This window comes from Drosophila mojavensis, unplaced genomic scaffold (genome assembly GCF_018153725.1).
Source record: "Drosophila mojavensis isolate 15081-1352.22 unplaced genomic scaffold, ASM1815372v1 contig_72, whole genome shotgun sequence".
Taxonomy (NCBI): domain Eukaryota; kingdom Metazoa; phylum Arthropoda; class Insecta; order Diptera; family Drosophilidae; genus Drosophila; species Drosophila mojavensis.
In genome coordinates this window covers 1,389,136-1,677,493 of record NW_025318897.1, presented here as the reverse complement: position 1 = coordinate 1,677,493, position 288,358 = coordinate 1,389,136, and the positions used below count along the sequence as shown (strand labels likewise).

General features: G+C 38.9%; 5 protein-coding genes and 6 long non-coding RNA genes across 25 annotated transcripts in view; 5 read left to right on the top strand and 6 right to left on the bottom strand.

Moving 5' to 3' along the window:
* Window positions 1-132, bottom strand: part of LOC122757384 — a 365-nt gene extending 233 nt beyond the window's left edge. The window contains exon 1 of the long non-coding RNA XR_006357410.1: window positions 41-132. This is a non-coding gene — a long non-coding RNA (uncharacterized LOC122757384). The remainder of the gene's footprint in view (window positions 1-40) is intronic.
* A 97,980-nt stretch (window positions 133-98,112) lies between these two features.
* On the top strand, window positions 98,113-138,645 carry LOC6586704 (ran-binding protein 16). Of its 5 annotated transcripts, XM_015160275.3 has the most exons (18): window positions 98,115-98,309; window positions 106,373-106,571; window positions 106,680-106,768; window positions 106,830-107,059; window positions 123,093-123,192; window positions 123,248-123,463; window positions 123,521-123,667; window positions 123,723-124,402; window positions 124,455-124,747; window positions 124,810-124,963; window positions 125,023-125,428; window positions 125,490-125,628; window positions 125,694-125,771; window positions 125,837-125,898; window positions 133,403-133,542; window positions 133,617-133,736; window positions 134,154-134,224; window positions 138,392-138,645. In XM_015160275.3, the coding sequence occupies exons 1-18, from the start codon at window positions 98,307-98,309 to the stop codon at window positions 138,439-138,441; spliced, it is 3,177 nt and encodes a 1,058-aa protein (XP_015015761.1). In that variant the 5' UTR covers window positions 98,115-98,306; the 3' UTR covers window positions 138,442-138,645. The 5 variants fall into 5 exon arrangements, 4 of the variants coding, with proteins under 4 accessions (XP_015015761.1, XP_002012314.2, XP_032589243.1 ...); XM_002012278.4 differs by having other exon boundaries at window positions 106,373-106,768; XM_032733352.2 differs by lacking the exons at window positions 98,115-98,309; window positions 106,373-106,571; window positions 106,680-106,768; window positions 106,830-107,059; window positions 123,093-123,192 and having other exon boundaries at window positions 123,382-123,463; window positions 123,567-123,667; window positions 123,746-124,402.
* Window positions 100,205-103,831, bottom strand: LOC26528253. Its single transcript, XR_006357452.1, has 2 exons — window positions 100,693-103,831; window positions 100,205-100,635 (listed from the first exon to the last, which is right to left on the bottom strand). It is a non-coding gene; the product is annotated as an uncharacterized LOC26528253 (long non-coding RNA).
* Window positions 105,290-105,923, bottom strand: LOC26528482. Its single transcript, XR_006357453.1, has 2 exons — window positions 105,506-105,923; window positions 105,290-105,449 (listed from the first exon to the last, which is right to left on the bottom strand). It is a non-coding gene; the product is annotated as an uncharacterized LOC26528482 (long non-coding RNA).
* Window positions 138,646-149,520: 10,875 nt separating the features above from the next.
* On the bottom strand, window positions 149,521-154,235 carry LOC116804701. Its single transcript, XM_032733385.2, has 2 exons — window positions 153,691-154,235; window positions 149,521-153,517 (listed from the first exon to the last, which is right to left on the bottom strand). Exons 1-2 carry the CDS (start codon window positions 153,763-153,765, stop codon window positions 152,195-152,197), a joined length of 1,398 nt encoding a protein of 465 aa, XP_032589276.1. The 5' UTR covers window positions 153,766-154,235; the 3' UTR covers window positions 149,521-152,194.
* Window positions 154,236-161,153: 6,918 nt separating this feature from the next.
* Window positions 161,154-162,668, bottom strand: LOC26527961. 3 transcript variants are annotated; one of them, XR_001448865.3, is made up of 5 exons: window positions 162,370-162,668; window positions 162,060-162,309; window positions 161,821-161,932; window positions 161,575-161,734; window positions 161,154-161,513 (listed from the first exon to the last, which is right to left on the bottom strand). It is a non-coding gene; the product is annotated as an uncharacterized LOC26527961 (long non-coding RNA). The 3 variants fall into 3 exon arrangements; XR_006357426.1 differs by lacking the exon at window positions 161,821-161,932; XR_001448866.3 differs by having other exon boundaries at window positions 161,821-162,309; window positions 162,370-162,667.
* Window positions 162,669-162,865: 197 nt separating this feature from the next.
* On the top strand, window positions 162,866-268,896 carry LOC6586963 (probable arginine--tRNA ligase, cytoplasmic). Of its 8 annotated transcripts, none has more exons than XM_044009353.1 (11): window positions 162,866-163,014; window positions 163,196-163,344; window positions 163,579-163,925; window positions 169,477-169,585; window positions 184,352-184,516; window positions 188,420-188,584; window positions 256,709-256,794; window positions 256,867-257,007; window positions 257,067-257,404; window positions 257,462-257,791; window positions 267,647-268,896. In XM_044009353.1, the coding sequence occupies exons 3-11, from the start codon at window positions 163,599-163,601 to the stop codon at window positions 268,794-268,796; spliced, it is 2,811 nt and encodes a 936-aa protein (XP_043865288.1). In that variant the 5' UTR covers window positions 162,866-163,014; window positions 163,196-163,344; window positions 163,579-163,598; the 3' UTR covers window positions 268,797-268,896. The 8 variants fall into 8 exon arrangements, with proteins under 8 accessions (XP_043865288.1, XP_043865287.1, XP_043865290.1 ...); XM_044009352.1 differs by having other exon boundaries at window positions 162,866-163,018; XM_044009355.1 differs by lacking the exon at window positions 184,352-184,516 and adding an exon at window positions 188,245-188,349 and having other exon boundaries at window positions 162,866-163,131.
* Window positions 191,717-226,335, top strand: LOC122757399. The gene is made up of 2 exons (XR_006357427.1): window positions 191,717-192,418; window positions 226,095-226,335. It is a non-coding gene; the product is annotated as an uncharacterized LOC122757399 (long non-coding RNA).
* LOC116804702 lies at window positions 212,130-255,729 on the bottom strand. Of its 2 annotated transcripts, XM_044009359.1 has the most exons (3): window positions 255,536-255,729; window positions 232,206-232,518; window positions 212,130-215,455 (listed from the first exon to the last, which is right to left on the bottom strand). In XM_044009359.1, exons 2-3 carry the CDS (start codon window positions 232,308-232,310, stop codon window positions 215,183-215,185), a joined length of 378 nt encoding a protein of 125 aa, XP_043865294.1. In that variant the 5' UTR covers window positions 232,311-232,518; window positions 255,536-255,729; the 3' UTR covers window positions 212,130-215,182. The 2 variants fall into 2 exon arrangements, with proteins under 2 accessions (XP_043865294.1, XP_032589277.1); XM_032733386.2 differs by lacking the exon at window positions 255,536-255,729 and having other exon boundaries at window positions 232,206-233,152.
* On the top strand, window positions 248,464-249,318 carry LOC122757400. The gene is made up of 2 exons (XR_006357428.1): window positions 248,464-248,685; window positions 248,755-249,318. It is a non-coding gene; the product is annotated as an uncharacterized LOC122757400 (long non-coding RNA).
* A 7,226-nt stretch (window positions 268,897-276,122) lies between the features above and the next one.
* Window positions 276,123-277,430, top strand: LOC122757416 (protein phosphatase 1 regulatory subunit 37-like). Its single transcript, XM_044009380.1, has 3 exons — window positions 276,123-276,225; window positions 276,302-276,805; window positions 276,836-277,430. Exons 1-3 carry the CDS (start codon window positions 276,123-276,125, stop codon window positions 277,279-277,281), a joined length of 1,053 nt encoding a protein of 350 aa, XP_043865315.1. The 3' UTR covers window positions 277,282-277,430.
* The last annotated feature ends 10,928 nt before the right edge of the window (window positions 277,431-288,358 follow it).

Sequence of the window (288,358 nt, the reverse complement as noted above, 5' to 3'; positions counted from 1 at the left end):
GTACTCAAAGTCGTCAAGTATTCTGTTTTACTTTACTTACGCTTTGAGCAGGGTAAAACCACTAACCAGAGAACACATAGACCGGACAAGTAGTGTAAAGCGTTTTGCACACTTTTTTTTCGAGAGTTATCTCCCAGACACTTCGTATTTGCTCGGCTCCTCACTTTTTGGGTTCGGGCTACGAAAATATACGAAAGCACAATCATTTCGCTTCATGCGCTCGACCGAGATGGTCTATTAATATTGAACAAAAGGTCCCTCTGCGCTGAATCAGGCTAGAATTGGCTAATTAGCCATAATTAATGAAATTACGGTTTTAAATTTCAATTTGAAAAAAAAATAAATAAAAATAAAATAAATAAATAAATAAATAAATATATATATACATACAAATATATATTAAAATCTTTTAATGGCTATGTGTATAAAATTACGTTTATATGAATAACTGTTAACACTTTTTCGTTGTCTGCAAATAAGTTTCTTTCACTGACACAATCAAAAAAACTCAGACAGAAACTGTTTTTGTCTGGCTTAGCTCGCTCGCGCTCTGAGCGAGGCAGTTATTTCTGTTTTCGTTTCGCTCAAGTCAAACACTGATCGTTTGCTTGAGTTAAATGAAGCAAACTGTCAGTTGCGTTTGCATGGGTTTGTTGCGTTCTTTTATGTATGCATGTATTTACGAAGGCAAAGATCATTTCTGTTGAGTTTCTTAGTCAAACTGTGTTTTGCTGAGAGTCTTTGTGTGAGCGAAAATCGTATTAGTCTTTACGCGACACTCATTTGAGAGCGTCTCACGAATGAGTCATTGCAATGCGTCTGACCGAAACAGATTCTAAAGAAAACAAAGAGTGTCGCTCAGAGCGGAATCGAAAGCAGAGCATATGCGAAAAACGATCAACTCTCATTTGCGAGCTCTGATAAAATCTTTTCATTTTTCTTTCTAAATAAAAATGTGTATGTGTATTCAATAGTAATATGCTAAATCTAGATGGAGATAGCCTAAGCTGGCAACACTAGCTGATAGCTAAAATGAAAACAAATCTATTGGAGTTGCTGCTTTATCGTTTCTTTCTTTCGTTGCTTCTTTATTGTACAAGCATTTGCATACCGAACTTTTCAGTATGTAAGCATAGCTCGTTCGTCCGCGATGCTTGGGCTTACACTACTTGAAACAAGTAAGAACGTTGCAGTCGGGCGTTACCGACTGCGGAATACTCATTTACATCCCATAAGCAATTTAGAAGCTAGGTTTAGCTCTAATGCTGTAGAAAATTCAGCTTTTCCCCGATTTGTCACGCCCTTACTGGACGTAGACACCTCATTTTTGGTGAGTTCTTAGAACGAGATAACGGTACCCTAGCTAAAAAATTTAAGTGCTTACGCTAAAAAAAATGTGAAAATTACAGGGTATTTTTCTATATGCCATGCCCCTAAAGAGGCGTACAAATTATTTTTCGGTCACCGATAGAGGAGGTTACTAGTAACTCAACTATCCAAACTATCCTATCTGTTATACTTTAGGAGATATAAGCTTTTGCGTTTTGCCAAACCCCCTGTGGGCGGACATATATCCGACAAAGCTTTTTGGTCTTGGGTGGTCAGCACGAGTATATATACCAAACTTGAGGTCTCTAGCATTAATAGTGTAGTAGAATTTAAAAAATCACTATATCTTCAGATCCGATTTGCCACGCCCCTAATGAGCGTAGACATATAAATTAGATTCTATTAGACTCTATAGAATCGTAACATTAACTTACGTGCAAAATTTCAGCGTTCTAGCTGTGAAACTCTTGGAGATACGGTTATATCCGATTTGGGACGCCCCCAATGGGAATAGATATATTCGTCATAGCTCGTCATCTTGGGTGGTCGACGCGGATCTACATTCAAAATTTCAGGTTTCTAGCTCTTCAACTAATATGATCTCTAGCATATCGGAAAATGCATTTTCCGATTTGCCACGCCCCTAGTGGGCGTATCGGGAAAATTTTATATTTATATTATACACGAGTATGTGTTCCAAATTTCAAGTCTTTAGCTTCAATAGCGCTGAAATATACTGCGTTCATACGGACAGACGGACGGACAGCAAGATGGACATTGCACAAAACCTATATACTAATTCACTTTCGTGAATGAGTAAAAAAAACGAGACAGTGAGACAGCAAGCACTACTAAAACACGAGTGTCTCGTTTAGCATTTCAAATGAATTCGTACAGGCCTCTAATCCGTATGTTTAAACGCGTCGATCTAAGAAGATATACGAGCTAGAGACTTGAAATTTTTTTTTTCAAAAAATCGATAACCTCTTCTTTTATTTTATTATTGATTAAAAACCTTACCGAAAATTACATATAAATTATTATCTCCTACATTTTTAGAGATACAGTCTTTAAATTTTAAATTCAGATTTACATCACTTGGGGGATGAATTATAAAAAAAAATCGAAATGCTATAATGTACATATGAATATATATTTAAAATTTGGCGACTCTATCTTCAAAGATGTAGCAGCCATAATTATATTACTGATTTTCGATAAGGTTTTTAATCGATACAAAATGAATCGATTTTTTGAGATAAACTCGATATGCGAAACAAATTTCTAGTTTCTAGTTCTTATATCCTCTGAGATTGACGTTCAAGCATACGGACTGACAGACAGACGGACGGCTAAATCCACTCAGTTCGTCGCCCAAATCAAGAGTATATATACTTTGTGGGGTCTGTCACGCCTCCTTCTGCCTGTTACATACATTTCAACAAAACCATCATACCCTGATAACCCATTTTCAATGATTTCAGGGTATAAAAAGCACATTTAGTTCGGTTCAAAATTTTAATTTCTTTATATGTATTTAAAATATAAATGAAATAAAAACAAGTAAGAACTTTGAAGTCGGGCGTTACCAACTGCAGAATACTAATTCTTATCCCATCAGCAATATCGTACCTCAGTTTTGAGTGTCTAGCTCTAATACTGTAGAAAATGCAGTTTTTCTCGATTTGCAACGCACCTACTGGGCGTAGACACCGCATTTTTGGCCAGTTTTTGGAAAGAGCTCAACGTTAACGTTTGTCAAAATCTTAAAAAATGAGTAGTTCAATATTTCAATTATGAATAGCAAAAAACTTTTTCACTTAAAATTAACGAATTAATATCGATTTCTTAAAGGAAATACAAAAACAAGGAAAAACACCATGCCATTCATTTGGAATTTGCATCTTGCAAGATTACATTTTCTATTGGGTTGAGATCTGAAGAACATGATGGCCAGTTAAGGACATCAAAATGACATTCCTTCAAATACTCCTTTGTACGTCTGCTCACATGGATTCTGGCATTATCCTGTTGGAAAACCATTGGTTGCTAACGAAATCCCATTAAATATGAAATGAGACTACTATCCAGAGCCTGAATATACTCTTCAGTGTTCATTCGGCTCGTTACAAACTTAAACTCCAAAGGAACAAAATGTACCCCAAATCATGACGGACCCACCTCCAAAGTCTGTCCTTGAGAAAAACATACGAACCTTTCTCAAATCATGCTAATAAGAATCAAACCCGTCAGGACCATGCTGGCTAAACTGTTTCTTATCGGAAAATATGACCTGTTGGGGTAAAAATATATACTGTAAGCCAAAAGACGATGATTCAAACGCGCGTATGTCAGATCGTTCGCAGTGTCTTTCGGAAAAATTAAGTCGAGCAACCTAGTGGCAACATGACTTAGCAACATGGGTGCTTTGGTCAGTTTAGACCTCTTTATGACTTCTGAGCTCTTAAGTACTCGCCAAACGCTCATCGCTGACATAGATTCGGCCACATGTGAGGCCAAAGCAGTACTGGCGGTTAAGCTGTTACTGGCTTTGTTAATAATTTTGCGTTTATCGCGCGCAATTAGCAACGGGTTTCGCCCAGTTCGTTTTCTTGATCCTTATTCTTTGGGACTATCCATAAAAATTTTTAGTCACACGTTGCCTTCTTTTCAAATTCGTTGTTCATGCACATGCATGAACATAAAAATATGATAAGTAGGGGAACGTACGCGCTATGCACTCGACAGCTAGCATAAAATAAATAACACATGTTTCAAGTGTGAACTGTCAAACTGGGCATAAATTATGACCCTGACCCTTAGCGATTAGAATACGTAAGAGGCGAGCGCTGAGCATTACAAACTCAGCGATAGCATAATAATAGCTAATAAACCAATGCGGAGTCTTACAAACTACGCGATAAGTTAATAATATGTAATAGACCAATGCTGAGCCTTACACACTCAGCAATAGAAGCACTAGATTTAATGGTTGAAATTATACATGAGTCTGGGTATAAAAACCCGGGCCCAGCAGAATAAAGAATCAATACAAAACTAAACACCATCATAGTGAAGTGTATTCGTTCATGGTCCTTCAAGCCGGATGAAGTATTTTTAATACTTCAAATTCATCCACAAGGAAAAATGTTTGTGATTAGTACAAAGTGAAGTGCTAGTATTATAGATTTGTGCATTGGCTTTCCAACCCAAGCTGTGAGTCAAGGCACAGCAAGATCAACCTGGTGATCAAAACAAAAAAACCTCCAACGGGATAAGCCAATGGATCTACAATAAACAAACAACTGTGTCGTCAACCATCAATATTTAAAGAGAAATATGGTGGCATAATGGCAGAAATCAGAACCAATAAAGAGTTCATGAAAGTCGAAGTTGCCGACCACGCCATAGACACAAAACAACTTTATAGTTGGGAAACGAGACCAGAAACATCAAAGCAAGAGATATTTTCATTTGGTTGGTCGAGCCCAATAGAGAAGTTGGTAAGCCTTGTGGACGAAAGAGCTCAAAGAGTACGGCTGCACATTGAAGAGGTGCTGGCCAACATTGAGCTCAGCAACCAGGATGAAATCGTTAGCTACAAAGATACGCTAGATTTCCTCTGGAAGAAAGTCCAGTCAACACTGAAAGATTTGGAGGTAAAATATGAAAGGCCTGCCTTCGAAATCAGAGTACATAGACGAACTGGAACTCAAAGTGTACACAGTGTCGAAAAAACTGGAAAGGAAAATAAGTGCACTGCAAATCGTAAAAGAAGACACTCCAAAGCGACCGAAACCGACACTTCCTTACTTTAATGGAAGTCCTAAGGCGTGGCCAACGTTCTTCGAGCAGTTCACCAAAATAATTCACAACAGAAAGGATATCAGCGACAAGACGAAACTGATATACCTCAAAATGTATCTCAAAGGAGAAGGTCAACGAGTTATAAGCCATTTCTCAATTGGAGTGGGTAACTACAATTCAGCGTGGGACTATTTATGCAAACGCTACAAACGTTATTTGCCTGTGGACATGGAACTGCTGAAGGATAACGATGAAGGCAGTATCCGCAATTGCGTGAGCACCTCTGATAACAGTGACAACGTCACAGCTGATGAGATGACCGCATATCAGGCTGCTTTGGATGCAATAGTGTTCAAAAAGTGGGATTACAACCCGCCGGCAACCCTCCACGTGGGAGGAAATATAAATAAAGCTACTGAACAACGTAATAAGCTTCAAGTGGTAACAACAAAACCAAATATAGGTGAAGACAAGAGATCGATAAAAAAGATCTGGGCTCCACCAACTCCGACAAAGGATCCGGAGCACATAGAAGATGCGGACGAGAATGGAATTTCTACCACAACTTCGACATCAACGTTGGGTATCACTGAAGATACATCAACAGATATCCAATTGGAAGTTCGACCAATGGATGATATTTCCACAGTTGGCAGCACGACGGAAGAGCAAACTTCTGCGGAGACTGCAACAGCGACTGGAAGTGCAGCTGAAGAGAAAAGCGACAATACCGACTCAAACTCTTCAGTGATGACCACAGCAGCGCCCCCAACAATGGAAACTAAAGCTGCAAGTACAATTACATCAGAAAAGGAGTCAATTGGAAGTAGCAGCAACATATTAAAGGAAACAACAATAACCACTACAAACGAAACAATGGGCACAATAAGGCATCATAATCAACAGAAGGACGTCTATCACTTGGAGGCTTTAGCCTCAGCAATAATGAAGCGATCGACAACTTCCTCAACAGATGCAATCAGCTGTATTAATGCAACAAACGTTGACACCTATAAGCCGCAGAAGTTCTTCAAAAAGGCACGACTTCACTTGGCATGGGAACCGCCACCTGAGCAAAAGACCAAGGTGATGGTGGCATACTCGGTTTATCTGGATGTCACATTCTCTGGGCCCTGCAGAATGTTCAGGCACGAACATAAGGATTGCAAGCATGATCATTTCGTCAAGAATACTAACAATTATTAAATTTGTATTTGTCCTGAATATTGTTTAGAAATCCACAGATAGCAGTTCTGGACGTTACCCACTTTGGCCCCCCGCAGAATGTTCATGCACATGCATGAACATAAAAATATGATAAGTAGGGGAACGTACGCGCTATGCACTCGACAGCTAGCATAAAATAAATAACACATGTTTCAAGTGTGAACTGTCAAACTGGGCATAAATTATGACCCTGACCCTTAGCGATTAGAGTACGTAAGAGGCGAGCGCTGAGCATTACAAACTCAGCGATAGCATAATAATAGCTAATAAACCAATGCGGAGTCTTACAAACTACGCGATAAGTTAATAATATGTAATAGACCAATGCTGAGCCTTACACACTCAGCAATAGAAGCACTAGATTTAATGGTTGAAATTATACATGAGTCTGGGTATAAAAACCCGGGCCCAGCAGAATAAAGAATCAATACAAAACTAAACACCATCATAGTGAAGTGTATTCGTTCATTCGTGAAATACTCGAAATAGACTCTCCTGTTTCGAAACGTAAGAAAATACGGCCATTTTCATGATCAGATAATTGTTTTCCAATCGGCATCTCTTAAAAACTATCTAAATTTACTTAATTAAAATGCACTATGGGCGATTTTTTGTGATAGGCGGCATAAAGTCCAAAAATGTATGGTGAAATATTACGAAAATTTTTTTATTCCTTAGTTGTTAACACTCCAATTAGATGGAAATTTTTTTTTTGTAAATTGTGGTGTCAATTCTTTCTTTGTGGGCACGCCTTAAAATCAGCTGATCTGTTGAATCTTCTAGTTATAAAAATTGGCATGAGAAATGTTCTGCAGTTGCAGAAAGGAAAGCAAAGCTTAAAGCTTATTGCTGATTGTATTTTTAGCAAAATATCTAACAATTTTAATTGTGTTCCGTGGAGTATTACTTATAAAGTGCATATCAAAACATGCAACTAATAATGACAATGGTATTAAAAGTGTTTTTTGCTCGTTTTTGCTCCTTTTGAAAATTAAAATTTCCTTTGCGTTCACTAACTACACGGTTCTTGATATTTAGAACAACAACAACCACAGCCGAATAACCTTTACTGTATATTAATAAATATATAGTGTGAGCTCTTTATCAACCCAGAAAAGTGTCAAAGTTTTTGCAAAGACTTTTTTTCCTCATATATGAAGACATTTCCAACAACAAGAAAGCTTTAGTCGAGACTGCCCGACTACGGGATCCCCTGAACCCTTCGAGCAACTGATATTTCAATAATTATTCGCATATGCACACATACACGCACACACACAGACATACGTACGCACGCATATACACGCATTGGCTGCAGTGTTGGCTCACTATGGGAACTTAATTGCTTAATAACTTTTCCTCTGAATGGACTATCTTCATGAATCTTTCAGATGATGAATATATATATATATATATATATATATATATATATATATATATATATACGCATTGATATGCATGTATTTGTTAAAGCACAAGTCCCTAGTATTTGAAATACGCCTTTTACAAATGTGAGGGGGAGGTGGTGAATTAGAGGTGGAATTTTGACAAAAATCGAAATTGTATAAAATGCATTTAAGTATACATAAAAAATTTGGAGACTCTAGCTTTAAAGATGTAGGAGATATAAATTTCTTACTGTTTTTCGATAATGTTTTTAATCGATAACAAAATAACGGGCAAGTTATCGATATTTAAAACAAAACTCGATATGCGCGTGCTATACACGCACCTAGGAAAAACAAGTAAGAACGTTGCAGTCGGGCGATACCGATTGCAGATACTCCTTCACAGCCCAAACGCTGTCAACCAGAGTATATAGTGCAATTTTCAAGTCTAGTGCGCAACAAAAAACAGGGCATGATCCCATTAAAATTGGAAAATCATCGATAGCTATTGCTATTATCATTGCATTATTGCAGCTAGGATCGTCAAATTACATATGTATATCATTTATACAATTTTGATTTTTATTATATATTTAAGTTAAGACTTTCGACAATCTAAGGAGGCTGGAGAGTCAGTCAGACATTCAAGGGGAGAACCTAACCAGTAGAACAGATTTAGTTCAGTTTATATTCGGACTAGAGAGAGTTTAGACCTATTGTTCCTCCAAATTATATAAAATATATAATTTCATTGAACACAAAGTTGTTATATATTCACAAGAATCCAACACAGCGTCCCCCATCACTAGTACTCTAGTGTGGGAGCGCTTAACTTTTATATCCATATATTGGATACCGACTGCAAGTTAGCAGCAGATCAGCGCGATTTTCCTATACATGTGCACAGACTCATCGTGTATTCTGTGCGTACAGACAGAAGCGCGCCTTTTCTCCCATTCTTAGAACTTCGATTGATTTCTGGATTTTCTAGCCGTTACTGTAGTTTTTTCAGATGACGCTGTTATTAAGTTATTCTGCTTTAGCAACTGGCTGATCAAACAAAGAAGTAGCGCGGATGCTAAGGGCGACGCAAATTATGTTAGAGTAGGTAGGGGAGGTTCGAAACTTCTTCGATATTTTTTTTTTTCATACATATGTACATATTTTGTTTTTTATAAAATAGATATTTTATTGGGATGGTGCGAGCTTGAATCAATGGCACTTAATACTTTTCTTTTTCTTAGTCTAAAATTTTTATGAGTTTAAATTTGTTTCTTCTTAAATAGCCCTCAAATACATATACGCAAATACATACATATGTATTAATGTATATTTGTGTATGTGTGTATGTATATATGTATATATAAGTCTGCACGCATAGCATCAAGCATTCCAGCCTTGTACACGCGCTCATTTGTATGTGTGTATGTGCATATAAATGCGTACTCTAGCAAATTCTAAGAATCTCAGTTGCGATTGATTTCTCTTTGCATTGTTTTTGAATTTCCAGCCGCTACACTGGCTTTTCTTTGCTATGTGGCGTCATAACAATAATGTGGTTTCGTTTTAATTCTCGAAACGATGCGCTGGTGCTGTAGGCAGAAGCGCCGGCGGTCTTTATTTTAGTTATTTTGATATGAACATGGGCATTGGCATTGGCATGGGTGCGAGTTCAAATCCCTCGTAAAAACTCTTTTTTGTAAATTGAAAATTTTTGTTATTTTAGCTTCTTTTATATATTTTAAATTTTATAAAAATGTTTCTTTTCGTATTTTGAATATCCATAATAGATATATCAAAAAATACATAAATAGATAGCATATAAATGCCGCGATTCGGGCACTGTAAATGCCGATTGCCACGCCCCTAATGGCCGTAGACTCCTCATTTTTGGCCAGTTTTTAAAACGAGCAACCGGTAACCTAAATGCAAAATTTGATTTTTCTTACGCCCAAAAAATGTGAAAATTACAGGGTATTTTTCAATATGCCACGCCCCTAAAGAGGCGCTAAAATTATTTTTGAGGCATCGATAGAGGAGGCCACCAATAACTCAACTATAAAAACTCAAACTGTAGGAGATATAAACTTTTGCGGTTTGCCACGCCCCCTATGTGCGGACATATATCTACCATAGCTCGTTGGACTTGGGTGGTCAACCCGCGTATATATACCAAATTTCAGGTCTCTGCATAAATAGTGCCTAAAATATAGCAGAATTTGAAAAATCACTATATCTTCAGGTCCGATTTGCCACGTCCCTAGTAGGCGTAGATATAGAATTATTTCACCCATGTAGGAGATATAAATTTATTACTGGTTTTCGATAATGTTTTTAATCAATAATGTTTTTAATCAAACAAAATAACGGGTCAAATTATCGATATTTAAAGCAAAACTCGATATGTGCGTGCTATACACGGACCTAGGAAAAAAAAATGCAAGTCTCTAGCTCTTATATCTTCTGAGATCGACGCGTTCAAACATACGGACAGGCGGACAGAGCTAAATCGACTCAGCTCGTCGCCCTGATCCTGTTACATACATTATACCCGAATTTCCCATTGAAAATGGGTTCAGGGTATAATAATGCAGTGCGTTAATACATAATGAATAACCAATGAATAAGACCTCATTTAAATTTTTTTTGGATATCTTTACTGGTTTAGCGGGAATACGGTTTCAAAGTTTTAGTATGCTGCTGCACGAAATAAGGTGTGAGCCACTGTATGCTCTTTGTTGTGTCTATATGCGAACTTATCAACTCATGTACTCGCTCTCAAAATCTCGCTTGTTCAATATTCTGCTTTCAGTCATATACGAGCGCACTCTTTCTTCACTCAACCCGTTTTCGGATTAGCTTCTATGTCACTCAACATACATATCGGACACCGTTTTTCTGGAATTCCGAATTAATAATGCGCATATTGATGTATGGCACCGAGGCCAAAACGAAAATTGTATGAGTTTGTCAATGCGCTCGTATATGACTTAGAGGTACAATATAGTATTGAGCGAAAAAGAATAAATAAGTTTTCAGCCCGAGTATATGCGTTGCTTCGGCGAGTATATGAGTTGCTTCGCAGTGTGCAAGAAAAAAAAAATAAGAAAAACACGAAGAGCAATGGAATCGCGGTGACGACCGACCAACGGCCTATTTACCGTTACAGTTTGGTAGCGAAAAAATATTCTTTATGCGTGGCAAGGCTTTCATATCCTTCCCACAAATGACGAACAAACGATACAATATATGTATGTATATGTTTAATTAATATTGAAATTTAGAATCATTATTTTATTTAAGTTGTCAGGATTAGTAGACACATAAAATAATGTCATGAAAACGCTAGAGTTTAGCATGAGCATGGCAAACCCTTCAAGAGTTCAATATACAGTAGAATCCGGTTATAACGACTCGACGGTCCCTTGAGTGTCGCTATAACCGGATTCTACTGTACTTTATAAAGGGAAAGGGCATAGAAAGAGACAGAGTAAGAAAAAACAAGTGCGCAGTTAGGCTTCATATTTAAATGCGTGCTTTTCGCTTCAGCGCTAGAAGCGCACTGATCTTGGATAGTACGATTCTTTCACTGCTCGAGCCAAGTAAATACGAAGATACACTTCGCGTCATCAGGTTAGCGCCCCCCCTTACAGTCATTTTCTTTTACGTTTTTCTCTTTGCCTATTGCACGCAACTTCTTGGTTTTTTTTTATTTCATTATCATCATATGAGACGTCTCTCATATCAAAAACAAGTAAGAACGTTGCAGTCGGGCGTTACCGACTGCGGAATACTCATTCACATCCCATCAACAATTTAGTAGTTAAGTTTCGCTCTAATACTGTAGAATATACAGGTTTTTCCGATTTGCCACGCCCCAACTGGGCGTAGACACCTCATTTTCGGTCAGTTTTTAGAAAGAGATAACAGTACCCTAACTGCAAAGTTTGAATGCTTACTCTCAAAAAAAGTGAAAATTACAGGGTATTTTTCTATACGCCAAGCCCCTAAAGAGGCGTAAAAATTATGTTTTGGGTAATCGATAGAGGAGGCTACCAGTAACTCAACTATCCAAATTTGAAGCTTCTAGCTATTATACTTTAGGAGATATACATTTTTGCGGTTTGCCACGCCCCTTGTGGGCGGACATATATCCGACAAAGCTTTTTGGTCTTGGGTGATCAGCCCGAGTATATATACAAAATTTGAGATCTCTGGCATCAATAGTGTCCAAAAAATAGCAGAATTTGAAAAATCACTATATTTTCAGGTCCGATTTGCCACGCCCCTAGTGGGCGGATCGGGAAAATTTTAACGCTTTATAAATCGGAGATATACACGAGTATGTGCTCCAAATTTCTCTAGCTTCAATAGTGCCGAAATAGATTGCGTTCATACGGACAGACGGACGGACAGCAAGACGGACCTTGCACAAAACCAATATACTGATTCACTTTCGTGAATAAGTATAAAAAACGCGAGTGAAACCCCGTTATGTTTTATTTTCTATTCTTCTCTATTTTCGCAAAAAATGTGTGCACTTATTTTGCGTCATCAGATTGGCGCCCCCAAATGCAATTGTAATTATCTTGCTTATTTTGGCAATTACACTCACCAAATTTTTTGTGAAGCTCAAAGTATTCAATATATTTATAGTATGGGTAAAGAAACAGTTTTATCTTTGGTTGAAAATCAAAGAATGAGGCATACTTTAAATCTAGACTATGCTACCATAAAATTGCTGAAAAACAGGAAAAAACAGAAAACTAAGTGGCAATTTTCTTACAAATAGGGAAAACTATGGAAAAAACTATATAAGCGGCAATAATCAAGTGATTTCAGAAGGAAATAGTTCGAGAAGCTTCGAATTCCCACGAATCGACCACCAAGATTAGGGTTAAAATCAGTGTTAAGACGAGCTTATCAACGGTCCAAAGAGCAATTAAGAAAGTTAATTACTTAAAGAAACAGAGTGTAAAAAAAAAGACACCAGTCGATATGCTGAGAAAAGAAATACGTATTAATTTTGGCCGGGCGAACATGACGTGGTCTATCCAATGGCAGCCTGTTGTCTTTTCTGATGAGAAAAATTGAATTCGGAAGGAACTGATCGCTATAATTATTATATCCATGACCTACTCATAAAAGAACATTGTTTGGAACGGTTTCCAAGCCGCTGCGGCGGGGGGGTGGTGTGGCATTGGTGTAGGTATCAATATCTTACTTGCACTTGCAAGCTTCAATTTTTGACATCACGCATGAACGCATAGGACTATAACATCGTGTTTAAAACTGCTGTTCCGCATTTCTATAACCTGTCTGAAAACTGGCATTAGATTTTCCAGCATGATAATGCTCCAATTCAGACCGCCCAATCACTGAAGTCCTGGATTCAGGGCCAAAAAATTGATCTCATGGAGTGGCCACCATATTCACTCGACCCTAATATCATTGGAAACGTCTGGGGATGGTTGGTCAGGAAAGTATATGAGTCCGGAAAGCATTACAGTACAAAGACAGAGTTAATCGAAGGTACTGAACACGCTTGGTCAACCATATCCTTGAATAATATTGAACAACTTTATAATTCCATTCCCAATCGAATTTTTGAAGTAATTTCAAACAAAAAACGGCACTACGCACTACTAATATTACTTTAAAATAATTATAGCTTAAAATACAGGTGTTATTTTTGGTCATTAGCTTAAATAAATTGAATTTAGCGCAGGGGGCGCTAATCTGATGACCAAATCTTTGTTACATGTTTTTTGTACATTTTACAAAAAAAATTATTTAAAAATAATCCTTTTTTTTACAATAGCTATTCTTTTTGTATTTTAAAGAGAAATAAATGGAGTATAATGTAAAAAAATTTCAAAGCTCTGATTGTTTAGATTTTATTTAGCTTTGAGGTTGAGTGTAAAGGGGGGGCGCTAACCTGATGACACGCAGTGTATATGTGAAACAGACTATACCATCAGGCACACTCGATTATGGAAATGGGCGTGGTATCCAAAATCTGTAAATTACAAAATCTTTGTATCCATTAACTTTATATACAACGCAAAATTGAAGTCTCCAGATCTAAAAGTGTTCAAATTAAGCTGAAAAAACAATGTCGATTTTTCGGTTATTCTCGATAAAAAAAAGTTATCGGATGAGTTATCAAAAAAATATGATAAACTTGTACTGCCTATGGTATACACGAGTATACATGCCAAATTTCAGCTCTCTAGCTTTTATATCTTCTGAGATCCTTTTGCTCATACGGACGGACAGACGGACAGGGCTATATCGACTCAGCTCGTCGTCCTGATCAAGAATATATATACTTTATGGGATCTGCGATGGTTCCTTCTGCCTGTTACATACTTTTCACAAAACCATTATACCCTGATTTCCCATTTTCAATGGGTTCAGGGTATAGAAAAAGCTGCTGTGTATGAACAATTTAAAGGAGAAAGCCGTGCAGTGGATACATGCAGATCCATCGAGGATTGTACAACCGATTGGCAGCAGGCCTGAAAGCTGAATGCGTCGCAAGTTTGGGGCACGCATATGGAACGTCGACGAGAATTTTTCCCTGTACTACGAAGATAAAACACGTTTAGCAAATGAAATCTATTTAGACGCCCAATAATGTAATGAAGGAGACTCGTTGCTTCAACTGCAACTACAAGGGACATTGGGCAAGAGATTGTCGAAAGCCTAAGAGGGTAGGTGTTATCACTGCGGCGCTAAGGACCATATGGTGGCACAATGCACAAAGAGGAAGGCTGATATTGAAAACAACTTCGTGAGACTAATCAAGATATATTTTAAGATCAGAGATAAAACTTCAATTATTGCAGAATGTCTCATAGATTCAGGAAGTCCCATTTCTTTTATTAAAAAATCGTGTGTTCCATTTGGAATAGAACTTGAAGCACACGCAGAACATTACTTTGGGCTGAATGAAAGCCAGCTAAAGTCATTGGAAAAACATTTGTTCATATTTTTTTAATAGTGGTGGCTGATGAATCTATGAGGTGCGGAATAATATTAGGAAGGGAAGCTTGTATGTTGACCCAAGCGCTCTGAAGATGATTGCAGTGGAAAGAATAGCAGCACGATGGTCGAATTGAAGCCTATTATAGCAAAACTTAGAGAAAACAACTATGCGGAAAAAGGAATATTAAGTACGTTGGAGAGTAAATTGTTAGAAAATACATCGTTAGGAAACACATCGATAGATAAATGGTTAGATAAATTGTTAGATAATAATGAATTAGAAGAGAAATTGTTAGATAATAAAGACTTCGAATAGAAACTGTTAGATAAATGGTTAGATAATAAAGAGTTAGAAGAAAAATTATTATGCAAAAAAGAGAACGATAGTTCAAAGGAGTGTTTAGAGAAGCCAATGGAAAAAAAGAGCAAAAGCGTTTTCGACGATAATTTTGAGAACAGCATTGAATCATCAATATGATAGAAGGAGACAATGAAAAAGAGACATATAATCATATAATATATAATATCGGTGAAAACATTAGTTATGACATACGAGAAAAGCTAATTAGATTGCTTAAATTGGCATATGTAGATGCCGAAAAGCCAGTGAAACCTAAGAACAAATGTGAAATGAACCTACGAATTGAGAAGTCAAAACCGTTTAGCTGTTCCCCAAGAAGATTATCATACACTGAAAAGGAAAAATTACAGATAATGTTAGACGAATACAACCGAGCTGCTCAGAGTATGCTTCGCCAATAGTATTGGTAAAGAAAAAAACAAGAGACTTAAGAATGATCATGATCAAAGATAATTATCCTTTGCCGTTAATTGATGATTTGCTAGACAGACTGGTGGGAAAGTCTGTTTTCATTTAGCTTGACCTTAAGAATGGATATTTTCATGTTTTCGTAGAGAAAAAGTCCGTAAAATATACATAATTTGTTACGCTGTTAGGACAGTTTGAGTTCTTGACTATGGGATTAAGCGGTAAAATATAATAAAGTTCAGGCAGTGCAAAGTTTTCTCGGGTTATGTTCCTACTTCAGAAGATTTATAAAAGATTTTTCAACTTTGGCAAACCCTTTGTATGACTTATTGTGGAAAGATAAGAAATTCAAATTTGAAGAAAAGGAACTGAATTGTTTTTTATGCCTGAAGGATAAATTGTTAGAAGCACCGGTACTAGCGTTGTATAATCATAAAGATGACATCGAATTGCATTGTGATGCCAGTGCGTTGGGATTTGGAGCAGTGCTTCTACAAAAAAAAGAAGACAGAAAGCTGCGCCCTATATTTTATTTTTCAAAGCGAACGACAGAAACGGAAGCAAAATATCATAGTTTCGAGCTGGAGACCTTTGCCATTATTAATGCATTTAGGAGATTTAAAATATATCTGCAAGGCAGGAAATTTAAAATAGTAACGGATTGCAATTCTCTAACTCTAACGTTAAATAAAATAGATCTTAACCCTAGAATTGCAAGATGGGCATTGGAAATGCAAGAATTTGATTACGAATTAGCAAGTCAAATGCAGCACGTACATGCATTAAGTAGATACAATATACCATTATGGTAACAGAAGCAAATAGTTTTGAAATTAATTTAATTGTTTGCCAAACAAAAGATGCAAACTTGCAAGAAGTTAGAAAATTGTTGGAGAAACAGGAGCACAAATTGTTTGAAATGAGAAATGGCGTTATATTTAAAAAGACGAACGATGACAGACTATTATTATATGTACCGGCAAAGGTGGAAGAACATGTGTTATACAAATATAACGATGAATTAGGGCACATTTGAAGGGACAAGATACTTAACACAATAAGTAAATCATATTGGTTCCCCAATATGAAAAAGAAAGCTTATTGAAAATTGTTTGAAGTGCATGGCATTCTCACCTAGAACGGGCAAGGTAGAAGGGCTGCTGTATAGCATTCCAAAGGGAAATAAACCTTTTCAAATAGTTCATATCGACCATTATGGACCAGTGGATAACGGCAGATCGAAGAAATACATTTTTGCAATAGTAGATGGGTTTACAAAGTTTGTCAGATTATTCACTACTAAAACAACAAGCACCAAGGAAGTAGTAAAGGCATTGGGAGAATATTTTAGAACATTCCACAGTCCAGTCTGTTGAATGTAACAGTACAGTAAGGCAAACTGTCAAGCGCGGTGGCTGCTCTCCTTTGGTTTAAGGGAGAATAAATAAAAATTGTGCTGGAACTCTTGGTTTTAATCGATGGAAAAACGTTTCGGCATAGTACCTGATCACTTTACAAAAGAAATTGGGAGAATCAAGTGAACATATGGGTTTTACTACTGAAAAATGCAGAGCAATGACTCAAAGAACACGTCTAATTTGGTCAAAAAGTGGACAATATGGCAAGGATTCAAGTCCCTTAAGTGTCCTGAATATTCTTCAGACATGAATATCATTGAAAATATATGGAGTCATTTGAAATCGCAGCCTGCGAATTATGGGTGGCTCCAAGTGGAATGATAGAGCTATGGGAACACAAAAATGATGGCAAATGACATTAATGACCAAAAAAAGTCAAAAGAGCTATGCATTAATTATAATTAAATATATTTCTTGAAAAATGACTCGGGTGCAAAACTGTAACATTTGACTTTCTTTACATTTTTATTTTTTATAATTATTCCAGCCAACAGAATGATTTCAAATTTTCAGGTAACACGGCTAAATATCATACTAACAAAATAAAATTAAGATCTTAAACATCCATAGAGTAGAAGCAAAAATAAAGACTCTTGAAGTTGCAACATTGAATTCGTGTTACAGTTTTGCTCGTCACTGTATAGAGAAAAAAAGTCTTTCCAAAAACTTTGACCCTTTTCTGGGTTGATAGAGAACTTACACAATATTGCTATTAATATATAGTAAAGGCTATTCGGCTGTGGTTGTTCTTGTTTCAAATGTCACGAAGCGTGTACTTGGTGAAAACAGAGGAAAATTTAAGTGCATATTTTTTCAAAAGGAGCAAAAACGAGCAAAAAGGGTTTTTACTACCATAAACTAGACACATTGTTTAGTAACTTGCCATTTAAAGTTGCATGTTTTGATATGCACTTTTTAAGAAATACTCCACGTAACACAAACAAAATTGTTAGATTTTTTGATAAAAATACAATTAGCAATAAAGCTGAACAAAAAGAACAAAATAAATATTTATGCACATGTATTGTACAAAATAGATTACAAATACCTTCACCTTTGTTTTTCTATATACAATGGAGGACAAAAATATTTTGACAACACATTGCAAAAACTTAAACCGCATTTTTCTGCGTGCTGAGAGAAGTAACGGTACTCATTATATTTTTCAGAGAGAGCAAACATACTAAGCTTTAAGTGACCAAAATATTGCATTGATGACATGACTCATTATTTTTCTATAATTATTTGCATGGCGGATTATCATTATTTGGGTGGACAAAAGTATTTTGACATTAATATTTATTAAATAAAGTGAGACAAAAACTTAACAATGATGATAGTAAGAAAAATATGTATAAGAATTAAACCCTCCTTAAACATCTGCAAGCGTTTAGGGATCGATTTAACCAAATTTTGTAATGTTTCTATTGAAAAATCCTGCTAAAGTCCTCAAACCTCAGTAATCCCTCTCCTTGGGCGTTTTTGATAAGTCTAAGCTACGTTTTACTTTTGCATAAGCCCACACATTCTCTATAATATTGAGATCAGGACCCTGAGGTGGCCAATCTAATGTATTGACTTCAATATTCCCCGAAAATTGAATTATAATATAGACCTTGTGGCATGGATCATTGTCCTGCTGCAGTATACATGATTTTCCAATGAGCTGGTAACCGGAATTCGATGAGTGGTCATTCAGGACACGTAAATAATTATCCTTGTTCATTTTTCAATTAATTAATACCAAATTGGAGAGGCTATTGACACATGTGAGCCCGCAGAGCATTACCGATTCTTCACCATGTGACACCCGTTCGTATATAGCACTCTTTTTATGCGAATATTTTTTGGCAACCTGCTATAAATCGCTTTTTTTTTATCCATGATACACAAAGGCACTATCGTCCATCCATAATACTTTTCCCCAGAATAATTGCGGCTTGGCTAAGAAGTTTTTAGCAAATCGTTACCTTTTTAGTTTATTTTATAGTGATATTAAGGGTATTGGAAGATCTATAACGTAGAAAAATTGGCCTTCTTTCGCCGACTTGTGATAGTTTTTCTGCTTATTGATAATTTATGATTATTTTTGAGTGTGATCGACATAACTTTTAGGAAAATCCGCACATTTTCTTTAAGATTTGTCATTGTGATGCGGCCTTCTACAGGTTTTTTGGAATGATTTTCCCGATCTGGCCTTTTTGTTTGAGTGAATCAGTTTTCTATTTTTTGCTAATTTGGTAGTAAATTAATCATAGAGGTGCATTTTATAAGCTTGTAAGCATTTCCACGGAAATACCTGCATTATTCTTTTTGACCGATTGATTTTTTAAAGATTTCACTTAACCACGTTGTTTGCCCATAATTTACCGAAAACTATGATCAACTAATGGCTATTATTAAAGAAGACACCAAAAATAACTTAAAAAATAAAAATATATATTTTTGAATCCAAGCAAATTACCGAAAATGAATTTGAAAGGGAATGTCAAAATACTTTTGTCCACCCAAATAATGATAATCCGCCATGCAAATAATTATAGAACAAGTAAGAGGACTCTAGTCGAGACTGCTCGACTAGGAGATACCCTAAACCCTCTAATCTGATATTCTCTCTGCACTTCTTTTCGGCACACATACATACACACGCACGTATTAGAACGCGCTCTGCTAACTGCGCAGTAAGCAGCGACTGCGCTTGGGCTGCGCTGTAGTGTGGGCAACATTATAAGAATTTATTTGTTGAATAATTTAATTTCTAGACGTACAATCTTAATGAAAATTTCAGAACATAATCATAATGTTCAAATGTATGTACATTTCAAAGCACAAGTCTCTAGTACTTGAAATACGCCTTTTACAAAGGTGATGGTGAGGGGGTGGATATTGTGGTGGAGGGTAAATTACAACAAAAATCGAAATTATATTAAATACATATAAGTCTATATTTAAAATTTTGAAGCTCTAGCTCTAAAGGTGTAGGAGATATAATTAAAAACCTAGCATTCGATAAGGTTTTTGATCGATAATAAAATATCGGGAGTAGTTATCGATATTTAAAGAAAAACTTGATATGCGCGTGATATACACGGACCTAGGAAAAAAAATTTCAAGTCTCTAGCTCTTATATCTTCTGAAATCGACGCGTTCATACATACGGACGGACGGACGGACAGACAGACGGACAAGGCCAAATCGACTCAGCTCGTCGCCCTGATAAAGAATATATATACTTTGTGGGGTCTGCCACGCCTCCTTTTGCCTGTTACATACTTTTAACAAAACCATTATACCCTGATTTCCCCATTTTCAATGGGTTCAGGGTATAAAAATAATGAGTCTATCAGATTTTTTTTTTTTTTTATCAAACATGTAAACACAATATTATTTTTAAGATGTTAAGTTGTCGAATATGTAAACAGTTATAGAAAATTAACAGAGATAGAGGGCTATTTAATTGTCAGAATGGCCGAATTGTAGCCGGCTAGTATAAGATTTAAGGGATACACATCTATCGATAGTTAACTATATTGATGGCCGGGGAGGGCGTCGATACGTGACGTGCCTTTTTGAATAATAGAAGAAGAAGAGGAAAGTGATCGGCAGATTAAAGCTTGACTAGAATGAGAGAAGACGTGTGTGTGAAAATAAGAAAATTAGAAAATAAATAAAAGGCCTCCTACAAAATCAAGAAGCGTGTAGCTAGTGAACGCAAAGGAAATTTTAAGTGCATTTGTTTTTCAAAAGGAGCAAAAACGAGCAAAAATACTTTTAATACCAGAAACTAGACTAATAAAAACTAGACAATAAACTAGACAAATAAACAGAAAACGGTTATTTCGTACGTACATAGGATTGGTGACAGAACAAAGTGTACCTTTCAATGTTTTAAATTCGGAAAGCATGAAAAACATAATAGATCCTATTTGTGACGGTCTTAGAGAAAAGATCGGAAAAAGCTTTAAACTAAATGGCAGTAAATGCAAAAACATGCTAAAACATGTGGCTGAAAACATTCGCAGTGAAATGCAACGTGAAATGCACGGCCGATTACTGTCATTAAAAATAGACAGCGCAACTCGGCTGAAATTAAAGGCGCTAGTGGAAGTACATCTAAAAATCTGGCCAAAGAAATTATAGCCGCTTTCGACAAGTACAATAACCGATTGAATCAAATAGTTTCAATTACAACAGACAATGGAGCTAATATGATTAGAACAACAAGTAAGAACGTTGCAGTCGAGCGTTACCAACTTCGGCATACTGATTCACATCCCATCAACAATTTAGTAGTTAAGTTTCGCTCTAATACTGTAGAAAATGCAGTTTTTCCCGATTTACCCCGCCCAAAGTGGGCGTAGACACCTCATTTTTGTCAGTTTTTAGAACGAGATAACGGTACCCTAACTGCAAAGTTTGAATGCTTACCCTCAAAAAATGTTAAAATTACAGGGTATTTTTCGATATGCCACGTTCCCAAAGAGGCGTAAAAATAATTTTTTCAGGTCATCGATAGAGGAGGTTACTAGTAACTTAACTATCTAAGTTTAAAGTTTCTAGCTATTATACTTTCAGAGATATAAACTTTTGCGCCCCCTGGGGGCGGACATATATCCGACAAAGCTTTTTGGTCTTGGGTGATCAGCCCGAGTATATATACAAAATTTGAGGTCTCTGGCATCAATAGTGCCCAAAATATAGCAGAATTTAAAAAATCACTATATCTTCAGGTCCAATTTGCCACGCCCCTAATGGGCGTAGACTTATAATTTTCTTTTCGTCTTCAGACTTTATAGAATCATAACATTAGCTGACGTGTAAAATTTCAGCGCTCTAGCTGTAAAACTCTTGGAGATACAGTTTTATCCTATTTGCCACGCCCCCAATGGGCGAAGATATATCCGCCATAGCTCGTGATCTTGGGTGGTCGATGTGGATCTATATTCCAAATTTCAGCTTTCTAGCTTTTCAATTAATATGATTTCTGGCATATCGGAAAATGCATTTTCCGATTTGCCACGCCCCTAGTGGGCGGATCGGAAAATTTTAACTTTTTATAAATCGGAGATATACACGAGTATATGTTCCAAATTTCAAGTCTCTAGCTTCAATAGCGCCGAAATAGATTGCGTTCATACGGACAGACGGACGGACGGACAGACAGCAAGACGGATATTGCACAAAACCAATATGCTGATTCACTTTCGTGAATGAGTATAAAAATGTTATCACATAGTTATATACCTTTTGATGATTTTGAAGACACAGAGGAAGTGGAAAAAAACATAGACTACACTGAGAAAATTGATAATTTTGAGACCCCAGAAGAATTGCATGTGGGTAATATACAAATATGCCGGTGTGCAGCACATACTGCACAACTTTGTGCACTTGATGTTTTAAAAAAGGCAGAAAATAAAAGCTATTTACTTCAATGTCGCAACATGACGAAATACATTCGTAAGCCATCAAATCTTGAGGTATTTGACTTTCGTAAACTAAAACTGCCTCAATTGGATTGTCCCACAAGATGGGGATCAACATATGAAATGATCGATCGACTGAACAAAGCAAAGGACGTTTTGTGCGACAATGAAGCAATCGAAAATAAAACGGATGATGAAAATTTCGACGCTAGCTCTATGTTGTGGGAGTTTATAGATTGCTATACCTGTATAATAAATCCACTGCAAAAACTATTGTAAGATTCTAAGAAGAGCAAGTGCACTACGGCAATTTTTACTTTGTGGCTCACATGTAAGCTGACTACAAATCAAATTTTATTATCACGGTCAGACGGCGAAAATTCAATTAGTTTTAAAATTGGTAAAACCCTCATTGAAAGCATAGATACTCGAACGGAAAAACTTATATCAAATATGGGATTTGATGCATGCCTATACTTAGATCCGAGGTTTCAACAAATTCTCTCCGGGGCTTAGAAAAAAAAATGCTGTACACTTCTTGAAGAATTTATGGGATAAAATTAAAAGAAATAACCCAAAACTTAATTCCTCAATAACTTAAATTAGTTCTATGATCCTTGAAGAAGGGCTGGAAAATCATGAGTTTGACTTGTTAGACACCTATTTGGGAGCTACAATATCGCCTACAGATGACTGCATGGATGTTTATACAAAAATCGAAACACTGAAGCTTCCTTACATGAAAGCAAAATTTTAATGTATTGAACTTCTGGAGAGAAAGAAAGTCGACTGATCCTGAACTGTATTCACTGAGCAAAGTATGCTTCGCCATTCCGCCAACACAAATAAAAAGGATTGTTTTCGCTGCAAGGCATATATTCATATATTTTTATTTTATTTATGTAGGTCACAATAGAACGCGCATTTTCATCATTAAAACTTGTACTGGCCGACAATCGGAATAGGTTAAACCACGACACTTTGGAAAATATTTTACTTGTCAAACTAAACTCATCCCATTTAAACGGTGCTATCGACAGCTTCCCTTCATTTGAAGACGAAGAAAACAATGAGAATTAGAAATACAAATTACTGCTTGTTTGAAATTTAATTTTTTTTAATATGCTTTAATCGTATATATTTTATAGCACAATGTAAAAATAAATGAATTCTTATAATTTTAAATTAACGTCTTAAAGGGCAATATTTCGTACAGAGCTGCTATGGAAGCAAATATGAGAGCAGCTACGAGAGCAACTACGAAAGCAACAGAAAAGGAAAAGAGGAAAACAATGCCAATGCTCCGTAGCAGTAGCAAAAATTGTTTTTTTCATTTGCTTTGCTCTCATCTTGCTGTCAATGCTTGTGCTATTGCTACAACTACAAATAACGGATCGCAAATTTTTTGCTTTTGCTATTGCTCTTTGCTCCGATGTTCTATGCTATGGAGCAGAGCAGAAGAGCATTCGTTTTGTTGTTGTGCTCTCTGCTATGCTACGTAGCCGTTCGAAATCAGATAGCAACAGCAATAGCGAGAGCAAAAAAAAAAAATACTCCGTTGTAGCATTTTCAATCACTGAATTTTTATACCTAGAAGCTTCAACAAATCAGCTGACTTTGGGGCGTTCCCACAAAAAAAAAAAATTGACCCCACAAATTCACAAAAAAATTTTTCCATCTAATTTGAGTTCTAACAACTAAGGAATACAATTTTTTTTAATATTTCACCATACATTTTTGGACATTATGCCTATCACGTAAAATCACCTATAGTGCGTTGGACAAGAAATGACTGCAATGCCATGGCCTTAAATTTTACAAGTAAGACTGCTCGACTACGAGATCCCCTGAACCCTTCGAACAAAAGCTATTTCAATAATTTTTCGCGTCTTTCTGCACACACACACACACACAAACAAACACAGAACCTAGTGCTGCTACCCAAGGCCGGCAAACCGCCAGATGAGCCATCTTCATACAGACCGATCTGCCCCTTAGACACCATAGGAAAGGTGTTTGAGAAATTGATCTGCTCTAGACTGGAGACTGCGATTACTAGCGCCGGAGGCCTGTCACCAAATCAATTTGGATTCCGGAAGGCCCGGTCAACAACGGATGCGCTAAACAAAGTTGTTGGTCTGGCCACTTCCGCCATCCATTGCACAAGATGGAAGCATGGGACGAAGCAATACTGCATTATTGCGACCCTGGACGTAAAGAATGCCTTCAATACAGCTAGTTGGGATATGATACTGAATGCGCTGTCACAATATAATATCCCTAAATATCTTAAAGAAACAATAAATAGCTACTTCAGAGGAAGAACATTGGTATACAATACGAGTGAGGGTCCCCAAACTCATACAGTGTCAGCTGGAGTACCCCAAGGCTCAGTGCTGGGGCCTCTCCTATTGAATATCATATACGACGGCGTACTACGCTTGGAACTACCAGCAGGTGCGCACACCATCGGCTTTGCTGATGATGTAGCTGTCGTAGCCATAGGAAAGGAGCTCAAAGATACAGAGGATATGTGCAGCGAAAGTATCAATCGCATACGAAGCTGGTTGACTGGAGCTGGGCTCGAGCTAGCGGCACACAAAACTGAAGTTGTCCTAGTCAGCAGTCGCAAAAGAGTGGAAACTGCTAATATAAAGATCGGCAGCGTCACCATTGCGTCAAAGAGGGCGATAAAGTATCTTGGCGTCATGATAGACACAAGATTAACTTTCCGCGAGCACTTAGAGTATGTGCATAAAAAGGCAGCTGATTCTTGTAGAGCTCTCTCACGCGGGGACCTAAACAGCAACGACGTCTCCTTCTAATGAGCGTCATTAGGTCCGTCATCCTCTAACAAGCACCTTCGTGGCCACAGTGATGATGGAGCTCCGCAGAGTCGAGCGACGAGAAGACGAGCTGTCCCAGGCTAAGGTAGCGCACAGTGCTTGCGAAGCAATGCTTTACGGCCGTCCCGCAAGCATCGCGCACTATCCTAGCCAACACACAACTTGCAACTTGTATTAAGATTGTCAATAAACGAATAAAAAAAAAAAAAAAAAAAAAACAAACAAACAAACAAACAAACACACACACACGCACACAAGCACCCACGCATGGGCTGCAGTTTGCGCTTACTATGAGAACTTAATTGTTTAATAACTTTTTTTGTGGACATACGATCTTCAGTAAACTTTCAGATTATGATTAATAACATGGATATGCATGTATTTGCCAAAGAACAAGTCTCTCTCGGGCGTTACCGACTGCGGAAAACTCATTCACATCCCATCAGCAATTTAGTAGTTAAGTTTCGCTCTAATATTGTAGAAAATGCAGTTATTCTCGATTTGCCACGCCCCTACTGGTCGTAGACACCTCATTTTATCAGTTCTTAGAACTAGATAACGGTACCCTAACTGCAAAGTTTGAATGCTTACCCTAAAAAAATGTGAAAATTACAGGGTACTTTTCGATATGCCACGCCCCTAAAAAGGCGTAAAAATTATTTTACTGGTATCTTAACTATCTAAATTTGAAGCTTCTAGCAATTATATTTTAGGAGATATCAACTTTTGCTGTTTGCCACGCCCCCTGGGGGCGGACATATATCCGACAAAGCTTTTTGGTCTTGGGTGATCAGCCCGAGTATATATACCAAATTTGAGGTGTCTAGCATTAATAGTGTCCAAAATATAGCAGAAATAAAAAAATCTTTATATCTTCAGGTCCGATTTGCCACGTCCCTAATAGGAGTAGACATATAATTAAGCATTATTAATATTTATAGAATCATAACTGTTCATGCACATGCATGAACATAGAAATATGATAAGTAGGGGAACGTACGCGCTATGCACTCGACAGCTAGCATAAAATAAATAACATATGTTTCAAGTGTGAACTGTCAAACTGGGCATAAATTATGACCCTGACCCTTAGCGATTAGAATACGTAAGAGGCGAGCGCTGAACATTACAAACTCAGCGATAGCATAAGAATAGCTAATAAGCCAACGCGGAGTCTTATAAACTCAGCAATAAAATAATAATAGCTAATAAACCAATGCGGAGTCTTACAAACTACGCGATAAGTTAATAATATGTAATAGACCAATGCTGAGCCTTACACACTCAGCAATAGAAGCACTAGATTTAATGGTTGAAATTATACATGAGTCTGGGTATAAAAACCCGGGCCCAGCAGAATAAAGATTCAATACAAAACTAAACACCATCATAGTCAAGTGTATTCGTTCAATAACATTAGCCTACGTACGTTCAGCGCTCTAGCTGTAAATATTTTAACACTTTATTAATCGGAGATATACACGAGTATGTGTTCCAAATTTCAAGTCCCTAGCTTCAATAGCGCCGAAATAAACTGCGTTCATACGGACAGGCGGACGGACATTGCACAAAACAAATATACTAATTCACTTTCGTGAATGAGTATAATAATTCACTTTCGTGAATGAGTATAAAAACCTTAAAGTATTCACACATCGATATTTTTAAAGTTGCATATCAAATATCGTATTGAGATTTTTTTATACCCTGAACCCATTGAAAATGGGAAATCAGGGTATAATGGTTTTGTGAAAAGTATGTAACAGGCAGAAGGAATCATCGCAGACCCCATAAAGTATATATATTCTTGATCAGGACGACGAGCTGAGTCGATATAGCCCTGTCCGTCTGTCCGTCCGTCCCTCCGTCCGTCCATTCGTCCGTCCGTCCGTCCGTATGAGCAAAAGGATCTCAGAAGATATAAGAGCTAGAGAGCTGAAATTTGGCATGCATACTCGTGTATACCATAGGCAGTACGAGTTTGCTTTGTTTTTTCGATAACTCATCCGATAACTTTTTTATCGAGAATAATCGAAAAATCGACTTGGTTTTTTCAGCCTAGTTTGAACACTTTTAAACCTGGAGACTTCAAATTTGCGTTGTATATAGAGTTAATGGACACAAAGATTTTGTAATTTACAGATTTTGGATACCACGCCCCCTTCGCCCTCAATTTGAAAAAAACGCATTTCAAGTACTAGAGACTTGTGCTTTGGAATGTACACACATATTCACCATATGCTTACGCTCTGAAAGTTTCATTAAGATTGTATGCCTTCAAAAGAAATTATTCAACAAATAAATTGTCATAATATTGCCCACACTGCAGCGCAGCCCAAGCGCAGCCGCTGCTTACTGCACAGTTAGCAGAGCGCGTGCTTATAAGTGCATGTGTATGTATGTGTGCATAGAAGAAGTGCAGAATGATTAGAATATCAGCTAGGAGGGTTCAGGGTATCTCCTAGTCGAGCAGTCTCGACTAGAGCCTTCTTACTTGTTTAAACTAAGGCTGATGTCAGAGTGGCCCCGGTAAGCGATGCGATAATATTGAGCGACAATATGCGAGAAATCTCTACATGCAGATTTACATGTAATCGCTTAAAACATGTCAGACTGCAAGCGAAGCGGGGAGAGAGCCAAAACGAGAAGTAAAGCGAGTTGCGAGAAAGCATTCCTGAATCGTTTTCACGTTTTATGGTATGATACGTGTGTTTTCGTTGCGTTCTGAGCTTAAATAACCGTTGATTAGTCGGTGAATTATGTTCTTCTTCGCAATTCAAGTGTTAATAACAGTTTTATTCAAAACTATTTATGTTTTTGTATATGTATTTTCTCTCAATTATACTTGAACTGTTAATAATCAAAAGTATTGATAGTATTGGATGGATCCCATTGCTTTTTTCATGATTGCGCCAACATTGCGACTGAGACTAAAATCTGAACACTCGCAATGACTACAATTTGAATACTCACATTGTTTCTCTCTTTGCAGATATCTTTCACTCGGTCATGTCATTGCTTTGCTTTGTAGATCGCTGTGATAATTATCGCTTATAGCATCGCATCGCTTATCGCGGCCATTCTGACATCAGGCTTACAAAAATCATCGATACGTTATTTTAAAAACATTCAAAATTTCAATCGTTTTTGCTTGTTGCGCTTATTAACATAAGGCTTGTTGCAAGCTATTCTGCCATGATAATCGAAGCACTCGTTTGACTGTAGAGTCACTAACGTCCTTTTTTAAATACAATTTAAGCTCGTTCTTAATTTTTGGGACTGATTTCAAGGGATTCTGTTTAATTTGGCGAACTATCCACTTTTCATCGTTTTCTGTTAACTTGGTATTTGCCTGAACTCTTAATTTATTTCGGACTGTACTGTTTGTTTACATCATTTTATGATATACTAAAAGGAACTTCAAGGTGTACCAAGGATTTCAGCTATCTCAGTAGAACTTTCTCCATTAAAATGATAGAAAATAGCCAACTCGCGCTTCTCAGGAGATGTTTTATGGCTTTTAAGTGAAGTTATTATTATTAATAGATAAAAATACGTATCAGGAAATCACTAAAGACACCTCCAGCTACAATTTCACCTATTCCAAATTGGATAAGTTTTTAGAATCCACTAAATTTGATTGAATTTAACAGCTGTACGATTTTCAGTGACACCACATTTTCGTACATTTCGTAGTACTCCCACATTTTGAGAAAAACTGGGTGTGGCAACACTGTTTTTGTGAACATATTAGTAAATTATCTTGCATTACCTTTCTTTTAAAACATACAGTGGCTAAAAATGTATTGACATACTTGAAAAATAAGGCCTCTTTTAGCGAATCCTTTGAGATTATTTGATGAGATCGGATCTTTCTTTCCAGTAGGTGCTTTCCAGTTTGCGCTTCGTCAGTGACGAGCCTAAATTTAATCTATTTGGATCTGATGGAGCGCAAATATTTGGAGTTTCAGGAAAATAACTTGCTCAAAACGGTTAAACACGGTGGACGTAATGTGATGGTGTGGGAGTGTTTTGCTGTTTCTGGAGTTGGAAACCTTGTGTTTAATGATGATACTATAGACAAACACGTTTATAGAGACATTCTCAAAGGGAAAGCAAACAGTTCAAAGCACCGCCCCAATCACAGGATTTGAATCCTATCGAGCATGTGTGGCACCTACTGGAAAGAAAGATACGATGTCACCAAATAACCTAAAAGGAATCTCTAAAAGGCGCCCTACGCGCTGAATGGGCCAAAATCATTACTTATGAAACGTCCAGACTAATAAATATCATGAATAGACGTTTGCAGACGGTTATTCAGTCAAACGGAAGACCAACAAAGTATTAGCGTGATTCAGTGGCGATGGAAAAACTGATAACTTTTTTTTGCCAATACTTTTTTAACGAATATTTGTGCCTCTATTTATATTTTAGTTCTATGGAAATGAATGAAAACTGAAATTTATCTTTTTTTGTTAAATATTATTAGAATACATTGCTTTAAGAAATATAGTTGTTCATTTATTTAAACACGCATGGGGTGAAGAGTGCGCTTACTATGAGAACTTTATTGTTTAATAACTCTTTTTGTGGACATACGATCTTCATGACGATCTTTCAGATTATGATTACAACATAGATATGCATGTATTTGGCAAAGCACAAGTCTCTAGTATTTGAAATACGCTTTTTACAAACATGGCGGTTAGGGGGTGGATATAGGGGTGGGGGTAAATTTTAACAAAAACCGAAATTGCATAAATTGCATATAAGCATACATAAAAAATTTGGAGACTCTAGCAATAAAGGTGTAGGAGATAAAATTTGATAACTGGTTTTCGATAAGGTTTTTTATCGATAAAAAAAGATCGGGATGAGCTATCGATTTTTAATGATAAACTCGATATCCGCGCTGTAAATACGGACATTTAAAAAAAATTGAAGTATCTAGCTCTTATATCTTCTGAAATCGACGCGTTCATACATACGGACAGACGGACGCACAGACAGACGGACAGGGCCAAATCTCAGCTCGTTGCCCTGATCAAGAATATATTTACGTTATGGGGTCTGCCACGCCTCCTTCTGCCTGTTACATATATTTCAACAAAACCATTATACCCTGATTTCCCATTGAAAATGGGTTCAGAGTATAAAAATGTTAGCAAATGGACTGCTAGAAGAGAGATTCGTGGCTTCGGATATGTATCATTCGTTAAAAAACAAACCTGCATTGTCGGAAAAGGATGTGAAGGCGCGTTTGAAATTTGCAAGGGATCACAAAAACTGGAGCATTGATGATTGGAAACGAGTTGTCTGGTCAGATGAATTAAAATTTAACCGTTTCCAATCATATGGAAAACAATAATGCTGGTGCAAACCCGGGGAACGCATTCAACGACATCATGTAAAGGAAATTGTCAAACATAGCTGCGGCAGCATTATGGCTTGGGGATGCTTCATTTGGTAGAACGTTCATCCTCTACATAGAGTAGAAGGTATAATGCGGAAAAAGGATTTTATGAATATTCTTCAAACCCATCTTCCCAAATTCATCGATAAATGTGCGTGTCCCCAAAGAGAAAGGGGTTTCAACAAGATGGCGATCCAAAACATACTAAAAAGATTATTAGGGAATGGATTGGAAAGCTGAATTTTAAGCTAATGTTCGCTCCATACATATAGAGTCTATATATAAATCCTATCCCGACTTCACTTCTATTGAAAATCTGTGGTCAATAGTGAAAAGACGTCTGGGACAGTATGATGCAGCCCCAACGAACATAGACAGCTTATAGGAGCGCGTAGCAGCGGAGTGGAGTCGACTTCCGAAAGAAATGATTCAAAGTTTGGCTGAGAGCATGCCAAAAAGAGTCAACAAACTTATTGCTAATAAGGGGTTTGCACCAAATATTAAAAATGTTTAGTTATTTTTTAGTAGTTTTTTTAATTGAAAATTGAGTTTATGTGGATTTTTTTTTTCAGTTTTTTATTTCTAATTTTTTTAATTTAGCTAATTTAGCCTTGCAACTTTTTTGTACTTGTTACGAACACACTAATAAACAAACACACAACCAATTTTTTGATTTGCTTGTATGGTTTAATTTTTATGCGTGATGAAAATCAAAGTTCTGTAACATTCACTCATTTTTGCTCGGTACTGTATCTAAATATGTAAATGTACATATGTATGTATGTAAATATATGTAAATATATTTCTCGAATGTTTATAACAGAAGTTTGATTTCGATTTCCCTTAGCTGAGGAGTTTGAACTAGAGTGTAATAACTTATTTGTAATTAACCTTGTTTTGATTAACAGTTTTGTATTAACAATTATAATGTGTAACCACTAACCGAATGCTGAATGTATTAAAACACCTTGACCCACATCGAAAAGTCCAACACTTTCATGTTTTACTTATTTTTGACGAGTTTCAGCATATGTATATAGAACGGTCCTGTATGTACATATGTTGAACATGTTTACGAACAAAGTTTGTGCATTACTTCAAAAATATATGTACATATTTAGATCGAACTACATCTAGACATTTATTTAGTGGTACATTGATGTACCTACAGTAAATAAAAGTTATGACCTATTAAAAGTGAGTTTACCAGCACAGACTGGAACACTTCAATGCTGTGTGTGTATATAATTTGAACAATACAATAAACATAAAGTATTACTACTCACTCGTGTTATACATGTATACACTCTTAATTATCATTTTTATGCACTTGAACCGCACTTTACGTATCGTTATCTTTCACATTATCTAATGAAAACCTGTTGTAGAATAATATTTTCTTTTTTGCAGCGATTAATATTTCTGAAAAGATTATGTTTATATTAAGTCTGCCGTTTAATAGTCTACAAAAGCTGTTAATTATTTCTGGCTTCTTAAGATAAAGTTAGGGTTTCACGAAATCAAGAAAGAATAAGTGGTAAAATAAAATTATCGGTAATATACTCGATAAAAATGAATACATTATCGGTAAAACACGCTGTTCCCACTTCATTTTTGACTGCATTAGCTTGGACACTAACAAGAGAACACATAGACTATACATGTGGAACAAACTTTTCTACAGCTGGAAACTGAAATTTGAAATTTTTGTTCGCGACGATCCCAGCTCTTTACTTTTAAGTGCCACGCTCATATAAAACGTTAGCGTTTTAATGATTATTCCTAGGAAGGGTATGAAAGCGTTGAGGCTCATAAAGAATAGGTTTTGGCGACGAGCATGCACACATACAATTTTAGTCGCTCGCTGAGCATGAGTATTTGTGTGCCTATCTGCGCAACTCTTGCTGCCTGTGCAAATTGTAAAGCCCAAAATTTCCCGTCATATCAAAAAATACCATGTAATTCTCATATTTTTGGAGCGTAAGCATTCAAATTTTGCAGTTAGGGTACCGTTAGCTCGTTCTAAAAACTGACCAAAAATTAGGTGTCTACGCCCAGTAGGGGCGTAACAAAATGGGGAAAAACGCATTTTTTACAGCATTAGAGAAAAACTTAGCTACTAAATTGCTGATAGGGTGTGAATGAGTATTCCGCAGTCGGTAACGCCCGACTGCAACGTTCTTACTTGTTATACCCTGAACCCATTGAAAATGGGAAATCAGGGTATAATGGTTTTGTTGAAATGTATGTAACAGGCAGAAGAAGGCGTGGCAGACACCACAAAGTATATATATTCTTGATCAGGGCAACGAGCTGAGTTGATTTGGCCCTGTCCGTCTGTCTGTCTGTCCGACTGTCCGTATGTTTGAACGCGTCGATTTCAGAAGATATAAGAGGTAGAGACTTAAATTTATTTTTAATGACCGTATATATAGCGCGGATGTCGAGTTTGCTTTTAAAATTCGATAAAACATTCCGTCATTCGTATACGTCTGCACACATACATTCAAACTTCTTCAGGAACATTCTTTGAATCACATCAGCAGTTAGTTTGGTTTAGTTTTGCTAGATGTCGCTGCAGCAGTGAATCTATTTCAGTTTTGCCGAAACGGCCTCCGAATGTGAGGTGGCGTTCTGAGTAGCTGCGTAACACTCGATCGAGAAGGCGCGGGCTCGAATCCCGATCGGTGCAAGTTATTTTAATTTTTTTAATTGGTTCAAAATATTTTTATATTTTATTAAGTGAGTTTCGTATTTCAGTTATATTTGAAATGGAAATTTTTGCCATACTGAATGGGCATTTTTATACTCATTCACGACTGTGAATCATTATACTCATTCACTAAAGTGAATCATTATACTCATTCACGAAAGTGAATCAGTATATTGGTTTTGTGCAATGTCCGTCTTGCTGTCCGTCCGTCCGTCCGTCTGTCCGTCCGTCCGTCTGTCCGTCTGTCCGTATGAACGCAATCTATTTCGGCGCTATTGAAGCTAGAGACTTGAAATTTGGAATACATACTCGTGTATATCTCCGATCTATAAAGTGATAAAATTTTCCCGATCCGCCCACTAGGGGCGTGGTAAATCGGAAAATGCATTTTTCGATATACCAGAAATCATGTTAGTTAAAGAACTAGAAAGCTGAAATTTGGTATGTATGTCCGCGTCGACCATCCAGAATCACGAGCTATGGCGGATATATTTACGCCCATTGGGGGCGTGGCAAATCGGATAAAACTGTATCTCCTAAAGTTGTAAACCTAGAATGCTGAAATTTTGCACGTCAGCTAATGTTATGATTCTATAATGATATAAACTAAAGATAAAATTATAAGTTTACGCCCATTAGGGGCGTGGCAAATCGGACCTGAAGATATAAAGATTTTTTTTATTTCTGCTATATTTTGGACACTATTAATGCTAGACACCTCAAATTTGGTATATATACTCGATCTGATCACCAAAGACCAAAAAGCTTTGTCGGATATATGTCCACCTACAGGGGGCGTGGCAAACCGCAAAAGTTTATATCTCCTAAAGTATAATAGCTAGAAGCTTCAAATTTGGATAGTTGAGTTACTGGTAGCCTCCCCTATCGATTCCCCAAAAAATAATTTTTACGCCTCCTTAGGGGCGTGGCATATTGGAAAATACCCTGTAATTTTCACTTTTTTTTAGGGTAAGCAGCCAAACTTTACCGTTATCTCGTTCTAAAAACTGACCAAAAATGAGGTATCTACGCCTAGTTGGGGCGGGGCAAATCGGAAAAACCTGTATATTCTACAGTATTAAAGTAAAACTTAACTACTAAATTGTTGATGGGATGTGAATGAGTATGAGTCGGTAACGCCCGACTGCTACGTTTATACTTGTTAATGTATGCTTATATGCAATTTATGCAATTTCGGTTTTTGTTAAAATCTCGTAGTCGAGCAGTGTCTACTACAGCTTTCTTACTTGCTAACTATGTCGTATGGAGCTGCCGGTGGCCTTTTATAGCCCAGCCACAGGCCCTGCTTCGTACTGTAACGGGGCCTGTTCGGCTCTGGAGCGGAGCCTTTCTGCCGCTCGTGTCCCAGAAAACGGTAAAGTGGCGTGATCTGGGGTGACGCCACTTTCCCGCCCAATTGCGTGGCAGCCTCTCATTGCCCGAAGTACCATTGTTGCCCTGCGAGTGAAAGTGTCCACTACTATCACCCGGCTCAAACGGCACCTCGGCTAACGGTCATCTATGATAGTCGTGCGTGTGACGCGAACCCAGCGAGAGTCGCTTCTACAGTACACGCGTCGCTGTGTGGAGCGACTTGTATATGTACGTATATGCTTATAAACGTACAGCAAATACATACGTTCATATACATTAATACGTGCATACCTATATTGCTCCTAACACTCTCCTCTTCCTTCGGGAAAACACGAAACCAACGTGTTTAAATTTTGGCGCCCTCCTCGGCAGCGCCGCTGTTTTGCGCAGCTCTATCCCGTGTTGCTCCATTTTGCGCTGATCGCGGCTGTTAACTCTCTGTTAACGCCATCAGCTGCATTTCCGCTTACCGCTGGCAATGCTGTATGCTGCCGGTAAGTGAATGGAGTGTGAAAATTTAAAAATGCAGGCAAGTTTTCGGATTGCTGTTGGGAGCTGGTCACCTGGATGCCGTTCGCAGCTGTCACTGGTTCCGAACTTGGACGCCAGCTGGCATTTTGCGGCCCCCTTCTCATTCGCGCACATTCAGCGCAGCTAAGCCGCTGGCTTGTACGCGAGGATCGACCGGCAAAACGCACCTACGCCAAAGCACAGACAACTGGTTGAACTCGTCGAGTAGCAGGCGTCTATAATGAACCGACCTCCCAACAGTAGCCCAAGTTTACGGCTGCATGCGCCTCGCCTCCGCTTGGAGCACTTCACGCTGTGTGGACGGTGCACTCGAGCGCTGTGTGTTTTGTTTTTGGCTGTTTTGCATGTCTCCGTGTGTTTTGTTGTTGGCTGTTTAAAGTGTCGCTTTGTCACCTTCGTGCCGCCTTCCAGGTATGGCCTGAGTTTCCGTATATAGCCGTATTTCCGTATAATTCCAGATTATAGCCAGGCACTGTACAGTGCATGTACACTGTACAGTGCATTGTGACTGCAACTGCCGTCCGCCAAGCGTATGCGCCGCTGTGTGGCACGCACCACGCCCACTCTTCGAAGCCTGTCAGCAAGCCTATCGCTGATTAAGCTCCTCCCGTGGCGATCGTGGTCCTTAGCTGAGTGGCAACGATCTAATGCTCCCACATTGCCAGCAAAACACCATCGCCTTGTTTCGGCACGTAAAGCGCGATGTCCCTACTGGCCACATATCCGGCATACCCTGCCTGGATTTGGGATGTGTGTTCTGGGTCCTGATGCGGCTGTCCCTCGCGCAGGAGAAGGCCTCACCTCTTCATCCATACGGCGAAATTCCACGTCGCCACCAGCGTCGTCCATGGCCATCAATCGCGTGCGGCTGGGCCGTGGCTGCTACCGCAATCTCTCCCGGTCCTTCTCCAGCTCCTCGAACTCGTTGGCCAGGTGCTTCAATTACACCAGACTCTGGAATTGATATGGCCGGGCGTAGGCGCGCAGATCGGGCAGGCTGTTCTTATAGAGGAGTTTCATCTCGTGGTCTGCCCCATAGCGCGTTTGACGTCATCCTCCAGCTTCTCCAGATAGCCTCTGGGCAAGAAGAACTCCTGGAAGCTGCGCACAAACGTCGCCCATGCCGTCCAGCGCCGGTTGTAGACATGATGACTTGACACTTCACTTATGTTACCCTTATGACGATTCGCCTTTTCAAGGCACACCTGTATCTGCAGGCATGGCTTAAGCTGCTTGTGTTGTCCTCGTCCGCACGAATGTCCTCTTTGGTGCCCGCTGACCTGATTGCCTCTTATCCTGTGATAGTTGTTGCAAGGATACTCTCTGGATGTCCTTGCTGGTCCCACGATGTCCTGGAAGTCCTGGTTCAATAGCGGTACTTCGATGTCCATTTCACTCGCGTTGACTTTCCGTACTTTGCATTTTCACTTTATACTCATTATACTCATTATACTCACTATCATAGCTTCTCCTCTATTATCTCTTTGATTCTCACTTCGTATAGAGCTGCTAGTGACCTTTTAAAGCTCTGCTACAGGCCCTGTTTCGCGCCATGGCGGCGCGTGTTCGGCTCTGGAGCGGGGCCTTTCTGAAGTTCGGAACGGTAAAGTGGCGTGATCTGGAATGAAGCCACTTTCCCGCCACTTCACGTGACAGCCTCCCATTGGTCGAAGTACCGGTGTTGCCCTGCGAGTGAAAGTGTCCACTACCATCACCTGGCACAAATGGTACCTCGGCTAACGGTCATCTAAGATTGTCGTGCGTGCGACGCGAACCCATTGCTGAATCTGTAGGAGCGAAAGAGACCGACTATAGTCGGACCTTGACCCCTTTCCAGTGGCGAGGGTCGAGTGTTCGCGTCGCTGTGTGGAGTAACATGTATATGCGCGTATATACATACAAACGCACAGCAAATACGTACTTTCATATATATTAATACGTGCACACCTATATTGCTCCTCACAATGTCTACTCTATGTGTTCGATGGTTATTGATGTGACACAGCACTTATAAAATAATAAAATCATTGAATTAGTTGTGTCGCGTCCAATTAGCTGCTATTATCACTAGTGGCAATCGCAACATGTTCCACAACTATTCCGTGTCGATAATTGTTTCATGATCAGAATTCATCGCAAACTATAAAGCTACTATTTAATTATTCAATTTAGTCTAATTAAATTAATTAATAATAAATAAATCAAATCTTTTTGCCTCTTCTTCTTCTTTTTTCGCTTTATTTGCTTAAGACGACAATATTTATTTTCTAATTTGCTCTACGTTCAGTTGACAACTACCTTGTTGTCAATTGCATTACTCTGTTCTTTGAGTCTGTCGCTCGCTGATTTTATTTGCGATAGGCTTACCAAATTCGAGACCCGTATTGACGGTACTGGGGAATTAGGCTCCACTCAGGCAGCTCAGCTACGAGCCTTCGAGATAAGACGTGATCGAGTCAACACCTTATAGAAGGACGCAAAAAGTCAGTATAATGTGTGTGCCAAAGCACTTAGCCAAGGGGTTTGCAGTGGCGAAATTGAGTTCATTGATGCCAAGTTCGACGACTGCTATACTGTTTACGAGCGATGTACAACCCACTTGGGTGTGCTGATCGACACCCTTTCAGATCCTTTCGCCTCGTCTGGCCATTGACATCAATAATCCGCGTTTGCCTCATGTGGATAAGCTATTCTACCTTTATTCGAAAACAGCGGGCGATGCAAACGCACTAGTCACAGAGTATCCTCTCACAAACGACGGCTTTGCATCGGCTGGGGGCTCCTTTTGTGATCGGTCCGAGAATAAGCGGTTGTAAGTTAACAGCCAGCCTAAAATACTGTTCCACCTCTCATAATTCAATTCAATTCTCATAATCCAAGGAATCAGGCTCGGCTCTCAGAGAGTTGCATGGCGCCATTCATAGGTGCGTCACTGCAATTGCGCATGCTCAAATTTTTATAGAGAATTAGGACTGTATCCTTGTGTTTGTGTCCACATCCAAATGGCCGGATCGATCTCTCTGGGAGCACTCATTGACACGAAAAACAGGAATCTCAGCCTGGCAGGACTTTAGTCACTTCCTTAGGGAGCGTGCTCTTGCTCTCCAGTCTATGGAAGGTGATCGCTCTGCACAAACAGTTATAATCTTAGCTCCGAGATGCGGGAACTCTGCCCCTCCCAAACTAGTCAAATCCTTCACAACGCAAGTGGATTCGAAGATCACAATGTGCGATCTGTGTTCAAAAAAGAACCATCTAATTCGATGTTGGTCTCGGTTTCTCCAACTGTTTATCCTTGAACGAGAGGCATACATCAAATCAAAGAATCTTTGCTTGAACTGCTTCGCTAAGGGTCACCAGTTACAAAAGTGTACCAGTACGCATAGCTGTTTCAAGTACAATGGCCGCCATAGCACCCTACTCCGTAGGGACAATACTCCTCGGATCGCTACTGCATCCGCAACAGTTATAGCTCCGACTCCTACTCATGTTATGTCCAACGTCCATACGTATATGGCTGCCAACACGCGAGGTGTCCTCCTCGGCACGGAGGTGATCAACATATGCCATTTCGGAGCAATCTATCCCGCTCGTGCTTTAGTTAATTCAGGGTCCGAAGCAGCCTTAAATTCTGAGCGACTATTCAGAAAAATCAACTTGCCCCCCAAAACCGTGCGGACTCAAGTTTCCAGCTTGAATCAAGCAGTTACAGCTATGCACCATTGACACTGGTTCTCCTTTGAAACCGAGACTGCGAATCGAAGCTTCTGCTCTCGTCCTTCCAAGCCTTGCCGGTAAACTCCCTTCGTCTCCAATTCCGTAACTCTTATTAAACCAGGTTCCGAACATTCAGCTAGCTGATCCCGAGTTCTACAAGAGTTTGGAAATTTGTATCTCTATAGGCGCGGATATCCTTTCGACTATTATTCAGGAAAGCTACCATCCTAATATTTGTGGATCTCTTCTAGACCTAGAGACTGTTTTCGGTCAGGTATTGACAGACCCACATTCACGAACGTCACCGGAAACGGTCTCCTTCTTCACAACTCAAGTTTCTGTTCCAGGTGAGACGAAACTTGTGTTTCCATCTACCGTAACATGCCGTGCTCTCGAGAGTCCCACTACGAAAGTTAGGGTCGGTTGCAATGCGCTCTGTCCAGCAATGAATAATACGAGCTTGAACGATATTCTGTGCACCTGTGCTCTTTGTGCTGTGCTAATTGCACACTTTCGTGTTGTGCTCTTCGATTTTGCAAATATAGATGCCGCGTGTGCAGACGAGCCCACGATCTCCGAAAATGCCGGCGCTTTCTGGGCCTTTCAGAGGAGAAATGGATGCGCGAACTGCTTGGCTCACGAGCATTCCAGGCAATCTTGCCGCTGACGGCCTTGATCCACAATAAGGTTGTCGGTAATCCACCAATTGCGTGCACCCCAAAGAAAGAGCTCTCCAGCTTCGAGCACGGGATTATAATTTGCAATCCTTGCAAGAGAGAGGGGGGAATAGTGCTGGTCCCTCAAATCTTATACTGCCCAGCTACAATTCGGACATCCTGAAAATGAGATAGCCCTCTATCTCTGCTCTAAATTGTTGAAGGTTTTTCTTAAATGAAACACGGTATATGTAGGCGCAACACAAAAAGTTTATTTAACACAATATTCAGTAACAAGTACACTTCTTCACGTACCGCGACGATTTGAACTTAACTAACCCAGCCGACACACTGACATTGATCTTACACAATGAACTTACTGAATGAACTTTGGCTCGACTTACAGCGCGCTTATATACCTACTTCTACTGCATATCGAATGTTCTGGATGTCTCCTTATGCTTCTATGTTTGCGTCTATTTCATAATCCAGAACATTCGGTTTCTTATTCTAGAGACAAATGTGCGATCAGCCGACGACTGTGTTTACCGTTAGCTCAAATGCTCACTTGATGATGAGTTTTTCGAGATCAATCCTCAACACCCTCCCTAAAACTCAACATCTCTATAACAAATTTGTCCCTTATTCTTCATTCCCAATTTCTCTCTTAGATACAAAAATCTGGGCTTTGGCAAAGCTTTAGTAAAAATGTCAGCGATCTGCTCTTCACTCTTTACATACCTTACATCTATCTCATCTTTCTCAAATAAATCGCGTACAAAATGATATTTAACATCTATATGTTTGCTTCGTTGATGAAATTCAGGATTTTTGATTAGCTTAATCGCACTTATATTATCTATAAACAAGATGTAGTTACTTAAATTAATGTTACAATCAAAAAACAATTTCTTTAGCCATATCATTTCCTTACTTGCTAGAGCTGCACTTACATATTCGGCTTCTGTTGTTGATAAAGCTACACATTGTTGTTTTTTACTTTGCCACGTTATTGCAGCATTCGCATATTTACACAAAATTCCAGATGTAGATTTCCGAGTTTTCTTATCACCTGCATAATCAGCATCACTATATGTCTCAAAAATATTATTATTTTTACTGTATAAAATTCCCAAATCCATCGTTCCTTTCAAATAACGAAATATTCTCTTAACTAACGTCCAGTGATGCTGCTTCGGGTTTTCTAGCTCTCGGGAAACTACATTAACAGAAAAACTTATATCTGGCCTTGAAACAACTTGTAAAAACATTAAATTTCTTACTGCTTCGCGGTAAGGTGCATTACAATTATTTTGTTCAGATACATTTTCATCATAATTACATTCAACTGGCGTGGAGACAATGTTCGCATTTATCATATTAAATTTTTCTAAAATTTTCTTTATATAATTTTCTTGATATATGAAGATAGAACCATTTGGCTGCTTCAGTATTTCTATTCCTAAGAAGCATGTTACATTTTTTGTACTTGTTATTTTAAATTCCTTGCTCAAATTCTCAAATAGATTATCAATTAAAAATTCATTGGATGCAGCAATTAACCCGTCATCTACATAAATCGTTAACAAAATTCTGTCATTATTTTTAGAGTATATATAAAAACATGGATCTGCAATACTTTGTGTAAATCCCAAATTTTTAATAACATTTGCAAAATGCTCTGTCCAGCACCTCGGAGCTTGTTTTAACCCATACAAACTCTTCAACAATTTGCAAACAGAAGAGGTACCATCTTCGAAACCCTCTGGCTGATGCATATAAATATTTTCCTTAAGAGTACCATATAAAAAGGCTGTTTTTACATCAAACTGACCAAGAAATAGATTTTCTTGAGCAGCTACACTTAACAGGAATCTCACGGTATCAAATCTAACTACAGGGCTAAAAGTCTCTTTATAATCGATCCCTTCCTTTTGTGAATAACCCTTAATAACTAAACGCGCTTTATACCCTTCCGAGCCGTCTGGATTGAGCTTCTTTGTATAAACCCATCTACTATTGATAACCTTTTTATTTTCAGGTTTTGGAACAAGAACCCAAGTAAAGAATTAATTTCTTCTTGCATCGCAGTTTGCCAGTACTCTTTATCATCAGACTTTAACGCTTCATTATAATTTAAAGGCAAGCTTTGTGTAATAAATGTAACAGGGCAACCATAAAAATCTGGCATACGAATCTGTGATCTATCTCGCAATCGCCGACCCATTTCACTATTATTATGTTCAGTTGATTCATCTTCAATTTTATTATTTTCGTATTCACTTTCATTAGTCTCACTTTCAGAATTGTCAACTAAAATTTCAGGTTTTTTAAACTGAGCTGTAAAGTTTTCTGGTTTAAAACATACATCTCTACTTATAATTACATCTCTCATATTTGGAACATATACACGATATCCTTTGCAATTTTCAACGTATCCTACTATAAATCCTTTAATAGACTTTTTATCTAATTTTCTCCTTTTTTTCTTTTGGTACATGTACAAAACATTCAGTCCCGAAAATTTTAAGATTTCCGATATCTGGCTCTTTCTTGAACCACAACTCATATGGAGTTTTATTCCCATGTTTTGTTGGACCTGTGCGGTTAATTACATAAACTGCAGTGTTTACTGCTTCTGCCCATAGAAATAATGGTAACTCAGAATTAGAATGCAACATTGATCGTGCAGCTTCAATAATAGTTCTATTCTCACGTTCCGCAACTCCATTCTGTTCAGGTGTATAAGGAGCATTAACAATATGTTTTATTCCCTTCTTATTAAAGAACGATTTAACTTCTTTATTAATATATTCTCTACCCCCATCGCTGTGAATTTCTTTAATGTTTTCATGAAATTGATTCTGAACTGCCTGAATAAAAATTTGGAGTTTTTCAAATACTTCTGACTTATGACGTATAAAATAAACTTCCCGATAACTTGAATAATCATCTTTAAAGCTAACAAAATACAACTTTTTACCAATAGACTCTACCTCTATCGGACCGCAAACATCAGTATGAATTATCTCTCGTGGCTTTGATGCACGGTCAATATTTTTGTGAAATGTTAGCCGATGCTGCTTTCCATAAGCACATCCTTCACAAAAGAAATCATTTTCTAGAAAATCAATATTCTTATTTTTCAAATAATCGCGAACATGTCGAACGTTTTGATGACAAAACCTCTCGTGCCATACTTGTAAAGAATCACTTTCTTTCGATTCTATTTTTCTTGTTAAATTACACAATTTTGGCATCAAAACATTCGCATCTAATTTTAATAAGTTTCCGAACCTAGAACCCGTTGCAATTATTTTATTATCACGTCTCAACAAACACTGTGTTCCTTTATTTTTAATAAGACAATCAACACCCCTTTTTGCAGCTGACATAATAGAAAATAAATTGTAAATTATTTCCGGAACATACAAAACATTAAACATTGTCGTCGCCCTTTTATTATTGTTGACATAAGTTTCAATATCAATATTACCTTTTCCGTGCGCCGTGATATATTTACCGTTACCTACGCCTATCCTCAGGGGCTCCAAAAATTCTTCATAAGTAGAATACCAATCTCGACGCCTTGACATGTGATCAGAAGCTCCTGAGTCGATCACCCACACGTCATCTTCTCTGCCGTCCCTGCTCGCAATCAATCCTTTCCTCGATGATTCACCCGATTCTCCTTGATTATTTTCCGCTTGACTTCCTGCATTTCTCCTTTGGTGACATGTGTTGCTCTTGTGGCCTTTCTTCTTGCATATATAACACCTGTAGCAGTCCTTCTTCAGATGTCCCATCACGCCGCAGTTATAGCACTTCATAATTTTCTTCTTATTTTCATGTTCTCTTTTATTTTTTCCGTTGCCGGCGACTAACGCTGTTGACTCTTCAGGTACCACTTCTTGTTCTTTTGACCGCATTTCTTCTGTCATTAAACGAGTCGTCAAATTGTTCAATGTTCTTTTGCTGTCTTCGACCGAATCCCACGCACTATGAAAATAGTTAAACTTTTGAGGCAAAGATGACAGGATTCGCGACATTAACATTGTTTCAGGCACAGCACTTCCAAGATTTTTCATCTTGCTCCACAAAACTTCCAACTTTGAAATATTGTAGTCCACACTCTCACTTTCAATCCATTTGAAATCAAAAAACTGTTTCTGAATAGCCGATAAATTTTCTTCTGATTTCATATCATACACTGAGTTCAATTTTATCCACATTTCTCTTGCTGTTTTGCAGCTCACAATCAATTCCATCGGTCTTCTCTCGATAGAATGAATAATTATTTTCCTTGCAGTCTTATCAGCTTTCAAGAACCTTTTCGAGTCTCTCTCGTATGTTGCAGACTCCTGTGTCGGACACGTCAAACTACCTTCACAAACGGCAAGAACATCGTCGTCTTCTTCCAATAGCGTACGAATCATAAAACACCACAAATGCCAATTGTCTTTGTCGCGTAATCGTTCAATTCTCATATTTAATGGCTCCATTTTCATTGTCTTTATTTAATTACAAATTTGCCACTAATTCACTTTTGTACTTGCACTCGATTTCACACTACATTACACGTTTAGCACTGTCTGGGCCCATAACCTGTTGAAGGTTTTTCTTAAATGAAACACGGTATATGTAGGCGCAACACAAAAAGTTTATTTAACACAATATTCAGTAACAAGTACACTTCTTCACGTACCGCGACGATTTGAACTTAACTAACCCAGCCGACACACTGACATTGATCTTACACAATGAACTTACTGAATGAACTTTGGCTCGACTTACAGCGCGCTTATATACCTACTTCTACTGCATATCGAATGTTCTGGATGTCTCCTTATGCTTCTATGTTTGCGTCTATTTCATAATCCAGAACATTCGGTTTCTTATTCTAGAGACAAATGTGCGATCAGCCGACGACTGTGTTTACCGTTAGCTCAAATGCTCACTTGATGATGAGTTTTTCGAGATCAATCCTCAACATAAATAATCATCCAGAACGCTTTGCCTACCTGCTGGCTTTGTTAAATGTATGTAACAGGCAGAAGGAGGCGTGGTATATATATTCTTGATCAAGGCGACGAGCTGAGTTGATTTAGCTCTGTCCGTCTGTCCGTCCGTCCCACTGTCCGTATGCTTGACGCGTCTATCTTAGAAGATATACCACGTTCATATCGAGTTTTGCTTTAAAAATCGGTAACTTGCCCCGGATTTTTGTTATCAATTAAAAACATTATCGAAAAAAAAACTAATAAATTCCACTAACCAGAGAACACATAGACCGGACAAGTAGTGTAAAGCGTTTTGCCTTCTTTTTTCGGGAGTTATCTCCCAGACTACTTCGTATTTGCTCGGCTCCTCACTTTTTGGGTTCGGGCTACGAAAATATACGAAAGCACAATCATTTCGCTTCATGCGCTCGACCGAGAAGGTCGACTGTTGAACAAAACTCTGCGCTGAATGTTTCCCTTGCGTAAAAAGTGTACGACAATCAGTGTCTCATATTCTTTAACAGCATTTCGAAACTATTTGACCTCCCACACATGTCCGAACCATCAGCATCATCTTTGCGGATGCTGATAGACTCAGTCCGTGCCATTTATGAGTCTCTATTATCGCTAGGATCTGATAAGCAGATTTCGAATGCCATGCTCATCCATTTAGTAATGATGAAAGCGGACGCTGGCACGCGCTCTAGGTGGGAAGAGAATCTTGACTACAATAAACTTCCATTGTGGCAAGATTGTGAAGCTGCCTTAAACAGACGGTATCAGCATTTAAGTGCTGAAGAATCATCTGGTCCAAGTCGTAAGGTAGCTCAGGATAGTAAGAAAAGAATTGGAAAAACTTCACTAGCTGTCGCTCTGCCAAGTCAGCCACAGAGTCCTAAATGCGTGTTTTGTAAAAAGAATGATCACTTCATTCACTCGTGTTCCTCATTCGCAGCAATACCCTGCCAGAAACGTTTTGCGTTCGCAAAAAGCTATCCGCTCTGCATAAATTGTTTGCGAACAGGACACTCAGTGGCTGCTTGCAAATCAGCCCACTGTCGTGTGTGCTCTAATCCGCATCATACCATACTGCACAGATACAGCTCTGAGGCGGCTCAAAGTAGCTCAGCAGTTGTATCAGCAGTCCCTCGTATCACTTCGTCACAGATTTCATCTGTAAATCACGCACGGATAGCCTCTGATCAAGTTCTTTTGGCAACTTCAGTTGTGAAGATAAAGATCAATCTGGCTCTTATCACTTAGCTAGAGCGTTATTAGATTCCGGCTCGCAAGTAAATTTCATAACTGAGGAACTTGCGAAACAGTTGAAGTTAATGTTGGAGTGGTGGCGTCTTCAATAAATACAAAAGATCATATTGTATATTTCCTAATCTTTATTGGTGGCTGAGAGCTGTGTCGCTCGTATAAAGTGTATTGAATATGTATGTACATATGAACAGAAGTGTCAATACCAGGATAGGCAAGTGACGAGAGCCAACGGCTGTACTATTGACAGAACGCTGTTAATTGACATCAACAGAGTGCTGTTAATAACACAGCCGGGCTATGTGGGGGAGGAGCAATCCTGTTAATGGGAACTGGCATTAACATACTCCCCCCCTTGCAAGGATTGCAAACTAAGACGTTGTGTCGAAGCTGGAGACCTCTTGGTGTGCGGATCAAGGTCGTCAGCGGAGCTGTGACCGCCTTTCTAGGAGTCGAGGCGGAGTGACGTGCTGATCCCTGGAGATACAGGAGCGTGTGGTTATTCTGGCCACACGTTTTGCAACGTCCCTTGCTGCGGCAGAATTGCCCGGAGTGCTCGTGAGCCAAGCAGTTCGTACAGTACTTATGTGTAAGTACCGCACGCATCCGATTCTCCTCTGAAAGGCCCAGAAAACGGTGACAATTCCGGAGCCCGTGGGCTCCTGGGCACACGCGGCACTGGAAGGAATTGGTACCGCGTGTCTTGCTGCTTTCTGATGACGGCGTCTTTACCTGAAAGATCGAATGAGTTGGAGGTAGAATTACTTGCTCGTTAGAACACAACATGGAGGTTAGTTTGACAGCACAAGGAGGACGAGGACTGGGTTGAAATGACGGGCCTGAATGAAGAATAGTATTCAGGCTGTCATTCAGTGCTGGACGGAGAGCATTGAAACCGACCCTCACTTTCGGAGTGGTGCTGTTTGGAGCTCGGAATGGAAGAGCTTCGTCAGATGATACGGTTGGCAGAGACTCAAGTTTCGCCTCTTCCGAAACAGAAACCTGAGTTGTGAAGGAGGAGACCGTTCCTGGTATCATCTGTGAAAGTGGGCCTGTCAGTACCCAACCGAAAACAGTCTCCAGACCTATAAGAGGCCCGCAAATATTGGGGTGATAACCTCCCTGAATGACAGTCGGAAGGATATCCGCGTCTATCAGGACATCAATTTCCGCACTCTTGTAAAACTCGGGGTCAGCTAGCTGAACTTTCGGAAGTTCGTTTAACAAGAGTTGCGGAACTGGGGACGAAGGGATGTTACCAGCCAGATTTGGAACGACGAGAGCAGAAGCCTTGATTCGCATTCTCGGCTTCAACGGAGAACCAATATTAAAGTTGCATAGCTTGTGTGCCTCAGCTGTCACTACTTGATTCAGGCCGGAGACCTGAGTATGCACGGACTTGAAGGGCAACTTGATGTTTCGGAACAGTCGCTCAGAAATGAAAGTCGCTTCGGACCCTGAGTCGACTAAAGCACGGGCGGGATAAGTTGCGCCGAAATGGCAGCCAGATACGTTTGGACGTTGGACATAACTGGAGTATGAGTCGGAGCTATAGCTATTGCTGATGCAGCAGCGGTCCGAAGAGTATTATCCCTATGGAGTAGGGTGTTATGTCGACCATTGCACGTGAAACAGTTGTAAACACTGATACACTCTAGTACCTGGTGACCTTTAGCGAAACAGTTTAGGCAAAGTTTCTTTGATTTTATGTAAGTCTCTCGTTCATGAATGGATAGTTGATGAAATTGAGGGCAGAATCGGATTGGATGATTCTCTCTTGAACACAGATCGCACTTTGTGCCGATTGTGTCCACTTGCGTTCAGAACGAGTTCAGTCGTTTGGGAAAGGCAGGGTTCGCAGATCTCGGAGTTGAGTTTGGAACTCTTGGAACCGAACGGTCACCTTCCATAGCCTCAAGAGCACGAGCGCGCTCGCTAAGAAAGTGACTAACGTCCTGCCAGGCTGGGATTTCTGTTTTTCGTGTCAATGAATGCTCCCAGAGAGATCGAGTTTGTTCCGGCAAATTTGAAGTACACAGGTACACAAGAATGCAATCCCAATTCTCAGTGGATATCTGAGCATGCTCGATTGCAGTGACACATCTGTGCATAGTGCTATGCAACTCTCTGAGAGCCGAGCCTGACTCCTTGGTGATCTTGGAAAGGTTGAGAAGGATTTTAAGCTGGCTGTTGACTAGCAGCCGCTTTTTTTTGAGCCGATCACACAAAGAGACCCAAGCCGATGCAAAGCCGTCGTTTGTGAGAGGATAATCTGCGACTAGTGCGTTTGCATCGCCTGCTGTTTTCGAATTAAGGTGGAATAGCTTTTCCACCGGAGTCAAACACGAATTGTTGATGTAGATCGCAGTAAAAAGATCGCGGAATGTAGGCCAGCGCAAGTAGTCGCCGTGGAACACTTCCATGTCAACGGGTGGAAGGCGATAGCCTCCAGACGAGGCGAAAGGAGCGGACATAGGAGCGGGCGGTGTACTCGATGCGGAAAGTGCATTGATTTGCTCCCCCAGGTGCGTCGTACACCGCTCATACACAGTATAGCAGTTGTCGAATTTGGCCTCCATGGCTTCAACTTCGCCACTGCTTGCCCCTTGGCTTAACGCTCTGGCACAGACTTTATACTGCTACTCAGCATCATCCCATAATGTCTTGACACGATCTCGATGTTTAAAACATCTAAGCGACTTGCATGCTTCCACTCATCCAGCTGCTGCAAGATCGTTAGCCCAAGATTTCTATGTTGATGACTTGTTGACAGGAGCAGATAGCGTTGTAGAATTGTGCTTGTTATATCGACACTTGAGAGCAATTCTTCAAGCGTTTGGGTTTCCTCTCACAAAATGGTCGTCCAATTGTAAACAACTCGCAGCACAACGATATAGCCATTGGTGATCAAGAGGACACAAAAACATTGGGATTAATTTGGAATCCGATGAAGGACAGTTTTAGATATTCCATGAGCTGTCCAGTGGAAGTACAGCCGACCAAGAATGCATTCATCTAGCTTGAACACATTCGTTGCTAATCGCGTGGCAACCATCCAAGAGTTGACAACTAATTTATCTTGGCGTCATGTACCAACTAGAGATAACCCAGTAGATATTGTATCTCGGGGATGTTCAGTTGAGGAGCTTAAAACATCATTGTGGTTTTGCGGACCAGGATTTTTAAAGCTTTCTGACACGTTGTGGCCAGCCAACCCACAAATCACCTTATCAAAAGAGTTAGAGCTGCTATAGAAGCGTAGAACTGCAATTACTATGATCGCGGTCGATGAAGTGACAAACCCCATCGCACAACTTATTGAATCAACTTCGTAATTCTCTAAGCTACTCCGCATCGTTGCATATATGTTCCGCTTTATTAATGGAAAACAAGAGAGCCATTCCATTAAGTTTCGCATTCCTCCTAGTCATATCTGTAATTCAACACATTGAATTCAGCGAAGAAATTAAGAAAATAAAGAAATCAATCGTGTTGCAACCGTCATTGCAAAAACTGACACCTTTTTTGCACCCACATCAGCATGGCAGGCGTGTGTTGTGGTTGCTACGAGTCGGAGGTCGTCTATTGAAGGCACCACTAGCACATAATGCCAAATTCCCCTTGTTGCTTCCAAAAAAGTGTCACTTTGTGGGCCTGCTTCGTCAGGCCAGCAGGTGTGGCTGGTCAATGCTCGAGAGGCTTGCAGGGCACTAGTTAGAAAATGCGTACATTATTTTCGCTACAAACCGAAACTCTTATCCCAAATAATGGGTAATCTTCCCGCTGATCGCTTACATGGAAATAGGCCATTTGAGATCAGTGGAGTGGACTTTTGTAATCCAATACTAGTTTCGCTGGGAATTCGTGGCAAATCGCCAGTTAAAATGTATATTGCCATATTTGTTTGTTTTACCTCGAAGGCTGTGCATCTCGAATTAGTCACCGATTTAACCTCGAATTCTTTTTTGATGTGTTTATCCAGGTTCATTGGTCGACGTGGGCTTGTCCGGAAGCTATACTGCGACAATGCCACCAATTTCGTGGGTGCTGCATGCACGCTGGACCGCAAAGCTACTTTCCATGGCAACACAGCGGATACGGAAACGTTTGCTGCGGAGCAGGGAATGGAAATTGTTTTCATTCCTCCTCGAGCGCCGCATTTCGGCGGCCTTTGGGAAGCGGCAGTGAAATCTGCCAAGGGATTGCTGTTGAAGGCAATGGGCAGCGCAATCTTGCGTCAGGACGAGGTGGCCACCGTGCTGGTCGAGATCGAGGCCGTGCACAATTCGCGGCCAATGGTCGCTCCCAGCAGCAACCCGAACGACGGCGAAGTGCTCACGCCAGGGCACTTCCTGATCGGAGCAACGCTCGCGCCGCTGCCAATCGTGTCCACCGAGCCAGTCGACGACGTCAAGCTGACGCACTTAAAAAGATGGCAGCTGACATCAAACATCAAGCGGCGGTTCTGGAGCGACTGGTCAAGGGACTACCTGCTCAGCCTCCAGCAGAAGTCGAAGTGGACGAAGGAGAGGCGGAACATCGAGGTCGGAGCAGTCGTGCTCGTGGGAGAGGACAACGCTCCTCCACAACAGTGGATGCTGGGCGTGGTGACAGAAGCCAGAGCCGGCGGAGATGGTAGGGTGCGCGTTGTTGTCGTCAAGACAAAATTTGGCACTTATAAAAGGCCAATTCATCGCGTTGCCCCGCTGCCAATCAGCTAATATGTCCTGAGTTATTTTATTGAAGCCCTACGGCCTTTCAACGCGGCCGATGTTAAGGCATTTGCCTTGAAATCTAAATTGAAGTAGTAAACTATTAAGAGCCATTGTAAATATTTGTTGTTGAGTGCGCTCTGATGGTGTCGCTCGCTGCTTGCGCATAGATGCGCTTTCACTGTGCAAGCTGCGCTTGCATTCTTATATATATAATAAAGACAGTACGAATTGAGCCACTGGTGCCAACACTTGCCTTTTTATTCAAAGAGACCGCATGTTTATAGTTCTGGACCATTGTACGGAACAGACTCCTTTTGGAAGGACAATAGGTGAGCCACCTGCCAAGGCGTCAACCTTGTGGAGGGAATCGTATCGGCTGGATACTTTTGATCCCGCGGCTTTTTCAGAGGCCATTCAGTCTCTGGGCACAATTGGTAATGCTGAGGCCAGTGCATGCCAAATGGTGGCCCAAACACAGAGTGCCTGCAATAGCAGCATGTTACGCCGCAAGCAGTTCACGCGACAACAAGAGCCTACGTATTGGTGGAATGCACAAATAGGTGACATTCGACGCAAATGCATCCAGGCGAGAAGAAGCTATCAACGGGCTCGGGGTAGGTCTACGTTTTTCGAAAAACAATTAGCTTACCAGGCAGCTAGAAGACAGTTGAAGAAGGCCATTTTGGCAAGCAAAAGAGAATGCTTTCTAGAGTTGTGCGACTCAGCCGAATATGACCCTTGGGGCAGGGCATATAAGACAGTAGTTAAAAGACTATACGCAGGTAAACAGGTGCAGCCGACGGATCGTCTCTCAGAGGTCTTAGAACCAACACAGCTCCAGGGCCGGACGGGATCCCAAAACGTGCGCTAAAGCTAGCCCTCGCCTTGCATCCTAGTACGTTCGCCGAATTATTCAACGAATGCTTACTACAAGGGACGTTCCCTACAAAATGGAAGACCCAGAACCTGGTATTGCTACCCAAGGCTGGCAAACCACCAGACGAGCCATCTTCATACAGACCGATCTGCCCCTTAGACACCATAGGAAAGGTGTTTGAGAAATTGATCTGCTCTAGACTGGAGACTGCTATTGCTAGCGCCGGAGGCCTATCACCAAATCAATTTGGATTTCGGAAGGCCTGGTCAACAACGGATGCGTCAAACAAAGTTGTTGGTCTGGACACTTCCGCCATCCATGGCACAAGATGGAAGCATGGGACGAAGCAATACTGCATTATTGCGACTCTGGACGTAAAGAATGCCTTCAATACAGCTAGTTGGGATATGATACTGAATGCGCTGTCACAATATAATATCCCTAAATATCTTAAAGAAACAATAAATAGCTACTTCAGAGGAAGAACATTGGTATACAATACGAGTGAGGGTCCCCAAACTCATACAGTGTCAGCTGGAGTACCCCAAGGCTCAGTGCTGGGGCCTCTCCTATTGAATATCATATACGACGGCGTACTACGCTTGGAAGTACCAACAGGTGCGCACACCATTGGCTTTGCTGATGATGTGGTTGTCGTCGCCATAGGCAAGGAGCTTAAAGGTACAGAGGATATGTGCAGCGAAAGTATCAATCGCATACGAAGCTGGTTGACGGGAGCTGGGCTGGAGCTTGCGGCGCACAAGACGGAAGTCGTCCTAGTAAGCAGTCGCAAGAAAGTGGAGACTGCCAATATAAGGATAGGCAGCGTCACCATCGCGTCAAAGAGGGCGATTAAGTATCTTGGCGTCATGTTAGACACAAGATTAACTTTCCGCGATCACTTAGAATATGTGCATAAAAAGGCAGCTGATTCTTGTAGAGCTCTCCCAAGAATTATGCTTAACACGCGGGAACCTAAACAGCAACGACGTCTTCTTCTAATGAGCGTCATTAGGTCTTTCATCCTCTATGCTGCGCCAATATGGTCAAGAGCGATGGCAACGCCGAGCTACAGCCGGGACATTTGCGCGATCTACAGGCTGAGCGCAATCAGAGTCAGCTGCGCTTTCAGGACTATCTCCGATGACGCGGCGCTCGTCATAGCTGGTATGGTACCACTGGAGTACTTGGTCGCCGAATCCGTGTAGCGGAATTCGCACGCGCCTGCGCGTCTCAACGCTATCAGGGCGAACAGCATTGCACGATGGCAAAGGAAGTGGAATAGCTCAGCTAAAGGGCGGTGGACGCACAAGCTCATCCCGGAGCTCGAACCATGGGTTAACCGCAAACACGGCGAGGTTAACTTCTATCTTTCGCAGATCCTCTCGGGCCATGGATGCTTTCGGAGCTTTTTGAAGCGCATTGGTCGCGAGGAAACTGACGAGTGCCCCTGGTGCGGGCGAGGGCATGTGGAAGACGCCAACCACATCCTTTCCGTATGTGGACGGTTCCTGGAGGAGAGGCGTCGTCTAGAAGAGGCACTGGGCCGCTCCATCAGAGCGAGGAGGAAGCTTAGGAACTAACAATCACCTTCGCGGCCACAGTGATGATGGAGCTGCGCAGAGTCGAGCGAATGAAAAGACGAGCTGTACCAGCCTAAGGTAGCGCATAGTGCTTGCGAAGCAATGCTTTACGGCCTTCCCGCGATAAGGTTTTTTATCGATAAAAAAGATCGGGATGAGTTATCGATTTATATGATAAACTTGATAACCGTGCTGTAAATACGAACATCAAAAAAAAATTTTTCTTATATCTCCTGAAATCGACGCGTTCATACATACGGACAGACAGACGGACAGGGCCAAACCAACTCAGCTCGTCGCTCTGATCAAGAATATATATACTTTGTGGGGTCTGCCACGCCTCCTTCTACCTGTTACATACATTTCAACAAAACCATTATACCCTGATTTCCCATTGAAAATGGGTTCAAGGTATAACAAGTAAGAAATCTCTAGTCGAGAGTGCCCGACTACGAGATCCCCTGAACCCTTCGAGCAATAGCTGTTTCAATAATTTTTCGCGTCTTTCTGCTTACACAAGGCACACACACGCACACACACACACACACACACACACGCATACACATACAGGCATATACACACACATCATACATACACACACACACACACAGAGATACGCACGCACACATAAACACGCATTGGCTGCAGGGCACTATGGGTAAAAAGACCGAATTTTTGGCATTAATTGTCCCTGAAGTGATGGAAGCTTGAAATTTTGTATACATATTAATATGAATTTTTTATAATTTCGTTTTTTTTTTTAATAGAGCCACGCCCCCAACCCCTTTCGCTTATAGCATCCATCCGGTTATTGCAACGAAAATTCTAGTCCCAGACAAGCTTTTACCGTGAATATTATTTTAGTTATATGTTTCTTATTCCAACTCAATACAATTCATTCAATATTTCTTTTCGTAGGTGTCTTCACCTATGATGATATGATACATCTTCCTCTTTTTCGCTTTTGGTTGAACTAGGAATTCTTCCAAATGTTTCAGAAGGTTCGAAACTATATGTCTCTAGAAGTGCAATATCTTCTGTAGGCATTTCTTTTTTTCTCATTTGGCAAGCTCGTTCTTTCAAACTGAGACTAGAAATAAGTGGGTCTGATGAGTCTAGTGCTCTATTGAATACGCCACTTATATTTTGTAATCGCCTGCACTTCCTAGCATGGGATTTTCGATTGTTTTTGTAATTTTATTTAGTGCTTCAAATGTGCTCACTCAAGCTCTCAACTGGAAGTATACAGATGTCCATTATTTGATGCCCATGCACCAAAATTTGGTGGATAGTTGCGGGCATTGGATAGCAAAAATATTATATATAAAATATAATATAACAAACACAAATTGAATGTTTTCTCACACAGAGCTTTAAATTTCCCGGAGTTCACCTTATGCTCGCAAGAGATAGCAATTAAGATTATAGAAACGGTTGATAAGATTTATTGGTCAAAATTTAAAATGGTAAAAAAACAACTCAACATTTCCAAAAGCTCTTCTTGCTGCGTTGCCGTCATTAGATTTACCACTTCAAAACTAATGTTGTATCCTTTTCCGTTGATTTTTTAAACGAAACTAATGCAGAGAGGCGTCGTGTTATCATACTCTGAGGTAAGCTCAGAAGCCGATTTCACTTTTAATCGTGGACCAGCATCGTTATAATTTAATTGCTTCCAACCTGCTCTTTTAGGTGATCTGGCGTGCGCATTGACCTTGATACTTGACTCTAATCAGCAATCGATTGCATTTTGTTAAATGATACTTGATAAATCCAACAATTTTTTTTTACTTTATAGTTAATTGATTTATATTTATCGTCCGATATTTTCTCTTTAGTTATTTTTTAACGAAATAATCTTTTATAGCGCTTTGTTGTCGCTTGTTGCTGCTCTACACTTCTAGCAGCATGGAATTGCAGAGCTCATCTGTAATTGCAACATGTCGATTATTTTGTGAAGGAGCAAGAATTCTTTTTATTATTGGATTTAGAAAAGATTTATACACAGCTTCCAATTTAAACATTTCAAATACCTTTGAGGGATCAAAAGTTATATCTAACGAAGCACACATATTAATGTTAGTTTTTATCTACAAATGCACAATAGCAACACTTTGCACAATTGGACGATAAGTCACAGAACTACAACAAATTTTTCACTCATTTTATTTAATAAAGCTTCCTGAATCATTTCCATAAAAAATATTGTATAATATTTCAAACACCAAAAGATTTACACACGTTTAAAGTAGAGCATCATTTCCCGCGCTTTCTTCAATTTACCATGTAACCTTAAATCAGCTACCTTTGACGAAGCTTAAAACTTTATGGGTAGTCCGCAAAATTTTATAAAAATTGTTTTTAAATCGGCTGGAGTTTTCTAAATGAGAATATGAAAACAGTTGGCGGATACTGAAAAAAATTTTTTTTTTTATTTATGCCAAAAAATCGGACTTTTTACCCATAGTGCAGGGCAAGATTTTCAAATAAGTTGCAAACACAATATATCTAATCGAGATAACAACAACAACAGCAACAACAGCAGCAACAGCAGCGCAATAGCACAACAAGAACAACATCAACAACAAAAATAACAGTAAATGCAGCAATAACAACAACACAACAGTAAAAACAACAACAGCAGCAACAGCAGCTGAAACAGCGACAACAAAAACAATAAAACTGCAGCAAAAACAATAACAGCGACAGCAGCAGCAGCAACATCAGCAACAATCATCTATAAATATAGAAGCCTGTGCGAAGACCAGCACCAGCCACGCCCAGCGCGCCAAGCTGGGCCCCCGAACCAAATGACAACAACAACAATGAGCCGCAGCAACAGCGGACATAATCAACTATAAATAAAGGAAGCCTGTGCGAAGACCAGCACCGGCCACGCCCGACAGTGCTACAAAGAGCACGCACCTTAATATTAAATTAGAGCTAATAATATTTATAAATGAAAAATAGCATATATTAACAATAATACTTAAAATTTAATATTAAGAAACATTGTAACTAAAAACTGTACTACTAAGCGACGATTTCGTTGCTCGGTATAGCGCATGGCCCGTAAAGCCATGCAAATTTTAGACAGGAAGACCACTGCGTTGGTCGAGTAGGAACAAGGCAATCACTAGGAAAAATAATAATAAATAAAAAAAAAAAAATAAGAAATTTGGAATAGAAATTTAAAAAAAATATATATACATATATATATATATATATATATATATATATATATATATATATATATATATATATATATATATATATATATATATATATATATATGAGAATGAATTATCTTCTTAAATTAAAGATATGAAAAATGAAAAGGAAAACTAGGCGCAGTGGAGTCTTACATAGGATAAAAAAACGTAAGGCCGAACTGCATAGACTACTGTATGGATCCCAACAGCTAAGTTGGGATACGTCAGTAAAATTACAGGCGGAGATCGAATTTCGCGACTCCGAAGAGAAAAAAATAAAACAAAACAAATCTGCCAGTGTAGATAAGATTAACGTTAGCAAAAATATTGAAAAACTGGCAGATAGAGTAGAGGTTGTCGAGCCACAACCCAAGAAACAATTGCCCGTACTAAAAAAGAGGTGTCCAGCAGACTGCGAGGGCCCTCTTTTTAGTCGTTATTGCGTCTATACATGCACAGAGGTGTGTAAATGACAAAAAAAAAAAAAAAATTTTTTTTGACTTAAGAGAAATTCGAAAATAAATTTATTTTATAGTATAATTATAAGATTAAATGATTAGAATATATAAAAAACTTTTTTTATTAAAAAAAAAAAAAAAACAAGTAAGAAAGCTCTAGTCGAGACTGCTCGACTACGAGATCCCCTGAACCCTTGGAGCAATAGATATTTCAATACTTTTTCGCGACTTTCAGCTTACACAAGAAACACGCACACACACACACACACACACGCACGTACGCACACACAGGTAAACATACACACACACGCATATAGACACACATACACACACACACAGCATACAGACAAAAACGCATACACACACACACACACACATACACATACAAGCAACCACGCATAAACACGCATGGGCTGCAGTGTGCGCTTACTATGAGAACTTAATTGTTTAATAACTTTTTTTATGGACGTACGATCTTCATGAAACTTTTAGATTATGATTATAACATGAATATGCATGTACTTGCCAAAGCACAAGTCTCTAGTATTTGAAATACGCTTTTTACAAAAGTGAGGGTGAGGGGGTGAATTTAGAGGTGGGGGGTAAATTTTAACAAAAACCGAAATTGTATAAATTGCATATAAGCATACATTAAAAATTTGGAGACTCTAGCAATAAAGGTGTAGAAGATATAATTTTATAACTGGGTTTCGATAAGGTTTTTTATCGATAAAAAAAGATCGGGATGAGTTATCGATTTTTAATGATAAACTTGATATGCGCGCTGTAATTACGGACATTTAAAAAAAAATTGAAGTCTCTAGCTCTTATATCTTCTGAAATCGACGCGTTCATACATACGGACAGACGGACAGACGGACAGACGGACAGACGGACAGACAGACGGACAGGGCCAAATCAACTCAGCTCGTCACCCTGATCAAGAATATATATACTTTGTGGGGTCTGCCACGCCTCCTTCTCCCTGTTACATACATTTCAACAAAACCATTATACCCTGATTTCCCATTGAAAATGGGTTCAGGGTATAAAAACATAATAATAAACAAAATAAGACAATTTACGTTGAAGCATAAAAATGGGAGGCAAAACCTCAAAGGCTGCTGATAATACAGCAAATGTGGTCAATGTCGTAGAAGTCATGGATACCACACCACATCTAGAAACGCATACACTGCTACTAGCTCTGTTGGTGGCCTTAACGGCCTTAAATCTATTAATGAAAGCGTATCTATTGTACAAGCGTACACTAAAGAAACGGTATCTGAGTCGTGCAAACGATTTAGATAAAGTTTAAACATACGAATATTATCTGACATATTGTAGAATTCGCCAAATAAAATAGTTCGTAGTTCGAAATTCTCTAAAATGATCGGAAAAATATATGAAATTTATAACAAAGACCCGAATTTTAGAATAAACTCGTTGACAATATTACAACGGCATTTCGAATTCATTACAGTATCTAATTTCGAAAATGAATATATAGATACATTTGGAAGTATCGCAAGCCCGCTATTTGGCCTAACTCAAATAGAACAAGTAAGAAAGCTCTAGTCGAGACTACTCGACTACGAGATCCCCTGAACCCTTGGAGTAATAGCTATTTCAATAATTTTTCGCGTCTTTCAGCTTACACAAGAAACACGCACACACACACACGCACGCACACACAGGCATACATACACACACATACATACACATACACACACACATACACAAACAATTACATACATATACACACACACAAGCATAAACACGCATGGGCGGCAGTGAGCGCTTACTATGAGAACTTAACTGCTTAATAACTTTTTTGTGGACGTACGATCTTCATGAAACTTTTAGATTATGATTATGACATGGATATGCATGTAATTGCCAAAGCACAAGTCTCTAGTATTTGAAATACGCTTTTTACAAAAGTGAGGGTGAGGGGGTGAATTTAAGGGTGGGGGGTAAATTTTAACAAAAACCGAAATTGTATAAATTGCATTTAGGCATACATTAAAATTTTGGAGACTCTAGCAATAAAGGTGTAGAAGATATAATTTTATAACTGGTTTTCGATAAGGTTTTTTATCGATAAAAAAAGATCGGGATGAGTTATCGATTTTTAATGATAAACTTGATATGCGCGCTGTAATTACGAACATTTAAAAAAAAATTTGAAGTCTCTAGCTCTTATATCTTCTGAAATCGACGCGTTCATACATACGGACAGACGGACAGACGGACGGACGGACAGACGGACAGACGGACAGACGGACAGACAGACGGACAGGGCCAAATCAACTCAGCTCGTCGCCCTGATCAAGAATATATATACTTTGTGGGGTCTGCCACGCCTCCTTCTGCCTGTTACATACATTTCAACAAAACCATTATACCCTGATTTCCCATTGAAAATGGGTTCAGGGTATAAAAAGGCAAAGCACTTGGCACATTACCTTATGTAATGGTTAAAACCATAGTTGAGGAACATCCAATACTTGGTTCGGCTACGATACTACTTGTACGATTGCATCGATAAGATGCAGTCATAAACAAAAAACAAGTAAGAACGTTGCAGTCGGGCGTTACCGACTGCGGAATACTCATTCACATCCCATCAACAATTTAGTAGCTAAGTTTCGCTCTAATACTGTAGAATATACAGGTTTTTCCGATTTGCCACGCCCCAACTGGGCGTAGACACTTCATTTTTGGTCAGTTTTTAGAAAGAGATAACGGTACCCTAACTGCAAAGTTTGAATGCTTAACCTCAAAAAATGTGAAAATTACAGGGTATTTTTCGATATGCCACGCCCCTAAAGAGGCTTAAAAATTATTTTTGGGGAATCGATAGAGGAGGCTACCAGTAACTCAACTATCCAAATTTAAAGCTTCTAGCTAATATACTTTAGGAGATATAAACTTTTGCGGTTTGCCACGCCCCCTGTGGGCGGACGTATATCCGACAAAACTTTTTGGTCTTGGGTGATCAGTCCGAGTATATATACAAAATTTGAGGTCTCTGCCATCAATAGTGTCCTAAATATAGCAGAATTTAAAAAATCACTATATCTTCAGGTCCGATTTGCCACGCCCCTAATGGGCGTGGACATATATTTTTGTCATTAGACTCTATAGAACCATAACATTAGCTGACGTGGAAAATTTCAGCGCTCTACCTGTAAAACTCTTGGAGATACCGTTTTATCCGATTTGCCACGCCCCCAATAAGCGTAGATATATCCGCCAAAGCTGGTGATCTTGGGTGGTCAATGCGCATCTATATTCCAAATTTCAGCTGTCTAGCTCTTCAACTAACATGATTTCTGGTATATCGGAAAGTGCATTTTCCGATTTGCCACGCCCCTAGTGGGCGGATCGGGAAAATTTTAACACTTTATAAATCGGAGATATACACGAGTATGTGTTCCAAATTTCAAGACTCTAGCTTCAATAGCGCCGAAATAGATTGCGTTCATACGGACAGACGGACAGACGGACGGACGGACAGACGGACAGCAAGACGGACATTGCACAAAACCAATATACTGATTCACTTTCGTGAATGAGTATAAAAATAACATATAAATAGAATAATAATAGTAAAATTAACGGATAACAAGTAATATGGAAAATATTAATGGAACGTTGCAAGGGCTGAGCGCGGCAATAACTGTGTTAGCCGATCAATTTTCGAGTCTTAAGGAAGATTTGAAGCAATTGAATAGGAAAGTGGATCGTTTGGAAAAGGAGGATACTAATCAGTCTCTCATAGAGGAACAAACCTCACTGGCCCGTCCACGTTCGGAGCTTGAATTAAATGAAATTTCGTCATTGCCGGACTGTGTTAAAGTGTTGCCCACATTTGAGGGAAACCCATCACAATATGCCTCGTGGGTAAACAGGATCGAGTCCGTACTTGAAGATTATTCTATTATCAAGGAAAGACCTCTACATCGCTCAATAATTTTACATATACGAGGAAAAGTAATTGGAAATGACGATGTTTCACTGTCATCGTACGGTGTACAAAATGATGATTGGCCTGAAATGAAGCGAGTTTTGCGATTGCATTATGCTGATAAAAGGGATGTTCGAACCTTGGAATACGAATTGAATCAAATGATTCAAGGCAACAACGACTTGGAAACCTACTATAAGCAAGTTAATAGTCAGTTTTCTTAAATTTTACAGGCCTTAAAGGCAAGCGAACAACGAGTCGTAGTATTGTCCGCATTAATAGAATCATATAGAGATAGAGCTTTAGATGTTTTCATAAGGGGACTAAACGGTGACCTACCGAGGATGTTAACAGTTAGCAAACCTAACAAGTAAGAACGTTGCAGTCGGGCGTTACCGACTGCGGAATACTCATTCACATCCCATCAACAATTTAGTAGTTAAGTTTCGCTCTAATACTGTAGAATATACAGGTTTTTCCGATTTGCCACCCCCCAACTGGGCGTAGACACCTCATTTTTGGTCAGTTTTTAGAAAGAGATAACGGTACCCTAACTGCAAAATTTGAATGCTTACCCTCAAAAAATGTGAAAATTACAGGGTATTTTTCGATATCCCACGCCCCTAAAGAGGCGTAAAAATTATTTTTGGGGAATCGATAGAGGAGGCTACCAGTAACTCAACTATCCAAATTTGAAGCTTCTAGCTATTATACTTAGGAGATATAAACTTTTGCGGTTTGCCACGCCCCCTGTGGGCGGACATATATCCGACGAAACTTTTTGGTCTTGGGTGATCAGTCCGAGTATATATACAAAATTTGAGGTCTCTGCCATCAATAGTGTCCAAAATATAGGAGAATTTAAAAAATCACTATATCTTCAGGTCCGCTTTGCCACGCCCCCAATGGGCGTAGACTTATAATTTATCTTCAGACTTTATAGAATCATACCATTAGCTGACGTGCAAAATTTCAGCATTCTAGGCATACAACTTTAGGAGATACAGTTTTATCCGATTTGCCACGCCCCCAATGGGCGTAGATATATCCGCCATAGCTCGTGATCTCGGGTGGTCAACGCGGACCTACATACCAAATTTCAGCTTTCTAGCTCTTCAAGAAACATGATTTCTGGTATATCGGAAAATGCATTTTCCGATTTGCCACGCCCCTAGTGGGCGGATCGGGAAAATTTTAACACTTTATAAATCGGAGATATACACGAGTATGTGTTCCAAATTTCAAGTCTCTAGCTTCGATAGCGCCGAAATAGATTGCGTTCATACGGACAGACGGACAGACGGACAGACGGACGGACGGACAGACGGACAGACGGACGGACAGCAAGACGGACATTGCACAAAACCAATATACTGATTCACTTTCGTGAATGAGTATAACAATACGAACTATAATTGATGGAATGGTCAGAAATTGTGACCAACATCAAACAACAGCGTGTAGAGTTTGACAAATCGTTTAAGTGCCTCAATAATAGCGGCTCGATAACAATTCAAACAAAAACAAAACATGTGCAAAATTTGGTTGAAATCTACAACAACATTCGTCAGATAGTTTGTGATAACATACCAAGACTTACGCAACTGCACCACACTCAAGTAAATGATGTACTTAAAAGGCTACGGAAAAACCACAAAGGGAAAGGCACAAAATAGATATATTCGTACCGAATATTCTTAATACGCCCGCTACTTTCCATGTGTCTGAAATTGATATAAAAATATCACAAGACACAATGGCCCAAACTGTCGTAGATTTCTTAAAGTTAGCTTCATCGCGCATGCCAGAGTTCGATGGAAAAGCTGAAAATCTACGTAGTTTCGTGGATGCTTTGGAACTTATAGATTCCCTCAAGGGCAGCCACGAAGCAGTTGCCATAAACCTAATGAAAACAAAGCTAAAGGGTCACGCACGTAATTTGATAAGTAATGAGAAGACAATTTCCGCCATTATTGCTAGCTTATCAAAGTCAGTTAAAGGAGAATCTGTAGAGGTAATATCTGCAAAAATCCTTAACCTGCAGCAAAGGAGCAAGACAGCCAATCAGTACACTCAAGAGGTGGCAACTTTGGCAAAGGCTCTCGAGGGTGCGTATATAAGCGATGGCTTAACATGTGAACTGGCAAACAGATATAGTACGACCCTAGCTGTAAAAGCCATGACCCAAAACTGCTCTATAGATAAGGTAAAACTTATCATGCAGGCGGGAACGTTTAATAACATGGAAGAAGCCGTATGCAAATTTGTCAACAGTTGCACTAAGGCAACAGGGCAGTCAAATGCTGTCCTGTATTACCAGAGACAAAACAATAGGGGTAACCGTGGGAATTACCACAGTCGAGGTAATAACCACAATAATGGTTACCAACCTAACAACACATATAGTAGAGGACAGGGCCGATATAGAGGCAACTCAAGAGGCCGTGGCAACTCGACAAGAGGCCACAACAATAACGTAAGAATTGTCAATGAAGCATCGGGAAACTCCCAAACGCCTCCAGATACTCAAAATTAACTAAAAACATTTTTACCGTCAATTTAAGTCTCAATAACTTCGTGTCATTTAAAAATGTTGCAAAAAATAAAACAAGTAAGAACGTTGCAGTCGGGCGTTACCGACTGCGGAATACTCATTCACATCCCATCAACAATTTAGTAGTTAAGTTTAGCTCTATTACTGTAGAATATACAGGTTTTTCCGATTTGCCACGCCCCAACTGGGCGTAGACACCTCATTTTTAGTCAGTTTTTAGAAAGAGATAACGGTACCCTAACTGCAAAGTTTGAATGCTTACCCTCAAAAAATGTGAAAATTACAGGGTATTTTTCGATATGCCACACCCCTAAAGAGGCGTAAAAATTATTTTTGGGGAATCGATAGAGGAGGCTACCAGTAACTTAACTATCCAAATTTGAAGCTTCTAGATATTATACTTGCCACGCCCCCTGTGGGCGGACATATATCCGACAAAACTTTTTGGTCTTGGGTGATCAGTCCGAGTATATATACAAAATTTGAGGTCTCTGCCATCAATAGGGTCCAAAATATAGGAGAATTTAAAAAATCACTATATCTTCAGGTCCGATTTGCCACGCCCCCAATGGGCGTAGACTTATAATTTTATTTTTAGACTTTATAGAATCATACCATTAACTGACGTGCAAAATTTCAGCATTCTAGGTTTACAACTTTAGGAGATACAGTTTTATCCGATTTGCCACGCCCCTAATAGGCGGAGATATGTCCGCCATAGCTTGTGATCTTGGGTGGTCGGTGCGGACCTACATACCAAATTTCAGCTTTCTAGCTCTTTAACTAACATGATTTCTGGTATATCGGAAAAAGCATTTTCCGATTTGCCACGCCCCTAGGGGGCGGATCGGGAAAATTTTAACACTTTATAAATCGGAGATATACACGAGTATGTGCTCCAAATTTCAAGTCTCTAGCTTCAATAGCGCCGAAATAGATTGCGTTCATACGGACAGACGGACGGACAGCAAGACGGACATTGCACAAAACCAATATACTGATTCACTTTCGTGAATGAGTATAAAAACACAAAAAATAAGAATAGAACACAGAAAGTTCATAGGGATAGACTAAAAAAGATTTAAAAATCAATGTTTTTCGTTCATTTTTCAAAAATTCCAGCCAAATTTGTGGTTGTTTGATTGTTTTAAACCTATATATTGGTATAATAATCAAAAAAAAAAAAAAATAACAAAATAATCAATTGATCAAAACTAAACACTATATATATATATATATATAGAAATACTAACGTATAAAATACGAAAATTACAAAAAAAAAAAAAAAGAAAATTCTAATTTTTTTTCTTATATATCATATAATACAAAAAAAACTTTTATGAAACAAAAATTAATAAAAAAAAAAAAAAAATTTTATACATATATACAATATGTAAACACCTAAAATATTTTGTCATAAGAATACAACATAATGTATAACCATATAAAAAAAAAAAAAATAATAATAATAATTTTTATTTTAAATAACTACATTATATTACGTTATTTTTTTAAAAAGGGGAGGTGTAGTATGTTGTATGTCATATAAGCATATGCTCACAGTATTGTAGTGTATACAATATATGAAGTTGACATATGCCCGAATTATAAGTAAGAGTATCATGCTCATAACATAGCAACACTTTGTTGCTTTATTTATATTATAACAGCTATACATAAGTGCCGTAATATGATCGGTCACTTATGTATAGACCGGCCTGCAGCGTGGGATCTGCAACGTAAGCATTGTTACGTTCTTGTCCACGCCGCAGCTTAAACGCTAAAATGTATATGCCTTCTGCATATGCATACAAACAAATATATACACACACATACAGCAGGCTATATACTCCCATTCTGCCGCTGCTTTTAGCGACAGAATTCTTTATGTAAACTCTATGTATTTTAGGCTAAGATTTAATTTGAATAAAATACGGAGGGCATTCGCTGCTCAACGACCAAACCAAACGGTCAACGTTTTATTTGATTACAATATACTGTACGCTGGGCCTACGGTACAAAGTGAATTATTTTCAATTCTACTGCGTTTTAGAACTCATAAGTATGTTTTTACCGCTGACATTGAAAAGATGTATCGTCAAATATGGATGAATCCGGCAGATCAATTTCATCAGATGATTGTCTGGAGAAACTCACCTCAGGAACAGCTTAAGTACTACCGACTAAAAACTGTCACATATGGCACAACATCAGCCCAAGTTTTAGCGACAAAATGTTTGCAGCATTTAGCAAATTCAAGCAAGGATTAATATCCAGTCAGAGCAAAGGCATTGGAATGTGACTTTTATGTTGATGACTGCTTAACGGGAGCAGACTCAATAACAAAAGCCATAAGACTTCGAGATGAAATCAAACAAAATACTTCTACCAGTAGGATTAAGGCTTCGAAAATGGTGTGCTAACCATGACCAGATTCTCGCGGGAATCTCTAAGGAAGATACAACACAAATGGTGAAATTGGATAATACGGAAGACAACAGTATTAAGACATTGTGCCTTACATGGAGTCCGAAATCTGACAGCCTTCATGGACGAGCTGAAGCGGCAAAAGCAACGAAAATCACAACAAGTAAGAACGTTGCAGTCGGGCGTTACCGACTGCGGAATACTCATTCACATCCCATCAACAATTTAGTAGTTAAGTTTCGCTCTAATACTGTAGAATATACAGGGTTTTACGATTTGCCACGCCCCAACTGGGCGTAGCCACCTCATTTTTGGTCAGTTTTTAGAACGAGATAACAGTACCCTAACTGCAAAGTTTGAATGCTTACTCTCAAAAAAAGTGAAAATTACAGGGTATTTTTCGGTATGCCACGCCCCTAAAGAGGCGTAAAAATTATTTTTTGGGGAATCGATAGAGGAGGCTACCAGTAACTCAACTATCTAAATTTGAAGCTTCTAGCTATTATACTTTAGAAGATATACATTTTTGCGGTTTGCCACGCCTCCTGCGGGCGGACATATATCCGACAAAGCTTTTTGGTCTTGGGTGATCAGCCCGAGTATATATACAAAATTTGAGATCTCTGGCATCAATAGTGTCCAAAAAATAGCAGAATTTGAAAAATCACTATATCTTCAGGTCCGATTTGCCACGCCCCTAATGGGTGTAGACTTATAATTTTAATTTTAGACATTATAGAATCATAACATTAGCTGACATGCAAAATTTCAGCATTCTATTTTTACAACTTTAGGAGATACAGTTTTATCCGATTTGCCACGCCCCCAATGGGCGAAGATATATCCGCCATAGCTTGTGATCTTGAGTTGTCGACGCGGACCTACATACCAAATTTCAGCTTTCTAGCTCTTCAACTTATATGATTTCTGGTATATCGGAAAATGCATTTTCCGATTTGCCACGCCCCTAGTGGGCGGATCGGGAAAATTTTACCACTTTATAAATCGGAGATATACACGAGTATGTGCTCCAAATTTCAAGTCTCTAGCTTCAATAGCGCCGAAATAGATTGCGTTCATACGGACAGACGGACAGACGGACAGACGGACGGACGGACAGACGGACAGACGGACGGACAGCAAGACGGACATTGCACAAAACCAATATACTGATTCACTTTCGTGAATGAGTATAAAAAGAGTGGTATGCTCTGACTTGGCAAAAATATTTGACCCTCTAGGAATCTTTGCCCCAGTTGTGGTAAGGGCAAAAATATTTATGCAACAACTATAGGAATCAAAAATTGGATGGGACGAGGAGTTATCGCCAAGCCTTCAACAAGATTGGAGAATATATCGAGATGATCTATAAAGTCTTAACAAGCTCAAGATTCCTCGACACATGTTTGACGGAAAAATTCCAGCCTCGGAAAAAGCATATGGAGCTGCAACGTACATTCGGGCGACATACAAAGACAATGGAATAACTGTACGCTTGTTATGTGCGAAATCTAAGGTAGCACCAATATCAAGGCAATCACTGCCTCGTCTGGAACTCTGTGCAGCACTTTTAGGAGCCGAACTTACTGCTCTAGTACGAAAGGACCTTAATATGAAAAATAGCTGCAATCCAGCATATTTATGGACAGATTCAAGAATCGTACTATCATGGATAAATTCACAATCATCAAGTTTGGAAACTTTTGTCGCAAATAGAGTTGCAAAAATCCAGGAATTGACTATAGCAACTCAGTGGCGTCATGTCTCCTCACAAAACAACGCTGCAGATATACTGTCACGAGGAACATTAGCGAAGAATCTGCATTCAACGACCTTGTGGCTACACGGGCCATTATTCCTTCATGGATCACCATCAAAATGGCCAGAGCCGTTCGTCAAAATGCCCAGCGTCCCAACATTGGGACGAAAGGGAAACCCAAGGGCTGTGCAGCTCCTGTCGCTAAAACATGTGATGTAATCTATTCCATCAATCACAATAATTCCTTCCGAAGACTACAACGCATTATAGCATATATAATGCGGCTACGACACTCAAACAAAAATGGTAATACACTCACACATGAGGAGTTGGAACGTGCCAGGATTGTTATATTGCGCAAGATCCAACAGGTAGACTTCCCTGAGGAGTTGACGAATCTCACAAAACATGGCGTAGTAGACAGCAAAAGCAACCTCAAATCTATGACACCGTTTCACGGATAACATCATACGAAATCAGCTCTATCAATTGATGAAAAACATCCGATATTGTTACCACACAATGACCCAATTGTCAAATCTCTGTTACGAGAACTCCACATAGACAACATGCACTGAGGACCACAAGCAATACTTGCAAGTCAAGGCAAAATTACTGGATACTTAAAGGGAAAACATTAGCACGGAACATCACTCAAAACTGCGTCCGATGTACTCGAGTAAAACCAAAGATGATCCAACAATTAATGGGAAATCTACCGGAACTACGCGTCAGCCCAGCAAGACCATTTAAAAATGTTGGGGTCGATTGCTGTGATCCATTCTGGATTCATCATAAAGTTCGAGGAAGGCGCCCAGACAAGGCTTACATCGCGATATTCTGCTGTTTTGCGACTAACGCCATCCATATGGAATCAGTAAGTGATTCAACTACTGACAAATTCATTGCGGCCTTAAAGCGATTTATGGGATACCGTGGAAATTGCCAAACACTACACTGCGACAATGCTACAAACTTTGTGGACGCCAACAACAAATTGAAAGAGCTAGAAGACGCAATCTACAGCTACAAGGCAAAATACAGTATATTAGCTGAATGCCACAAAACAAATGTAAAATTTCACTTTATTCCTCCTCGAGCACGACACTTTGGCGGACTCTGGGAAGCAGCAGTTAAGTCAGCAAAACACTTACTGTTGAAAAATGTATCAACCGCTTCATTAACGTATGATGAACTTGAAACCGTTGTCATTGAGATAGAGGCAATACTTAACTCTCGCCCAATAACTCCTATGTCAACCGATCCGAATGATCTTGCTGCAGTAACACCTGGACACTTTCTGATTGGAGGACCGCTAACAGCACAAGCCCATGACGCAGAAAGGGAAGACGGAAGGTCGCTTGGACAAAGATTAGAGTTAATTCAACATTTGAAGCATACGTTCGGACTCGATGGTCACAGGAATACCTCCACGAACTTCAGCAACGTACAAAATGGACGAGATCAACGGCAAACGTATCAGATGTTAGTACTCATCAAAGAGGACAACGTACCATGCCGACAATGGCCTATGGGAAAAATTCAAAGGGTGTACACCAGCCCCGACAACCATATACGAGTGGTCGATGTGAAGATAGCTCATGACACCTTCAAACGGCCCATACACAAATTAGCGCCACTACTAGCCTTCGATGAGCCACAACACAAACATCCACTCGAAGACATATCACAAAATGATCCCTCGGCTAACCAAAAGGCAAAACGGCTCAGAACACTCCTCTCTTACAACACTCCTCTCTTACCATCATATTGTTTCTACCACTCATATTGACGCAATCTATCAACATTACATATTTTGAATCTAAGCCTGGTATCTACTTCGAAAGAATCGGATCAGCTCGACTGGCAGTTTCAGATTGGACCATCATTGCTTATTACGATCTGGAACCATATTGTATCACAGTTCCAGGCCAGAGCGTGTATCAGCATTTCAAGCATGTGGAGAACGAATTATTAGCTGAAAATGAGATTCTACAACAACCAAGACCTAAAAGAGCGCCACTGGATATAATTGTAAACATAGCGAGCAGTTTATTCGGGGTTTTGGATTCAACATATGCAAAGGAAATGTCCGAAACGATTTTGAAGGTGAAACAAAACGTAGACTATTTGGTATCAGTCTTAAAAAATCAAACCTCCTTTGTGGATTACACATTCAACGTATTAAAACGTGACGAAGCCACAATTGAAAGACGTCTAAATAACATGGAAGACCAACTTAACGCCATGATTACACAGAAGGCCCAACATAATCTGTTTCATTGGTATATATCTCTGACAACGCAACTAACATTAACGGCAGCAAACCTTCAACGAATGCAAACAGAAATTATAAAAGTACTGACGGATGTTCGACACAACACAATTAGTCCATTGTTACTATCGCCAAGCCAACCGCGAGATCAATTAGAACAAATGAAGGATCATTTAAAAACAGGACAACAAGTACCTAGTACGAATGGAAATGTACTCCAGTTATATAAAATGATGCAAGCCGAAGGAGCCATTGTAAACAGGTACGCTGTGTTCAAAATAACATTGCCACTTATATCCACACAGATACTGGAATTGTACAACTTGATACCTATTCCAGTGGTATCCTCCCGAGGAATCACAAAAATATCAATAAGCGTACCACTAATCGCCGTTAATGATCATCGTGATGAATTTCTGAGCCTTACACATGAAGAATTCAGACATTGTCATCCTCTTCAAGCAAGTGAGCACATATGTTATCACAAACAATCATTGTTCAGGATGGAACATTGCTGTGAATTCCTCATGTTCAACAACAAAACGTCAGATAATTGCAAAACTTCAACAACAAACCACTCGCTCAGTTGGGTCAATATGTTTTTTAAAATCAATGGATATTAGCGACACGGACCCCAATGGATCTCTCCGCTGTTTGTCCTGATGGCACCTCAAGCATTGGACCACAAGATGCTGGACTGCTGTTCATCATGAAGTCAGGATGTAACATCCGCAACGCAGATATGATCATAACGGGTCATAGCACATCAACCAGCACCATGCTTTCATCTTATATACGATTTGGCAATTTAACCACACAACCACCTCATCAAAATCCATCGCTAAATAAGTCAAGAGAGCTACTCGAGGCAAATAACCTTAAAAATATGCATTTAATACCAGCACCTGAAATCCAACTTCCACAATGGCTCTCACCGATAAATCATTCCGTTATCATGTCGTATGGTGCACTAGCAGCATCATTGATCCTGCTTGCACTATATTTCAGCAAAAGGATTAATCAAGCAGGACCAACAACACCCCGGACACAAGACGGGATATCGGCCCCAGCAATTGGGCAAGACGCCTTCCGGATCGACATATCTGATAGTTAAACCATCGTTCAACGGCCGGGAGTATGTCTGAGTTTGTGTTCACCCAACAATCTACAATCAACAATCTTCATAACTCATCCTAAGCAAATTAAGATATTAGGTAAAATAGTTATCTGCAATACCAGACAACTAGTAAATAACCCATCATTATCGCAAGGTATAAATGTTGGGCTATCCGTTATAAGATAGCCTTTTTCAGACCGTAATAAAACCTTTTATATGTTTATTTAGGTTTATTGAATAAGTAAAAATCCATAATCATAATCTTGTATTGATACCTACCACCTAAAAAATAGTATATAAGGCCGTTACGTTCATACAATAAACTAGTAAGAAAATAGCACTTGAAAATAGAGCAACGAGTCTCGTCTTTCACTATTTGATACTCATCTCCGTTGTCCAACTGGTTCAAGTACTTGTTGCGACGCCCGTAGTCACTGGTTCTGTACTAGAGGCTTACAATTAAACACAAATACAACTACCTAGTCTTGGTTTTGTACCAAGGTCTAATAGATACTCAACATTTTGGTGACCCCGACGTGAAGGAAGACGAATCTTTAGAAATCATAGCGTTCATTTGGCGAACCCTATTTCTAAACCGGTAGACTTGGTCAACTTAACGACGACCATCTTCATAACCAAACAAAAACACAGTGGATTCATATGGCGAATCCTATATCTTCGAAGTGATCAACAGGTGGTCAAACTAAGCGCTGAATCGGCCTCAAGTCAATCAACCAGACTCACCAGGATTATCATCTTGGCGACAAGTCAGCATTGGCATCAGCACCACAGCATCATTCTGATTAATCAAACATCAGAAACAAGAATTAAAAAAAAGAAACGAATTAATAAAAAATAGAACAAATAAAAATGTATAATGGAGGGTTTAATTAATAACCAAACCACGCTTGGTGAGGAGATCCAAGCTCTAATTAGGAACTATAAAAAAGATCCTCAGGAACGGAAGTCAAATGCAACATACTTCCATAATAAGGCTGCTCATTTAAATCAGCTCTGGACTGCTTTCGATCAAGGAAATGAAAAAATAAGGAATCTAATGGCGGAAAATCCTGTGGAGGATTCTTATGTAAGGGAAGGTTACTTCTCAAAGATCATTGTAATTAAATATCAGGAGGAATTTTCCAAAAATTTGAACGAGCTAAGCCCTCCAGAAACAGCACGTTCGGACTTGATACCTCTCCAAAGGCATCAAACCGCGTTACTAGCAGCGCTACAAAGAATGATTGGTCAGATAACACAAGAGTCACAGGCCCGATTCAGGCCCCTTGTAAAAGAATATTGGGAAAAAATAAACCATATTCACTTCGAGATCTTCAGACTGTTCGAAGATCCAATAGCTCTTGGATACAACATGGAAAATTATTTGAATGCAGAGGCAGCCATATTCCAACTTCAATCCACACCTATTGATGTGAAGCCATCAATTAATGCTGCAGCTGCCCAAACTCAAGTACAGCTACCAAAGGTATCCATACCACAATTCGACGGATGCTATTTAAAATGGCAACAATTTCATGATTTATTTACTAAAATGATTCATGAGTCAACATTGCCAACAGTACAAAAAAATGTGGTAATTAAAAAAACAAACCTCTCTGGAGATGCTGAAAGACTGGTTCGACACTTGGATCTAACAGAGTCCAACTATGAAACTGCCTGGACGATGCTGAAGGAGCGTTTTGACAACAAGCGAGTCCTCCAACTCTACACAAACTTTTGGATCAACCGCCAGTCACAAACGATGCATCATCAATAAAGAGTAATCAACGAAAGTAAGTCAACAATTGGGATACACTTTTGCTAGTGCTACTGGCAGGAAAATTGGATAGGACTACTCATGTACTGTGTGAGCAATCCATTAAGGACACAAGAAAACTACAACCCATCAAGGAATTCTTAGCCTTCTTAGAACAAAGATTCTTGGCACTGGAAGCGATAGGAGGGAAACAATACGCCCCTAAAGAAATGCAAAGGATATGCGCGTCTGCCTCAACAGAAAAGAGTAAAGGCTGTCAATTCTGTGATTCAGCAGAACATTGAATTTATCGATGTGACAAGTTCGCGTCAAAATCTGGAGACGCACGTTTAAAATGGGCACTAAACCAAAAACTGTGCCTAAACTGTCTGCGGCCCAACCATATGGCAAAATCATGCTTCCTACGCAACTGCATGAAGTGCAACAAAAAACGTAATACGTTGCTACACCTGGAGAAACAAAGATGACGTCAAAATAACTGCCACAGCACATAGTACAATAAATAATTATGTGCTACTCGCCACTGCTCGAGTCGAAGTGCATGGAAACAATGGCCAATATGGAAGTTTCAGAGCACTCCTGGATTCAGGCTCTCAGATAAACATGATCTCTGAAAGAGCTGTAAAAACATTATCACTTGCAGTCAAGAACTTAACCATGCGAATCGAAGGCATTGGAGGAAACCCAAATTCAATAAAATCCAGGGTCAATGTCCTCATAAAATCTCAAAATGGAAGTTACACGACACGACTAGAGGCGTTCGTGTTACCACATATTGTGGCGGATCAACCAAACCACAAAATAGACAACATATCTTGGGTACCAAGCAACATACCACGGGCGGACCCAACCTTTGCGAAACCTGGAAAGATTGACTTACTACTCGGAGCCGAACATTATTTCGAGCTCATACTAACGGAGCAAATCAAAAGCAGCCCAAAATTACCTATGATGCAAAACTCTAAACTAGGCTGGATAATAGCTGGAAGAGTTAACAGATCAACTTCGACAGTCGCCACTTGCTCTGTAGCAACTACAACTGATGACCCAACTAATCTATTGGAAAGATTTTGGAAACTGGATAATCTGGAATCAACACAGCCCTATCGGACACCAGCAGAGTCACACTGTGAAACACATTTTAAAGAGAATATACAAAGGACAGTTGACGGAAAATTGATAGTAAAACAAGTAAGAACGTTGCAGTCGGGCGATACCGATTGCAGAAGACTCATTCACAGCCCAAACGCTGTCAACCAGAGTATATAGTGCAATTTTCAAGTCTAGTGCGCAACAAAAAACACGGCATGATGCCATTAAAATTGGAAAATCATCGATAGCTATAGCTAGGTACACACGATGCAAACAATTTGCAGCAAGTTGAAAATAATTTGCAGCAAAAGTTTGCACAAATGTTCACACCAATGCAAATATTGCATGCAAATTACTTGCTGCAATCAATTTTTGTTTTGCACGCAAACTTTTGCATGGCTATTTCGTGCAATATATTGCATTAATGTCTACACGTGTTTTCATTTTTTGTTTTTGTTTGCACTGCTTGCAAGTGACACTCATTTGCAAGTTCAGTTGAATTGAAAAATTCAAGGAATAACGACGTGTTTATATTATGTCGGCACAACAATCGAGAGTTGCTGCTGCTGCTATATTAGCAATTTTGATAAAACAAAAAAAAATGAGAAGATCAAAGTCTGCCAAAAAAAAAATTTTTTTGGTGAAAGAGTGGATTTCTAAAAGAGATGAAAAAGGAGTGCATCAGAACTTTTTAAAAGAGCTACAATATGGTGATGAAAAAAACAATTACAATTTTCGCATGTCAGTCAGTGATTTCAATTTTTTATTAGAAAATGTACATTTGTTTAGTCTGCTGACGAAACATCCCATAAAACTCAAGAATTCTCGTACAATTCAATTAATTCAATCGTTTTCTCGCGATCCCACATTTTGCTTTGCTTGCTGCAATATTGCGGCTGAAAGCAAACAGCACATGCAAACAAGCAAACAACTGACGCAACCAAGCTAACGGCAAAATTCAGTGTTCAGACGACAAGCAAAAAAAGTTACCGCAAACAGTTATTGCAAATTTTTTGTTTGCAGCAAAATGTTTGCACTCGTGTGTACCTAGCTTATTGCATTCAAATTACATACATATATAATTTATACAAGACGCTCTCTTATTAAGCTATTCTATTTTAGCAACTGACTGCTCGAGCAAAGCAGTGGCGCGGGTGCTAAGGGCGACGCAAGTAATGTTAGAGTAGGGGAGGTTCGAACCTTTACTATGTTATTTTTTTTTTTTTTTCATACATATTTCGTTTTTTATAAAATAGATATTTTATTGGGAAGGTGCGAGCTTAACTGAATGGCACTTAATACTTTTCATTTTCTTAGTCGAATAATTTTATAAGTTTAAATTCGTTTCTTCTTAAATAGCCCTCAAATACATGTACGCAAATACATACATATGTATATATGTAAGTCTACACGCATAGCATCAAGCATTCCAGCCTTATACACGCGCTCATTTGTATGTGTGTATGTATGCACACATAAATGCGTACTCTAGCATATTCTAAGAATCTCGCTGCGATTGATTTGTCTTTGCATTGTTTTTGAATTTCCAGCCACCACTCTGGCTTTTCTTTGCTATGTGGCGTCATAACAATAATGTGATTTCGTTTTAACTACTGTTGATCGAAACGGCGCGGAGGTGCTGTAGGCAGCAGGGTGACCGAATATGGTATTTTAAATACTTTTTGGTATTTTATCAGCTCCGATTTTGCTCAAAAGTATTTTAATGGTATATAGGTATTTAGTAGCATTTTTCTTCGATTTTATGGTATTATATGGTATTTTCGGTTTGGTCACTCTTTAAGTCTTAATGAATCGAATGCTTAATGTTTAAGACTTGCTTAATTTTAAAACAAATAAATAGAAAACATGAGCAATAAGCAAAAATATAGAGCTGAGTGGGAGACTATGCCGGAAAATGAAAAATGGCTGGGAAGGAGCGCTAATAATATGGATGCGCACTGCAAAGCGTGCCAGACTAACATTTTGAGTAGGCTGGCGTCACTTAAGCAGCATGCGGCTACACAAAAACAAAGATTTAATAATTTAGCCGTCGTGTGAACGCATATTCTCTCAAATTAATTTAATCAAAACGAAAAATCGAAACCGCTTTAAAAATGTAAATATATCACATATATTACATGTACAATAATCATTGCGCGAAAATGGGTGCAATCATTTTAAGCCCAGTGAACAAGTGTTATGTAAAGATTTCAACAAATTGAATTTAAGCTGCTCTGACGAAGAAGGCTAGTAAATATAATTAAATGATCTTAAGAGAAACTAGCAAGACTGAACAAAGAAGTTTCTTTATTATTTTATTTTAAGAAAATGTTACAAAATGAATTTTAAGCATTTAATTAATTTTAAGACTTTAAATATATATTGGAATATGGAATTGAATACGAATGCATATTGTTCTAGTTTTATGTTGGACTGAAATATTATTAATTTTTTAAAATGAAATAAACAACAAACATTTTTTGCAATGGGAAAACCCTTATTTTTTCTATATATAATAAGTCAGTTATTATTTTATTATAATTTGAATTTCCAGACGATTTATTTGTTATGGTATTTATAGTGGTATTTTGTAAAATATGAAAAAGTATTTTATAGTATATTTTTGAGACCAAATTGGTATTTTTCGTTTGGTCCGGCGCGGTCACCCTGGTAGGCAGAAGCGCCGACGAGCTTTATTTTAGCTATTTTGACAAACATGCTCTTTGGGTTGGGTGCGAGTTCAAATCCCGCGGAAAACACTTTTTTGTAAATTGCAAATTTTTATTTTAGCTTTTTTATATATTATTAATTTTATAAAAATGTTTCCTTCCGTGCTATCAATGCCTATTAAGCCTATTTATGTGTACATATACATAAATAGATGGCTGACGCATATAAATGTCGCAATTCGGGGACTGTAAATGCCGAGTGCCACGCCCCTAGTGGCCGTAGACTCCTCATTTTTAGCCTGTTCTTAGAACGAGCAACCGGTTACCTAATATATATATTTATATACCAAATTTCAGGTCTCTAGCATCAATAGTGCCTAAAATATAGCAGAATTCGAAAAATCACTATATCTTCAGGTCCGATTTGCCACGCCCCTAGTGGACGTAGATATATAATTTTTTCACCCATCATCATAGAATTAAAACATCAGTTTACATGCAATTTTAGCATTCTAGGTTTATAACTTTAGGAGATACAGTTTTATCCGATTTGCCCCTAATGGGCGGAGATATATCCGTCATATCTCGTGAATCTTGGGTGGTCGACGCGGACCTACATCCCGAATTTCAGCTTTCTAGCTCTTCAAATAACATGATTTCTGGTATATCGGAAAATGCATTTGCCGATTTGCCACGCCCCTAGTTAGCGGATCGAGTAAATTTTAACACTTTATAAATCGGAGATATACACGAGTATGTGTTCCAAATTTCAAGTCTCTAGCTTCAATAGCGCCGAAATAGATTGCGTTCATACGGACAGACGGACGGACAGCAAGACGGACATTGCACAAAACCAATATACTCATTTCACTTTCGTGAATGAGTCTAACAAGTAAGAAAGCTGTAGTAGAGACTGCTCGACTACGAGATTCCCCGAACCCTTTGAGCGAGCAACTGATATTTCAATAATTATTCGCACATATAAAAATAAACACGTGGTGGCTTACTATAGGAACCTAATTGCTCAATAACTTTTCTTGTGGATGTACTTTCTTCATAAAACTTTCAGATTATGATTATAACATAAATATACATGTATTTGCCAAAGCACAAGTCTAGTATTTGAAATACGTTTTTTTACAAATATGTGGGTGAGGGGGTGAATTAGGGGTGGGGGGTAAATTTTAACAAAAACCGAAATTGCATAAATTGCACATAAGCATACATTAAAAATATGGAGACTCTAGCAATAAAGATGTAGGAGATATAATTTTATAACAGGTTTTCGATAAAGTTTTTTATCGATAAAAAAGATCGGGATGAGTTATCGATTTTCAATGATAAACTCGATATCCGCTCTCGATTTGAAGTCTCTAGCTCTTATATCTTCTGAAATCGACGCGTTCATACATACGGACAGACAGGGCCAAATCGACTCAGCTCGTCACCTTGATCAAGAATATAGATACTTTGTGGGGTCTGCCATGCCTTCTTCTGCCTTTTACATACATTTCAACAAAACCATTATACCCTGATTTCCCATTGAAAATGTGTTCAAGGTATAAAAATTGAATGCTTACGCTAAAAATATATAAGTATTATAGGGTATTTTTCGATAAGCCACGCCCCTAGAGAGTCGTAATTTTTTTTTTTTCATCGATATAGGAGGTTACTAGTAACTTAACTATCCAAAGTTGAAGCTTCTAGATATTATACTTTAGGAGATATCAACTTTTGCGGTTTGCCACGCCCCCTGTGGGTGGACATATATCCGACAAAGCTTTTTGGTCTTGGGTGATCAGCCCGAGTATATATACAGAATATGAGGTCTCTGGCATCAATAGTGTCCAAAATATAGCGGAATTTAAAAAATCACTATATCTTCAGGTCTGATTTGCCACGCCCCAATAAGCGTAGACATGTAATTTTTCATTAGATTTTATAGAATCATAACATTAGCTTACGTACAAAATTTCCTTTCTAGCTGTGAAACTGTTGGAGATACAGTTTTATCCGATTAGCCACGCCCTCAATAGGTAGATATATCCGCCATAGTTTGTAATCTTTCAGCTTTCTAGTTCTTAAACTATTGGCATATTGGAATATGCATTTTCAAGAAAATTTTAACACTTTACAAATCAGATATACACGAGTATGTGTTCCAAATTTTAAGTCTCTAGCTTCAATAGCGGCGAAATAAACTGCGTTCATACGGACAGTCAATGCGAGTGGCGAATCAGGACATCGAAGGACTCCCAAGACGTCGTGGGAATCCTTGCAACAACTATCACAGGATAAGAGGCAATCAGGATCGTCAGCGGGCACCAACGAGGACATTGGTGCGGACGAGAACACACAAGCAGCTTAATCGAGGCCTGCAGATACAGGAGTGAGTAAGTTCACGTAGCCGTGCGTAAGAGAAATGCCTTGTGACTTGTTGAAGGTTTTTCTTAAATGAAACACGGTATATGTAGGCGCAACGCAAAAAGTTTATTTAACACAATATTCAGTAACAAGTACACTTCTTCACGTACCGCGACAATTTGAACTTAACTAACCGAGCCGACACACTGACATTGATCTTACACAATGAACTTACTGAATGAACTTTGGCTCGACTTACAGCGCGCTTATATACCTACTTCTACTGCATATCGAATGTTCTGGATGTCTCCTTATGCTTCTATGTTTGCGTCTATTTCATAATCCAGAACATTCGGTTTCTTATTCTAGAGACAAATGTGCGATCAGCCGACGACTGTGTTTACCGTTAGCTCAAATGCTCACTTGATGATGAGTTTTTCGAGATCAATCCTCAACACCCTCCCTAAAACTCAACATCTCTATAACAAATTTGTCCCTTATTCTTCATTCCCAATTTCTCTCTTAGATACAAAAATCTGGGCTTTGGCAAAGCTTTAGTAAAAATGTCAGCGATCTGCTCTTCACTCTTTACATACCTTACATCTATCTCATCTTTCTCAAATAAATCGCGTACAAAATGATATTTAACATCTATATGTTTGCTTCGTTGATGAAATTCAGGATTTTTGATTAGCTTAATCGCACTTATATTATCTATAAACAAGATGTAGTTACTTAAATTAATGTTACAATCAAAAACAATTTCTTTAGCCATATCATTTCCTTACTTGCTAGAGCTGCACTTACATATTCGGCTTCTGTTGTTGATAAAGCTACACATTGTTGTTTTTTACTTTGCCACGTTATTGCAGCATTCGCATATTTACACAAAATTCCAGATGTAGATTTCCGAGTTTTCTTATCACCTGCATAATCAGCATCACTATATGTCTCAAAAATATTATTAATTTTACTGTATAAAATTCCCAAATCCATCGTTCCTTTCAAATAACGAAATATTCTCTTAACTAACGTCCAGTGATGCTGCTTCGGGTTTTCTAGCTCTCGGGAAACTACATTAACAGAAAACTTATATCTGGCCTTGAAACAACTTGTAAAAACATTAAATTTCCTACTGCTTCGCGGTAAGGTGCATTACAATTATTTTGTGCAGATACATTTTCATCAGACTTTAACGCTTCATTATAATTTAAAGGCAAGCTTTGTGTAATAAATGTAACAGGGCAACCATAAAAATCTGGCATACGAATCTGTGATCTATCTCGCAATCGCCGACCCATTTCACTATTATTATGTTCATCTTCAATTTTATTATTTTCGTATTCACTTTCATTAGTCTCACTTTCAGAATTGTCAACTAAAATTTCAGGTTTTTAAACTGAGCTGTAAAGTTTTCTGGTTTAAAACATACATCTCTACTTATAATTACATCTCTCATATTTGGAACATATACACGATATCCTTTGCAATTTTCAACGTATCCTACTATAAATCCTTTAATAGACTTTTTATCTAATTTTCTCCTTTTTTTTTTTGGTACATGTACAAAACATTCAGTCCCGAAAATTTTAAGATTTCCGATATCTGGCTCTTTCTTGAACCACAACTCATATGGAGTTTTATTCCCATGTTTTGTTGGACCTGTGCGGTTAATTACATAAACTGCAGTGTTTACTGCTTCTGCCCATAGAAATAATGGTAACTCAGAATTAGAATGCAACATTGATCGTGCAGCTTCAATAATAGTTCTATTCTCACGTTCCGCAACTCCATTCTGTTCAGGTGTATAAGGAGCATTAACAATATGTTTTATTCCCTTCTTATTAAAGAACAATTTAACTTCTTTATTAATATATTCTCTACCCCCATCGCTGTGAATTTCTTTAATGTTTTCATGAAATTGATTCTGAATTGCCTGAATAAAAATTTGGAGTTTTTCAAATACTTCTGACTTATGACGTATAAAATAAACTTCCCGATAACTTGAATAATCATCTTTAAAGCTAACAAAATACAACTTTTTACCAATAGACTCTACCTCTATCGGACCGCAAACATCAGTATGAATTATCTCTCGTGTCTTTGTTGCACGGTCAATATTTTTGTGAAATGTTAGCCGATGCTGCTTCCCATAAGCACATCCTTCACAAAAGAAATCATTTTCTAGAAAATCAATATTCTTATTTTTCAAATAATCGCGAACATGTCGAACGTTTTGATGACAAAACCTCTCGTGCCATACTTGTAAAGAATCACTTTCTTTCGATTCTATTTTTCTTGTTAAATTACACAATTTTGGCATCAAAACATTCGCATCTAATTTTAATAAGTTTCCGAACCTAGAACCCGTTGCAATTATTTTATTATCACGTCTCAACAAACACTGTGTTCCTTTATTTTTAATAAGACAATCAACACCCCTTTTTGCAGCTGACATAATAGAAAATAAATTGTAAACTATTTCCGGAACATACAAAACATTAAACATTGTCGTCGCCCTTTTATTATTATTGACATAAGTTTCAATATCAATATTACCTTTTCCGTGCGCCGTGATATATTTACCGTTACCTACGCCTATCCTCAGGGGGCTCCAAAAATTCTTCATAAGTAGAATACCAATCTCGACGCCTTGACATGTGATCAGAAGCTCCTGAGTCGATCACCCACACGTCATCTTCTCTGCCGTCCCTGCTCGCAATCAATCCTTTCCTCGATGATTCACCCGATTCTCCTTGATTATTTTCCGCTTGACTTCCTGCATTTCTCCTTTGGTGACAGGTGTTGCTCTTGTGGCCTTTCTTCTTGCATATATAACACCTGTAGCAGTCCTTCTTCAGATGTCCCATCACGCCGCAGTTATAGCACTTCATAATTTTCTTCTTATTTTCATGTTCTCTTTTATTTTTTCCGTTGCCGGCGACTAACGCTGTTGACTCTTCAGGTACCACTTCTTGTTCTTTTGACCGCATTTCTTCTGTCATTAAACGAGTCGTCAAATTGTTCAATGTTCTTTTGCTGTCTTCGACCGAATCCCACGCACTATGAAAATAGTTAAACTTTTGAGGCAAAGATGACAGGATTCGCGACATTAACATTGTTTCAGGCACAGCACTTCCAAGATTTTTCATCTTGCTCCACAAAACTTCTAACTTTGAAATATTGTAGTCCACACTCTCACTTTCAATCCATTTGAAATCAAAAAACTGTTTCTGAATAGCCGATAAATTTTCTTCTGATTTCATATCATACACTGAGTTCAATTTTATCCACATTTCTCTTGCTGTTTTGCAGCTCACAATCAATTCCATCGGTCTTCTCTCGATAGAATGAATAATTATTTTCCTTGCAGTCTTATCAGCTTTCAAGAACCTTTTCGAGTCTCTCTCGTATGTTGCAGACTCCTGTGTCGGACACGTCAAACTACCTTCACAAACGGCAAGAACATCGTCGTCTTCTTCCAATAGCGTACGAATCATAAAACACCACAAATGCCAATTGTCTTTGTCGCGTAATCGTTCAATTCTCATATTTAATGGCTCCATTTTCATTGTCTTTATTTAGTTACAAATTTGCCACTAATTCACTTTTGTACTTGCACTCGATTTCACACTACATTACACGTTTAGCACTGTCTGGGCCCATAACCTGTTGAAGGTTTTTCTTAAATGAAACACGGTATATGTAGGCGCAACGCAAAAAGTTTATTTAACACAATATTCAGTAACAAGTACACTTCTTCACGTACCGCGACAATTTGAACTTAACTAACCGAGCCGACACACTGACATTGATCTTACACAATGAACTTACTGAATGAACTTTGGCTCGACTTACAGCGCGCTTATATACCTACTTCTACTGCATATCGAATGTTCTGGATGTCTCCTTATGCTTCTATGTTTGCGTCTATTTCATAATCCAGAACATTCGGTTTCTTATTCTAGAGACAAATGTGCGATCAGCCGACGACTGTGTTTACCGTTAGCTCAAATGCTCACTTGATGATGAGTTTTTCGAGATCAATCCTCAACATGACTGAACGAAGCTAGTGTGCCGTGAGCGAAGCGAATAGTAGGAGTGGCCTGTACATCCGAGCGAACAGCCGGAGTTTACAGATCCAGATCCTGAAATATTATTTTGTTACAAAAGAAAATTTCACCACTTACATGTGTTTGATTTGTTACTCAAAACAGCCGTTGATATATAGCCATATCGATATCGACAAAAGTCCATCGATATATCATAAAAATTAAAGGCCATCGATATAATCGATGGTTGCATCGATGGTTTCCCAGCTCTAGTTCAGGGGATCTCGTAGTCGAGCAGTCTCGACTAGAGCTTTCTTACTTGTTTTTTTTTTTGTCTGTTCGCGTCGCGTCGCCGAGAATAAGTGAAGAAAAAACACTTATTATCGGCGACGCGTGTCATGACGACCCGGCGCGTGCCATGCTTGTGCATGACTGGTCTATTTTATATGAGTCGGTTGATATTAATTTAGCAGCATCGTTTTTTTATTCTACCTTAAACTCTATTCTGGATGTTTGTGTCTCTCCCCGGCGTATTTCGCCAGTTTCAAATAAGCCACCTTGGTTCACCAAAACTCTTTCGAACTTGAGAAACATTAAAACCAAATGTTTTAAAAATTACAAAAAGTCTGGTTCAAGTATTGACTGGTCCAAATATTCCATTGCCAAGTCAAACTTCAATCTTTTAAATTTTAGCTGTTATGAGAATTATCTTACACGTTGCAAACGTCAGTTTACTCGAGATCCCAAACAATTTTTCTCGCGTAAATCCTCTGGTTTGCCTTTGAAAAAACTTGCAATGATCAGGATTCCTCTGATCTATTTGCTTATTTTTTTCAATCCACTTATTCTTCTGCTGATCTCTACAGCAACAGCACATCCATATTCTCTTCCTGAATATGGATCTATAAATACTCCCAAAGTTACTGCATCCTCTCTGGCTGCAGCCATTAGGACATTGAAATCATCTTTCTCTCCTGGTGCTGATAATATTCCTAGTTGTGTGATTAAAGAGTGCAGTGTTTCTCTTCAGTCACAATTACTAAAATTGTTTAACTTGTCCTTGGATACTTCTGTGTTCCCTTCAATTTGGTAAGAATCTTTCATCATTCCCTTATATAAAAAAGGTGGAAGATCTGATATTTCCAATTATAGAGGCATCGCGAAATTATCTGCTATTCCGAAGTTATTTGAGAAAATCATAACATCGGCCTTGCAGCATTTTTGCAAATCGATTATTCAACCATCTCAACATGGTTTTGTTCAAAATCGATCAACGTCCTCTAACTTACTTGAGTTCACTTCGCTTGTTAATGACAGCTTTTCCAAAAAAATGCAAACCGATGTTATTTATACGGACTTCAGTAAAGCATTTGACTCAGTACATCATCACATACTAATTCTTAAGCTTGAACGCTTAGGATTTTCACCCAGTCTTGTTTCTTGGATTTCATCCTATTTAACGGGTAGAACCCAAAGAGTCTTGCTGAGAACAGCTATGTCTAAACTTATCTTTGTTTCGTCTGGTGTACCTCAGGGTAGCCATTTGGGCCCATTGCTCTTTTCCCTTTTTATAAATGACCTTCCTAGTTGTATCTCGTATTCCACTATATTTATGTATGCTGATGATGTAAAACTTTGCCTTCCATACTCCAGGGCAAATGGACATCTTCACCTTCAAGATGACCTAAATGCATTTCAACTTTGGTGTGTGGCAAACCAGCTTGACCTAAAGTGCTCAATGACCTTCAGTCGTACCGTTCCTCTAATTGTTGATTATAAAATTAGCAATATTTCCTTACGACGCATCTTTACAGTCAAAGATCTTGGCGTGTTCTTTGACTGTAAACTTAACTTTAATCTTCATATTTCTACCATCATTAATGAAGCCAAAAGTGTGCTTGGCTTTATTAAACGTTGGTCTAAGGAATTTAAAGATCCTTTTACTACCAAGCGCTTATTTACTTCGCTTGTGCGTCCTATCCTAGAGTATTGCTCTGTCGTATGGTCTCCGCAACATAAACTGTATCAGGATCGCATCGAATCGGTCCAAAAACAGTTTCTTCTCTTTGCCTTAAGAGACCTTAGATGGGACAGTAATTTACGATTACCGTCTTATCATAGTAGACTCCAGCTAATTGATCTTCCATCGCTAAACAATCGCAGAACAATTTTAGGAATTGTTTTTCTGCATAAATTGATTAGTTGTTATATTGATTCGTCCTCTTTGTTGGGTCGTCTAAATTTTTCGGTTCCGTCCCGAGCAACTAAACACTATCGTCCGCTTCATTTACCTGTGTGCACTAGGGATTATTCTTTGCACAGTGCGTTTCATGTTCTTTGTGTTAATTTTAATAAATACTAGTTGTCCCGGCGAACTTCGTACCGCCTAACAGTCTCTATATATGTAAAACAAAGTAGAGTTTGTTACAAAACTTATAATTCGAGATCTGCTGCACCAATTTTCATGGTTTTTGATTTGTTGGATTTGTCTCTGTCCCGAATTGGAAACAGGCATTGTATTTTTGAGTGCTCGCTAGAAAAGTAGGGAACGCAATGGCTCTGGTGGCGGGACCACTAATGGCAATGTCACTTTACCACTAAGGCAGCACAAACCGGGCGTTTCACCAGCAAACTTCAATGCGCCACAATGCTGGCAAACAACGTCCATTGGACCAATGCAAACTAAACGATTCAAGCTGTAGTCAATGGTGCAATCATATCGAAACGCTGCTCGATTCAAATCAATCCTTGAACCATTTCTTATTGCCATTTCACGGGCTGCCTCTCTTTGAGAAGCACGAATTAAGGCCCTTCTTTGCTGGGTACTAACGCAGAGCCTTTCTCGGGCGATTTCTCGCTCTTCGTCAGATAATTGACTCGCGATATTCCGTTGCCTAATTGCATTATGGGTCCGCCGGGAAAGATTAGGTCTTCTAGGACGCGGTATTTTTATTAATAGTAATACTCGCACAAAACCATATAAAACAATCGAGAAATATAAATATAAATAATTTTCACAAATTTATGTTTGAGACAAACAAATACCTGAACATTCGAGATATTTAGCTTTTGTACGCACGCGCACAATTATTATTTATAAAGTATAAAAGTCCAAAAATATAAAAAGCCAAATATACACTTTTTAATAATTAACTTTTTTTTTTTTTTAATTTTTAATTTTTAATTTTTAATTTATTTTTGATTAGTCAGGTTTTAATCTTTTGATTTTTTTTTTAATTTTTGCAGATTTTTGATTTGAAATATTTATAAAGTTTAAAAGTCCAAAAATATAAAAGCCAAAAATAATAATTAACTTATTTTTTTTTTAATTTCGAATTTTGAATTTTTTATTTATTTTTTGAACAGTCAGGTTTTAATCTTTTGATTTTTTTGAATTTTTGCAGATTTTTGATTTGAAATATTTTTTTGATTTGGAAAAAATTTTTTTTTTTGTTTATTTATTTATTTATTTTTTTTTTTTTTTGAATAGTCTTTTTTTTTTTTTTTTTTTTTTTAGTCAGGTCTGCTCGAGGCTGTGCCGTAGACTGACTGACTACATTTGTTTATTTACTTCTATACAGGACCGAAACTGTCACTGTTGTCAAGGCTACTGAGTATAAATGGAAATTTGAATCTTTAGGGAAAAACCGCGTTTTTCAAGTATTCGTCAAATTTTTTCAGTATTTTAAAGATCTACTGATCCGCCTCGTGGCGGAGACAAATCCAACAAATCAAAAACCATGAAAATTGGTCCAGCAGATCTCGAGTTATAAGTGCTAAGACACTTTTACACAACTCTCTTTTATATATATAGATTATCACGTTTTTTCCTTAGAGCTCTCTCCTCCTAAAATAAAAAGTTTACTATCAGCTTATCTTAGGGAAATCACTCACAATGCCCAGGCATAAGCATTGGCATACGTTTTTGCTGCTAATGTTGTGTTAGTGATTTCTCAATTCTATTCTTATACTCTATTTTTGGCTCTTCCCTTACTCTTTTCTTTTTATTATTTCTTATTCTTTTTATTAACTTTTCTTACAACTTCTTTTATTACCGTCCCTTTTCTTTTTCTATACTTTATCTCTTCTTATTTTATTCTTTTTATACCCTGAACCCATTTTCAATGGGAAATCAGGGTATAATGGTTTTGTTGAAATGTATGTAACAGGCAGAAGGAGGCGTGGCAGACCCCACAAAGTATATATATTCTTGATCAGGGCGCAGCTGAGTTGATTTGGCCCTGTCCGTCTGTCTGTCCGTCTGTCCGTCCGTCCGTCTGTCCGTATGTATGAACGCGTCGATTTCAGAATATATTAGAGCTAGAGACTTCAAATTTTTTTTAAATGTCCGTAATTACAGCGCGGATATCAAGTTTATCATTAAAAATCGATACCTCATCCCGATCTTTTTTTATCGATAAAAAACCTTATTGGCAACCAGTTATAAAATTATATCTTCTACACCTTTATTGCTAGAATCTCCAAATTTTTAATGTATGCTTATATGCAATTTATACACTTTCGATTTTTGTTAAAATTTACCCCCCACCCCTATATGCACCCCCTCACCTTCACTTTTGTAAAAGGCGTATTTCAAATACTAGAGACTTGTGCTTTGGCAAATACATGCATATCTATGTTATAATCATAATCTGATTCATGAAGATCATATGTCCACAAAAAAAAGTTATAAAACAATTAAGTTCTTATAGTAAGCGCACACTGCGCCCATGCGTGTTTATGCTTGTGTGTGTAAGTGTTTGTGTATGTGTCTATAAATGTTTGTGTATGTGTGTGTGTGTATGTGCGTGCGTGTGTGTGTGTGCGTGTTTCTTGTGTAAGCTGAAAGACGCGAAAAATTATTGAAATTGTTATTACTCCAAGGGTTCAGGGGATCTCGTAGTCGAGCAGTCTCGACTAGAGCTTTCTTACTTGTTTTCATTATTGTTTTTTTTAACTCCTTTTATTATTTATTTTTTATTATTATTATTATTTTTTCTTTTTTTATTATTTTAAGAATTATTTTTAATTATGTTAGATATAGTTAATAACCTACATTTTAATATTTTATTTTTTTAAGTTTTCTTACTAACACTTTCTTTTCATAGCTTCAATAGTATCACTGACCATATTTGGCTGTGAGACGTGGGCATAGCCGGCCGGACTGGCAAATAAAATACCCCCATCGGGTTGGTGTTACTATTGAAATTATATCCTGTACTTTGTATAGGCTTTTTAAATTAAAATTGACTCTCGTTTTTGTCAATAGCTTTAAGAAATAAATAAATAAATAAATAAATAAATAAATAAATCCGGATATCCTGAAAGCTTTATTAGAGGAATCGCTCATTAGACGTCTTTATAGGGGTGTTGAATGGAGATTTGGCCAAACTCTTGGTTATTCGCATGCCTAAAGTCCTGCCCGAAGCTTATGGCATTTGCCTCGACTGGCAAAATTTCACTTTTAAGAGTAACAATCACCGGAGTCCCTACGCGAGCAGATTTCCCGGATCTCATCCTGGTTATCGAGCCGGAATCATGCGCAGGTACTCGACACCGACACATCCCTATCAGCCGGGCCCGCATCAGATGATGCTCCAGCTAAAGTTAAATTGAAATTCTTTATGCGATTGAAACTCAAGTTAGAGCAGACATTAGCACCAACACGCAAGACCCTATTTACACCAAAAGCTACCCATATTCGGTCAACGTTACGGCAAAAGTGGAAAGGAAAATCGAGGAATTCTTACGCGAGGGAATTATCCAATTATTATCTTCCAAAAGCCCGTACATCTCCCCTATCTGGGTGGTTCAAAAAAAAAACTCAAACCTAAAGGTGAGATACAGTTCGGAATGGTGCTTGACTTTAAACGTCACGATATCTGACGCGTATCCCATACCGGACATTACTTCGACTTTGTCTAGCTTAGGCAAGGCCAAATATTTCACTACTCTCGATTTGACCTCAGGTTTCTATCAGATTCACATGAAAGAATCTGACATCCCGAAGACAGCTTTCTCAACCTTGAACGGTAAGTACGAGCTCATTCATCTTCCTATCGGGTTGAAAAATTCCCCCGCTATTTTCCAAGGAATTATTGATGATGTGCTGAAACGAACCTGGCTTCGAGTAAACCCCGAGAAAACACAGTTTCTCTCTACCAAAGTTGAATTCTTAGGATATGTTGTTACCTCAAATGGAATTAAGGCAGATGAGAAGAAAGTCGAGGCTATTCACGAACGTGAAGGAGTTAAAAAGTTTCCTAGGCATGACATCTTAGTATATAAAATTAATCCGTGATTATGCGAAGGTTGCCAAGCCTCTGACAAATCTCACACGAAGAGAATTTATCAAGGTTAAGAGCAGTTAACCGAGAAACATGCCAATTACTCTAGATGAAGAGGGCTTAGAAGCTTTCGATAACTTAAAAAAGATCCATTATTCATCCGAAGTTCTGGCGTTCCCTGATTTCACGAAACCGTACCACTGGACAACTGAAGCATCCAACTAGGCTATTGGAGCTGTCTTGTCGCAGGTTGACACCGGAATGGGTCGACCCATTGCGTATATTTCTCGTTCGCTAAACCGAACAAAAGAGAACTACGCAACCAACGATACGGAAATGTTCGCGATCGTCTGGTCACCAAACAATCTCCGAGCCTATCTTTTGAACCACTCAGATACAGAATCAATGGCAGCTACGAACACACGAGCTCTGTCGCCACCGTACACAGCGCTTTGCAAGACGTAGCCGACCTCATTCCACATATCGAAGCCCCCATCAATGTATTTAGAAACCAGTTAACTTTCGAACCAAATAGGACTGACTACGTCTGCGAACACCCACATATATAACATCGTTTACCTTTCGGGAGCTCTTTATCAGCGAGGTTGTCATTTACAAACTCTGAGACTCTTAAGTAATACAGAGTACGGGTGGCTCAGCGCTTGGTGGAGGACTTAGTAGACGAAGAATTAATCTGCGGTATTATTGACAAGGAACATTCCAGAGCACATCGAACCCTAGAGAAATGAAAATACAGATGCTAGAGCAGTACTACTTCCCGAAAATGGCAAGTTTGATCCGAACACAGGTGTCCGCTTGTCAAACTTGCAAGATTTACAAATATAATAGGCATCCTAATAGACTCGAACTGCAACCCTCCCCAATTCCGAAATACCCATGTGGATATTTTCATGATCGAAAAATTAAAATTTCTCAGTTGCATGAACAAGATCGACAAACCGTAAGCCAATAGATATTTTCTTCGATATGACGCACAGTTGGACCTCTGCCGAAAGAGCGTGGCAAAAATAAGTAAAGTCATAATCACCGCTTTTGGATTTTTTTATGTCATTCGATTGGAAATTCTCCATAGGGACAGATCCCAAAAGATTTTTGAAAATAGGTGAATTTTAAGGGTAGTTTTGACCCATCAAAGTTGGGTAAATTTGCAAACTGAACCAAAACATTGAAATCTTGTAAAAAATGTTGCACTTTGTGACAAAACTGATGCAAATATAATATACGGATTGTTGACTTCTTGGTATCGTTGGAAAAATTGGTTTATTCCGACATAATAAAAGAAAAATGATGTCATTCTGTTTATTAGTTTAGGAGGTAACGTCCAAATTTTGCATTTTATTTACCTAAAGTGGATTTAATTTAATCGGCATAAAAACGCACAAAATGTACTAAAACAGGTCAAATTTGCATGCAGCTGCATGTAGTAGGTAGAAATGCCAACGGCAAATCAAAAAACTTGGGTTTTTTGGCAACAAAAAAAAAATTTTTTTTTTAAATTTTGTACTGCTTTTTTGTTTGAATAGTCATATTTACTGTTGAAACGAACCTTCGGTTTATCCCGAGTCTAAGCTGGGCTGGTTACAGCTGACTGTGTATTCGTGCCAACAAATTCATTTGTTGAAGTCCCTGCGATATTAATTAGTCACTTGTGATTTAGTTTATAGCGTAAAGCATATTTTCTTGAAAAAATGTTGTTAAATTTACACGTCACTTATTTTATGATTCGCTTTAGCAAGGCACAACGGCTGAGTGCTGGTTCAACGCACTCCGGCTGGGAGAGTGTTGTGCTAAAACACGCTAGTTTCAATGGAACGATTCGGAAAACGCCAGGATTTCGGTCTGTGAACTCCGGCGGTTCGCTCGGCTATACAGATCTCTCCTACTATTCCACTCGTTCACAGCACAACACTAGCTTCGTTTCACTCACAACACTTCTCTTTTATGCAGGCCTCGCTTAAGCTGCCGTTCGTGCCCATAAAAACGGTAAAGTGGCGTGATCTGGGTGACGCCACTTTCCCGCCAAATTGCGTGGCAGCCTCCCATTGGCCGAAGTACCGTTGGTTCCCTGCGAGTGAAAGTGTCCACTACTCTCACCCGGCCCGAACGGCACCTCGACTAATGGTCCTCGCTGATCGACGAGTGTGCGACGCGAGCCCATTGCTGAAATTGTAGGAGCGAAAGAGGCCGACTATAGTCGGACTTTGACCCCCTTTCCAGTGCGAGGGTCGCTCCTACAGTATTCGTGTCGCTGTGTGGAGCAACATGTATATGAACGTATATGCATATAAACGCACAACCACTACGTACGTTCATATACATTAGTGCATACCAACATTGCTCCTCACCCTGTAAATATTTGAAATAAAATCATTTTCAACAAAATATATTTTAGTTTTTCATACAAATCCATGAATTTTTGGTATAAAATCACATTTTTCATCTTTGAGGTAAAACTGTGAAGCCACCTGTTGACGCATCACCTTGTGCTTAGATTCATTTTAAAGATAGGAGAATTTTCTGTCGAATGCTTTTTAAATTTTTTAAATATATTATTTAGTTCCAAAGTTATTATTTTTGTAACGCAAAATGAGCAAAGGTCCAACTGTCAACTGTCAAGAATTAACCACCAGGGATTGGTTTAAGCTAAAGAGGAAAAGAGGTAGAGGTTTGATCGAACAAAAGCAGAACCTCTCACTATCTAGAGCTAATAAAAGTAGGTCTAAACCATTCTTAATGAGCAAGGGGACACAATATACGTGGCTAATAAACAAAAAAATAGGTTTCATGAGAAAATAGTAGTAGAAGACAGGAGGGTCACAGTGAAAACGCTCTTAGGAAAGGTTTTTGCAAAACCCACCTTCGTCGATAAGTTCCGAAAACACCTTGTCACGATATAAGTATTTTTTCTTTTCTCTATAGAAGGGGTACAACAATTTATTTCAGAAGTATATTAAAAATCAAACTATATTATAAAATGAGGATTAAGTAACCCACCAACCGCAAAAATAACACAACAAATATTGTTAATAAATTGTAACACAGAACATAACATAAAGTTAAATAACACAGACATGAGCTCATCATCGAAAAGGGCAATGGCTGCGCATACGGTGGCCACCCTGCACATCTTTAAGTACGACGCTTCTGTCGTACCCTTGCAGCAAGGCATCGTATGGCAGGTTAACGGAGTTTTTAATCTTGCGTACTTGATAAATCTGGAGCTGTTCCAGAACATCGTAGAGGAAACTGAGAAGGAAGCAGCAGTTATCGTCGACCCAAGAGTTGAGGCCTTGCCATCCATCATTTGAGGACAGCAAGGGAGGACTTGAGTAGGCTAAACAGTAGACCTGCCCGCATCCAGCGTTCGATAAACTGGATTGGCTTGGCCTGGAAATGGGTGGCCGGGTCTCTCAACGCATTCGATTGGAACAACGATCGACAAATCAAAATCAACAATAGACTATTCGCTACAAAAGTTGAATGAGATGATCGGCTATAGATGACGACACCCACGTAACTATAGCAATATTGCACAAGACAATAATCCTGGGCAAGCAGATTTTTCGACGGAAAGGAGCTAACACCATGATCCGACCACGTTCCTTCACCTACCTCGGCGCGCCCGCTTCAGCCCACGCACTTAACTGCTCGTGCTTCTTCAGGGGCGTTCAACCCAGTAACGAACTGGCGAAATGTGCATTGTAGCCGAATTGCACATTGCGTCGGAAAACAGACCGATGAATCGGAACTAGGGTGACCGGATGCTGACGCACCATTGGTAGCAACTGCGCCGTCAATGAAGCCGAGGCAACGCTAGAGAGCCGAGGGTGATGAAGCTTTGGACAGAAGAACTACCGGCACTCTCAACTTGGAGCGAAATAGAATAAGTTCGGTTTAGCTTTTCTTTTCTCAATAAAATATTGTATTATAACGTAGAAGAAATCACTGGCTATTCTTATTAACAAAATAAGCAATCAAAGTAAACTGAACGAGCGAGGGCTCGCCTATGGGGGATGCTCCCCCTTCGCTCTAGGCCTCGCCTAGGTTGGCGGAGTTAACTTATATTTATGCATATGCGATGTGTATCGACAGCGAATCACCTTACATTGCGTTATCTGCTCGCGCCGTAGCAAGCAGCTTTTAGTAGTGCGTAAGTTAGATAATAAGGTTTAATTTGTAGTTCGTAAGCCACTGATGTTTTGCATTTTAATTTTAGATTCCATATGTAGTGCGTAAGTTAGCAGAGTTAGTTAATTTCGGGGATTCGGCGCGAGCGCACGCGATTCAAAAGAGACAATGAGCATAGACAAAATAAGAACGGCGCGCGAATGCGGGCGTTTTTAAGTCGCAAGAATAAGTTAAAAGAGGAAAGTGAATTGAATAAACTGAGAGTTAGAGAAAATAAAGCATGAGCTGCATGGTTTGTAGTTTGTCCCCATTACCTCACAGACCATTATATTAACAATAACAAAACCGAACTAGCGGGGAATGCCCTGCTATACAATTGTGATAGAATACTGACTGGTTGGTTGTGCTCACTTCACAAGGCAGACCAACGGCAAATTTTGAACTTTACAATTTGCACAGGGTGTTGTGCACAGAAAGAATACATTTTCGCGACGAGCATGCACACACACATTTACATCCTTGCTACGTTATTATCAGCCCAAAATTTGCCGTTGGTCTGCCTTGTGAAGTGAGCACATGCATACATACATTTGTGTATGTGTATGCTTGTATGGGATGGCAAGCTAATTGTCTCCGGATTTAGTAGTTTGTAAATTTTGTATGATTTGAATCGTAGGGTGACTATCAAATGGGCCATTATGACTTAATTAGAAATTTTTGACAATAATGAGTAAAGCTTGAGTATAATATGACATGTGTATTTCATATATTGCAAAGCATTTAATAAAGTTAGTAGTGTTTTACGATAATTTTTTCGGTTAAAAATGTGTATAAAATAATTTTAATTATATATAATTATTTACGGATATAAACACATTTATAAACATGATTAGCAATAATAATATATAAATGTACTTATGTACATATGTATGTATGTTCATACATAGTACATCTGTTTAAAGTGGTTATGACAGTCCGTAAGAACGACCAAATGCAAATGCTGGGCTTTAAAATTGCTACAAGCAGCAAGAGTAACGCACGCAGGTCACAAATGCTCATACATGTAGCAAGGGACTACAAGTGTGTGTGTACTTGCCCGTCGCGAAATAATATTGTTTATGCGTATCAACGCTTTCATACCCTTCCCACGAATAACCATCGAAACGCTTACATTTTGTTTGCATGAGCGTGACAAATGCTTTTATGATTTCGGTATACCCTTCACTCAAGAGGAAAGAGCTGGGATCGTCGCGAACAATATTCAATTTCTGTGCGCTGCTGCTATTTGAAAGACCATATAGAGAGAGAGAGAGAGAGAGAGCATAAAGAGAGGGAGAGAGTGAGTAAGGGAAAAAGAGCGCATAGCCGTGCTTCATTTAGTAATGCGTGCATTTCGTGGCAGCAGTCGCAGCACACTGATTATACCCTGAACCCATTGAAAATGGGAAATCAGGGTATAATGGTTTTGTGAAAAGTATGTAACAGGCAGAAGGAGGCGTGGCAGACCCCACAAAGTATATATATTCCAGATCAGGTCGACGAGCTGAGTCGATTTAGCCCTGTCCGTCTGTCCGTCCGTCCGTCCGTATGAGCAAAAGGATCTCAGAAGATATAAGAGCTAGAGAGCTGAAATTTGGCATGCATACTCGTGTATACCATAGGCAGTACAAGTTTGCTTTATTTTTTCGATAACTCATCCGATAACTTTTTTATCGAGAATAATCGACATTGTTTTTTCAGCCTAATTTGAACACTTTTAGACCTGGAGTCTTCAAATTCGTGTTGTATATAAAGTTAATCGATAAAAAGATTTTGTTATTTTCACATTTTGGATACCATGCCCCCTTCACCCCCAATTTGTAAAAAACGCATTTCAAGTACTAGAGACTTGTGCTTTGGAATGTATACACATATTTACCATATGATTACGCTCAGAAAGTTTCATTAGGATCATATGTCTACAAAAGAAATTATCCAACAAATAAATTCTCATAATATTGCCCACACTGCTGCGCAGCCCAAGCGCAGTCGCTGCTTACTGCGCAGTTAGCAGAGTGCAGGCTTATGCGTGCGTGTGGATGCATGTGTATGTATGTGTGCATAAAAGAAGTGCAGAATAACTAGAGTATCAGCTTAGAGGGTTCAGGGTATCTCCTAGTCGAGCCGTCTCGACTGGAGCCTTCTTACTTGTTTTGTCTTGCCTTATTTTCAATGCTTGAGCCTCAAGAGACTGAGCCGAGCAAATACGAAGATGTGTAGTCTCCTCAGCGCATTTTTTCGTCGGTGAAAAAATTTGTTCTAGATGTCTAGTCTATGTGTTCTCTGGTTAGTGCTGTTACATACTTTTAACAAAACCATTATACCCTGATTTCCTATTTTCAATGGGTTCAGGGTATAAAAAACGGGAACATTTATGGATTTTCGAAGATAAACTCGATATCCGCGCTATACATACTGACATTTGAAAAAAATTCAAGTCTCTAGCTCTTATATCTCCATATATGCACATATGTACATATACAGGTGCATGCAAGTAAAAAAAAAAAACTTATAAAAAGTATTGGGAAGAGCACTTGTCACTTTAGTTAGTCAGCTATTCAAATTAATTAAAACGCAAAATCGTTCACACCATTAAAAGTTGAGGTAGGCACACGCCAATGTTCATCTCCTGCATACAAACAAAGATATACACACACGCACATGTAAAGGCACACAGGCATACAAATGCTTCTACAAGTTCCCATAATTGTGAGCAGCACATCCCATGCGTACACACAATCAAATGTATATACATACATACATATGTATGTGAGCACATCACAATATCGACCAGATGCAAATGCTGGACTGTAAAATTGCTACAGTGAGCTTCGCACACAGGCATAGAAATGCTCATGGTACATGTAGCAAGCGAGAGTGTGTGTGTGCATGCTCATCGCGAAAACATTTTCATTATGCGCACCAACGCTTTCATACCCTTCCCACAAATAATAACGAAAACGCAAATATTTTGTACGAGCTTGGTAAACGGTTTGAAGAGTTCGGAATACTCTTCACACAGAAGGGAAGAAACGGCAGTCTCACGCGAAGAAATTTCAATTTTCGTGAGCTGCTGCTTGTGCTCGCATGCATACATACATATACATATTTGAGAGAACAGAGAGCAGAGAAAGCGAGGGAGCAAGAACAAAAATTGAGCATAGAGGCATTTTTATACCCTGAACCCATTGAAAATGGGAAATCAGGGTATAATGGTTTTGTGAAAAGTATGTAACAGGCAGAAGGAATCATCGCAGACCCCATAAAGGATATATATTCTTGATCAGGACGACGAGCTGAGTCGATATAGCCCTGTCCGTCTGTCCGTCCGTCCGTCCGTCCGTCCGTCTGTATGAGCAAAAGGATCTCAGAAGATATAAGAGCTAGAGAGCTGAAATTTGGCATGCATACTCGTGTATACCATAGGCAGTACGAGTTTGCTTTATTTTTTCGATAGCTCATCCGATAACTTTTTTTATCGGGAATAATCGAAAAATCGACTTGGTTTTTTCAGCCTAGTTTGAACACTAAACCTGGTGACTTCAAATTTGCGTTGTATATAGAGTTAATGGACACAAAGATTTTGTCATTTACAGATTTTGGATACCACGCCCCCTTCACCCCCGATTTGTAAAAAACGAATTTCAAATACTAGAGACTTTTGCTTTGGAATGTACACACATTTTAACCATATGAATACACACTGAAAGTTTCATTAAGATGTATGTCTACAAAAGAAATTATTCGACAAATAAATTGTCATAATATTGCCCACATTGCAGCGCAGCCCAAGCGCAGTCGCTGCTTACTGCGCAGTTAGCAGAGCGCGTGCTTATAAGTGCACGTGTATGTATGTATGCATAAAAGAAGTCCAGAATGATTAGAATATCAGCTTAAAGGGTTCAGGGTATCTCCTAGTCGAGCAGTCTCGACTGGAGCCTTCTTACTTGTTTATTCAACATTTGACCATCTCGGTTGAGCGCATGAAGCGAAATGATTGTGCTTTCGTATTTTAGTAACCTGAACCTAAAAGTGAAGAGCCGAGCGAATACGAAGTAATTGGTAGCTATTAGACAGATCTTTCGGTGTTGAAAAGTTTGTTTTACATGTCGAGTCTATGTGTTGTTTGGTTAGTGGTTCAGGGCATAAGAAGCATAGTAGCACTAACCAAATGCAAATGTATGTATGTGCTCACTCACGAGACCGACCAACGGTAAATTTTCGGCATTACAATTTGCTCAGGCAGCAAAAGTTACAAATGCTCACATATGTTTCCAGAGACAGCAAGTGTGTGTGCTTGCCCGTTGGGAAATTATATTTTTTATGCGCATCAACGCTCTTATACCCTTCCCACGAATATCCATCGAAACGCTAGATTTTGTTTGCATGAGCCTGACAAACGCTTTTATGATTTAGGTATACTCTTCACTCAAAAGGAAAGAGTTGGGATCGTCGCGAACAAAATTCAATTTGTGTGAGCTGCTGAGTTCGGTGATTTGAGAGACCGTAGAGAGAGATAGAGCGAGAGAGAGAGAGAGAGAGAGTAGGACAAATAGCGCATAGCTGTGCTTCATATAAGAATGGAACCATTTCAGTTGAGCGCTTGCAGCGTACTAACTTTGTCGTGCAATATTTTCACTGCTCGAACCTCCAGCGACCGAGGCGATCAAATACGAAGTATAGTGCTCCACCAACTTAACATTTTCTGCTGTAGAAAAGTTTGTTCTACATGTCTAGTCTACGTGTTCTCTGGCTAGTGATAGTATTCTTGGCATAGACCTTGATAGCAGTACAAAAGGCATTGAATGATAGATTTGGCTTTAAAATAGCTAGATTAGCATCACTGTAGATAAACTTAGTAATGGGCGAGTTCAATTTATGTACTTTCAGTTTAGAATTTTAATTTAATTCGTACTTAAAGAAGGGACTTTGCTGTAGTTGAATTTTTAAACAGTGCAACGCTTAAGAAAACAACCTATTTTGCTTGAATCTGTCGTAGCCAATCATTAAAACCCCATTAACCATTAACCATTGAGAACCACAAAAAAAGCATTATGGTAAATTTATAATTAATTTATTAGTCTATACAAAATTAGCGATGAATTCTTGTGCCGCTTTGTGAATATTAATTAAAGCAAGCTAGTTTTTTTACAATTAGAAAAATTGTAAACAAAAGTGTTCATTCAGCAGAGAGACTCTCTCTACAAAGCACTGACTTGGCTTTGTTTTTCGGTCGCAAGACAGATAAGCGGGACCTTCTTGTGCCGTCGCTCGTCGGGAGTGTGGGGGGGTTCTTTTCTGCCTTGCGATCAGAGTTCATAAATTTTAATTTGTAAGATCCCTTAAACTCGAGGTGGAGCTATACTCCACGAAAAAAAAAACAAATTATACTGAGGAATTAGGGGAAGAACGGGCACAAATTTACATCAAGAACACCGACACAACTAAGCGTGGCCATAGATGGCATTCGGCACACGCGCTCTTTACCCACCCAACCATGGTTTTTCACAAACAATTTTACCAGAAAAACCCCAAAGAAGCTCCAACACTAACTAGCCTACCCCATTATTTCAACCCTTCTTCCAGATTAATGACTCATATTGTTCTTGGTTTCATTCCTATTATTCATAATATTCATTTCCATTCATTTAAATAATATCTAGACATTGGGATACTAAGATTACAATCGATTATTTTTCTTATACAAACAATGTTGTTATTATTCTACATTATTATTTTACATTATTATTAGTTTTTTGTTTTTTTTTTTTTTTTTTTCTTTTTTTTTTTTTTTATGCTATTCTTTAAATTGTTCTATTTTCTATCGTAAATCTTTCTTGCTATTCAATCCTATTTATTTGTTATTTATTTATTTCATATTTATATTCTCATTTTTTTTTTTCTCATTTCATGCTAAGTTTGTTTTATTTATTTCATTAATTTATTTAATTGTTCATTTTATTTAATATGATTATTATTATTATTATTATTTTTTTTTTATATATATTTATATATAGATATATATTTATATAGATTTAACTTATTAAATTTGGTTTATTTATCTACTTTATTTATTTATTTATTTATTTCTCTGTTTATTTTACCTCTTTTTTTTTCATAATTTAGGTGAAATCATTTAGTTTAATTCACTTGGCAAACAAATAGATATAAATATAAAGAAAAATGGTCTTAATAATTTTATTTAAAAATGTGGTTGCAAAACAAATTATTTTAATTTAAAAAAAAAAAATATGCTTTGCTTCATTCTTGCATGCAATTATTTCCAAACATTATATTATTACTTGTTTTTTTTTTTTTTTTTTTTGTATATATTAATTCATGTAAAAAAAATATAATGGTTTGGGGTTGGGGGAGTGGGAGTACAGGGTATCTTCCAGCACTTACATGATCTTTAGATTTTTTCACTCCAGCGATGAAAGGCCTTTCCTCGTGGTAGCTGTAGCGTGGCGTTGAGGTTACAAAAAGAATATAGGGGCGGACAAACACACAGTTTTTGTTGTTTTTTTTTTTTTTTTTTTTACCTTTACATTTTTATACTTCTTTTTATATTTATATCTATTCAAATTATTATTATTTTTTCTTTCTTACTTTTTCGATTTTTTATTTATTTATTTTTTTTTTAAAACAAAAATAATATTTTTCTTTTATTTATTTATTTTTTTTTTTTTGTTATACATTTATATATAATTTCTTTTATTATTTCTTTTACTTCATGTTTTTTTTTTTTTTTTTTTTTTGGTATTGTTCTACTTTTATATGTGCATATATGTATCTATATATATATATATATATATGCATATATATGATAAATTTTATTATTTCATTATTATGTTATTGATGTTTTTTTTTTTTTTTTTTTTTTTTTTTTTACGTCATCGTATTATTTTTTCTATTTTCATGCTAGTTTTAAGTCGTGGGTTTTAATTTTACATTTTTCTTCTTTTAATTTGGTGAACTATTTTAGTTGCTAGTAGCAAAATTTTTACAGTGTACGTCACATATGTAATTGAAGTGTGGGTTTTGTTCTTTTTTTTTTTTTTCGTTTAGTTGATTATGGTAGAACTAGAGTTTTTGTTCTTGACTGTGTGTAGTTTTTTTTTTTCCACTTTTAGATTTTCGCGGCTTAGAGTTTTTGGGGTTAAAAGTTTTATAGGTTTAATTGTCACTATGCAATTTATGAGCCACGATTCACGTTTGTGTTTCCCCCGCCTGCTGTTGAAGTTCCTCCAGCCTTTCGATAAAGTTGCTGCGATCGATCTTGATGGGCCAAAAAAATTAAAACAGAGCCCGTGTCTAGGGCAGGCTTTTCTATATTGCCGTGCCCAAATTTGACACGGGCGTCAAGAAAAATTTGTTGCTGCGCTAGAGAAAAAAGTTGCTTTATTTAGCTAATATGCCACAATATGCCAATCTTCGTACCTTTATTAATTATTGCAGCGCACGAGTTCCTCACCATATATGTATATATATTATATACATATATATATATGGATTTAGTGTAAAGTCGCAACGTGGAGTTCTAGAAAAAGGGCTCAATTTTGCACTTTTTCGGCTTATATAGCTTTGGGTAGATAAAAGCTTACAGGTTTTATTGCCCCTAAAGTTGGCTGCACTAATATTTGTCGCTGCAGAATTCGCACAGCGCGACAAGATCAGCTGTTGCGCGTGCGCGACAACTTTTCGGCACCCACCGAAAGCTCTCAATGCAGCGCTGCAAGCACTGAAAAAGGTTCGCTGTACCTTTTCAAAGCTTTTGCAAGCGCGCGTACTTTTTGAACTATTTCTTTCGTTATTTTTATTTACCCTTATTTTTTTTGTTTGGCTTGCGACCATTACACCACCCGATAATATACCACCGTTAGACGGAATATTAGCGGGAATATGTTCGGATGTCTATTGCTTAATGTCTTTGGCATGAAAGGTACCTATCTCTTGACCTTGCAAATTCTCTAAAAGATAAAAGCAATTTCCTAGTTTCTTTTTCACTCTACATTTCAAAAATTGGGGTGCTAATTTCGCATTATAATTGTGAGCGAATTTGCTAAGTGAAAAATTTCGGCGATACACTTCCTGCCCTTCCCTAAATGTAACAGGCTTAGAACGTAAATTATACTGTTTAACATTTCGTTCATAAGCTTGTTTTATGTTGGCCTGTATATCTTTACGAATTAGGGATAAGTTATCTGATCGAGATAGTGGTACTAATGGTTCTTCAAGCAATGTTAATTGCTTTATCAACTTGTAGTCTGAACCATGAGTTATCATATCTAACCCAAATAAAGCTCTATAAGGGGAGCATCCAGAACCAATCTCTAGCTTTCCCAGAGAAAAGAATGTGCAAATGTTTGCAAAGCCCCATAAAATCACTATCGAGAGTTTCGTCAGTAAGGACTCTCACACGATAAATAAATTCTTCCACTCCTAGTCCTTCAGATGACCCATCAAAATGGAGATTCCATTTCTGCATAATGTCAGCTGTTCTTCTGCTTTGGACAGACGAACCTCCTGGCGAGTATGCCATAGGAGTCGGAATAGACGGCAGCTGCTCGCTTGAGCTGGGCCGTGAATCAATACGGAGCGCCGACATCACACGAGTGACTGACTGCTCGATCATTTGCTGAATTATATTATAATCAACGCCTGCCGATTCTTGACGAGTATGGCCGGCTCGATTGGGTCGGCCTCGTCGGCGGGTACTAATGCCTCTTGGAGGAGGAACTACGTTTCGGTCAGAATTATGGCTTGCATCTAAACCGGATATAATTACCTCACTGCCTTCGAGCGATCGCTCTTGGGGATGCTCTAGAGACTCAGGCGGAACTTCACCTAATGCTTTGGCTAAATTACGCGTTACCATACGCGAACTACCTGGAATTGCTGATGTTGAAGCTGGTTTCGGGTCAGGTGAACAGTTACCAATAACCAGCTTAATTGACCTTGGGTCCAATGTGGACTGACATTCCGGACATTCTTGCTTATTTTCCAGCCACTGTTCTAGACATAACTTGTGAAAATTGTGCTTACAAGGGGTACAATAACATTGCTGGGTATTGCTCATCCCTTGGCTACAAAGACTACACAAACTAACAGTTTTCTCTACTGTGCGCATATCTTGAGGACTTCTTGAAATAGGCATTTTGTATCTAAATATTTTTAATTTGCTAATGAATGTAACAAGTTTGGGTTGATATAATGGGGAAGGTAGCTAGGTTTTGTGCTGTTGTGTGCTGTTCTTGCTATATTATACAATTAGGGGAAATAATGGATTTTGGGCTATTGCTACTAAAACTGGTTATAGAGTATTGCTATGCAAAAGTTAACTAAAGTGTGAGTGTTCGGCAAGGATACGCCAATGCAGCATATACACAAGTTCCAGACAACACTCTCAACATTTAGCAACTTCTGTCATAACAACATCTACTGGCCAGACGGGTATGAGTTTATATTGCACCCAGATTCATCTCATTTGGCCCTGCAACAACTACCAGAGAACAATCAGTATTGATATCCGAGCTGGGCCCAATATACAATATTCTGGAATCGTATCTGATAATTTTACAAAACACAATTAAAATAATATCTAAATGAAATAACAACTATACGAAGACAAACGAGCAAACATGGTGATACAGGTGTTATTATAAGTTGAATTTATCTTATTCGGGTTTCTCGGTCTGAGATTCAGCTCGAATCTTTCAGCTTCGTAGTCCCTATTAAGAATTGATTTGACTCATCTGTCACAGTTGCGATAGGCCGACCAAGCAAGTCCAATCTATTTCAGCACTCTGGACACTGAGTTTTCAACCATCACCAAAATGGGTGTTTCAAACAGCCAACTCTTTTTCTGCGATTAGAGAAAAGACCGTGTTGATTATTTGAACATTAAAAATGGGACTCTGAAAGCGTGATGCCTATAAAGCTGCATACTTTCATGCCCCACGTTGGGCGCCAAAAATTTATGTAAACAAAAGTGTTCATTCAGCAGAGAACTCTCTCTACAAAGCACTGACTTGGCTTTGTTTTTCGGTCGCAAGACAGATAAGCGGGACCTTCTTGTGCCGTCGCTCGTCGGGAGTGTGGGGGGGGTTCTTTTCTGCCTTGCGATCAGAGTTCATAAATTTTAATTTGTAAGATCCCTTAAACTCGAGGTGGAGCTATACTCCACGAAAAAAAACAAATTATACTGAGGAATTAGGGGAAGAACGGGCACAAATTTACATCAAGAACACCGACACAACTAAGCGTGGCCATAGATGGCATTCGGCACACGCGCTCTTTACCCACCCAACCATGGTTTTTCACAAACAATTTTACCAGAAAAACCCCAAAGAAGCTCCAACACTAACTAGCCTACCCCATTATTTCAACCCTTCTTCCAGATTAATGACTCATATTGTTCTTGGTTTCATTCCTATTATTCATAATATTCATTTCCATTCATTTAAATAATATCTAGACATTGGGATACTAAGATTACAATCGATTATTTTTCTTATACAAACAATGTTGTTATTATTCTACATTATTATTTTACATTATTATTAGTTTTTTGTTTTTTTTTTTTTTTTTTCTCTTTTTTTTTTTTTTTTTATGCTATTCTTTAAATTGTTCTATTTTCTATCGTAAATCTTTCTTGCTATTCAATCCTATTTATTTGTTATTTATTTATTTCATATTTATATTCTCATTTTTTTTTTCCTCATTTCATGCTAAGTTTGTTTTATTTATTTCATTAATTTATTTAATTGTTCATTTTATTTAATATGATTATTATTATTATTATTATTTTTTTTTTATATATATTTATATATAGATATATATTTATATAGATTTAACTTATTAAATTTGGTTTATTTATCTACTTTATTTATTTATTTATTTATTTCTCTGTTTATTTTACCTCTTTTTTTTTCATAATTTAGGTGAAATCATTTAGTTTAATTCACTTGGCAAACAAATAGATATAAATATAAAGAAAAATGGTCTTAATAATTTTATTTAAAAATGTGGTTGCAAAACAAATTATTTTAATTTAAAAAAAAAAATATGCTTTGCTTCATTCTTGCATGCAATTATTTCCAAACATTATATTATTACTTGTTTTTTTTTTTTTTTTTTTGTATATATTAATTCATGTAAAAAAAATATAATGGTTTGGGGTTGGGGGGAGTGGGAGTACAGGGTATCTTCCAGCACTTACATGATCTTTAGATTTTTTCACTCCAGCGATGAAAGGCCTTTCCTCGTGGTAGCTGTAGCGTGGCGTTGAGGTTACAAAAAGAATATAGGGGCGGACAAACACACAGTTTTTGTTGTTTTTTTTTTTTTCTTTTACCTTTACATTTTTATACTTCTTTTTATATTTATATCTATTCAAATTATTATTATTTTTTCTTTCTTACTTTTTCGATTTTTTATTTATTTATTTTTTTTTTTTTAAACAAAAATAATTTTTTCTTTTATTTATTTATTTTTTTTTTTTTGTTCTACATTTATATATAATTTCTTTTATTATTTCTTTTACTTCATGTTTTTTTTTTTTTTTTTTTTTTTTGATATTGTTCTACTTTTATATGTGCATATATGTATCTATATATATATATATATATGCATATATATGATAAAGTTTATTATTTCATTATTATGTTATTGATGTTTTTTTTTTTTTTTTTTTTTTTTTTTTACGTCATCGTATTATTTTTTCTATTTTCATGCTAGTTTTAAGTCGTGGGTTTTAATTTTACATTTTTCTTCTTTTAATTTGGTGAACTATTTTAGTTGCTAGTAGCAAAATTTTTACAGTGTACGTCACATATGTAATTGAAGTGTGGGTTTTGTTCTTTTTTTTTTTTTCGTTTAGTTGATTATGGTAGAACTAGAGTTTTTGTTCTTGACTGTGTGTAGTTTTTTTTTTTTCCACTTTTAGATTTTCGCGGCTTAGAGTTTTTGGGGTTAAAAGTTTTATAGGTTTAATTGTCACTATGCAATTTATGAGCCACGATTCACGTTTGTGTTTCCCCCGCCTGCTGTTGAAGTTCCTCCAGCCTTTCGATAAAGTTGCTGCGATCGATCTTGATGGGCCAAAAAAATTAAAACAGAGCCCGTGTCTAGGGCAGGCTTTTTCTATATTGCCGTGCCCAAATTTGACACGGGCGTCAAGAAAATTTGTTGCTGCGCTAGAGAAAAAGTTGCTTTATTTAGCTAATATGCCACAATATGCCAATCTTCGTACCTTTATTAATTATTGCAGCGCACGAGTTCCTCACCATATATGTATATATATTATATACATATATATATATGGATTTAGTGTAAAGTCGCAACGTGGAGTTCTAGAAAAAGGGCTCAATTTTGCACTTTTTCGGCTTATATAGCTTTGGGTAGATAAAAGCTTACAGGTTTTATTGCCCCTAAAGTTGGCTGCACTAATATTTGTCGCTGCAGAATTCGCACAGCGCGACAAGATCAGCTGTTGCGCGTGCGCGACAACTTTTCGGCACCCACCGAAAGCTCTCAATGCAGCGCTGCAAGCACTGAAAAAGGTTCGCTGTACCTTTTCAAAGCTTTTGCAAGCGCGCGTACTTTTTGAACTATTTCTTTCGTTATTTTTATTTACCCTTATTTTTTTTGTTTGGCTTGCGACCATTACAAAATAATACGTTGTAGTAAATTGGCATTGATGTTTAGTAATTTAAGATGAAAATGGTTTAGTATTATGAAGATTGAAACATATGTATGTATGTATGTATTTACATAGAAAATATGTACATATACATATGTATATGTTTAGTAACTCGTTTTTATGTTCATACATACATGCATATGTGGATATACATATGATTGCTGACTACTCAAATTTGTAAGACTTGGTATAAGATATCGTCAATTGGATACTCATACATATGGATGTACATATATACATATTTGTACATGTACATATATGTATATATCTATTTCGTATATGTATGTACATATGTATTTACATCCATTTGCATTTTTTTAAATTTAAGTCAAAAGCATGTATTTTATGTGAAACTAAAATTTAATTTGCAATTAACAAGAAATACTTATATGTATTGTAATAATTTATTTGATGTAGGAAATCCAACAATTGGAAATATTGTGCAAGCAGCTGTATGAAGCGACAGATGCAAACATACGTGCTGATGCTGAAAAGAGACTGGCGATATTTGTTAATAGCAACGATGCTTTACCAAAATGCCAGTTACTGCTAGATCGAGCTGATTCCAGTTATGCACAACTTCTTGCAGCTTCTACCCTCACAAAACTCATTCAAGGTATAACTCTCGGACAACGCATTGATATTCGCAGCTATGCCCTCAACTATTTGGCAACCAGACTTAATTTGCAACACTTTGTAGTACAAGCACTTGTAACACTTTTAGCAAAAATTACAAAATATGGATGGTTCGATTCATGCAAGGGAGAATTCATCTTTCAAAACATACTTGAGGACGTAAAAAAGTTTTTACAGGTACGTAAATATTAAAAATGCTATCCATCCTTAAAAGCAATGCACTTGTTTCATTGAATAGGGCTCGGTTGAGCATTGTACTATTGGCGTACAAATTCTGTCGCAGTTGGTAACAGAAATGAATTCAATTGTGGAGCTAGATGCACACTTGTCATTCTCTAAAAACCGTAAGATAGCTACATCTTACCGAGATCACCAACTGTACGATACGTTTCTACTTTCCTGTTCCCTTTTGATAAATGCTCGAGATAATAGCAAGAACTTAAACTTTCTGGACGAGTCGCAACAGGCGTAAGTTAATTAAAACCATATTAATAAAACATTTACGACTAATTAGTTATATAAATAAAAGTAACCTTTAACAGCAACCAGATAAATTAATGAAAAAAAAATTGTGATCCGATCTAGATACCTCGTGTCATCATTTTCATTATACTCTATTCAAAAGGGAAGAACAAATATTGGTTTTGTGCAATGTCCGTCTTGCTTTCCGATCGTATGATCCATTTGTACGTTATTGAAGCTACAAACACGAAACTTATAACATATACTGGGGCTGTAGAAAAATCGATTATTCACTAGAATTTAATGTATGAAGTGGGAATACCCGATTCCACCGATACATTTAGTTGTTTCCAAACGACAATAGTAGACGAGTATCACACAGGCGGTTACTTGTTACAATTAACCCCATGAATATGAGGTTTATACCTTTAACCCATTTAGAATCAGGGTATAGTGGTTCTGTTAAATTCATGTAACAGGCGGCAGATGGCATGGGAATCCCCATAAGGTATGTATTTTTGATTCGGTCGATTTAGCCCTGTCCGTGAGCCCATCCATATCCGCGTCGATTTAAGAAGATTTATTTTAAAGAGACTATAGACTAACAGCTATACTCCATATAGAGTTTTTCTCAAAAAAACTGATGGTTTTTTTCATGGCTTCGAGATCCTCTGAATCCTTCGAGCAACTGCTATTTCATTAATGATTCGCACATGCACCCACACAGGCATACGCACGCACGCATAAACACGCATTGGCTGCAGTTTGGTACTACTACCGGCACTTAATTGTTTAATAACTTTTCTTGTGGATGGACTATCTTCATAAAATTTTCAGATCGTGATTATAACATTGAAATACGTGCATTTGCCAAAGCACAAGCTTTTAATATTTGAAAGACATCTTATACAAGTTTATGGATGTGGGGCTCAATATAAGGGTTGCGGTGAATTATAGAAAAAATCGAAATTCTTTAAATTAACATTTAAAATTTGACGACTCCCGCTTCAAAGATGTAGCAGATATGATTTTATTACTGATTTTCGATAATGTTTTTTATCGATAAAAACTTAACGGGATAAGTTACCGATTTTTGGATATACATTTTATGGGGTCTGCCCCATCTTCTTCTGCCTGTTACATACATTTAAACATAACCATTTTAACAAAACCATTTTCAATGGGTTCAGGGTATAATGAGTGTATAATGGTATAATGAGTGTATGTATGAGAGCTAGAGACCTCAATTTGAGGTTACAAAGTTCGTATGTACAGCGATATAGCCCTGTACCCGTTATTATGTTATCGATTTTTATATTCTGAACTCATTGAAAATAGGAAATCAGGGTTTTTATTTTGTTAAAAGTATATAACATCGCAGACCCCATAAAGTATATATATTCTTGATCAGGGCGACGAGCTGAGTCAGCCCTGTCAGTCTTTCCTTATGTTTGAACGTGTCGATCTCAGAAGATATACGAATTGTTTTTCCTAGGTTCGTGTATACCAAGCGCATATCGAGCTTTTCATCAAAAATCGATAGCTCTTCCGGTTTTCTGTTATCGATTTTAAACACTATCGAAGATCAGTACTCTATAGAATTTCGTTAATAAAATTTAAAATTTACTCCCCATCCGTATGTTCATCCCCTCACGCACATATTTGTAAAAGGCGTATTTTAAATACTAGAGACTTACAGTGACGAGCAAAACTGTAACACAAATTCAATGTTGCAAATTTAAGGGTCTGTATTTCTGCTTCCACTCTATGGATGTTTAAGATCTTAATTATACTCATTCGCGAAAGTGAAATGAGTATATTGGTTTTGTGCAATGTCCGTCCGCCTATCTGTCTGTCCGTCCGTCCGTCTGTCCGTATGAACGCAGTCTATTTCGGCGCTATTGAAGCTAGAGACTTGAAATTTGGAACACATACTCGTGTGTATCTCCGATTTATAAAGTGTTAAAATTTTCCCGATCCGCCCACTAGGGGCGTGGCAAATCGGAAAATGCATTTTCCGATATACTAGAAATCATGTTATTTAAAGAGCTAGAAAGCTGAAATTCGGGATGTAGGTCCGCGTCGACCACCCAAGATTCACGAGATATGGCGGATATATCTCCGCCCATTAGGTGCGTGGTAAATCGGATAAAACTGTATCTCCTAAAGTTGTAAGTCTAGAATGCTGAAATTTTGCACGTGAGCTTTCGATTCAATAAAGATGGGTATAATAACTATATATATACGCCTACTAGGGGCGTGGCAAATCTAACCTGAAGATATAGTGATTTTTCGAATTCTGCTATGGTAGAGACCTGAAATTTAGTATATATACGCGGGTTGACCACCCAAGTCAAACGGGCTATGGTAGATATATGTACGCCCATAGGGGGCGTGGCAAACCGTAAAAGCTTATATCTCCTACAGCTTAAGAGCTAGAAGCTTAGAAGCTGAAATTAGGAGAGTTGAGTTACTGGTAGCCTCCTCTATCGATGCCCCAAAAATAATTTTTACGCCAATTTAAGGGCGTGGTAAATCGAAAAATTTTTTGAGCGTAAGAGTTCAAATTTTGCATTTAGGGAACCGGTTGCTCGTTCTAAGAACTGGCCAAAATGAGGAGTCTACGGCCACTAGGGGCGTGGCAATCGGCATTTACAGTGCCCGAATCGCGGCATTTATATGCGTCAGCCATCTATTTATGTATTTGCAAATATAAATAAGCTTAATAGATATTCATAATATGGAAAGAAACATTTTTATGAAATTTAAAAAATATAAAAGAAGCTAAAATAACAAAAATTTGCAATTTACAAAAAAGAGTTTTCCGCGGGATTTGAACTCGCACCCAAACCAAATAGCATGTTTGTTAAAATAACTAAAATAACATAGCTCGCAAAAAACTGTTAACACTTTTTCGTTGTCTGCAAAAAAGTGTCTTTCACTGACACAGTCAAAAAAACTCAGACAGAAACTGTTTTTGTCGCGTCTGGCTTAGCTCTCTCGCGCTCTGAGGGAGACAGTTGTTTCTGTTTTCGTTTCCTCAAGTCAAACAGTGATCGTTTGCTTGAGTTAAAGAAGTAACGGTAAGTTGCGTTTGTATGGGTAATCACGCGCGATTGCTGCGTTCTTTTTGTATGTATGTATGCGTGTATTTACATGCACACGAAGGCAAAAACATTTTCTGCTGAGTTTTTTAGTCAAAGTGTTTTTTGCTGAGAAGCTTTGTGTGAGGGAAAATCGTGTTAGTTTTACGCGACACTCATGTGAGAGCGTCACACGAATGAGTGATCGCATTGCGTCTGAGCGAAACAGATGCTAAAGAAAACAGAGAGTGACGCTCAGAGAGAGACTTGTCTGCACAATTTTTTTTTGGTTATGATACGAGGAAGAGAATAAACGAAAAAACGCTCAACTCTCATTTGCAAGCTCTGTAAAATAATGATCGCCGGCGCTTCTGCCTACAGCACCACCGCGTTGTTTCAAACAACAGTAAATAAATCGAAATCACATTATTGTTATGACGCCATATGGCAATTAAATGCCAATGTATGGAAATTCAAAAACAATACAAAGACAAATCAATCGCAACTGAGATTCTTAGAATATGCTAGAGTACGCATCACGATTGAGTGATAGTAGGTTATGCAAAGCGAACAGCTGATTTGGCAGCGTGACGTCATTATTTCAGAAAATGGTGGGCGCGCGTTTGAATTTGTATGAAAATCAAGCAACTTTGACACTGTTATTTGTCTTAAAACTAGTAGACTAAATAAAACGAGTTGGGCGGCTAATCACATGTTCTATATAGATTCACGAATCGGAAAATATAAAGGTTTTTGCTAATTTTTATACTCTAAATTGTTTTCTAAGCAGTTATTGATCATGCAATCCCTTGACCACTTTTACTCTTGCATATAATGGACTTAACCTTACTATCTAAGGCTTGAATTTGTAAAGCTAAAAAGTTACTACTAAGTATTATGCATTTCCCATCAATCCGCATAATCATACGTACTAATTTCATTCTTTATATTACAAATCCGATGGCCATAGATGATACGCAGCATTGTTAGCTTCTGTCTAAGTTTTAAGAGCTGATTCAGGAGGATTATGTGTTTCCTTAGGTTTCAATACTTATAATCATACAAGTTTACGACTTGGCAACTAATACACAAATATTAGTTCATTCTACCGGATGTTTCTGACATGACAGCAGGGGTGAGCAGCACCTTTATTGATGCAGCTTCAACGTGTACTATATTTAAATGTGTAGGTAAATTGGCATAAATAAACAATACTGATGGCGAGAACCCAGTTAACTATGTCCATCAACCATTCCTGCTGACTTATTGGCCATTTTTGCTGCATTCGAGAGGCCTCCCAGTTCATTCCATTATATACTTAATTTCTTTATTGTATGGTAATAAAATTAGTGATTGACCATTTTTAAGGTATTTACTATTAAAATTTTTTATATATAGTTAGTTTTGGTTGTTTTGGACGACTTAGTCGATCTCTGCTGAAATGCCTTCCAAGCTTCAGCCGGGATAACATAGCAAAATCTGATAATGTGACGTCACAAGAGAGCTGTTAGTTAACATTAAAAGTAACGGGACTGCTCTTTGCGCAACCTACTGTGTCTTTTAACAGTGAGTACGCATTTATGTGTACATACATACATACACATACAAATGAGCGCGTGTATAAGGAATGCTTGATGCTATGCCTGCAGACTTATATATATATACATATATACATATGTATGTATTTGCGTATACATACATGTATGTATTTGAGGGCTATTTAAGATGAAACAAATTTAAACTTATAAAATTATTCGACTAAGAAAATGAAAAGTATTAAGTGCCATTCAGTCAAGCTCGCACCTTCCCAATAAAATATCTATTTTATAAAAAACGAAATATTTATGAAAAAAAACATCGAAGAGGTTTCGAACCTTCCCTATTCTAACATAACTTGCGTCGCCTTTAGCACATGCGCTACTGCTTTGCTTATATATAATCATTTTTGGGTACCGTCGCACCATTTCAGGAGGAATCGCGCACCAAATGTCCTTGTTCCTCTCCAATATCTTTATCATTCCACTTGGAGCCACCCATAATTCGCTGGCTGCGATTTCACATGACTCCATATATTTTCAATGATATTCATGTCTGAAGAATACTCTGGACACTTCAGGGACTTGAATCCTTGCCATATTGTCCACTTTTTGACCAAATTAGACGTGTTCTTTGTGTCATTGTTCTGCATTTTCCATAGTAAAACCCATATGTTCACTTAATTTTCCCAAATTCCTTTGTAAAGTGATCAGGTACTATCCCGATACGCTATTCCTTCGATTAAAACCAAGGGTCCATCACAATCTTTGCTTGTGCTCCCCTAAACCATAAGAGAGCAGCCACCGTGCTTGACAAATTAGACTTACTGTACTGTTACAGTTAACAGACTGGACTGTGGGATCTCTATGCTAATGCCGAGATTATCCATATGCCTTGAAACTATTAATATGGACAGATGAAACAATAAACAACCATTTTGAGTCATCTGTTTGTGTGTTTTCGTGTGTGTCCATTAATAATTAATAGATCAACATAGTCTTACAATAGGCTGTCAATGTGTGTGCATTAGAGGTGCCAAGCTATCGATGGCACTATCGTCACTATCGATGGTCGGGCACTATCGAGCGACTGAACTATCGATGGTTCAATGTCTCGATAGTGGCCGATGACGATAGTGGCGATCTCAAATGAAAGTCGCGTAAAGAGTAATAAGATTTTCGCTTACACAAAGCACTAACCAGAGAACACATAGACCGGACAAGTAGTGTAAAGCGTTTTGCACACTTTTTTTCGGGAGTTATCTCCCAGACACTTCGTATTTGCACGGCTCTTCACTTTTTGGGTTCGAGCTACGAAAACATACGAAAGCACAATCATTTCGCTTCATGCGCTCGACCGAGATGGTCGACTGTTGAACAAAGGATCCATCTGCGCTGAATGTTTCCCTTGCTCTCTCTCTCTCACGATGCTCTCTGCTCTCTCAAATATGTATATGTATGTATGCATGTGAGCACAAGCAGCGCTCACAAATTGAAATTTCTTCGCAGCGAGAGCCCATGCCTACCCTTATGTGTGAAGAGTATACCGAACTTTTCAAACCGTTTGCCATGCGTTTTCGTTATTATTTGTGGGAAGGGTATGAAGGCGTTGGTGCGCATAATGAAAATGTTTTCGCGACGAGCATGCACACACACACTTACAGTATGCTACATGTACTATGAGCATTTGTATGCCTGTGTGCGAAGCTCTTGCTGCCTGTAGCAATTTTAAATCCCAGCATTTGCATTTGGTCGATCTTGTGAAGTGCTCACATACATATGTATGTATGTATGTATATACATTTGATTGTGTGTACGCATGGGAGGCGCTGCTCACAATTTTGGGATATAACTTGTAGAAGCACTTGTATGCCTGTGTGCCTTTACATGTGCGTGTGTGTATGTGTTTGTATGTATGCATGGGAGATGAACATTGGCGTGTGCCTCCCTCAACTTAGAATGGTGTGAACGATTTTGGGCTTTGATTGAAGAGGCGCGCTTATGTTTAAGTACCTGTTTTGATTCAATGATCGTGGGTTTACCTATCAGAATGAATGTTTTTTAAAAATGTGGTACCTGATTAATTCCAATGGGCAAAATGGGATGTGTTTTTTTAACCCTTGCACTTGTGCATACATATGTAGGTCAATTTGACACCTTTTTAAAAAGATGAATACGTAAATAGGTCAAATTGATAATTTTTACAAAAATTTGGATTAATCAGGTACCACATTTTTAAAAAACATTCATTCTGATAGGTAAACCCACGATCATTGAATCAAAACAGGTACTTAAACATAAGCGCGCCTCTTCAATCAAAGCCCAAAATCGTTCACACCATTCTAAGTTGAGGGAGGCACACGCCAATGTTCATCTCCCATGCATACATACAAACACATACACACACGCACATGTAAAGGCACACAGGCATACAAGTGCTTCTACAAGTTATATCCCAAAATTGTGAGCAGCGCCTCCCATGCGTACACACAATCAAATGTATATACATACATACATACATATGTAAGTGTGAGCAGTTCACAAGATCGACCAAATGCAAATGCTAGGATTTCAAATTGCTACAGCCAGCAAGGGCTTTGCATACAGGCATACAAATGCTCATAGTACATATAGCATACTGTAAGTGTGTGTGTGCATGCTCGTCGCGAAAACATTTTCATTATGCGCACCAACGCTTTCATACCCTTCCCACAAATAATAACGAAAACGCATGACAAACGGTTTGAAAAGTTCGGTATACTCTTCACACAGAAGGGAAGGCATGGGTTCTCGCAGCGAAGAAATTTCAATTTTTGTGAGCTGCGGCTTGTGCTCACATGCATACATACATATACATATTTGAGAGAGCAGAGAGCATCGTGAGAGAGAGAGAGAGAGCAAGGGAAACATTTAGCGCAGAGGGATCTTTTGTTCAATATTTGACCATCTCGGTCGAGCGCATGAAGCAAAATGATTGTGCTTTCGTATATTTTCGTAGGCCGAACCCAAAAAGTGAGGAGCCGAGCAAATACGAAGTGTCTGTGAGAGAACTCCCGAAAAAAAGTGTGCAAAACGCTTTACACTACTTGTCCGGTCTATGTGTTCTCTGGTTAGTGCACAAAGCCTCTCGGCAAAAGACAGTTTGACTAAAAATACATACATATGTCGTATCGATATTTTTTATTTTCTTTATTAATTTGCATTTCCGATATTTCGTTATTCAATTAATTCTTGTACCATCACTGATCTACATACGTATCATCTCTAATAAGCAAAGTAAAGAAAACGAAAGAGAACCAAATTGTTGTTTTACCGTTATGGGATTCCATCCTTTTTCCTTTATGTGTATCTGTCATGATTGAGTGATCAGGGTGACCGAATATGGTATTTTAAATACTTTTTGGTATTTTATCAGCTCCGATTTTGCTCAAAAGTATTTTAATGGTATATAGGTATAAAACAAATAAATAGAAAACATGAGCAATAAGCAAAAATATAGAGCTGAGTGGGAGACTATGCCGGAAAATGAAAAATGGCTGGGAAGGAGCGCAAATAATATGGATGCGCACTGCAAAGCGTGCCAGACTAACATTTTGAGTAGGCTGGCGTCACTTAAGCAGCATGCGGCTACACAAAAACAAAGATTTAATAATTTAGCCCGTTTCTAATCCGTCGTGTGAACGCATATTCTCTCAAATTAATTTAATCAAAACGAAAAATCGAAACCGCTTTAAAAATGTAAATATATCACATATATTACATGTACAATAATCATTGCGCGAAAATGGGTGCAATAATTTTAAGCCCAGTGAACAAGTGTTATGTAAAGATTTCAACAAATTGAATTTAAGCTGCTCTGACGAAGAAGGCTAGTAATTATAATTAAATGATCTTAAGAGAAACTAGCAAGACTGAACAAAGAAGTTCCTTTACTATTTTAAGAAAATGTTACAAAATGAATTTTAAGCATTTAATTAATTTTAAGACTTTAAATATATATTGGAATATGGAATTGAATACGAATGCATATTGTTCTAGTTTTATGTTGGACTGAAATATTATTAATTTTTTAAAATGAAATAAACAACAAACATTTATATAATAAGTCAGTTATTATTTTATAATAATTTGAATTTCCAGACGATTTATTTGTTATGGTATTTATAGTGGTATTTTGTAAAATATGAAATAGTATTTTATAGTATATTTTTGAGACCAAATTGGTATTTTTCGTTTGGTCCGGCGCGGTCACCCTGGTCAGAACACATACACCGGACAAGTAGTGTAAAGCGTTTTGCACACTTTTTTTCGAGCATTAGTTCCCAGACCACAATTAAAAAAAAAAAAAAAGAATCATTCTGATAGGCAAACCCACGATCATTGAAATAAAATCATCTTCTTAACTATAAACGCGCCTCTTCAATTAAAGCCCAAAATCGTTCACACCATTCTAAGTTGAGGGAGGCACACGCCAATGTTCATGTCCCATGCATACAAACAAACACATACACACACGCACATGTAAAGGCACACAGGCATACACATGCTTCTACAAGTGAAAATTTCACTGATATCCCATAATTGTGAGCATCGCATCCCATGCGTACACACAATCAAATGTATATACATACATACATATGTATGAGCACTTCACAAGATCGACCAAATGCAAATGCTGGGATTTAAAATTGCTACAGGCAGCAAGAGCTTCGCACACAGGCATACAAATGCTCATAGTACATGTAGCATACTGTAAGTGTGTGTGTGCATGCTCGTCGCGAAAACATTTTCATTATGCGCACCAACGCTTTCATACCCTTCCCACAAATAATAACGAAAACGCATGGCAAACGGTTTGAAAAGTTCGGTATACTCTTCACACAGAAGGGAAGGCATGGGTTCTCGCTGCGAAGAAATTTCAATTTTTGTGAGCTGCTGCTTGTGCTCACATGCATACATCATATACATATTTAAGAGAGCAGAGAGCATCGTGAGAGAGAGAGAGAGAGCAAGGGAAACATTGAGCACAGAGGGATCTTTCCCAGTGGCGGAAATGCCCATTATTTTGTCCATTATTCATGGATTACTTGTCGCCTGTGTGCATGAAAAGATCGAGTACAAGCTGCCTTAATTTTTTAAGGAATGGCCGCTTTTTCTCCTGGGTGCATGACATTATTGAATTTTGTAATGCAGAAAGTAATGAGGTGACGAAGTTTCCTTCGGCTCTCCATTACCCATGCGTATACTTTTTAAATATTGTAATGTAGAAATTCCGCAACCTGAAGAAAACGCCTTATACATTTTCAAAATCGCTTATGGGTTAGTAATGTGCGTACATTACAACACAATATACCTGCAACCCATTTTCCCACTATATAAAATGGCTTACTTCTTAATGCAATGTAATTGGAGAAATAATTGATTACTAATTGAAAGATAGAAACGCTTGAGTAATGTAGTATTTTTTTTTTTTTAATTTTTAAAAATTATTATTTATTATTTCTTAATATCTATAAATAAATGTATAGTCTTAAACTATGTATTATTACTATTTTATTATATCTATCTACATCTAAATCTAAAGCTATGTCTTATTATCTAGTTTGTCCTTATTATCGAACTTCTGATTTGCCAGTCGAGCTTTCTGGACCCGAAAGCAGTTTCTTATTGTACTTATATAGATAGGTCTTCTTAGTGGACCCTTCGGTTTTTATAGCATCTGTAAATTAAACATTATTAATTTTTTTGTCATTAAAAATACGTGTAAGATGAAAAATGACGCGCCGCGGCGGGTAAAACGAAAACAGAAAACATCACACATATGCATTTTTGAACTTGTATTTACACTCATTAACACTATACACACAAAAGGAATAGGCATAGACAAAGAAACCAAACGAAAGAAGGCACGCATTCCATGCCAAAAACGGTAAAGTCCAAAACGAAATTCGGCGATTTCGTCACGACGCAACGAAAGACAAAAATCGTTTGTTGGTTAGCGGGAAAGGGGCATACAGAAACGAAGTTGACAAGAGCTCGATTCTGTCGTATGAGTAGCACTTTTTATTTTGTACATTACAAATGCGCTGAAAAAATGTTCATAGGTAATGCATTACTTTTTTCTCGTATGTAATGCATTATTTCAACAGACCTCATTCAGGTCGTCGCCACTGGGTTTATTCAACAGTCGACTATCTCGGCCGAGCGCATGAAGCGAAATGATTTTGTGTTCCCATATTTTCGTAACCAGTGTTGCCGAATCAGCTATTTTGTAGCTAGATCTGGCTACTTTTTAAGGCCGATTGCTACAAAAATTTTCAAACAGCTATTAGCTACAAATCTGGCTATTTTCAAATATTAAATTTAGCTAAAATGCAAGCGAACTTATAACAAAATTCGCTTCGATACTTTTTAAATGTAAATGATTTAAATGTACTGAGCTTTGTGTAGAATTAATACTACAACTGAAAAATAGGTAAGCTTTCTAAAATGCTATGCAAAATTAATTTCTTATCAGTTTTTATACCCTGACCCATTGACGCCATCATTTTGTAAAAAACGCATTTCAAGTACTAGAGACTTGTGCTTTGGAATGTACACACATTTTAGCCATATGATCACGTTTTGAAAGTTTCATTAAGATTGTATGTCCACAAAACATATGGATTACGCCGATATGGCAAATGTTGCTATGAGTATAGCGTTCCACCCAACTACCTTAAAAAGGCAAATTATAAAAGCGACAATGGTGAAAATGACGAGCTGGTGGTCATAGATGAGATATTATCAGAATTAAATTAATAAAATTGACTTTTTATGAAAAAAAAACAGCACTGTTTTCTTTTTTGCTACTTTTTCAGCTATTTTAGAAGAAAGTTGGCTACTTCTAGCTACTTTCAGCCTTCGGTTTTGCTACTTTTGCTGAAAAAGTTTCGGCAACACTGTTCGTAACCCGACCCTAAAAGTGAGGAGCCGAGCAAATACGAAGTGGTCTGGGAACTAATGCTCGAAAGAAAGTGTGCAAAACGCTATACACTACTTGTCCGGTCTATGTGTTCTGTGGTTAGTGGTTATGCAAAGCGAACAGCTGATTTGACAGCGTGACGTCATTATTTCGGAAAATAGTGGGCGCGCGTTTGAATTTGTATGAAAATCAGGCAACTTTGACACTGTCTTAAAACTAGTTGACTAAATAAAACGAGCTGGGCGGCTAATCACATGTTCTATATAGATTCACGAATCGTAAAATATAAAGGTTTTTGCTAATTTTTATACTCTAAACCGTTTTCTAAGCAGTTATTGATCATGCAATCCCTTGACCACTTTTACTTTTGTATATAATGGATTTAACCTTACTATCTAATGCTTAAATTTGTAAAACTAAAGAGTTACTACTAAGTGTTATGCATTTCCCATCAATCCGCATCATTATATGTACTAATTTCATTCTTTATATTACAAATCCGATGGCCATAGATGATACGCAGCATTGTTAGCTTCTGTCTGGGTTTTAAGAGCTGATTCAGGCAGATTATGCGTTTCCTTAGGTTTCAATACTCATAATCATACAAGTTTACGACTTGACAATTAATACACAAATTTTATTTCCTTCCACTGGATGTTTTTGACATGACAGCAGGTGTGAGCAGCACCTTTATTGATGCAGCTGCAACGTGTACTATATTTGAATGTGTAGGTAAATTGGCATAAATTAACAATACTGATGGCAAGAATCCGGTTAACTATGTCCATCAACAATTCCTGCTGACTTATTGGCCATTTGGGCCATATCATTGCTGCATTCGAGAGGCTTTCCAGTTCATTTCATTGTATACTTAATTTCTTTATTTTATGGTAATAAAGTTAATGATTGACCACTTTGAAGTTATTGAAATTTTAAGCTATTGAAATTTCCTTATATATACTTAATTTTGGTTGTTTTCGACCACTTAGCCGATCTGTGCTGAAGCGCCTGCCAAGCTTCAGCCGGGACAACATAGGAAAATCTGATAATGTGACGCCACAAGAGTGCTGTTAGTTAACATTAAAAGTAACGGGACTGCTCTTTGCGTAACCTACTGTGTCTTTTAACAGTGGTATCTGTCTCACAAACCATGTAATTTTCGCGAGCCCAACAGATCATCTGTTCTGCGTAGTTTCGGCCTGACAACGCGACAGAGTGAGATAACTATAACATCTAGCAAAAACGTATTAGTATTGAGCGTGGTATGTATCCACTTGAGTATATTGAAGAAGAAGAGAAAAGTGACGCTCATTGATGTTGAAAACTCGAAAAAGAAAGGTCGCGTCATGTCAGATCCGAGAAAACGCAAGGCACGTGCTGCTGGGAAAATAAATGTGGAACCAGACGATAATGAATCTGCGACACATATGTACATACAATGGAGGACAAAAGTATAAGTTAGAGTTTTTGCAATGCGTTGTCAAAATACTTTTGTCCTCCATTGTACATATATAACAGAACCAGTGTTGCCAACTTTTGTTCAGCAAGAAAAGCTGTTTTTAGTGGGAAGATACTTTAAAAAAAAGCTGAAATTTTGTGAAAAAAATCGGACAAAAAAGCTGATGGTTTTTGCTTTAATTTGATTGATATTTAAATATATTTTTAGTAACTAGAAGTCATGGCTGCATTTCTTCAACCTGACCTTTAAATTGAGTAAGCATATCAATATTCATTTTATTGCGTAGTTATGTTTTTACAGTATTGACCTGACTAAAACTTTTCACCACTTGCGCGTTCGACCATGGCAAGGAAAGCAATGTCATTGCAAAAGTTGCCAAGTCCCTACATTTTTTATTTCCTCCCGAATTCTTATAAGCACACCTCTTACCCTAAACTATGTAGAGTCTTAAGAATTTCCCCATTGAACTGGGAGAATATTCTTATATTGGTGTTCAATACTTTCAATATTCTTTGAATAGAATAACTCTAGTATTGGAACGATACTATTTTTGTTTACTCGCAAGAAACAGCATTTTACATCATTTGAAAATTTGCCGGCAGCCTATTAATTAAAACATATTTAGTAAACACAAACTACTACTACTACTACATGTTATCAAATGAGTTGCATACATTCTTTTTAATTGCTTTATAATCAGAGCTTGCAAATGAGAGTTGAGCGTTTTTTCGTTTATTCTCTTTCTCGCATCATACCCAAAAAAAAATTGTGTAGACACGTCTCTCTCTGAGCGTCACTCTCTGTTTTCTTTAGCATCTGTTTCGCTCAGACGCAATGCGATCACTCATTCGTGTGACGCTCTCACATGAGTGTCGCGTAAAACTAACACGATTTTCCCTCACACAAAGCCTCTCAGCAAAAAACACTTTGACTAACAAACTCAGCAGAAAATGTTTTTGCCTTCGTGTGCATGTAAATACACGCATACATACATACAAAAAGAACGCAGCAATCGCGCGTGATTACCCATACAAACGCAACTTACCGTTACTTCTTTAACTCAAGCACACGATCAGTGTTTGACTTGAGGAAACGAAAACAGAAACAACTATCTCCCTCAGAGCGCGAGAGAGCTAAGCCAGACGCGACAAAAACAGTTTCTGTCTGAGTTTTTTTGACTGTGTCACTGAAAGACACTTTTTTGCAGACAACGAACAGTTATTTGCGAGCTATGTTTATAATATCTATTAGAGAATTTCAAGTTCGATATTCTTGCTCATATAAGTTATATTGAATAAAATATAAATCATATTTTAGTTCAGTTAGTTCCACTCTATTATCGGTTGGTTCATTCATAGAAAATTGACCTAATTAACTATTTAGTTTTAATTAAACTGCAATGACAAACACCACGATAAATCGCTACAAATGATGATAAATTGATCAGTAAAGAAAAAAGCGGAAAAAAGCTGATTTGGCAACACTGAACAGAACACAACAATCGCGTGTGATTACCCATACATCCGCAAAAGACAATTCATTTAACTCAAGCAAACTATCAGTGCTTGATTTGAGCGAAACGAAAACTGAAATAACTGTCTCGCTCAGAGCGCGAGCGAGCTAAACCATACGCGACAGAAACTATTTCTGTCTGTCTTTTTCTATTTTTATTGTGTGAGTGAAAGACACTTATTTGCAGACAACAAAAATCGATCACTACAATAAAAAAATAACTTAATAGTTTTTAGGTTTTAGCTTTTAAGTCAATTCAGCTCTTATCTTAAAATGTAATTTCACAAAATTGAAGTGTTCATTTAAGTTCAAATTTTTAAGGCTAAGAATCACTGTTTTTTATTGCGACTATCGACCACTATCGATGGTTTGGAAATTACTATTGTCCTCAATCGATGGAGCCCATCATCGATAGTTTGGTACCTCTAGTGTGCATGTGTTATTTTTTATTCATTCATGCGTTTCAAATATTTTATGTAAGTCTGTTTTTTATTTTTCATAGTCTGGAATATTCTCTTCAATACTCTGGATTAAATTGAACAAAAATGAGATATATACTATACCTTTCAAACAACTGTTAACCTTTTTTATACCCTGAACCCATTTTCAATGGGAAATCAGAGTATAATGGTTTTGTTGAAATGTATGTAACAGGCAGAAGGAGGCGTGGCAGACCCCACAAAGTATATATATTCTTGATCAGGGCGACGAGCTGAGTTGATTTGGCCCTGTCCGTCTGTCTGTCTGTCCGTCAGTCCGTCTGTCCGTATGTTTGAACGCGTCGATTTCCGAAGATATAAGAGCTAGAGACTTCAAATTTTTTTTAAAATGTCCGTAATTACAGCGCGGATATAGAGTTTATCATTAAAAATCGATAACTCATCCCGATATTTTTTATCGATAAAAAACCTTATCGAAAACCAGTTATAAAATTTTATCTCTACACCTTTATTGCTAGACTCTCCAAATTTTTAATGTATGCTTATATGCAATTTATGCAATTTCGGGTTTTGTTAAAATTTACCCCCACCCCTATATTCACCCCCTCACCATCACTTTTGTAAAAGGCGTATTTCAAATACTAGAGACTTGTGCTTTAGCAAATACATGCATATCCATGTTATAATCATCGTACATCCACAAAAAAAGTTATTAAACAATTAAGTTCTCATAGTAAGCGCACACTGCGCCCATGCGTGTTTATGCTTGTGTGTGTATGTGTTTGTGTATGTGTGTATAAATGTTTGTGAATGTGTGTGTTTATGTGTGTGTGTGTGCGTGTTTCTTGTGTAAGCTGAAGGACGCGAAAAATTATTGAAATAGCTATTACTCCAAGGGTTCAGGGGATCTCGTAGTCGAGCAGTCTCGACTAGAGCTTTCTTACTTGTTTTAATATATTATATAAGTATAATTTGTCTTTGTAAAAAATACTTCGAAAATATTATTATTATTAGAATGCTATTATTTTGAATGAATTATTATACAGGCTAATAACACAAGTCTTGCGGCTTACAAAGAACTGTCTTAGCTTCGACTTTATTGGTAGTTCCACCGACGAGTCAGCAGATGATATGAACAATGTCCAGGTAAGTTACTTTTTAAAAGCTGATTAAAATATGATCAATATCCGTCAACTCACAGATACCAACAGCTTGGCGTCCTGCATTTCTTGATGCAAACACATTAAAATTATTTTTTGACTTATATCAAATATTACCAAATGGCTTAGCCAGTTATTCACTGTCGTGCCTAGTACAAATGACATCCGTACGTCGATCTTTATTTAGTAACTCAGAAAGAACGAAATTTCTCACAAATTTGGTAGAAGGTGTCAAAAATATTCTCAAAAATTTGCATGTAAGTTAGTTATATATATATATATTTAACAGTGCTACTTAAAAACTTTTACTTCAGGGTCTAAGCGATCCAGATAATTATCATGAATTTTGTCGATTGCTAGCACGTTTGAAGTCCAATTACCAACTTGGAGAGCTCATAGCCGTTCCTTGTTACCCCGAAGCCATAGAATTGATAGCAAAGTTTACCGTACAATCATTACATGTGAGTATATTTTTGGTAGTAAGTTTTTAAAAATGGACATTGTTAATGTTCACAGATGTGGCTCTTTGCTCCAAATAGTGTGCACTATTTACTTACCTTATGGCAGCGTATGGTCGCATCAGTACCGTATGTGAAATCGCCGGATCCGCACTTACTTGGCACGTACACACCTGAAGTTATTAAGGCGTATATAGAGTCTCGTCTAGATGCTGTGACGTTGATTGTACGTGATAATATGGAGGATCCATTAGACGATCTTTGTATGGTGCAACAACAACTTGAGCAGTTATCGGTAATCGAGCGCTGCGAATATAATAAAACTTGCAATCTTCTTGTACAGCATTTCGACCAAAAGGCCCGAGAATACGAAAATCTCTTGCAGACACATAATTCAAGCCCCATAGATATTACGGTTCATGAGTTACAGCTGACATGGTTGGTTTACATAATTGGTTCGGCTATTGTTGGAAGACTTTCTGTTACTACCAGTGATGAGCACGATAATATGGATGCAGAGCTTGTTATTCGTGTATTGCAGCTAATGAGTTTAACTGACTCACGTCTACCTCAAACTGGTTGCGAAAAGCTAGAACTGGCCATTTTAAGCTTTTTAGACCAAGTTCGTAAAATGCATAGCAGTGATCAGGCTCAAAAGGCAACTGTTTATAAACGACTCAACGAAGTCTTTGGACTAAATGATGAGCAAATGTTGCTTAGTTTTATTAACCGCAAAATGTATGTATTTTCTATTAATATGGTAATAGCTAATAACTTTTAACCCTTCCAGTATTACAAATCTTAAATTTTGGGGCCGCTCTGAGCAAATAATTACAAAAACTTTAGTTTTATTATCCGATCTCTCTGTGCATTTTAATTCAGTGCGAAAATTAGCGCGTCTAGAAGAAGTACAGTTTATGTTAACACATCACACAAGCGAACACTTTCCTTTTCTTGGTACGAGCTCTTCCCTGAACGAAATGCGTTGCCGTACAATGTTTTATACATCTCTAAGTAGGTTACTAATGTTTGATTTGGGAGAAGATGAAGAACGTTTCTATAATTTTCTTACTCCGCTTACAAGTAAGTCGATTTTTGAATTATTATTAATTATCAAGAATATAATAAATTATGCAATTTTACAGATCAGTTTGAATCACTTGGAAATGTGTTAATGGATACAAAATGCTTTCCTAATGAAGAGGTCAAAAAGGCAATTATTGGGCTAGCTCGGGACCTACGCGGCCTAGCATTACCGCTTAATGCTCGCATTCAATATACAATGCTTTTTGAATGGCTGTATGTGTATTCATTATATATTTTCATTTCAATATCTATTTATATATTTTTGCCTGTAGTTATTATACGGATTACTTACCTATACTGCTTCGTGCAGTTGAATTGTGGGCTCATGAACCTGCCATTACTACGCCTGTGTTAAAGCTATTTGCTGAATTAGTGCATTGTCGAACCCAGCGTCTAGCAGGAAATGTGTCTAGCCCTATGGGAATTTTACTTTTTCGTGAGGCTTCAAAACTTATTTGCATATATGGCAATCGTATTTTACATCTAGAAGTAACAACTGATCAACTTTACCCGATGAAATTGAAGGGGATATCAATATGCTTCTTAATCTTAAAAAATGCGCTTGGAGGGAACTATGTGAACTGTGGCGTGTTTAAATTATACGGTGATGATACATTACATAACGTACTTGATATCATTGCCCAACTTATTCTCTCTATACGACAAAGTGATTTATTGGTAAGAATTATAACAACAAAAACATAAAGAAATGAAAATAAAGTAAACTAAAAATTATTAGGAGTATCCAAAATTGGCATCGGCATATTACAATTTGTTAAATTGTTTGTCTCAAGATCATGTAACGTACCTTACCGCTTTGGAACCACGAGCATTTGTATATATATTGGAGAGTTTGAACAAGGGCCTTGCAGCGTTAGGTACTCATAATTAGTTTTTACATTTACAATTATTATTAATTTAATTTATATTTTTAAACTTTCAGATTCGGCAATTTACATAAGCTGCTGTACAATTTTGGACAGTATTGTTTCGTACATATTTAAGCAGCTACAATTAAAAAGTAAAGATAAATATAAATGTGAATAAATATGTCTTCAGTGTTATTTAACCAAATTTATGTTGCAGCTTCAACATTCCCAAATAAAAAGCTACGAAGTTTGTCACGAGAAAACACTCAATTTCTTAAGGTGTGTATTTTTATACTCTAAATCCATTGAAACTCATCCCATTTCTTTTTATCGAGAATAATCGATAAACTGATTTCGTTTTATAAGCCAAATTTAAATACTATAAAACCTAAAGATTTCAGACTTACTGTGTATATCCATTTGATGAATACGAACATTTGGTAATTCTCCCAATTCGCCCCCAAGTTGATGAAAGAGTATTTCCAGTACTAGACTCTTGTGCTTTTAAATATTGGAATATTTTAATCACTAAAAGAAACATTATTCAACAAATAAACTCTCATAATGTTGCCCATACCGCAGTGCAAGTGCAGTCGCTGTTAACTGCGTTTGTTTTAAGAAACTCGATAAATTATTCCAATTTGATATTATCGATATAATCTTATAGAAATTCATTTAAAAAACAAGTAAGAAGACTCTAGTCGAGACTGCTCGACTAGGAGATACCCTGAACCCTCTAATTTGATATTCTAATCACTCTGCACTTCTTTTCGGCATACATACATACACACACACGTATTAGAACGCGCTCTACTAACTCCGGAGTAAGCAGCGACTGCGCTAAGGCTTTTAATCGATAATAAAATATCAGGAGTAGTTATCGATATAAAAAGAAAAACTTGATATGCGCGTGATATACATGGACCTAGGAGAAATAATTTCAAGTCTCTAACTTTATATCTTCTGAGATCGACGCGTTCATACATACGGATGGACGGACGGACGGACGGACAGACAGACGGACAGGGCCAAATCGACTCAGCTCGTCGCCCTGACCAAGAGTATATATACTTTGTGGGGTCAGCCACGCCTCCTTCTGCCTGTTACATACTTTTAACAAAACCATTATACCTTGATTACATATTTTCAATGGGTTCAGGGTATAATTATATACAAGGGAGGACAAAAGTATTTTGACAACACATGGCAAAAACTTAAACCGCTTATTTCTGCGTGCTGAGAGAGGTAACGGTACCCATTATATTTTTTAGAGAGAGCAAACATACTAGGCTTTAAGTGACCAAAATATTGCATTGATGACATGCCTCATTATTTTTCTATAATTATTTGAATGGCGGATTATCATTATTTGGGTAGACAAAAGTATTTTGATATTCCCTTTCAAATTCATTTTCGGTAATTTGCTTGGATTCAAAAATACATATTTTTATTTTTATACCCTGAACCCATTGAAAATGGGAAATCAGGGTATAATGGTTTTGTTAAAAGTATGTAACAGGCAGAAGGAGGCGTGGCAGACCCCACAAAGTATATATATTCCAGATCAGGTCGACGAGCTGAGTCGATTTAGCCCTGTCCGTCCGTCCGTCCGTCCGTCCGTCCATCCGTATGTATGAACGCGTCGATTTCAGAAGATATAAGAGCTAGAGACTTGAAACTTTTTTTCCTAGGTCCGTGTATACCACACGCATATCAAGTTTTTCTTTATATATCGATAACTAATCCCGATATTTTATTATCGATTAAAAACCTTATCGAAAGCTAGTTATTTAATTATATCTCCTACACCTTTAGAGCTAGAGCTTCCAAATTTTAAATGTAGACTTATATGTATTTTATATAATTTCGATTTTTGTTGTAATTTACCCCCCACCCCTATATCCACCCCCTCACCCTCACCTTTGTAAAAGGCGTATTTCAAGTACTAGACGTGTGCTTTAGAATGTACACACATTTTCACCATATGATTACGCCCTGAAAGTTTCATTAAGATTGTACATCTAGAAATTAAATTATTCAACAAATAAATTCTTATAATGTTGCCCACACTACAGCGCAGCCCAAGCGCAGTCGCTGCTTACTGCGCAGTTAGCAGAGCGCGTTCTACTACGTGCGTGTGTATGTATGTGTATCGAAAAGAAGTGCAGACTGATTAGAATATCAGATTAGAGGGTTCAGGGTATCTCCTAGTCGAGCAGTCTCGACTAGAGTCTTCTTACTTGTTAAATTTATTTTTGGTGTCCTCTTTAATAATTTTTTATCATAGTTTTCGGTAACTTATGTGCAAACAATGTGATAAAGTGAAATCATTAAAAAACAAGTAAGAACGTTGCAGTCGGCCGTTACCGACTGCGGAATACTCATTCACATCCCATCCCCAGCAATTTAGTAGTTAAGTTTCGCTCTAATACTGTAAAAAATGCATTTTTGGTCAGTTCTTAGAACGAGATAACGGTACCCTAACTGCAAAGTTTGAATGCTTACCTTCAAAAAATATTAAAAATACAGGGTATTTTCGATATGCCACGCGCCTAAAGAGGCGTAAAAATTACTTTTGGGTCATCGATAAAGGAGGTTACTAGTAACTTAACTATCTAAATTTGAAGCTTCTAGCTATTATACTTCAGAAGATATCAACTTTTGCGGTTTGCCACGCCCCTGTGGGCGGACATATATCTGACAAAACTTTTTGGTCTTGGGTGATCAGTCCGAGTATATATACAAAATTTGAGGTCTCTGGCATCAATAGTGGCTAAAATATAGCAGAATTTAAAAAGATCACTATATCTTCAGGTCCAATTTGCCACGCCCCTAATGGGCGTAGACATAAATTCTTATACCCTGAACCTATTTTCAATGGGAAATCAGGGTATAATGGTTTTGTTAGATGTATGTAACAGGCAGAAGGAGGCGTGGAAGACCCCATAAAGTATATATATTCTTGATCAGGGCGACGAGCTGAGTTGATTTAGCCCTGTCCGTCCGTCCGTCTGTCCGTATGTTTGAACGCCTCGATCTGAGAAGATATAAGAGCTAGAGACTTGAAATTTTTTCCTAGGTCCGTGTATAGCACGCGCATATCGAGTTTAGCGTTAAATATCGATAAATTGCCCCGTTATTTTCTTATCGATTAAAAACATTATCGAAACCCAGTAATAAATTTTTATCTCTTACATCTCTAAAGCTAGAGTCTCCAAATTCTAAATGTATACTTATATGCATTTCATACAATTTCGGTTTTTGTCACAATGTAACCCCCACCCCTAATTCACTCCTCACCCTCACGTTTGTAAAAGGCGTACTTCAAATACTAGAGACTTGTGCTTTGGCAAAATACATACATATCCATGATATAATCATAATCTGAAAGTTTCATGAAGAAACTACATTCAAAAAAGTTATTGAGCAAGTAAGTTGCCTTAGTAAGCCACCACTGCAGCCATTGCGTGTTTATGCGTGCATGCGTATCTCTGTGTGTGTGCGTGTGTGTGTGTGTGTGTGCGTATGATGTGTGTGTATATGCCTGTGTGTATAAGCGGGCGTGTGTGTGTGTGTGTGTGTGTGTATTGTGTAAGCAGAAAGATGCGAAAAATGATTGAAACAGCTCGAAGGGCTCAGGAGATCTCGTAGTCGGGGACTCTCGACTAGAGCTTTCTTACTTGTTGCCTTTAGACTATATGGAATCATAACATTAACAGACGTGCAAAATTTCAGCGCTCTAGCTGTAAGGCCCTTGGTGATGCAGTTTTATCCGATTTTCCACGCCCCCAATGTGAGGAGATATATCCGCCATAGCTCGTGATCTTGGGTGGTCGATGTGGATCTATATTCCAGAGCTTTCTAGCTCTTCAATTAATATGATTTCTGGCATATCGGTAAATGCAATTTTCGATTTGCCACGCCCCTAGTGGGCGCATCGGGAAAGTTTTAACAGTTTATAAATCGGAGATACACACGAGTATGTATTCCAAATTTCAAGTCTCTAGCTTCAATAGCGACGAAATAGATTTTCCTAAAAGTCATGTCGATCAAACTCAAAAATAATCAGAAATTATTAATAAGCAGAAAAACTATCACAAGTCGGCGAAAGAAGGCCAATTTTTCTACGTTATAGATCTGCCAATACTCTTAATATCACTATAAAATAAACTAAAAAGGTATCTTTTGCTAAAACCGTCATAGGCAAGCCGTAATTCTCCTGGGGAAAAGTATTATGGATGGACAATAGTTCCTTTGAGAACCCTGGATTTAAAAAAAAAAAAAAAAAAAAAAAAAAAACAGTTTTAGCAGGTTGCCAAAGAATATTTGCAAAAAAAGAGGCCTATGTACCAACGTGGTGAAGAATCGGTAATGCTCTGGGAGCTCGCATGTGTCAATAGCCTCTCCAATTTGATATTAATTAATGAAAAAATTAAGAGGGATAATTATTTACGTGTCCTGAATGACCACTCATGGAATTCCGGTTACCGGCTCATTGGAAAATCATATATACTGCAGCAGGACGATGCTCCATGCCACAAGGTCCATATTATAACTGAATTTTCTGGGAATATTGAAGTCAATACATATGGTTGGCCACCTCAGCGCTCTGATCTCAATATTATAGAGAATGTGTAGGCTTACGCAAAAGTAAAACGTAGCTTAGACTTATCAAGAACGCCCAACATTACAAGCATTGCAAAATTTGGTTAGATCGATCCCTAGACGCTTGCATATATTAAAGGAGGGTTTAATTCTTATTTACTATTATTTTTGTTACTATTAGCATTGTTAAGTTTTTGTCTCACTTTATTTAATAAATATTAATGTCAAAATACTTTTGTCCACCCAAATAATGATAATCCGCCATGCAAATAATTATAGAAAAATAATGAGTCATGTCATCAATGCGATATTTTGGTCACTTAAAGCCTAGTATGTTTGCTCTCTCTAAAAAATATAATGGATATCGTTAGCTCTCTCAGCACGCGGTTAGAGTTTTTGCAATGTGTTGTCGAAATACTTTAATACCGGGATATAATCCCGTATCTATTGAAAATGGGAAATCTGGCTATATTGGTTTTGTAATACACTGCGCGTCATCAGGTTAGCACCCCCTTTACACTCAATCTCAAAGCTGAATAAAAGCTAAACCATCAGAGCTTCATTTTTAAATTTTTATATCCTGAACCCATTTTCAATGGGAAATCAGGGTATAATGGTTTTGTTAAATGTATGTAACAGGCAGAAGGAGGCGTGGCAGACCCCATAAAGTATATATACTCTTGATCAGGGTGACGAGCATCGACTCAGCTCTGTCCGTTTGTCCGTATGTTTGAACGCGTCGATCTCAGAAGATATAAAACTTAGAGACTTGAAATTTGTTTTCCTAGGTCCGTGTATAGCACGCGCATATCGAATTTTGTTTTAAATATCGATAGCTTGCCCCGTTATTTTATTATCCATTAAAAACATTATCGAAAACCAGTAATAAATTTATATCTCCAAATTTTTATGTATACTTAAATGCATTTTATACAATTTCGGTTTTTGTCAAAATTTACCCCCCACCTCTAATTCACCCCCTCACCCTCACATTTGTAAAAGGCGTATTTCAAATACTAGGGACTTGTGCTTTGGCAAATACATGCATATCTATGTTATATTCATAATCTGAAAGTTTTATGAAGATAGTCCATATGCATGTGTATGTGTGCATATGCGAATAATTTTTGAAATTTAACAAAAATTTGGTCATCAGATTAGCGCTCCCTGCGATAAATTCAATTTATTTATGTAAATGACCAAAAATAACACGTGTATATTAAGCTATTATTTTTAAGTAATATTAGTAGTGCATAGTGCTTTTTTTTTATACCCTGAACCCATTTTCAATGGGAAATCAGAGTATAATGATTTTGTTGAAATGTATGTAACAGGCAGAAGGAGGCGTGACAGACCCCACAAAGTATATATATTCTTGATCAGGGTGACGAGCTGAGTCGATATAGCCCTGTCCGTCTGTCCGTATGTTTGAACGCGTCGATTTCCGAAGATATAAGAGCTAGAGACTTAATTTTTTTTTAATGTCCGTAATTACAGCGCGGATATCGAGTTTATCATTAAAAATCGATAACTCATCCCGATATTTTTATCGATAAAAAATATAAAGTTGTTCAAGGACTATACTATAATGGATTCATATATTTTCCTGACCAACCATCCTCAGACGTTTCCAATGATATTAATGTCAAGTGAGGATGGCGACCACTCCATGTATTTTTTTTTTATTCTGGTTCGTTAAGTAATTAACTTTCTTAATTACTCTTTGGACCGTTGAAAAGCTCGTCTTAACAACGATTTTACCCCTAATCTTGGTGGTTGATTCGTGGGAATTCGAAGCTTCCCGAACTAATGCTCTTCTATTTCCATCTGAAATCACTTGATTATTGCCGCTTATATAGTTTTTTCCATAGTTTTCCCAATTTTATGGTAGCATAGTCCAGATTCAAAGTATGCCCCAATCTTTGATTTTCAACCAAAGATAAAACTGTTTCTTTACCCATATATTGAGTACTTTGAGCTTCACAAAAAATTTGGTGAGTGTAATTCCCAAAATAAGCAAGATAATTACAATTGCGCTAATCTGATGACGCAAAATAAGTGCACGCATTCTTTGCGAAAGTAAAGAATAGAAAACAAGTAGGAACGTTGCATTCGGGCGTTACCGACTGCGGAATACTCATTCACATCCCATCAACAATATAGTAGTTAAGTTTCGCTCTAATACTGTAGAATATACAGGTTTTTCCGATTTGCCACGCCCCTACTGGGCTTAGACACCTCATTTTTGGTCAGTTCTAAGAACGTGATAACGGTACACTAACTGCAAAGTTTGAAAGATTACCCTCAAAAAATGTGAAAATTACAGGGTATTTTTCGATATGCCACGCGCCTAAAGAGGCGTAAAAATTACTTTTGGGTCATCGATAGATGAGGTTACTGGTAACTTAACTATCTAAATTGTAACCTTCTTGCTATTATACTTTAGGAGATATAAACTTTTGCGGTTTGCCACGCCCCCTGTGGGCGGACATATGTATATCCGACAAAGCTTTTTGGTCTTAGGTGATCAGCGCGAGTATATATACAACATTTGAGGTCTCTGGCATCAATAGTGTCCAATATATAGCAGAATATATATCTATATATATTATTTATATATATATTATACATATATCTTATATCTTTAGGTCTGATTTGCCACGCCCCTGATGGGCGTAGACTTATAATATTGTGTTTAGACTTTATAGAATTATAACATTAGCTGACGAGCAAAATTTCAGCATTCTACAACTTTAGGAGATACAGTTTTATCCGATTTGCCACGCCCCCAAAGGGCGGAGATATATCCGCCATAGCTCGTGATCTTGGGTGGTCGACGCGGACTTACATACCAAATTTAACTTTCTAGCTCCGTAACTAACATGATTTCTGGTATATCAGAAAATGCATTTTCCGATTTGCCACGCCCCTAGTGGGGGGATCGGGAAAATTTTAACACTTTATAAATCGGAGATATACACGAGTATGTGTTCCAAATTTCAAGTCTCTAGCTTCAAAAGCGCCGAAATAGATTGCGTTCATACGGACAGACGGACAGACGGACGGACGGACAGACGGACAGACGGACATTGCACAAAACCAATGTACTGATAATATATTATTAAATAAATATTTAATTAAAATTCATACATTTGAATATTTTACTTAATATTATTAGGTAGTTGAACTAAATTCTGAGTTGCTACAGAACATGATGTCTTCACTGTTAAACAATGTGTTGGCTGAAGATTGTCGAAACCAATGGTCCATGTCTCGCCCATTATTGGTACTTATATTACTTTACGAAGATTTTTATCGGTAAATAAAACATAAAAATTTCAATAATGTTTTTGATTTGATAATTATTTTAATAATTATTATTATTTCTTTAGCTCTTTGAAAGAAAATATTATACGTGGACAACCCATCGAAAAGCAGCAGACGATGGCACAGTGGTTTGAAGATTTGATGCTTGGTATTGAGCGTAATGTGTCCAGTAAAAACAAAGAAAAGTAAGAAGCAACACAATTTATGAAATTTTAAACCTTAAACTATGAACCGTTATACATGCTGTATGTTTGAATGTATGAAAAAAGCAAAAGGAGACGTAACAGATCCCACAAAATATTTTTGATCAGGTCGACAAATCGAGTCGATTTAGTCCGAACCGTCCGAATATATGAAGAGAATAAGAATATTTTTGTAAGTCCGTGTCTTGTACGCGTATTTCGAATTTGTTAAAAAAAACTCATATTTATCGCTCAGTTTGCCGATTATCAAAATTGTTTAAGCTTTAACTAAAATTTTGGTGGAGTATTTTTCTATCTGACTATTGGTTTCAGTTGGTTACTTCATTTAAGATTTAAAACTTGGATTATTAGTCGGGAGAGTGCTTGAATATTCAATAAATATTTTTTTATCATTCTAAGGTTTACACAGAATTTATCTACTTTTCGACGAGATGTTGCTAACCTACCAAAATCAACAACATATTCGACAGGTATGTATAAAATCTTCAATATAAAGGAAATCTACTTTTTAGCTATAAAAAGTCGGAGACTATGAGCACGCTGATCTCAGAGGCCATATAAATCAAAATTAAATCTCATTAAAAAAATAAAAATGAAAATAACAAGTAAGAACGTTGCAGTCGGGAGTTACCGACTCCGGAATACTCATTCACATCCCATCAACAATTTAATAGTTAAGTTTCGCTCTAATACTGTAGAATATACAGGTTTTTCCGATTTGCCACGCCCCAACTGGGCGTAGACACCTCATTTTTGGTCAGTTTTTAGAAAGAGATAACGGTACCCTAACTGCAAAGTTTGAATGCTTACCCTCAAAAAATGTGAAAATTACAGAGTATTTTTTGATATGCCACGCCCCTAAAGAGGCGTAAAAATTCTTTTTGGGGAATCGATAGAGGAGGCTACCAGTAACTCAACTATCCAAATTTGAAGCTTCTAGCTATTATACTTCAGGAGATATCAACTTTTGCGGTTTGCCACGCCCCCTGTGGGCGGACATATATCCGACAAAACTTTTTGGTCTTGGGTGATCAGTCCGAGTATATATACAAAATTTGAGGTCTCTGCCATCAATAGTGTCCAAAATATAGCAGAATTCGAAAAATCACTATATCTTCAGGTCCGATTTGCCACGCTCTTAATGGGCGTAGACTTATAAAGTCTTTCGACTTTATAGAATCATAGCATTAGCTGACATGCAAAATTTCAGCATTCTAGGTTTACAACTTTAGGAGATACTGTTTTATCCGATTTGCCACGCCCCCAATGGGCGGAGATATATCCGCCACAGCTCGTGATCTTGGGTGGTCAACGCGGACCTACATACCAAATTTCAGCTTTCTAGCTCTTCAAATAACATGATTTCTGGTATATCGGAAAATGCATTTTCCGATTTGCCACGCCCCTAGTGGGCGGATCGGGAAAATTTTAACACTTTATAAATCGGAGATATACACGAGTATGTGTTCCAAATTTCAAGTCTCTAGCTTCAATAGCGCCGAAATAGATTGCGTTCATACGGACAGACGGACAGACGGACGGACAGCAAGACGGACATTGCACAAAACCAATATACTGATTCACTTTCGTGAATGAGTATAAAAATCTCCAAAATTTATTCTACTCTTTTTAACCCATTTAAAAAGTAAAGCTAGTTGGTTTCCAAAAATTGATAACTTTTCCAGATTAAGCATTGTCGTCTAAAAACCTTTTCAAAATAGCTAGAGCTTGCGAGAAATTTTTTGATCTTCCGATTTTACATCTATCTCAGTTTGTCAAGAAATATTTTACACACTACGAAAAACTATATTTTATGCTTTAGATGCAAATATGTAAGCCATTTATTAAAAAAAAGTGTTTTTTTTTTTTTTTTTTTTTTTTTTTTGCAATTTTAATACAATTTTTTAGTTTTAATTATAACAAGTAAGAAAGCTCTAGTCGAGACTGGTCGACTAAGAGATCCCCTGAACCCTTCGAGCAACTGATATTTCAATAATTATTCGCACATGCACAAACATATGCGCACACACAGCCATACGCACGCATAAACACGCATTGGCTGAAGTGGCGGCTTACTATGGAAACTTAATTGTTTAATAACTTTTCTTGTGGATGGACTATCTGATAATGAAACTTTCAGATTATGAATATAACATATCATGCATGTATTTGCCAAAGCACAAGACCCTAGTATTTGAAATACGCCTTTTACAAATGTGATGGTGAGGGGGTGAATTAGGGGGGGTGGTTCAATTTTGACAAAAGCCGAAATTCCATAAAGTACACATATGTCTACATTAAAAAATTTGAGACTCTAGCTTTAAAGATGTAGGAGATATAAATTTATTACTGGTTTTCGATAATGTTTTTAATCGATAACAAAATAACGGGACAAGTTATTAATATTTGAAGCAAAACTGGATATCCGCGTGGTATGCACGGACATTTTACAACAAAATTGAGCTCTATAGCTCTTATATTTTGTGAAATCGACGCGTTCAAACATACTGACAGACGGACAGACGGACGGACGGACAGACAGACGGACAGGGCTAAATAAATCCGCTCGTCGCCCTGATAAAGAATATACATATGTATATACTTTGTGGGGTCTGCCACGCCTCCTTCTGCCTATTACATACATTTCAACAAAACCATTATACCCTGATTTCGCATATTTAATGGGTTCAGGGTATAAAAATATATTTCAAGATTCAAATAATATTAGGAGCTGAACTATCACTTAGATACAGGAAAAAATAGTTATAAAGGATGAAAACATAGCCTTACTAACTACAATTGGAAAAGCAATACCCTTGTGTATTCTTTATATAATAAATCTACAAATTTTCACCAAGCACGATGGGCGATTTTATTGTAATACGGTATTATTTGATTAGTTTTTTTTTTTTTTTTTTTTTTTTTTTTTTTTTTAATAGTTTGATCACGTTTAGACTTGGAGACTTTACTGTGTATCAGAGAACTGCAAGTGTGTCAATTTTTGCCACCTTACTCACACTCAATAAAATTTGTGTGCCGGTGTCACTCATTATTGGTTCAGCAAATCATAAATACACACTTATGAAAAATATCTTGCTTTCCTTCTTTTGGCTTGTCACCCAAGTATTTTTCGTCAACGCTTGCCGGTCGCATTTACAGCGAACGTAGAAAAAAAGCGAAAGTGTGAAAAGAGCAATGGGCAAAAATACAAGTAGACAAATCACATGTACATATGTCACCCAAGTGTTTTACAGGCACCATGGTGTGTGTGTTAAAGTAACGGTTCTTTTGATTTTGCACTAGCTCCTTTTTTAGCTTCCTAGTCTATATTGTGTTTCATGTTGTTAATTAAATAGATGCAGTGAAGCATTATAATGTTTATTTTATATATTATATGAATGTAAAAGAAGTTATTTTTGATTTCAATATTGTTTTTTGTTTTCTATTTGTTTCTCTTTGCACGCATTTCCATCAGCAAGTACGTAAATAAGTACGTGACAAACAAGTCAACCGAAGGCGTGCATAAAAGAAACCTCAACAAAGGCGACACACACACATTGTATGTCTCAATTTTTGTGTATCTCTTTTCACCCAACCTTCTTTTGACGCTCAATCGCCGGCATATGCCACACACACATATGCAAAAAAACTACCTACTTACTTTTGCAGCTTGTGTGTACAAACACTAAAATATTTTTGTGAGGCGAGTAATTGTACGCATTTGTGCGGTGGTTGAAAACACCCGGGTGACAAAATAACCCAACATTTACCGGGTGCACCTTAAGTGCCGGTGGCTTGTTGCAGCTCTCTGCTGTGTATATACATATGATGATTACAAACATTGTGTAGCTTATAGATTTTGGACACTCTGCCCCATTCGCCCCCAATTTGTAAAACACGTATTTCAAGTATTAGCGACTTGTGCTTTGGAATGTACACACATTTTACCCTTATGATTACGCTCTGAAAGTTAAGATAAAGATAGTCCATCCACAAATGACATTATTCAACAAATAAATTCTTAAAATATCGCCCACACTGCCGCGCAGCCCAAGCGCAGTCGATGCTTAATGCGCAGTCAGCAGAGCGTGTGCTTATACGTACGTGTGGATGCATGTGTATGTGTGCCGAAACGAAGTGCAGAGTGATTAGAATATCAGATTAAAGGGGTTCAGGGTATCTCCTAGTCGAGCAGTCTCGACTAGAGTCTTCTTACTTGTTTTCTTTTTTTTATTTAAACTAAAAATTTATTAAATAGCTTTTAAATTGATTTTATATTTGCACCCATAGTCAAAAAATATATATTTTTCGTAGTGTGTAAAGTGTTTCTTAACAAAGTGTATAAACTGTACATAATATTAAACACTTAGCATACAAGATATATGTTCCTATAACATACATAGCTCAAATGGCAGCCCATGTGCCGTATTAACCGTACAGTTAGCAGAGCTCGTGCTTATGAGTGCATGCGTATGCATAGAAGGCGCGAATATAAGTTCTGCGAAAGATTTTGTAGACGAGCAATCTCTACTAATATATATATAAATACATACATATGTATATATTTTATTATGTTTAGTGCAGTGGGTTATTTTAATTTTTATTTGAACAAAATTTTTCCTTCTGATTCTTTTCAGACAATTCATACCAGGTCTACACTGAAACAAATTACTCAATATCGGTATAAATAGTGGAACACAATTATCTTGTCTACTGGCTAAACCTGTCAACGAGTTGTTTTAACACAATTTATATTCTTATATTTACAAAAAAAAATTATAAAGTACGCATAAAAAAACAAATTATATAATGATTTATATTTTTCTAAACTAGTTTGAAATGTATAGAATTTTAAAGAATGTCATCTATTAAAATATACCATGCAAGAAAAGTCTTAGTACGACCACTAACCACTAACGCATACCACTAACCACAGAACACATAGACCGGACAAGTGGTGTAAAGCGTTTTGCACGCTTTTTTTGAGTGTTAGTTCCCAGACCACATCGTATTTGCTCGGCTGAGTTTTAGGTTCGGGCTACGAAAATATACGAAAGCACAATCAATTCGCTTCATGCGCTCGGCCGAGATGGTCGACTGTTGAACAAAAGATCCCTCTACGCTGAATGTTTCCCTTTCTCGCTCTCTCTCTCGATGCTCTCTCAAATATGTATATGTATGTACAGTGTACCAATAATTCTTCGTACAGCAGCATATTTTTTCTTTGAGAACGAATAAGACATACAGTCTGTCAAGAATGAGTTGGCACATTGAAAAAAAATTTAATTTTTTGACTTTGGATGCAAATATCTAAGTCATTAATGCATAAAAACAATTTTTTTCAAATAGGAATGTGTTTAATATTTCATTAATTGAAATAGAGAAATAGAAAACATAACAATCAATCACTTGCCACAGTTGTAAAGCAGCCAAGTGCGAACATTAATTTCGTTGTCGGATCATTGTCCAAATAAAATTTTAAATTTGGCTTGTTGCCATTCATAAAGCCAAATTTAGCCGCACTCGCTCTCAAATTTGTTTTCAAAATTTGGAGGTACTGCTCCGCATTCATTGTGCTTTCAATGAATGCAATCTCGCCGACTCCTTTGGTCGATATACACTAGACGTCTGCATGATTACATTCATAACAAAGCCACATTGAGTACATTCGAATTGAGTAGAATATGAGCGAGTGAAAAGGACAGAATGAGACGAATGTGTATACTACTGTTTCGCAAGACGAACATGTTGTGTCTCATGCCGAATGACTGAGTATAACGAAAGAAGAGCAAAGTGAAATGAAAACTTTGAAAACACTCGAACTACTCAAGTAGTTCGATGAATATTTTGTGTATTCATTTTGTGCTTTGAGAAATTGTGAGCAGACGTGCGAAATGGAAGCGGAACCTGCAGGAAAAAATTTATGTATTTTTCGGCAAATACCAGCGTGTTGTTTTTGTGTTTTGTTTTGTTTAAAGCTTGTGTTTTAGCTTTACTAACAAAATGTGTAGTTGTGACCGTCTATATATGTTTTCTGTGTTGATATTTGCAGATTTAATATTTATTTAATTTAATTAATTAATTATTTAATTACAGAAAAGCAATGTTCAATAGCTTCCAACCCTGATAGAATTAATAAAATTATGTTTTTAAATTCGAATATTATTAATTAATTATTTGAAATAAATATATAAGTTAAAAATTCCACAACAAAAAATAAATTGCACACATATTTCTTTATTTTTTCCTCTTTCTTTTAACAGATACACACAGCAGAAAACAGCTGACAATACTCGAATGTATTCAATATACAACATTTAATAGCTTCTACTGCTCACTCACTCACTTCGTTTCTTTTCGGCTATATTTTTGTGCAGCCGAGAGAAACACGACTTCAGTCGCTCACTCATTCTCATTTCGTTTTGTACAAGTTTTCACTCAATTCAATGATGACTTTGTACATTTGAATGTGCTTTTTTTGCCATTCATGCAGACGTCTAATATACACCCCCATATCATCACCGATAATTTGCCAAATTTAACCGTTGGGATTATATTTTTGCTGTCAAGAGCCGTCAATGGCTTGCGCCATACCCTGGGAGGACCATCATTGTAATACTGCATCATTTTTGTTTCAGCACAAAATATTACGTCATCCTAATATTCTGTGGGGTAACAAACCATGTTAACAGTAAAAGCTAAGCGCGTTTCTATATTTGCTTTTGATAGCAGAGGCTTTTTACGCGCTACTCTCAAACTGTACTCATGGCTCATGAGGGCTTTGCGTACCGTTTCATGTGAGACATCTATGCCACATTCTTGTTTCAGCTCTTTAGCAAGACTTCTTACAGAAATATGCGGATTAGCGTTAACTTTTCTAAGAATAAGACGCTCTACTCGTCCAGAGATCTTTTTTTTCGGCCCTCCTGCCGTCTTTAAAAGCAGCCTGTTTTTTTTTCGGCCCGGTTTATGATATTATAAACGGTTCTCCTGGGCACAGAAAACAAGTCAATCAATTCTGCAACGGATTTGCCCATCTCGTGGTTATAGTAGATGAGCTGCACCATCTCATAGCTCAATCGCTTTAAAGGCATTTTAAAAAAATATCAAATGTGTGCTTAAATGCGTAACTAGCGAAAATTGACAATCAAATGGCAAGAAATGTAAAAGAAAACGTTCATGGATGCATAAAATATCAACAAATAACAGTAAAATACCGTTACTTCTAAGAACTAGAGCAAAGCAGATGTGCAAAACGCTCAGTGCCAACACATTATTGACACTGATATTTATGAGTGATCTTTGTTTTTGTTGATTTGTTTTTTACATACTGAATGTTATGTTTTCTATTTAAATTAATGAAATAATATTAAACACATTCCTATTTGAAAAAAATTGTTTTTATGCATTAATGACTTAGATATTTGCATCCAAAGTCAAAAAATTAAATTTTTTTCAGTGTGCCAGCTCATTCTTGACAGACTGTATATATACAGTCGACTCTCGTTATTTCGGAATTCAAGGGACTCTTAAAATTTTTCTAATTATCGAATGCTTGAAATATTAAATGGTTCGAAATTTTAAGAGAAAATAAATAAAAATAAAAAAAATAAAAATGTACATATGTTCTTAACTGACACCGTTGCCAAAGGTTCTGATGTATCGTCTTCATCTTCATCGATGCTCTTTTCATTCGTATCTGTCGCAGATAAAATTTCATTATCGGTTAGGGATCCTGAAATATCCACTTGAACATAGTCTTTTGCAACTTCGCTTTTCTTCTCACCTCCTTCTACTTTTCCAATTAGTTTCTTCTTTTCAGCAATCGTAAATTTTTATGCTTTTTAGAACTCATTTCATACAAAATTTTAATATGTATACTAACGAAGCGATTCGTACGGAAGCGAGCATCAAAATATGCCTATGTTTTATGCGTAACACGCAACCACGCACAGTAAAGTTAATTTCAGGGGAGTCCCAAAATTCAAATTCAAAGTTCTTACTAACACACCAAGAAACTTCACAAATTCGAATTGTCGAGTGTTTAACCATATGAGTACGAACACTAACCAGAGAACACATAGACCAGACAACTAGTGGAAAGCTGTTTGCACGCTTTTTTTGAGGCTTCAACACCCCAGACAGCTTTGGGCTCGCTCGGCTCCTTACTTTTAGGTTCGAGCTACGAAAAAATACGAACGCACAATCATTTCGCTTCATGCGCTCGACCGAGATGGTCAAATTTTGAACAAAAGATCCCTCTATGCTCAATGTTTCCCTTGCTCTCTCTCTCTCTCTCTCTCGATGCTCTCTGCTCTCTCGAATGTGTATATGTATGTATGCATGTGAGGCTCACATTGTGAGCACAAGCAGCAGCTCACGAAAATTGAAATTTCTTCGCAGCGAGAACCCATGCCTTCCCTTCTGTGTGAAGAGTATACCGAACTTTTCAAACCGTTTGCCATGCGTTTTCGTTATTATTTGTGGGAAGAGTATGAAAGCGTTGGTGCTCATAATGAAAATGTTTTTGCGACGAGCGTGCACACACACACTTACAGTATGCTATATGTACTATGAGCATTTGTATGCCTGTATGCAAAGCCCTTGCTGGCTGTAGCAATTTGAAATCCTAGCATTTGCATTTGGTCGATCTTGTGAACTGCTCACACTTACATATGTTTGATTGTGTGTACACAGGGCCGCGATGCTCACAAATGATGGGGTAATCATTGTAGAAGCATTTGAGTGCCTTTATATGTATGCGCGAAAAAATACGAAAGCACAATCATTTCGCTTCATGCGCTCGACCGATATGGTCAAATGTTGAACAAAAGATCCCTCTGTGCTCAATGTATTTTTTCCTAAAAGTAAGGAGCCGAGCGAATCCAAAGTCTGGGGTGTTAAAGCCTCAAAAAAAGCGTGCAAACAGCTTTCCACTAGTTGTCTAGTCTATGTGTTCTCTGGTTAGTGGTACGAATTACCGCGTCTTAGCAATGATTTTTTAGTTCGAGTTACTGAGTGCATAAAAATGTATGGACTTAATTCGAAATATAAAGTGATTTTGTAGGGGACTCGTGATAACTTTGAATTAATAAGTGGTTCGAAATAACGCAGGTTTGAAATAACAAGAGTCGACTGTAGTAAGAAACTAACAAAAATTTTAATACAGCTTTTTTTACCTTATTTATTAATCTTAATTTACAAAAAGAATTGGGTCTCTATGTTGCTTAGTTAAATGGTTATAACTAAAAGTTCATAGAAAGACACGTTTTTGCCTCCAATAAAGTCTTCGTACACCGTACTTTCCTAGATCTTTAACTGCGGACAGAAACCGAAAATGATAACGGTTGTTTTCCAATGTATGTATTTGCATGCTCGTGCATAATGTCGCCACATTTTGCAAGAAATTTTCTTCAATTTGAATCGCTAAGCGGACAAATATTAATTTAAAATGCCGGGCAAATATTTAACCATAGAAGAACGTCAACTAATATTAAATATGCACGTTAAGCAGCAGAAATCATATTCGGAAATTGCGAATATATTGTCTCGCAGCCGGTCAACGATCCAATCCGTAATTGTACGATTTAAATACGAAATGTGAGGAGAGAACAAGCGAAAGTCCGGGAGACCGAGCAAGCTAACAAACGCAGATCGACTAAATATTAAGAGAATAGTTGCGACGGATCCATTTGTTCGCGCAAATACGATATGTACACATATTCTACAATCTAAAAATAAAGTCGTGTACCCAGAAACTGTAAGGAATTCTAAAGCAGCTAATGGGTATAAGTCGCGCACGCCAAGACGAAAACCAAAGCTAATCGCAAAAAAGTTTGGAGCTCGCAAAATAATACGAAAATGCGCCAATCGAGTTTTGGCGTAATGTAATTTTTTCTGGTGAGTCCAAATATAATATATATAAATATTGGGTAGTCTAAAAAGTTTTTTCGTATTTTGCCAATAGATGTCGTTGGCGTCGTATATCTCCAGTGCTACCAATCACATTGTGTACACATTGTGGTGTTCGATTGGTAGCACTTTAAGCTTCGATTGCCAAAAAAAAAAAATGTAATTCAAAGAATTTGAAAAAAGTTACAGCTGTTCAAAAATGAGTGAAAATAAAGAAGAAATTCGCTATATTTTGAAATTTTTGTATAAAAAGGGAAGAATGCCACGCAAGCCACTAATGAAATTTGTGATGTTTACGGTGACGATGCTCTATCAGTTCGTGTAGCACAACAATGGTTCGCACGCTTCCGTTCAGGAAATTTCGATGTGAAAGATGCACCTTGCTCTGGTCGACCAATCTTTGAAAAAGTCGATGAAATTATGGAAAGGATTGACCAAGACCGTCACATAAGCAGCCATGACATCGCAAATGAACTAAACATTCATCATCAAACGGTTCTGAACCATTTAGAAAAGGCTGGCTACAAAAAAAAGCTCGATGTATGGATACCACATGAATTGTCTGTGAAAAATTTATTGGACAGAATTAACATTTGCGATTCTTTGCTGAAACGAAATGAAATCGAACCATTTCTGAAGAGAATGGTAACAGGAGACGAAAAATGGATCAAATACGACAATAATGTGCGAAAAAGATCATGGTGCAAGAGTGGTGAAGCTCAACAAATGGTCGCAAAGCCAGGATTGACGGCTCGAAAGGTAATGCTGTGTGTTTGGTGGGATTGGAAAGGAATAATCCACTATGAGCTGCTTCAGCCTGGTCAAACGATTGATTCGACACTTTACTGTGGACAACTGATGAGATTGAAGCAAGCAATCGAAAAAAACGGCCAGAACTGATCAACAGAAAGGGCATCGTATTCCATCAGGACAACGCCAGACCACACACATCTTTGATGACCCGGCAAACACTGAGAGAGCTTGGCTGGGAAGTTTTAATGCATCCACCATATAGCCCTGACCTTGCACCTTCGGACTACCATTTATTTCGGTCAATGCAGAACTCCCTTAACGGAGTAAAGTTGGCTTCAAGAGAAGCCTGTGAAAATCACTTGAAGCAGTTTTTCAAAGAGAAACCACGAAAGTTTTACACGAATGGAATTATGTCTCTAGTGGAAAAATGGCAAAAGGTGGTCGACCAAAATGGTGCATATTTGATTTAATAAAGTTTATTATAAATATTTAAAAATATGATTTGAAGTTTCATTACAAATACGAAAAGACTTTTTAGACTACCCAATATAATAGTAGTTAGTCAGTCTACGGCACAGCCTCCGGCGAACCTGACTATTCATAAAAAAAAAGCACATTTGATAAAAATAATACGCGTGCGTACAGAAGCTAAATATCTCGAAAGTTCAGGTATTTGTTTGTCTCAAACATAAATTTGTGTAAATTATTTATATTTATATTTCTCGATTGTTTTATGTGGTTTTGTGCGAGGGCATATTCAGTGTTACTATTGATAAAAATGCCGCGTCCTAGAAGATCTAATCTTTCCCGGCGGACCCATGATGCAATTAGGCATCGGAATATCGCGAGTCAACTATTTGACGAAGAACGAGAAATCGCCGGAGAAAGGCGCCGCGTTAGTACCCAGCAAAGAAGGGCCTTAATTTGTGCTTCTCAAAGAGAGGCAGCCCGTGAAACGGCAATAAGAAATGGTTCAAGGATTGATTTGAATCGAGCAGCGTTTCGATATGATTGCACCATTGACTACAGCTTGAATCATTTAGTTTGCATTGGTCCAATAGACGTTGTTTGCCAGCATTGTGGCGCATTGAAGTTTGCTGGTGAAACGCCCGGTTTGTGCTGCCTTAGTGGTAAAGTGACATTGCCATTAGTGGTCCCGCCACCAGAGCCATTGCGTTCCCTGCTTTAGAATCACGACATTTTCTAGCGAACACTCAAAAATACAATGCCTGTTTCCAAATGACGTCATTTGGGGCGGAAATTATTGGAGACGGATATAATCCGACATTTAAGGTAATTTACGTAAAAAATTTTATTATCTATGATTGTAAAAAACAAGTAAGAACGTTGCAGTCGGGCGATACCGATTGCAGAAGACTCATTCACAGCCCAAACGCTGTCAACCAGAGTATATAGTGCAATTTTCAAGTCTAGTGCGCAACAAAAAACAGGGCATGATCCCATTAAAATTGGAAAATCATCGATAGCTATTGCTATTGTATATAATTTATAAAATTTAGACTTTTAATAATATATATGTATTTATATCCATATATTGGATACCGGCTTCAAGCTAGCAGCAGATCAGCGCGATTTTACTATACATGTGCACACACTCATCGTCTATTCTATGCGTACAGACAGAAGCGCGCCTTTTCTCACATTCTTAGAATTTCGATTGATTTCTGGACTTTCTAGCCGTTACTGTAGTTTTGTCTGATGACGCTCTCTTATTAAGCTATTCTATTTTAGCAACTGATTGCTCGAGCAAAGCAGTGGCGCGGGTGCTAAGGGCGACGCAAGTAATGTTAGAGTAGGGGAGGTTCGAACCTCTACTATGTTATTATTATTATTTTTTTTTTTTCATACATATTTCGTTTTTTATAAAATAGATATTTTATTGGAAAGGTGCGAGCTTGACTGAATGGCACTTAATACTTTTCATTTTCTTAGTCGAATAATTTTATAAGTTTAAATTTGTTTCTTCTTAAATAGCCCTCAAATACATATACGCAAATATATACATATGTATATATGTAAGTCTGCACGCATAGCATCAAGCATTCCAGCCTTATACACGCGCTCATTTGTATGTGTGTATGTATGCACACATAAATGCGTACTCTAGCATATTCTAAGAATCTCGTTGCGATTGATTTGTCTGCATTGTTTTTGAATTTCCAGCCACCACTCTGGCTTTTCTTTGCTATGTGGCGTCATAACAATAATGTGATTTCGTTTTAACTACTGTTCATCGAAACAACGCGGTGGTGCTGTAGGCTGAAGCGCCGGCGATCTTTATTTTAGCTATTTTGACAAACATGCTGTTTGGGTTGGGTGCGAGTTCAAATCCCGCGGAAAACACTTTTTTGTAAATTGCAAATTTTTGTTATTTTAGCTTCTTTTAAATTTTTTTAAATTCATAAAAATGTTTCTTTTTGTATTATGAATATCTATTAAGCTTATTTATATGTACAAATGCATAAATAGATGGCTGACGTATACAAATGTCGCAATACGGGCACTGTAAATGCCGATTGCCACGCCCCTAGTGGCCGTCAACTCCTCAATTTTAGCCAGTTCTTAGAACGAGCAACCGGTTACCTAAATGCAAAATTTGAATTCTTACGCTCAAAAAATGTGAAAATTACAGGGTATTTTTCGATATGCCACGCCCCTAAAGAGGCTTAAAAATTATTTTTGGGGCATCGATATAGAAGGCTACCAGTAACTTAACTATCCAAATTTGAAGCTTCTAGCTCTTAAACTGTAGGAGATATAAACTTTTGCGGTTTGCCACGCCCCCTATGGGCGGACATATATCTACCATAGCTCGTTGGACTTGGGGGATCAACCCGCGTATTTATACCAAATTTCAGATCTCTAGCATCAATAGTGCCTAAAATATAACAGAATTCGAAAAATCACTATATCTTCAGGTCCGATTTGCCACGCCCCTAGTGGGCGTAGATATATAATTTTTTCACCCATCTTCATAGAATTAAAACATCAGCTTACATGCAAAATTTCAGCATTCTAGGTTTATAATTTTAGGAGATACAGTTTTGTCCGATTTGCCACGCCCCCAATGGGCGGAGATATATCTGCCATAGCTCGTGATCTTGGGTGGTCGACGCGGATCTACATACCAAATTTCAGCTTTCTAGCTCTTCAACAAACGTGATTTCTGGTATATCGGAAAATGCATTTTCCGATTTGCCACGCCCCTAGTGGGCGGATCGGGAAAATTTTAACACTTTATAAATCGGAGATATACACGAGTATGTGCTCCAAATTTCAAGTCTCTAGCTTCAATAGCGCCGAAATAGATTGCGTTCATACGGACAGACGGACAGACGGACGGACAGCAAGACGGACATTGCACAAAACCAATATACTCATTTCACTTTCGTGAATGAATCTAAAAAAAAAAATTGGAATAGTGTAGTTTGTTAGATTTCTGTAAAAAGTGTTTGTAAATCTAACTACAACTATGCCATCGCATTGGATCATTGCAACCTATTGAAGATGCACAGCACAAATTCTTGCAAATATACTTCATGGGCAATATGGAAGAACATCTTGACCGGCGTACTATAATCCACTTGTTTAAATAAAATTCTTTAGACGGAAACGCAAATAAGCTAACGGGAAAATGAATTGAACTTTTCCTATAAGTCGCACTACACATTTCAATTATGCATTTCCCGCCACTTCTTCGTGAAGATTTGTTGACGCCTACCGTTGATTTTTTTATAGCACTTGTTTCAGCCATAGTTTCAAAAAAAACTTATATAAATTTGAAAACATGACTAACAATTGAAAACACTGAAGTGATAATGAAAGGTCGTTTAGCACTCCCCTTTCGAAATCACTCGCACAATTAAAAGCCCGTGGCAGGCACACACCAATGTTCACGTATTATGACCATACACATTTACAATATACCACAGGCAGCAAGAATAGTTTCCCACACTAATAGATAATGGCAAATACATGTAAAACGGGACTGTAACGGACGATTGAAGAACATATTGAGAAAGAATTGAGTTTCGCGACGCACGCACACTAAAGCCCATACTGTAAATGTGTGTGTGCATGCAGTCGCGAAAATGTATTCTTTATGTGTATTTACCGTCGATCAACCTTGTGAAGTGAGCTCATACATACATTTGCATATGTGTGTGTATGTATGGGATGGGATGATAATTGTCTGGCGATTCAGTAGCTTGTCAATCTTGTATGGCTTGAATTGTAGAGGGACTGTCAAATGAGCCTTTATGACTTCATCAGTAATTTTGGCAATAAAGATCATTTCGACATGTGTATTTCATTTCCACTTGAAGTTTTTATAGTCCACAAGCCAATATTGCAAAGCATTTAATAAACTTATTAGTATACCCCGATAAAATTTTTTCGGTTGAAAATTTGAATAAAATATGTAATTATAATTATATACAATATAAGTTTTTATCAATACACGCATTTATAAAAATGATTAGATATAATAGAATATAAATGTACGTAAATAAGTACATTTGCTTGGAGTGGATATGACAGTCCGTAGGACCAACTAACCAGCGGCAAAATGATCTTTATTGCCAAAATTACTGATTATGTCATAAAGGCTCATTTGACAGTCACTCTACAATTCAAACCATACAAAATTGACAAGCTATTGAATCGCCAGACAATTATCATTCCATCTCATACATACATACACATATGTATGCAAATGTATGTGCTCCCTCAAAGGCCGATCAACGGTAAAATTTATGCATTACAATTTGCTCAGGCAGCAAATTTTACGCACACAAGCCACAAATGCTCACACATGTTTCCAGAGACTGCAAGTGTGTGTGTACTTGCCCGTCGCGAAATCATATTCTTTATGCGTATCAACGCTTTCATACCCTTCCCACGAATAACCATCGAAACGCTTACATTTTGTTTGCATGAGCGTGACAAACGCTTTTATGATTTCTGTCCTTCCAAAAGGAGTCTGGTCCGTCGATGGGCCAGTGTATAGTATATAATTTAAGATGTAGACTGCAACTTGCGGTCTCTCTAAATAGGCACGAACGAAGTGCTGGCACCGGTGTTCAATTTTGTACTACTTTTATTGAATTTCAACAGTAACGCAAGCGCAGCTTGCACAGTAGAAAGCTCATCTAAGCGCGAGCAGCGGGAGAGCGATTGTTTGGCGAGCGACACTCCCGTGCTAGCGTGTACGACAACAACTACTTTACAGTGGTTTCATTTCCATTCTTAACCTATACAATTTTAATAATTCAATTTCTTCATTTTTTTAATTCTATATAATAAAGAGGGCATATATCCAAATGCCTCAACATTGGCCGCGTTGAAAGGCCGCAGGGCTTCAATAATATGGGGTATTAGTTGAGTAGCAGTGGGGCAACACGATGAATAGCCCTATTGTATGTGCCATTTTTTGTCTTAACGACAATTACGCGCACTCTACCATCTCCTCCGGCTATGGCTTCCGTTACCACGCCTAGCATCCACTGTTGTGGAGGAGCGTTGTCGTCTCCCACGAGCACGACTGCTCCGACCTGTAGGTTCTGCCTTTCCCTCGTCCATTTTGACCGCTGCTGGAGGCTGAGCAGGTAGTCCCTTGACCAGTCGATACAAAACCGACGCTTGATGTTGGATATCAGCTGCCATCTTTTTAAGAGTGTCAGCTTGGCGTCGTCGACTGCTTCTGTGGACACGAGTGGCAGCGGCGCGAGCGTTCCCCCTATTAGGAAGTGCCCCGGCGTGAGCACTTCGCCGTCGTTGGGATTGCTGCTGGGAGCGATCATTAGCCGCGAGTTGAGTACGGCCTCGACCCCGACCAGCACGGTGGCCACCTCGTCTTGCCGTAATCGGGCGCTGCCCATCGCTTTCAGCAGCAAACCCTTCGCGGATTTCACAGCCGCTTCCCAAAGGCCGCCAAAATGCGGCGCTCGAGGAGGGATGAAAACAAACTCCATGCCCCGCTCCGCAGCAAACGTTTCCATAGCCGATGTGTTGCCATGAAAAGTTGCCTTGAGGTCCAGCGTGCGTGCAGCACCCACGAAATTGGTGGCATTGTCGCAATACAGCTTCCGGACAAGCCCACGTCGACCAACGAACCTGGATAAACACATCAGAAATGAATTTGAGGTTAAATCGGTGACTAAGATGCACTGCCTTCGAAGTGAAACAAACAAATATGGCAATATACATTTTGACTGGCGATTTGCCACGAATTCCCAGCGAAACTAGTATTGGACCACAGAAGTCCACTCCACTGATCTCTAATGGCCTATTACCATGTAACCGGTCAGCGGGAAGATTGCCCATTATTTGGGATAAGAGTTTCGGTTTGTAGCGAAAACAATGTACACATTTTCTAACTACTGCACTGCAAGCCTCTCGAGCATTGACCAGCCACACCTGCTGACGAACCAGGCCCATTAGTACCAGTGGATTGGCGTGGCAATGAGAGCGATGCAAATGCTCCAAATAAAGCGTCACAAAGCGACACTTTTTTGGAAGCAACAAGGGGAATTTGGCATTATGTGCTAGTGGTGCCTTCAATAGACGACCTCCGACTCGTAGCACGCCTGCCATGCTGATGTGGGTGCAAAAAAGGCGTCAGTTTTTGTAATGACGGTTGCAACCCGATTGATTTCTTTACTTTCTTAATTTCTTCGCTGAATTCGATGTGTTGAATTACAGATATGACTGCAAGGAATGCGAAGCTTAACTCAGATGCTGTAGGAACAAGTGAAGAATGACTCTCTTGTTTTCCATTGATAAAGCGGAACATATATGCAACGATGCGGAGTAGCTTAGAGAATTACGAAGTTGATTCAATAAGTTGTATGACTGGATTTGTTACCTCATCGACCGCGATCATAAGCTCAACTCAACCTCAACCTCAACTGAACATCCCCGAGATACAATATCTGCTGGGTTATCTTTCGTTGGTACATGAGGCCAAGATACAACGAATATATTCAAGCTAGATGAATGCATTCGCAGCCAATGAAGCACCACCTCAGAGTCTGATCAAAATGTGACTTGATTAATAGGACAATCAAGTATTTTCTTTACCGCATCCCACAAGGTAGCTAACAATTCTGCAGCACACAACTCCAGCCGCGGAACAGATTTTGTTTTCAAGGGCTACCTTCGATTTGGCGACTAGCAGCCTGGTAGTGATACCCTTATCTGTTTGCATTCTTACGTATAAACAACAACCGTAAGCTCTCGTTGAGGCGTCAGCAAATCCATGGATTTGACATCCCTTCGATTTAAGTGTGCCAACGTAACGAGGTATATGCAACGAGTTTAGATTTGAAAAACAGCTGGTTACTGCCTCAAATTCTTGCCTCATTTGAACAGGCAATTGGTCATCCCACCCAAGTTTGTGCAACCACATTTCTTGTAAAAGGACCTTCGCACGAGTTACGATCGGACTTAACAAACCTAAGGGGTCGTATAACCTTGCTACAATTGACAAAACGGAACTTTTGGTCTGTTGAACTTCTACTGGACAGTTCATGGAATATCTAAAACTGTCATTCATCGGATTCCAAATTAATCCCAATGTTTTTGTGTCCTCTTGATGACCAATAACTATATCGCTTCTAGCTGGTTGTGCTGCAAGTTGTTTACAATTGGACGACCATTTTGTGAGAGGAAACCCAAACGCTTGAAGAATTGCTATCAAGTGTCGATCTAACAAGCACAATTCTTCAACGCTATCTACTCCTGTCAACAAGTCATCAACATAGAAATCTTGGGCTAACGATCTTGCAGCAGATGGATGAGTGGAAGCATGCAAGTCGCTCAGATGTTTCAAACATCGAATTGCTAAGAATGGAGCAGTCGCTGTCCCATACGTTACTGTGTTTAATCGAAAGATTTGTGGGCGTTTCCCTCCATACAATAAGTTGAAAGTTGCGGTGGGACTCGTCAAGCTCAATTTGACGGTACATTTTAGCGATGTCTGCCCAAGGACGAAGTCGAAATCTTAGCAAAGTTTCCCATAACTGCGGCTGGATGGTCGGACCCACCATGAGTAGATCATTCAGCGACAATTGAGAGGAGGACTTGCTAGATGCATCGAACAGTACTCGAAGTTTAGTGGATGCGCTGTGCGGTCTTAGCACGCTTTGATATGGGATGAAATAATGCGGCTCTCTCGGAATTCGATTATCAGTTGGGCTCATGTGACCCAAGGCCAAGTACTCTTTCATAAAGTCAATGTACATTGGCCGAATGTCTTCTTGCTTGCTCATTCTTCTTTCCAAGGCCAGAAATCGTCGTTTGGCTGTCTCATAAGACGTACCAAGACAATGTGGGCTTGATTTGAATGGCAGCGACACTGAAACGACCCGAGGTAGTTTGGCAAATAGTCTCCACAAATGACTTCTCGCACAGTTGTTGCTCTGGGGTATACAAATTCGAATTAATTGTATTTGGCTTTTCTTCCAACTCCCAGAATTTGCGACTATTGAATCTATAGCTGTGTCGTCGTTTACGACGCTAATGAAAGTCGACGAACTAGTAGCTGCATTCAATGTTCGGCAGCGACCAGATACAATCCAACCAAAGGCAGTCAATTGCAATGTTGGGCTGTCATCAGGTCCCTTTATTTTGCCTTCTCTTAATATATCAAAAAAGATATCAGCACCGAGCAACAAATCAATACGTTGTGGCTTCTGGAACTGAGGATCAGCTAATTGTACGTTCTCAGGTACCTTGATCTCTTCAGTGTGCTTCTCTGGTTGATACGACGAAATGGAACGTAGCACACCAAAGTCTCTTCGGGTTTCTAAGTCGTCCGTTCGGGACGCTATCGAAGTTTGAACGCTGTGACGAACAGATGACTGACAATTAGCAATGCCCAACAATTGAGTCCCAGATCTTTGCCTTTCTAATTTCAACTGTTTTGCAAGTTCTTCAGTTATAAAATTAACTTGCGAGCCCGAATCTAATAAGGCTCTAGCTAAGTGATAAGATCCAGATTGATCTTTTATCTTCACAACTGCAGTTGCCAAAAGAACTTGATCAGAGGCTATCCGTGCGTGATTTACAGATGAAATCTGTGACGAAGTGATACGAGGGACTGCTGATACAACTGCTGAGCTACTTTGAGCCGCCTCAGAGCTGTATCTGTGCAGTATGGTATGGTGCGGCTTAGAGCACACACGACAGTGGGCTGATTTGCAAGCAGCCACTGAGTGTCCTGTTCGCAAACAATTTATGCAGAGCGGATAGCTTTTTGCGAACGCAAAACGTTTCTGGCAGGGTATTGCTGCGAATGAGGAACACGAGTGAATGAAGTGATCATTCTTTTTACAAAACACGCATTTCGGACTCTGTGACTGACTTTGCAGAGCGACAGCTAGTAAAGTTTTTCCGATTCTTTTCTTACTATCCTGAGCTACCTTACGACTTGGACCAGCACTTCAGCACTTAAATGCTGATACCGTCTGTTTTAGGCAGCTTCACAATCTTGCCACAATGGAAGTTTATTGTAGTCAAGATTCTCTTCCCACCTAGAGCGCGTGCCAGCGTCCGCTTTCATCATTACTAAATGGATGAGCATGGCATTCGAAATCTGCTTATCAGAGCCTAGCGATAATAGAGACTCATAAATGGCACGGACTGAGTCTATCAGCATGCGCAAAGATGATGCTGATGGTTCGGACATGTGTGGGAGGTCAAATAGTTTCGAAATGCTGTTAAAAAATATGAGACACTGATTGTCGTACACATTTTTTAAAGCAGCTAACGCTTTTTGGTAATTAGCATCTGTCACCTGATATGCATTGATAGTACCTAATGCTTCCTTGTCCAAGCATGACAACAGGTGATTAAACTTCTCTATATTTGATAGCCCTGGCTCGTTGTCAACTAAACTCTCAAAAAGTCCAATGAAATTCTTATATTCCGAATATTCTCCGCTAAATCTTGGCAACTTTATATTCGGTAGATTCCTAGAGTGTGACACTGAGCTAATCCTCGTAGAGCTAGCGGGACTCTCACTTTTAGGTTGGTTATCACTACCTCGCTTCATTAGAAGTGCCTTTGTTGACACACACAAATCCTCTAACGTTGAACGAGGCACTAAATCTGCATTAATGTCGTCCAACTCTTGTTGTGTTTTAAAGGCCTTTTCTATGTAGCGGTTCAATATCTCAAGTCGACATTCAATTTCAAATGGCTCTACTGGTTTAGTGTAATCCTTCAATGATTTGTTTATGCGAGTTATATCTTTTGTAACATTTTTATATACGGCCAACAGAGCTTCGACACGCTCCGTTGATAACTCGTCCATAGACCGATTCTTTTCTCGCTTATTAGTCATGATGCTATAAGTGATGCTCAGTGAAACCAATTTCAATCGAAACAAATAAAAGTTCACCTAATGTATGACAACAAGCGAAGAGCAACTCAAGAATGTTAACAAATGCGCGCGATCGTAATAAATCTCAATATATTACGCTGGCAGTGTTAAACTATACTTGAGTGACTGTTACAGACAGCTGTTAACGATATAGCGGAGACAACAACCAGAATGTTTAGTGACTATTAGTGTAAGTGATCTATTGAGTGAAACTTAACTATGTAGATCAATTGAGTGCAATGTATTCACACATACACATGTACAAGCGAGAGCGCGCCGGTATGTGCAAGTGAGAACGCAACGATATTGCAGGCTTGAAATAAAAATGTAGATCGAGCTCATACGATGAGCGCAAAGCGAGAGTGTAAGTTTTGAGCGGCAATAAATCCAAGTGACAAGCGCAAGTAGTGAGCGCACAACGAGAGCGCTACTGTGTGTAAGCGCGAGTACAAACGATATTGCTAGCGAGCATGCAAATGATGAGCGTAAATTAAAGCGAAATTTACTGTGTAAGCGCGAGTGCAAACGATATTGCAAGCCAGCTAACAAATGAAGAGCGTTAAGTACGAGCGCAAAAACGAGAGTGCGAGACGAAAATGAGCAAAAAACTATAACACACTAACGGCGCCAAAGAAAACTTTGATTATGCGAGGCAATAGAGATTGAATTTTTTGCAGATCAAAGGTCAATTACAATATGCACCTTATATTTTATTAAATTTCAATTTTAAATAAGCTCAACATAATGTACATAGGCGTAGATTGTACATACATTAATATTTTGTAAGTCTCAAGTAATGCATTTATTTATTTATCGCTTGCATTACTTGGTCATCTATGTGCTCTACGTATTTATGTACTTCCCTGATTATCCACAAAGTTCATAATCCAGCTTCCTTCAATTCCAGAGAAAGTCCACCCGGGGGCGCCAAAAATTTCCTTCCAAAAGGAGTCTGGTCCGTCGTGTATAATATATTCTTTAAGATGTAGACTGCAACTTGCGGTCTCTCTAAATAGGCACGAACCAAGTGCTGGCACCGGTGTTCAATTTTGTACTACTTTTATTGAATTTTAACAGCAACGCAATCGCAGCTTGCACAGCAGAAAGCTCATCTAAGCGCGAGCAGCGGGAGAGCGATTGTTTGGCGAGCGACACTACCGTGCTAGCGTGTACAACAACAACTACTTTACAGTGGTTTCATTTATATTCTTAGCCTATACAATTTTAATATTTAATTTTAAATTCAATTTCTTCATTTTTTAAATTCTATATAATAAAGAGGGCATATGTATATCCAAATGCCTCAACAATTTCGGTATACCCTTCACTCAAAAGGAAAGAGCTGGGATCGTCGCGAACAATTTTCAATTTATGTGCGCTGCTACTATTTGAGAGACCATAGAGAGAGAGAGTATAAAGAGAGGGAGAGAGTGAGGAAGGGAAAATGAGCGCATAACCGTGCTTCATTTGATAATGTGTGCATTTCGTGGCAGCAGTCGCAGCGCACTGATTTTGTCTTGCCTTATTTTCACTGCTTGAGCCTCAAACGACCGAGCCGACCAAATACGAAGTTGTCCGGTCTCCTCAGCGCATTTTTTCGGTGTTGAAAAAGTTTGTTCTACATGTCTAGTCTATGTGTTCTCTGGTCAGTGTTGCCGAAACTTTTTCAGCAAAAGTAGCAAAACCGAAGGCTGAAAGTAGGTAGAAGTAGCTAGCTTCAAAAATAGCTGAAAAAGTAGCAAAAAAGAAAACAGTGCTGTTTTTTTCATAAACAGTCAACTTTATTAATTTAATTCTGATAATATCTCATCTATGACCACCAACTCGTCATGTTCACCATTGTCGCTTTTATAATTTGCCTTTTTAAGGTAGTTGGGTGGAACGCTATACTCATAGCAACATTTGCCATGTCGGCGTAATCCATATGTTTTGTGGACATACAATCTTAATGAAACATTCAAAACGTGATCATATGGCTAAAATGTGCGTACATTCAAAAGCACAAGCCTCTAGTACTTGAAATGCGTTTTTTACAAAATGGTGACATCAATGGGTTCAGGGTATAAAAACTGATAAGAAATGAATTTTGCATAACATATTAGAAAGCTTACCTATTCTTCAGTTGTTGTATTAATTCTCAGTACATTTAAATCATTTACATTTAAAAAGTATCGAAGCCAATTTCTATATATATAAAAGAGAGTTGTGTAAAAGTGTCTTAACACTTATAACTCGAGATCTGCTGGACCAATTTTCATGGTTTTTGATTTGTTGGATTTGTCTCCGCCACGAGTAGGTCAGTAGATCTTTAAAATACTGAAAAAATTTGACGAATACTTGAAAAACGCGGTTTTTTCCCTAAAGATTCAAATTTCCATTTATACTCAGTAGCCTTGACAACAGTGACAGTTTCGGTCCTGTATAGAAGTAAATAAACAAATGTAGTCAGTCAGTCTACGGCACAGCCTCGAGCAGACCTGACTATTCAACAAAAAAAAAAAAAAAAAAAAAAAGACTATTCAACAAAAAAAAAAAAAAAAAAAAGACTATTCAAAAAATAAAAAAAAAATCAACAAAAAAAAAATTTTTTTCCAAATCAAAAAGAAAAATATTTCAAATCAAAAATCTGCAAAAATTCAAAAAAATCAAAAGATTAAAACCTGACTGTTCAAAAACTAAATAAAAAATTCAAAATTCGAAATTCAAAAAAAAACAAGTAAGAAAGCTCTAGTCGAGACTGCTCGACTACGAGATCCCCTGAACCCTTGGAGCAATAGATATTTCAATACTTTTTCGCGACTTTCAGCTTACACAAGAAACACGCACACACACACACACACGCACGTACGCACACACAGGTAAACATACACACACACGCATATAGACACACATACACACACACACGCATACAGACACAAACGCATACACACACACACATACACATACAAGCAACCACGCATAAACACGCATGGGCTGCAGTGTGCGCTTACTATGAGAACTTAATTGCTTAATAACTTTTTTTATGGACGTACGATCTTCATGAAACTTTTAGATTATGATTATAACATGAATATGCATGTACTTGCCAAAGCACAAGTCTCTAGTATTTGAAATACGCTTTTTACAAAAGTGAGGGTGAGGGGGTGAATTTAGAGGTGGGGGGTAAATTTTAACAAAAACCGAAATTGTATAAATTGCATATAAGCATACATTAAAAATTTGGAGACTCTAGCAATAAAGGTGTAGAAGATATAATTTTATGACTGGGTTTCGATAAGGTTTTTTATCGATAAAAAAGATCGGGATGAGTTATCGATTTTTAATGATAAACTTGATATGCGCGCTGTAATTACGGACATTTTAAAAAAAATTTGAAGTCTCTAGCTCTTATATCTTCTGAAATCGACGCGTTCATACATACGGACAGACGGACAGACGGACAGACAGACGGACAGGGCCAAATCAACTCAGCTCGTCACCCTGATCAAGAATATATATACTTTGTGGGGTCTGCCACGCCTCCTTCTCCCTGTTACATACATTTCAACAAAACCATTATACCCTGATTTCCCATTGAAAATGGGTTCAGGGTATAAAAAAGTTAATTATTAAAAAGTGTATTTTTGGCTTTTTATATTTTTGTACTTTTAAACTTTATAAATATTTCAAATCAAAAATCTGCAAAAATTAAAAAAAAAAAAAATCAAAAGATTAAAACCTGACTAATCAAAAATAAATAAAAAATTCAAAATTCGAAATTAAAAAAAAAAAAAGTTAATTATTAAAAAGTGTATTTTTGGCTTTTTATATTTTTGGACTTTTACAAAAGCTAAATATCTCGAAAGTTCAGGTATTTGTTTGTCTCAAACATAAATTTGTGTAAATCTATATATATAAAAGAGAGTTGTGTAAAAGTGTCCAAACACTTATAACTTGATATGTGGTGGACCAATTTTCATGGTCTTTGATTTGTTGGATTTGTCTCCGGAACGAGTAGGTCAGAGACAAATCCAACAAATCAAAAACCATGAAAATTGGTGCAGCAGATCTCGAGTTATAAGTTTTGTAACAAACTCTACTTTGTTTTATATATGTATATAGAGACTGTTAGGCGGTACGAAGTTCGCCGGGACCACTCGTTTTGTTATACAAGCGAACTGCATTTTAGCTAAATTTAATATTTGAAAATAGCCAGATTTGTAGAATAGCTGCACTGACCAAAGAACACATAGATGAGACATGTAGAACAAACTTTTTCACCACCGAAAAAATGTGCATTAAGGACTACTCACTTTCGTAGTTGCTCGGCTCCGTCTCTTACGGCTCGAGCAGTGAAAATACAACACTACAAAGTCAGTTCGTTGCGAGCGCTCAAACGAAATGGTCCCATTCTTATATGAAGCAAGGCTATGCGCTATTTGTCCTACTCTCTATCTCACTCTATCTCTCTCTTTGGTCTCTCAAATCACCGAACTCAGCAGCGCACAAAAATTGAATTTTGTTCGCGATGATCCCAGCTCTTTCCCTTTGAAGTGAAGGGTATACCTAATCATAAAAGCGTTTGTCACGCTCATGCAAACAAAATGTAAGCGTTTGTATGGTTATTCGTGAGAAGGGTATGAAAGCGTTGATACTCATGGAAATGCTTTCGCGACGAGTGTGCACACAGACACACACTTGCAGTCTCTGGAAACATGAGCATTAGTGGCCTGTGTCCGTAACTCTTGCTGCTTGTAGTAATTTTAAAGCCCAGCATTTACATTTGGTCGGTTTTTTGCTCACAAACATACATACATACATGTATATACATATGTACATTTGATTGTGTGTATGCGTATATACATATGTATGGAATGGGAAGATAATTGTCTCTCGATTTAATAGTTTGTAAATTATGTATGGTTTGCATTGTAAAGTGACTGTCAAATGGGCCTTTATGACTTAATATGACATGTGTATTTCATGTCCCATTTGAAGTATATATTTATAGTCTGCAACCCGAAATATTCCAAAGCATATACATACATACATATGTTCATATGCAATTTTTAAAATAAGCATATGTTCATACATGTAGAGGTCAAGATGACATAAAAATCATGCAAGTAAAACAAATATCAAAAGTATTAGAAAGTGCACTTGTCACTTTAGTTAGCTAATTAAATATTGCTATGTATGTACATAAATGCGATTCTGCAATTCGTATTTCGAACTCTAAATCGTTCACACAATTTTAGATTGAGGTAGGTCCACGCCAATGCTCATATCCCATGCATACACACAAAGACATATGTATGTACACATACGCACATGTAAAGGACAGAGGCATACAAATGCTTCTACAAGTGATATCCCATAATTGTGAGCATCGCATCCCATGCGTACACACAATCAAATGTATATACATACATACATATGTATGAGCACTTCACAAGATCGACCAAATGCAAATGCTAGGATTTCAAATTGCTACAGCCAGCAAGGGCTTTGCATACAGGCATACAAATGCTCATAGTACATATAGCATACTGTAAGTGTGTGTGTGCATGCTCGTCGCAAAAACATTTTCATTATGAGCACCAACGCTTTCATACTCTTCCCACAAATAATAACGCAAACGCATGGCAAACGGTTTGAAAAGTTCGGAATACTCTTCACTCAGAAGGGAAGACAAGGGTTCTTGCTGCGAAGAAATTTCAATTTTCGTGAGCTGCTGCTTGTGCTCACAATGTGAGCCTCACATGCATACATACATATACACATTTGAGAGAGCAGAGAGCATCGAGAGAGAGAGAGAGAGAGAGAGCAAGGGAAACATTTAGCATAGAGGGATCTTTTGTTCAACATTTGACCATCTCGGTCGAGCGCATGAAGCGAAATATTAGTAACCCAAACCTAAAAGTGAGGAGCCGAGCGAATACGAAGTTGTCTGGGGTGTTAACGCTCGAAAAAAAGTGTTTAAAACGCTTTACACTACGTGTCCGGTCTATGTGTTCTCTGGTTAGTGTACCCACCCAGCATTTTTGAGTTTAACAGAGCATAAGTTAGTCTTAAAAGACTCGCGCGACGATTGAAAATAGATATATTTGCGCTCATTTTCTGATCATAAAAGACTGTTCTGTCGGGAGAAAATGATACCCTAGCCGCGACTCTTCTTGATAAGTCGCTTCCCAGCAAGCATTTTTGCGTTTAACAGAGCATAAGTTAGTCTTAAAAGACTCGCGCGATGATTGAAAACAGTCATATGTGCGCTCATTTTCTGATCATAAAAGACTGTTCTGTCGGAAGAAAATGGTACCCCAGCAAGCATTTTTGCGTTTAACAGAGCATAAGTTAGTCTTAAAAGACTCGCGCGATGATTGAAAACAGTCATATGTGCGCTCATTTTCTGATCATAAAAGACTGTTCTGTCGGGAGAAAATGGTACCCTACCCGCGACTCTTCTTGATGAGTCGCTTATGACTCTTGTTTTTAATCATAAAAGAGTCTTCCACGAGTCATCTTTTAATCATAAAAGAGTCTTCCACGAGTCATAATTTAATCATTTTTTGACTCATATTCGATTGAAATTTTCAATAATTTGCAATGAAAAGAATTTTTTTCCAGCCTGTCATTGGCACGGACAAAATGCTTTTTTAGCACCGTATTTAAATCCTTATCAGTGCATGTAAATTTTTCATTAGCAATATCTAAAAAGAAAAATATTAATTAATAAAAAATATTATAAATATTTTCCAAAATAATACATACTTTTTATTACGGCTATAATGTAACACCTTTCTGCTGATGGTTTAATTTTTGTCCCCTTCCACCTGGTTTCGGAAGCTACCTTGTCCGAAAAAACTTTTCTGATCGCAGCTCTAACAAATTGTGTGGGCCCATCTCCTCCAACTCTCGATATTAGATGTTCCTAAACATATTAATTAAAAAGAATAAACAAAAATTAAAATAAAATAATATATTAATATTTGTTTCTGTAGTACTCGACATAATCACCTTTTTATTTGTATTTGATATAATTGATATAATTTATTTGTATGCACTTCGCACTTGCACTTCATTTGCACTTTCACGCTCGAATGACAAAATTTGCACATTTCGGCTTGTGCTTAAGAAAAAGTACCGTTTAACTTAGATATAAGCTTAGATAAGAATCGCTTTTCGATCAGCCAAGCGAGCAGAATATGAGTGCATAGTAACAAAGCAAAACCAAGCAATGATAATATTTTAATCACCTGCATGCTTATTTGGCGATTGCTTTGCATTTCGTTTTTGTATTTGAAAGCAATCATACTTTGAGACTATGGAAGGGTCATTTATGAGTCTTCTTTCAATCGCCCAGGAGATTAGTCGTTTTTTAATCGTCAAGGGGACTCAAAAAAGACTCATAAAGACGATTTCTGTTAAAACAGTCTTCCAAACAGTGTTGCCAGGTTTTGAGACATAAAAATAGCAAAATCGTCTCTAAAAAATAGCTGAAAATAGCTAAACAAATTTTAAAATAGCTTACAAAATAGCTGAAACCTTTATGCATTATGCATTTACTTTAAATTTTATTTTTAAATGTTATTTAATAATGTTACAATTTGGTCCACATCCAAATCATCATCAGAATTATATTTTTGATTAACTGGAATCATTTTTAAATATTTGGAAGGCACGGTATAATCATGGCAGCATTTGCCATTGCTGCGCAAGAAGAATTAGCGATGGTATAAATTCACAACTAGTGATGGTATAAGTACGACAAAGTCGTGGTGGTAGTATCGCGCAGATCATTACGTACAATTTGGGACTTAATCGAAAAATGTTTTTTATTTTTTTATTTTTTTGCTTTAAATACTAAAATCAAATTCAAAATATTCGTTTGTAAAATAGCTAAATTTATAGCTAATAGCATTTTCAAAATTTTCATAGCATTTAGGGTTCAAAAATAGCTAAAAATGCTATTAAATAGCTAATCTGGCAACACTGCTTCCAAATGCTTGCTGGGTGCTTATAACTATCGATAGGTACAAAAAACAGCGATAGTTGGTAAAAACTCGATACCTTGATAGTACCATCAGTTTCCCAGATCGGAATAACTTTTGTGTAAATTAAAAATAAATTTGTATTTTTTTCAATACGTATTAGGGTTTCACTTAAATTTGAATATTTTTACGCTGTTCACTCAGAGATAGATGTAGATACGTAGGTGTGGCAAATTAACTGAATAATACTTAATTAATAAAAATGCATTACTTATGCAAAGCAATGAATCCAGAGATTTAAACGCATGCGCTATCGCGCTCAATAATATAAAACTTTGTATGCAATTTTGTAAACACATAAGTATAAACGTATATAATCGAAATATTCAAATCAATTGTAGATGTAATGAAATCAGTGCGAATGAATAAAAACAAGGCAGCTCGAATCTTCGCGTATTTCTGAACCTTTGCAGTACACTACAAAACTTGAAGCATAATTACTCATTGGGTCCCCCTATAAGGATTCTGCTTTGGAAATTGATTAAACTAAGTAAGTCAATAAAATAGTATACATATGAATGCTTGCATATATATTGAACATTTGAGAATTAATCTCACTTCATCATAAATGTAATATTGGTTTTTAAGTAAATAAATTTATATAAATACATACATAAAGGTCTTTGTAAGCAGTGTTTAATCATATCGAGTAATTTGTTGTTGTTTTTTTTTTTTTTTTTTTTTTTACATTTTTCATTTATGTATATGCGTCAATCTCTATAAGACAATTAAGAAACACATAATATGCTAACAAGGACTGCTATTGCTACCAGTACTAGCAAAAGCCACCGCCTGCAACAAATCCCATACCTACCGCCTATACAAACACGTAGTAAGATTACTGCAACAAAGATGTCATCCCACCATCAACGTCATTTTATTCTGCAAACACAAGGATCTAATTCCGGTGGTAATATTGACATTGATATGGCAGAACGAGAACATAGTACGAGCTCGTCTACGCAAACAGTTCCGCTGGAACAACCACTTTCGTCCTTGCATATTCAAAAAAACGAAAATTTTACGCCATTATTTACACATAAGATGCCGCAAACAGTACCATCAGATAAAGTAAGTTTCAAATTAACTAATATATTGATTAAATATAAGACTATCTCAGAATTATTTATTATTTTGTTGATGATGTACTTGTTCAACTAACTGATAAAAAGCCATCGAAAATTTAAAGTGGGACCTTTTTTTTTAAATCAACACCCTATATTTTAAAAATCTGTGTTTGCAGATTTGCTAAGGGTTTGCAACTCATTGAGAATGGAAAAAATATATATAGACTTGCAAGCAGAACTCTGCGTACACCAAGTAAATAAATTTTGGTTGCGTTTAGTTGCCTCTAGTACTTGCTGCCAGGCACTCATGAATGAATCTTATTGCTACCCATTGTGAATGCGAAAACAGTGAATAATGCTTTTGTTAAGGAAGGGCAGAAGGAAGCGTGGCAGGCATAGAGTGATCACTGCGACAAGCTGAGTTGATTTAGCCCTGTCCGTCCGTATGAACGCGTCAATCTTAGAAGATATAAGAGCTAAAGGCTTGAAGTTTTTTCTTACGTCCGTATACTACGCGCTTATCGAGTTTATTTCTGAAAATCGATAGCTACAGTTCAATTAAGTCACAGACCCTGGCAAGAAGCTCTTGGCGAAGTGCAGTTAGCGTTAAACTGTACAACTATTCGAGCACCTGATGCAAGTCCCTTAGAGATGATGATAGGGAACGCTCGATCTCTCGGATTGGTTCCTCCATTGCATTACGGCTGACTTGTCGATTAGGGCGGCATAAAGTCTACAAATAAAGCTAGAAGCATTTTTATAATCAGGGTATAATGGTTTTGTGAAAAGTATGTAACAGGCAGAAAGAGGCGTGGCAGAACCCATTAAGTATATAGTTACGTAGTCATCATACTCCAACAAATTAGAGTATTTCGAATGCATACAGTCACGAGCAAAACTGTAACACGAATTCTATGTTGCAACTTCAAGGGTCTGTACTTCTACTCTGCTTCTACTCTATGGATGTTTAAGATCTTAATTTTATTTTGTTTGTATGATATTTAGCTTTCTTACCTGAACATTTGAAATTATTCGGTTGGCTGGAATAATTATAAGAAATCAAAATTTAAAAAAGTCAAATGTTACAGTTTTGCACCCGAGTCATATTTCAACAAATGTATTTATTAATAATTATTTAATAATTAATGCATAGCTCTTTTGACTTTTTTTTGGTCATTAATGCCATTTGTCATCATTTTTGTTTACCGTCGCACCATTTAAGCAAGAATCGCGCACCAAATGTCCTTGTTCCTATCCCATAGCTCTATCATTCCACTTGGAGCCACCCATAATTCGCAGGCTGCGATTTCACATGACTTCATATATTTTCAATGATATTCATGTCTGAAGAATATTCAGGACACTTCAGGGACTTGAATCCTTGCCATATTGTCCACTTTTTGACCAAATTAGACGTGTTCTTTGAGTCATTGTTCTGCATTTTTCAGTAGTAAAACCCATATGTTTATCTAATTCTCCCAAATTCTTTTGTAAAGTGATCAGGTATTGCTCATGAAACGATATTAAATCGATTAAAACCAAGAGTCAAGCACAATCTTAGTTTATTCTCCCCTAAACCAAAAGAGTGCAGACCCCGCGCTTGACAGTTTGCCTTACTGTACTGTTACAGTCAACAGACTGGACATCCATAAACTCTATGGATGCAAAAATGCAGACCCTTGAAGTTGCAACATAGAATTCATGTTAATGTTTTGCTCGTCACTGTACATAATTTCTCTTATAATCTCTCTTAAGCCACTCTGTAGCTTAATCTTACGACTCTCAAAGCTCGAAGTCGAATCACGCCACTTAAAGCATTTACAAGAAAGGTAACTGTATGATCAGGCCACCTAGAGCTTTGCTATCCATCCACCCAACCTGCCCGCCGGAAACAATTAAAAAAATTTAATTCTCAAAAATTACAATCCTTTTTTTTTTTCTCAAAAAATAACAATTTATTTCTTAAAAATTACAATATTATTTACAGAAATATTACATGCTTTTATATAAACAAAAGGAGCATATCAAGATTTGCGCTTGATAGCCAGTATCGCCTTTCATTTAAACTTTTTCCAGAAGAGGAGAATACTCGCTCGCTTGTTGCAGAGTTTACCGGAATGCATAAAATATTTTTTGCCACCGTTTGCAACTATTTAAGGTCCCTTGCCTCCTGCCAAAAATCTAAGATTGACAAGCTTTAATTTTAGAGTGTGGCATAATATTTATCAATTTCTAAGTCATTTCAATTCTTGTCAGGCTCGTCAAGTTTGCTTTTTATAGTCTGAACACATTTTCAATGGGAAATCAGGGTATAATGGTTTTGTTAAATGTATGTAACAGGCAAAAGGAGGCTTGGCAGACCCCATAAAGTATATATATTCTTGATCAGGGCGACGAGCTGAGTCGATTTAGCTCTGTCCGTCTGTCCGTATGTTTGAACGCGTCGATCTCAGAAGATATAAGAGCTAGGGACTTGAATTTCCTAGATCCGTGTATACCCCGCGCATATCAAGTTTTGCTTTAAATATCGATAACTTGCCCCGTTATTTGTTATTATTAATAGCATTTCTAGCGATTTTAAAATCCTAAATGCTATGAAAATTTTGAAAATGCTATTAGCTATAAATCTAGCTATTTTACAAATGAATATTGTTTAACTTATTTTAGTATTAAAGGAAATAACAGTTTTCCATTAAATCCCAAAATAACAGAATTTAAAGATTGGATGAGGGAGGACGAGTCCGACAACACGCGCGTATATTGCATATACTTCAAATGTAGTAAAATGCAAATCATGCAAAATTACATGATATTAAAATGCATGCCGCGACAAAAAAGCATAAAAGTGCGGTTGGCGGCTTTGGGCTGCCATGATTTTACCGTGCCTTCAAAATTTGTAAACATGAATCCACTTAACCAAAAATACAATTCTACCAATGATTTAGATGTGGACCAAATTGTATCACTATTGAATAACAATTAAAAATAAAACTTTAAGTTAATGCATAATGCATAAAGAGTTCAGCTATTTTGTAAGTTTTTTTATTTTTTTAAAGCTATTTTCAGCTACTTTTTAGAGGCGATTTTGCTATTCTCATGTCTCAAAACCTGACAACACTGGTCCGGACAAGTAGTGTAAAGCATTTTGCACACTTTTTTTTTCGAGCATTACGACCCCAAACAACTTTGTATTTGCTCGGCTCCAAACTTTTAGGCTCGGGCTATATATGGAAGCACAATCATTTCGCTTCGTGCGCTCGACCGAGATGGTCGACTGTTGAACAAAAGATCCCTCTATGCTCAATGTTTCCTTGCTCTCTCTCTCTATCTCTCTCTCAATGCTCTCTGCTCTCTCAAATATGTATATGTATGTATGCATGAGTAGAAGCAGCGGCTCACAAAAATTAAAATTTCTTCGCAGTAAGAGCCCATGTCTTCCCTTCTGTGTTCAGACTATACCAAACTCTTCAAACCGTTTGCCATGCTCATGCAAAATGTTTACGTTTTCGTCAATATTTGTGGAAAGGGTATGAAAGCGTGGGTGCGCATAATGAAAATATTTTCGTGTCGAGCATGCCCACACACACTTACAGTTTGCTACATGTATTAGCATTTGTGCATGTGTGTATGCATGAGACATGAACATTGGCGTGTGCCTACCGCAACTTAGTATTGTGTGAACGATTTTGGGCTCAAATTGAAGAATCGCGGTTATATTTAAGTACCTGATTAGTGTCTTCAGTATTTTCCAATGTTAGGTGAATATTTAATATTGGCGCTCAATATTCATATTTCGTTCAAACATAAATTCTTGTACTACATGCAATCAAATCAATTGCATACCTTCTTTTTAATTGCCTTATAAGCTCTGTTAGAAAATGTTTATGTTTTGTTTACAAAAAAATAACAAAGTTTGATAATATTGCTCAAAATAAGATCATTTGAGTTAAATATAAATAATATTCTAGTTCAGTTAGATCCATTCTATTATTGATACGAAAAATTACTCTGTAAATGAAGAAGCGGAAATAAAGCCAATTATTTTTTTGTTAAATCCAGAATTCCCGCTGCCCGCTGTTTTGGAATTTTTCCCGTGATTGGATTTCCAAGAGAGCCAAATTTAACGTGAAAAAGCTGATTTAGCAATACTACCCTGCACCCCAAACATATTTTTTTGTGAAATGTACAGTGACGAACTAACTTATTGGCACAGCAAGCTTTTTAAACGTTATAGCAACTTTTTAAGTGTTTTTTAACGCTTTCATAGTAAACAAAAAATTTTGGACACCTAATGCTAGAGACCTCAAATTTGGTATATATACTCGGGCTGACCACCTAAGACCAAAAAGCTGCGACGGATATATGTGCGCCCACAGGGGGCGTGGCAAACCGCAAAAGTTTATATCTCCTAAAGTATATTAGCCAGAAACTTCAATTTAAGTTTCTAGTCAGTAACCTCTTCTATCGATGAGCCAAAAATAAATGTAATTTTGTAATTGAGCGTAAGCATTCAAGTTAGAGTACCGCTAGCTCATTCTAAGAACTGACCAAAAATGAGGTGTCTACGCCTAGTAAGGGCGTGGCAAATCGAGAAAAATTTTCTACTAATATTACTACTAATATTAGAGCTAAACTTATCTTATAAATTGCTGATGGGATGTGAATGAGTATTCCACAGCCGATAACGCCCGACTGCAACGTTCTAACTTTTTTATATCCTGAACCCATTGAAAATGGGAAACCAGGGTATAATGCTTTTGTTGAAAGATATGTAATCGGCAAATGGAGGCATGGCAGACCCCACAAAGTATATATATTCTTGATCAGGACGACGAGCTGAGTCGATTTAGCCCTGTCCGTCTGTCCTTCTGTCCGAATGTTTGAACGTGTCGATTTTAGAAGATATAAGAGCTAGACTTTTTTTTTAAAGGACTGTATATTCAGCGCGGCTGTCGAGCTTATCGTCAAAAATCGATAAATCATCCCATTATGTTTTTATCGACAAAAAACACTGAAGTTCAGTTCAGATGCCTGTATTGTGAATGATTTCTACTTTTTATACCATGAACTTATTGAAAATGGGAAATCAGGGTATAATGGTTTTGTGAAAAGAATATAAGAGGCAGAAGGAGGCGTGGCAGACCCCATAAAGTGTATATATTCTTGATCAGGGCAATGAGCTGAGTCGATGTAGCCCTATCCGTTTGTATGAACGCCTAGATCTTAGAAGTTATAAGAGCTAGAGAGCTGAAACTTTGCATGTGGACTCGTGTATACCATACGCAGTACAAGTTTATCATATTTTTCGATAACTCATCCGATAACTTGTTTTTCGAGAAAATTCGAAAAATGGATTTTGTTTTTCCAGCCTAATTTGAACACTTTCAGACCTGAAGACTTCAGATTTACTGTGTATATACATACATTTGATGGATAAATACATTTTTGTTTTTCCTTCTGGGTGCGTCTAGGTTCAGGGCTTAAAAAAAATACTTCTATAAAAGGATTTGTGAGTTAATATATTTTGAAAGTTGAAAGTTCTTTTTTTTTTACAGATCAACTTACGTTTAATTTTGGTAAGCGGTAAAACAAAAGAATTTGTTTTTAATACAACAGATTCTGCTGGTGACATTGCTCAAACTGTTTTTGATAATTGGCCTGTTGGTGAGTAATTTAAATGGATAAAAATGTTCAAATGCGATCCTTAAATTATATATTTAAATTATAAATACTGACCATACAAATAAGTAAGAACGTTGCAGTCGGGTGTTACCGATTGCAGGATACCCATAAAGTATATATAATCTTGAACAGGACGACGAGCTGAGTCGATATAGCCCTGTCCGTCTGTCCGTCCGTCCGTCCGTCCGTATGAGCAAAAGGATCTCAGAAGATATAAGAGCTAGAAAGCTGAAATTTGGCATGCATACTCGTGGATACCATAGGCAGTACAAGAGAATAATCGAAAAATCGACTTGGTTTTTTCAGCCTAATTTGAACACTTTTAGACCTGGAGACAAATTTGCATTGTATATAAAGTTAATGGATACAAAGATTTTGTAATTTACAGATTTTAGATACCACGCCCCCTTCGGCCCCAATTTGTAAAAAACGAATTTCAAGTACTAGAGACTTGTGCTCTGGAATGTACACTCATTTTTACATATGATTACGCTCTGAAAGTTTCATTAAGATTGTATGTCTACAAAAGAAATTATTCAACAAATAAATTCTCATAATATTGCTCACACTGCAGCGCAGCCCAAGCGCAGTCGCTGCTTACTGCGCAGTTAGCAGAGCGCGTTGTTATACGCGCATCTGGATGCATGTGTATGTATGTGTGCATAGAAGAAGTGCAGAATGATTAGAATATCAGCTTAGAGGGTTCAGGGTATCTCCTAGTCGAGCAGTCTCGACTGGAGCCTTCTTACTTGTTATACCCTGAACCCATTGAAAATGGGAAGTCAGGGTATAATGGTTTTGTTGAAATGTATGTAACAGGCAAAAGGAGGCGTGGCAGACCCCACAAAGTATATAAGTATATTCTTGATCAGGACGACGAGCTGAGTCGCCCAATCCGTCTGTCCGTATGTATGAACGCATCGATTTCAGAAGAAAAAAGAGATAGTGACTTCAAATTCTTTTTTAAAATGTTCGTAATTCGCGGATATCGAGTTTATCATCAAAAATCGATAAATCTTCCCGTTATTTTTCATCGATAAAAAGCCTTATCGGAAATCAGTTATAAAACACACACACACACACCCTGCACGAAGCTGTAGGCAAGGCCTTAGGCGACCGAGCGGTAGTTAAAACACTTATCGAATCGGCTCAAATTGAGATTCGCGACCTAGATGAGCTAGCAAGCAAAGAGGATATCTTGGACGCCGTTAGGGTGGAGTTGAAGGAGAGCTCACTCCCCATTGAGGTTATCAAATCGCTTCGACCAGCCTTGCGTGGGTAGCAAAGAGCTACGGTTGCTCTCCCAATTGGGAAAGCCAAAACTCTGCTCGAGCTGTCCAAAATTAGAATAGGATGGGTAGTATGCCGTATCCGAGCCGTGGACCAGCCTAATCGCTGTCTCAAGTGCCTCGATTATGGATATATTGCAGCCAACTGCGACAGCGACTGTGACCTAAAGGGTGCCTATTTCAGGTGTGGAGAGATGGGTCACAGTGAAAAAGCATGCATCAAGCCACCTAAATGTAGCCTCTGCGTCCGGAAAGATGAAAAGCAGACGGACCACTCAGCAGGCAGCTTTAGTGTCCATCCTACCGTGAAGCTGCGCGTAAAATGAAATGTTGAGGTTTTTGCAGCTTAACTTAAATCACTGTGTTGCTGCCCAAGATCTACTAGGGCAGACCATAAGAGAAAAAGGCATTGACGTAGCCTTTCTCAGTGAGCCTCATCACTGTAGGGCCACCTGCCATAGGACATGGGCAACAGACGCCAATGGCAAAGCTGTGTTGTGGGTATGTGGCAACTCAACGAATGTACTTTCGAATAGAGGTGGGCATGGGCCGACTTTTTTGCACCCAGCCCGATCCGCCCACGGTCAAAAGTTGAAAATTTTATCCGTACCCGAAAGCAAATAATTTTTCATAACCGCACCCAACCCGCCCGCCCGAAACACTTTAAAAAAATTTAATTCTCAAATATTACAACAAATTTTTTGTTCTCAAACATAACAACAATTTAATTCTTAAAAATTACAATATCATTTACAGAAATATTACATGTTTTTATATAAAAAAGAGGAGCATATCAACATTTGCGCTTAATAGCCTTGTTCCCCTTTCATTTAAAATTTTTCCAGAAGAGGAGAATACTCGCTCGCTTGTTGCACAGCTTACCTGAATACATATAATATTTTTTGCCGCAATTTAAGGTCCGTTGCCTCCTGCCAAAAATCTAAGATTGACAAGTTTGAATTATAGCGTGTGGCATAATATTTATCAATTGCATTTTTGCCAGGCTCGTCAAGTTTTCTTTTTTTTTGTTGTTGATTTTTGTCCAAAAATTCTAGAAATTCAAGATTCAAATTTGTCGGAGAGTTCTCAATTCTCGCGTCCCCAATTGAATCATTTTGCATATCATAAATTTCAACCATCTTGCTTTTGACGGTCTCCAAAATATGTTTTTTTTTCAGGTAAAACGGGTTGAGCGGCGTTACCCGCACCCGCCCGCACCCAACCCGAAACTCGATTTTTCTGCCCATACCCACGGGTAACCGCGGGTGCCTACGGGTACCCGATAAAAGCTTGACCCGTGCCCACCTCTACTTTCGAATGTAAAGTCATTCAATGGGTTCGTACGTGGCCGAAATGGTAACTTATGGCTCTACAGCTGCTACCTGGCCCCCAGCATGCAGCTCAGTGAATTCACAACGGTGCTTGACGTGCTTGCCGAGGATGCTAGGGGTCGGAAGGCCATTATAGCAGGAGAATGGGCGTTAGAATGGGATAGCCATACGCTTGATGTTGCACTGCTCAACACTGGTCACGAGTTCACCTTCAGTCGAGCTGGATACGGATCTGTTATTGACATTACTTTTGTCACCTCATCCTTCTTCCGGGAAGCAACATGGAGCCATTGCGATAGCTATACGGGCAGCGATCATACTGCACTCCTGTTCACAATAGGTGCCCTGCCAGGGCGTCAACCCTGTGGAGGGAATCGTATCGGCTGGATACTTTTGATCCCGCGGCTTTTTCAAAGGCCATTCAGTCTCTGGGCACAATTGGTAAGCATGCCAAATGGTAGCCCAAATTAAGAGTGCCTGCAATAGCAGCATGTAATGTTGCAAGCAGCTCACGCGACAACATGAGCTAACGTATTGGTGGAATGCAAAAATCGGGGTAGGTGTACGTTTTTCGAAAAACAATTAGCTTACCAGGCAGCCAGAAAACAGTTGAAGAAGGCCATTCGGGCAAGCAAACGAGAATGCTTTCTAGAGTTGTGCGACTCAGCCGAACATGACCCTTGGGGCAGGGCATATAAGATAGTAGTTAAAAGACTATACGCATCTAAACAGGTGCAGCCGACGGATCGTCTGGAGCTTAAATCGATTGTGGAAACGCTCTTCCCAGAAAGATTAAGCTCCAATCATGCCCCTTAGTAGCTCTCAGAGGTCTTAGAACTAACACAGCTCCAGGACCGGACGGAATCCCAAATCGTGCGCTAAAGCTAGCCCTCGCCTTGCATACTAGTACGTTTGCCGAATTATTCAACGAATGTTTAATTCAGGAGACGTTCCCTGCAGCCTGGAAAACTCAGAACTTTGTATTGCTACCAAGGCTGGCAAACCACCAGGGGAACCATTTTCGTATAGACCAATCTGTCTCCTAGACACCATAGGAAAGGTGTTTGAGAAACTGGTTGGCTCTAAACTGGAGACTTCTATTGCTAGCGCCGGTGGCCTGCCACCTAACCAAGGAAGGCTCGGTCAACAACAGATGCGCCTGGCATTCCGCTATCCAAGGCACCAGATGGAGGCACCGGACGAAGCAATACTGCATCATCGTGACTAGCTAGTTGGGATATGATACTGGATGCGCTATCACAATATCCCTAAATATCTAAAAGAGATAATAAAGAGCTACTTCAGAGGAAGAACACTGGTATACAACACGAGTGAAGGTCCCCAAACTCATACAGTGTCAACTGGAGTACCACAAGGCTCAGTGCTGGGGCCTCTCCTATGGAATATTATGTACGACGGCGTATTGCGCTTGGAACTTCCAGCAGGTGCGCACAACATTGGCTTTGTTGATGATGTAGCTTTCGTCTCCATAGGCAAGGAGCTTAAAGATACTGAGCATATGTGCAGCGCAAGAATCAATCGGATTCGAAACTGGTTGACAAGAGCTGGGCTCGAGCTAGCAGCAGTCGCAAAAGAGTGGAAACTGCCAATATAAAAGTCGGCACCATCGTTACTTTTGCTTCAAAGAGGGCGATAATCTTGGCGTCACAACGACACAAGATTAACTTTCCGCGAGCACCTAGAATATGTGCATAAAAAGGCAGCTGGCTCTTGTAGAGCTCTCTCAAGAATTACGCTTAACACGCGGGGACCAAAACAGCAACGACATCTCCTTCTAATGAGCGTCATTAGGTCCGTCATTCTCAATGCTGCGCCAATATGGGAAAGGGCGATGGCAACGCCGAGGTACAGCCGGGGCATTTGCGCTATCTACAGACTGAGCGCAATCAAAGTCTGCTGCGCGTTCAGAACAGTCTCTGACGACGCGGCGCTCGTCATAGCCGGCATGGTGCCTCTGGAGGACTTACTCGCCGAAGCCGTGGAACGGAATGCACACGAGCCTCTGCAACGCAACAATATCAGAGCGAACAGCATTGCACGATGGCAAAGAAGGTGGAGCAGCTCAACTAAAGGGCGGTGGACACATACTCTCATCCCGGGACTTGAGCCATGGGTAAACCGCAAACACGGCGTGGTTAATTTTTATCTTGCGCAGATTCTTTCGGGACATGGGTGCTTTCGGAGCTACTTAAAGCGCTTTGGCCATGAAGAAACCGACGAATGCTCTTGGTGCGGACGAGGTCTGGTGGAGGGCGCCAACCACGTCTTATTTGAATGTGGACGCTTCCTAGAGGAGGGGCGTTGTCTGGAAGAAGCAGTGGGCCGCTCTCTTAGAGCAGACCACATGGTCAAAGTTATGCTGGAATCTGAGGCAGCTTGGAAACTTATAAGCACCTTCGCGGCAACAATTATGATGGAGCTTCGCAGTATCGTGCGAAGACGAGCTGTCCCAGGCTAAGGGAGTTTAAAGTGCTTGCGAAGCAATGCTTTACGGCCGTCCCGCAAGCATCGTGCGCTATCCTTAGCCACCTAAACACATACTGTATTATATAAGTAAAATTTTAAATAGACGAATATAAAAAAAAAAAACACACACACATACACATACTCACGCATACACAAACACACACACACTAACACAAGCACCCACGCTTAATCTATTACTAATTACTGTGAGAACTTAATTGCTTAATAACTTCTTTTGTGGATGTACTTTCTTCATGAAACGTTTAGATTATGATCATAACGTGGATATGCATGTATTTGCCAAAGAACAAGTCCCTAGTATTTGAAATACGTCTTTTTCAAAGGTGTTGGTGAGGGGTTGCATATAGGGGTGGGGGTAAATTTTAACAGAAACCGATATTGTAAACAAGTAAGAGAACTCTAGTCGAGAGTGCTCGACTAGATAGTACCCTGAACCCAACTAATAACAAGTAAGAAAGCTCTAGTCGAGACTGCTCGACTACGAGATCCCCTGAACCCTTGGAGCAATAGATATTTCAATAATTTTTCGCGTCTTTCAGCTTACACAAGAAACACGCACACACACACACGCACGTACGCACACACAGACATACATACACACGCATACAATAACACATACACACACAAGCACCCACGCATAAACACGCATGGGCTGCAGTGGCGGCTTACTAAGAGAACTTAATTGTTTAATAACTTTTTTTGTGAACATACGATCTTCATGAAACTTTTAGATTATTATTATAACATAGATATGCATGTAATTGCCAAAGCAAAAGTCTCTAGTGTTTGAAATACGCTTTTTACAAATGTGAGGGTGAGGCGGTGAATTTAGAGGTAGGGGGTAATTTTTAACAAAAACCGAAATTATATAAATTGCATATAAGCATACATGACAAATTTGGAGACTCTAGCAATAAAGGTGTAGAAAATATAATTTTATAACTGGTTTTCGATAAGGGTTTTTATCGATAAAAAAAGATCGGGATAAGTTATCGATTTTTAATGATGAACTTGATATGCGCGCTGTAATTACGGACATTTAACAAAAAATTGAAGTCTCTAGCTCTTATATCTTCTGAAAGCGACGCGTTCATACATACGGACAGACGGACAGGGCCAAATCGACTCAGCTCGTCGCCCTGATCAAGAATATATATACTTTGTGGGGTCTGCCACGTCTCCTTCTGTCTGTTACATACATTTCAACAAAACCATTATACCTTTATTTCCCATTGAAAATGGGTTCAGGGTATAAAAATGCATATCAGTATACATAAAAAATTTTGAGACTCGATCTTTAAAGATGTAGGAGATATAAATTTATTACTTGTTTTCGATCATGTTTTTAATCGATAACAAAATAACGGGGTAAGTTATCGATATTTAAAACAAAACTCGATATGCGCGTGCTATACACGGCCCTAGGAAAAAAATTTTTAACTCTTATATCTTCTGAGATCGACGCGTTCAAACATACGGACATCCGGACGGACAGAGCTAAATCGACTCAGCTCATCGCCCTGATCAAGAATATATATACTTTATGGGGTCTGCCACGCCTCCTTCTGCCTGTTACATACTTTTCACAAAACCATTATACCCTGATTTCCCATTTGCAATGGGTTCAGAGTACAAGTAAGAAAACTCTAGTCGAGACTGCTCGACTAGGAGATACCCTGAACCCTCTAATCTGATATTCTAATTACTCTGCACTTTTTTTCGGCACACATACATACACACGAACGTATTAGAACGCGATCTGCTAACTGCGACTGCGCTTAATCTTACTGAAACTTTTAGAGCGTAATCATATGGCCAAATGTATGTACATTCCAAAGTACAAGTCTCTAGTTATTGAAATACGCCTTTTACAAAGGTAAGGGTGAGGGGGTGGATATAGGGTTGGGGGGTAAATTACAACAAAAATCGAAATTATATAAAATACATATAAGTCTACATATAAAATTTTGAAATTCTAGCCCTAAAGGTGTTGGAGATATAATTAAATAACTAGCTTTCGATAAGGTTTTTAATCGATAATAAAATATCGGGAGTAGGTACCGATATATAGAGAAAGACTTGATATGCGCGTGATATACACGGACATAGGAAAAAAATTTCAAGTCTTTAGCTCTCATATCTTCTGAGATCGACGCGTTCATACATACGGACGGACGGAATGACAGACGGACTGGGCCAAATCGACTTAGCTCGTCACCCTGAGCAAGAATATATATACTTTGTGGGGTCTGCCACGCCTCCTTCTGCCTGTTACATACTTTTCATAAAACCATTATACCCTGATTTCCCATTTTCAATGGGTTCAGGGTATAAAAATTTAGTATAGAGCATAGCTCGCAAATAACTGTTAACACTTTTTCGTTGTCTGCAAAAAAGTGTCTTTCACTGACACAGTCAAAAAAACTCAGACAGAAACGGTTTTTGTCGCGTCTGGCTTAGCTCTCTCGCGCTCTGAGGGAGACAGTTGTTTCTGTTTTCGTTTCCTCAAGTCAAACACTGATCGTTTGCTTGAGTTAAATGAAGTAACAGTAAGTTGCGTTTGTATGGGTAATCACGCGCGATTGCTGCGTTCTTTTTGTATGTATGTATGCGTGTATTTACATGCACACGAAGGCAAAAACATTTTCTGCTGAGTTTTTTAGTCAAAGTGTTTTTTGCTGAGAGTCTTTGTGTGAGGGAAAATCGTGTTAGTTTTACGCGACACTCATGTGAGAGCGTCACACGAATGAGTCATTGCATTGCGTCTGAGCGAAACAGATGCTAAAGAAAGCAGAGAGTGACGCTGAGAGCGAGACGTGTCTGCACAATTTTTTTGGTTAAGATGCGAGGAAGAGAATAAACGAAAAAACGATCAACTCTCATTTGCAAGCTCTGGTATAGAGTCATCTTTTTTTTTCAAAAGTTGACCATCTCGGTGAAGCGAAATGATTGTGCTTTCGTATGTTTTCATTGCTCGAAACTAAAAGTGAGGAGCCGAATAAATATGAAGCTGTCTGGCGTCAGAAACCTTTACACTACAAGTCCGGTCTATGTGTACTCTGGTTAATAGTAAAACTGACACAAAACTTGTAAAGTACCACTATGGCCGGGGCAGCGTCAGTCTGCCCAGGGTGTTTGATCACAAGAAATTTGTGTTTTGCCGGGACTAGAGTGAGGAGAGGGGAGGGGGGAAAATACGGGAAACACTAGTTGACGACAGCCGGGGCTTGTCCACTCGGCGAACGGGCGCAGCCGCGTTATTTATAGCCAACTCCTTTTTACAGTCGGGCGTTGCCGCGACAGGTTGAAACGAATGGAACAGAGGGGAGCGGGGGAGGAATAGGGAATCACTACTGTTGTTAGTGTTAAACTTGCAAAGTAAACAACACGCCGAGTTTCACTTCAATTTCTCTTTTAATTTATTTAAAACATTCCACTCTTATTTCTACATCCCCTTCTATTTCTACTTTCGGCTTTTAATTCGTTACATGTTACTTAAACTCTAATAAGTCACTTGCGCTCACCCGCTATTCTTCGCTGTCCGAAAACTAATAATCATTTCGCTCTCTGTCGGCCGCCTCCAAGCCTCCGCCGCGATCCGCCTCGGCGTCGGCAATACAACTCACCACGGCGTCGGCCCTTCGAACTTTCGCCGCGAAGGACAGAGTTGCATTGCCGATCGCCGCGACTTGCGCGCGTCCCCTGGCCTATTTAAAAATAACAAACAATTATGTGAGGCGGTTCAGTGAGCCGCCTTACACCCCCCCTTATTTACTAGAGCGAGGGTCACGCCCCCCGAGGGTGTAACCGTCACATTGACCGTGGCGCCCTCGGTACGAACACGGAAACGCACCCTTCTGCGCGGTAGCTACCGCATCCCTAGCTCGCATTGTACCGCTCGGATGGTCTGTTCGTCCACTGAGGCCCCCGGTGGCCGGATCTTCCAGCCGGGTGGGATGACCGGCGCTGGGTCGAATGGAGGGGGGCTCTCCCCCATGAGGATCTCGAATAAATTCGGCTCCCAGCCGTCCAAGATATCGGCCATATCGGCCAGCAGTTCGGCCTCGTTCGTGTGTTTGAACTTGGGTGGGGGTCGCTCCTCACGAGACCTGTAATACTCCCGGCCCACCCTCGGGTCGCCTCGCCTTTGGTACCCCGTACCCGGGAATGGCTCGGTGTCAGCGTCGCTGACATCTTCCACGCGAGCCGCCTCTTCCTCCCTCTCGTCCTCGCTGCTGATTATGATGACCACGTTCTCCATTGTTCTTGTATCTGAAAACCCAAGTATAAGTGACACACTTTTTAGGATACTGCCTCCTAAACTACCAGTTAGTATATCAACTTTCACGAGATACTACGGGGGTTGGATAACAGGTTTGAGGTGGGGAAAGGGTATGACTGAGGTGTGTTGCCGTCAGTGTTCAGAGACGTCGATGGTCCCTCGGCTCTCGTCCCGCTCTTTCTCGCTCTCGTCGCCGTCGTGATGGAAGGGCTTCAGCTGGGAGATGCTAGCTACCCTTCTTTTGTGCTCGCCGCGTTTGGTGAGGCGTACGATGTTGGGGGAGACAAAGCTAACGATCCTGAACGGGCCGTCATACTTCGGTGCCAATTTCGCTGCGAAGCCATCCGCCGCGTTGGACAACGGGTGCTGCCTCAACAGGACTGACGAACCTGGCTTCGGCCTCCATTCGCGCCTACGCATATTATAATATCGTCCCTGATCCTTCGAGGCTCGCTGTAAGTTGTTACGGACTACGTCGAAGATTTCTCTCATCCTAACTTCTTTGGCCTTGGGCTGGATTTCTCTCGTCGCAGAACCCGGAGTGACTTCTTCATACAGTGCGGCGGGTAGGCGTGGCTCCCGCCCCAGCATTAGGAATGCAGGAGTGAAGCCTGTGGAATCGGCCACACTCGAGTTGACGGCCAGCGTTATCTCAGGCAGCAGCTCGTCCCACGAGCTTTGATGGCCTTCGACGTATTGTGCTACCATCGTCTTTACCGTGCGATTTGTCGTCTCCGTCGGATTCTCCTGCGGCGAATAAGGCGCTGTATATTGGAGCGTCACCCCCAAGGATTCTATGAACGCCTTGAAGCTTCTGCTTGTAAATTGAATTGTCGCATACGAATGTCCTGGGTACTCCGAATCTGCTGAGTATACGTTCCCGGAACGCTAGCTGCAGCAGCGCGGTAGTGGCCTTCTTCAACGGCACTAGCTCCACCCACTTAGCGAAAGCATCGTGGAACACCAACAACATTGTGTTCCCACGCTTGGATCGAGGTAAAAGTCCCACGAAATCTGCGCATAAGACCGCCATTGGCTCCGCTACCTGCCTTGTCAGCTTCTGCCCGGCCGGCTTTTGTTGTACGCACTTGAATTTCTGGCACGTCTCGCAGCGCTTTACGTACTTGGCGGCATTTCGGAACATGCCCGGCCAATAGTATCTCTGCGCCAGTCTAGCTGCCGTCTTTCTCACCCCTTGATGTCCTGCTGTGGGGGCATCGTGGCATTCATGGAGGACCCTGCTTCTTTGGCCCTCGGAGACGCACAGCTTCCAAGGGATGTAATCCTCGTCGTCCGTCCGATAGCCCAAGTTTCTATATATCTGGCCATTTTCCTCTACGTAGTCCCTGAACTTCTCTGGGTCGTTAGCAATACTCTCGCGCATCTTCGCTATCCACTTACAAGGGAGGCACTCCTCCACCGCTTGTTGACAATTCTCCAGGGGTTGGCGAGACAGTGCGTCGGCCACCACGTTTAGGCTTCCCCGGCAATAACGGACGTCTAACTGGAATTGTTGTAGTTCTAACGCCCATCGGGCGATCCTGCCCGTGGGGCTCTCTATCGAGTTCAGCCATTTCAACGCCAGGTGGTCTGTGATTACGTCGAACCTGTAGCCTTCTAGATAGCAACGCATCTTCCTGATTGCCCAGACGATCGCCGAATAATTCACCTCCGTTTTAGTCAGTCTTCGGCTGGCGTAGGCTATGACTCGTTCCTGACCCTCGATCTCCTGAGTTAGCACTGCGCCCAGCTCGCAGTCGCTGGCGTCGGTTTGCAGCACAAATTTTTCCGAGAAGTCGGGGCACGCCAGGACTGGTGCTGTCGTTAGGCTCCCCTTCAGCTTTTGCAGCGCATCTTCTTGCTCCTCGGTCCAGACCCACTTCTGCCCTTTTTTGAGCAGCCTGGTCATTCGTTGGACCAATGAAGCGAAGTTCGGCACAAATCGCCTGTACCAAGACGCCATTCCCAAGCATTGTCGTAGCTCTTTCAGGTTCTTTGGTGTGGGGAAGTCTCGAATCGCTTCGACTTTCGCGGGGTCGGTGCAGATCCCTTCCCCACTAATGACGTGGCCTAGATACGCCAACTTTTCTCGGAAAAAGCTGCATTTTTTTCTATTAACCTTGAGGTTAGCCGCTCTCAGTCGCCGGAAAACCTCCCTCAAATTGGCCGTATGTTCTTCCTTTGAGGCTCCGATCACCACTATATCGTCCAGGTATGCGAACGCGTGGGGCTCCATCTCGGGTCCGATCACCGTATCCGGTGCTCTCTGGAACGTTGCCCCAGCCGAATGCAGTCCGAAGGGCATTACCCGCCACTGGAACAAACCTCTCCCCGGGACGGTGAAAGCCGTGTACTCCCTGCTGTCCGCCGCCATCGGGATCTGCCAATACCCGCTTTTGAGGTCCAGCGTAGATATGAACCGGGCTTGCCGCAGTCTTTTCAGGATGTGGTTAATCCTGGGAACAGGATAAGCGTCCGGAATCGAGTGGGCGTTGAGCTGCCAGTAATCCACGCACATGCGCCATTCTCCGGTCTTCTTCTTCACCAGGACTATGTGCGCGCTGTGCGGGCTCCTCGACGGCTCGATAGCTCCAACCCTGAACAGTTCGTCAACCTGCTCGTTGATTATCTTCTGCATCGCTGGGTTCTTCGGGTAGTATCTCTGTTTGAGGGGTTTATCTATGTGGGACACTCCTTCGAGCTTCTCGAAGAGTGCTAGCTCGGTCTCCAGGAACTCCTTTAGGCTAGGATCCAGATCTTCCGGCCACACTACGGCTCCGAGGGCCGGCCTTGCGTCGCGTTCTTCTTCCGGATCTGTTGCGTCTCGCATCGTGGGGTGCTCTCCCAGCTTCCGTTCGAGCTGCTCGTCTCCCTTCCTGTCGGCCCTTGCGCAAATGTCCGGTGCCCTCTGCGATTCTGCATCCGCCCGAGCTCTCCGTTTCTTCGACGGTGGAGTCCAGCTTGGCGCCTCGGGGTTCACATTAGCGTAGCTCGAGCGTCGAGCGAGTGACCCCTCGTTTTCAACGCGACTGCTCTCTTTTGACGTTTCTTCCATTCTCATCGTCAGTTCCGTGTCGCCACAGCGCAGCGTCGCCCCCACCGCGCACAGGAAATCCATCCCTAAAATAATGTGATCCAACATAGTCGGCATGATGAGCACCGTCATCTGCACTACCTTCTCCGCGAGGGCCACGACTACCTTCATTGTTCGCGTTACGTCCAGCGACGACCCGTCGGCCAACCTTATTCGAGATCGTATCTCCTGCGATTTAATTCAATTTGGTTTTATTTTATTTTAATTTAATTTTATTTTAATTTAATTTAATTTAATTTTATTTTATTCGCTATTATTTCACCCTTGTCCCACTGTTCTCTTTACGGCCCCATGACCTCGAATTTATTATGCTGAGCTGTGGGGGTATATCCGCTCACGAGCCCGCGCGCACCAAGAATTAAAAATGAACAAAATTCCCCACTGTAAATTTTTATTTTATTTTATTATATTTTACTTTACTTTATTTTATTTTATTTTGTTTTGTTTTGTTTTATTTTATTTTATTTTATCTCCCCTTTGGCCCACTGTGCGCTCCACTTTTATGGCCCAGTGACCGCTAATCTATTCCGTCGTGTTGAACCGTGGGGTATATCCGCTCACGAGTCCGCGCGCACCAAGAATAAAATAAACCAAATTCCCACATTTTTTTTTTTTTTTTTTTTTTGTTTTATTATAAATATTATTTCATTTTATTTTATTATATTTTATTTTATTGTATTTTAATTTATTTTATTTTATTTTTTTTTTTTATTTTACTTCATTCTATTTTATTTCGCCTTTGGCCCACTGTGCGCTCCGTTTTTATGGCCCAGTGACCGCTAATCTATTCTGTCGTGTTGAGCCGTGGGGTATATCCGCTCACGAGTCCGCGCGCACCAAGAATAAGAATGTACAGTTCACTTCACTATTACTGTCATTATTATTTCCATTATTATTCTCATCACTATTCTTATTATTATCATTATTATTATTACCACTTATATATATATATATATTTTCTTTCTTTCTACCTCTCCTTTATATTTCCTCGTTTTATGCAGTTTTACTGCAACTTATTTTGTCTAAGTTTTCTCTTGCTTCCGACCCAATGTGCGCCGCACTTTTATGACTTGAGAACCGCTAGCTTACCCTGTTGCAACGTGCCGTGAGGTATATCCGCTCACGAGGCCGCACACTTCATTAACATTTGTAAAATTTGTTTTCCCTTTTACATTAATTTTCTCTTCTGTATATATGTTCGTATAAATATGTATATATATATATATGAATATATGAATATATGTATACACAAACACATAAGTTTAGCTATGCTTTTGACGCGCCTTCGGTGCAATGCACTTTAGCGCCGTTACGCTCACGCCGTTATTTGCCGCCGCTAGCGCTGTTCTTTCGTTATTTCGTTGCGCAGGTCGGGTACACGCGGGTATGCTCGACACCTGGATTACCTGGATTTGGGCAAGTTTGCGGGTCTTTATGCCGCTAGCTCGCCGCACTCTCCTCAGCCCCTGGTCCCTGCTCGGGCGCCACTTGTAAAGTACCACTATGGCCGGGGCAGCGTAAGTCTGCCCAGGGTGGTTGATCACAAGAAATTTGTGTTTTGCCGGGACTAGAGTGAGGAGAGGGGAGGGGGGAAAATACGGGAAACACAAGTTGACGACAGCCGGGGCTTGTCCACTCGGTGAACGGGCGCGGCCGCGTTCTTTATAGCCAACTCCTTTTTACAGTCGGGCGTTGCCGCGACAGGTTGAAACGAATGGAACAGAGGGGAGCGGGGGAGGAATAGGGAATCACTACTGTTGTTAGTGTTAAACTTGCAAAATAAACAACACGCCGAATTTCACTTCAATTTCTCTTTTAATTTATTTAAAACATTCCACTCTTATTTCTACATCCCCTTCTATTTCTACTTTCGGCTTTTAATTCGTTACATGTTACTTAAACTCTAATAAGTCACTTGCGCTCACCCGCTATTCTTCGCTGTCCGAAAACTAATAATCATTTCGCTCTCTGTCGGCCGCCTCCAAGCCTCCGCCGCGATCCGCCTCGGCGTCGGCAATACAACTCACCACGGCGTCGGCCCTTCGAACTTTCGCCGCGAAGGACAGAGTTGCATTCCCGATCGCCGCGACTTGCGCGCGTCCCTTGGCCTATTTAAAAATAACAAAAAATTATGTGAGGCGGTTCAGTGAGCCGCCTTACAAACTACCAAGTAATATGCTCATTTATTGTCTTTTTTTTTTTTTTTTTTTTTTTTTTTTTTTTTTTTTTTTGTATGTATTTTAGATTGGGCACAAGAAGCTGTTTCGAAATCAGAAATATTACGTCTCATATATCAAGGCCGCTTTTTACATTGCAGCGTAACATTGGGTGCATTAGGGCTTCCATTGGGGAAAACGACTGTCACGCACTTAGTATCTCGTGATAATTTGCCAGAACCTAATTCGCAAGGTGAGAAATCTTTTTAAACATGCCAGTCTTAAAATAAACAAGATCACACCTATGCTACGACTTTTAGCATTAAATATTATGCTCGCCGCAAGACAATAACTTCAAAAACTTTAAAAACATCGCTCCAATCCGAAATAACTGTAAAACAAGTTAACTTAAAACAAAAAGCGAATTCTAGCCGACACTGCTCGAGTTGGAGAGTGCTGCAAAAATTTTGGATCGGTATCGTTTTAATCGATATTTTCAAATTTTGGAAAAACATCGATATGGTTTTCTTAGTATCAATATATCGAAAAAATGGTTACACTTGGCGCTGGGTTTGACTGTGTAAGAAGCACATACCTTAAATTTTGCTACATTTTGGTTTAATTTTAAATTAATTTTAATTAAATCAGAAACAAGTAAAAATGCTCTAGTCGAGACTGCTCGACTAGGAGATACCCTGAACCCTCTAAGCTGATATTCTAATCATTCTGCACTTCTTTTATGCACACATGCACATGCATTCACACGCACGCATAAGCCTACGCTCTGCTAACTGCGCAGTAAGCAGCGACTGCGTTTGGGCTACGCTGCAGTGTTGGCATTATTATAAGAATTTATATGTTGAATAGTTTCATTTGTAGACTGATTATATTTATGAAACTTTTAAAACGTGATCGTAATGTTCAAATGTATGTACATTCCGATGCACAAGTCTCTAGTACTTGAAATACGTTTTTTACAAATTGTTGGCTATTGGTGCAATGTATCTAAAACCTGTAATTCACAAAGCTTTGTGTTCAACAAATGTATATACACAGTGAATGTGAAGTCTCCAAGTCTAAAAGTGTTCAAATTAGGCTGAAAAAAAAAAAAAAAAAAAAAAATATTTTTCGATTATTCTTGATAAAAAAGTTATTGGATGAGTTTCGAAAAAATAAGCTAAACTTGTAATGCGTATGGTATACAAGAGTATGTATGCCAAATTTCAGATCTCTAGTTCTGATATCTTCTGAGATCGGCTTGCTCATACGGACGGACGGACTGACAGACAAACGGACAAGGCTATATCGACTCAGCTCGTCTTGCTGATCAAAAATATATATACTTTACTGTATTCAACAAATGTATAAACACAGAAAATCTGAAGTCTCCAGGTCTAAAAGTGTTCAAATTAGGCTGCAAATAACAAAATCAAATTTTCTATCTCGATAAAAAATTTATGTAACAGACAGAAGGAATCATCGCAGACCGCTTAAAGTATATATTATTTATAGCCCTATCTGTCTGTCCGTCCGTCCGTATGAACGCCTAGATCTCAGAACTTAGAGCTGAAATTTTGCATACTTGTGTATACTGCCCTGTGATAAGGAGTCTGGTCCGTCAACTAAGGTCCAGAGTATAAAATTCAACTTGCGACCTCGTCAAAATAAGAAGGCAAGTGTTGGCACCAGTGGTTCAATTCGTATTAATTTATTAATTTCACATCAACGCAAGCACAGCTTGCTCAGTAGAGAGCGCACCTATGCGCATCTAGGCGCGAGCAAAGGTAGAGCGATCGTTGGAGAGCGACACTCCCGTGCTCGCGCGTACAACAACAACTACTCTTTACAGTGGTTTAACTTCATATTTAAATAATTAAATTTCTTAATCTATATAATTTCAAAGCAGAGGGCATATATTCAAATACCTTAACATATACCATACGCAGTACAAGTTACTCATATTTTTTCGATAACTCATCCGATGCCTTTTTATGCCCTGAACCCATTTTCAATGGGAAATCAGGGTATAATAGTTTTGTTAAATGTATGTAACAGGTAGAAGGAGGCGTGGCAGACTCCATAAAGTATATATATTCTTGATCAGGGCGACGAGCTAAGTCGATTTAGCCCTGTCCGTATGTATGAACGCGTCGATCTCAGAAAATATAAGAGCTAGAGACTTGAATTTTTTTTCCTAGGTCCGTGTATAGCACACATCGAGTTTTGCTTTAAATATCATTAATTTGCCCCGTTATTTTGTTATCGATTAAAAACATCGAAACCCAGTAATAAATTTATATCTTTAAAGTTAGAGTCTCCAAATTTTTTATGTATACTTATATGCATTTTATACAATTTCGGTTTTTGTCAAAATTTACCCCCCACCCCTAATTCACCCCCTCACCCTCACATTTGTAAAACGCGTATTTCAAATACTAGAGATTTGTGCTATGGCAAATACATACATATCCATGATATAATCATAATCTGAAAGTTTCGCGAAGAAACTACATCCACAAGAAAAGTTATTGAGCAATTAATTTCCCTGCAGCCAATGCGTGTTTATGCGTGCGTGCGTATCTCTGTGTGTGTGTGTGTGTGTGATGATGTGTGTGTATATGCCTGTGTGTGTATGCGCGTGTGTGTGTGTGTGTCTGCGTGTGTGTGTCTTGTGTAAGCAGAAAGACGCGATGATTGAAACAGCTATTGCTCGAAGGGTTCAGGGGATCTCGTAGTCGGGCACTCCCGACTAGAGCTTTCTTACTTGTTTATTGAGGAAAATCGAAAAATTGATTTTTTTTAGTTTTTTTTTTTAGCCTAATTTGAACACTTTTACACCTGGAGACTTCAGATTTACTGCGTATATACATATGATGAATATATCTAAGCTCGTCGTGCTGATCAATAATATATATACTTTATGGGGTCTGCGATGATTACTCCTGCCTGTTACATACTTTTTCACAAAAACGTTATACCCGGATTTCACATTTTCATAGGTTCAGGGCATAACAAGTAAGAAAATTCTAGTTGAGAGTGCTCGACTAGATACTACCCTGAACCAACTTAATAATAATAATTAGTATGGTTGAAAATTTCAAATTCGATATGTTTCAAAATATAAATGAAATAAAATCACATTAACTTATACAACGTAAAATATTGATTAGAGGCCTGCAGGGGTATACGTGCTTGCGATCGTCTTCCAAATATACTGATATTTGCATGTGTTTGAGCATCGCAAGCATTGCTGCAAAACGAAACGAATGGTACTCAAAGTCGCTAAGTATTCTGTTTTACTTCTTACGCTTTTAGTAGAGTAAAACAAAAGCCTAGACAAACGAAACGAAAAGCGAGTAACGTCAAAAAAATTGTACGGTACTTTTATTGCGTGTTGAGCGCCGTTGCTGAGGAGATACGTGCATAAACATGTTGCTCCACACAGCGACGCGAGTACTGTAGGAGCGACCCTCGCTACTGGAAGGGGTCAAGGTCCGACTATAGTCGGCCTCTTTCGCTCTTACAAATTCAGCAATGATATAAAAATTGTATAAAATGCATATACGTATATATAAGTATACATACAAAATTTGGAGAGTTTAGCTTTAAAGATGTAGGAGATATATATTTATTTATTATAATTTCAAGTCTCTAACTCTTATATCTTCTGAGATCGACGCGTTCAAACATACGGACAGAAGGACAGCCGGACGGACAGACGGACAGCCGGACGGACAGACGGACAGAGCTAAATCGACTCAGCTCGTCGCCCTGATCAAGAATATATATACTTTATGGGATCTGCCACGCCTTCTTCTGCCTCTTACATACATTTAACAAAACCATTATACCCTGATTTCCCATTTTCAATGAGTTCAGGGTATAAAAAGTTAGCATAGTCATCTTTTGTTCAAAAGTTGACCATCTCGGTGAAGCGAAATGATTGTGCTTTCGTATATTTTCATTGCCCGAAACTAAAAGTGAGGAGCCGAATAAATATGAAGTTGTCTGGCGTCAAAATGCTCGAAAAAAAGTGTACAGAAACCTTTACACTACAAGTCCGGTCTATGTGTACTCTGGTTAATGGTAAAACTGACAACAAAACTACCAAATAATATGCTCATTTATTCTTTTTTTTTTTTTTTATATATTTTAGATTGGGCACAAGAAGCTGTTTCGAAATCAGAAATATTACGTCTCATATATCAAGGCCGCTTTTTACATTGCAACGTAACATTGGGTGCATTGGGGCTTCCATTGGGGAAAACGACTGTCATGCACCTAGTACCTCGTGATAATTTGCCAGAACCTAATTCGCAAGGTGAGAAATCTTTTTAAACATGCCAGTCTTAAAATAAACAAGATCACACCTATGCTACGACTTTTAGCATTAAATATTATGCTCGCCGCAAGACAATAACTTCAAAAACTTTAAAAACATCGCTCCAATCCGAAATAACTGTAAAACAAGTTAACTTAAAACAAAAAGCGAATTCTAGCCGACACTGCTCGAGTTGGAGAGTGCTGCAAAAATTTTGGATCGGTATCGTTTTAATCGATATTTTCAAATTTTGGAAAAACATCGATATGGTTTTCTTAGTATCAATATATCGAAAAAATGGTTACACTTGGCGCTGGGTTTGACTGTGTAAGAAGCACATACCTTAAATTTTGCTACATTTTGGTTTAATTTTAAATTAATTTTAATTAAATCAGAAACAATTAAAAATGCTCTAGTCGAGACTGCTCGACTAGGAGATACCCTGAACCCTCTAAGCTGATATTCTAATCATTCTGTACTTCTTTTTACACACATACATACACATGCATCCACACGTATGTACTTTTAGCGCTCTGCTGACTGCGCAGTAAGTAGCGACTGCGTTTGGGCTACGCTGCAGTGTTGGCATTATTATAAGAATTTATATGTTGAATAGTTTCATTTGTAGACTGATTATATTTATGAAACTTTCAAAACGTGATCGTAATGTTCAAATGTATGTACATTCCGATGCACAAGTCTCTAGTACTTGAAATACGTTTTTTACAAATTGTTGGCTATTGGTGCAATGTATCTAAAACCTGTAATTCACAAAGCTTTGTGTTCAACAAATGTATATACACAGTGAATGTGAAGTCTCCAAGTCTAAAAGTGTTCAAATTAGGCTGAAAAAAAAAAAAAAAAAATATATTTTTCGATTATTCTTGATAATAAAGTTATTGGATGAGTTTCGTAAAAATAAGCTAAACTTGTAATGCGTATGGTATACAAGAGTATGCATACCAAATTTCAGATCTCTAGTTCTGATATCTTCTGAGATCGGCTTGCTCATACGGACGGACGGACTGACAGACAAACGGACAAGGCTATATCGACTCAGCTCGTCTTGCTGATCAAAAATATATATACTTTACTGTATTCAACAAATGTATAAACACAGAAAATCTGAAGTCTCCAGGTCTAAAAGTGTTCAAATTAGGCTGCAAATAACAAAATCAAATTTTCTATCATTCTCGATAAAAAATTTATGTAACAGACAGAAGGAATCATCGCAGACCGCTTAAAGTATATATTATTTATAGCCCTATCTGTCTGTCCGTCCGTCCGTATGAACGCCTAGATCTCAGAACTTAGAGCTGAAATTTTGCATACTTGTGTATACTGCCCTGTGATATGGAGTCTGGTCCGTCAACTAAGGTCCAGAGTATAAAATGCAACTTGCGACCTCGTCAGAATAAGAAGGCAAGTGTTGGCACCAGTGGTTCAATTCGTATTAATTTATTAATTTCACATCAACGCAAGCACAGCTTGCTCAGTAGAGAGCGCACCTATGCGCATCTAGGCGCGAGCAACGGTAGAGCGATCGTTGGAGAGCGACACTCCCGTGCTCGCGCGTACAACAACAACTACTCTTTACAGTGGTTTAACTTCATAATTAAATAATTAAATTTCTTAATCTATATAATTTCAAAGCAGAGGGCATATATTCAAATACCTTAACATATACCATACGCAGTACAAGTTAATCATATTTTTTCGATAACTCATCCGATGCCTTTTTTATTGAGGAAAATCTAAAAATTGATTTTTTTTTTTTTTAGCCTAATTTGAACACTTACACCTGGAGACTTCAGATTTACTGCGTATATACATATGATGAATATATCTAAGCTCGTCGTACTGATCAATAATATATATACTGTATGGGGTCTGCGATGATTACTCCTGCCTGTTACATACTGTTGTAGTGGTGGCGTCTTCAATAAGTACAAAAGATCAGGTTGTATATTTCTTAATCTTTATTGGTAGATGAGAGCTGTGTCGCTCGTATAAAAAGTGTGTAGAGAATATCTATATATGTCATAGCTCGCAAATAACTGTTAACACTTTTTCGTTGTCTGCAAAAAAGTGTCTTTCAGTGACACAGTCAAAAAAACTCAGACAGAAACGGTTTTTGTCGCGTCTGGCTTAGCTTTCTCGCGCTCTGAGGGAGACAGTTGTTTCTGTTTTCGTTTCCTCAAGTCAAACACTGATCGTTTGCTTGAGTTAAATGAAGTAACAGTAAGTTGCGTTTGTATGGGTAATCACGCGCGATTGCTGCGTTCTTTTTGTATGTATGTATGCGTGTATTTACATGCACACGAAGGCAAAAACATTTTCTGCTGAGTTTTTTAGTCAAAGTGTTTTTTGCTGAGAGTCTTTGTGTGAGGGAAAATCGTGTTAGTTTTACGCGACACTCATGTGAGAGCGTCACACGAATGAGTCATTGCATTGCGTCTGAGCGAAACAGATGCTAAAGAAAACAGAGAGTGACGCTGAGAGCGAGACGTGTCTGCACAATTTTTTTGGTTAAGATGCGAGGAAGAGAATAAACGAAAAAACGATCAACTCTCATTTGCAAGCTCTGATATATGTATATATGAACAGAAGTGTCAATACCAGGATAGGCAATTGACGAGAGCCAACGGTTGTACTATTAACAGAACGCTGTTAATTGACATCAACAGAGTGCTGTTAATAACACAGCCGGGCTATGTGGGGGAGGAGCAATCCTGTTAATGGGATCTGGCATTAACACATACTTTTTCACAAAAACATTATTCCCTGATTTCACATTTTCAATAGGTTCAGGGCATAACAAGTAAGAAAATTCTAGTTGAGAGTGCTCGACTAGATACTGATTTGACTAGACTGGATTACGCTTTGAGTAGAATAAAACAAAAACCTAGACAAAGGAAACGAAAGGCGAGTATCCTCAAAAAAAATTGTACGGTACTTTTATTGCGTGTTGAGCGCCGTTGCTGAGTAAAAATCAGGCTAGAATTGGTTAAAAATTGAAAATAAATACTGGAATTGCAACCTAGATTATAAAAACTAACTGATATGTTTAAAAATTACAATTTTTTTTCTTTCTTTTTATTATAAAACTACGTGAGGAGCAATATAGGTATGCACTTAATAATGTATATGAATGTACGTATTTGCTGTGCGTTCATATGCATATACATGTTGCTCCACACAGCGACGCGAGTACTGTAAGAGCGACCCTCGCTACTGGAAAGGGTCAAGGTCCGACTATAGTCGGCCTCTTTCGCTCCTACAAATTCAGCAATGGGCTCGCGTCGCACACACGATGATCATCGAGGACCATTAGGCGAGGTGCCGTTCGGGCCGGGTGATAGTAGTGGACACTTTTATTCGCAGGGCAACAACGGTACTTCGGCCAATGGGAGAATGCCTTGTGATTTGGCAGGAAAGTGGCATCAGCCTAGATCACGCCACTTTACCGTTTTCTGCGACACGAGCGGCAGAAAGGCCCCGCTTCAGAGCCTAACAGTCTCCGTTACCACACGAAGCTCGGCCTGTGGCTGGTGTATAAGGGGCACCACCAGCTCCATACGAGGTCTTAATTTCTTAAATTCTGAAGAGATAAAAGTGGACAGTTGCGATATGGAGTGAAGAGAGTGCCAAAGTATTACAGTGAAAAGTGAAAGTCAACGCGAGTGGCAAATCAGAACTCCCAGGACATCGTGAGAACAGCAAGGACATCCAGTGGAAATCCTTGCGACGACTAAAGAGGCAATCAGGATCGTCAGCGGCACCAACAAAGACATTTGTGCAGACCAGCAGCGTAAACGAGGCCTGCATATCTGAGTAAGTAGCACGTAGCCGTACGTAAGAGAAGTGTTGTGAAGCTTGTGAAAGGAAGCTAGTGTTGTGCTGTGAGCGAGTGGAATAGTAGGAGTGGCCTGTATAGCCGGGCGAACAGCCGGAGTTTACAGATCCAGATACTGTCGTTTTCTGAAGCGCTCAAGCGAAACTAGCGTGTCTCAGCAAAACATTCTCCCAGCCTGAGTACGCTGAACCAGCACTCAGTAGGTGTACCTTGCGAAAGCGAATCATCATATAAGTTATGAAGAAGAAGAAGTGTAAAATTTATAAAGCTTATTCAAGAAAATATATATATATATATAAACAAGTAAGAACGTTGCAGTCGGGCGTTACCGACTGCGGAATACTCATTCACATCCCATCAACAATTTAGTAGTTAAGTTTCGCTCTAATACTGTAGAATATACAGGTTTTTCCGATTTGCCACGCCCCAACTGGGCGTAGACACCTCATTTTTGGTCAGTTTTTAGAAAGAGATAACGGTACCCTAACTGCAAAGTTTGAATGCTTACCCTCAAAAAATGTGAAAATTACAGGGTATTTTTCGATATGCCACGCCCCTAAAGAGGCGTAAAAATTATTTTTGGGGAATCGATAGAGGAGGCTACCAGTAACTCAACTATCCAAATTTGAAGCTTCTAGCTATTATACTTTAGGAGATATAAATTTTTGCGGTTTGCCACGCCCCCTGTGGGCGGACATATATCCGACAAAACTTTTTGGTCTTGGGTGATCAGTCCGAGTATATATACAAAATTTGAGGTCTCTGCCATCAATAGTGTCCAAAATATAGGAGAAATTAAAAAATCACTATATCTTCAGGTCCGATTTGCCACGCCCCCAATGGGCGTAGACTTGTAATTTATCTTCAGACTTTATAGAATCATACCATTAGCTGACTTGCAAAATTTCAGCATTCTAGGTTTACAACTTTAGGAGATACAGTTTTATCCGATTTGCCACGCCCCCAATGGGCGTAGATATATCCGCCATAGCTCGTGATCTTGGGTGGCCAACGAGGACCTACATACCAAATTTCAGCTTTCTAGCTCTTCAACAAACATGATTTCTGGTATATCGGAAAATGCATTTTCCGATTTGCCACGCCCCTAGTGGGCGGATCGGGAAAATTTTAACACTTTATAAATCGGAGATATACACGAGTATGTGTTCCAAATTTCAAGTCTCTAGCTTCAATAGCGCCGAAATAGAGTGCGTTCATACGGACAGACGGACAGACGGACAGACGGACGGACGGACAGACGGACAAACGGACGGACAGCAAGACGGACATTGCACAAAACCAATATACTGATTCACTTTCGTGAATGAGTATAAATATACCCAGCTTAGACTCGGGATAAACGGAAGGTTCGTTACAATATGAATAAAATCTTGTTATTATTTGTATTTCTATATAAAAATGTATTTGTGTGTTCAATAGTAATATGCTAAATATAAGCTGGCAAAACTAGCTGCTAGCTAAAACGAAAACAAAACTTAAGTGATGCTTTATCGTTTCTTTCGTTCGTTGCTTCTTCATTGTTAGGGTGACCATCCTTCCTGGACTTGCGGGACATGTCCCGCTTTTGGAGGTAATGCCCCGGGGCCCCGACCTGGCACGAAATTGTCCCGGTTTTCTAGCGTTTCGATAAAAAAATAGACATTTTGACAAAATGCAAACTTGAAGATGTTTGTGTCGCGACAAGTCAAGAAAATTGTTTAGAAAAACAACGCAGATAAGGTAGTACAATTTGTTGCAACAAACGTACAATCGTGTTGTTACTCGGAAGTATTAAAAATAGCTCAAATTCTGCATGCGATTTGGATGTATTCATATAAGGATGTATTAAGAAAATTCTAGTTGAGAGTGCTCGACTAGATACTGATTTGACTAGACTAGATTACGCTTTGAGTAGAATAAAACAAAAACCTAGACAAAGGAAACGAAAGGCGAGTATCGTCAAAAAAAAAATTGTACGGTACTTTTATTGCGTGTTAAGCGCCGTTGCTGAGCAAAAATCAGGCTAGAATTGGTTAAAAATTGAAAATAAATACTGGAATTGCAACCTAGATTATAAAAACTAACTGATATGTTTAAAAATTACCATTTTTTGTATGTATTCATATATATGGATGTTCGTCTTGTGGAATTAGTCCCAAGATAATGTAATTATGCTAAATATGAAGAAAGTAAGAATGTAAAGTTGAATGTATGTGTGAATCTGTGTGACAAATGATTTATTTCATATTTATTTTAGTTGTTGACAATCCCGGAATGGGCTCCTGCCCAGATGGTCACCCTATTTATTGTACAAGCATTTGCAGACCGAACTTTTCGGTATGTAAGCATAGCTCGCTTTGTTTCGTTCGTCCGGGCTTACACTATTTGAAAAAACGAGACAGTGAGATAGCAAGCACTATCAAAACACGTGTGTCTCATTTAGCTTTTCTAATGCATTCGTGCAGGCCTCCAATACTATGTACTAAAAAATTTGCCCTAAAGTTAAATATGTTAAATTCCTTGTCCTGAATACTCCCTAAAATACCACTGTGGTAACTATAAATCGCCTCAAAAGTCCTAGCGCTAATATACACATGCATCTGAGTTAACACACAAAGCTACATCAAACGCGCCCCAAGTAACTCAGAAACAGCGCACTGAACCCAAGGCGGCTTCCGCCACGTGCGTTGCGTCAGCATTCCCACGGAATCAAAAACAACGACAACAACAGGCTTCCACCACGTGCGCTGCATAAGCATTCCCACGGAGTCAAAGAACAGCGGCACCAGCAGCGACGGCAGCGACTACAACAACAAACCGCAGCGGCACCAGCAGCGACGACAGCGAGTTAAGTTAAGTGAACACAAAAAGAAAAACACAAAAGAAGAAAAAATATTTGCGAATGAAAAATAAAACGAATACAATTTTTGCAAAAAATTTAATAATTAAGGTGAAAATTAAAATCTAAGAAAAAAGTATAACTTCCGTCAATAAGTAACAAAGATTAATCTAGCTCAATAAGAAGAATATTTTTTGATAATTTTATAATAAGAAAATATTTTACCCTAAGAATTTATTACCCACTAAACACCCACATTTCTACGAAACCTAAACATTCTGATAGGATAGGCACCAATCAAAAAGAACCAAATCCATCAAGTACTCCCGTAGCTAGCCCAGAACTGAAGGAGGTTATTGTGAGTCTGATTAAGGAAACATTAGGAAGAGGGGATATTTTCCAGGACCAGAACGATAGGGCGGAAACGCTAACCGTCGTACCAGCTATAACCCTTTCTCCAGGAGACCAGGACAATCTGTCAGACTTAATAAAGTTAGCTAGGGAGTTCTCTGGAAATCGTACTGAGTTCAGCTCATGGAAGAAGAATGTATCACATATTATGAGCTTATACGAAGGTAGGGAAGATACACAGGCCTGTTATCTCATAACGTTAGCAATTCGTAACAAGGTTACCGGTGAAGCTGACGTAGCCCTGGACTCATATAACATGCCTCTGAACTGGAAGGCTATTTCAAAATGTTTAACAGATCATTTCGCTGATAAGCGCGATCTGAAATCACTGGAGTATCAACTATTCTCGCTTACATTGCCGAATTCTATCAGGCGGTCTACTATCAACTCTCCTTGATATATCCTTGATATCCTTGATATTGACCAGAACACTGTCCAATTTTTGAAACCCGAAAGCATTAGGGCTTTGACTCAGAGCTATCGAGAAAAGGCTTTGGATATTTTTGTTAGAGGACTAAACGGTTATTTAACCACAGTATTGGCAATCAAAGAGCCACGTGATCTCAGCCACGCTCTAGACAGTCCTCCGCTCCTAAGCTCGCACCTCATAAACAGTAGTTACCAAATACAACAACTAACTGGCAATCCTTTAACCCCAGACTCTATTATAACCCTAATCCAATGGGAATCCCAGCGAATAACTGGAAAATCCCTGACTTCCGTAACCACAATACTAGACCAACTCACACTCAACCTCCCATATCTCATGAACAATATGGTGCGAGACCATTGCGTCCACCAGCACGCCCTTTAGCTCCTAAACCGGAATCTAAACCGATAGCTATGGAAGTTGCTGGGTCTCTTCGCTCCGGCCGTATCATATGAACAGGACTTCGCCCAATGATCGCTTTGGAAAGCGGCGCCCTTCCCCAGGTGGGCCGCAACCCAAGTTCCAAAGGCAGTTCCGTCTTGCCGCGGGTGCACCCGATCAAGCAAACGAAGTAGAGCAAAATGGTTTGAGCTATATTAGTCCCGAAGAACAGTCTTATTACGAGAACCCCGAGGTAGCCGAAGCAGTAACTTTCTACGAGCAAGGTGCCGAAGTAGAACAGCAAGAACTAGAAGCAAACACAATCTATGCTTCAGACGTTCATTTTTTAGACTAAACAGATCATCCTATGTTATCCTATGTCAAGTGTGTAACGCAAGACGGTACCACACTTAATTTCCTTATTGACACTGGCTCAAGCCAAAGTTATATTCAACTTTTATTTAATTAAAAATCCGAAAATAAATAAAAATAAATTCTACGTCAACTCTGTTGGCGACAAACCCTAATTACTCACCATACCTACATCGCACTATTTGGCCGTCAAGACGTCCCTCTAAAATTCTTCCTATTACCAACCCTAAAATCCTTCCACGGTATGCTTGGGAACGATGCTCCAAAAGAATTCAAGGCCGTAATAAACACCAAAGACATTACCATGATGTTATTACAAGCTCCATTTTGATCAGCTAAATACCCAATCAGTGAATAACATAAAAGTCAGAACAGAACACATGACTCCGGCCCAAGTCGAACCCGGACGAAAAACTGACTTACACTACTAGGGTAAAAGGGGAAATCAGAACATCATCGGATATTCCGGTATACAGTAAACATTACCCTTACCCTTAGACAATCAAAGTAGCAAACGATCTATGCGAGATGAAAGTGCTATCATATGCTCAAGCGATACCACCCCTCTTACAACTCAAATCACAGAGGAGCCAAGTGGAGGAGGTACTCTCCCTACAGATGCAGAAGGAATTAAACATCAAAAACACCTTGGAAGTCGAACAAATAAGAGAAGACAATTCAACACTAACAGCGGCGAACATTACGCCTTCAACGATCCTGGTGGTCATCATCGCAGCCATAATCGTCTGGAAACTGAAGCAAACATCGTGCACCGCCAAGAAAGCATCAAATGAGCCTAAAATTTCAACCATAACCTAAAGAGGCTTATACATCGCTACCGGGGACAGCAGCATCTTAAAGGGGGAGAAGTTAACACACAAGTTATTAAATGCGCCCCTAGTAACCCACGGAGACAAGGAACAACAACAACTGCAGTGGCACCAGCAGCGACGGCAGTGACTGCAACAACAAGCCGCAGCGGCATCGGCAGCAATAGCAGCGTAGGCAGCAGCGGCAGCGATGCAACAGCAGCGGCAACCCATAGTTATGTATTACAGTATTACAGTATTTTTGTGACAAATCAGTTCAAGTTTAATAAAGAAACCAGCCAGTTGGCTTACCACGAATAAATCACCGAACGGTTTTTAATAATTTATGTACGTACAGTGACGAACTAAATTATTGGCGCAGTAAGGTTTTTAAACTTTATAGCAATATTTCAAATATTTTGATACATTTTTTTAATGAAACAAATAATTAATTAGGATAGAGTTTTTATTAAATAATTAAACAAAAATAATAATTGAATATTGCGAAAAACTTCATCGTACATTTTTCTACTCATTCACGTAAGTGAATTAGTATATTGGTTTTGTGCAATGTCCGTCTTGTTGTCCGTCCGTCTGTCCGTATGAACGCAATTTATTTCGGCGCTATTGAAGCTAGAGACTTGATTTGGAACACATACTTGTGTATATCTCCGATTTATAAAGTGTTAAAATTTTCCCGATCCGCCCACTAGGGGCGTGGCAATTCGGAAAATGCATTTTTCGATATGCCAGAAATCATATTAATTGAAGAGCTAGAAAGCTTAAATTTGGAATATAAATCCGCATCGACCAACTAAGATCATGAGCTATGGCGGATATATCTCCGCCCATTGGGGGCGTGGCAAATCGGATAAAACTGTATCTCTAAGAGTTTTACAGCTAGAGCGCTGAAATTTTTCACGTCAGCGAATGTTATGATTCTATAAAGTCTAAAAATTATAAGTCTACGCCTATTAGGGGCGTGGTAAATCGGCCTGAATATATAATGATTTGACCTCAAATTTTGTATATATACTCGGGCTGATCACCAAAGACCAAAATATTTTTTCGGATATATGTCCGCCCACAGGGGGCGTGTCAAACCGCCCGACTGCAACGTTCTTACTTGTTTTTAATATGCCCGTATATACAGCGCGGACGTCAAGTTTGCTTTTAAAATTCGATAAATCATCCCGTTATGTTTTTATCGAGTAAAAACATTCAAGTTCAAGTCAGATGCCACTATGGCTAATTGTGAATGATTTTTCATTTTTTTAAATTTCTCAAATATTCAATTAACAAACGCACGTGCAGCAGCTACAACAGCATCGTATGTGTGTGCACACATACATTCAAACTTCTTCTAGAAACATTCGTTGAATCACATCAGCTGTTAGTTTCGTTTAGTTTTGGTAGATGGCGCTGCAGCAGTGAATCTATTTGAGGCTTGCCAGCGCCACTTGCAGGAGTGAGGTGGCGTAGTGTGTTAGCTGCATGACGCTTGATCGAGAAGTCGCAGTTCGAATCCCGAACCGGTGCAGCTGATGTTAATTTTTTTTAATTGTTTCATAATATTTTTATATTTTCATAAATGAGTTTTCTATTTAATTTATATTTTTAAATACACCGAAATTGAAATTTTAACCATCCTTAATGTACGTTTTTAATAGTTTGGTTATTCTAGCAGATTCTTAGAATCACATCAGCAGTTAGTTTCGTTTAGTTTTGGTAGATGGCGCTGCAGCAATGAATCTATTTGAGTTTTGCCAGCGCCACTTGGCGAAGTGAAGTGGCGTAGTGTGTTAGCTGCATGACGATCGATCAAGAAGTCGCGGTTCGAGTCCCGATCGGTGCAACTGATGTTAACTTTTTTAATTGTTTCAAAATATTTTTATACTTTATTAAATGAGTTTGGTATTTTATTTATATTTTTAAATACATCGAAATTGAAATTTCAGACATACTAAATGGGCATTTTTATTTGTTGGGTTCAGGGTAGTATCTAGTTGAGCACTCTCGACTAGAGTTTTCATACTTGTTATTATTATGTATGTTCATGTTTGAACAGCCACGCTTCCTTCTGCCTGTTACATACATTTAACAAAACCATTATACCCTGATTTCCCATTGAAAATGGGTTCAGGGTATAAAAAATGTACAATGAAGTTTTTCGCAATATATATATATATATATATATATATTTTTTTTTTTTTTTAATAATTATTTAATAAATAATCTATTCTAAAATTAAATAAATAAAATAATAATAATAATAAATAACAAGTAAGAAGACTCTAGTCGAGACTGCTCGACTAGGAGATACCCTGAACCCTCTAATCTGATATTCTAATCACTCTGCACTTCTTTTCGGCACACGTACATACACATCCACGTATTAGAACGCGCTCTGCTAACTGCGCAATAAGCAGCGACTGCGCTTGTGCTGCGCTGCAGTGTGGGCAACATTATAAGGATTTATTTGTTGAATATTTTAATTTCTAGACGTACAATCTTAATGAAACTTTCAGAACATAATCATAATATTCAAATGTATGTACATTCCAAAGCACAAGTCTCTAGTACTTGAAATACGCCCTTTACAAAGGTGAGGGTGAGGGGGAGGATATAGGGGTGGGGGGTAAATTACAACAAAAATCGAAATTATATAAAATGCATATAAGTCTACATATAAAATTTGGAAGCTCTAGCTCTAAAGGTGTAGGAGGTATAATTAAATAACTATCTTTCGATAAGGTTTTTGATCGATAATAAATTATCGGGAGTAGTTATCGATATAAAAAGAAAAACTTGAAATGCGCGTGATATACACGGACCTAGGAAAAAAAATTTTAAGTCTCTAGCTCTTATTTCTTCTGAAATCGACGCGTTCATACATACGGACGGACGGACGGACGGACGGACGGACGGACGGACGGACGGACGGACGGACGGACGGACGGACGGACAGACAGACGGACAGGGCCAAATCGACTTAGCTCGTCGCCCTGATCAAGAATATATATACTTTGTGGGGTCTGCCACGCCTCCTTCTGTCTGTTACATACTTTTAACAAAAACATTATACCCTGATTTCCCATTTTCAATGGGTTCAGGGTATAAAAAATGTTTGTTTCATTACAAAAATGTATCAAAATACTTGAAAAATTGCTAAAAAGTTTAAAAACCTTACTGTGACAATAATTTATAGATAGATTTAAACAATGAACGAGAATAAATGAAGCCTCAAAACAGAATGAAAAAGATGCCAAAGCGTAAAGGCGTCGAATCACTCGAGTTTATGTATGAAATTCCTCTCACTTACTTTTTCTGTCTTCCTATGATCTCTCTCTCTATGTGCGCATAAGCAATTGGACAGAAAATTTGAAATCTGCTGAATGCAGGCTTATCAACTCATGTACTCGCATTCACGTTCCCACTCAATCAATTCCTTTTCGCTCGGCTGAATATTCTGCCTCAAGTCATATCACTAACCAGAGAACACATAGACCGGACACTTTTTTTCGGGAGTTATCTCCCAGAAAATATGAAAATATACGAAAATGAAAATATACGAAAGAACAGTCATTTCGCTTCATGCGCTCGACCGAGATGGTCAATTTTTTTCTTGCTCTCTGCTCTGTCAAATATGTATATGTATGTGTACATGTGAGCACAAGCAGCTGCTCACGAAAATTGAAATTTCTTGGCGTTAGACTCCCGTTTCTTCCCTTCTATGTGACGAGTATACCTAACTCTTCAAATCGTTTGCCATGCTCATGCAAAATGTTCGCGATTTCGTTATTATTTGTGGGAAGGGTATGAAAGCGTTGGTGCGCATTATGAAAATATTTTCGTGTCGAACATACTGTCCCTTACTACATGTACTATGAGCATTTGTATGCCAGTGTGTGAAGCTCTGGCTGCCTGTAGCAGTTTTGAAGCCCAGCATTTGCATTTGGTCGATCTTGTGAAGTGCTCACATATGTATGTATATACATTTGATTGTGTGTACACATGGGATGCGCTGCTCACAAATGGGTTATAACTTGTAGAAGCATTTGTATGCCTCTGTGCCTTTACATGTGCGTGTGTGTCTTTGTTTGTATGCATGGGAGATGAACATTGGCGTGGACCTACCTCAATTTAGAATGATGAAAACGATTTTGGGCTCGAATTGCAGAATCGCGTTTATATTTAAGTACCTTATTTTGTATCAATGATCGTGTGCGTGCCTATCGAAGTCATGAATTCATAAAAACAATTGTTTTAAATAGGAATCTGTTTAATATTATTTCATAAATTTAATAAATATCAAAATAGAAAACAAAATGCAATATGTAAAAAACTAATCACGAAAAACATAATAATAATAATAACAATTCATATGTAAATTTATATGTATGTTTGCACGCACTAGCCAGTTGCATACAAAAATTATGTTATATTATGTGAGCATTGGTGGCCTGTGCAAATTTTAATTGATCGGTCTTACGAACTGTCGTATCCATTTCATACAGATGTACATACATATGTATATTAATATACAAATTCATGTTTATAAACGAATATATCGATAAAATACAGTAATTATATATAATTAAAATTAGTTTTAAAACATTTTCAACCGAAGAGATGATCGTGGTATACTAAAAAGTTTATTAAACACTATGCTAACATTAAGGAGACATAGACATGTCATACTAACTCAAGATGTACTCATTATTGCCAAAATTACTGATGTAAGTCATGAAGGTTCATTTGAAAGTCACTCTACAATTGAAACGATACAAAATTGACAAACTAGTAAATCGCGAGACAATTATCATCCCATATGTATGCAAATGTATGTGCTCACTCAAAGACCAATCAACGGTAAATTTTGGACATTACAATTTGCCCAGGCAGCAAGAGTTACGCACACAGGCCTCAAATAGTCATACATGTTTCCAGAGACTGCAAGTGTGTGTGCTTTGCCCGTCGCGAAATCATATTCTTTATGCACATCAACGCTTTCATACCCTTCCCACGAACAACCATCGAAACATATTTTGTTTGCATGAGCGTGACAAACGCTTTTATGATTTAGGTATACCATTCACTGAAAAGAGATCGTCGCTAACAAATTTCAATTTTTGTGCGCTGTTAGAGCGTTAAAATAAAACAACTCCACATTTGCCGAATTCAAGATGGAAACTGAACTGTTTATTGCTTAAAATCCTAGTTCTTATATACCTAACAGAGACTCTTAAAACTACTTCCAGTCACTGGAAGGGTGCATTTTCTCACACAAACAAGTGCACAGATGTTCACTTAAGTGTCCTTTTTTTTGAATCGTTGGGCCCAGGCTCACGTTTGCAACTAAGGGATGACATATTTATTACTTTGTGTCGGATAACGCGCAGGTTATTCGAGTACTGTCTCTATTTTTATTATTATGTATGTTCATGTTTGAACATTCTGCCAGGGGCCCAAAAATGTTGTGGCTGTAAAAATTTTTATTTTTTGTTCGATGACTCGCAGGTCATCCAGTATTGACATGTTTTCAAACATTCTGCCAGAGGGGCCAAAAAGATATTTGCTTTTCTGTTTTAATTTTAATATTAGTTTGATAACGCGCAGGTTATCGAGTATTTTTCAGTATTTTTTTATACTCATTCACGAAAGTGAATCATTTATACTCATTCACGAAAGTGAATCAGTATATTGGTTTTGTGCAATGTCCGTCTGTCCGTCCGTCCGTCTGTCCGTCTGTCCGTATGAACGCAATCTATTTCGGCGCTATTGAAGCTAGAGACTTGAAATTTGGAACACATACTCGTGTATATCTCCGATTTATAAAGTGTTAAAATTTTCCCGATCCGCCCACTAGGGGCGTGGCAAATCGGAAAATGCATTTTCCGATATACCAGAAATCATGTTTGTTGAAGAGCTAGAAAGCTGAAATTTGGTATGTAGGTTCACGTTGACCACCCAAGATCACGAGCTATAGCGGATATATCTCCGCCCATTGGAGGCGTGGCAAATCGGATAAAACTGTATCTCCTAAAGTTGTAAACCTAGAATACTGAAATTTTGCACGTCAGCTAATGGTATGATTCTATAAAGTCTGAAGATAAATTACAAGTCTACGCCCATTGGGGGCGTGGCAAATCGGACCTGAAGATATAGTGATTTTTTAAATTCTCCTATATTTTGGACACTATTGATGGCAGAGACCTCAAATTTTGTATATATACTCGGACTGATCCCCCAAGACCAAAAAGTTTTGTCGGATATATGTCCGCCCACAGGGGGCGTGGCAACCCGCAAAAGTTTATATCTCCTAAAGTATAATAGCTAGAAGCTTCAAATTATAGTTGAGTTAGTGGTAGCCTCCTCTATCGATGTTTCAAAAATAATTTTAAAGTCTCTTTAGGGGCGTGGCATATCGAAAAATACCCTGTAATTTTCACATTTTTTGAGGGTAAGCATTCAAACTTTGCAGTTAGGGTACCGTTATCTCTTTCTAAAAACTGACCAAAAATGAGGTGTCTACGCCCAGTTGGGGCGTGGCAAATCGGAAAAACCTGTATATTCTACAGTATTAGAGCGAAACTTAACTACTAAATTGTTGATGGGATGTGAATGAGTATTCCGCAGTCGGTAACGCCCGACTGCAACGTTCTTACTTGTTTTTTTTTAATTATATGGGACCAGGAAATGTTATAGCTTTTAATCGCCTCTTTACATTACATTTTCTTATTGTATATATGATTAATATTAATGCAATCAAAATACTTATTAACATAGAAGCATGACCTGATATGTGATGAAAATGGAGCCCTTTTAATTCTATATGGCTCTCCTTCATTTGCTGTATTGCTATTTGTAAATGCTCAATTTCTTTAGTATGATTTATTCTTGATAGTTCTAATGGGTTCCAAACTATTTTTGGAACGTCAACAATCTTTCCTACGTATGAGTGTGCGATTTTCTCGTATCTTTCCGTGTGGATATCATTATTATGAGCTATTATGGTCTTATCTCCTGATCGAGCTGTGCAATCTGATTTCATTTTTAACACACCCTGTTCTGGTAATTCTATTAGTTCTTGCTGTGCTCCCTTGCATCGTCCGCTTAGCTTTTCATTAATCGGTACTTTAAATAACCACCTACTTTTACCTTCCAATTCAACCCAGTATGTTTTTGAATGAACTAATGTTTGATAGATACAGTTCGCCGGTCGGTTTGGCTTGAATGGTGATATTTCGCAGCTGTTATCGTTAGCATTATCCCAGGGCCAGTTACCTTCACATATGAGCTTGTTTGGTTGCCATTTTTTGCATTTATTTAATGTGGCTTCAGCCATTAAGTGGTAAGAATCGATTTCGAAGTTATACACTAAATATTCTGTTCTTTGGTGTACCATTATCATTTGGTCGTCATTGTAGACTGGTATTGGGATAACCTTATATAAATGAGATGGGTATCTTCTGAATAGCGGAATCTTGGCGTTAACTATTATTTTGTTGTCTATAAAGGTTCCTTTCGTTGTAAGTAATTGATATATTCCTTTTAGTTCCGTACTTGTCCTTTTCCCTGGTAAGACTAAATTCTCGGACAAACTTTCTTTTATCTTGGCTATTTCTTCCCCAAATTGGTAAGGCTTCAATATAACCGGGCTTAATCTGCTATGATTTATATCAATTAGCATATTTATTACCCCTGTTTGAATCTTGTCACATTCTTCAATTAAAGCATTTAATTGATTTGTTATCATAAAGAAATTAATTGCTTCCTTATACACATAATACGATTCTTTTAGCAATTCTGTCATATTGTCTATACGTATATTCATATCATTGAAATGAATATTGATTTCCTCAGTGGTTCTTTTGAGTATATTTGCTGTGGAATCTATTATTGATGTCTGTTTCTCACTCAATTTTTTTATGTTATGTTGGTTGTCTAATAAACTGACCATGTTTTCTTCCATTTGTTCTCGATCGTCTGCATCCATTATCCCAAATAGCAAGTGATATAATGAGCCCATGAATTCGAAAGGTGCACGTTTGGTTCTTGGTTTATTTTGTAGTATAAATAGTTTGTTATTATCTTCTAATTCTGCTATTCGTCTTTTTGTATTATTTAGTATTATATTACATTGGTCCTCGAAACTCTGTAGTTTCGTACACACTGCTCACTTTTTCTCTTCTAATTCACACCCTTTCTTTAACATGACAAAATATGAATCTAGGTTATAGTAAATAATTAGATCCCATGATGAGGTTACTATTTCTACTTCACCCATTGGATCTAAATAGATTGCTGAGTTGTTACCTAATTTTGAAATTGTTATCTTATCGCTTTTCGTTACTTCTGCACTTGATACCTGACAGAAGAGAGCTAAGATTAGCATTGCCATTAGTACTTTTAGTCTTGATCCTCCTTTCCCTCTGCTAGATTGTCTTGTGCTTCTTAGGTCTGAGTCTTCATTTTTTAATTCACCTAGCTGACATACTTTATTGATTGGTCGTGTAACTAACCCTTCTTGAGATTTAACTTTTACGACTCTAACTATTGTCTATTGTCTATTGTCTTGGCCTTTATGAACTTCTTTTATTATCCCTAGTGGCCATCTAGCAGGGTGACAATTTTCATCCTTTATTAATACTATTTGCCCTTCTTCTAAATTGGGCATCTCTTTTTTCCATTTATTTCTTTGCTGAAGGGTATATAAATAGTCATTTTTCCACTTATTCCAAAAATCTCTCCTCATTTTTTGGATCAGCTTCCACCTATCTAGGTTTCCTATTTTTTCTTCTTCTGCTGACTCCACTTCACTTACTGTGGGTCTACCTATTAAAAAATGGCCTGGAGTTAGTACTTCGATACTATCGATATCATCCCCTGTAGTATATAGAGGTCTGGAGTTTAAGACCGCTTCAATCTGACATAATAGTGTTGTCATTTCTTCAAAGGTTAAATTGCTATCTCCTATTACTCTTTTTAAATGATATTTTACTGACTTTACTCCCGCTTCCAAAATTCCTCCAAAGTGAGGGCTTGCCGCCGGGATAAAATGCCACTTTATCTGTTCTTTTTCTAACATTGAAGCAATTTTTGTATTTTCCTGAATTGTTTTCTTAAATTCTTTCTCTAGTTTTTTAGCTGCTCCTACAAAATTTGTACCGTTATCAGAATATATGTTTAAGCATTTTCCTCTCCTTGCAATAAATCTTCTCATTGCAGCTAAAAATGCATCTGACGTTAAGTCACTAACTGCTTCTAAGTGTATAGCTTTTGTTGCCATGCACACAAATAATGCTATGTACCCTTTATATATTTTTTCCCCACGATACTTAGAACATTTCATATAATAAGGCCCTGCGTAGTCTATTCCCGTATTCAAGAATGGGTATGACATTGTAATTCTATTCATAGGGAGGTTTGCCATTATTTGTTGTGTGGGTGTATGATTATATCTAGTGCATGTAATACAATTACGTAAGTATTTCTTTAGACAGTTTCTCATTACATTAATACCTCCGTGCAGAGTGATAGTGTGCGCATCTTTAATTATTAAGTTAACTAAATGGCATTTATCAAGAATAATTGGATGCTTTACGTCAAATCCAATACTAGCTTTCTCTAATCTTCCTCCTACTCGAAGTATTCCCTTTTCATCTAAAAATGGATTCAAACTAATTATTTTACTCTTATTTTGTAAATATTTTTTCCCCAACAGCTTTCCTATTTCTGTTCTAAACTGACATGCTTGTTGTTGTTTAATAATTAATATTCTCGCGTTATTTATTTCTTCTACTGTTATATATTTTTGTGGCTTTTGTATCGTTTTTTTGGTTATGATTTTAATAAATCTAATCATAAATGCTACTACTTTTTGTAATTTTTGCATACAAGAATATCGTTTAATCAATTCACCTATTATATTCTTTTCTGAGTTTTCTATCATAGTGTTAACACTTATTTTTTCTTCATCTACATTTTCTTCTTCTTTAGCCCAATGGTTCTTTGATTTGGCTAACCACTTTGGCCCATTCCACCAAATTTCGCATTCTACTAATTTATAGGTATTGATTCCTCTAGATGCTATATCTGCTGGATTGTCTTCTGATTTTACATGATTCTATTTAATTTCTGACATTTTCCTAATCTCATCCGTTCTTTTTCTAATGAATTTATTTTTATTCAATCCGTTTTGGATCCAAGCTAATGTGATAGTGGAATCACTCCACGCAAAGATTTCAACATTAATTCTAATCGATTCTGTTATTTTAGAAATGAGTTTTGTCAAAAGATGGGCAGCGCATAGTTCCAATTTGGGAATAGTTTTACGATTTTATCATTACTGAACTACCTACTTTGGCATATACTACTGCTGCATAGGCTTTTTCAGAAGCATCAGCAAAACCATGAAACTGTACTTCAATATCTTTTCGTATTTTAACTTATTTAATTATCTTGATACACTTTCCATTCTTTGATTTCTTCTTTGGATAGTTCTTCATCCCATTTTTTATCAGTTAGCCATAGCTTTTGCATAAACAATTTCCCTATTATGGTCACTGGAGATAACCACCCTAAGGGATCATATATTTTAGCAAGTGTTGATAAGACTGTTCTTTTATTTATTGTTTTAATATTGTTGTCAGTGAAACTAAATTTAAATTCGTCTTTGAGGGGTTCCCACTGTAGACCTAATGTTTTTATTGACTCATTCTCTTCAATGCTTAACACCTTATTTTCCTCATTTCTGTCTATTTCTTCAATTATTTTTGGTTTATTTGAAATCCACTTTCTCAGATTAAATCCTGATTTTGCTAGTTCACTGGAAACACATTCAACAATTTCTTTACAGTTTTGTATGGACTCAGCGCCTGTCATAAGATCGTCCATATAAAAATCTGTTTTAATTATTTCTTTAATTGTTGCGTTATTGCAATTATTGGCTATGTCTAAAAGAACTCTAGTGGCTAAGTAAGGAGCTTAAAGTTCTTTAATTTTTTACTCGGAGAATCTCTCCAGACAATATATTGAAATTCTTGGTCATGTTTTGATATTTTTATTTGCCTATACATTTTTTCTATATCTGCTGATACTACATATTCCCAGCGTCGCCATTTTAATATAATGTCAAATATATCTTTTTGAACTCTTGCTCCCGTCCACATAATGTCATTTAGACTTTTCTTATTTGTTGTTTTTGCAGATGCGTCAAAAACTACCCTTAGTTTCGTTGTCAGACTACTATCTCTTAACACTGCCTGATGTGGTAAATAATATTTTCCTTCTTTATTTGTAGATATCATATGTCCTAACTTCAAGTATTCGTTCATGAAATTTGTGTAGTCTGTTCTTAATTTTTCATTCTTTTGCAGCTTTTTCTCTAAGCTAAGAAATCGAGCTATAGCTTGTGGCTTTGATTCTCCTAATTCATTTTCTTCTTCTTCCTCTAATTCCCAGAACCGATCTAGGTCTTCTATTGCAATACTTGTCGCTACTATCGTTGTTTTACCTTTCGATTTTGTACAGCCTGATACAATCCAACCAAATTCTGTATTTTGCCCAAGTAATCCATCTATTTTTACTATCCCATCTTTTAGTACGTGTGGATATAAGTCTGCACCTATTATTATGTCTACACGACCTGGTTTATAAAATTGTGGATCAGCTAAAGTGAAATTGTGCCATTGAGCCATGTCTATATTTGCTTTACTAACTGGGAGAGCTTTCATTAACTTTGATAATATGATGGCCTCAACCCTAAATTGTTCTTTATTTGGCTCTCTAGGTTTTATTATTAGCTTAACTTTGTGTTTCGATCTACAAGTATTTTCTGATGAGACACCACTTATTTCTGTCTCATTTCTGGTTCTGGGTAAACTTAGCAACTGTGCGGCCTCCTCAGATATAATTGTTTTTTGAGATCCACTATCTATTAAGGCTCTTAAGTTAATATAATTCCCCTTTATTGTTTTAACTTTAATTATGGCTGTGGCTAATAAGGCCTCTTCATTTGTTACTACTGTATTAACTTTTTCTGTATTTATATGTAACATTGTATGATGAGGCTTCTTACAAAAGTAACAATTCATGTTACTTGTACACCTATTAGTATTCGTGTGTCTTAAACACCTCAAACATAACTGTATTTTTCTTGCTGCATCCAATCTTTCTCTTGGGACCATTGCCTTAAATTTCGTGCATTGCGTGGTACTATGACCTACTACTTTGCATATAGGACAATTGTAACCAGAGTGAATTACTTTCTTTTCCTCCTTATTTGAAGCGGATAATGAACAATGTCGCTGATCTAAGTAGTCCATTACGTCAGTCAGTAATTGTATTTCTTTTGTCTTTTTTATTTGGCTTTCGTATAATTGAAGTGCCTCTTTACTAAATTTCCTTAGTATTATGTGTGCAAAGATTTTATCAACTTCTGAAAGTTGAGCCTTACTTTTAATTATATGTATTGACTCATTAATTGTATCAATAAAATAATTAATACTTTTGGATGAGTCAATATTTAAATTTGGAAGGTCCATTATTCGGTTCAATTGTTCCGAAAAAATTTTCCTTTTATTTTCATATCGCTTGGTAAGTAATTCCCAAGCGGTAGAATAATTATCTGCGGACCCCGTTAACAAATGAGCAACCATGCTCTTTGCTTCTCCTCGTAATGAGGATTTTAAGTAACTGAATTTGATAGAAGGAGTTAAATCTTCTCTTCTATCAATAAGGTCGCCAAATATTTCAGCGAATAAATCCCAATCTTTGACATCACCAAAAAATATTGGGACTTGAATTTTTGGTAGACCCGGAAGGCTATCCATTTTTTCGTGGATTATGGGTTGAATTGGGGTGCTATTTTTGGCTTCTAACGCACTGATTGCATTTTGCACATCAAAATCTAACTCATTAACCTCTTCGTCAAACATTTTGTTTGACACATATTTATTTCTTAGCTCCTGAACTAGCTTTGAAACTTTATTCCATAGATATTTAATTTTATTCTTTCGAATCTCGAAGATTCCTACGTTTCCTTTTGCAATGTCCTCATATATTTCTACTAAATATAGTTTTAACTGTTCGACTTTGCTTTCAAACTCTACTTCTTCTTCAGAGCTTTTGTGAACTGTGACTGCTCTAACATGCCTCACATCTTCTTTATCTTTTTATACCCTGAACCCATTGAAAATGGGAAATCAGGGTATAATGGTTTTGTGAAAAGTATGTAACAGGCAGAAGGAATCATCGCAGACCCCATAAAGTATATATATTCTTGATCAGGACGACGAGCTGAGTCGATATAGCCCTGTCCGTCCGTCCGTCCGTCCGTCCGTCCGTCCCTCCGTCCGTCCGTATGAGCAAAAGGATCTCAGAAGATATAAGAGCTAGAGAGCTGAAATTTGGCATGCATACTCGTGTATACCATAGGCAGTACGAGTTTGCTTTATTTTTTCGATAACTCATCCGATAACTTTTTTATCGAGAATAATCGAAAAATCGACTTGGTTTTTTCAGCCTAGTTTGAACACTTTTAAACCTAGAGACTTCATATTTGCGTTGTATATAGAGTTAATGGACACAAAGATTTTGTAATTTACAGATTTTGGATACCACGCCCCCTTCACCCCCAATTTGTAAAAAACGCATTTCAAATACTAGAGACTTGTGCTTTGGAATGTACACACATTATGATTACGTTTTGAAAGTTTCATTAAGATTGTATGTCTACAAAAGAAATTATTCAACAAATAAATTACCATAATATTGCCCACATTGCAGCGCAGCCCAAGCGCAGCCGCTGCTTACTGCGCAGTTAGCAGAGCGCGTGCTTATAAGTGCATGTGTATGTATGTGTATATAGAATAAGTGCAGAATGATTAGAATATCAGCTTGGAGGGTTCAGGGTATCTCCTAGTCGAGCAGTCTCGACTGGAGCCTTCTTACTTGTTCTTTCTCAGCCCTCATAATTTCTAATTTCAAATCTTTTATGCTTTTCATTGCTTTATCAAATTCCTTATTGTTAAAGTATGCATGGTCTATTACCCCTACTTTTAGCAATAAAGTATGATTATTTTCTAACTCTTCTTTTATTTTTTCTAACTCTCCTAAAATTTCGCTCGGTGGCCTAATTTCTTCAGATGAGTCTAATTTTTTCAATCTGGACACTAAGTCCGATTGCATTTTCAAAAGCTTTATAGCTTTTTCTGAGAGCATTTTTTTTTAAATTTTTTTTTTTATTTATTTAAAAAAATTAAACTACGACTTATGTTTATCTTATCCGCGTTGTCCTCCTATTGATCCAGTCTTCTCTGAAGGGGGCGTCTTATGATCTTGGTGAGACTCGTCTTCCCGTTGGCCACTGACGGTTCTGATGAGTCGCTGTCTCTCTTTCTAGATAGAGAACAAAAACCCTTTGGTAGTATTCTGCCTCTCCGCACTTTGCGCGAGTGAACAGAATTACTTCGATTTTTGTGTTTTTTTTTTTTAACCGAACTTTTCGGATTTATATGTATTATTTTTTCGTCTCTCCGCACTTCACGCTAGAGAACAGAATCACTTCAATTTTTGTTTTTGTTTTTTGTTTTTCTCTCTCCGCACTTCACGCGAGAGAACCGAACTTTTCGGATTTTTAATTTTTTATTTTTTCCATCTCTCCGCACTTCACGCGAGAGAACCGAACTTTTCGGATTTTTAATTTTTTATTTTGTCTAGTCCCTTTTTGGGAATGCAGACTCACCAGCACTACAAATTTTCTTTTTTTTTTTAATTTGAGCACCACTTTTCAGTTTATATATGTATATACTCTGTCTCTTACCACTGGCGGGGGAAAACAGAGTAATATACTATATTTTGTCTTAAGCTGAGTTTTTTTTTTTTAAAACTATCAGCATTAAGACGCTGGTTCCTTTCTCTGTGTCTCTTACCACGGGTGGGGGAAAACACAGAGAACGCCGAAGGACCAAAATGTTAGAGCGTTAAAATAAAACAACTCCACATTTGCCGAATTCAAGATGGAAACTGAACTGTTTATTGCTTAAAATCCTAGTTCTGGAAGGGTGCATTTTCTCACACAAACAAGTGCACAGATGTTTACTTAAGTGTCCTTTTTTTTGAATCGTTGGGCCCAGGCTCACGTTACATTTACATATATTAGACGCTGCATTAGTCGCTGCAACTAAGGGATGACATATTTATTACTTTGTGTCGGATAACGCGCAGGTTATTCGAGTACTGTCTCTATTTTTATTATTATGTATGTTCATGTTTGAACATTCTGCCAGGGGCCCAAAAATGTTGTGGCTGTAAAAATTTTTATTTTTTGTTCGATGACTCGCAGGTTCCAGTATTGACATGTTTTCAAACATGCGCTGCTGAGCTTGATGATTTGAGAGACCATAGAAAGAGAGAGAGTGAGAGAGAAAGAGAGATAGATAGAGTGTGGAGAGAGTAGACAAAAAACGCAGAGCGCATACAACGGGACCACTTCGTTTGCGTGCTTGTAGCGCACTGATTTCGTCGTGCTATCTTTCATTACCCTAGCCAGCAAATACCGAGCCGAGCGAATACGAAGTTGTTGGTAGCTACTGTACAGATTTTTCGGTGTTCAAAAAGTTAGTTCTACATGTCTAGTCTATGTGTTGTTTGGTTAGTGCTTACACTATTTAAGTCGGTTTGTGCCACGGCACGTTAATCGAAATGAGTGGAGGGGGAATAGGTACATAAATTATTAATCTGTTAGGGCAATGAAGTTAACCAGCGTATTCAATTTCAATTGTTAATTTATTTCACATCTATCTCTTCTTACTTTAACTACGTTTTAACTAATGCGGTCTAACGGTTAATGTTTACCTGGTCACTTTGCCCGCTCTCGTTAGAATAATCTTTCTTGCGTTCTTAAGCCGGCTCCACGCCTCCGCCACATGTTCCCCCTTACCAACTAGAGAGATGCCCGTCTTCCACATCACTGGTCACCTTTTAGAATTGTGCGACTCCCGTGTTCTGCTCATTGCCCGCCGGGTCCACAACGGCCGGTTCGACATTGAGTTTCGTCCCGCGCTGTGGTCTCTGGAGCGTGGGGTACGACGGAGGCACGGCGTTCCCTGACGCCATCCTGCCTCCACGACGGGGATTGGTCTTTACCCTGCTCCGCCTACGTCTGCTTGACTCCTTCCTCTGACCATGGCGTGGGACTTGCCCATCCCTCTCGTCTTCGCCTTCCCTCTGGGAGGTGGCATGTACTTCCAGCCGCGATATCGCTGTCGGAGGTGGGGGAGAGGGCGAGTCCTCCATATAAGGCGCCGTCCCTCGCGACTGAGGCAACTGGATCATGAATCCATCCAGCCTCTTCGTGATGTTAACCGAGGACTGGTGGACCAGGGGGTCCACGCGAGATCGGTAGTAATCCTGGCCTATCCTCGGGACGCCTCACCGTCCATGTTCCTTAACCGGAAAGGGTTCCGTGTCGGTGTCGCTCACATCTAATGACTTCGTGTTCCATTCCGTTATGTATGCTATTCCCCTTCTCTTCCCCTTTTCTTGACCGTTACGGCCTTCTTCAAACTACCATGTCAGTATTGTGATTTGTCAAAGCTTACTACTTATTAACAATAGGTTTGACATTAGGCGAGGACGTTATTGTGACTGAGTGTGTAGCCGTCAGTGTCTTAGAAACTCTCGTCAATTGCCACTCCTCCACCGCTTTTTGACAGCTGTCTAGGAGTTTCCGAAACAATACGTCGGCCACCACGTTCAGGGTCCTTCGACTATAGCGGCCGTCCAATTGCTATTGTTGCAGTTCTAATGCGCATCGAGCGATCCTGGAGCTTTTTATGGAGCTAAACCATTTCAGTGCCAGATGATCCGTGACCACGTTGAACGCCTCCAGATAGCGGCGCATCTTTCTGATCGCCCAAAACGATCATAAGGCACTCTTTCTCCGTGGCCGAGTAATTCATTTCCGCGTTTACCAATTTTCATCTGGCGCAGGCTGTAACTCGTTCTTATACCTCGACTTCCTGCGTCAACGCCGCGCCCAAGCCGCAATCGCTGGAGTCGGTTTGCAACACGAATTTCTTCAAGAAGTCGGGGCATGCCAAGACTGTTGCCATCGTAGCGCCTTTCCTTAGTTTCCGCAGCGCGTCCTTTTGTTCCTCGGCCCAGGCTCATTTCTGACCCCTTTTAAGCAACGTTGTCATCGGCCCATTGTCCAACGATACGAAGCTTAGCACAAACCGCCTGTACCAGAACGCCATCCCCAGACATTGCCGTAACTTTTCAGGTTCTTCGGAGCCGGGAGGCTTCGTATCGGCTCGACCTTCGCGGGATCTGTGCAGATCCCCTCTCCACTTATATCGTGACAAAGGCAGGCAAACTTTTCCTGAAAGAAACTGCACTTCTTCCTATTGACCTTAAGGTTAGCCGCTCTTAATTGTCGGAAAACCTCCTTCAAGTTAACCATGTGCTGTTACTTCGTCGACCTGCTAGTTAATTACCTTCTGCATGGCCGGGTTCTTAGGTTCTTAGGGTAGTACCTCTGCTTGAGACGCTTGTCTCGCATCCTGTTGCTATGTTCCGTGATGTGAGACACTCCCTCGAGATTCTCGAAGAGTGTCAGCTCAGTCTCCAGAAATTCCTTTAAGTCGGGTTCCAAGTCCTGAGCTTTTCGCTCCTCCGATGCCGGGATCCAGCATGGCGCCTCGGGATTCAACCGCTTCTTGCCTCCTCCGTTCGCACGTTGAGAGAGGTTGAGTTGCAGAACAGACTATTAGAATATTATGGTTTGGGAGTAGAGGAAGAGGACTCAGAGGATGAAGTAGTGAATACAGTTCCGTTGTCGCGTAATTTCGAGCAAAACAAATCGTGATTTACAATTAAAGATGTAGAGGATAGTGTAAATAAGTTTGATGGTTCGAGTTCAATGGATGTAGAACAGGGAGTTTCAGAGGTTGAAGCATGTACTGTTACTGTTCAGTGGTCAGAGCTGCAGTTGTTTGTATACTTGAAGGTGCTGCTAAGTTGCTTATCCGCAGCCAGAGGGGTATAAATAACTGGGAGAAACTGAAAACAGCATTGATAAGTGAATTTTAAGTAAGAGTGATATCGGCAGAAATCCACAGAAGGTTGAAAAAGAGACTGCTAAAGAAAGTTGAGACATTTCAGGAATATTTGTATGACTTGATGGGTATATCAAAGAATATCGATTTAGATGAGTGTCCCTTTTTTTGAATCGTTGGGCCCAGGCTCACGTTACATTTACATATATTAGACGCTGCATTGGTCGCTGCAACTAAGGGATGAAATATTTATTACTTTGTGTCGGATAACGCGCAGGTTATTCGAGTACTGTCTGTATTTTTATTATTATGTATGTTCATGTTTGAACAATGAGTTTGATCGAGTACTTTTTTGAAGGATTTCTAGACTCTAGGATAAATAAGACACTTTTCTACCAAGCTCAATCGATTAAACAGCTAAAAGTGCAGATACAGAGTTATCAGACAGAGCGTAATTCAACGCCGAATACGTTCATTACAAGAAATAATGCAGTCATAAGAGATTTTCCAGATAAAAAGCAAGTTAAAAAAGCTCTAGTCGAGACTGCTCTACTACGAAATCCCCTGAACCCTTCTAATAATTAATATTTCAATAATAAATCTCGTCTTTCTGGTTACATAAGAAACACACACACAGGCCTGCATAGGCATGCACGCATAAACACTTACTATGGAAACTATTCGACTTACTATGGGATGTTAATTGTTTAATAACTTTTCTTGTTGATGGACTATCTCCATGAAACTTATTGATCGTGATCATAACATTGAAAGGCGTGCATGTCCTAAAGCGCAATTTGAATAACGCAATATCCCAAAAGAATGAATTGACCCAAAAAAAATGCACAAAAACTGTGTTCCATATAATTGGAGTGTTAACAACTAAGGAATAACAAAATTTTCTTAATATTTCACCATACATTTTTGGACTTTATGCCGCCTATCACGGAAAATCGCCTATAGTGCACTGTAGAAGTAGAGTCATTTATTTCATTTATATTTTTATACCTTGAACCCATTGAAAATGGGAAATCAGGGTATAATGATTTTGTAAAAAAGTAACGGGACCATAGAGAAAGTGAGAGAAGAGAGAGATAGAGTGTGAGAGAGAGTAGGACAAATAATGCAAGGCGCATACAACGGGACCATATTGTTTGCATGCTTGCAGCACACTGACTTCGTCATGCTTTTTTTTTCCTAGGTCCGTGTGTACCACGCGCATATCGAGTTTTGCTTTAAAAATCGATAACTTGCCCCGTTATTTTTTATCGATTAAAAACTTATTGAAAACCAGTAAAAAATGTATATCCCCTACATATTTAAAGCTAGAATCACCAAATATATATTAGCTGCATTTTATATAATTTCGATTTTTGTTAAAATTTACCCCCTACCACTATATCTACCCCCTCTCCCACACATTTGTAAAAGGCGTATTTCAAATACTAGAGACTTGTGATTTGGAAAATACATGCATATTTTATAGTTATAATCTGAAAGTTTCATGAAGATCGTCCATCGACAAGAACATTTATTAAACAATTAATTTCCCATAGTAAGTGGGGGCTTATGCGTGCAGCCAATGCGTGTTTATGCGTGCGTGCGTATTCCTGTGTATGTGCGTGTGTGTGTGCATGTGCGAATAATTATTGAAATATCAGTTGCTCGAAGGGTTCAGGGGATCTCGAAGTCGAGCAGTCTCGACTAGAGCTTTCTTACTTGTTTTTTATTAGGTTGGTTCAGTGTAGTATCTAGTCGAGCACCCTCGACTAGAGTTTTCTTTTTTGTTGTTATTGTTATTATTTAATTTTAACGACCACATAGATAATTAAAGTTTTTAGTTAAAATGAGGTATTATTATTTTCAGGTTTAATTTAATGAAAAATTGTTTTAGTAATACGACTTTAAAGCTCTTGGTTTGTTTGGTTTAATAAATTTGTTTTTGATTGATCGCTAGCAATCTGTTGCTTCTAATCTAATCTTGTTATGCTTGTCATTTTATCCATTATGAAGTCATAACTAATATAAGCATTATAATAGATAATTTACAAGAAAATTAACATTTAAAAGTGTTCGATATATTGCTATTATCGATCTTTTTTCTGAAAATATCGTAAATATCGATACTACGAAATATAGATTTTTTTGCAGCACATGTCGGAGATCTCCTGAAACCTGCAAAGAACTGATGTTTATGTATATCATTCAAGATTCTTTTACACACGCATACAAAACAAGAAAGCACGTTGCAGTCGGACGATACCGATTGCAGAATACTCATTCACAGCCCAAACGCTGTCAGCCCGAGTATATGTACATATAGTGCAATTTTAAAGTCTCTAGTGCGCAACGAAAAGCAAGGCCTGATCCCATTAAAATTAAGAAATCATTGATAGCTATTCCCTCTTATACATGTCTAGTATATCATTGCAGCTAGGATCTTCAAATCACATATCCAATTTATACAATTTCGATTTTTGTTAAATTTTGGTTACCGGCTCCAAGTAAGTAGTAGATCAGCGCGATTTTCTTATACATGTGCACACACTCATCGTGTATTTTATGCGTACAGACGAGGGTGACCATCCGTCTTGGAATTCCGGGACATGTCTCGCTTATGGTGGTAATGTCCCGGTATCCCGACCTGACACGAAATTGTTCCGGTTTTCTAGCGTTTCGATAAAAAAAAAAATATACATTTTGACAAAATGCAAACTTGAAGATGTTTGTGTCGCGACAAGTCAAGAAAATTGTTTTGAAAAACAACGCAGATAAGGTAGTACAATTTTTTGCAACAAACGTACAATCGTGTTGTTACTCGGAAGTATTAAAAATAGCTCAAATTCTGCATGCGATTTGCATGCAAATTCCGAAAGGGGTTTTTTCTTACTAAATACACAGTGGTCAGACGAAAGAATGAAGTTACTGGTGGAGGATGTTAAAAACATCCATATAGTTCGATTTAATTTTGTGGACATAAAAACATTAAATATTGATGAAAGAAATGTTATGTACATATGTTGGGAAAAATAGGCAGTGTGGAGAAGTATAAGTTAGGCAATCATGAATATAATAACAATTAAATATAAGGATGTATTCATATATATGGATGTTCGTCTTATGGAATTAGTCCCAAGGTAATGTAATTATGCTAAATATGAAGAAATTAAAAGTTGAATGTATGTGTGAATCTGTGTGACAAATGATTTATTTCATATTTATTTTAGTTGTTGACAGTCCCGGAATGGGCTCCTGCCCAGATGGTCACCCTGGTACAGACAAAAGCGCGCCTTTGAGCATATTCTAAGAATTTCGATTGATTTCTGGATTTTCTAGCCTATACTGTAGTTTTGTCCGATGACGCTCTAGCACTGATGACGCTCTAGCAACTAGCTGATCAAACAAAGTAGTGGCGTGGATTGTAAAGGCAATGCAAATCGTGCTAGCGTAGCGATGGTTTTAATCCTTTCCGATTTTATGTGTTTTTATACCCTGAGCCCATTGAAAATGGGAAATCAGTGGTTTTGTTGAAATGTATGTAACATGCAGAAGGAGGCGTGGCAGACCCCACAAAGTATATATATTCTTGATCAGGGCGAAGATCTGAGTCAATTTGGCCCTGTCTCTGAACGCGTCGATTTCAGAAGATATAAGAGCTAGAGACTTCAAATTATTTTTTAAATGTCCGTATATACAGAGCGGATATCAAGTTTATCACAAACAAGTAAGAAAGCTCTAGTCGAGACTGCTCGACTACGAGATCCCCTGAACCCTTGGAGCAAGAGATGTTTCAATAATTTTTCGTGACTTTCAGCTTACACAAGAAACACGCATACACACATACACACACGCACGTACGCACACACAGGCATACATACACACACACGCATACAGACACACATACACACACACGCATACATACACAAACGCATACACACACACACACATACACACATAAACATTTACACACATACACACACAAGCATAAACACGCATGGGCGGCAGTGTGCCCTTACTATGAGAACTTAATTGTTTAATAACTTTTTTTATGGATGTACGATCTTCATAAAACAAAAATTATGATTATAATATGCATGTAATTGCCAAAGCACAAGTCTCTAGTATTTGAAATACGCTTTTTACAAAAGTGATGGTGAGGGGGTGAATTTAGAGGTGGGGGGTAAATTCTAACAAAAACCGAAATTGTATAAATTGCATATAAGCATACATTAAAAATTTGGAGACTCTAGCAATAAAGGTGTAGAAAATATAATTTTATAACTGGGTTTCGATAAGGTTTTTTATCGATAAAAAAAGATCGAGATGAGTTATCGATTTTTAATGATAAACTTGATATCCGCGCTGTAATTACGGACATTAAAAAAAAATTTGAAGTCTCTAGCTCTTATATCTTCTGAAATCGACGCGTTCATACATACGGACAGACGGACAGGGCCAAATCAACTCAGCTCGTCACCCTGATCAAGAATATATATACTTTGTGGGGTCTGCCACGCCTCCTTCTCCCTGTTACATACATTTCAACAAAACCATTATACCCTGATTTCCCATTGAAAATGGGTTCAGGGTATAAAAATCGATAACTCATCCCCCTATTTTTTTTATCGATAAAAGCCCTTATCGAAAGATAGTTATTTAATTATATCTCTTATATCTTTAAAACTAGACTCTCCAAATTTTTCATGCACTTTATACAATTTCGGTTTTTCTTAAAATTTACCCCCCACCCCTATATTCACCCTCTCACCATCACACTTGTAGAAGGCGTATTTCAAATATTAGAGACTTGTGCCTTGGCAAATACATGCATCTATGTTATATTTATAATCTGAAAGTTTCATGAAGATAGTCCATCCACAAGCCAACACTGCAGCCAATGCGTATTTATGCGTGCGTGCGTATGTCTGTGTGTGTGCGTGTATGTGTGCATATGCGAATAATTATTGAAATATCAGTTGCTCGAAGGGTTCAGGGGATCTCGTAGTCCAGCACTCTCGACTAGAGCTGTCTTACTTGTTCATACATACACTGATGACCTGATGACGCACATCAGGTTAGCGCCGCCCTTTACACTCAACCTCAAAGCTAATATAAAAGCTAAACCATTAGAGCTTCATCTTAAAATTGTTTTTTTTATTGTACTACATCTTTTTCTCTTAAAAATAAAAAAACAATGGCTACTGTAACAATAGGGAATAATTATACTTATTCACGAAAGTGAAATGAGTATAATGGATTTGTGCAATGTCCGTCTTGCTGTCCGTCCGTCTGTCCGTATGAGACTTGAAATTTGGAACCCATATTCGTGTATATCTCCGATTTATAAAGTGTTAAAATTTTCCCGATCCGCCCACTAGGGGCATGGCAAATCGGACAATGCATTTTCCGATATACCAAAACTCATATTAGTTGAAGAGCTAGAAATTTGGTATGTAGGTCCGCGTCGACCACCCAAGATCACGAGCTATGGCGGATATATCTCTGCCCATTGGGGGCGTGGCAAATCGGATAAAACTGTATCTCCTAAAGTTTTAAATCTAGAATGCTGAAATTTTGCACGTGAGCCGATGCTTCGATTCCATAAAGATGGGTGAAAATATAATATATCTACGCCTACTAGGGACGTGGCAAATCGGACCCGAAGATATAGTGATTTTTCGAATTAAGCTTTATTTTGGATACTATTGATGCTATAGAAATTTTGTATATATACGCGGGTTGACCATCCAAGTCCAACGAGCTATGGTAGATTTATGTCCGCCCATAGGGGGCGTGGCAAACCGCAAAAGTTTATATCTCCTACAGTTTAAGAGCTAGAAGGCTAAAATTTAGATAGTTTAGTTACTGGTAGCCTCCTCTATCGGTGCCCCAAAATATAATTTTTACGCCTCGGGCGTAACAAAATAATATATAATATCAAAAAAATATCGAAAAATACCCTGTAATTTTCACATTTTTTGGGCGTAAGAATTCAAATTTTCATTTAGGTTACCGTTTGCTCGCTCTCTAGGGGCGTGGCAATCGGCATTTATAGTGCAAATATTGCGACATTTATATGCGTCAGCCATCTATTCATGTATTTGTACATATAAATAAGCTTAATAGAAGAAAGGAAAGAAACATTTTTATGAAATTTAAAAAATATAAATGAAGCTAAAATAACAAAAATTTGCAATTTACAAAAAATAGTTTTCCGCGGGATGCGAACTCGCCGAATAGCAAGTTCATGTCAAAATAACTAAAATAAAGATCGCCGGCGCTGTATGTATGAAAAAATAAAAAAAAATAACATCGAAGAAGTTTCGAACCTCCCCTATTGCGTCGCCTTTAGTACACGCGATACTGCTTTGCTTGATCAGCCAGTTGCTAAAAAAGAATAACTTAATAACAGAGCGTCATCTGGAAAAACTACAGTAACGGCTAGAAAATCCAGAAATCAATCGAAATTCTAAGAATGTGAGAAAAGGCGCTCTTCTGTCTGTACGCATAGAATAGACGATGAGTGTGTGCACATGTATAGGAAAATAGCGCTGATCAGCTGCGAGCTTAAAGACGGTATCCAATATATGGATATAAATATATAACAAAAACAAGTAAGAAAGTTCTAGTCGAGACTGCTCGACCACGAGAACCCCTGAACACTTGGAGCAATAGCGATTTCAATCATTTTTCGCGTCTTTCTACTTACACAAGAAACACACGCACACACACACACACACACACGCACGCACACATAGGCATACATACACACACACACACATACACACACACACACACATACACACACACACATACACACACAAGCACCCACGCATAAACACAGTGTTGGCTTACTATGAGAACTTAATTGTTTAATAACTTTTTTTGTGGACATACGATCTTGATGAATTATGATTATATTCAGATTATGATTATAACATGAATATGCATGTATTTGCCAAAGCACAAGTCTCTAGTATTTGAAATACGCTCTTTACAAAATTGATGGTGAGAGGGTGGATATAGGGGTGGGGAGTAAATTTTATCAAAAACCGAAATTGTATAAATTGCATATAAGCATACATAAAAAATTTGGAGACTAGCAATAAAGGTGTAGGATATAATTTCATAACTGGTTTTCGATAAAGTTTTTTATCGATAAAAAAAAGAACGGGATGAGTTATCGATTTTATACCCTGAACCCATTGAAAATAGGAAATCAGGGTATATTGGTTTTGTTAAAAGTATGTAACAGTCAGAAGGAGGCGTGGCACACAAAGTATATATATTCTTGATCAGGGCGACCGCCTTTTGGCGGTCCTCTTCTTCAGAGAAGCCCACAAATTCTCAATGAGGCTTAAGTCCGGGCCTTTAGCTTGCGTATCCAACACATTTTTATACCCTGAACCCATTGAAAATGGGAAATCAGGGTATAATGGTTTTGTGAAAAGTATGTAACACGCAGAAGGAATCATCGCAGACCCCATAAAGTATATATATTATTGATCAGGACGACGAGCTGAGTCGATATAGCCCTGTCCGTCTGTCCGTCCGTCCGTCGGTCCGTCTGTCCGTCCGTCCGTTGGTCCGTCTGTCCGTCCGTCCGTCCTTCCGTCCGTATGAGCAAAAGGATCTCAGAAGATATGAGCTAGAGAGCTGAAATTTGGCATGCATACTCGTGTATACCATAGGCAGCACAATCTTATTTTATTTTTTCGATAACTCATCCGATAACTTTTTTATCGAGAATAATCGAAAAATCGACATTGTTTTTTCAGCCTAATTTGAACACTTTTAGACCTGGAGACTTCAAATTGGCGTTGTATATAAAGTTAATGGATACAAAGATTTTGTAATTTATAGATTTTTGATACCACGCCCCCTTCGCCCCCAATTTGTAAAAAACGTATTTCATGTACTAGAGACTTTTGCTTTGGAATGTACACACATTTTAACCATATAAACACACTCTGAAAGTTTTCTTACTACAAGAGAAATTATTCAAATAATAAATTCTCATAATATTGCCCACACTGCAGCGCAGCCCAAGCGCAGTCGCTGCTTGCTGCGCAGTCAGCAGAGCGCATGATATACGTGCGTGTGGATGCGTGTGTATGCACGTGTGCATAAAAGAAGTGCAGAATGAATAGAATATCATTGAACATTATGATTATGTTCTGAAAGTTTCATTAAGATTGTACGCCTAAAAATTAAATTATTCAACAAATAAATTCTTACAATGTTGCCCACACTGCAGCGCAGCCCAAGCGCAGTCGCTGCTTACTACGCAGTTAGCAGATCGTGTTCTAATACGTTCGTGTGTATGTATGTGTGCCGAAAAGAAGTGCAGAGTGATTAGAATATCAGATTAGAGGGTTCAGAGTATCTCCTAGTCGAGCAGTCTCGACTACAGTCTCCTTACTTGTTATACCCTGAACCCATTGAAAATGGGAAATCAGGGTATAATGGTTTTGTGAAAAGTATGTAACAGGCAGAAGGAATCATCGCAGACCCCATAAAGTATATATATTCTTGATCAGGACGACGAGCTGAGTCGATATAGCACTGTCCGTCTGTCCGTCCGTCCGTCCGTCCGTCCCTCCGTCCGTCCGTCCGTCCGTCCGTCCGTATGAGCAAAAGGATCTCAGAAATTATAAGAGCTAGAGAGCTGAAATTTGGCATGCATACTCGTGTATATCATAGGCAGTACGAGTTTGCTTTATTTTTTCGATAACTCATCCGATAACTTTTTTATCGAGAATAATCGAAAAATCGACATTGTTTTTTCAGCCTAATTTGAACACTTTTCAACCAGGAGACTTCAAATTTTCGTTGTATATAGAGTTAATAGACACAAAGATTTTGTAATTTACAGATTTTGGATACCACGCCCTCTTCGCCCCCAATTTGTAAAAAACGCATTTCAAGTACTAGAGACTTGTGCTTTGGAATGTACACACATTTTAACTATATGAACACATTCTGAAAGTTTCATAAAGATACTTTTACTACAAGAGAAATTATTCAACAAATAAATTCCCATAATATTGCCCACATTGCAGCGCAGCCCAAGCGCAGCCGCTGCTTACTGCGCAGTTAGCAGAGCGCGTGCTTATAAGTGCATGTGTATGTATGTGTGCATAGAAGAAGTGCAGAATGATTAGAATATCAGCTTGGAGGGTTCAGGGTATCTCCCAGTCGAGCAGTCTCGACTGGAGCCTTCTTACTTGTTATACCCTGAACCCATTTTCAATGGGAAATCAGGGTATAATGGTTTTGTTGAAATGTATGTAACAGGGAGAAGGAGGCGTGGCAGACCCCACAAAGTATATATATTCTTGATCAGGGTGACGAGCTGAGTTGATTTGGCCCTGTCCGTCTGTCTGTCCGTCTGTCCGTCTGTCCGTATGTATGAACGCGTCGATTTCAGAAGATATAAGAGCTAGAGACTTCAAATTTTTTTTTAAATGTCCGTAATTACAGCGCGCATATCAAGTTTATCATTAAAAATCGATAACTCATCTCGATCTTTTTTTATCGATAAAAAACTTTATCGAAACCCAGTTATAAAATTATATCTTCTACACCTTTATTGCTAGAGTCTCCAAATTTTTAATGTATGCTTATATGCAATTTATACAATTTCGATTTTTGTTAAAATTTACCCCCCCACCTCTAAATTCACCCCCTCACCCTCACTTTTGTAATAAGCGTATTTCAAATACTAGAGACTTGTGCTTTGGCAATTACATGCATATTTATGTTATAATTATAATCTGAAAGTGTCATGAAGATCGTACGTCCATAAAAAAAGTTATTAAACAATTAAGTTCTCATAGTAAGCGCACACTGCAGCCCATGCGTGTTTATGCGTGGTTGCTTGTGTGTGTATGTGTTTGTGTATGTGTGTGTGTGTGTGTGTGTGTGTATGCGTTTGTGTATTTATGCGTGTGTGTGTGTATGTGTGTCTGTATGCGTGTGTATGCCTGTGTGTGCGTACGTGCGTGTGTGTGTGTGTGTGTGAGCGTGTTTCTTGTGTAAACTGAAAGTCGCGAAAAATTATTGAAATATCTATTGCTCCAAGGGTTCAGGGGATCTCGTAGTCGAGCAGTCTCGACTAGAGCTTTCTTACTTGTTTTTGATGTGGGTTTTTGATCGATAACAAAAAATGGGAAGTGTTATCAATTATTAAATAAGCTGGATCTAAGCGGGCATCACTTGGACCAAACTGTTCAATAACAAAACAATTATGCCCTGATTTTCAGTGGGATCAAGATATATAAATAATAACATTGTTTTTAAATACTTAAATTAAAAGTAAAGTCTTGTTCATTTTGCTTATTGCAGATCAGAGGCTAAAGAGTAAAAGTGGATCTGGACGTTGCTGTTCTAATACTTGCAATATATTGTAAATACCTTTGAGTTTAATGTACATAACAAATTACAACAATATTTCGTAGTCAGTAATAATAATATTTTTACTTATTTTATAAATTATTTATGCATCCAAGTAAAATAAAAATATAAATAAGGTTGCATACAAAACCGTGTAAAATATGTAATTGTAATAAAGCTATCTTTAAGAGCCTTTATATGTATTTATGTCAGAATATGCATAAATATATCACATATGTTTCAGCTCTTCACTATAATCACTAACCACAGAACACATAGACCGGACAAGTAGTGTAAAGCGTTTTGCACATTTTTTTTCGAGCATTAGTTCCCAGACCACTTCGTATTTGCTCGGCTCCTCACTTTTAGGCTCGGGCTACGAAAATATGGGAACACAAAATCATTTCGCTTCATGCGCTCGGCCGAGATGGTCGACTGTTGAACAAAAGATCCCTATATGCTCAATTTTTTCTTGCTCTCTCTCTCTGCTCTCTGCTCGTTCAAATGTGTACATGTATGTATGTATGCATGTGAGCACAAGCAGCAGCTCACGAAAATTGAAATTTCGTCGCAGCAAGAACCCCTGCCTTCCCTTCTGTGTGAAGAGTATTCCGAACTTTTCAACACGTTTGCCAAGCTCCTACAAAATATTTGAGTTTTCGTTATTATTTGTGGGAAGGGTATGAAAGCGTTGGTGCTCATAATGAAAATGCTTTCGCGACGAGCACATATACTGGCCAAATGGACCCATTTTAAAGGGTGAATCTGTTAGATGTCAAAAATCATGCAATTAAAAAATACCTATAAAAGTAATGAGAAGTGCACTTGTTACTTTAGTTAGTCAGCAACTTAAATGTAAGCGCGCCTCTTCAATTAAAACCCAAAATTGTTCACACCATTCTAAGTTTAAGAAGGCACTCGCCAATGTTCACGTCCCATGCCTACACACATGTACATACACACACGCACATGTAAAGGCACACACGCATACAAATGCTTCTACAAATGATATCCCATTATTTGTCTGCATCGTCCCCTGCGTACACACAATCGAACAATGTATATGTGAGCACTCCATAAGATCGACCAAATGCAAATGCTGGGCTTTAAAATTGCGGCAGGCAACAAGAGCTTCGCACACACGAATACAAATGCTCATAGTATATGTAGCAAGGGAGATTGTGTGCGTGCACGCTCGTCGCGAAAGCATTTTTATTATGAGCACCAACGCTTTCATACCCTTCCCACAAATAATAACGAAAGCGCCAACATTTCGCATGAGCATGGCAAACGATTTGAAGAGTTAGGTACAATCGACTCTTGTTATTTCAAACCTACATTATTTCGAACCACTTATTAATTCAAAGTTATCACGAGTCCCCTACAAAATCTCTTTATATTTCGAATTAAGTCCATACATTTTTATGCACTCAGTAACTCGAACTAATAAATCATTGCTAAGACGCAGTAATTCGTACTCATATGGTTAAACACTCGACAATTCGAATTTGTGAAGTTTCTTGGTGTGTTAGTAAGAACTTTGAATTTGAATTTTGGGACTCCCCTGAAACTAACTTTACTGTGCGTGGTTGCGTGTTACGCATAAAACATAGGCATATTTTGATGCTCGCTTCCGTACGAATCGCTTCGTTAGTATACATATTAAAATTTTGTATGAAATGAGTTCTAAAAAGTATAAAAATTTTCGATTGCTGAAAAGAAGAAACTAATTGGAAAAGTAGAAGGAGGTGAGAAGAAAAGCGAAGTTGCAAAAGACTATGCTCAAGTGGATATTTCAGGATCCCTAACCGATGAGGAAATTTTATCTGCGACAGATACGAATGAAAAGAGCATCGATGAAGATGAAGACGATACATAAGAACCTTTGGCAGCGGTGTCAGTTAAGAACATATGTACATTACGTTAAATACATTAAATAAAAACCCTTGATAATTCGAAGTTTTATTTATTTTCTCTTAAAATTTCGAACCATTTAATATTTCAAACATTCGATAATTCGAAATATTTTAAGTCCCTTGAATTTCGAAATAACGAGAGTCGACTGTATACTCTTCACACAGAAGGGAAGAAACGGGAGTCTAACGCAACGAAATTTCAATTTTCGTGAGCTGCTGCTTGTGCTCACATGCATACATACATATACACATTTGAGAGAGCAGAGAGCAGAGAGCAGAGAGAGCGAGAGAGCAAGAAAAAATTGAGCATATAGGCGTCTTTTGTTCAACATTTGACCGTCTCGGTCGAGCGCATGAAGCGAAATGATTGTGCTTTCGTATAATTTCGTAGTCCGAACCTAAAAGTGAGGAAAAAAAGTGTGCAAAACGCTTTACATTACTTGTCCGGTCTATGTGGTCTGTGGTTAGTTCTATAGTATAACAAAGTTGTACTACTTAGCATAATCGGCGCACTATTAGTATGTGCGTGTGAATCCAGTTATCCAATCGAGTATTTTCTAGGATTTTTGGCTGGACAGATATATTTGTATTGTTTCCACTTTGCAAGTGTCTCAAGTAGAATAATTGTACATCGAAGACAGTTATTCTTCAAGTCCATTTGCATACATATCGAAATAACGCTTTATACGCTGTAGAAAATAATATTCCTGAATTCAACATCTGAATTGGTTTTACCGTGCTACACACGAAGTCATATAGCCATGGCTTATGATACTGGAACAACAAAATACAAGTTTATTCATGCCGGTACACCGGTGTATCCTTCGAAAGAAAATTGGTGCTGCTGCCCAGATTCAGCGCCGAAAATATTATTTTGGAACGGAATGTTCATTGCTCGAAAGATAATTCATTCAATAAGTAATTAGAAAAGAATTAGTAAAATTTAATGGCCTTGTCTCATGCAATGTTACCAATGAATATATTTACCGTTTGTATAATCGTTACATATTCCTATCATTTTGGTATAAGAGCTTTTTCGGCAACGCTGGCTCCAATCATTTACAAAGGCACAAATAAAAGCTAATACGATTTAATTTAGCTTATTATTTATTAATTTAATGCCGAGTCTGTGGTAGCTGATTAGGCAAAGTTATTTCGATGCATTTTGGAATGCCACGCGTACTAATGAAACGCTTGAGGGCACACAAGACAGATCCTTTGCGAGCTCCAGCCATGTAGCCTTAGTTGTGAAGCAAACGAACACACAGATGTAGCATTTTAATGATGTTTTATTTCTTCCATCGGGCTTGTAATAAAAAGGCCGACAATAGTCTACTCCAGTGATTGCAAATGCCGGTGAGCACTGTGCACGCTCCTTAGGCAAGTCCACCATTATATGTTCAACTAGGCGAGGTCGGGATCTGCAGCAAATTATACAATTTCGCAACGCTTGGGCAACAGTATTAATGCCGCCTATGGGTTAAAATTGCAGTCGAATTGCTCCAAGCAAAGCCTGCGGTCCTGTATGCTGATATTTTTGATGAAGATGGGAGATTATAGCGAAGGTTAAGGGATGGTTTTTGGGTAAAATAATTGGGTGGCGCGCATCAAAGCCTAGAGTAGAATGTCCTAAACGACCACCAATTCTTAGTAGACCAAAATCATCCATAACGGAGATAGCGAAAGAATGGCGCTTGACAAGTGTAGAGATCGTCCGATGATAACTCAGGTGATTTTATTTTCCGGGTGAACTTATGAACATAACCAAATTATTCCGAATGAATTTATGTACTTGAATGACAACGAGATATCTACAAGTTCTGCCGACTCTTTGACGCATTTCGGGAAGACATGCTTCAGACAAGCAGTGCCAAGACAAGAAAGAAGGTCCATGCATCCATAATTTTTAGTGCAAGAGCTCCAACGCTGATGCTTCTTTGGATAACATATCCCCAGGATTCATTTCAGTTGGCACGTAATGCCATTACATGCTGATCGTGAACTGCTGTATGGCACAAATCTTGTTATCGACAAACACTTTGAATTTGGATGGCTCTTCTTTTAGCCAAAACAAAACCACCGCTGAATCTGACCAACAATGCATCTCACATTCGAACAAGTTCAATTTCTTTATTTCGCTTATCAAGTTCGCATGAAGAAATGCAGTGCATAACTCAAGCTTAGGCACAGTGAGGGTCTTTAGTGGGGCGACTCTAGCCTTGGAACAGAGTAGCTGCACTTTCACAGCATTCTTCTTCGATGACCGAACATAAACACAAGAGCCATAGGCCTGCAGGCTAGCATCGCAGAGGGTATGCAAATTCGACTTTTGCTTTAAGTTGGAGTACATAACGAGAAAATGTTGCACTACTCACTTGATGAAAGTCCTTACAAAATTCGCTCCAATCGTTTCCAAAAATTGTGGTAGGCTCTCATCCCATTGCAGCATGTCTCTCCACATGCGTTGCAGAATGATTTTGGCCCTAGTTAATATTGGTCCAATCAAGCATCGCGCAATGGTTGATAGAACTGATCATTATGTGTGTTTGCCAATACTAATTTTCGAAAGTGAATACAAAGCTATCCTTTCGAGGCTCCCAGATAAGTCCGAGAGTTCCATAAGTGACTATATTCAATTAGAAGGCCTGAATATCGTCGTTTGATGAGTTTTGCCATAAGATGCACTGAAGCTTGGAATCAGGCTCTGAAACCTTCACACACGTATAGATTTTACTAATGTAATCTGTAAGTGCAATGGCAAATATGCGAAAACGAACGACTGTGTGAAACAATGTCGCTTGAATAGTCGGTTCTGACATAAGAACATCATTTAATGAAAGCCCAGATGTGGTAACAGCTGAGCCGTCGAATACAACTCTCAGCTTTGTTGTCGAACTCTCTTCTTGGTATACACAATGATGAGGCAAGAAGTATTTGCATTTGGAGATCTCTGCGCTGGGCACCAGTGACATGCAGTTTAGAGTAATATATTCTTAAATAAATGCAGAGTATTTCTCCTTCAGAACATGTTTTCGAGCACACTTACGCTCCAAATTAAGGAGCCATCGTTTGGCCTGCAAATAAGAGTCGCCCAAAGATTCGACGCCTTGCTTTTTTGGCAAGCAGACTAAATATTCCTCTGATGAAAATCGACGATGAGTTGCGATGAAATGCATTGGTGACAATGGAGCTCCTCTGTTGTTACCTTCCCAAAACTGACGAACCAAATCATCAAGCCGATTTGATTGGTATCATCTGAAGCTCTTTGAGTTGCGATGAACAACGAGCTTTGGGGGCCGATTGCCCGTCACCTGATATGATCCAACCGAGCGATAAGCGATGCGATAATATGGAGCGACAATAAGCGAGAAAGCTCTACATGCAGATTTACATGTAATCGCTTAAAACATGTCAGAGTGCAAGCGAAGCGAGAAGAGCGCCAAAGGGACAAGTAAAGCGAGTTGCGAGAAATCATTTCTGAAATGCTTTCTCGCTTTATCGCGTAATAAAGCTTTTCTTATACGTTTGTTTCCATTGCGTGCTGAGCTCAAATAACCATTGGTTAGTAGGTGAAACATATTCTTTTTGGCAATTCAAGCAAGATTTCTCTCTTTCACTCTGACATGCCATCGCTTTGCAAATCGCTACGATAATTCTCGCTTATGGCATCGCTTTGCTTATCGCGGCCACTTTGACATCAGCCTAAGAGTAGACGACACGGAACGAATGTTCCAGCTCGGTTCTTAACAAGGATTATAGCAGTGGCTAGAAGCACAACATCAGACGAATGAGGCGATATATGAGCTTGAGGCAAAGAATGTGATATTGCAACCATGGCAGAGGGATGTATAGCATTTGTTTGTTGGACAGTGTTGGATGTAGCTACTGAAGACTGATTGTAATGCAATAAGATATGGTGCTTCGATTGACAAGTGCGGCAGGTACTAGATTTGCAATCTTACAACTGATGTGCCTGTCTTAGGCAATTTAGGCACAGAGCGAGTCTCTCGACCTCCCTATGTCGTGCAATGGGAGGCAATTGCTCAAAGCGCTTACATTGAAATATCATGTGGCTCGTGTCTTTGTAAAATACACAACGACAGGGAGTCTTGGAAGCAACAAATGATTTTCTTAAATGCGTACTCACGATCTTCCAGGATCTGACCATCCTGCCAAACGTGATCCACATCTTCAAGCATTCGACACCGCTCTTGCAAGAACGTTGACAACTTGGCCCACGATGGTAACTCATTAGCCGATGAGCATTCCTCCCATTTGGCCTGAGTGTACTTATCCAATTTCTGCAACACTGTTTACACGATGATACAATCAGCAACTTCTTCCCGCGATGCAAGAGAATCCATAGCACGAATTTGAGATGTGACTTTATCCGCCAGCTGCCTCAGCCTGCCCACAGATGCATCTGCCTTCTCAAGCCCAAATATCGCTCTGATGCGTGCCTGTAAAATAAAACTTTTATTATCAAATCGACGTTGAAGAATATCCAGAACGACGATATGTTAGCCTTCTTTATTTCTAATGAGCTGATGGTGTCTAACGCAGCACCACTTTAGCAGGATCGAAGATGTTGGAACTTCTCAATAGGGCTGAGATTAGAGTCAGCATCTATTATCGATTTGAACATAGAGAAATGTTTTCCCACTCAGTATATGTTCCACTAAATTTTGGCAATTCCAGCTGCGGCAAACGGGACCGATTTGCCATAACGAGCGCGGGATACGTATTTGTAATACTTGTATTAAGCGTCGAAGAAAGTTGTTGATTTGACCGACCTTCCAGTTCGCGCTGAAGCAAGGCCTTAAATTTCAGTAGAATTGCTTCAAATTTAGCAGATAAATCACTAGATATGGACTCGAAATCCGATCCCTCTAAGCTAGTGAGAACCGCATCGAAATTTGAATCTACATACATAGATTGGTGACAGAGTCCAAGAGCACACGTAACTCACACAAAACCATATGACTTAATGTATCCACGTCCAATTCGGCATATCGATTTTCAAGTCTATCGAAAAGCGCTTTCGTTTTAAGCTTTAAATAAGTGACCTGAGATGCAGGCACTTGATTAGCACTCGATTCTAAGTTATTCATTTTATTTATTTTAGTCACAAATTTAGTCAATTATGTTCACTTTTGAAAAAGTACTTAGCAATTACAAAGTTAAGGTACAAACCAATAGTCCCACTTATGCACATATAATTTAGCTGCACATTTTATATGCAAGCCCACTGTACGTATGTATGTTTGTAAGTGTGTGCTCGACACAGCTATTTTCGGAATAGCTGTGGAGACGCTGCACAAAAAGCGCCAAAAACGATGATCAACGGGCGAAAGGGAAAAATTATAAAGATAATCACAATGCAAAGCGACTGCATGCAAATTATCTGAGCTTTGATTTATGTATGTGTGTGTCTTCTACGATTGACACAGTTTTTTTTGGGCTTGCGCGCTTTCTATGCAGATGCTACTGAGAAGGCGCCAACCGCGACGAACGAAGCAACAATTAAAAAGGATGTAAAAAACTCAAGATAATGCACGCAAAATTGCGTACACTGCTATATGCAGTTCGAACGAGATGTTAATGTTTCACAAAGTTGTGTCACAATGAAATTGTTAATTTGAATGCACTATCTTGCACAAATGCGAAAGCACAGTCATTCCGCTTCATGCGCTCAACCGAGATGGTCAAATGTTGAATAAAAGAAGCCACTATTCTCAATTTTTTCTTGCTCTCTCTCTCTCTGCTCTCTGCTCTCTCAAATATGTATACGTATGTATGCATGTGAGCACAAGCAGCAGCTAACGAAAATTGAAATTTCGTCGCGTAAGACCTCCGTTTCTTCCCTTACGTGTGAAGAGTATTCCGAACTCTTCAAACCGTTTACCAAGCTCGTACAAAATATTTGCGTTTTCGTTATTATTTGTGGGAATACTGCTTTCATTTCATAATATTTTTTACGATAATATACCTCATTTTGCTAACTTTTTAAAAAATTTGAACAAAAAGAAGACCTACCAGTGCTTAAATCTTGCCACAATCGATTTTTTAAACTATTGTCAAAGCTCAGAAAATTCTCCAAATTTTCTTCCCCGTCACTTTGAGTTTGAATGTTGCTCATCCACTACTTTATTTAAGCATTTCTTTTGATAGCTTTAAGGAGTAATATCTTCCTCCTGTATGTCTAATAAATAAATGTCATCCCTTACGCCAGCATTATTATTTGAAATCAAATTTGAATTGCCCAAATGTAAATTTGGAACTGCATTGTCTCTGAAATAACGTTTGCCAATATATTTTCGTTCAAAATGCCTGTTGCATATTCTAGCCCTTTTCCGGTCGAAATTATTAGGTAAATTGCGTGCTATAATCCACTTGTTTAAATAAAATTCTTTAGACGGAAACGCAAATAAGCTAACCGGAAAATTAATGGAACTGTTCCTATAACTCGCGCCACACGTTTCAATAATGCATTTCCCGCCATTTTTCTGTGAATATTTTTTGACACCAACGGTTGATTTTTTTATAAAACTTGTTTCAGCCATAGTTTAAAAAAAAAAAAAACTATATAAATTTTGTCACGATTAACAATAGAAAACACTGAAGTGATAATAAAAGGTCGTTCAACACTCCCCTTTGCAGATTTAATTCGAAATCGCTCGCACAATTAAAAGCCCGTGGCAGGCACACGCCAATGTTCACGTATTATGAACATACACATTTACAATATACCACAGGCAGTTAGAAATTTTTACTAAGAATCGTTTCCCACACTAACACATACATAGTGGCAAATACATATAAAACGTGACTACAACGGACATTTGACGAACGTATTGAGAGAGAATTGAGTTTCGCGACGCACGCAGGCAAAAGCCCATATTATTAATGTGTGTGTGCATCGCGCTCGTTGCGAAAGTGTATTATTTATGTGTACAACAGGCAGCAAGAGCTTCGCACACTGTCATACATTTGGTTATACATGTACTAAGTGTGCAAGTGTGTGTGTGTGCATGCTCATCGCGAAAACATTTTCTTTATGCGCACCAACGCTTTCATACCCTTCCCACAAGTAATAACGAAAACGCAAACATTTTGCACGAGCATGGCAAACGGCTTGAAAAGTTCGGAATACTCTTCACTAAGAAGGGAATGCATGGGTTCTTGCTGCGACGAAATTTCAATTTTCGTGAGCTGCTGCTTGTGCTCACATGCATACATACATATACATACATGTTTGAGAGAGCAGAGAGCAGAGAGAGAGAGAGAGAGAGAGAGAGAGCAAGAAAAAATTGAGCGTAGTGGCTTCATTTTTTCAATATTTGACCATCTCGGTCGAGCGCATAAAGCGAAATGACTGTGCTTTCATATATTTTCGTAGCCCGAACCTAAAGTGAGGAGCCGAAAATATGGTGTCACTGAAAATCGTACAGCTGATTATTGCGCCTAAATTTCGGGGATGCACAGAACTTTTGCAATTGAAAGTTGCTGAAACTGTAACAGAAATTGTTCTCTCTGATTTTCTGATGTTTCACATAGATTTGGAGTAAATTTAATTTAAAATGAAGCAAACTTCCCCTGAGGAGCGGAAACTCGCGATTTTTCATCATAATAATGGAAAAAGCTATGCAGAAGTAGCAGATATACTTAACAGACCTCGAAGCACTATACAGTACATCATTAAAAGGAACAATAAGGATAATGCAGTTTTGAATAAAGTCCCAGCTCAATCAAATAGGAAGCTGGCAGAAACTGATGAAAGGTGGATAATACGCCAAATAAACGACAATCCTTTCAAATCCGGCTCAAAAATAAAGAACGAGCCAAAAATATATTTACAAAAGGACATCAGTGATTCAACAGTTAGACGAGTACTTCGTAGCAACGGTTATCATGGCCGAATTGCTAGCAACAAGCCATACATAAATAAGAGAAACCGGCAGAAGCGCCTACACTTTGGTAAGGAGTACAAATCTAAGTCGAAGAAGTTTTGGTATGACGATATTTTTTCAGATGAGTCGAAATACAACAAGCACACTGTGTGGAGAAAGCCAAATAAAGAGATGGATGTAGCCAATTTGCGTCCAACTGTCAAAAATGGCGGTGGGTCAAGTGGAGTCCAGGGTGACCGCGCCGGACCAAACGAAAAATACCAATTTGGTCTCAAAAATCTATATATATAAAAGAGAGTTGTGTAAAAGTGTATTAGCACTTATAACTCGAGATCTGCTGCACCAATTTTCATGGTTTTTGATTTGTTGGATTTGTCTCCGCCACGAGGCGGATCAGTAGATCTTTAAAATACTGAACAAATTTGACGAATACTTGAAAAACGCGGTTTTTTCCCTAAAGATTCAAATTTCCATTTATACTCAGTAGCCTTGACAACAGTGACAGTTTCGGTCCTGTATAGAAGAAAAATAAACAAATGTAGTCAGTCAGTCTACGGCACAGCCTCGAGCAGACCTGACTATTCAACAAAAAAAAAAAAAAAAAGACTATTCAACAAAAAAAAAAAAAAAAAAAAAAAACTATTAAAAAAAAAAAAAAAAAAAAAAAAAAAAAGACTATTCAAATAAAAGAAAAATAAATAAACAAAAAAAAAAAAATTTTTCCAAATCAAAAAGAAAAATATTTCAAATCAAAAATCTGCAAAAATTCAAAAAAATCAAAAGATTAAAACCTGACTGTTCAAAAAATAAATAAAAAATTCAAAATTCGAAATTAAAAAAAAAAAAAAGTTCATTATTAAAAAGTGTATTTTTGGCTTTTTATATTTTTGGACTTTTAAACTGTTGAGCTATCGAGATTTTTCGAATAGCTTTAAATTATTAAACGATTGAATTTACTTAGTGATTAGTTTATTAGCGATTATTTGAGTTTACAGAGTTTATGTGATAGACGCGAGCAAGCGACTAGGCTGTCGTGCTGTCCGCTACTATGTTTGTAATAGTCAATCTAACACTGCATCTGCTCTAAACAAGAGTTAATTGCATACTAATTACAATGTACGCGAGCCGGCGGATTAAGCTGAGCCGGTGCGTGGGTGAAAGAGACAACGCAAAAGGGAGAGCGTGATCTCCGTTACAAATTCTCTTACATGATAACATATTCTATGAACTGCCGCTCTTAATTACAATGAAGCGATGATTGCTGAGCCCAACATCCTCCCCCCGTTGAAGACTTAGTCTTCAACAGAATCCTTAAGGGGCAGCAAGCACAGCTTATTTGTAGCTCTTCTTATCTCGCCAGCTTCTGTTTTTAGTAGGGCTACCCGTGCAACGCCATCACTTCCAGGGATAAGTTCGATTATTCTGGCTAGTGGCCACTTAAGTGAAGGTAGATTCTCATCCTTCACAAGAACTATGTTGCCAACAGCCAAGCCAGGTTTAGAGGTTCTCCATTTCGCTCGCTGTTGTAACAAGTTGAGATATTCGTCCCGCCAACGAGTCCAGAACACCTGCTGGAGATAGCTTACGCGCTGCCAAGCATCCAAACGATTAAAATTGAGCCCGGTTAGGTTTGGCTCACTGAAAGACGAAGGAGGGCCACCGTTGAGGAAATGCGCAGGAGTCAACACGTCTATGTCTGATGGGTGCTCTGAAATCGAAACTAAAGGGCGTGAATTAACGACAGCAGCGATGTTGCAAACCAGTGTGCGAAGCTCATCGTAAGTTAGGACGGAGGACCCAACACATCGGTAAAAATGATGCTTCGCTGTCTTCACTGCAGCCTCCCACAAGCCACCAAAGTGAGGTGATCGTGGAGGGATGAAATGCCATTCGATTGAGTCTGCCAAACAGAAATCCTTCACAGCCTTCTGGTGGGTGTCTGACAGAAATAGACGCTTCAACTCCTGAAGCTGATTGCGGGCACCAAGAAAGTTTGTGGCGTTATCCGACCAGATTTGACTTGGCTTTCCTCTGGTGCATATGAAACGTTGAAGTGCATGCAAAAATGCCGCGGTAGTTAAATCCTTGACTAACTCCAACCAAATAGCCTTCGTAGCAAAACAAATAAACACACAAACGTAGCATTTCACAGGCGCCTTGTTTCGTGACTCAGGCTTGTAAAAGAAGGGTCCGCAAAAGTCGACTCCAGTCACTCCAAAGACCCGATAGCCGTCGACTCGATCCTTGGGTAGATCTGCCATTATGTGTTCAACGAGTCGAGGCCTTGCACGAAAGCAAATTACGCATCTCTGAATTACACTGGCTACAGTTTTTCTACCTCCAATTGGCCAATATTGGGAACGAACCAACGCTAGCACTGCTCGGGGACCAGCGTGCAAGTTTCGCTGATGGAAATGCATTATGATGGCTCTAGTTACTGGATGAACTTTGGGCAAAATAATTGGATGGCGACTATCGAAATTTAAAGTTGAGTTTTTGAGACGACCATCGACACGTAGCAGCCCAATCTCATCAAGGAACGGTGACAGCGAGGCTAGACTGCTGGATGACGGAACCATTCCTTTATTTCGAAGAGCATTTATGTCGTCTGAGAGATGTGTTCGTTGAATCATTCTTAACAGTATATGAGTGCCGTTCCGGATGTCTGCTAGGGTTATTCCTGGACCATGACTTTTTTTAATAAACTTTGATACGTATGCAAACGTACGCTGCAAGCGGCCGAAAGAATTCACAAACTTGCAGTCCATAGAGACATCATGGACTGCGTCCTTTACAAGAAGCACAGTTCTTCGACGCTCAATTGAAGTTCTTTCTGGAAGTGCTGATACTGGCCACTGAGATCTGGGCTTACAGAGGAAACCTGGACCGTTGAACCAATGTAATGATGCATTTAAATCCGAGGGCAATGCACCCCGAGATAATATATCCGCGGGATTCAGTGTTGTAGGTATATAGTGCCATTCCATTGCTGATGTGAGATCTTGTATCGTGGCGATGCGATTTGAAACAAAAACGTTAAATCGTCCGGGCTCGTCATTGATCCAAGAAAGCGCAACAGTAGAGTCAGACCAACAATGAAACTCGCCTGCGAAAATGCCTAAGCGAGCCACTTCATTCATTAGACGCGCAAGCAACTCTGCCCCGCATAGTTCCAGCTTGGGAACCGTGAGCGTTTTTAGAGGCGCAACTCGAGACTTAGAGCAAAGCAACCTGCTGATGGTATGCTGACCTCTGGATACAATATAAATGCAAGCTCCGTATGCCTCGATGCTGGCATCGCAGAATCCATGGACCTCAACCTTCGATCCTGGTATTAATGATAGCCTGGGAAATGCACTACTAAGACCATTGCCAAAGTTGCTGCAAATGTCTAGCCATGCAGTGTGACATGCAGACGGGAGACTCTCATCCCAATCAAGTTTATGCCTCCAGAGTTGTTGCAAGAAGATTTTAGCTTTCGTTATTACTGGGCCGACCAGGCCGAGGGGATCATAAAACCTAGCAATAGACGAGAGAACAGAGCGCCTGGAGGGCTTAGAGGCTGAATTCAGAGCTAGATATGAGAAAAGAAGTTGATCAGATGCCGGATCCCATGCAAGGCCAAGTGTCTTTGTAATGTCGCTGCCATCATTGAACCTAATGAGCGATTCCTTGTCGCAGTCTGTTACGCCGTCCAGTACCATGGGATGGCTTGAACACCACTTCCTCAATTTAAACTTCCCACATGCCAAGATTCCAGCTGTCTCTTGCATAACAAGTCTTGCTTCTTCGACTGAATTTCCTCCACTAATCAAATCATCAACATAGAAATCGCGAAGCAGTACGTCGGACCCGACTGGGAATGCGTTCCTTTCATCTACGGCAAGCTGATGCATGGCGCGCACAGACAAAAATGACGCTGGTTTTGTTCCATATGTTACCGTATCAAGCCTGAAAACTTCCAACTCATCATCTGGCGAATTCCTCCATAAAATGCATTGTAGATAGCTGTCCGGCTCAGGTACTTTCACGCAACGATACATTTTGCAAATATCGCCGGTGAGTGCAACTGGATAAGATCGGAAGCGCAATAATATGTCGACTAATTTTGGCTGAATGACGGGACCTGACATTAGAATGTCATTCAACGAATGCCCAGTTGTTGTAGATGCAGATCCATCAAAGACGACGCGAAGCTTGGTAGTTGTGCTATCATCCTTCAGAACGCAGTGATGAGGAAGAAAATATCTGCATAGATGGAATGAATTTAGAGGAACGCGTGACATGTGACCAAGTTCAAGATACTCTTTCAGAAATGCTGAGTATTGAGACTTTATATGCGGCAAACGACTCAATTTCTTCTCCAAATTGAGAAACCGATGTCGCGCTTGCTCATAAGAATCTCCAAGAAGCTCACAACTAAGCTTAACAGGCAGGCGTACTGTATATTGGCCACTAGCCAATCGATTGTAATGCCTCGCAAAATGCGCTTCGCAGTCTGAGTCTTCCTTGCTGAACTTTACAATGGAATCGCTGCAGCGCTCAACTTCCCAAAAGCGACGAACGAGACTGTCCAACTTGATATCAGCACAGGAGTCTGTAATCGGATCCAAAGGCGTCTTTGAAGCTATTAGCACGGAGTTGTGGTTGCGAGCCTCGCCACCTGATACAACCCAACCAAGACGAGTCTTCTGTAACAATGGAAGTCCAGGCATCAACTTGATTTGTCCCACACAGAGCAAATCATAAAACAGGCTAGCTCCGATAAGCAGATCTACTCGTTGCGGCCTATGGAAAGCTGGATCTGCCAGCACTATATTTTGCGGTATGCTCCAATTGCTCGTATTCACATTAGAACTGGGCTGCCTGCCAGTTATATTTGTAGCTACCATAGCCGTTATGCTAGTTGTATATTCAGATGCATGAGCTTGAAGAGTGAGGCAAATGCTGCTGCCATCCATGGCAACATTGGAGTCGCCTACGCCGCATACAGATGCCACCGATTTTGTTCTCTTAAGTTGCAGGAGATTCGCAAATCTGGCTGTAATGAGATGTAGTTGAGAGCCTGAATCTAAAAGCGCACGACAAGGAACAAGCTCGCCAAACCGATTCCTTGCCAGAACCACTGCGGTAGCCAGGAGCACAACATCGCTGTGCCGATCCTTGGATAAGAGAGTAGTGGCTGGTGCTGAGGGCTGAGGGATGGTCTGTACTCTTGATGTTGAAGATTGTTGATGGGGCGGAATTGCTGCCTGCGATGTGCTGGAGTGGCCGAGATGAAGAAGCGTATGATGCTTGACTCCACAGACCCGACAACTGCGCGAGCCACATTGTCGCGACTGATGACCTCCCTTGAGACAATTCAAACATAAGCCAGCCTTTCGGACCTCATTCAGGCGAAGACTAGGAGACAAGTTTGCGAATCTTGGGCATTTGTAGATTGTGTGCTCAAGATCATTACAAAAATTGCAACTGTGAGTACTGTGGCCGGTTACGAGAAATGCTGATCTACTGGTAGCAACCTTACTGCAAGAATTCATCGGCTTACTTGACGAATAGTTTGTAAGAGCAAATTTCATCGATTCCAAAGTACGGCAACGAAGCTCAAGAAATGAGGAGACTTCTTCATATCTGGGTATCTGAAGAGCCGTCTCTGAGTTGTCCAATTTCTCTTCCCATTTAGCTTGTGAGGCCTCATCAAGCTTCTGTAGCAGTATCTGAGCAATCATGGCACTGGCTATCTGCTCTGTTGTGCCCAGACTACTGAGCGCACGCATATGGACATTGAAGCTGTCAGATAGCTCACGCAGCTTGATTATGGATCCGTTTTCTACTCTTTTGAGACCTAAGATCTTTACGATGTGGGCCTGGAAGATTAAACGTCGGTTATCATATCTCTGCTTTAATAAATTTATGGCAATTGTATAATTATCATTAGAAATTTCCAAAGAGCGAACCGTATCCAACGCTGCGCCATCGAGGCAGGACCGGAGGTGCTGAAGTCTTTCCATATTGCTGATTTCTGGCCGACTTTCAATGATTGTAGAAAACATTGAGTAGAAATCAGCCCAATTAGCATATCCACCGCTGAACGTAGGTAACTTTAATGGCGGCAACGCAGGTGCAGCCTGCAATCTGGGAGCGGATGCGCGAGGAGGGTCACTTGGACGACTAAACGTGGAACTATGATGCACTTGAGCAGTACGACTTTGCACTTCGGACATTATTGTTGACTGCATGACCATTATTAAATCATCAAAGTCAGTGCGCAAATTGCTGGACATCTCAGTAAAGTCGAGCTCCTCTAGACTTTCATGGGCCTTGCTAAAGGAGTGGCTTAGCTTGTCGATATGCTCCAGTAGAACATTTAGAGTGCTGTCACTGTGATCGGCAAGAGCATCTGAATCGACCTTGGATTGTAGCTTTTTTACGCGTTCAAACACCGACTGTACCTTGAGCTTATAAAACCGCACGCGATCTTCGGGAGCAACTGCACTAGCATCTAAATTCGCCATGACGAGTACAGCAAGAGCAACACGATAGAGCTCAAAGTCGTTGGTGCGAGCGCGATTGCAAGAGTAAGTAAATGTATATATAGCGCAGACACAAACTTGGAATAAGTCGTATTTGTCGAGCAGAGTACTTGCAACTTTAATAAACTGGCAAAGAATTATATTATGGTACTCAAATAATATACACGTATGAATTGTTGCACACCGGTACGATTATTATGGACGCGCTCGTATCGCAGCCGTGGCGAAAAAGTGCAATGTCAACGAAGAATAACGGCAAGCATGTAATTACACTGTGCTTATGCAAACTTAATCACTTATAGATTGAAGCTATAGAACACGCAGTCACTAACCATAGACATAGTTCAGAAATTAGCTGATTCTTTATTAGATTGTCATTTGCAGAAGTTTTCGCAGGTGTACTACTTTTACGGGCGCCAGTGTATTGCAGACCGAACGAAAGAGTGTCTGGCGAAAGTAACGGCACGCAACTAATCGCTATATACACTGCTTATGTTCACGGGTGTATGTATGTATGTGATGCTGTCAATATATATATGCAAATATGTAAAGAAACGAAAAGAGATCACGTCGGGGTCACCAAATGTTGAGCTATCGAGATTTTTCGAATAGCTTTAAATTATTAAACGATTGAATTTACTTAGTGATTAGTTTATTAGCGATTATTTGAGTTTACAGAGTTTATGTGATAGACGCGAGCAAGCGACTAGGCTGTCGTGCTGTCCGCTACTATGTTTGTAATAGTCAATCTAACACTGCATCTGCTCTAAACAAGAGTTAATTGCATACTAATTACAATGTACGCGAGCCGGCGGATTAAGCTGAGCCGGTGCGTGGGTGAAAGAGACAACGCAAAAGGGAGAGCGTGATCTCCGTTACAAATTCTCTTACATGATAACATATTCTATGAACTGCCGCTCTTAATTACAATGAAGCGATGATTGCTGAGCCCAACATAAACTTTATAAATATTTCAAATCAAAAATCTGCAAAAATTAAAAAAAAAATCAAAAGATTAAAACCTGACTAATCAAAAATAAATAAAAAATTCAAAATTCGAAATTCCAAAAAAAAAAAAAGTTAATTATTAAAAAGTGTATTTTTGGACTTTTACAAAAGCTAAATATCTCGAAAGTTCAGGTATTTGTTTGTCTCAAACATAAATTTGTGTAAATTATTTATATTTATATTTCTCGATTGTTTTATATGGTTTTGTGCCAGGGCAGTATTACTATTAATAAAAATGCCGCGCCCTAGAAGATCTAATCTTTCCCGGCGGACCCATAATGCAATTAGGCAGCGGAATAGCGCGAGTCAATTATCTGACGAAGAGCGAGAAATCGCCCGAGAAAGGCTCCGCGTTAGTACCCAGCAAAGAAGGGCCTTAATTCGTGCTTCTCAAAGAGAGGCAGCCCGTGAAATGGCAATAAGAAATGGTTCAAGGATTGATTTGAATCGAGCAGCGTTTCGATATGATTGCACCATTGATTACAGCTTGAATCGTTTAGTTTGCATTGGTCCAATGGACGTTGTTTGCCAGCATTGTGGCGCATTGAAGTTTGCTGGTGAAACGCCCGGTTTGTGCTGCCTTAGTGGTAAAGTGACATTGCCATTAGTGGTCCCGCCACCAGAGCCATTGAGTTCCCTGCTTTATGGCGAAACACTAGAATCACGACATTTTCTAGCGAACACTCAAAAATACAATGCCTGTTTCCAAATGACTTCATTTGGGGCGGAAATTATTGGAGACGGATATAATCCGTAATTTACGTTACAAATTTTATTTTCTATGACTGTCAAAAAAAAAAAATTTGGAATAATGTAGTTTGTTAGATTTCTGTAAAAAGTGTTTGTAAATCTAACTATAACTATGGCTTTGAATTTAAAGATTCAAGGCCAGATTGGCCATCGCATTGGATCATTGCAACCTATTGAAGATGCACAGCACAAATTCTTGCAAATATACTTTATGGGCAATATGGAAGAACAACTTGACCGGCGTCAAGAAATCAACACAGCTATGAAAAGAGCAATTCTCCAAGATTTAAACCAACCAAAACTGTGCAATGGAACGCGTTTGGTGATAAGAAAACTGATGAGCAATGTGATTCACGCGTCGATACTCAAAGGAAAATTTAAAGATGAGGAAGTTCTTATTCCTAGGATTCCGATGATCTCAACAGATATGCCCTTTGAATTTAAACGAATTCAATTCCCGCTTCGTCTTGCCTTCGCCATGACGATCAACAAGTCACAGGGCCAATCTTTGACTATTTGTGGCCTCAATCTAGAAAATGCGTGTTTTTCTCATGGTCAATTGTACGTGGCATGCTCACGTGTTGGCAAACCATCCGCATTATTTGTTCTTGCACCCGACCAAAAAACGAAGAATGTCGTTTACCACAAGGTGTTGAATGAAAATCCGATTAATAACTTAATCAGAGTGTATCCCAACCTGAACAACATAGCTTTCAACAATTTTTTACCTAGAAATAACATAGAGGGCAATGCAACGTTTGCCGGGCCAGCTAGTATACTATAAAATACTATTTCATATTTTACAAAGTACCACTATAAATACCATAACAAATAAATCGTCTGGAAATTCAAATTATAATAAAATAATAACTGACTTATTATATAAATGTTTGTTGTTTATTTCATTTTAAAAAATTAATAATATTTCAGTCCAACATAAAACTAGAACAATATGCATTCGTATTCAATTCCATATTCCAATATATATTTAAAGTCTTAAAATTAATTAAATGCTTAAAATTCATTTTGTAACATTTTCTTAAAATAAAATAGTAAAGGAACTTCTTTGTTCAGTCTTGCTAGTTTCTCTTAAGATCATTTAATTATATTTACTAGCCTTCTTCGTCAGAGCAGCTTAAATTAAATTTGTTGAAATCTTTACATAACACTTGTTCACTGGGCTTAAAATTATTGCACCCATTTTCGCGCAATGATTATTGTACATGTAATATATGTGATATATTTACATTTTTAAAGCGGTTTCGATTTTTCGTTTTGATTAAATTAATTTGAGAGAATATGCGTTCACACGACGGATTAGAAACGGGCTAAATTATTAAATCTTTGTTTTTGTGTAGCCGCATGCTGCTTAAGTGACGCCAGCCTACTTAAAATATTAGTCTGGCACGCTTTGCAGTGCGCATCCATATTATTAGCGCTCCTTCCCAGCCATTTTTCATTTTCCGGCATAGTCTCCCACTCAGCTCTATATTTTTGCTTATTGCTCATGTTTTCTATTTATTTGTTTTATACCTATATACCATTAAAATACTTTTGAGCAAAATCGGAGCTGATAAAATACCAAAAAGTATTTAAAATACCATATTCGGTCACCCTGGTGGAGTCGCTAATTTGGCTTTTATCGATGGAACTTTAAACCAATATGGAAATATAAACATCTTAACATCCTTAAGTCGAATTTACTACCAAGTGCCGAAAAATTCGGGATTCGGTCTACTTCTAAGCTCTATGCGGACAACGATCCCAAGCATACCTCCTTGAATGCCAAGACATGGGCGCTTTACAATTGTTCCAAAGTGATGGAAACTCCACCTCAGAGTCCCGAAATAATTGTCATCGAACATCCTTGGCATATCCTTGAGCAAAAAAATCGAAATCACAAAATTTCCAACAAGGATGATCTGAAGAAAGCTCTGTGTGAGGAGTGGAATAAAATTAGCGCTGAAACCTGCAAAAAGTTGGTTGATTCGATGCCAAAATATATTTATATTATATATATTTATAAATATTTATGTACCTATGCTGAAGTTTTCATATTTTTCTGAGTTTTGGAACATGATTTTTTTAGTCGGAAGTAAAAATTTTTGTGTGTACGATTTTCAGTGACGCAGACTGTATGTAGGATAGGATTGAGAAATCACTACACAGCATTGACAACTAAATGTATACCTGTGTTTATGCCTGGATATTGCGATTGATTTCTCTAAGGTAAGCTAATAGAAAATATTTTATTTTAGGAAGAGAGAGCTCTAAGGATAATACATGATAATATATATTAAAATTTACACATAGAACATGAAACGCACTATGCACAAAATGATCCGTAGTGCACACAGGTAAATGAAGCTGAGAAAAAGTTTATAAGTTATTTAGTTTTTTGGTACAATGTTTGATGAAGATTGCACCGAAGGTAAGTTCATTGAAATAGGCGTCGCGACGTGTCGATCTGTTACGATTTAGGAGTTTAAGTTCATGAACCACTACATGAGGTGGCCAGAAATTAGGATCACATAAAGTTTTAAAATATTCTACCGAAACATTGATCTTGAATGAAGAAATTCCTCGCGGGGTTGCGAAACTAAACTTCGATATAAAAACTTTTGCCGAAATCTTACTTGATATAAACGCAGATACTGCCTCACAGGTCGTATCAGATGAAAGCCGAAATAAGAACAGGTAAGAACGTAAGAACGTTGCAGACCATCTCGGTCGAGCGCATAAAGCGAAATGATGGGTTCGGGCTACGTATGTAAATATACGAAGTCACAGTATATTATCGTAGCCCGAACCCAAAAAGTGAGGAGCCGAGCAAATACGAAGTTGTGTGGGACGCAACGCTCGAAAAAAGTGTCCGATCTACATATGTGCTCTGTGGTTAGTGCTAATATTTTAGAATTGTTTTTATACTCATTCACGAAAGTGAATCAGTATATTGGTTTTATGCAATGTCCGTCTTGATGTCCGTCCGTCTGTCCGTCTGTCCGTATGAACGCAATCTATTTCGGCGCTATTGAAGCTAGAGACTTGAAATATGGAACACATACTCGTGTATATCTCCGATTTAAAATTTTCCCGATCCACCCACTAAGGGCGTGGCAAATCGGAAAATGCATTTTCAGATCACAAGCTATGGCGGATATATCTACGCCCATTGAGGGCGTGGAAAATCGGATAAAACTGTATCTCCAAGAGTTTTACAGCTAGAGCGATGAAATTTTGCACGTCAGCTAATGTTATGATTCTAAAGCTAATGTTAAAGTCTAAAGACAAAATTTTATGTCTACAGCTTCTAGGGGTGTGGTAAATCGGACCTGAAGATCTAGTGATTTTTAAAATTCTGCTATATTTTGGACACTATTGATGCCAGAGACTTCAAATATATGTCCGCCCACAGGGGGCGTGGAAAACCGCAAAATTCTATATATCCTTAACTATAATAACTAGAAGCTTCAAATTTAGATAGTTAAGTTACCAGTAACCTCCTCTTTGTAGGAGTGGCATATCGAGATATACCCTGTAATTTTCACATTTGTTGAGGGTAAGCATTCAAACTTTGCAGTTAGGGTGCCGTTATCTCGTTCTAAAAACTGACAAAAAATGAGGAGTGTACGCCCAGTAGGGGCGTGTCAAATCAGGAAAAACTGCATTTTACAGTACAGTATTAGAGCGGAACTTAACTACCAAATTGCTGATGGGATGTGTATGAGTATTCCAGAGTCGGTAACGCCCGACTGCAACGTTCTTACCTGTTCTTATCTAGGCTTTCATCTGATACGACCTGTGAGGCAGTATCTGCGTTTATATCAAGTAAGATTTTGGCAAAAGTTTTTATATCGAAGTTTAGTTTCACAACCCCGCGAGGAATTTCTTCATTCAAGATCAATGTTTCGGTAGAATATTTTAAAACTTTATGTGATCCTAATTTCTGGCCACCTCATGTAGTGGTTCATGAACTTAAACTCCTAAATCGTAACAGATCGACACGTCGCGACGCCTATTTCAGTGAACTTACCTTCGGTGCAATCTTCATCAAACATTGTACCAAAAAACTAAATAACTTATAAACTTTTTCTCAGCTTCATTTACCTGTGTGCACTACGGATTATTTTGTGCATAGTGCGTTTCATGTTCTATGTGTAAATTTTAATATATATTATCATGTATTATCCTTAGAGCTCTCTCTTCCTAAAATAAAATATTTTCTATTAGCTTACCTTAGAGAAATCAATCGCAATATCCAGGCATAAACACAGGTATACATTTAGTTGTCAATGCTGTGTAGTGATTTCTCAATCCTATCCTACATACAGTCTGCGTCACTGAAAATCGTACACACAAAAATTTTTACTTCCGACTAAAAAAATCATGTTCCAAAACTCAGAAAAATATGAAAACTTCAGCATAGGTACATAAATATTTATAAATATATATAATATAAATATATTTTGGCATCGAATCAACCAACTTTTTGCAGGTTTCAGCGCTAATTTTATTCCACTCCTCACACAGAGCTTTCTTCAGATCATCCTTGTTGGAAATTTTGTGATTTCGAATTTTTTGCTCAAGGATATGCCAAGGATGTTCGATGACAATTATTTCGGGACTCTGAGGTGGAGTTTCCATCACTTTGGAACAATTGTAAAGCGCCCATGTCTTGGCATTCAAGGAGGTATGCTTGGGATCGTTGTCCGCATAGAGCTTAGAAGTAGACCGAATCCCGAATTTTTCGGCACTTGGTAGTAAATTCGACTTAAGGATGTTAAGATGTTTATATTTCCATATTGGTTTAAAGTTCCATCGATAAAAGCCAAATTACCGACTCCACCGCCATGTTTGACAGTTGGACGCAAATTGGCTACATCCATCTCTTTATTTGGCTTTCTTCACACAGTGTGCTTGTTGTATTTCGACTCATCTGAAAAAAGAAATTCGGCCATGATAACCGTTGCTACGAAGTACTCGTCTAACTGTTGAATCACTGATATCCTTTTGTAAATATATTTTTGGCTCGTTCTTTATTTTTGAGCCGGATTTGAAAGGATTGTCTTTTATTTGGCGTATTATCCACCTTTCATCAGTTTCTGCCAGCTTCCTATTTGATTGAGCTGGGACTTTATTTAAAACTGCATTATCCTTATTGTTCCTTTTAATGATGTACTGTATAGTGCTTCGAGGTCTGTTAAGTATATCTGCTATTTCTGCATAGCTTTTTCCATTATTATGATGAACAAGTAAGAACGTTGCAGTCGGGCGATACCGATTGCAGAAGACTCATTCACAGCCCAAACGCTGTCAACCAGAGTATATAGCGCAATTTTCAAGTCTAGTGCGAAACAAAAAACAGGGCATGATCCCATTAAAATTGGAAAATCATCGATAGCTATTGCTATGATCATTGCATCATTGCATTCAATTTACATACATATATAATTTATACAATTTTTACTTTTAATAATATATGTATGTATATTTATATCCATATATTGGATACCGGCTTCAAGCTAGCAGCAGATCAGCGCGATTTTCCTATACATTTCGTTTTTTATAAAATAGATATTTTATTGGGAAGGTGCGAGCTTGACTGAATGGCACTTAATACTTTTCATTTTCTTAGTCGAATAATTTTATAAGTTTAAATTTGTTTCTTCTTAAATAGCCCTCAAATACATATACGCAAATACATACATATGTATATATGTAAGTCTGCACGCATAGCATCAAGCATTCCAGCCTTATACACGTATTCATTTGTATGTGTGTATGTATGTACACATAAATGCGTGCTCTAGCATATTCTTAGAATCCCGTTGCGATTGATTTGTCTTTGCATTGTTTTTTAATTTCCAGCCGCTACACTGGCTTTTCTTTGCTATGTGGCGTCATAACAACAATGTGATTTCGTTTTAACTATTGTTGATAGAAACGACGCGGTGGTGCTGTAGGCTGAAGCGCCGACGATCTTTATTTTAGCTATTTTGACAAACATGCTGTTTGGGTTGGGTGCGAGTTCAAATCCCGCGGAAAACACTTTTTTGTAAATGGCAAATTTTTGTTATTTTAGCTTTTTTGTATTTTATTAATTTTATAAAAATGTTTCCTTCCGCGCTATCAATGCCTATTAAGCCTACTTATGAGTACATATACATAAATAGATGGCTGACGCATATAAATGTCGCAATTCGGGCACTGTAAATGCCGATTGCCACGCCCCTAGTGTCCGTGGATTCCTCAATTTCATCCAGTTCTTAGAACGAGCAACCGGTTACCTAAATGCAAAATTAGAATTCTTACGCTCAAAAAATGTGAAAATTACAGGGTATTTTTCGATATGCAACGCGCCTAAAGAGGCGTACAAATTATTTTTAGGTCATCGATAGAGGAGGCTACCAGTAACTTAACTATCCAAATTTGAAGCTTCTAGCTCTTAAACTGTAGGAGATATAAGCTTTTGCGGTTTGCCACGCCCCCTATGGGCGGACATATATCTACCATAGCTCGTTGGACGTGGGTGGTCAACCCGCGTATATATACAAAATTTCAGGTCTCTAATATCAATAGTGCCTAAATTCGAAAAATCACTATATGTTTTGCCACGCCCCTAGTGGGCGTATATATATAATTTTTTCACCTATCTTCATAGAATTAAAACATCAGCTTACATGCAAAATTTCAGCATTCTAAGTTTACAACTTTAGGAGACACAGTTTTATCCGATTTGCCACGCCCCCAGTGGGCGGAGATATATCCGCCATAGCTCGTGATCTTGGGTGGTCGACGCGGACCTACATACCAAATTTCAGCTTTCTAGCTCTTCAACAAACATGATTTCTGGTATATCGGAAAATGCATTTTCCGATTTGCCACGCCCCTAGTGGGCGGATCGGGAAAATTTTAACACTTTATAAATCGGAGATATACACGAGTATGTGTTCCAAATTTCAAGTCTCTAGCTTCAATAGCGCCGAAATAGATTGCGTTCATACGGACAGACGGACAGACGGACGGACAGCAAGACGGACATTGCACAAAACCAATATACTCATTTCACTTTCGTGAATGAGTCTAAAAATCGCGAGTTTCCGCTCCTCAGGGGAAGTTTGCTTCATTTTAAATTTACTCCAAATCTATGTGAAACATCAGAAAATCAGAGAGACAATTTCTGTTACAGCACTAGTGAGCAACACTGATTTCGATAACTTAACTTAGTGATGGCAAAAAAAAATCATTGTTCGATTATTTAATCATATGATTTATTTTAGGTGCTTTAAAGTTAATTGCAATTAATCGCGGAAAAATGGAAAAATCGATTGATTAAATGATTTTTTTGAATGCGCTTAATTTATTTTTTATGAACTCCATTTAGAAGCAACAATAGCAACAAGAACAGTAAAGAATATAAATGTTTACTTATTTAAAATTGAGTTAAGAAATAGTAGTTGTGAAAGGTGCTCTGTTGTTAACCTGTTCCTTTTTTCGGTTAATGTGGCACCCGCCTTGGAAAAAAGACGTTCCGCTGGTACCGAAGTGCCTATTAAGAAACAATACCGACAAGCTATAACATATAGCTTAGGGTATACAGTACGCATCTCCTCCCAGGCGTTGACGACATTACGCTTCAATTCAAAAACAGGAGCATTTAAAACAACATTAAGAATTAAAAAGTATTTAATATTTATTTTAAGTTTCATTCTAACACTTTCTTTTCATAGTCTCAATAGTATCACTGACCACATTTGGCTGTGAAATGGGGCATAGATGGCCGGACTGGCAAATAAAATACCCGCTTCGGGTTGGTGATACTATTGTCAATGATTCTGTAATTAATTTAGGCTTTTTAATTTTAGTTGACTCTAGTTTTGTCAATATCTTTAATTAAATAAATAAATACGCCTTTTACAAATGTGAGGGTGAGGAGGTGAATTAGGGGTGTGGGGGGGGTAAATTTCAACAAAGCCGAAATTGTATAAAATGCATATAAGTATACATAAAAAATTTGGAGACTCTAACTTTAAAGATATAGCAGATATAAATTTATTACTGGTTTTCGATAATGTTTTTAATCGATAACAAAATAACAGGACAATTTATCGATATTTAAAGCAAAACTCGATATGCGCGTGCTATACACGGACCTAGGAAAATAAATTTCAAGTCTCTAGCTCTTATATCTTCTGAGTAGGGCTGCAAAACCATCGATAGATGCTCCCCTCGATAGATTTCTCCATCGATGGAATGAACCATCGATACTATCGATAGTTCCATCGAAAATTTGAAATTCTTAGAAATACAGAAATTCTCAATAATTTCAATCATACATCCAGCACATTGTATGTAAATGATTCGTGCAATTTTGTATAAAAATACAATACAAAAGTAATCGGATCCTTATGTGATGGTTGTATATCTAATAAAATATATATTTTATTACATATGGATAAATATGTCAATCAATGCAAATAATTAAATTCTTTTTTATATGCTTCAAGCTGTTTTTATTCTTGTTATATTTAAAGCAGTTTCGTCTTAAAAATTAAAAAAAAAAATATATATATATATATATATATATATATATATATATATATATATATATATATAAAAGGTACATGATTTCATTTTGAGATGCCTCTGATATAAAATTATAAAACTATAAAAATTAAATTATTTCATTAAAAAAAAAAAAAAAAAATTCACAAGGTGGTTTTAACCACTAACCAGAGAACACATAGACTAGACATCTAGAACAAATTTTTTCACCGGCGAAAAAATGCGCTGAGGAGACTACACAACTTCGTATTTGCTCAGCTCAGTCTCTTGAGGCTCAAGCATTGAAAATAAGGCAAGACAAAATCAGTGTGCTGCGAGCGCTGCCACGAAATGCACGCATTACCAAATGAAGCACGGCTATGCGCTCTTTTTCCCTTGCTCACTCTCTCCCTCTCTTTATGCTCTCTCTCTATGGTCTCTCGAATGGCAGCAGCGCACAAAAATTGAAAATTGTTCGCGACGATCTGAGCTCGTTCCTTTTGAGTGAAGGGTATACCGAAATTTGTAAAGCGTTCGCCACGTTCATGCAAACAAAATGTAAGCGTTTCGATGGTTATTCGTGGGAAGGGTATGAAAGCGTTGATACGCATAAACAATATGATTTCGCGACGGGCAAGTACACACACACTTGTAGTCCCTTGCTTCATGTATGAGCATTTGTGACCTGCGTGCGTTACTCTTGCTGCTTGTAGCAATTTTAAAGCCCAGCATTTGCATTTGGTCGGTCTTATGGACTGTCATAACCACTTTACACAGATGTACTATGTATGAACATACATACATACATACATATGTACATAAGTACATTTATATATTATTATTGCTAATCATGTTTATAAATGTGTCTATATATAATTAAAATTATTTTATACACATTTTTAACCGAAAAAATTATCGTAAAACACTACTAACTTTATTAAATGCTTTGCAATATATGAAATACACATGTCATATTATACTCAAGCTTTACTCATTATGCATTATCATTGCATTAAGTCATAATGGCCCATTTGATAGTCACCCTACGATTCAAATCATACAAAATTTACAAAATAATAATTCCAGAGACAATTAGCTTGCCATCCCATACAAGCATACACATACACAAATGTATGTATGCATGTGCTCACTTCACAAGGCAGACCAACGGCAAATTTTGGGCTTTACAATTTGCACAGCCTGTTCTGCACAGAAAGAATACATTTTCGCGACGAGCATGCACACACACATTTACATCCTTGCTACGTGTATGTGCTTTTCTGTGCGTGCGTCGCGAAACTCAATTCTTTCTCAGTATTTTCGTCTATTATCAGCCCAAAAGTTGCACACATAAAAAATGCTTAGGCGACGACCATGCACACACACATTGTCAGTCCCTCGCTATCATTTGTGTGCTTGTGTAAGCAACTCTATTCTTGCTACCTGCGTCAGGGTTTGAAAGTATTGATGCCCATGTAAATGTGTGTGTGCATGCTCGTCGCGAAAATGTATTCTTTCTGTGCAGAACAGGCTGTGCAAATTGTAAAGCCCAAAATTTGCCGTTGGTCTGCCTTGTGAAGTGAGCACATGCATACATACATTTGTGTATGTGTATGCTTGTATGGGATGGCAAGCTAATTGTCTCTGGAATTATTATTTTGTAAATTTTGTATGATTTGAATCGTAGGGTGACTATCAAATGGGCCATTATGACTTAATGCAATGATAATGCATAATGAGTAAAGCTTGAGTATAATATGACATGTGTATTTCATATATTGCAAAGCATTTAATAAAGTTAGTAGTGTTTTACGATAATTTTTTCGGTTAAAAATGTGTATAAAATAATTTTAATTATATATAGACACATTTATAAACATGATTAGCAATAATAATATATAAATGTACTTATGTACATATGTATGTATGTATGTATGTTCATACATAGTACATCTGTGTAAAGTGGTTATGACAGTCCATAAGACCGACCAAATGCAAATGCTGGGCTTTAAAATTGCTACAAGCAGCAAGAGTAACGCACGCAGGTCACAAATGCTCATACATGAAGCAAGGGACTACAAGTGTGTGTGTGTACTTGCCCGTCGCGAAATCATATTGTTTATGCGTATCAACGCTTTCATACCCTTCCCACGAATAACCATCGAAACGCTTACATTTTGTTTGCATGAACGTGGCGAACGCTTTACAAATTTCGGTATACCCTTCACTCAAAAGGAACGAGCTCAGATCGTCGCGAACAATTTTCAATTTTTGTGCGCTGCTGCCATTCGAGAGACCATAGAGAGAGAGCATAAAGAGAGGGAGAGAGTGAGCAAGGGAAAAAGAGCGCATAGCCGTGCTTCATTTGGTAATGCGTGCATTTCGTGGCAGCGCTCGCAGCACACTGATTTTGTCTTGCCTTATTTTCAATGCTTGAGCCTCAAGAGACTGAGCCGAGCAAATACGAAGTTGTGTAGTCTCCTCAGCGCATTTTTTCGCCGGTGAAAAAATTTGTTCTAGATGTCTAGTCTATGTGTTCTCTGGTTAGTGTTTTAACTCTATACTAATTTTATAAAAAATAAATCTAGTTCTCCAGCAACCATTGGTTTTTGTTGATAAACAACAGAATATTTACATTTTTGGCCTTAAGAACAGCTCGTCGTTGCGAAATTATTTCATTAAAATATTGTTAAAAAAGCTAATCACAAAATAAAATATTAGAAAATACTTACATGTGTCTCTTCGCGCTTCCAAGTAGTAAATTATCGATGGATGAAAAAATCCATCGATATATCTTGAGTTCAAATCCATCGATACTATCGATAGACTCCATCGATGGATTTGCAGCCCTACTTCTGAGATCGACGCGTTCGTACATACGTACAGACAGACGGACAGGGCCAAATCAACTCAGCTCGACGCCCTGATCAAGAATATATATATATGGGGTCTGCCACTCCTCCTTCTGCCTGTTACATACATTTCAACAAAACCATTATACCCTGATTTCCCATTGGAAATTGGTTCAGGGTATAAAAAGACTGAGCTCCTCTTGAATTTGAAAATGGTTAACGTCTTTCTTACTGGTTTTGTGGGCCAGTGCCTTGTGGTGGGTCCATAAATCGAACTCAACTTCGCTAGTAGATGAGCCGTCACTAGCGCTTCCTAAACTTTCATTATTATAGACAACTGAAAACTCACTTTGAGGGACGCGAACTCTTTCGTATGTTTGAGTTTTAAATGCTGAAGCATATTGGTTTTTACAATACTTCAATTGTTTTTGGCACAATTGGCAATTCACATCCGTGTCATTTAATTTGGAAAAAAATATCCACACTTTACTAATTGTTGGTGCCTTAATTACGCTTCGCTTTCCAACTTTTGTGCGCCAATGTTGCTTATAGCGATGCGATTTTTTGAGCAAATCATCGATTGTCTCGATTATTCAAAACCCATTTTGCGATACAATTAAATTGTGAATTGAAACAAAATAATCGATTATTGTGTATCAAATGATTAATCTAGCCATCACTATACATTGTTAATTTTCTGTGTGACGCGTGCTCAAAAGTATATTTTGTTTTATTTTTTAAAAACTTAAGCGATTAAGTTCGATTTGGAATATTTATTATTTACGAAATTGCTTAAAACTTAATGAAGTCGTTAGAAATTTGTTGTAATTCACGTGTTGATGGAATTGATCAGTGCTCAAAATCCAGTTTCGATTTTAATCTTAATTCACGCGTATATACATATTTGCAATATTCTATTATTTTTAATAAAGTTTTTATGATTTACATTCATCGTTTTCATTTTTGTTTTCCCAGATAATAATTTCTTGCAACTTTATCGATTTCTCATAAATATTATATTAACATTTACATATGTTTATATTCATGTGACAGAATTTCTCCTAATGTCTATAATTACAAATAAAACTATTGGAATGATTCCTGAATTGAAAACTGAGTTGAATACACTTGCAAATCTGGTATGTATCTCAATGATTTGTCGCCACTCTTTGATAAATGCAATATATATAAATGATTTTAACGGCCAACAGGAACACGTGACAGCCAATCTAAATGCGAAAATAAAGCAGTCTGCAGTCAAACAGAACACGTGTTTTCAAGATTATGATGATCTCATCAAGCTGCAAATTGAAAACACTAAACTTAAACATCGGTTCGCCATTATTATAAAAGTTAGTTTATATATTTGTAACTAAAGTACATCGTATAATGAAGTATTTAATGTTTCTAGTCAATAACTGAAGAGAAAGATACAAATTTTAGAATGCATGAAGATAATACTCTTTCTATTATGGGATATTTGGAAAAAGTTTTTACAAAAGCAATTTCCAATGCATATCCCAGGTTTTCTAACGTTCCAACTATTATTGCGGCTGTGAATGTGTCGTCAAAATTCGGAGACTACCAGTGTAATAATGCTATGGGACTAGCCAAGAAAATGAAGGAACAAGGAATTATAAAAACCCCACGAGATATTGCTCAAGATATTCAAAAATGTGTTCCAGAGTCTCCAATAATAGAGAAAGTAGAAGTTTCAAGTGCTGGCTTCATCAACATTTTTATCAGCAAGTATGTTAAAATCAATTTATGTTTTCTTAAATATGTTAACGTCTATATTTCTTTCAGGAAGCTTGCTGTGCTCTCGTTAACAAATATGTTGCGGTATGGCATTCAGCCACCAAAGGTTTCAAAAAAACGCGTATTAGTTGACTTTTCTTCTCCAAACATCGCAAAACAAATGCATGTTGGTCATTTACGTTCCACCATAATTGGCGAGTCAATCTGTAGGCTTCTTGAATTTCTGCAACATGACGTTATTCGCATCAATCATCTTGGGGATTGGGGAACGCAGTTTGGCATGCTCATAGCACATCTAGAAGATCGTTTTCCAAATTTTCAAAACGAGAGCCCACCAATAGGAGATCTTCAAGAATTTTACAAAGAATCAAAAAAACGGTAAGTGGTCATTGTAACAACTATTTTTAAATTTGATAATCAATTATATAAATTTATAATAATAGCGACAAATAATTTTAAATATTTTAATACGCGTTTATAATAAAAGTTGATAAAAAAAAATGTTAAAAAAGTATTGGCACACTTAAAAAATCAAACTTCTATGTGCTGTAACTTTTTTTTTAAGGCTTATAAGCGATGCGATGCTATAAGCGAATATTATCACAGCGATCTGCAAAACGATGACATGACAGAGTGAATGCTATCCGCAGAGAGGGAAACATTGCGAGTATTCAAATTGTAGCCATTGCGAGTGCTTAAATTTTAGTCTCAGTCGCAATATTTTCATGAAAAAAAAAGCAACGGGATCCAACTACTAAATGAAACCCGTTTGAAAAAAAGAGTTTCATTGCTTATATCCAAATTTATGACTGTATCCTGACAAATTTTTTTAACTACACACGAATGTCCATCATACTTTTGATTATTGACAGTTCAAGTGTAATTGAGAGCTAATACATAAATAACAAGAAAGAAAGCTCTAGTCGAGACTGCTCGACTACGAGATCCCCTTGGAGCAATAGCTATTTCAATAATTTTTGCGTCTTTCAGCTTACACAAGAAACACGCACACACGCATACACACACACTTACACAAACACACACACATACACACACACAAGCAGCCACGCATAAACATGCATGGGCTGCAGTGTGCTAAATTAATTGTTTAATGACTTTTTTTGTGGACATACGATCTTCATGATGAATAATGACTATAACATGAATAAAAAATTTGGAGACTCTAGCAATAAAGGTGTAGGAGATATAATTTTATAACTGGTTTTCGATAACGTTTTTTACCGATAAAAAAAGAACGGGATGAGTTATCGATTTTTAGTGATAAGCTCGATATCCGCGCTGTAAATATGGACATTTTCAAAAAATTTTAAGTCTCTAGCTATTATATCTTCTGAAATCGACGCGTTCAAACATACGGACAGACGGACAGACTTACGGAGATGAATCGACTCAGCTCGTCGCCCTGATCAAGAATATATATACTTTATGGGGTCTGCCACGCCTCCTTCTGCCTGTTACATACATTTCAACAAAACCATTATACACTGATTTCCCATTTAAAATGGGTTCAGGGTATAAAAATTGAAACAAACTGTTATTAAAGCTTGAATTGCGAAGAATAACATACTTCACCGACTAACAAACGGTTATTTAAGCCCAGCATGCAACAACAACAAATAGGCGATTCAAAATCGCTTTCTCGCTACTCGCTTGTCTCTCGTCTCGATTCCTTGCACTCAGAAAATTATATGAAGTTATAAATAAAATTTCAATTTGTAAGTGGCTTAATGTTCTATGAGCTGTGAAAAAGACTACTAATTAACGAGGGGGACCATAATGCATGGAATTTTTACAAATTAACTCATTTTTTTTCAAGGGGATAGAATTTATTTCGATTTATCGGGATTTTCTACTTAGCGGGGTACAAATTACCGAGACTCGACTATATTTGCAACAGTATGTGGTGTAAAATTACCGTCAAAAGATTCCTGTGGGCTTTCGCATAATTTCACTGCCGAAGTATATGGATTTTGGGCAACTGTGAACACCACAATACGTTCTTGGCATTCTGTTAATATTTTAGGCCTGCGTTCTGGAGCTATTTTTCCGTTTGTGTGTAATGCATAATAATATTTTTCACATTAAATCATGATCTGTCTACAAGAGTACCAATTTCACGATAAGATTTATTCTCTAAATACAGATTAATGATTAAATTTCGTATTTGAAGAGAAATTTCTGCAGCTCTAGCCATTTTTTTCTTGTTCTCTTAAATTTCTGATTAGAAGAAATTGCATACACATGCAACAACTGAGATGAAGTAAGGGTAAAAAAGAAATAAAAAATAACAGTTGTTTACCATTGTATCAACGAAAGCGTATCAACGAATGCTCCAAAACTTTTTATACCCTTAACCCATTTTCAATGGGAAATCAGGGTATAATGGTTTTGTTAAATGTAGGTAACAGGCAGAAAGAGGCGTGGCAGACCCCATAAAGTATATATATTCTTGATCAGGGCGACGAGCTGAGTCGATTCATCTCCGTAAGTCTGTCCGTCTGTCCGTATGTTTGAACGCGTCAATCTCAGAAGATATAAGAGCTAGAGACTTGAAATTTGTTTTCCTAGGTCCGTGTATAGCACGCGCATATCAAGTTTTGTTTTAAATATCGATAACATGCCCCGTTATCGATTAAAAACATCGAAAACCAGTAATAAATGTATATCTCCTACATCCTTAAAGCTAGAGTATCCAAATTTTTTATGTATACTTTATACAATTACAATTATACAATTTCGGTTTTTGTCAAAATCTACCCCCCACGTCTAATTCACCCCATCACCCTCACATTTGTAAAAGGCGTATTTCAAATACTAGGGGCTTGTGCTTTGGCAAATACATGCATATCTATGTTATATTCATAATCTGAAAGTTTCATGAAGATTGTCCATACAGAAGAAAAGTTATTAAGCAATTAAGTTCCTATAGTAAGCCAACCCTGCAGCCAATGCGTGTTTATGTGTGCGTACGTATGGCTGTGTGTGTGCGTGTATGTGTGCATATGCGAATAATTATTGAAATATCAGTTGCTCAAAGGGTTCAGGGGATCTCGAGCAGTCTCGTCTAGAGCTTTCTTATTTGTTTGATAAAAATTTGTGCCTATATTTATATTTCAGTACTATGAAAATGAACCATAGTTGAAATTTAATTTTTTTTAAATATTTTAATATTATAGCTGTGTTTAAAAAAAGTTGCAACACATAGAAATTGAATTTTTCAAGTGTGACAACATTTTTTAGGCATACAGTATATATGTAATCTATATATATAAAAGAGAGTTGTGTAAAAGTGTCTTAGCACTTATAACTCGAGATCTGCTGGACCAATTTTCATGGTTTTTGATTTGTTGGATTTGTCTCCGCCACGAGGCGGACAGTAGATCTTTAAAATACTGAAAAAATTTGACGAATACTTGAAAAACGCGGTTTTTTCCCTAAAGATTGAAATTTCCATTTATACTCAGTAGCGTTGACAACAGTGACAGTTTCGGTCCTGTATAGAAGTAAATAAACAAATGTAGTCAGTCAGTCTACGGCACAGCCTCGAGCAGACCTGACTATTCAACAAAAAAAAAAAAAAAAGACTTCAACAAAATAAAAATTCTGAAATTTTTTTCCAAATCAAAAGGAAAAATATTTCAAATCAAAAATCTGCAAAAATTCAAAAAAATCAAAAGATTAAAACCTGACTGTTCAAAAAATAAATAAAAAATTCAAAATTCGAAATTAAAAAAAAAAAAGTTAATTTTTAAAAATTGTATTTTTGGCTTTTTATATTTTTGGACTTTTAAACTTTATAAATATTTCAAATCAAAAATCTGCAAAAATTAAAAAAAAAAATCAAAAGATTAAAAACTGACCAATCAAAAATAAATAAAACAAGTAAGAACGTTGCAGTCGGGCGTTACCGTCTGCGGAATACTCATTCACATCCCATCAACAATTTAGTAGTTAAGTTTCGTTCTAATACTGTAGAATATACAGGTTTTTCCGATTTGCCACGCCCCAACTGGGCGTAGACACCTCATTTTTGGTCAGTTTTTAGAAAGAGATAACGTTACCCTAACTGCAAAGTTTGAATGCTTACCCTAAAAAAATGTGAAAATTACAGGGTATTTTTCGATATACCACGCCCCTAAAGAGGCGTAAAAATTATTTTTGGGGAATCGATAGAGGAGGCTACCAGTAACTCAGCTATCCAAATTTGAAGCTTCTAGCTATTATACTTTAGGAGATATAAACTTTTGCGGTTTGCCACGCCCCCTGTGGGCGGACATATATCCGACAAAACTTTTTGGTCTTGGGTGATCAGTCCGAGTATATATACAAAATTTGAGGTCTCTGCCATCAATAGTGTCCAAAATATAGGAGAATTTAAAAAATCACTATATCTTCAGGTCCGATTTGCCACGCCCCCAACGGGCGTAGACTTATAATTTATCTTCAGACTTTATAGAATCATACCATTAGCTGACGTGCAAAATTTCAGCATTCTAGGTTTACAACTTTAGGAGATACAGTTTTATCCGATTTGCCACGCCCCCAATGGGCGTAGATATATCCGCCATAGCTCGTGATCTTGGGTGGTTAACGCGGACCTACATACCAAGTTTCAGCTTTCTAGCTCTTCAACAAACATGATTTCTGGTATATCGAAAAATGCATTTTCCGATTTGCCACGCCCCTAGTGGGCGGATCGGGAAAATTTTAACACTTTATAAATCGGAGATATACACGAGTATGTGTTCCAAATTTCAAGTCTCTAGCTTCAATAGCGCCGAAATAGATTGCGTTCATACGGACAGACGGACAGACGGACAGACGGACAGACGGACGGACGGACAGACGGACAGACGGACGGACAGCAAGACGGACATTGCACAAAACCAATATACTGATTCACTTTCGTGAATGAGTATAAAATTCAAAATTCGAAATTCAAAAAAAAAATAAAAGTTATATATTAAAACGTGTATTTTTGGCTTTTTATATTTTTGGACTTTTAAACTTTATAAATAATAATTGTGCGCGTGCGTACAAAAGCTAAATATCTATAATGTTCAGGTATTTGTTTGTCTCAAACATAAATTTGTGTAAATTATTTATATTTATATTTCTCGATTGTTTTATATGGTTTTGTGCGAGGGCAGTATTACTATTAATAAAAATGCCGCGTCCTAGAAGATCTAATCTTTCCCGGCGGACCCATAATGCAATTAGGCAACGGAATATCGCGAGTCAATTATCTGACGAAGAGCGAGAAATCGCCCGAGAAAGGCTCCGCGTTAGTACCCAGCAAAGAAGGGCCTTAATTCGTGCTTCTCAAAGAGAAGCAGCCCGTGAAATGGCAATAAGAAATGGTTCAAGGATTGATTTGAATCGAGAAGCGTTTCGATATGATTGCACCATTGACTATAGCTCGTTTAGTTTGCATTGGTCCATTTGACGTTGTTTGCCAGCCTTGTGGCGCATTGAAGTTTGCTGGTGAAACGCCCGGTTTGTGCTGCCTTAGTGGTAAAGTGACATTGCCATTAGTGGTCCCGCCACCAGAGCCATTGCGTTCCCTACTTTTCTAGCGAGCACTCAAAAATACAATGCCTGTTTCCAATTCGGGGCAGAGACAAATCCAACAAATCAAAAACCATGAAAATTGGTGCAGCAGATCTCGAATTATAAGTTTTGTAACAAACTCTACTTTGTTTTATATATATAGAGACTGTTAGGCGGTACGAAGTTCGCCGGGACAACTAGTATTCAATAAAATATGATGTTAATTTTATTAGAAAAGGCACTTTTTTCAGAATTTTTTTTACGCTATTTATGTTTCATTTATTCTTAACGAAAATAAATAACAAAAATAATAAGAATAGTAAAAACATACAAAATAATAAAAACAAGTAAGAAAGCTCTAGTCGAGACTGCTCGACTACGAGATCCCCTGAACCCTTGGAGCAATAGCTATTTCAATAATTTTTCGCGTCTTTCAGCTTACATACACACACGCATACACACACACATACACACACAAGCACCCACGCATAAACGCGCATGGGCTGCAGTGTTGGCTTACTATGAGAACTTAATTGTTAAATAACTTTTTGTGGACGTACGATCTTCATGAAACTTTCAGATTATGATAACAAAATGGATATGCATGTATTTGCCAAAGCACAAGCTTCTAGTATTTGAAATACGCCTTTTACAAATGTGAGGGTGAGGGGGTGGATATGGGGTGGGGGGTAAATTTTAACAAAAACCGAAATTGCAAAAATTGCATATTACCATACATAGCATACATACATTTGGAGACTCTAGCAATAAAGGTGTAGGAGATATAATTTTATAACTGGTTTCCGATAAGGTTTTTTATCGATAAAAAAAGATCGGGATGAGTTATCGTTTTTCGTCTTAGGCCCACAAATTCTCAATCGGTTTGATATTCGGGCTCTAGGGTGGGGTGTAATAAAGTAGCCAATTGCGACACAGCCGCGAATTCTGTTTCGGATCATTATCCTGATACAGCTTATATTTGAGTTTGCTAGGGTTTTCTGGATCGTTGAAGCCAATGTTGTGCGCGCTTTCAGTCAATTCCTTCTTCAAAATATCCAAATAAAATTCCATCGTCATGATATCGTTGAATATTCGCAGCTCTCCCACTCCTTTCGAAGCAATACAACCCCACACCATCAATGATACCTTGCCAAAGTTAACAATGGGCATAATGTTTTTGGCGTGGAGGGCTGTTTTTGGTTTCCGCCAAACTTTTTCAGGGCCATCATTATATAACAACATAATTTTTGTCTCGTCGTTATTTCAATAGTCAGGAGGACAGTCAATATGAAGTCTTGCGAAGGTCAGACGTTTCTCAATATTTAAAGCAGACAGCAACGGCTTCTTGTTTGCCACATGTGAGGAGTATTTGTGTAAATTGAGAACTTTTCTCACAGTCTCGGGACACACTGTCTTTTGAAGGTTTAATTTAATGTCCGTCACCAACTATCGGAGACTTGTGTGTGGTTTATTTTCCACCGTCTTTAGAATTTGAGAACAATCCTGTCGAGAGAGCTTTGCTGGTCTGCCTTTAGATTGGTTAATTTCAGTCTATTTTATTTTTCTGCCCGATTAATAATATTATAAACTGCTCTAAGCTTAATATTAAACATTTCAGCTAACTCCTTGATGGGTTTTCCCTTGATAAATTAAAATACACTAATTATATCAAATTGTCATCGGTGCGTTTACCAGGCATTGCGAAAATTCAAATTGTATGAGAAAGGGTAGAGATTCCAAGACTTTATTAAAACGAATGAATTTACGGAAGACATGCGAAAATAGACGCCGCGAGCCGCATTTGATTTTTATGTCCCGTTAGCTTTTTCCCGTCTTCTTTCAACTAATGTTTGCATTTTGCAAAGAATTAATAGACAGCTGCTATTTGCTGTTTTTATACCCTGAACCCATTTTCAATGGGAAATCAGGGTATAATGGTTTTGTTGAAATGTATGTAACAGGCAGAAGGAGGCGTGGCAGACCCCACAAAGTATATATATTCTTGATCAGGACGACGAGCTGAGTCGATTTGGCCCTGTCCGTCTGTCCGTATGTTTGAACGCGTCAATCTCAGAAGATATAAGAGCTAGAGACTTGAATTTTTTTTTAAAATGACCGTATATACAGCGCGGACGTCGAGTTTGCTTTTAAAATTCGATAAATCATCCCGTTATGTTTTTATCGAGTAAAAACATTCAAGTTCAAGTCAGATGCCACTATAGCTAATTGTGAATGATTTTTCATTTTTTTAAATTTCTCAAATATTCAATATATTATGTAGATCATATGCTGAACGTTTCATTAAATTCCGTTCAGTCAAAAATTATTAAAAATCATCAAATATTTGGCCAATTAACAAACGCACGTGCAGCAGCTACAACTGCATCGTATGCGTGTGCACACATACATTCAAACTTCTTCTAGAAACATTCTTTGAATCACATCAGCTGTTAGTTTCGTTTAGTTTTGGTAGATGGCGCTGCAGCAGTGAATCTATTTCAGTTTTGCCCCGTAGCTCGCGAAAGTAGGTGGGTAGCTGCGTGACGCTCGATCGAGAAGTCACAGGTTCGAGTCCCGAGCGGGGCGAGTTATATTAATTTTTTCAATTGTTTCAAAATATTATTATATTTTATTAAATGAGTTTTGTACTTCATTTATATATTTAAATACATCGAAATTGAAATTTTAGCCATACTAAATGGCCATTTTTATTAGTTGGGTTCAGGGTAGTATCTAGTCGAGCACTCTCGACTAGAGTTTTCTTACTTGTTTATACCGTGAAACCATTCAAAATGGGAAATCAGGGTATAATGGTTTCGTGAAAAAGTATATAACGGGCAGAAGGAATCATCGCAGACCCCATAAAGTATATATATTCTTGATCAACAAGACGAGCTGAGTCGATATAGCCCTGTCCGTCTGTCCCTCCGTCCGTATGAGTGCGTCGGTCTCAGAAATTATAAGAGCTAAAGAGCTGGCATGCATACTCGTGTGTACCATACGCAGTACAAGTTTATCATATTTTTTCGATAACTTGTTTGATAGTTTTTTTTTTTATCGAGAATAATCGAAAAATTGATTTTGTTTTTTTTTTTTTTTTTTAGCCTAATTTGAACAATTTTATACCTAGAGACTTAAGATGTATAGTTACTGTGTATATACAGTTGATCGATACGAAGATTTTGTAATTTACAGATTTTAAATACCACGCCCCCTTCGCCCCAATTTTGTAAAAAAAAAGGACTAGAGATTTGTGCTTTAAAATGTACACACATTTCACCATATGATTACGCTCTGAAAGTTTCCTTAAGATTGTATGTCTACAAAAGAAATTATTCAACTAATATATTCTCAGTTAGCAGAGCGCGGGCTTATGCGTGCGTGTGGATGCATGTGTATGTATGTGTGCATAAAAGAAAGGCAGGAATTATTGTACTAATTCACGAAAGTGAATTAGTATATGTATTGGTTTTGTGCAATGTCCGTCCGTCTGTCCGTATGAACGCAATCTATTTCAGCGCTATTGAAGCTAGAGATTTGAAATTTGGAGCACATACTCGTATATATCTCCGATCTATAAAGTGTTAAAATTTCCGATCCGCCCACTAGGGGCGTGGCAAATCGGAAAATGCATTTTCCGATATGCCGGAAATCATATTAATTGAAGAGCTAGAAAGCTGAAATTTGGAATATAGATCCGCATCGACCACCCAAGATCACGAGCTGTGGCGGATATATCTATGCCCATTGGGGGCGTGGCAAATCGGATAAAACTGTATCTCCAAGAGTTTTACAGCTAGAGCGCTGAAATTTTGCACGTCAGCTAATGTTATGATTCTATAAAGTCAAAAGACAATTTATAAGTCGACGCCTATTAGGGGCGTGGCAAATCGGACCTGAAGATATAGTGATTTTTTAAATTCTGCTATATTTTAGACACTATTGACGCCAGAGACCTCAAATTGTGTATATACTCTCGGGCTGACCACCCAAGACCAAAAAGTTTTGTCGGGTAAAGTTTATATCTCCTAAAGTAGAATTGCCAGAAGCTTCAAATTTAAATAGTTAAGTTACTGTTAACCTCCTCTATCGATGACCTAAAAATAATTTTTACGCCTCTTTAGGGGCGTGGCATATCGAAATTACCCTGTATTTTTCACATATTTTGAGGGTAAGCATTCAAACTTTGCAGTTAGGGTACCATTATCTCGTTCCAAGAATTAACCAAAAATGAGGTGTCTACGCCCAGTAGGGGCGTGTCATATCGGGAAAAACTGAATTTTCTACAGTATTAGAGCTAAACTGAGCTGTTAAATTGCTAATGGGATGTGAATGACTATTCCGCAGTCGGTAACGGCCGACTGCAACGTTCCAACTTATTTTTATATGTTTTTGTTGCTATTCTTATTGGTTTTGTTTTTTATTTTCCTTAAGAATACATGAAACAAAAATAATGTAACAAAAATCTGAGAAAAATTCCCTTTCCTAATAAAATGCATACATACATATGTTGTTAAAGTTGAATTTGTGCGACCTTTTTTGTTTTGCAAACAACTAATGGACATGCTGTATATATTTAAGTATATTGGTTCTTTCAGACGCTCCCATATTTATATTGAAAATGCATTGATTATTATTATTATTTTTTTTTTTTTTTTTTAGTTTTGATACTGATGACAATTTTAAAAGGCGGGCTTACAATCGAGTTGTTACACTCCAAAATGGAACAACAGAATCAATTAAAGCTTGGAAACTCATATGTGATGTTTCGCGTAAAGAATTTCAGAAAATTTATGATCGCTTAGACGTAACAATTAATGAACGTGGCGAATCATTTTATCAGTCACGTATGGTGTCAGTAGTTGAATTTCTGCGAAACAAGGGTTTTCTGGAATTGGACGAGGGGCGGGAAATCATGTGGCCTGATGACAGTAAGAGTGGCATTCCGTTGACCATTGTGAAATCAGATGGTGGATATACATACGATACCTCTGATATGGCGGCCATTAGACATCGAATTGAAGAAGACCATGCCACTTGGATAATTTACGTTGTGGATTCTGGACAAAGCACCCACTTTAACGCAATTTTCAAGGCTGCGGAGCGTTGTGGTATTTTAAATCCAAATGTTCATCGTGTTGATCATGTACAATTTGGAGTGGTGCTAGGAGATGATGGCAAAAAATTTAAGACACGATCTGGTGATACTGTTAAACTATCAGACCTGCTGGACGAGGGGATGAAGTATTCTTTAAAGCAGTTGCAGCAGCGCGGTCGTGATAAGATATTGACACCTAAAGAACTGCTCGAAGCTCAAGAAGCGGTGGCATATGGCTGCATAAAGTATACAGATTTGTGTCATAACCGTATAAGCGATTATATATTTTCATTTGATAAAATGCTCGATGATCGTGGAAATACGGCGGTATACTTGTTATACACGTATAGTCGTATTTGTTCTATTGCCCGTAGCTCCGGAAAAGATTTTAGCAATGTGGAAGATATTTTGGACAAATTTAACATAGAACTGATTCACGAAAAAGAATGGAAACTTGCAAAAACACTCCTAAAATTGCATGATGTATTAATTAAATGTGCCAATAGTTTATTTCTACACTTTCTTTGTGAGTTTTGTTATGAAGTTTCCGTTGTATTTACTGAATTCTATGATAGCTGTTATTGCATTGAAAAAAACGAAGCTGGTCAAATTATTAATGTTAACCACAGTAGAATTTTAATATGTGAAGCAACTGCGGCCGTGTTACGGAAATGTTTCCATATATTGGGCTTAAAACCTGTAACAAAAATGTAGTACTGACTAACAAATGTATGGAAAGTGATTTATTCAATAAAAACAAGGGTGCTCTAATCGAGACTGCTCGCTAGGAGATACCCTGAGCCCTGCAAAGAAATTATATTCCAATCACTCTGCACTTCTTCTATACACAACGCAAAAACACATATATCCACACGTATGTACGTATAAGTACGCACTCTGCTAACTGCACAGTTAGTAGCGAATGCGCTTGGGCTGCTGATTATGAGAATATATTTCTTGAACGTCGTGATCATAATGTTCAAATGTGTGTGCATTCAAGTACTTGAAATATGATTTTTACAATTATGTGGCAAAGGGGGTGTGGTATCCAAAGTCTGTTAATCAAAAAATGTTCGTGTTTATCAAATGTATATAGACAGAAAATCTGTAGCATCCAGGTCTCTACTGGTACGCTAAAAACGAAATTAATTTAATTAAATTATTTTCGATTATTCTCGATAAAAAAAGAAATTGGACATAGATTTTGGCAAGAAAGTGTTTATACACAGGGAAAATTTTTTAATTTTTTACTTTGAAGCGAAATAAAAGCAGTAAGAATATGCATATTCAATTTTTTTTCAATGAAAATAGGTAAATTAGACCACTAACCAGAGAACACATAGACCGGACAAGTAGTGTAAAGCGTTTTGCACACTTTTTTTCGGGAGTTATCTCCCAGACACTTCGTATTTGCTCGGCTCTTCACTTTTTGGGTTCGGGCTACGAAAATATACGAAAGCACAATCATTTCGCTTCATGCGCTCGACCGAGATGGTCGACTGTTGAACAAAAGATCCCTCTGCGCTGAATGTTTCCCTTGCTCTCTCTCTCTCACGATGCTCTCTGCTCTCTCAAATATGTATATGTATGTATTGTGAGGAGCAATATAGGTATGCACGTATTAATGTATATAAATGTATGTATTTGCTGTGCGTCTATATGCATATACGTGCATATACATGTTGCTCCACACAGCGACGCGAATACTGTAGGAGCGACCCTCGCACTGGAAAGGGGGTCAAAGTCCTGTTAGAGGCGGGCTCTTTCGCTCCTACAGATTCAGCAATGGGTTCGCGTCGCACGCACGACGATCATCGGTGACCGTTAGCCGAGGTGCCGTTCGGGCCGGGTGATAGCAGTGGACGTTTTCACTCGCATGGCAACAACGGTACTTCGGCCAATGGGAGGCTGCCACGCAATTTGGCGGGAAAGTGGCGTCACCCAGATCACGCCACTTTACCGTTTTTATGGGCACGAGCAGCAGGAAGGCCCCGCTCCAGAGCCGAACAGTCCCCGTTACCACACGAAGCAGGGCCTGTGGCTGGGGTATAAAAGGCCACCAGCAGCTCCATACGGGAAGTCAAAAGGAGTCGAAACGATACGAGAGAGTGTTGCCGTCGAAATTTATAAAAGTGAAAGTGAAGAAAGTGTCGAAATCAAGTCAGCGCGAGTGGTAAAACAGGACTCCCAGGACATCGTGAGAACAGCAAGGACATCGTGGGAACAGCAAGGACATCCAGTGGGAATCCTTGCAGATCATCAGCAGGCGCCGATCAGGACATCGGTGCATATCAGCAACGTAAGCGAGGCCTGCACACCTGGGTGAGTTCGCGTAGCCGTGCGTAAGAGAAGTGCTTGTGAGTGAATGAAGCTAGCGGTGTGCTGTGAGTGAGCGAGATAGTAGGAGAGATCGGCATCGCTGGCGAACCGCCAGAGTTTACAGATCCAGATCCTGGCGTTTCTCAAATCCTTACAGTGAGCTAGCGTGTTTAGCACAACACTCTCCCAGCCGGAGTGCGTTGAACCAGCGCTCAGTAGGTGTGCGTCGCTAAGCAAACCAGCGAGCCAGCATCCATTTACATAAGTGACTTGTACATTTCATATTTATTTAAGAAAATATACCACTGCGCTATAAAACCTAAACCACAAGGCTAATTAATTATCGCAGGGGCTTCAACAAATAAATTTGTTGGCAACGAATCCACAGTCAGCTGAAACTAGCCCAGCTTAGACTCGGGATAAACCGAAGGTTCGTTACAACTGGCGCCCAACGTGGGGCCCTGCGATAAGAGTGTGATTAGTCAATACTTGTGAATATGGTGCGAGCGTGGGTATACAATCTTAAAAAAGATGAAGTGCTGCGTTATGGTGACGAATTCGGAGTGAGCTTGTCAGGCACACTAGACGTTATGCGGAGGCAGTTTGGCGAGTGGGTTGCGAGGAATGAAGGAAGCATTCCTTACTCACTGAGGATCGCCGAGCTGGAGCGACTGCATGGACGCCGTGCCTCACTCAGGGATGCGGCAACGACCGCCGTCACGGAGGACGACCTGGAATCAGAGCTTGCGCATGTGGCGCGGCTCTGTGTGCCCTCCACAAGCGCAGCAGCACGACTGCAGGGCACGCGACAGGGTGAGATGAGAGCCACATCCACCCCGTAACCGGAAGTTAGGCCACGAGGACACGACAGCACAGCTCAGGAATATCCAAAGGTGGCCAAACAAGTGCGGGAGTGGAGCTTCCGCTTTGATGGCACCACAAAGCCTTTGGAGTTCTTGGAGCAGGTGGAGTGGTCGGCGGACACCTATGGCCTGGATCTGGACATGATCCCGCTGGCGATGCCAGAGCTGCTGAAGGGCATGGCATTAAAATGGTACGTGGCCAACAACCGGCACTGGACGGCATGGGCGACATTCGTGCGCAGCTTCCAGGAGTTTTTCCTGCCCAGAGGCTATCTGGAGAAGCTGGAGGATGACGTCAAACGCCGGAGGCAGATGGTAGATGAGTGCTTCAAAGTCTACATGGTGTAAATGCAGACTCTCATGCGGCCTCTGCGCTATGGAGCAGACCGCGAAATGAAGCTAATATACAATAACAGCCTGCCCGATCTGCGCGCTTACGCCAGGCCGTATCAATTCCACAATCTAGTGGAATTGATGCACCTGGCAGATGAGTTCGAGGAGCTGGAGAAGGACCGCGAGAGGTTGCGACAACAGCCACGGCATGGCCGGTCACGACTGATGGCCATGGACGACGCTGGAGGCGATGTGGAGTATCGCCGCATGGAGGATGAGGCGAAGCCTTCTCCTGCGGCAGGGACAGGCGCAACCGGAGCAAGGACACACATCCCGAATCCAGCCAGGGCATGCCGAGTGTGTGGTCAGGAGGGGCACCGCGCGTTTACGTGTCGCAACAAGGCGCTGGATTTCTGCTGGCAGTGCGGGCGCATTGGAGTAAGAACGTTTGCCTGTTGCCAGCCGGGAAACGAGAAGCGACACCCGCCATCCAGGGGCGAGCGGGAGCAGCAGTCAGGAGCCCCCAGGCACTAGTGGGCCGCCTCCAGGATGAAGGCAGCCAGATGTCGGCGATCGTGGCCATTGGAGCCACTCAACAAAGAGCTACGATCGACACGGGAGCCACAAGCAGCTTTATCAGCGAAAAGCTTGCTGACGAGCTCAGAGGAGTGGGCGTGGTGCGTGCTACACGGCGGCGCATACGCTTAGCGGACGGCAGTTGCAGTCAGGTGGACTCGCAACTGGAGGCGACGATCAGCCTGGGGAATCGGCAAATACAGATTCCGTTGCTGATTCTGCCAGGAGTGGGCTGGGATTTCTTGGCCAGCATGGGCACCACACTGGAGTGCGGTGGCTTGACATTGAAGGTCGAGCCAAAAATCCCACAGTCGAGCGGACAGCCGGAGGAGAAGCTATCCGTGGTTGTGGCCAGCGTGGAGGCGAGCCCAGCGACGCCGATGGAGGCGAACAGGGAACAGCCAACGCCTATGCACAATGACCCAGAGGTGGATGCTTTCCTGAGGCATGAGCTGGAGAAGTTCCAGCATGTGAAGGGCACCACCAGGATCACGGAGCACCGGATCAGGATGCAGGATAACAGGCCCATAAAGCAGCGCTACTTCCCCAAAAATCCAAAAATGCAGGCGGAGATCAACCTGCAGGTGGATGAGCTGCTGGCCAAAGGCTGCATCGAGCCCTCGAAGAGCCCACATAGCGCGCCGATTGTCATGGTTCGTAAGAAGAATGGGAAGTGGCGGCTATGTGTTGATTTTCGACAGCTAAACAGCAGATCCATCAAAGATGCATACCGTTTGCCGCGTGTGCATCACATTCTGGACCAGCTGCGAGAGGCGATGGAGAAGGCCAGCAGACCACTGACGGCATTCACGGTGCCAGGAAAGGGGCTCTTTCAGTGGAAAGTGATGCCATTTGGACTCCATTCTGCGCCAGCAACGTTTCAGCGAGCTCTGGACCAAGTGATCGGCCCAGAAATGATGCCCCATGCCTTTGCCTACCTGGACGACATCATCGTCATCGGCCGGACGCGACAGGAGCATATGAACAACCTACGAGAGGTGTTCCGGCGACTGCGGGCAGCCAACTTGAGGATCAACATCGACAAGTGCGATTTCTTCAAGAAAGAGCTAAAGTATCTGGGTCACAAGGTCACGGAGGATGGCATTTGCACGGATCCAGAGAAAGTGGCCGCTATCGCCGAGCTGAAGCCACCCACAAACGTAAAAGAGTTACGGCAATACGTGGGCGTGGCTTCATGGTACCGCCGCTTTGTGCCAGATTTTGCAGCCACAGTGCATCCGCTAAATGCACTGCTCAAAAAGGGCACGAAGTGGGAGTGGACGGAGGAGCGGCAAAGAGCGTTCGAGACGGTAAAGGCCAAATTGACGGAGTCACCGGTGCTGGCGTGCCCTGATTTCTCGAAGCCATTCTGCTTGCAAACGGACGCAAGCAATTATGGGCTTGGGGCAATCCTGACGCAGACCTCGGAGGATGGAGAGCGCGTCATTTCGTATGCCAGCCGGACACTGAACAGTGCTGAAAAGAACTATTCAGTTACTGAGAAAGAGTGTCTGGCTATAATCTGGGGCATACGAAAGCTCAGGCCATACCTGGAAGGCTACAAATTTGTAGTGGTCACTGACCATATGGCTCTGAAGTGGCTCAATTCAATCGAGAGCCCAACGGGAAGGATTGCCAGATGGGCACTGGAGCTGCAGCAGTATGACTTCGAGATCCGCTACAGAAAGGGCAAGCAGAATGTGATAGCAGATGCGCTCTCACGGCAGCCTCTGGGAGAGGAGGCGTGTCGATTGGTCAAGAGCAAGGAGACGCCAGCTGGGACGGGATGTCGCTGGCTCACCAGGCTTCGACAAGACATAAAGAAGGCGCCACATAAGTTTCCAGACTATATGGAAGAGTCTGGAAACTTATATCGGCACATCCCTCATCAAGCCGGCCACGAGGATGTGGCTGCGTGGAAGTTGTGCGTGCCGGCGGACCGGCGCAAACAAGTGCTAGAGGAGAACCACGACGCAGCCACCGCTGGCCACCTTGGGAGCCGAAAAACTATCGCTCGGGTGGCAGCGCGGTATTACTGGCCAGGTATGTACCGGGATGTGAGAAGATACATACAGCGCTGCGAGGTGTGCCAGCGATACAAGCCCAGTCAGCTGCAAGCTGCTGGGCAAATGCTGATACAGGTGCCCGAGGAGCCATGGGCAACAGTTTGTGCCGATTTTGTTGGCCCACTGCCGAGATCAAAGCATGGTAACACTATGCTTTTGGTCTTCATAGACCGCTTCTCGAAATGGACGGAGATGGTGCCGCTGCGGAGTGCGAATAGCACAGCTCTCCAGAAGGCATTTCGAGAGCGGATCTTGGCGCGGTTCGGCACGCCAAAGGTGCTCATTACGGATAATGGTACCCAATTCACCAGTCGGGCATTCAAGGTGTTTCTAGAGGAGCTTGGGGTGCGCCACCAGCTGACAGCACCATACACACCTCAAGAGAATCCCACTGAGAGGGCCAACAGGACAGTGAAAACGATGATTGCGCAGTTCGCTGGAGATGACCAGAGATGCTGGGACGACGCATTGCCGGAGTTGACGTTGGCGGTCAACAGCAGCGTGTCAGCATCCACAGGATATTCGGCCGCCTTCATCACGCAAGGGCGAGAGCCTAGGTTGCCCAAATCACTGTTCGACGCGCAAACGATTGGCACAGGCCAGGAGGCACAGACCCCAGTCGAGAGAGCCAGCAAGATGCGCGAAGTGTTTGAGATCGTGCGTCGGAACCTGGAGAGAGCTGGATAGGATCAGGCGCGGCACTACAATCTACGGAGGCGGCAGTGGAAGCCGGCCGTAGGTGACAAGGTGTGGGCAAAGGAACGCCACTTGTCTAATGCCGCAGAGGGATTCGCAGCAAAACTGGCGCCACGCTATGGAGGCCCATATATAGTGGCCAGTTTTGTGTCTCCAGTCATCTGCCGGATAAAGTCGGAGGCAGAAAAGCGGACCAGGACGGCGCATGTGGCGGATCTCAAGCCGTGGAGAGGAGACACGGGTGAGCAATAGAGTGAATACACAGCGAAGTGTATTGCTTCTCATTTAGAAAAAGAAGAAGAAGAAAAAAAAGACGGCAAAAATTTTGCTCAAAAATGCAGAATTTCGGTTGCGAAACGCATCTGTGACTGGAAAACTACAGTTGCCACCAAGAAAATTACGGTATGGGGGTGCGCAACAACAATTGGTTTGAACTGCGCGCGCACGACAGCAAGCAGTGTACAGTACTGCGCCGAAAAACTTAGCTGTCGGTGCATGCGCAATGCATAGATACAACAACAAAGCAGTGCATGCGCAAGCAGCACTCATATACGGTACATGCGCAACAACAACGCGCGCAGCTGAAATTATGTATTTATCTAGCGAAAGCGAAAAGCGGAAAAACAACAACAAGCCGCACGCATTCCAGGCAAAAGAATTGCTACACACACACACACAGCGAAGCGAGAGCAAGCGAGCGTAGACAAGGGTCAAGGGCCTACGTCGGCTGCCCAGCGATCACTAGCGCACGAAGATGTCAAAGCGAGCGACATCTAAAACCGCCAACAACAAAATGTACAGCGACATCTAAAACCGCCAACAACAAAATGTACAGAGACATCTAAAACAGCCAACAACAAAATACACAGCGACATATAAAACAATCACTACCAAAGAGATACATAAAACGGCCAACAACAATGCAACGCAGCAGAATAACTTGCATTTCGATGTTCGGCCACCGAAGGGCTATGTATGCATGAGTAGGTGAGAGTGGGGAAAACGGTATCAAGGCGATACCGTAGCCTGCCTGGAATTCAGCCATAAGGCAGAGAAAGCTAGAGTGGGCTGAACAGAGGACACAGGACCCGTTATATGCTGCCGTCTACGCAGCCGGCGGCGCGGCAGCATAAGGGTATAAAATGGGCAGGCGAGCTTTGGCTCGGCCTATTTGGTGAAAAATTACTATGGAAAGTGGACGCATCGCGAAAGATAACCTCGATCTGGGCATCGGCCGAGTACACCCTGCCGATCCTCGGTCGCTGGCCAGCGACTACGCTGGAGCGGCACGTGGAGCGAGCAGGGTGGACACACCGGTGTCCAGACCACGAGCGCGCAGGAGTAGAACGCGGCTGCCGCCGGTGAGACTGCCGTTTCACCCACACCGGCAGCCGAAGAGACGGCTACGACGCCAGCGGAAAAGAGGACAGGGCATGGTCACCGGTGAGCTCGCCCAGTGGCGCAGCCTGGGAGGAGCGGCAGGAGGAGGAGCGGTGGGACGAGTCGCTGGTCAGCGACTACGTCCGCAACGGCCGATATTCGCCAACGCGTCCGTTTTGGCGCCCACCGCGTCCGCCCACGCCTCACCGAGCGCTGCAGAGCAGCGAAGAGGAAGAAGAAGAAGAGCAGCCTATCATTATTATCGACAGCGACGAGGACGAGGTGGGCGAGCAGGATGAGATAATTGTGATCTCCGATTCGGAGGAGGGAGAAACACCAGAACCTCCGCGGGTAAGTGCCAGCTACGCTGGAAAGGTGGTGGGGGGTCGCTTGGAGCATCGCGCCGAGGTTGTCATAACTTGGAGCGAACCCCTCACCACGAAGCCCGCGAGGTTCATATTGGAGGAAGTTTCGCCTCCAGAGACGCCACCACAGGAGACGCCACCACAGGAGACGCCACCACAGGCGACACCGCCGCCGCCCATACCGCAGGAGACGCCACCACAGACGACGCCACAACAGGCGACCGCGCCGCCGCCCACGCCACCGGAGACGTCGATGGACGCCGACGAGGAGTGGCGGCCGATCCGACTGCCCGCCCGGCCAGCGTTACAACGCCAGGTGTCGGAGCCGGCGCCGCCACCACCCCAGAGGCCTACGCTACAGCGGCAGGTATCTTGGCCCGACGCGGGAGCAGCACAATGGGTGGAGTTGCGGCGTGAGGAGTGGCCAGTGGAAGTGGAGCAACACGCTGCCCGGATAGAGGCCCAGGGCAGCGGGCGCACCGCCCGCATCGTCTGGGCAAGGGGCACGAAGTACAGGGTGCGGCGGACACGTATCGGATGCCGGGCATTCAAATATGTCAAAAAAAAAAAGAAGAGAAGTGTATACTATATCTCAGAATAAAAAAAATAAAAATAAAAATAAAAATATATCTATATATACATAAAACACATAGTTACAGCTTTGGGTTGCCCATTGAGAGATTGGTTCACCATCGATGCCTGCCACGCGACGAATCCATCCGGTTGTCCGTGCTGAGACGTAGGCGCGTTTTGTTGGCCGATCCTCGCGCACTGGCCAGCGACTTTGCTGGAGCTGTGCGCGAATGAGGAGTGAGCCGCAAAATAGCAGCCGGCGTCAAAGCTCGACACCGGTGGCAGTTGCGAACGACATCGATGTGGCCAGCTCCCAACAGCAATCCAATTATGTGTCTGCAGCAGCGCCACCACGGAGTTCCAGCCGCAAACGGAGATCAGCGACGAGCCTTCGCCAGCAGCAGAGAGGTCGACGAGGGATATGGTGAGGCAGGTGGCCGCCGCACGAGTGCCAAAGCCACCGGAGACTGCAGAACCAACAGGTGAGTTGTGCAGGAGCGTCCGGCGTGGGCGGAGGCAGCGGCGGCCCATATTGCACGCGGGCATGCAGTCAGAGATGTGGCTGTTTGCTGTGAGAGTGTGACTACGGACGCCTGCCACGCGAATGGCTCCACCGGTCATGGATCGCCAGGTGTCGGTAAAGCTCGGCAACCGAATCCTCGCGCACTGGCCAGCGACTCCGCTGGAGCTGTGCGCGAAAGAGGAGTGGCCAACAAGCGCACCGACACCAAAGATCGAACACCGGTGCCCATTTGCGAACGACGTCTGTGGCCCGATCTCATAGCAGCAGTGCATGTAGTGACTGCGATGCCCCACCGGAGCATCCCCAAGGGCCCAAGAAGCAGCAGAAACCAGAAGAGAGATGTCTCCAACGGCGAGGGACAGCATGCGCCAAATGGGCGAAATGGCCATTGCCGTGCGCGCGTGCGCCAATGCCACCGGGGGCTGTAAAACCGAGAGGCGAGTTTTGCAGCAGCGCCCGGCGTGGGCATTGGCAGCGGCAGGCCATCAGGCATAGAGGAAAAGATGTCCAACCTGAAAAACAATATTTTTATTAAAGTTTTGTCGAGACTTATAAAAATATTAGCCCCATTCACTTACCGGCAGAGTGCAGCATTGCCAGCGGTAAGGGGAAAAAACAGCTGTTAACATTAACAGAGTGTTAACAGCAGCGATCAGCGCAAAATGGAGCATCGAGGGATGGAGCGACGCAAAACGGAGCAGCGCAGCGGAGGCGGGCGCCAAATTCAAACACGATGGTCTCGTGTTTTCCCGAAGGAAGAGGGGAGTGTGAGGAGCAATATAGGTATGCACGTATTAATGTATATAAATGTATGTATTTGCTGTGCGTCTATATGCATATACGTGCATATACATGTTGCTCCACACAGCGACGCGAATACTGTAGGAGCGACCCTCGCACTGGAAAGGGGGTCAAAGTCCTGTTAGAGGCGGGCTCTTTCGCTCCTACAGATTCAGCAATGGGTTCGCGTCGCACGCACGACGATCATCGGTGACCGTTAGCCGAGGTGCCGTTCGGGCCGGGTGATAGCAGTGGACGTTTTCACTCGCATGGCAACAACGGTACTTCGGCCAATGGGAGGCTGCCACGCAATTTGGCGGGAAAGTGGCGTCACCCAGATCACGCCACTTTACCGTTTTTATGGGCACGAGCAGCAGGAAGGCCCCGCTCCAGAGCCGAACAGGCCCCGTTACCACACGAAGCAGGGCCTGTGGCTGGGGTATAAAAGGCCACCAGCAGCTCCATACGGGAAGTCAAAAGGAATCGAAACGATACGAGAGAGTGTTGCCGTCGAAATTTATAAAAGTGAAAGTGAAGAAAGTGTCGAAATCAAGTCAGCGCGAGTGGTAAAACAGGACTCCCAGGACATCGTGAGAACAGCAAGGACATCGTGGGAACAGCAAGGACATCCAGTGGGAATCCTTGCAGATCATCAGCAGGCGCCGATCAGGACATCGGTGCATATCAGCAACGTAAGCGAGGCCTGCACACCTGGGTGAGTTCGCGTAGCCGTGCGTAAGAGAAGTGCTTGTGAGTGAACGAAGCTAGCGGTGTGCTGTGAGTGAGCGAGATAGTAGGAGAGATCGGCATCGCTGGCGAACCGCCAGAGTTTACAGATCCAGATCCTGGCGTTTCTCAAATCCTTACAGTGAGCTAGCGTGTTTAGCACAACACTCTCCCAGCCGGAGTGCGTTGAACCAGCGCTCAGTAGGTGTGCGTCGCTAAGCAAACCAGCGAGCCAGCATCCATTTACATAAGTGACTTGTACATTTCATATTTATTTAAGAAAATATACCACTGCGCTATAAAACCTAAACCACAAGGCTAATTAATTATCGCAGGGGCTTCAACAAATAAATTTGTTGGCAACGAATCCACAGTCAGCTGAAACTAGCCCAGCTTAGACTCGGGATAAACCGAAGGTTCGTTACAGTATGCATGTGAGCACAAGCAGCGCTCACAAATTGAAATTTCTTCGCAGCGAGAGCCCATGCCTACCCTTATGTGTGAAGAGTATACCGAACTTTTCAAACCGTTTGCCATGCGTTTTCGTTATTATTTGTGGGAAGGGTATGAAAGCGTTGGTGCGCATAATGAAAATGTTTTCGCGACGAGAATGCACACACACACTGTCCCTTGCTACATGTACTATGTACTGCATGTGAGCACAAGTAGGCTAACGAAAATTGAAATTTCTTCGCAGCGAGAACCCATGCCTTCCCTTCTGTGTGAAGAGTATACCGAGCTTTTCAAACCGTTTGCCATGCGTTTTCGTTATTATTTGTGGGAAGGGTATGAAAGCGTTGGTGCGCATAATGAAAATGTTTTCGCGACGAGAATGCACACACACACTGTCCCTTGCTACATGTACTATGTACTGCATGTGAGCACAAGTAGGCTAACGAAAATTTAAATTTCTTCGCAGCAAGAACCCATGCCTTCCCTTCTGTGTGAAGAGTATACCGAGCTCTTCAAAGCGTTTGCCATGCGTTTTCGTTATTATTTGTGGGAAGGGTATGAAAGCGTTGGTGCGCATAATTAAATTTTTCGCGACGAGCATGCACACACACACTTACAGTATGCAACATGTACTATGAGCATTTGTATGCCTGTATGCAAAGCCCTTGCTGGCTATAGCAATTTGAAATCCTAGCATTTGCATTTGGTCGATCTTGTGAAGTGCTCACACTTACATAAATATGTTTGATTGTGTGTACGCAGGGGCCGCGATGCTCACAAATGATGGGGTTATCATTGTAGAAGCAGTTCAGTGCCTTTATATGTATGTGCGTGTGTGTATGTTTATAAGTATATGCATGCGACATGAGCATTGACGTGTGCCTACGACAACTTAGAATTGTGTGAACGATTTTGGGTTTGACCGGAAGAGGCGCGCTTATATTTAAGTAGATGATTTTATTTCAATGATCGTGGGTTTGCCTATCAGAATGATTTTTGCTAGAAATGTAGTACCTGATCAATCCCAGTGGCCAAATTGGAATGCGATTTTCGATCCCTTGTACCTGCACATATACAGGTGAAATTTACCTTTTTAATAAGAAGCATATGTATGTACATACATACATATACTGGCTAAATGGACCCATTTTAAAGAGTTCATCTGTTAGATGTCATAAAAATCATGCAATTAAAAAATACCTATAAAAGTAATAGGAAGTGCACTTGTTACTTTAGTTAATCATCTACTTAAATATAAGCGCGCCTCTTCCGGTCAAACCCAAAATCGTTCACACAATTCTAAGTTGTCGTAGGCACACACGTCAATGCTCATGTCGCATGCATATACTTATAAACATACACACACGCACATACATATAAAGGCACTGAACTGCTTCTACAATGATAACCCCATCATTTGTGAGCATCGCGGCCCCTGCGTACACACAATCAAACATATTTATGTAAGTGTGAGCACTTCACAAGATCGACCAAATGCAAATGCTAGGATTTCAAATTGCTATAGCCAGCAAGGGCTTTGCACACAGGCATACAAATGCTCATAGTACATGTTGCATACTGTAAGTGTGTGTGTGCATGCTCGTCGCGAAAAAATTTAATTATGCGCACCAACGCTTTCATACCCTTCCCACAAATAATAACGAAAACGCATGGCAAACGCTTTGAAAAGCTCGGTATACTCTTCACACAGAAGGGAAGGCATGGGTTCTTGCTGCGAAGAAATTTCAATTTTCGTGAGCTGCTGCTTGTGCTCACATGCATACATACATATACACATTCGAGAGAGCAGAGAGCATCGAGAGAGAGAGAGAGCAAGGGAACATTGAGCATAGAGGGATCTTTTGTTCAAAAGTTGACCATCTCGGTCGAGCGCATGAAGCGAAATGATTGTGCGTTCGTATTTTTTCGTAGCTCGAACCTAAAAGTAAGGAGCCGAGCGAGTCCAAAGCTGTCAGGGGTTCTAAAGCCTCAAAAAAAGCGTGCAAAAAGCTTTCCACTAGTTGTCTAGTCTATGTGTTCTCTGGTTAGTGCTATAAACTATATTAGTAGGTAAACAAAAAAATAACAATATGTTTCCATTAACAAAAGAAAATAACAAAAAACAAAAAGTAATAACAACTAAGAAAGCTCTAGTCGAGACTGCCCGACTACGAGATCCCCTGAACCCTTCGAGCAATAGCTGTTTCAATCATTTTTCGCGGCTTTCTGCTTACACATGGCACACACACGCACACACTCGCATACACACACAAGGATACACACACACACACACGTACACGCACACAAGCACCCACGCCTAAGCACGCATGGGCTGCAGTGGTGGCTTACTATGGGAACTTACTTTTTTCATGATTTCAGATTATGATTATAACATGTTTGAACGCGTCGATTTCCGAAGATATAAGAGCTAGAGACTTCAATTTTTTTTCAAATGACCGTATATACAGCGCGGACGTCGAGTTTGCTTTTCAAATTCGATAAATCATCCCGTAATGTTTTTGTCGAGTAAAAACATTCAAGTTCAAGTCAGATGCCACTATAGCTAATTGTGAATGATTTTTCATTTTATTTAAATTTCTAAAATGTTCAATATAATACAGTGGGCCAAAAAAGTATTGGCACACTTAAAAAATCAAACTTCTAAGAGCTGTAACTTTTTTTTGAACACAGCTATAAATAAATGAAAAACGGTATTTGTTAAAACCATGTTTTCTAATATTATTTAACAAAAAAAAATCAAATTTCTAGTTTGATTCACTTGCACAGAACTAAAATATAAATATAGGCACAAATTTTCGTTAAAAAAGTATTGGCACAAAAGGCGTAATCAGTCATTTTCATCGGTAGTTAATCACCCCAATACTTTGTGGGTTCTCCTTTAGACTGAATACCCGCCTACAAACGTCTCTTCATGATAATTATTGGCCTTGACGTTTCATAAGTAATGATTTTGGTCCATCCAGCGCGTAGGGCCTCTTTAAGAGAATCCTTTGAGGTTATTTGATAATATCGGATCTTTCTTTCTAATAGGTGGCACACATGCTCTATGGGATTCCAATCCGGCGATTGGGGCGGTGTTTTGAACTGCTTGCAATGGTATATGAGCCACTCCTGCACAGTATAAGACGAATGTTTTGGGTTATTGTCTTGATGAATCTGGCAATCAGTGCCACTGAGACGCAGTTTTTGAATATCTGGACTTCAATTCTCTTTGAGAATGTCTCTATAAACATGTTTGTCCATAGTGTCATCAATAAACACAAGGTTTCCAACTCCAGAAACAGCAAAACACCTCCAAACCATCACATTACCTCCACCGTGCTTAACCGTTTTGAGCAAGTTATTTTCCTGAAGCTCCTTCTTAGGTTTCCGACATATTTTTTGCGCTCCATTAGACCCTAATAGATTATATTTGGATTCGTCGGATATTCTTGGGCTGTGCTGCCGAGTCCTCGTGGCCTTATTTCAGGTTGCGGGGTGGATGTGGCTCTCATCGCACTTTGTCTCGTGTCCTGCAGTCGCGCTGCTGCGCTTGTGGATGCTTTCATCACTTATTTTATGATTCTATTCTGGTTCGCTTTAGCAAGGCACACCGGCTGAGTGCTGGTTCAACGCACTCCGGTTGGGAGAGTGTTGTGCTAAGACACGCTAGTTTCAGTGGAACGATTCAAACGCCAGGATTTGGGTCTGTGAACTCCGGCGGCTCGCTCGGCTATACAGACCTCTCCTACTATTCCACTCGCTCACAGCAAAACACTAGCTTCGTTTCACTCACAACACTTCTCTTACGCACAGCTACGTGAACTTACTCAGATATTCGAGTGGTAACGGGGCCTGTTCGGCTCTAGAGCGGGGCCTTTCTGCCGTTTGTGCCCATAAAAAACGGTAAAGTGGCGTGATCTGGGTGACGCCACTTTCCGAAGACGGAAAGTGACGCCGCTTTCCTTTGGCCGATGTACCGTTGGTGCTCTGCGATTGCCAGTGTCCACTACTATCACCCGGCCCGAACGGCACCTCGGCTAACGGTCCTCGATGATCGACGTGCGTGCGACGCGAGCGCATTGCTGAATCTGTAGGAGCGAAAGAGGCCGACTATAGTCGGACCTTGACTCCTTTCCAGTCGCGAGGGCCGCTCCTACAGTACTCGCGTCACTGTGTGGAGCAACATGTATATGCACGTATATGCATATAAACGCACTGCAACTACGTACGTTCATATACATTAATACGTGCGTACCAATATTGCTCCTCACACCACGCCCCTAGAGGACGGATCGGGAAAATTTTAACACTTTATAAATCGGAGATAAATCTCTACCTTCAATTTCACTTTCGTGAATGAGTATAAAAAAAAAATTAGGCTTCTAGCTTTACTTTTAGACTTTATGCCGACAAAATCGACAAATTGCCCATAGTGGCTTGGTTCACTTACCACAAGAGTGACCAACTCAAATATATCACAACAAAAATTAGATATTTGGCAAAAAAAAAAATCCCGATATAAATATTTTTTTTAACAAGAAAATTGATATATTGATATTTCGATATATTTTCGACAGCCCTAGTTCAGAGTATACTTAGGTGAAAGCAGCTCATTGAGGTGAGCCGGCTCACTCGTTCTTTTTTGTGAAGTGAGCCAACTCACCCGTTTGGCTCACGTGCTGATAGCTCATGAGTCATGACCCGATAGTGGTTGCAAGCAAAATGAACCAAAATGAGCTAGTGAGCCAAAACGACCTAGTGAGCCAAAACCCAGTGGCGGAAATACCCATTATTTTGTCCATTACTCATGGATTACTTATCGCCTGTGTGCATGAAAAGATCGATTACAAGCTCAATTACTTTCTTAAGAAATGGCCGCGTTTTCTACCGGGTGCATGAAATAATTGATTATTGTAATGCAGAAAGTAATGAGGTGACGAAGTTTCATTCGGCTCTCCATTACCCAAGCGTATACTTTTTATACTCATTCACGAAAGTGAATCAGTATATTGGTTTTGTGCAATGTCCGTCTTGCTGTCCGTCCGTCTGTCCGTATTAACGCAATCTATTTCGGCGCTATTGAAGCTAAAGACTTGATTTGGAACACATACTCGTGTATATCTCTGATTTATAAAGTGTTAAAATTTTTTCGATCCGCCCACTAGGGGCGTGGCAAATCGGAAAATGCATTTTTCGATATACCAGAAATCATGTTAGTTAAAGAGCTAGAAACCTGAAATTTGGTATGTAGGTCCGCGTCGACCACCCAAGATCACGAGCTATGGCGGATATATCTACGCCCATTGGGGGCGTGGCAAATCGGATAAAACTGTATCTCCCAAAGTTGTAAACCTAGAATGCTGAAATTTTGCAAGTCAGCTAATGTTATGATTCTATAAAGTCTACGCGCATTAGGGGCGTAGCAAATCGGACCTGAAGATATAGTGATTTTTAAAATTCTCCTATATTTTGGACACTATTTATGGCAGATACCTCAAATTTTGTATATATACTCGAGCTGATCATTCAAGACCAAAAAGTTTTGTCGGATATATGTCCGCCCACAGGGGGCGAGGCAAACCGCAAAAGTTTATATCTCCTAAAGTATAATAGCTAGAAGCTTCAAATTTGGATAGTTGAGTTACTGGTAGCCTACTCTATCGATGACCCAAAAATAATTTTTAAGCCTCTTTAAGGGCGTGGCATATCGAAAAATACCCTGTAATTTTCACTTTTTTGAGAGTAAGCATTCAAACTTTGCAGTTGGGGTACCGTTATCTCGTTCTAAAAACTGACCAAAAATGAGGTGTCTACGCCCAGTTGGAGCGTGGCAAATCGGAAAAACCTGTATATTCTACAGTATTAGACGAAACTTAACTACTAAATTGTTGATGGGATGTGAATGAGTATTCCGCAGTCGGTAACGCCCGACTGCAACGTTCTTACTTGTTTAAATATTGTAATGCACAAATTCCGCAGTCTGAAGAAAACATTATAAACATGTGCATACATTACAACACAATATACCCGCAACCCATTTTCCCACTATATAAAATGGCTTACTTCTTAATGTAATGTAATTGGAGAAATAATTGATTATTAATTGAAAGATAGAAAGGCTTGAGTAATGTAGTATTTTCTGTTTAAATTTTAAAAAATTATTATTTATTATTTCTTAATATCTATAAATAAATGTATAGTCTTAAACTATGTCTTATTACTATTTTATTATATCTATCTATATACATCTTAAGCTATGTCTTATTATCTAGTTTATCCTTTTTGTCGAATTTCTGCTTTGCCAGTCGACCTTTCTGGACCCGAAAGCAGTTTCTTATTGTAGCTACATACATACATATATAATTCTTCTTAGTGGACCCTTCGGTTTTGATAGCATCTGTAAACTAAACATTATTAATTTGTTTGTCATTAAAAATACATGTAAGATGATTTATACATACCAGATAGAGCATCGCCACTAACCACAGAACACATAGACCTGAGTCTGCAGTAGCTTTACAAGTAGTGTAAAGCGTTTTGCACACTTTTTTTCGGGAGTTATCTCCAAGACCCCTTCGTATTTGCTCGGCTCATCACTTTTAGGTTCGGGCTACGAAAATATACGAAAGCACAATCATTTCGCTTCATGCGCTCGACCGAGATGGTCAAATATTGAACAAAAGAAGCCACTATGCTCAATTTTTTCTTGCTCTCTCTCTCTGCTCTGCTCTCTCAAATATGTATATGTATGTATGCATGTGAGCACAAGCAGCAGCTCACGAAAATTGAAAGTTCGTCGCAGCAAGAACCCATGTCATCCCTTCTGTGTGAAGAGTATACCTATCTTTTCAAATCGTTTGCCATGCTCATGCAAAATGTTTGCGTTTTCATTATTATTTGTGGGAAGGGTATGAGCGCGTTGGTGCGCATAATGGAAATTCTTTCGCGACGAGCATGCACACACACACTGTCCCTTTCTACATGTACTATGAGCATTTGTATGCCTGTGTGTGAAGCTCTTGCTGCCTGTAGCAATTTTAAATCCCAGCGATGGCATTTGGTCGATCTTGTGGAGTGCTCACACTTACATATATTGTATGTTCGCTCGATTGTGTGTACGCAGAGAACACAATCTTGCTGTCCGTCCGTCTGTCCGAAGGAACGCAGTTTAATTCGGCGCTATTTAAGCTAGAGACCTAAAATTTGGAACACATACTCGTGTATTTATAAAGTGTTAACATTTTCCCGATCCGCCCACTAGGGGCGTGGCAAATCGCAAACTGCATTCCGATATACCAGAAATCATGTTTGTGGAAGAGCTAGAATGCTGAAATTTAATATGTAGGTCCGCGTCATCCACCCAAGATCACGAGCTATGGCGGATATATCTCTGCCCATTGGAGGCGTGGTAAATCGGATAAAACTGTATCTCCTAAAACTGTATCTCCTGAAATTTTGCACGTAAGCTGATGTTTTAATTCTTTAAAAATGGGTGAAAAATTATATATCTACGCCCACTAGGGGCGGGCAAATCGGACCTGAAGATATAGTGATTTTTCGAATTCTGCTATATTTTAGGCACTATTGATGCTAGAGATCTGAAATCTGGTGTATACACGCGGGATGACCACCCAAGTCCAACAAGCTATGGGACTCTACGGCCACTGGGGGCGTGGCAATCGGCATTTATAATTTACTAGCTGGCCCGGCAAACGTTGCATTGCCCTATCCATTATTTCTAGGTAAAAAATTGTTGAAAGCTATGTTGTTCAGGTTGGGATACACTCTGATGATTAATTTTTTAATCGGATTTTCAATCAAGCACATTGTGGTAAACAACATTCTTCGTTTTTTGGTCAGGTGCAAGAACAAATAATGCGGATGGTTTGCCAACACGTGAGCATGCCACGTACAATTGACCATGAGAAAAACACGCATTTTCTAGATTGAGGCCACAAATAGTCAAAGATTGGTCCTGTGATTTGTTGATCGTTATGGCGAAGGCAAGACGAATCGGGGATCATCGGAATCCTAGGAATAAGAACTTCCTCATCTTTAAATTTTCCTTTGAGTATCGACGCGTGAATCACATTGCTCATCAGTTTTCTTATCACCAAACGCGTTCCATTGCACAGTTTTGGTTGGTTTTAATTTCTAAGCATGATAACTACCGAGCCAACCATCAGTTGTAAATTGTGCAGTGGTAAACCAGGCACATCCAAGGAGTTCAAAAATTCAGTTGGATAATTAGTGGCTTCTTCTTCGTTTGTTACACTGTCGATAGATTTGAATGAATACAGACTACCAACGATTTTATTTTGAATTATAAAATTAAGGTCATCCACATCTTTATTTTTAGCCGCCAAAATTGCTCGCTCACTTAACCATTTAGTATTTTTGTGGAAAGCAATGATATTCGGAAATACTTTGTTGATAAGTTAATCTTTTGATGAGACGAAATTGCAAAAATTTTGAGGAAATGAAATCAAGCCACAATTGCTTCGAGAAATCATCAGCAGAGCATCGCCTTGCTTCCGACGTTGAAATTTCTTCGATGTAGCGTTCCAAGTGTAATAATGGATCATGTTGACAACTCGTAAAGAAACTTGTCAATGTTGTC

Bases quoted from the DNA above. Each gene is read 5' to 3' on its own strand.
- LOC6586704 (XM_002012278.4), top strand. The intron at 123,193-123,247 runs GTAAGTTACTTT...GTCAACTCACAG, and splicing joins ATGATATGAACAATGTCCAG to ATACCAACAGCTTGGCGTCC. The intron at 124,748-124,809 runs GTAAGTCGATTT...GCAATTTTACAG, and splicing joins TTTTCTTACTCCGCTTACAA to ATCAGTTTGAATCACTTGGA.
- LOC116804701 (XM_032733385.2), bottom strand. From the start codon at position 153,765: ATGATCACTTCATTCACTCGTGTTCCTCATTCGCAGCAATACCCTGCC. The intron at 153,518-153,690 runs ATCCGCTCTGCA...ACTTCGTCACAG, and splicing joins TTTTGCGTTCGCAAAAAGCT to ATTTCATCTGTAAATCACGC.
- LOC6586963 (XM_044009353.1), top strand. From the start codon at position 163,599: ATGCTAACAAGGACTGCTATTGCTACCAGTACTAGCAAAAGCCACCGC. The intron at 163,926-169,476 runs GTAAGTTTCAAA...TTTTTTTTACAG, and splicing joins AAACAGTACCATCAGATAAA to ATCAACTTACGTTTAATTTT. The intron at 257,792-267,646 runs GTAAGTGGTCAT...TTTTTTTTTTAG, and splicing joins TACAAAGAATCAAAAAAACG to TTTTGATACTGATGACAATT.
- LOC116804702 (XM_044009359.1), bottom strand. From the start codon at position 232,310: ATGAGTTACCATCGTGGGCCAAGTTGTCAACGTTCTTGCAAGAGCGGT. The intron at 215,456-232,205 runs GTGAGTACGCAT...ATATTCTAATAG, and splicing joins TGGTCAGATCCTGGAAGATC to TCTGTTCTGCAACTCAACCT.
- LOC122757416 (XM_044009380.1), top strand. From the start codon at position 276,123: ATGGAAAGTGGACGCATCGCGAAAGATAACCTCGATCTGGGCATCGGC. The intron at 276,226-276,301 runs GTGGAGCGAGCA...GCCGCCGGTGAG, and splicing joins CGACTACGCTGGAGCGGCAC to ACTGCCGTTTCACCCACACC. The intron at 276,806-276,835 runs CACAGGAGACGC...AGGAGACGCCAC, and splicing joins TTCGCCTCCAGAGACGCCAC to CACAGGCGACACCGCCGCCG.